This window comes from Balearica regulorum, chromosome 12 (assembly GCF_011004875.1).
Source record: "Balearica regulorum gibbericeps isolate bBalReg1 chromosome 12, bBalReg1.pri, whole genome shotgun sequence".
Taxonomy (NCBI): domain Eukaryota; kingdom Metazoa; phylum Chordata; class Aves; order Gruiformes; family Gruidae; genus Balearica; species Balearica regulorum.
In genome coordinates, this window is record NC_046195.1 from 10,028,369 (window position 1) to 10,314,447 (window position 286,079).

Genomic DNA, 286,079 nt, shown 5'->3' on the forward strand with positions numbered 1-286,079 from the left:
GTATCTAATTACACATCACAGATCAGTTGCTAAAGAAGCACACAGCCTTTATGAAATATCGTTTTAGGAATTGCTCCAAACAGATGAGATTATACACGTTACTGTTTCCAAAGTGAATTATGGAAATGCAGGAAGGGCTTAATTTCTGTTGGCAAGAAGGCCTGACTGCTAGACCTCAGCCTCTGGAAGAGCGGCAGAAGAGGAGATTCCATCCTGAGAGGTGCTAAGCTCCTGTTGCTGCTGCCAGAAGAGTGAAGGCAGCGCAGGGCATCCCATGTGATTGGGGGAACTTGAGGAGCAGCACAGGACAGAGACCCGGCTGCTTCCAACTAAAGGAATCTTGTGTATGTAAACAAGGTTTAGTAGCAAAGTATCGAGTCCAGGAAATTATTTCTGGCAAGGAGGATAAGCTTTCCTTTTGAGAGGAGTGCAATTACTGCTCTGTTGTTCTCATAGTTCCCTCTCAACTTAGTCTTGGCTGTGTCTCCAGTGAGAAAGTACTACTTGGAAAAAAATAAGGAATTTGAGAGCACATAGGGGAAAAAACCCCCACCCAGATGTCACTTTACTAATTTCAAAAAGTGAATTGAGGAGGTAAGAACATCATAATAGCTACATATTTTTACTTTGAAAGGGCCAATCAGTAGTCAAATTAAGCAATGGAGGTTTTTGGTAGGAACATGAAAAGATAAATCCCTGTAAGTTACTGAACACCAGGGTCTAGCAGTAGAGCACCTGCTGATTTACACTTCCTATGTTTGTTTACTCTCATTAAAATATTTAGCACCAGGAGCATGATTTGTGTATTTCTAAGAAAGAAAACTAAAATATTGCTGTTCCTATTCTGTCACAGATCCTGATTTTCCAGTCATGGGACAGGTTTCCTGTAGAAGTAACTCCATTGACTAAACTGACGCACTAACACCAGGGAGAGCTGATGTAGCAAGATGAGAATCAAGCCCATAGGCCAAAATTTTCAAAAATAAGTATGTAAAATTAGCTGCCTAATTCCATAAATAGGAACCTGAGTAGAGGTGGGCTGATTAAAAATGTTGCAGATTGACAGTCTGCTGAAGACAATGGGAGTTGGAGATGTTTTTTCCTCTGAAAATCGGACTGTTTTATTTACATGCCCAAATAGTGCTATAGAGGTTAATGTTGGATTGATGGTTTTAATTTCCTATCCCTGTGTATAACCCAGTACCCTGGGTTGTCATCATGTAGTACTCTGTAGAATGTGAACATAGCCCGTCTTGCCAGACTTTCTGATCTGACAGTTTGTGTTTGGGGACTACAAACGAAAAGATGAGATGAAGTTACTTTACTCTCTTTGATCCTGAGGCAAGCCTCAAATGTAACTGAGAGGGGCCTACAGGCTGGTCAGAATTATGCCGCTGAGAAGCTTTCTGGAGGAACTCCTGCACAGGCTGGAGATGCACATAGAACAAAACCTCTTCTGCAGCTCCCACCATCGAGGTTTTCCTGCCAGTGTGAAAGAAAGCAAGTGGAGAAAGTCTGGAAGCACTGCCTTAATGTCACTCAGATATCTCTGCATGACATAGTGAGCCACATTACCTGGAAAGTGTAAGGATGGGAAATGCAGCTTGGGCATTTCTAAAGTATTTTTGAATCTGTATCTGTTGATGCTACTGAAATACTTAAATCTAGCTGTTAAATAAAGATGCATGGGGCTAAAGCATATACTCAGAAGTATTGGAGGCTAAAGCTAACAGCATTAACACAAAGATAGGCATACATACAGAAGACAATTTTCTCCTTGCTACTGCAACTGTAGGTATCTTGACAAAGAACTATGCTGAATTGTCTTCCACTCAACTAGACTCACTTACCTGTACATACTGATGAATTAAAAACAAATCTGAAATGGTTATAAACCCTAAAACTAAACTTTTAGAATATACTGACATTTTAATTATATTGGTTTACAATTCTCTCAGTTTCAGTAACAGCTGGCTCTTCTGTTCTTGTGGACTAATAAATTCCTACAAGCACATAACTCATTTCTATTTAATGCTCTTTCCAAAGTGGTTACTACTGGTGACAATTAAATTACAGTTGATTCTTCATAGGGGTTTTTTGGTACATTTCACATTTGTTTAATTGCATACTGTATCTTCCAGTCTATTTCTGATTGTCTTTGTCCTTTGCCTATAATATTCTCCTGAGTGTGGTGACTTTATACCGCAGAGGTGGCAGCCATGTCAAAAGCAGCTGTGTCACATCACTTAACAGGCAGTAATTGTCTCCAGGAATCACAGGAATCTTGATCTGCTGCATCAGACATAATTTCTTTGACAGCTAAAGCTGAAAAGACACTCGGGGATATAACCTCAAATATACTCTGTTCTAGGTTGCAGGGACTGTGCCAAAAGTGTAAAGTGCTGAAGTTCTGAAAGAAAACATAGATGTACATTTATCTTGATTTATTAAAAAAAAACCAAACCCAAACTTCATTTCTATATGAATGAGGCTTATGTGACAACACTGTGTCATGCTGCCTTAAGTAGGGTTTGTTTTTTTTTTTAATCCAATGGCCAGTTTCAGCCAAGCTTCACGCATGGGTAGTGTTCATAAGTCTGATGCAGTTCAGGAAAAGGGGGTAAAGCAGCCCTGTTAAGGTTGCCACTGAGGAAGAGGCTGCCACCAAGGCTCACTCTTTTCAACACCAGAGACCATATGTGTGAGAGCTGCCGTGATTGCACGCATGCTGCAGCCTGAGGTCTCACCGGTCTAGACACCAAAGTTAATCAACCGAGAGACACAAACTGATAAGAAACCTGTTTTTGACCCTGCTCGTGCTCCCAGAAGTACGTGTTGGTCTAGACTTGGCAGTGGGAGGCAGTTAAAGTTCTCTCAGTGTTTCTAAGCTAATCCTGCTTTTGTGTGATACGTAATGCAGCCATACGCTTTTCAGATGTTTTAACTGGATGTTCAGCTTCTGACGTCAGAAATGCATTCCAGTACTGTCATTGTTCTCAAAAATTTCCAAGTATGTGTAAGCGAATTCTCATGGTTGAAGCCCCTTATGCCATAGTTTGTCTGTGTATTCATGGAGCGCTCATCATTCAGTTGGTGACTGGGAGGAAACTTAGGAGTTCAAGGCCATTTTTAGCCATTTTAGCCTAAGTCCACAAATTTGTTTGGGATGTTTATTGGGATGTTTACCCTTATTTTGCCTTTAATATTATACATGAAGTATTGTATAATTAGATCTTTCGAATCATTCTCAATTTGCTGTTCTGCTTTTTTCAGATCTGAAACTAGATCCATAAAGTAATGGGAAACTGAACAGTTAGTATTTGGCTCACTAATTAAGAAAACACTATGGGAAAAAGTGCTCTGAGTGATCATTTTCTTGGGAGTTGGGCCTGTTTGTTTCTGGTGAACTGTTTAAAAAAAAAGGTGTTGAAGTGAGGTTAAGACTTTAATAACTACTAAAAAACACTATGTGAAGAATAACAGTTAAATAGCTACAGTTGTAGTTAAACCATAGAAAGGCAGATTTGATTTTGACTGTAAAACCAATATTAGAACAAGCTACAAACTAATTTGCAATGTCTTACAGCAACAATTAGTGGCCTCAAGGATGTGACTTTTCATTAGGATGACTATCAGCGGTAGGAGGATCTGACAGGTGGCTGAATCATGCCCAATGTAGTCATGCTGAGCTTCACATATACATACATCTACAGCATTTATTGCTCAGTCAAATTCCTCCTTTTATAACTCTGGATTGCCACATTTGCAATTATATTGCATCCGGCAGAGAGCTCTCAGATCTGTAATTACCAAACACGTCTACAGCAGTCACACAGCAGCAGAAGTGACATTCATGTACTCATGAGCGTAATATCAAAGCACTGCATGTGATACCCTCCTACTTGCCTATGTATTTCAGGGTATGCCTGAAATGAGAGGTGTTTACCGGACAGATTATTCTGTGAAGCACCCTCCCAGTGTAATGATGTACAGCTGATAAATGAGAGAGGGAAATAGATGCAGTTCATATGAGCCAGACAGCATAGAGTTGAGTCGTTCTGGAATTTTACGTCCTTTGCAATACCTTCAGCGTCTGCTTGGCTAGCTGTGAGAAGAGGGTGGCCACCAGATCCTAGATGTACGTCCATCTGTAGGGGTCCTGGCACACCAGAAAGGATGGGAGTTGACTGACCCATGTACGTTGTTTCGCTATAGAAAGGGCAGAAGACCTGTATGTTTATAAATCACCTTGTTGTAGGGAGTGAGTGCCCCCCGTAGGGCTCAGTCTGTAAGGTGGCAGTGTTTGTAAACAGTAATCGCAGTGGCAGGGAATTGCCAGTGTAAGGACTGGAGATGCGGCGTGTCTGTGTATAGCCCAACTCTGGGACGGCATTGAAGCGAGGGAGGCCTGTATCACCCTGGCTGTCTTTTCTGACCCTGTCCACTCAGAGCACTAGGGCTGGCTGTGGGGCTTTCCTGGCCCCGAAAGGGGAAAGACCCATTCCCTCCACTGTCCCAGGGCCATGACACCACAGCCACTCCAGCCTGCACAGACCCGGGCCCCTGGTGAGAGGGGGAGCGCTATCACCACAGCAGCTTGTTCCCCCATTTTCCGTGGTGGCGTTAGCAGTGCTCCGCACCCCGACGGAGTGGCTCAGGGCATGGAAAGGGCTGCGGCCGCAGGGAGGTTCGCCTTCCGCAGCCCCGGCCCCTGACCTGCTGCGCCTGGCCTTGAAACGAGGGATGGCGCAGGCCTGTCCGTTTCGGGGAATCTTGAATTTCTGCTGGATTAAGGGGGTTGTGTAACCACAGCCTGGCTGATTCCATTGTTTCTCCGCACAAAACAAGTTATCAGTGTAAAGCGAGCGTCAAGCACAGCGCTGCCAGGGCAGGGCAGTCAATGGGCTGGGAGGGGAAGGCCTCAGGGCAGCGGCTGCCCCGGGGCCAGGGACACAACAACGCCTCCACCCCTCCTTCGCAGCTCCTCCGGCCGGGCGGTGTGAGCGGGCGGGGGGCACAGCCTCCCGCGGAGCGGCCACTTCACACCTTGAATCGCCGCTCGGCGGGCGCCTACGTGTGTGTGTGTATATATATATAAATCCCCACAGCGATGGGCACGCGTTCGTGTGGAAATACGGGGGCCCAGTGTGAGAGCGCCTGTGTAGCTGTACAGGGCGAAGAGGGAGAGCCGGTAAGGGGCTGACGGCAGCGCAGGGAAGGCTCTTCGCGGGAGCGGCCTAAGGCGCCGCGCCAGCCTCCGCCGGAGCCGGGTGAGTGAGGGGCCGCTCTCCTCCACGGGGCGGGAAACAGCCTGCCAAAATATTTGGGGGGAAGGATGCCGTTTGGGTGAGCCGACAGACCGCAGCGGCGCCGTTGCAGTGCGGCGGGGCAGCGCGCTGCCAGGGCAGCGGCGTCCCCGCTCCCCGCCGCCGGGCCGGGCCGGGCCCGCCACCGCCGGCAGGCCCCAGCCGGGCCGGCGCTCTGTTGCCACGACAACCGAGTTGCGCGGCGGGCGGGCAGCCAGGCAGGAAGTGAGGGCTGGGGATTGGCCGCCGCGGGGCACGTGAGGCCGGCGAGGGGCGGTTGGGCCCGGCCCGGGGGCGGGATGAAGCGCGGCGCGGGGCGGCTGCCGCGTCCCTCCCTGTCGGGGGCTGGCGAGGCGGCCGAGCGCGGCGGGGCCCCCGCGTGGCGGGTTCCCCGCGGCCGAGCTGCCCTGCCCTGCCCTACCCGCTGCCGGCGGGCTGTGATGTGTGTGCCCCGCTCGGCGGGAGGCGGGGAGTGCCCGGCGGAGAGGAGGGGAGTTAGTCAGCGGCGAGGAGGAGGAGGAAAGGCAGGAGGCAGAGCCATGGAGAGCAGCGCTCCGCGGCGGCGGGAGGCGCGGGCTGTCTGACCGGGGCGAAGCGCAAGGGGGCACGGCCCGGCAGCCCGGGCGGCAGCGGCGGGGCCGGTGATGAAGGTGCCGGGCGGCAGCCCCCCGCCGCCAGCCGTCGGCCGGTGACGGGGCGGGGGCCGCGGGCTGGAGGCCCGGCGGGGTGGGCTGGGGGGCCCCGCTCGCTGCCCTCCTCGGGGCAGGCGGGAGGGAGGGGACTCCGGCCGGAGCTGCCGTCGCCCGGGGCCGCGGTGACTCAGAGCCGGCGCGGCTGGGGGTGAGCCGAGGTCTGTTGTTGTGGGATTTTTTTTTCCCCGGCAGGTTATAAATAGCCCCGCTCGGCGCCGTGTCACGGAAGGACACCCTGGCCGGGCGCGGGGAGAGGCCGCCGGCGCTCAGGCTCCCCCGGCCGGCCGCCCCCAGCCTGCCTGCCGGTGGGCCCAGCTGCTAGCGGCGGGGTCGGGCCAGCCCCCGGCGGCGCGGCCGGCCTCGGGCTTATTGTTTTTACACGCGAAAAATAATTATCGCTAGCTGGAGGCAGCGACAGGCAGTCTTCTCGGGGAGAGCGGCAGAGCGCTTCGGCTGCTTTCAGACCTCTCTGAGGAAACGGAGAAAATGAAGCCGGATCGAGGTAAATGGTTTATTGAGATATTTCTCTTTTTTTTTTGGGGGGGGGGGGGGGTTGCTTCCAGGATTAGAAGTAGCCTGGTATTTTGTTTCAGTGGTATCGCTCTATTTCCTTGTCCCCTTCTCTGTCATTTGGGGGGATGGGAGAGAATCCAGGTACTCGGGTTCACCTCGGGGAAATGCTAACGATACTGTGAAGGTACCCGCGAAGGGGATTAACAGCCCGTGTCCTGCCTGCCCTTCGGCTTTCCATTGTCTTGCTTGGATGGAAAGGAGACAAACAGCGTAGCAGACTGCTTTGGCTCTAGGAATGCTGCATTTTGTGTGTCAAATACGGCCGGCTTGTTAGCACAGAGCTGCAGTGCTGAGGTGAGAGTCGGTCAAAGGCAAATCGGGCATCGACAGACAATGCCAGCACATGCACAAAAACGCCAAAATGTAGCTGAAAAACACCCTGAAAATAACCATAACTTCGATCTGTGTCGTTTTATAACCTGACAGTGGGGTTTGTTCCAGTTATAAAGGAGATGTAGCATATCAAGCGTGCTGAAATACTGATTTTTCACGATTATTTGGTTATTATCTTATCTGGATTACTGACATCCGGTTTTACAGAAAAATAAAGTCGACTGTCTACGTATGTAACACTTCAGCCTTTTTGCAGTGTAGCAACAGCTGCTGACGCCCCTAGAGTTGAAAATATGTCATGACTTCTATTTTGATCCACATGAGCAGTGATTATTGATTTCTGTTAGTTAAGGATTTTTTTTTTAAAATGAGTGCTCATCGTAGAATTCTGAGTGTTAATTAAAAAAAATCCTTGCATATATATTTGGGTTTCTTAAAGTTGTGATGATTCTATTGTCTACATGGTTGCTTTCAGTTTTAAAAACATATCCTTTTTGTGTTATAATCACTTCGGTGTTTTCAGAAACACTTTAATATAGTTTAGATATCCGTGTATTAAATACTAACATTTACCTGACATACACATCTTAATTAGGTTTGTAATGACACGTTTGCTAATAGCAACACCGTATAAATGACGACTCTTAGGTGGATTTCTCGTATGTATATGCTGTAAGGATTATATGGTGTGACAATAGCACAGATAGAAATAATTGTAAACATATGCATAAATTAATGGCGTTTAAGTGCAAGGGATTTGAAATGGGCTGATCTTTCTTTCCTCCTTGTTTCTTAACTGCTTAAACCTTCACCTGATCGATTGCAGCAAGGCAGGTTGTTTTTAGAATCTCTTTAGATTTTAATACCAGACCCTGAAGTTTGAAAACTATTTCCCGTCAAGGTGACTTAAAATTTCAAAATAGCCAGGTAAAACGCCAGTCAGCTTTAGAATGGTCTGCTGTAGAAGTTCAAAACCTTTATATAACCTGTCTATTCTTTTCTTTAATTTTTACGCAGAAAAAGTTAGAAAGTTGAAAACCTTTTTTTAGCTGCTGTATGATAAGTGATCAGGTGCCTTTTTTAACCATTCTGGTGTAGAGGGAACCAAATTTATAAAGAAAGCAGGTTATAAGGTGGTTGAGTTCTGGTTTTTTTCTCTAAGCTGACAGTTAATAGATTGAGAATCCTATCTGTTGTAAAATGTCTGTCACAAACTGGGTGAAACCCTTTAGAAGTAATGTGTTGAAATTCTTTCAACAAAATAATGTAATTATAATCAACAAAAATCTTGAAAGAAATCATGCATCTTTCCAAACGTTTGAGAGTATCTCCAGCCATTTTAGTAGATCCCTCTAGCTTAACTGTGTGCTAATGTAACAGAGCAATACCATGCATAAAGGGGGTTGTGAAAGTGCTGCATAAATGCCACATGCGGCCCACAGAGGCACGAATCATGCAAATGTTTACATGTGCTGCTTTCTGCATAGCAGCTGCACCACAGGATACAAGCAGTCAAGTGTGCAGTCACCTGCTTCCAATCGTCGCAAATTAATAGCAAAGGACAGGGGAGAAGCAGACCACTCAGCTTGCCACAGTCCTTGCTTTTCTACAGACCCTCAAAATCCTGGGAGGACTGCAAGTCCACGCACCAAGTGAAGCATAAAGAAAGAAGACTTCAAACGACTTGAAATGTTAGGGGTTTTTTTCGCATTCTTACAAATAATGATATCAGAATCTGTTTGGAGTAGAAAGATGTAGTTCTTGTAGTTAGAATTAAGCTTAAAACTACACTTAAAAAGATGCGGAGCCCAGGCACGTTGGGAGAAGGTATAGTTTAGCCTTTGTCATACTATCCATAAGATTCTTGTTGTTATCACCAGCAAAAATGGGTGGTACAGGAGAAGAAAGGGGAGATCTAAATGTACAACCATGTTTTTAACAGTGGGAAATGTGATAGAATATTTTAAATTAAGGAGAAATGAATGAAAAAGGGAAATTTGGCTCTAAGGTACTTGCCTCCCTTTATATAGCAAGGAAGGCTTGAAAATTACAGATATAAATATGCAATATATGAGAGCAATATGGAGGAGATGGAATGTGGAGTGTTGTATAGCAAATCCATGGAGCAATTTTGCAAGTGAGGAGGAGAGGTTTGAAAGCACAGATGAAAACTGTGGACTTACTCCTTTGCTATGCAAAAGTACGGAGTGTTTGCCGGACACGTCTCATGAGCATCACTCAGGACTTAACTGTCGGGTGGGGTGTCAGTGTGGAAGGGCAGTGGTTGCTCTAAGCACATTCACTTAACTCCCTCTATACCAGGTCTAGAGAATGCAGTAAGTAAAATACTGGTGGCTGCTGCTTGGCTTTACCTTTCCTATGCTGCTATTCTTCAAGTCAGGTGTTGAATACAGTGGTCACGTTGCTTCAGCTGAGGCTTCACCAGTGCCACTGAGGAGAATGATTTATCTCCCTTTCTCACATAACAATGTTTTTGGAGTGATATTTGAGTTTTAGTTTTGTTGTTGGTTTTTTTTTTTTCTTTCTGCAGTAGCAATGTATCAGCTTACCTAGCTTTGATCTATGATACCATCACGATTTAGTTTCTGCAGTACAGCTGCCTAGTCAGCTGCTTCATGTTGTGTGTTTGGACCGCTGTTTCCTTTCTTAAGTTCAGAGCTTTGCTCTTACTTCTATTGAACTTCGTTCTAATGACTTCTGCATTGCCAGTTTATTGAGTTTGGAAGACAGAACTAGAGTTCATAGCTGAGTGCTTGCAAACTCTTCCCGTTCAGCTTTGTTCATAAACTGTATAAACATGCTGTTTCACCATCGGAGTTAATGAAAACATTGCATGATGTCAGGGTGATAGCTTACTGCCAAACTTGGAAGGCTTGTTTTGTACTCTTAGAGTACACTTTGTGCACAACTGGAAAAAATCTTGTGGTTTAGATGAATCTACAGTATAGTCGTATTTTACTGTGGGAATGTTACAAGACATCAAAAGTCTTACTATAGTCTAAATAGCTCAGAGTTGCTGCTCCTTCCTCTTCCCTCCCCCTCACTGCATGAATGATCAGTTAAAGGAGGAAGACAGGCTTGTTTGTCTTTAAGTGCATGCTGGCTGGTTTTTATCACCTTATTCTAGTCTTTTCTTACTTTTTTATTACTTTGCTTTGTTTATTCCTCTGCTTTGTGTTCTCTGTGTAGAGACTATTCTGGTTTCACTTACAAATTAAGCAAAAAAGCAGTTGTCTCTTACTTTCTGAAGCATTAATTTCCTCCCTGAGATTATCCTAATTTAAAGAAATGGCTTTCTGTCTACAAGAGAGGAACAATCAGTCTGAAGATTGCTTTTGCTCTTCTCCTTCCTTCTTTGCAAGTCAAACTCTGATATGTGCCTATGGGTCTGTTTGTAGTAACCAGGTTAAGAGACTTTCTTCCACCTTGTTTGGTGGTTTGGTATGGAAAGAGCTCACTCTTTGGGTTCAACAAAAGTCTGGTTGCTACCTCCTGTTGGAAACGTAACTGAAGGATTTCTGGATGTATCTCTGAGGAAAGCTGGAGGAGACATTAATGAAGACAAACAGTTGATTGAGTGCTTGTCTTCAAATTCTTATGAAGAAGGATGAGGAGGCATGGGATTGGGGGAAAGTGAGCTGAACCAGTGTGTCTAGGAGTTGTGGCGTGAGTTAAGTTTGGAGATCTGGATAAGGTCCTGGGTTTTGAAAACAAGATTTATTTTTATGGCTTGTATTAACTCTGTGAAAGATTTTGTGGAAATTTTTTTAGCGAAGATCATGTGCCACAGAGTGTGCAGATCAGGAAGTGAAAATCTCTTTTGAAAAAGGATGGGTGGTGTTTTAGTGTCCCACATTGCACTGTGATACAGACACTTTAATTTTATAATATCTTCTCAGCGAAATGTCACAAAGCACTTCAACTGTTCCGTGGTAGAACGACGTAGCCAGTAAACAAAGTAATAAACTGGAAATGAGGTGCTTCCTGCTTAGTGGAGCTGTCACTCCAAAAGCGTTTGGGCAATGCTTCGGGCTTGGTTGCCACAGGTAAGTGCAGGTTGGGTGATAATGAGCTGGATGGAGGTGACGCTGCTCCCTGGCCTGGGAGGAAGGCGTGCTGGCGAACACGCTCCACCACACAGTGGCACGTGCGAGAGGCTGCGTGTGGTGAGGGAGGCTAGCTCTGATGGGCAGGAAAGGGTGGGGGGTATCTGCTTTTCCTATGTGGATTACTTTCAAATCAGAACAGCTTATTCTTTGAGAAAGAAAACCTAAAACTGTTTAGGATAAAAAAAACTGACAAAACTGACAAGTGGTCAGGATATTGTACTCAGATTCCATTTATAAGGCATGAAGCCATCTAGCCCTAATCTTTGGGGAGAGTAGATTTGTCCTGATAACACATAATATACAGATGCAGTGGATAAGGATGAGTGAACAGGAATATAAGCCTTTTTTTTTTTTTTTTTAATTGAGGGTAGAGTCTAGATTCTTTCAATACAACTCTGTCCTTGCACCCAAGAAAATGGGATATATGCTCTTCTATTAAATTTCTACCACAAAAGTTTAACTTAGAAGAATTCTTAGCTTTTAGGTACTTAACTTTTTTCTCCCAAAATAAATCTAAGGATATTTATTTGTAGAATTGGAAAATCTTAAGTTTTGGGTTGAAATACCTGTATTATGTTAATAAGTTTTCCTACCTATTCTGCCCCACATACCTAGATGTTTACAGTGAGGCAAGTCCTCCCCTTGCAGAAGTAGCTCTTGGGTTGGAAGAGTGCTTTTATCCCTGTTCAACAGTGAGAGTTCTTCACTGCGTGCCTGTTCCTCAGACAGAACAAACCATGCTAGTAACAACTTTGCTGTTTTGTTTTTGGTTGGTTGGTGTTGTCCATACTAGCTTCCTTCAGAGGGGCTCCTGTTGCTGAAACAGATGCTGCTGGAGTGGCATTTAGGTGGATATTTTGGGGCTTGTGGATATGCCAAGTCCATAGGCTTGGGCTATATAACTGATCCTTCTGGCCGTATTCCTCACTCACTGAAGTGAGAAACTTTGGCATGCCAGATCAGATCCCTGGGCTGAAGCGTATTAGATTGGACTTAGGGCAGCGTTGAAACTATTATTGGATCTGAGGTCTGCCAGCTTCTAAATGTTTTTAAAAATAAGCTAACATTTATAAATACAGATTCTCATGAGATGTGAGTTTGTTGCCAAATGAAATTCTGCTTATTAAAATTAGAAATCTTCTGTGAAAACAGAGTAACTGAGGGGAACAAACCGGCTACATGACATTTGTTAAAAGAACTTGCTCTGTCTACTTCACTGTTTACAAAATGTTTCTTTTGTTATTTAGACAAATGTCTACAAATAGCAACTATTAAATGGTGGTGAAATAGCCATAGCCTTTTGTCCTGTCAGCAGCAAGTTTAGGGTAACAGTCCAGCAGTTACTAGCTGTTCTTTTAGTCAATAAGGTCTTGCATTTTAACTGTAATTATAGCTATAATAATGTCTTTCTCCATTCTGATGTGATACTTGGTCTGCAGTGTTTTTTAGATTTTTGAAGGTGTCTCCCATCATTGCCTTTCAAGGTGGTAGTAAACTGTTCAGTCTTTGCAGGTAATTTCTATTTTGTGTTTAAACAGAAGCCAGTTTTTAAGTTTAAATTGGTTCAGAAGTGCATGTACAATTGCATGGTTACCTCTGTACTACCGAGTACAAAAAGTTCGTGCATAAGTTGGCAGTTAAGGATGTCTATAAACCCGGGTGAATGCAAATACAGAAGAGTACGTCTTGGATTTGGGTAGTTAGTTGGACTTTAGAAGACATTCCATTTGTTACGTATTCCTTTTTCTGCTCGTTGGGTGCATGGGGTGGGATGACTAGCCATGTGCAGTTACTCTTGATCTGCATGCATAACTGTACCAAGATTGGAAGAGTTATTTTTATAAAGGTTACTTGTTAACAGTATAATTTTAAGTTGTAGGACAGTAATGGAAGTTCTCCAGCTGTTCTTAAAAATTCATTGTTATTCTGACCAAATCAAATGTTTATAGGTAACTTGCTTGTCGTAATATATTTTCTTCCTTGTTAAATGGGCCTGACTAGTTCTTTTCACTAGTGGTTGTTGCATTAACTGTTGATGTTAGATTTGGGACCGAAGCTGTTTAAAGTTGCTATCTGGGATGCTATTACTACATTGCGTTGACTCAAAATGCAAAGGTGTAGTGGGATAGTATGAGGACGTTCTTGGGGATAATTTGGAGACAAGAGCTGTGCATGAATCAATGGAGGCAGATGAACGCACAGGGAAGGAAGCGCTCAGCATATGTGAAATGCTAATGACGCTTCCATGGGTGTTCTCAATGGAAGAACCTTTATTATGAATAACAAAACAGCCTTACTGAGAAGTCTTCTGGACAACTTTGTCTCTTTAAGAGCAGTAAAAGGAGTTCTTCAGCTCCTCCCATACACATTAATTTTGATTTGACTGTTTTCCACTTTCTGGGAAAGCATCCAATCTTTGTGTCCAGGTATGTAGTGCCCAGTAACCATGGGGCATTTATGCTTTTCTCTTAGCAGTGATCAGCGTGTTTCCCAAATCCATTGCTAAGTGTGACTTTTTTTGTTCCTAGGGAACAACAAGTTGGACTTTCTTCTGAGGTATACTAAAAAAGGGAATGTTTCTGAAATAAGGATTCTCTGGTTGCACTTGTGCCATGCCATCTGTTTTACATTGTGTATCCTGTGAAGTTAGTGATTTTTCTTTTTTCCGTTAAGATCCCTGGGAACCAGGTTGGTAAGTAAATCCATTTTGGATTGTGAACTTCTTTAGTGAGACTACCAGCAGGTGACTGCTTACGCTAGTTTAACCTCTTAATGGTGCTGTGCATGCAGGGATTCCTTTTGCCCGCTGATGAGCCTTCGGGATTTCCAGGGCATGTTTCACACTTCTCTGCGCTGCAATAAATTAAGCTTCTTTCTCAGGGTGCTGTGCAAGTATCATCTTGTTGTTAAGTATAATGGGGGAGGGCAGGGCAGAGGGAGAACTTCACCAGAGAGTTGAGGATGGTAAGTATTAGCCCGTATCCTCAGTACAGTCAGTACCGCCGTGGGAGGTGGTGGGGTGGTGTCCCACTGGGTGGTGGTTTCCTCTGAAGGTCAAGAGAGGTGCAGGAAGAGCTGCTATGGCCAACACACTCTTTTTTTCAGAGTGGTGGGAAGCCCTTCTCCCCTGCCAGGTGTTGTTCTCCTTGGTTCCCTGCCAAGGCACTAGCCCAACAATGTAAGTGAGACAAACCATGGCTCAAATCATGCTTTCAGGCAGGTCAGCAAGTTTGATAGAAAGCCTTGTCTGCAGGCTTGGAGGGGCAGCGGGGGTGGTTAGGAGTAATAGCTGAGTAAATGTCTGCGATGACTGCTCACTGAGTACTTAGTGTTTTTATATTCTGCAAATTAATAGCTCAATTCAAAATGATTGTTTCAAGCAAGGGATGTGTTGGTAGAAGTGTGCTTTTGTTTTAGCTTGTCTCTACAACTAGGCTGTGTAAATATAAGGTGCCATGAAGTCATTTATGCTTTGTTCCTTAGGGGTCGTGTGCACACCTCGATTTTCCTGCACAAGGCAGGGCTGGTATCGAACTGGAGTGTTTTTCTAAACTAACTCGTTACTAGACATCCTGTGCTTTGGCCCTCCAAAGGCTGAAGTTGGGCGTTTTTTGTAACGTAGGGATGATGCCAATTATGTCTACTGGCAAGTGCCGCTGAATTGATGCGTAGTTGACTTGATACTGCGATGAACCATACTCTGCTGTGATTTCCTTCTTTGAGAAATGTGTAGGACTGCTTGTTCCTAAAGTTTGTGTTGGGATAAAATCTGTTCTTACCAAGATGTCATCTTTTTTCATTTTAATAAGTGTTATCCTATCTGTGGCAGCAGGTGGGTTAAAACACAGTCTGTTTATCTTGCTTATTACTAGTCATTTTGCACAGTATTAAAACCGTGAGGGTATTAGTAGTATTTTAAGTGCAGCTACTTTATGATGGTGGAATATGCAGCTTAAGGTAAAGTCCTATGTATATCCCTGTGTGCCACTGTATTCTTTCATGTTCAGTCACACTAGCAATGTCCTGTTATCGTATGTATCTTGTGTCTCTGCTGGAATTTGTGGAAGAATAGAATATCAAACTGATAAATGAGTAATATGCTTCGAGGTGGGTTTTGTCTGGTGAAATTTCTAATATTATAATTTCTAAATTTAGCATTTTATTAGGCCAGATGCATCCATTTCTGGGGTGTTCTTTCACAAATATGCACAGAGCTTGTGTGTATATCTGCAGCTAGCTTAGGACAGTAAGCTTAAAAGCTGGAGTGTCAAAATGCTGTCCTACTTTTACTGTATTTGAAGAATATCAGGAGTGAAAAGGATCTTTGTGGCTGCACTGCAGTAGCCCCATGTGGGGAGACTGTTGAGGAGCATTATGGTGGGTAGGTATGCCTGTGTTCTGGAGGCAGCTGCTCCTCACTAAAACATTGCTAGCTGGCCTGTAAAAACAACTGGTGGCTCTTGAGTACTGCTGCCGCCAGCCCCGTGAGAGTTGAGTCAGGCTTGTTGCTTCTGCCTCTTGTTAGCAAAACTTTTAAACATACTGTGTTTACCAGTGTGATAAATATCCCTCTTACCCCTCCCATTCCTCCCATAGATATTGAATAACTGTTTCATAGAAAATCATCTGAATACTTTTTTTCAAAGGCAAGGTGGTTGCTTGATTAAGAAAACTTGAAACTGCTTTTTTGGAAAGCTATGTAAACTATGGTGTTTTTGTAGAAGTAAATGTTCCATGAGAGAAAAATACTTGGAAAGCAAACTGAGATAAAATATACAGGAAACTTGAATGTCAGTGACTAATGAAATGGTATGTTTTGCATATAACTTTCTGTAAGGCACTATCTGTATCTACAATCTTTAAATGGGCCAACTACTAAAAGGTACACAGCTTTCCTTGGATAAAATGTCTACTTAAAAATCTGGTATAGGGTATGTTTTCTCACGACCACAGCTAAATGATACTGCTATATAAAATGTGAGCGGGGAAAAGTTGTTCTGTGAAGTAGCACGTTTTCCATGCTCTTGAATGGGTTAGTGAGCGCTACTGGATTTTGAATGGTTGTGAAGACTGGTTTGATCTGGACTTCTCATAATTTCATGGCATCTAATTCCAGAACAAGAGGTTTATCCCTGTTTTGTGACATGGTTAGGCTGAGAGTAAGATTTTTTTTAACGTGCTGATTATGTTAATATGATGAATGTTATCTGACTTTAGTTCTTGTAAATAGGTAGGAACTGGATGAAATTGTTTAATGTGGAAAACATGTTTAGGCTGCACCTAGAATAATACGTGCAGTTTTGAGTCTACTTTCTTGCAAAAACTTAAATCAGGCCCAAAAGTGCCTGCTAAAAAATTGAGGAAGGAGTCATAAAAAAGCCTGTAGGGAGCTCAGTGGGTTTAAGGCCTACAGTAATGCAAGGAGAGGTAGCGATGGGACTTCCCATCCCTCTGCACTGCGTGTGCTATAAGGGTTAGAGGGATGAGGCAGCTGAGCCGCTTCCGAGTGGCCTGAGCGGAGCGATGGAAAAAGTGTCGTGGGAAGTCAGCTTGTGCTGGCTGGGGCTGTCGTCTTTTTCCACTCCAGATGTAAATATTCATCACCTCACGTACACCGCTACTCGGGGCTGAGTCTTCAAAACTGGCGCTGCCTGTGAACATTCGGTACGTTGGCACTACGCGCTTATACTCGGAGGCTGCTCCGAGCTTCGGTTTCGTGCCGGTGCCGGTAGCAACGCGCCCCCGGTGTGCGCCCTGCGCCGCCCGTGTTCTCCTCCCGCAGGCTCCGCGCCCTGCTGCTGCCGGAGGCGGCAGACCCGGGCCTTCAGTGCCTTTCGCATCCCCCTGCGAGCGGGAATCGGGACCGAGTGGCAGTGCGGGGCTGTCAGTGCCGGCTCGGCGCTTGCCCCCGCGGGGCTGCGGAGGGGCAGGGCGGTGGGTGCCCGGCACTCCCCGCCCTTCCACGCGTGTCGGCATTTCCGGGCAGCCTGTTCCCTAGCCCGGGGCACGCGTGGTAGTAACGCTGGGGGTTTTTTTGTTGCCAGTAGCGCTTTAGTACCAACTGTCGCGGTTGCCGCCGCTGTGGGGTTTTTTTTTCCCCCGCCCGCCCCGTTCACCTGCCCCGGCAGGGCGGCGGAGCCGGCCGGGGGCGGGGGGAGGCCGGGGCCGTGCCGCCGAGGAGGCCGGCGCTCGCCCGGCGGGGCCAATCGGCGCCCGGCCCTGTTGCTATGCGCGCCCCTACTCTGCCTCCTTTGTGGAAGATGCCGTGGGCACCCACCCGCGCCGGCGCGCCGGCGGGGCTCGCTGCGGGAGCACAGGGCCGCGCGGAGAAGGTGTGTACCGGCAGGGAACCGGGACCCCCCCGGGCTTGGCTGGCTGCGCCGGGCGGCCTGGTGCGGGACCTGGCTGCAGCGCCCGCTCTCCCAGACCTAGGGTGTCCTTGGAGTATGTGGCCGAGGAGATCATTTAAAGAGGGACTCGGGGGCTCCGGGAGGAGGGTGCGGGGAGGAGCGGCGGTGGGGAGGCTTGGAGGCCGGTAGCACCGGGCTTGAAACGAGTTCAAACTGTGTAACCGTAAGAGTAATCTGCAATTTTTGTTGGTGTTTTTCTGTGAAGGGTGATTTAAAATCCGGCTATACTAAAGTTTGCCTCTCCTGCTGAGCTGAGGAAGTGTGCTGTACTTAGTCTGTAAATAGTTCCTTTAAAAAAACAAACAGTTTCACCATATGTTCTTCCTTTCGTTCTGTGTACTGAGCCTATGCAAGGCTGGATTTTTGTGAGGTCTTTTCTTTCAGCCTTCCTTTAAAGGAAAGTAATGGGCAGCCTAAAAATTAACTCTGTTAATTCATTACATTGTTAGGGCAGGAGTATTAAATGGCCTGGAACAGGAGGGGGATATTTTTAAGCCTTAAAAGTGAGACATCTAGTTAAATGTCAAATCTCCTAACAGTTGTAGTTAGTGTAGCCATATGTAACTGCTTGACTCTTCATTGTTACGGAGGAAAAAAACCCAAACCCTCTCCCCCTCCCAAAAACACCCTAAAGCCTGAGTTTCTTCTGTGCCTTGTTATGTAGGTCAAGTTTCTCTCTCTCTTTTTTTTTTTTTTTCTCCTCCAGCAGGAGGAAACTATTATGGTATTTTGATTTCTGCTAGAAACAATGCATGAAAGCATTATCAACCCTCTGCCACTACTTGTTTGTCTTGGGGCAAATGAAGCTGATGCAAATATGTCAGCTTTGGGGGCAACTAAAAATACATATTTTTAATTAGCAACTTACTGGTTCTTCAGCTGTATGCTATGTTTGCAGCTAATTAAATAGCATACTGAACTCAGTGCTGAATTGGGGATGGGGATTATCCATTCCTTTTTATGCAAACCTGTTCTCTCAAAATGCAGATGTTGTTCCAACCGAGTGCTTGCATGTATTTTCATCCTGGGTCTAGAGCTTGTTGGTATTCCTCTGAAAGGTACCGGAACTCTAGCTTAACTGAGCCTGCTGACGTTAGATGTTCACCTCCCGATACAGAAGGAGGAACAATTCCACTAGTGTACTCTTGTTGTTTGTGTGGGAATAGGGATTTTGAATCACTGAAGTATTGCTTTATAAAGTAGTAAGGAATTTTTGAGAGGACAAAGTGAAATTTCATAATTGCATATATTAACTTTTAAATGGATTAATTTAATGTCTGTGATTTTGCTATGTAGAAAATTACCATATATTAGGAGAGAGGGAGACAAACTAAATTCTTGGCTGAAATTCTGTTAAGCCTTTAAATTTTGACCCTATGTAACATTTTATTCTTTTGAGTACCAGAAGACTATTAAAGCTTAATAAGATGACTTTCAGTGTGGAAACTTGTAAATAGCTGAATTGTGCTGTGTGACACAGTTCAATTCTAAAACTATCAAAAATGTTTTATGCATTCAAAATTCCATAGTAGGCCCTGGTGTCCATTTTAAAATGAGCAGTCTTTTACACAGCTTGAGAGTTGTAATGTCCTCATTTGTCCTCCCAAATAAAGTTTAAAAACAATTTTATGGGCCTGGCCATTCTCCCAGAAATTTTTTAAATGAGAAGCATGTATTGTCTCTTTTGTAACTTTTTTACTTTTACAGGTTACTGTTTAACCACTTAAGGGCAGGCCTTGTAGGTGAAGGTTAATAGCATTGGAAAAGTTACCCACGGAGCTCCATGCTGCTCCACCATCATGAATTTCACCTCCACTCTTTCAGAGCTCCTTGCATTTCTGACAAAGTACAGTCTCTGCCTTTGGCCTGCTAGCCTTATTCCTTTCCCTCCACCCCACCCTCTAAATAATCTGGACTGCAAATACTGAAACAAACCTACTGAAGCTGGAGGTAGCCTCACGAGCTAGGAGGAAGATTTTGGGTGGTCAAACATGTTCTGACAAAGTTCCACAAGATAAATTACCCACCACTTAGATGACAATGAACAGGCTGTAACATCAAAGTTTTGAGAGATGAAGTAGGAAAGCACAAAGAGAAGATGAATACTGAAAGAAACTGCAGTAGAAGAGGTCAGATGTCATGAAAATAGTTTGCTCTGAGCCTTTTATTTTGTCTGTCTTTATTTCAGATAAAATAATGGGATTCTTAATCTACATTCCTCACTTGAGGACACTTCCTGACAAGTCCTATGCTTTTTTCTGTGTGCTTTTTTAAGTACTCTGATAGCTAGTTCTGTTCTAGCAGCAGTGCTGCAGAGGTTTCCAGCTTGTAGGTGTGATTTCTAACTGACATGATGTTGTAATAAAGTTATGAGAGTATCAGCTCCTACTTAACCTGCGTACTATATATCTAATGTTTAATGTGTTGTCCATCAAAATAAAATCCTTGAGTGTTTCTATCTCTTCTCCTTGTGAATATTCTTTAAAAACTTTATTATTAACAGTGCAAATGCACTGTTTGGTTTGTTTCTCATTTTCTTGTTTTTCAGTTATTCTGGAGAAATAATAAAAAAAGGTAGCTCAGTGGCATTACTAGGTGCCTCACATGTAGGTAGAAAATGTGCTTGACAGTTCTTCCCCGGTGTGACTGTATTTATCTTGGGCTTAGTTAGGTATGCCATCAGTGTTCGCATAGCTTCTTGGACCTGAACCAAGTCTCTGGAGTTGATGTGGTTTGATAGTCAGAAAGCTGCCCTGGATGTAATTCACCCAGCCTTCACATGTGAAGTTGAATATCTGTAATGGAGACTTTTCCTGAACACGACGAAAGAAAAACGTTTTCATACACTTCTAGACTGTTTAGTTGCATCATTCTCATTGGAACCAGAAGTAATGAAACTCTGAGGTCTTGTTTAGATACAGCACCACGTGGGTCTCTAATAAATCATCGGATCTAGCCTGTGCATATGTGTGTGGTTGTATCTACCAAATCTCTCATCTTTGTAGAATCTGAGAAGGCATCTTAGCCAGTTCTGTCTCTGCACCAGGTCTTGCCACGCTGAGATTGCTAGTCTGTATAACAGGCTGCTGGTGTGCTTGTCATCTGAATGAAAGACTAGCCTAGAAAATACTGTCTTGTTATTTGGATGAGTGAATGAGTCTTCTGATGCTCTGCAGCTCTCTTTCCATATTCCGACGTAAGTACTTTTCAGATTTTTCTTCCACTTTGAGTTTGGAGGATCTGAGCTTTACTGGCTGTACCTATGAACAGAGTGCTTTTAGCATATGTGATGTAGTGTTTAAGGTGTTAAATGACTGAAACAAGGACTTCCTGCTGAAGGCCTCTTACTGCTAATAGTACTGATTTTTTTTTTTTTTGTGAAGTAGTTTCAGGAATAATAAAAGAAACAGTCATGTTGTTCCCCTTTTGTCATTGTATAGCCTCCTACTTTCTTCTGAAAGCATGATGAATGAGGAGCGACAAGACTGGCCTGCTTTCCTAGGACTAGATTCAGAAAGAGTCAGTATTTTGCTTTAGGTCATACAGATTTGGATGAAGATACTGAAGTCAAGGTAAAAGAATTTTAATTCCGAAATTCTAAGCTTGGAAATGTGAGAACTAAGTTTTTGTTTTCTTAATGTGTACAGCTAGTAGACAAATGTATTTCAGATTCTCTTGGAGGATACAAGGCAGTATTTCCTTGCTAGTAACACATGGTTGAGTCTATGCTGTTTAAACTCTGAAATAAAATTACAAAACTGTTTTCTTCTGCGATATTGAGAAGATGGGATATAGAAGATTGAGGGATGCTGTGGAACCTGGGAGTATAACTTACAGTGGAGTATGCTTAAATGGGAGTGATATAGCCTGTCTTGCAGTGCAGACACATCATCTACTGCCTGATGAAATTGTTTTCAAATTGATATCTCTAACAATAAAGCCGCTGCGTTATGATGGTGTCTGCGTAAGTGTATGCTTCTTCCTTGGTGAGAAAGGAGAATATTGACCAAATTTTAGTAATGGTGGTCATCCTACCTGAAAGATTGCTGAGCCCTCAGATGAATTTCCACGTTAATTAGGAGCTTTACAAAAGGGGCGAAGGTGGGGAGTTAGATTCTGCAAACTTAAATAGCAAGCACCAGCGCTAACAAGCAAGACTGTTGTTAAATAGTTAATAACAGATGGCTGAACTTCTGATGCAAATGATCAGACAGAACAAGAGAAGTTCTCTGCATCCTAACCCAGAGACTCCTCACTGCTTCCATGGCAACTAACACTTTTTTCTCTCCAGTTTTAGCAAAGTTTGTGAAACTGAAGATAACTTGTTGGTTTTATGACTTTAAAATAAATTTTAAAAGGCAAAGCAGACCAACTGGAAGAGAAAACATAAACTAAGAGAACGTGGACATGAATTCCTAGAGAGGCCTTGCGTATTTTAGTGCCTATAAGATCTTTCAGAAAAGGATGTCTGAAGTACTGTATACTTTAAAATGTCTGTCAGTTAAAGCATTAGTTCTGAATCCTTTTCATTTAACTTAACATGAAAATTACCTACTGGAACTGGAGTAGCATTGCAAGGGGGAAAGGGCAGAAGGAGGTAAGAAGCTTTATGTATTTGGCGTGGGCATGGTACAGAGGAGCAAGGAAGAACCTGTAGCTCATGGGTGGATGTGGTCTTTCATCTGGCTTGCGCTTGCATCCAGACATTTGTCCTCCTCAGTGGGAGTAGAGGGATGTTGGTAGTGTTGGGTTGACAGTTGGACTTGATGATCCTAGAGGTCTCTTTCCAACCTTAAAGATTCTATGATTCTATGTTGCTGTAGGACACTGGAGGTCTGTACCGGGGGCCGTGGAGGGTGTTGAAGCTGTTTGCCACCGGATAGGGTAGGACCTTCTCTGCCCCTTTGGCTCAGTTGTTAAAGACTGGGAGAGTATTCTGGAGAAATATCGCTACAGTCCTACTTTGTCCATGCTCTTTTTGCCAAGGTGCTTGCCTTTAGCTGCTGTGAGCAGGATGCTAGAAGGACTCCGAGTGCTATCTTTCTTATTTTCATAGTGAAGTTAATCTATAGTTCCTGTACTAACTATAGTTAAGTTCAAAATAGAAGGTTCAATATCTCTTTAGGGTAGGACACCTGAAGGAGTGTTGGTATATAGACTAAACTTCATGGCACTGAAACTACTGGAGGGCAGGGTTTCTGAGGCAGGTTTTGATCTGGTCCCCTGCAAAAACCATGAACCAGACCTTTGTGTCTTATTGAATGCAGGTTGCTTCTTGTAAAGCATAAATGACCTGTTGTAAGTCTGTTTTATCAATGCTGTTGAGAACACATAGTTTCTTCATCTCTTGCTGTTTTCGTGAGGTATACCTATGTCTGTGGGTCTTACACTACAACAGTGACTTCTTTACAGAATGAAGGAAGTCCTTCACATAGATGTGTACCAAGCCACTATATTCCCAAATGGTATTTCCAGAGCGTATCATATTGCTGTGTTTGATTGTCTAGATGGATCAAGAAATTCTTCAGCATCCAGGTGTATAACTAGGTCATAATGTTACTCTTAATGAGAAGAGAAATAAATTCCTGGAGTTCTTACCTGAAGATTATTATTATCTGATACAAATTAAGAGGCACATTCAGGTATTGCTTTTTGCTGGCTATTACACAAGCATGGAACAAAAGACCATCCTCACCTCAGACCTTATGTGAAATCGATGACTTCCAACAGAGGGCTGTAAGGAAACAAAGGGATAAAACGGATAAGACCGATAAACTTGTGCTCCCAGCTACAGGCTAACAAGCCTTTATCACCGTAACAGAGAAGCTGGAAAGGAGAGTCATTTTGCATCAGGTATGTTCTTCCTGACCATAGGACAGCACTGGGTGAGGAAGTACAAGTGATTAAAGTGATCAGAGTCTAAGTGGAAGTTTACTGCAATAGTGAGTGGGAGACAACAGGAATGGTGGTAATTCATGGAAGATCTTGAAAGTTTAAAAAAAAAAATTTGTTATGAAAGATGATGTTTTGAGATGCAAAAGAGACAACAGGAAAATATGGTTTCCTGTTAGACACCAACCAGATGTACTTTCCTCATAAGGCTGGATGCTGGTGAGACGTCATCTTTTCTATGTCTTTTTCACGCTCATTTTTGGTGATGGATTCCGTGAGAAATCCTGTAGGCACCGCTGGCACCTTCCGAGCAGGCAGATAAGGCACTGCCATCTGCTAGTTGAAGCCCAGGTGGTATTCACATGGTCAGAGGTCCCCACTGGCTGGGTGTGTTTCCACCTTCATCAGAGCTTGGACTGGGATGAATTTATCTCCTAGGAAAATCTTAGTATTTCAGACTCTGTTTTTCCATAGTCAAGAGTAAAACCAACTCAAGTGGAAAAGAATTCTCCAAATGCTATTTCCTAGGGATCCAACCCAGCAGTAAGGGTGTAGTGAACCCAATATGTGCGTTTTTCTGGGGATAAAGAGGGCAGGTTGCTTGTTGTCTGGATTCCCATGCCAGATTCTGTTCCTTTCAAGATCTGTCATTAATTCAGATGGTAAAAATAAAATGTTCTGTGCTAAAAATCTCAGATATGTTTTTTATTAGTTATTGAAGATAAATGATTGCAAAAAACCAGCTGTTTACAGTAATAGCCAATGAAGTAATATATAAACTTAATTTTTTTTTAACTATACTCTTATACGCTTGTTATCTCTTAAAAAAAGATCCTCTTACTCCAACAAAAATAGATGTTGTTGTCTCTTGATAGTAAAGAACTTTGTTTTCTTTATTGATTTCTAACAAAAAATCTCTAATCTTTTTGGTAACTGAAAGAGTTGACCAAACAAGTATGTCTGTCAGGCACTTGGATTCTGTAATGTTTGGGGCTTTTTTTTTTTGTTGTTTTTTCCCATGTTGCTCAACTTGAGCATTCACAGTAATTTCTTAAATCTATTAAACCTGTCAAGTGGGTGAATCCTTAATGTTACCTGACCTATGCTAGTAGCTGATGTGTAGCAGGTAGTGACTTTTTGGCATTTCTCAGCTGAAGACAGCTTGGAACAATTTTCCCTAAAAGAAAGTAATTTTGACGTAATCTGATTTAAGTTTCATTGAATATTTACTTTGGACATTAATACCTTTTCTGCTGGTCCATGTTTCTTTCCCTGCTGTGTACTTTTGATTAAATGTCAAGTTATCGAGAAGGAGCTAAAGTTGAGTTTTATTTGTTTATCTGTCTTTGCTTATGTCAGTTGTTTTTTGCACGGAATACAAACAAGGCTGTAGAGGGCCTTGAGCTTTGACTGGATAAAAACTGTTGTTCTTCATACGCTGCTCGTGTACACTATTTTTAGTGTAGTGTTTTGTTTTTCCTAATAATTTATTACTCTGTCTCTTGACTCACAAGTCACCTGATTCTAGGGCATGCAAACGTAGAGTTTGGATCCTTTGCTATTCTATAAACTGCTAGTTTATCTTGAGGAGCAGCATGCTGCTGCTGAGACTGGGTTGGAAGTGGTCGTGGAGGAGTGAGCTCTGTCCCTTTGGTTCTCTGGAAAGTATGTTCTAAGAATACACAGTACAGGGTGTTACAAAACACACGTGCAACCAATAAACTTGGAGCGGAGGCCGGGGATGATGGGTGACTCGAGGTCAGCGCTGTGCAGGGAGACTTTTGCCTGTCTTCACTCCATGCCAGCAACGGCGCAGTCATCCATGAACTCACTTTTTCCCTTGAGGAGGGAGAATTGTTTTGAAGAGATACGTTATGAATACACCACTATTATTCTTGCTCTAGTAGTGTTAATTTTGGCACTTCGGATGAGTGTCTTGCATCTAGGATTGTCATGAACTTGTTTTGTTCTGCGGGTGCCCAGTGGCTGAATGTTTCTCGTAGCCTTCAAAGCTGCAATGCAAGCCTGGCAGGATGGTTGAATGAAGGGGAGAGGGAAAGCAGACACTTAAATTTTATAAGCAAACAAGTTATTTGAAATTTTAGTGGTCAAGTGGGCCCAGTTTTTAAAAAGGTACTTTCCAATATATGTGTATGTGTGGAAGGTCTCAATGCTCCAGAGTTTCATTAGTCTGATTTTTTTCTTCTTTCTTTGTTTTTTTTTTTTTTTTTTAAAATCTTAAAATAAATTAGAACTGTAACAAGATGAATATCACTCGGCTAGATCCTGGTGGTTCTTCAGATTGTGTGAAAACGGAGGAACAAAACCTGCATCCATCAAGCTATTCAGTATTTGCACAGGTGAAATAGGTCTAGACATGTAAAATAACTGTTCTGATGGTTTGGATAGAACTAAAAGTTTATTATTGCCCAGGCAGTTGCAGATTTTTAATTCCTGGCCCATGAGGTCTTTTCAGCCTTGTGGAAAATTGCATAAACTGTCATCTTCTCTAGAATTTAAAAATAAAGCATTCACCTAAATTCACCTATCTGGATCTTGGGTTAACTGCAACAAGGATATCAGCTGACATAGGTAACAGTGCTGGCATTCTCATTCGTAACATTGTAGTTTTTATAGGTTCCTCTAAGACAACAGAATATTTGAAATTGAGTGTTGTGTGCCCTTGAGGGAGAGCGCTTGCTTTTTGGGTGGGTGCAGGGCTTATGCTATGCTGGTGAATTGCTGATAGCACCTCTTTTGCCCTCTTACCAAATTTGCAATGCTAGTAATGAAACTGAAACTTTTTGCAAATGTGACCCATCTAGATGATGATCAAAATTCTTGTCCCTGAAGAAATGACATACTAATCATGCACATGGGAGGCCTCAGTTTTACTGTTGGTGGTTTTTTTTAAATAGTCTTATAATAGACTGCTTTCACCAAAAAGTGGGCTAGGTCGTAGATGTGTGGTTTTCCCCCCCCCCCAAAAACATCTGGACTTCTGCCCGCCCCCATCCCACGGCCTTTTCTGGCTTACTGTTTCGGGTTATTTTGTTACCACAGTAAAACTGAGAAATTGCAATATCTATTAAAAATCAACATTGATTGGTAGCTTTGAGGAGATTTTTTTCAATGTACAAGAGGTTCCTCAGTAGTCTTTACAAAGAGTTGTCTTGTATCTTTCCGTACATTGAAAAAAACAAAACAAAACAAACTTTTCAAGAGATTAAAGGCGGGGAGGAATTACTGGGAATGTTTGATTTGTGCAAGTTTACATTAGCTTATTAAAGTCAGTAGTTCCTGACTTCAGAGGCTGAAGATCATGGCTATCAAAAAACATCGGTTGGGCTTCTTTGGTACCTGGCCGTAGTATGAAGATAGGAGTATTTGACTACTTGTTGTTGAAAGTTTCGGACTGTGTGGAAGGCTGAGTGCTTTAGTATGTAGAAAACTTCACTTCCTTTGACAATGTTGTGTTGAAGGCTGAGTGGTTAGTGAAGGGTTTCCATAACGTGCGATCCCCTAAGTCAACATGGTACTTTTTTCAGGGGTTTCCCTGACTCCAGCGGCTGTGGCATCCCTGCTGATTCCACGTGAAAATGAGTCACTGCTTTCACACTGCACTTTTCAAATTCAATCTGGTTTATTTTGAAGAGTTCTGACTGTGGTCTGAAGCAAATGACACATGATGTAACCGTTCTTTTTCTTGCAGTGATCTTAGGGAAGAAGAATACCAGTTTGTGGCCGGTGATCATAAACCGAAGTGGAACCTGTGCTCACACAGAGCGTAGCTGGCTTTCCCCAGCAGGACTTTTGTGTGCTCCCATTACAGGAGCCATTTGTTCAGGCCCTTAACGGCTCTTCCAAATCATTCACTCAAAATCTGAGAGCTGAAGGCTGCTTTACCTTCCTCCTCATAAGTGTTATTTTATCAATATTAACAGGAAAATAAGCACAAGAAGACTTGAAAGTATATTGTCAAAGTTTCTAAGGGAAAAAAACCAAACACAACCAACAAACATTTAAGGTGATGAGATGAAGCATGAAATACCCAGAGACTAATTTTTAGTGTTAGTGGGGAAATTTTAAACCCCAACATTTTTTTGGTAAGTGTAACCCTACATCACTAGGAATGCTGTTTCCAAAGACACTTGCTTATATTGTGAAGATGATAAGCTACAGAGGAATAAACTGAGTAACACTTTAGCAAAAATACGGTCAGCATCAGATGCAAACATGTTGTGTTTTAAGTAGAGGGCTGCTCTCTCTGGCAGCTCTCATAAGCATTGAAATACCTACTGTAGGATTTTTAAACAGTCCCATGTTGTTTTCAGTAACATCTGAGTGTGATTTATTATCACAAATTACTGCTTTCCATCTTTAAACCAATCTCTGTATAAAATATTGCAGAAGTCTGCAAATAGTTGAATGTTTGTCAAGCTGGATTGTTAAACAAATTAAAGAGGAAATTCATGTCTGTTGTCCTGAATTGTATTGTGTTTAAGGCCTCAAATACAATTTCTGGCATGCATTTTTATTTATTTATTATAAAAATGGTATCACAGCTGGAATTTAATGCAGAGCTGCCGTCAACCTGTTTAATGGGAGGGATGTCTTGGCTTCCAAATGGAGTTAGACCTCCCAGTACTCAATTGTTGCAACTGTCATATGGTCATAGGCCTTCAGAAAGAGATGAGGCTTGGCCAAATACATGTGCTTTTTCATTGTGAATTCATGTTGGACTTCCTTTGAAAAGAAAGCAACGGCTATGGAGCCACTGCAGTATGGTATTTACAGCTAACGTAAAGTTGAAAGCCTTCAGTCTGTATGTCTTCAGCCGTGTATTTGCTGCTAAACTGGTTCTTGAATTAGTGTGTAACAATAGCGGAGATGGTCATCTGCCATCCTCAGCCTCATCTCCAAACACAATTCCCTTGGATGGGGAGGCCTTGGTGAAAGATGAAACAGTCATCAATATCAGTGAAGGAAGTGTGGGGGAAAAAAAAAAATTGAATATATATCTAGAAATCTCGTATTGGAAAATCTTTATTTTAATATGAGTGCTTAATTGCTTTTCTAGAAAACACCTTAGGAAGAATTCTTCACGTATTCTATAAGCTTAAGTGCGCTGTGTTTTCTGTTCTAGGGTGACACACGGCTCCTTCAGCTCCCCAAACCAAGCATGTTGGATGCGGTTTCACATTATGGTGGCAGTGACTGTGAAGCTAGCCTAGGTCTGATCTCCACATTGCCCTTCCTTACTGCTCTGAACTAGGGTGGGATTTAAAACAGCATTTCAGTAATTTGTTTTCAATACAATTCTGCAAAATTTATATCAGCATATTTACAGGGGTGGTAAATCACAGTATTGATGGTGAGAGTGAAGGCTACATATAAACCCTTTATTCCGTTCCAATTACAGCTGTCTATTCTATACTTTGTGCCACATACTTATTCTAAAAGAGATGTCTGCTTGTTTTCTTGTATGAGCTAACAGAAATAGCTGGAAAAAATTGTTTTGAGTTGCAGAATTAGAAATCCTATTACTTTGTCAAGGTGGGGTTTTTTTGTTCAGATAGGTTTATCAAGGCACACAGTTTGTTCAAACAATCTAATTTAGGCAGAGCATCAGCTAATCAAGGGAAAAAATGTAAAAAGCTAGAGAAGAATGAATGGAAAACTGAGGAAATTACTTAGTCTGCTCCTGATAGGTGTATTTGTTTCATTGTAATATAACTTCAGAGGTTTTTGTGTAGTCACATTTAACAAAATCACAATTTAGGCAACCATAATATAAAGGAAAACACAAATTGATATGTGCTTAAGTAAGGGCATTAGCTGAGACAAGTCCTCTTTGCTTTCAGTACCTGTCCAGTTATAGCATGTCGGTACAAGTAGCATCTTTTGTAACCTGTTCTGCAGATTAGTAAGTTTAGGGATCAGCAAAAAGCATACGTTCTGTTCCTCCAGCTGGCTTATTTAAAATGCTAAACATTGCAGCACTGAAAGTCTCACTGTTTTACACTGACATTGCAGCACTTATTTACCTATGTCAGGATGCAGTGGAACAGCTGTATTTAAGAATATATGAGTTCTCTTGCAACTTTTGGTGAACTGAAGTTTGAAACAAGCCTCAAATTTCATGTTTTCAGGTGTTGCTTTCCTTCTACTAAATACAGACGATGAAATCATAATGATTGACCTACTTCATAATTTGTGATTTCCTTGTGAAGCAAGAAACGTTTCAGCTTACATCATTTCTTCTTAAGTATTCCTCTTCATCCAGTTAAGAGAAAATAAAACCAGTTTCCCTGATCAAAATGCAACTATTAGATCTAGAATTTGCCAAAAAAATCAAAAAAAGCAGGTTAAACCGTTGTTGCTTAGGTAAAAATAGAAAGCTACAGTTGGAAGAAAAGTGACTTGGTAAGCAGCATGGTGATGGCAAAATAGGATGTCAGCCAAAACGCAGGAAGCAAGATGGGAACACCCAGATCAGTTTAACAGTCTGCATTTTACACTCTCTGAGAGTGGTAGTTTCTGAGATTACTGCAGGAAATTCAAGATTTAAGTTAATTTAATGGGATTTTATTTCTGTACTTGTTAAGCTGTTTGAAACTAAATAAGTTTTAGTAAAATGTGAATTGTATGGTTTTTGGTTTTTTTCCAGCCTGATTTTAAGACCAGTGTCTTTTTGGTAACTTTACTTATGATAAAACTGCCTCGAGATTAGCTCTGGGTGCTGAGAGAGGCATCCAGCAGAAGTGTGTGGTAGGTGGGCAGTGAGACACACATACCGAGAGTTACTGCGGTGCTGCAGTCCAGAGTGGAGCTGCTGGCACTGATTGGTACTGATTGAATTTTATTGCTCTGGAGCTCTGGAGTAACTTCATCAGCTGCCACGTAGCTGTGTCTTGATTTTTAAAAATCCCCCCCTTACTTGTAAGATGGTGTGCTTTGTTTCGTTTTTCTGATTATGAACTGGCATAACAACACAAAAGCAGGTGAATTTCTTCCTATTCTCCTACACAAAACTAAGTAGATCCTGCATTTTTTTTATAGCTTATAATCTATTTTCTTTGAATACTAGGTATGCATCAATTCTAACATAAAGTTCCGATGCTGCCATTTCCTGCCTACAGCTGAACTGCTTTGATCATCAGGGTAGTGGTTTGGTTTGGTACCCTGGAAAAAATCAGGAGACAGCAAGAATAAGATGAGGTACTGTGCTGATCTCCTCATGTTTTCATAATGGCTGTCCCCAAGCTAAAAGATCTAGAGCCCTAAGAATCTAAAACAGGAGTCAACGTGGGGGAAAAAATATCTGTGTAGGAGTATTCCTAAGATAAGGTAACCAGTTCATTGCATTTGCTTTAATCTAAGTAAACTTAACTAATAGCTTGTTTCTTGAAGCGAGTAGACAATCTCATAACTTTAACTCTTGATAGCTTAAATTATACTTAAACTCTTAATATTGCAAGGCTTTTGAAGGATGTGACTTCAGAGATAATTACAGATTTGTAATACGCAGACACAACATGACTGCTCATTCAGAGAATCATGAATTTGGGGGGTTCAAGGGCAACTTTCCTTTGAAGTGAAGCACAATGTGGAATTAATTAACCGAAGCATCCGTAGGTGTTTCTAATTCCACAAGAGAAGCTGTTAGTCAAATGTTTACATTGTGTTTCATTTCCTTTACAGTAGTTTCTTGAATCCCTGCCTTACTCTTAAAATGTGGAACTACCTTTAACCTACTTCTTGGAATAGCGAGATAATAAAACTTACTCAGAGTTGACTGTTTTGGAGGAAGGGCCTGCGAGCTTTTGCTGTAACTGTTTAAATGCAGAGCGTTGCCTTTGCTAGGAGGGGATGGGTCTGAACACTGACAGTGCAGCTGCGTTTTCTCCAGTGTACCTGACTCTCCTGCCACAGGACTCTTTAGACTGAAGTGTCTCCTTATGGACTGCCTCTACTAAAAGTACTAAGAAAACCCCCAAATCCAAGTACTTAAGCCATGTTTTTAGTCTTTCAAAAAAACTGTAGCACATGAAGGAAGCAGAGAGCAGAGGTGGGCAACCATGCCATGGTGCCCGCTGGACAGCTGGGCTAGGGCAGGAGCAGGGCTTGTGTCAGCTGGGAATTGAACAGCTTACACCATGCACTCTGTATTTTGTTTGGTGTTTGGCTTACTGGGCTTCAACTTTCTAAGAAGTGAAATAGAAATCTGATTACTTTAAATTGCTGGCCTTCAAAATCTATTATGGATGCCTAAAGATTTTCCAGGGAAGGTCTGGACTGTTAGCATATTTAAAGGCAATTAGTAGTTATTTTATGGACTCTTTAAGAAAAGAGCCTTCCGAATCAGTGGAGGTCAGGACTAAATGGATACTCAAGTTGAACAAAATTGTCTTTGAAGAGCTCCCATGAGAAGAGGGGGACAAGCTTGGTAGATATCTGTGGTGCCCAGTGCAGTGTGAAAGGTGCTAGGACAATAAACTAAGCGTTGGACGAAGGGAGATTGCAGTTGTAGCACTGCCTGGTCATGACAGGAGGGTGGCACAGGGCAGGAGAAGCTGTGCTGGAGCCATTCACTGCCTCGCAGTCCTCGGGCAGGACGGGGCAGCAACTTGCAAATCATCTTCTAGTGGTCCCTGGAGCGCAGCAGGTTATGTGATACCAAATGTCTTCGTTTCCTGTCTAAGCCTAGAAAATAGATTAAATGCTCTTCTGATACATGTACTTCAGGAAAACGGTTTCTGTAGTTACTACCGAAAATGCTGCAATAGGAAAGGGAAGGGAGTTGGTCCACACAAGTGTGACCTAGTTGGGAAAGGAGTCAGCTGGGCACAACTGGATTAACTGAAGTTCTGGGAGAGTCCCTGGGTTACAGTTAAGTGGATTTGTGACTCACTAGTACCACATACCTAACTTCCATAGATGTTTTAGGATGGGAACCAATTTAACCTTGGGGGGGGGCAGGGGGGCCTTGAGTTCTTATTCTTTATTCCAGTGCTGCAGTGGTTGTGTGTGTGCGTAGTGAACAGGAGAGGACGAGGATTTGAAGACTCTTTATGGCATCTCTGGTTAAATGGGCTTTTCAGTTTGTCCAGAAGATGTAGAAAATCAGTCTTTGTTGAGGTCGATATGTAGGAAACAAAGGAAGACAAAATGATGTGCCTCCAGGTTTCAGTTCTCTAGTATTGGATGGTTTGGTTTATGTGTAGTAGCTTCAGTCTAAAATTATATTTTTCACTTTTTCGCTCCTAGTTTGTTATCTGCTGCTCTCTCTTGTGACCACCTGATCAATAAACTTTAGTTTCGTTCTATTCATTAAAGGGCTGTAGTGCCTTGATATTTTAATTCCTATGTACTTGTGTCAACTAACTGGATTTTTTGCTATTTTAAGGGGAATAAAACCCAGACACTGCTGGGATGCATATCTTATGCTATATACTTTGCATGTTCCATTGCTAGAGATGAAGCAGAATAATAATCATATTTGTATGGTCAGATTATAGGATTGAGGTTATTCTATGCACAATATATGATGTGTGTCTTAAATGGGCTGATTCATACACAAAAGCAAACAATTACGGCGCACACACACAGTAAGACTTTTTTTAACTAAACACTGAGTTTGCTGTTTCTATAAATGTCCTTCCACCCTTGTCCTCAATTACATCAACTTACATCATCTGTGTCTGTTGTATGGGAACAATTACTGGGCTTCTCAATATTTATAGGGTGTTTTCTTTTATGAAAACTCTTAGAAGTTGCTAAATGATATAGAAATCTAGTGGAGCTAAAAAAAAAAAAGCCACATGAACATTGCAGGAAAACATATTTCTCAATATCCATTGCTATTAATGCTTTAAATTTTTTTTTTCTAAGTCCAGGTCAAATACCTGGTTTGTTACATTGCTGACATTTTAAAGTGTTGGCATAAATGCTGTTATGAAAACAGTAGCATTTCCTAGTTCAATACTTACTGTTTATCATCCTTTAATGAGATGCAGTTTTTATTTTGAAACAACATCATGTTCTTGTAACTGCAGCCAATACAAATGGCTCTCTAGCTAGTTGGGTCTCCTCTGCCATCCATAAGGCAAGAAACTGGTTGCCTCTGAAGTAATAGGCCTGGTACAGGTACAGGAACAGAGGCAGTATTTGCAAATTGAACTTAGTAGTGAATTTTGTCTTAAAACTAAGTTTAGATAACATAATATTGTGTATCTATTCTGAATCTTGAGTAATGATTATTTCAGATTTATTTTCCTTTATTCACTAGATCTTGCTTATTTACTAGATTCACTGGATCGTGCATTTGAATGTGCTTAAACTAGCTATGGCTTATGTCAGTTTGTTGTATATATCTGTGAAGACAGTGAGCATTTTAAGTACACAATATAAGCTTTGGTATCAGATTTTTTTAATGCGGAAGGGGGGGGGGCTTTTCACATGAATTTAGCCAGCTCAGCAGCAGCACTCAGGCCATAGGATAATTTTTGTAAAGTCCAGTAGCTTTTGATCGAATGTGGATTCTTTCTAAAAAAAAAAGAGAGCCAAATAATAGGTCTATTGCTTCACATAGTTAGCTGCTAATGTTAATTAAAGGGCATGTCTATTTTATTGTTACTTGTCATTTAAGATTCTCTAGTGTAAATTTTCAGGTATCACATCTTACTGTGCACGTTTCTGGTACAGTAAGAAGGTGTAAGAAGATAGGATCTGTCAGCATAAGCACATGCAGATCTTGATCAAGCTCTGTAATTTTTTCTTTAAAACCATAGATTTTTTTACATATTTTAACTAAACAGAATTCCTCTACACATTTTCTTAAGGATAATTCCCCTTCTGTTTGGTCTGCTAAGCATGAGGCAATTCTTGTTTAAATTAACATCACTCCTGCTGAACGCTTTCTAGATTTTTGGAACTTCGGTGTCAGAGTAGGAAAAATACCCTAGTAGTGGTCCTTTCTGCTGTGACTTTCTTAACATTACTGTAGCCTTTGGACGTACAAAGATGAGCACGAGGCTTGTTAGCAGCAAGATAATGCTGCAACTGTTTTTTTTGTTAGCTGTAATACCCACATCCTTTCAGAGTCTTTCCAAATCCCATTTCCCTATCCCTAAGCATGACATGTCTATTGTTCACCAGACTTTCAGCTGAAAAAAAAAAAACCAAGATTGCAGGTACCTAATTTTGTAGGTGACTCATACCACTACTGAAATGTCTTGTCCTCTCTGTTATTTACCATTCCTTTAATCTTTCATGCACCCTTTATTAGTCACTTTCTGCCACCCATCAGATGAATGACCATTTTAACTCACGCCAGATGATTTAATGTATTGTTCGCATGCCATATGGGGTCCCCCAGGGTAATTCATCTATCCTCTGGCTTTTCTTCTGCCTGAGGGCAGGCAGTGACCAGATGAATTATCCTGGCAGCACCCTGCTCTTCCGGGGCCATGGTCCCTTCCTGGCTGGGGTGCTCCCCAGGGCAGGGAGCAGGCAGCTGGCATGGGCGACTGTTTTGGAAGAGCCCCTTCCCCACTCTGCCCTGGAGGATGGAGCCACAGGACTTGTGCTGGTTGTGGCAGTCCAGTGCCTGGCACCTTTTCAGAGATGTGTGCATGCAGATGTGGCACGTACGGCACGGGTCAGGAATGTTGTACCAGCCATGTGTGCCATGGGCAGGTGTGGTTGTGCAGCGGGAAGATAGTCCCATCCCGGCTATAGCCTGTCCCTGCCACCCAGTATATTCCTTTAAAAAAGGGGAAGAAAGAGTCAGTAAAGGTGAGGACTCCTGTGCAATGAACTTGAGTTCCATGGCAGAGGGCTGACTTCTCTTATTTACATTATGTAGATCCCTCAAAATAGGCTGTAAGCCCTAGGGTCCGTGGAGTACAAGCCTGGACTAGGCAAATATGTATGTGCAAAAGCTAGTTTTACACACTTTATAGTTTACATATGCAGGTAATTGTGCATTTAATTGGAGCTTTTGTTTCATGCATCCTTTCTTTATGAATCTCTCAAGTCTGTCTGCCATGTTTGCTAAATGCTCTGCTATTAGGGAATGAAGACAAAAAAAAGACTTTTGAATTCTGTTTTTCCCAAATGGAAGGGTATTTTATCCATGGTAATCAGAACATGAGTAGCAATTAACTCTGTCCCTGTGGCAGTTTTGTTTTGGTGGATGACAGAGGACATAAACTAAAATTGTTAAGATGTCATGTGCTTTTGTTCCCCTAAAGCATAAAAATAAAGAACTACTGACAGCCTTGCCTCCACCTGCTTTTCTTTGCTGCTCTTAAAATAGACTTTGAAGTGAATGTATTTTAGCTTTCTTGGAAAAGAGATTTTTCTGTAACCTCTCCAGTAACTAAATAATTTTGAAACTTAAGAGTTTCCAAGCAGAGAGGGGAATGACACAATCTGGTTGCACTTGAATCTGTTTGACTGCTGCATGATATCCTCGTGATGACGGAGGAGGAGAAGGGTGCTCTACAAAACACCATAAATCTGGGGACTGGTGCATCCTAGCTCTGCAGAAATGGAGTGTGCCAGGGTAATTCATGAAGAGCAATGCCAGCTGCTGCTTTGTCTGTGGAGACTTGTTGAGTTTTAATTCTTTGCACAAGTTTAGACTGAACATGGTACAAACTGATAAATACTCTGTGTGCTCTTGCGAACCTTTTCTATGTGTTAATGGTAACTAAAAATGGACATCTCAAGCTTTGCTCTCAGCAGGAGGGACTCACAATAAAAATCTTAAAGAACATTGTGTCCCACTTTTTCTAATAGAAGTAAATCTTTCTATTTTTTTTCTTATTCAATTTTAATGTATTTTATGAGGTATTGTGGCTTCTCTTTCTCTCTCTCACGTGTTACTAATGATGCACAGTCATACTGCTGTCAGACTTCTCTCACTAGAGCCCAGGAAACTTTTTTTCTTCTAGAGAAGCTGTGATCCAGCTGTGGTTCACGACACAAACAATTGTTTCTCAGCATCACTGAAATCTGGTGCATTGACTGTTTCTACATGAAGCTTTCTTTAGAGTATTTCTAATTTTGTCTGCTTGTAGTTACAACATTATGAGATGAGGAAAGATGTTTTGTGGTGGTACAGTAACTTGGGCCTTACGGGGAGTGCAGCCAGTCTGATACCAAGATCCATTTCCCATAGCTCTTGTTTTAAGTGTAAATTGAAACAAACTGTGGGGTCAGCCAACAGTTGAAAGCTTGTTATACAGCAGATGTCATTATTTTTTGTCTTTTTGAAATGACAGATACTTTGGATGAATACTTTGAGTATGAAGCTGAGGAGTTTCTGGTCTCCTTGGCCTTGTTGATCACCGAAGGTCGAACGCCTGAGTATTCGATCAAGGGCAGAACAGAGGGCTTTCATTGCCCACCAGCACAATCAAGTCAGCCACCAACAACTAAGCATGAATGCAGCGACAAACTGGCTCAGGTATGACGGTACTCATTCATTTTAAGGTGTTGTGGCGTGTGTCCTTGCTACCCTGATTAAAGTCAGCTGAGAACCCCGTGGTATGTTCACAGTTAAGCATGAATAACAATTGCTTTCTGTCAGTCCTGCATTCCTGAGTATGTAATTCAGTATTGTACTAATAATAGATCTGTCCTTAAAGTGAGAGCCTTTTATCCTTGAACATGAAATTCTGCACGACTACCTGATTGCAGTACCTATTTGAGCCTTTATTATGCAAACGGCTAGTGCTATACTTAGCATTCATGGTCTGGGTTGGTTTTTTTTTTTTTGTTTTGAGAACATGTAGGCTGACTTGCCTAACTTTTTGTTTTTCCAGGTATTCTTGAAAGTTAGTGATCCAAAAACACGAGCACATCAAATCTAGCTAGTCTATTTGGGAGTAAGGTTGGAGCATCTCATCACTCAAGTTCCTAAGTACTGTGTGAATTTAAATTGCTAGTCATGCAACAGTTAGCCTACTCCAAGACACAGAATTTATAAAGATACTGCTCGAGTGTGTCTATCCAAGAGGATGACTTGTGGATGAGAGAAGTACAAGGTAGAAAAGTTATAGTGGTTGGAGAAATGTGTTTTTATGAGCGCTCTTAATTTTCTACAGAAGTTGCTCAAAACAGCAGCCATAAAGGATTTATTAATTATTTTTTGTTAAATAGATTTGGAATCTTATATCTCTGATTTGTTGAAATCTAGTTTACAGAATTTGACCCTTACCCTTTTTCCAGTACTTGGAACATGTTTTTAAAGTAGATTTAAATCTGACTAGTATTTTTATGGCTTGCATATGTTGACATTTTTTCTTTCCCTCAGTGTCGTCAAGCCAGGCGAACCAGATCTGAGGTTATGCTACTGTGGAAGAACAATATTCCAATCATGGTAGAAGTGATGCTACTTCCAGACTGTTGCTATAGTGATGAAGGGCCCACCACCGAGGGATGATTTAAATGATCCTGCAATCAAACAAGATGCATTGTTGTTAGAAAGGTGGATTTTGGAGCCAGTTCCTCGACAGTAAGTTGGATATTAGGATTACCTGACAGTTGCAAGAATCTTGTCATGTTAAAGTCCTTCAAGTAATTGGTTTTAGTGGTTTTGAACTGGCTTTTTACCATGAGGAGTGATCTAAGGAAACCACTATTTACCAGTGATATCTAAGCATCTTTTAATGTTAGTCTTCCTGTACTCATACTTTCTGCAGTGTGCATTATGCAATGCAGAGTATGAAATGCTCCTAGCTGAAAATGGTAATTTTGATAAGTTATTTGTTATGTTAAATTGTATAAATTATTATGTAGATAAAACCAAACCCAAAATGTTTGAGGAGTTTCGTTGTTTTGCTTAAGTCAGCTCTGTTTTATTTTCAGAATGAAGATCTAAAAATGTTCTAGTTCTAATAGTTCTCTGTGCATATCCTTACCAACATCCATGTGTTTCTCTTGATACATTTTAGGAGTGGAGATCGGTTTTATTGAAGAGAAGACCCTTTTATTGGCTGTTCGTTCTTTTGTTTTCTTCTCTCAGCTAAGCGCATGGCTGAGTGTTTCACATGGTGCTGTTCCCAGAAACATTCTGTACAGGTACGTCTGGGATGCAAAAAAAGCCTTCGTTGTTGTTCGCAGGTTGTTTGTAATTTTCTTAAAAACCATTTTTCCCTCCTGTTGTCCTGTTTGCTTTCAGAAGGTGCCATGTTGTTGGCCCAGTATTTTATTGGTTGTATAGGATTCAAATGCTATGCGAAGTGCAGCAGTTAGTGGTGTCTCTAGTGCTTTTTCTTGGACGTTTGTGTTAAAAGTAGATAATTAAAGACTCTTCATTTAGACGTTTCTGTAAATGCTCTTCTGTATTGTTTCAGGGTGAGCGCTGCAGATGTGGACTTGCAATGGACATTCTCCCAGACACCAACTGAGCACGTCTTTCCTGTTCCTAATGTTTCTCACAATGTGGCCTTGAGAGTCAGCGTCCAGTCCTTGCCCAGACAATCGAACTACCCAGTTTTGACCTGTAGTATTCACACCAACCTTAGCTTTTACGAGAAGCGAATGCAAGAGCGTAAGTTACATCAACACAGTGATTCCAGTGCGGCACAGCAATGCAGTACCTCCAGTCCGCAGCGCTTCTGTGGGAAACAGACATGGACAATGACACCTGAGGGCGTACTTAATGGAAAAAAGACACCTGAATTTACTACATCTATCAGAAACTTAAAACTTTATCCATCTACCGGACTTGGATCCGACTTTGGGGCATCGCAGTCTAAAGTTCAGTGCTATAATGCTATGGCAGACAATAAGATACAGTCTCATGAAACACCTGTCAGAACTTTTAAATCCTTTTCTCTAGTTGATTCTCGTGTTTCAAGTAGTCATTGTTCTCATCAACCCACAGGAGAAACCAATCCTTTGATAGGCTCTCTACTTCAAGAGCGACAAGAAGTCATTGCAAGGATTGCTCAGCACTTGATTCACTGTGATCCAGCTACTTCACCAGTTGTTGCTGGACGTCCATTCAACATACATGAAAATGGCTCAGCTACACCGAAAGCTTTTCGGAGTACTTACGGAGACGAAAACTTGCCAAGGAAAGGCAAGGAAACCTCCCCTGTTTCTATTGCCAACTTAGACAATGCAGTACAAGATGATGGTGGTGAAGGCAAAACTAGAGCAATACCAGAGGATCCCACTGCTCAATGCCCGTGTTCCCAGTGAACCACTGTGGCCGTCAGGTCTGCAGGAGAGAGTAATCCCCTGATCGATTCTCTGCTCCAGGAGCGGCAGGAGGTGATAGCAAGGATTGCCCAACACTTGATTCATTGTGATCCAGCTACTTCTCATGTTACCGGACGTCCCATTCAAAGTGCATGAGACCTACCCCAGTTACGTCAAAAATTTTCCGATAGTACGTATGAAGATGAAATTTGCTGAAGAAAGGCAAGGGAACCATCTTCTGTTTCTCTTGCTAAATCTGATTTTTTCTTTGTTAGAAGACAGCAGTAAATCAAGGATGAAGACACCTGATACTCCTATCAGTCCTTCTAGGTTTGATGGAGAATGAAGGCTTCTCTGAAAACTCCAAGCAAGAAGAAAATTGGTTTTAGCAAAACCCAGTGAAGCTGTCCAAAATGCATTTCATCAGACTTCAAATAAAACTTGTCATGCATTTACTAACATTCACACATCATCATCATGTATTAAAGAAAATAAATCTGAATTGCCAGATAAATTGGAAAATGTTACATTCTGGTTATGCACAAAAAGACCAGATAACCAATAGAATTAAACAGTGTTCAAATTTCAGCAGCGTTGATGAAACAGATTTGCACCAAATAAACTTAAAGAAAGAACAATTGTTAGTGAGAACAACGACAAGGACTGTTTTAACAATTTACAGATAGATAGATGCAAAATACTTGAAGGTACAAAAAAAGCAACTGTGACACAGGTATCTGACTCCTTTGCACAAAAATGAAGCTCAAGTGTTTAGATAAAGACTTAAACCCCCAAATATTTATGAGCAAAATACTCAGCTTATTAGTATTGAAAATTATTTAAATAAAGACCATGACAGTTTAAAAACCAAAACCAAACAAGATAAAACGAAAACTGCACATGATGAGAATGAAGACCCAATAGGCCTTGATTTCCAAAGCAGTTCTCAGAAGAAACCTACAGAAGATGGTGCAGTTAAGTGTGAGCGACTGAAAAACCCAGATGTACAGGTAAATACAGCGAGGAAAAGACCAATTCCTATAGCTGCCCTTAAATAGCTTGTACCCTGTATCTGCTAGGGACTGATATGAAGAGGGATTTAAGTCTTGATCACGGTAATCAGCGTGTAACTGTTGTCATCTTGGCAGTCTGAAGTAACGTTTGGCCAGTAGTGCCTCTCCCATATATTCTTAATTATAAGTTCATTGAGAAGAACATTGTCTTATTCTGCTCACAGTGATAGCATTGTGAATGACAGTTTCCATAGGCAGTTAGGCATCTTGTCTTTTTATAAATATACCAGTGTCTGAATATGGTATGTGATCTTTAGTGGGCAGTCTGTGTGATTGTAGATTGAGTCAAGGGGAATTTATATGAAATATTTCAAAATATGTTAGTGTGATGCAGATCCACCTGGTTCAGAAGCCGCCTCCCGTTACAGCAAGCAAAGTATTACCATGATAGGCCATTGAAATGTCCTATTGATATCTTGAGTAAATTTGTTTTTCTGACAGAAAGCACCATCTCTAAAGCACACAAACATGTGGCGGAAACATAATTTTCGATCCTTGGATGGAACTTCAACCAAGGCTTTTCATCCCAGAACTGGATTACCTCTGCTTTCAAGTCCTGTAAGTTATCGTTGAAATTATAACTTATCTTTTAAATGAGTAAGGAAGTGTAAAAAAGAACATATATAGATATAAAAAGAACATCTGTGTACGGTAGAAAATTTGACATTACCTAGGTGAAGTGTGTGTGTTTACTTTCAGTGGCAGAGTGAATGCTCTTGCAGGTGGAAATTTGAGAGTTAACACTCAAATGAAGTTTAACAATAATCTGGAAAAGAAAATATTAGAGGTATGAGATACTATCAAGATTAACAAAAGGTAACATGCTTAGGTGCTATTTTAGAGCACAAAAGAAAACATTTTGAGGATTAGTGTTTTAAGTGTAAGCTAACATACTTTGTCATTTAAGAGTTTGTGTGAGTTATTAATAGCCGATTGCCTATTATTCCAAAGCTTTTGTTTCTGTGAACAGTTTGTACCATATATTCTTCAGCAATCAGAGATATCGTTGAATGACTAAGTGATACAAAGGTACTGTGATAGGACAGAAAGACATTGGGAAGTGTTTCTACTTCTGATGGGTTGTTGGAAGTTTTAAAGAAAAAGGCAGTCCCAACTAAAACTACTGAAGTAGTTATGTTCTGTAATTGACCATGTGATATGTTTTATTCTTCAGTGCTTGTAAAGGCTGGCGTGTTTCCGGGAACTTGGATGGAAAATTGTTACAGCTTGTTTATTAGTAATGTTCTGTACTGTTCCAAAGAGACGTCAGCCTCTTTAATGAGTCTTTAAGTACTTCCTGTTAATCAGAATTTACAGTCTTGTCATTAATATTTTTTAGAATTTTCTTCACTAAGTTCAGAATGTATAGGAATAACTCTCTTCTGCTCTGTTTTTTATAATTTTGTAATGTCATGAAAAATTCTTGGCAAACTTGTGCTTGCTTTGGCAAAATTGTCCTTACTAGAGGTACAGTTTTCAAATTAGCATCTTCTTTCCCTCTTCAGGTTCCTCAAAGAAAAACACATTCTGGGTGTTTTGATCTGGATTCATCACTGCTGCACTTGAAATGTCTGTCTGCAAGAAGGTATGTTTTATTTACCAGAAACTTTTAAGAATTTTGGGGGAGATACAATGTATATACATACCTGTGTGCAACAACAAAGCATGTTAGCAAAGACGAAAAATGGGTGCTGTTCAAAAGAAGCCTTATTTTGAAAGAAGGCTTTGCAGCTGAGTTCCCCTGGGGTCTCCAGGTTAGCATGGCTCTGGGACATAACTGTGGTATGAGAGCTGCTGACAGGACGAACTCTGTCCCATGCACGGGCACATATGCTGTAAGATACGCTGAATTTTCAAAGAGAAAAGATAGTAAGTGTTGATTCTTCTTCAGATCAGTGTTATTTTGTGTTATGTTTTGTTCTTAATATTGAACAGGTTAAACATTTGTTCAGAGAACTTAACTTGTAAAATGGATTAACCATGGAGCACCTCTCCTGTGAAGACAGGCTGAGAGTTGGGGTTGTTCAGCTTGGAGAAGAGAAGGCTCCAGGGAGACCTTACTGCAGCCTTCCAGTACCTAAAGGGGGCCTACAAGAAAGCTGGAGAGGGACTGTTTACAAGGGCATGGAGTGACAGGACAAGGGTTAGTGGCCTTAAGCTGAAGGAGGGGAGATTCAGATTAGATAATAGGAAGAAATTCTTTACTGTGAGGATGGTGAGGCACTGGAACGGGTTGCCCAGAGAAGCTGTGGATGCCCCATCCCTGGAAGTGTTCAAGGCCAGGTTGGATGGGGCTTTGGGCAACCTGGTCTAGTGGAGGGTGTCCCTGCCCACAGCAGGGGAGTTGGAACTAGATGATCTTTAAGGTCCCTTCCAACCCAAACCATTCTATGACTCTATGACCTTTTATATATTTATATGTGTAACATAAACAGCTTTTAGTACGGTAATTTGATGTTGGAGGCAAAAATACCTGCATACAAGAGAGAATAATCTGATACTTTGGTTTTTGCTAATAGAGTTATTGAACAACCTAATTTTTTATTGTCTTTATCCCTTGTAATGTAAAACTTGTGAAAGTATTTTAAGTTAACTAGAAAATGTTTTGCTAAAGTATTAACTGGTGATGTTCAAACTGTTTCTTCTTTAGGGCAACATTTTGTAATACAGTAAGCAAATGGTTCTTTCTAGAGCTGTTTATACCCAGAAGACCAAAGCAAATGTGTTTATCCTTCATATTTATTCTGTGTTTTTTTTTTAATAGCCCACAACAATGTATAAACAGAGACAGTGATCCAGAGAGCCATGGGAAACCATTTCTAAGTTCTAGTGCTCCACCAGTAACAAGTCTTAGCCTTCTGGGAAACTTTGAGGTATTGCATATTCTCTAGAATTCTTGTGGTATTTTTAGTATTCTTCTGCACTGCTTTAAAAGTGCATTCCTGTGAATATTTCCAGCCTGATTATGGTGTAAAAGTTCATAATTAAATTGAATAAAATTTGTTTTAATTTCCAGCTATAAAGACACATATTTCACACCCCAGACATCTTTTGGAGATTCAGATGCAATGAGCTGCTTATAACTTTTATGTCCCACTGTGGTCAAGTTAGGAGGTGTTCTGTTGACTTAAATGAGATTTAACAGCCTATAATTGTTCATGTTCATAATGTATGTGCTTAGAAAAAAGGATTTATATTTTCACTCTCAAAGCCTACTTAATATGTCACAAAAGCTGCATTAAATCAGCGTAGTAAACAGAACGTATTTGAAGTGTAGCCTCCAGCTTTTCACTTCATGTAGCCTATCAAATATCAACATCTAATAGCTATTGCATTAATGGGTTGTATCATACTCCATATTTGAAATATGGAGTGAATATGTTGAGGAAAGTTACAGATTCTAGATTGTTGGGGTTTTTTTCCCAGAGAGTATATGTCAAGGAAAATTGTGCATAGATTCTGCTGCAATAAAATCCTCTGTGGCCTTTTGCACAAGTTTCAGTAGGATGAAGACTGGATTTGGATGATACTTTCTCTTAACCTGCTATCACCTTGCTGAATGTTCTGCTGTTCATCATAATTTTTTCCTCAGTGTTGATTTTTGGCAGGTCATCTTACGAAAGACCCGAGTTCTTACATAAACCTGTTGCCTTGTTTGCTGCTTAGTTTTGCTATATTTTGAGGCGTTCCCAACCTGAGCTGTATGTGTTTTGTTTTTCAGGAGTCTGTCCTGAATTTTCGCTTAGACCCGCTTGGTGTCGTGGAGGGTTTCACAGCAGAAGTGGGAGCAAGTGGAGTCTTTTGTCCCACGCACATGACTCTGCCAGTTGAAGTGTCGTTCTACAGCGTTTCAGATGATAATGCACCCTCCCCTTACATGGTGAGTGTGTGGTTGGATTTATTTTAAATAAATTCTGCTAGTTGAGCAACAAGAGTTCGGTGAGTAGAGGGTTCAGGAAGTAGGGATTTGCAGGGACCTGGGTTATTTTCAGCGGCTTCTGATGGAATTTTCCTGTCACTTCTTCCTGTCCCTAACTAGTGGTTTTCCTCCCATTGCACTGCCCCAACATCCAACTGCTCTCATCTTGGGATATTGAATGTATTTGTCTGCCTCCACACTGGAGTCATCACCCCCCACCATCTCTTTTTATCTGTCTAACTTAAAATAGGCAGTGAGGCAATAGCTGGACTTGATGGGATACATTTTGTTGTCCCAACAAGCAGCTGCCCTGGGCAACTAAGCACTCTGCCAGCAAGCGGCTTAGGTGCAATTGCTCATGGAGATGTTAGATGCAGAAGCTATTCAGCCCTTTCTTTTAAAACAAATATTGTCTGAGCTAGTGTGACAATGCAGCACTCTCACAAGCTGCATGGTTTGCTGATGTTCGCACCGACGTGGTATTTGTGTTCTCGGTATCTGTGTGCCAATTCTGTTCTACATTTCTACAATGACAGTGCAGTTTTTGGATGTCTAGAAGTACTTCCTGGTAAAAAGCGAAAGGTGTCTTGCATGCTAGCATGCATTCAGTCAGATGGGTAGATTTGTTCTGAATGCCTGCTAAGGAACTCCAGTGTTACCTGGATGACGGATCTAATTTTTAGAGGTTTAGATATGTGTGTATGTCTGTCTGAAATATGGTAAATATTCTATTTAAACATGTAAGTTTAAACATGTAAAGTGCTGAACGTCTGATTATCCCCATACTTAGATTTTAAATTCATAGCACTGACCATATTTCTGACCTTCTGTTTTTAAAAGTATTCAGAAAATGAAATGGCTTTGAAGTTAAGTTTGAGCAATATAGTTTAAATTTGTATATGTCTTCTCTTAACCAGTGCAAAGAAGTATCTGCTGTTTTGCTTTCATCTCTCTAGATTACGTACTTTTCCAGGAGGTGAAGGGATTCTGATGTTCCTCAAATGGTTAAAGTAGCATTGCTTATTTTCCTAGCTGGGTTTCATTGTTTCAGTCTTTTCCATGTGCTCTAAACTTGCTATTATGGCCGATCTCCCAGGATTAATACAACATTTGTACAGTGCCTGGGTCATCAGAAACATTGTTTCTGTTTGTATAGCTAGTTTCTCTACTCTGGGGTCTTTTTTGCTGTTTGTTTTTGGGGTTTTGGGGGTTTGTTTGTTTTGTTAAGCCCAGTGCAGTGGGGTACAACAGTTGTGCACTGCAGGTTAATCAAACGTGTGCTCTAGGGCGGTACCCTAAGGGTGGCCTCAGCACAGTTGCAGCGCCTGTGGGACACTCAGATGCTCACAGCTGGTACAAAAGCAGATGTCATCATTGGTAAGGTTTGGATTAGAATGGAAGATTAAGGGCATCTGCTGCCTTTGAAAAGCAGAAATTAGTTCTGTGAGATGTGGAGTGTTACTGGTGCGATTGTAGGTGATACAAAAATGGAAAGGAGGAGACAAATCTTCCATTCGAACTTACAAGCAGCTTTGAAAAGAAAGCTTTGTTTTGCAATAGTTCCCTGACTGCTAGTTTGAAGATGTGGAACCTTGGCTCTTGTTTCAAGAGGAGAACGTACCCCTTATTGCACACCTTTTAATGATGTGCCAAAGTATCTGTAAGGCCCCTACTGTTGATTTTTAACTGCATCTTAAATGCGTTGCCTTCTCTAGTTTTAATTTTTATGCATTACTGATTGTTTTTTGAATAAATACAGTTACATGAATAGAATATTTAGATTTCTTTATATGTCTCCCTGTGAACTAAATGTGTCTCTTTTTTTTTCCTAGGGTGTGATTACTTTAGAGTCCCTTGGTAAAAGGGGTTATCGGGTACCGCCTTCAGGAACAATACAAGTGGTACGTACTCAGCAGATAAGGGTGCCTTGAAACTGCTAATATCAAGAAAGTCATGCAGAGGAGATGAGGTTATTGGAGATGAGCATGAAGCTAGCAGTGGAAATGTGCATCTCTGTAGGTACTGTAGTTATTCAAAGTAGAAATCTGTGTGTAATCTGTGGGACAAAAAAGACTCCCAACCTTTGAACCCATCTGTGCTGTGAAGAGACTTAAAATCAGTTACTGAAGATTCAGAATAGTCGGGGATGCTGTGGCTTTGAAGAAGTAATGGAGAAGTAATTAGGCCACAGTCCAAATTCTGAAATCCTTCTAAAAGGATTAACATTAAAGACTCAGTTGTTTCTAAATTTTGTAACATTTTAATACCACCTATTTTTTTGTAATAAAATCAGAAAGCAAATCACAGTCATTTCTTAGAACCAATGATCTGCCTTTTTCTTTTATAAAACTAGTCCAGGGTAACAGATTGGTAATTTCAAGTTTGAAAGCAGAGCCTACCACTGTGCTGCTTCCTGTGAGCCTATTGTATCTAGAAAACTGTGTAGACAAAAAGCCACCTGGGAAAATAAACCAAAATGGGGATGCAGATCAGCAAAGTAACAGTAGTTATATACTAGTTTTTCATTCAGATTAAGTTGTGTTTAGTATTATATTTAAAAATTGGAATTGCTAGTAGCTGAAGTGTTGAAAACCAGAAAAACTGCAGAATGATTTTACAGAAATGTTTCTGTATAGCACCAGAACAAAGTGCATAGAGAACGGTGACTATTTTGGCACGTGGGGTTTGGTTGGTTTTTGTTTAAATTTGTCATCTCTGAAGAGTAATGTATTGAAGTGTTTGTCTTTTCAGACCTTATTTAACCCTAACAAAACTGTGGTGAAGATGTTTGTGGTGATCTATGACTTGAGAGAAATGCCAGCTAATCATCAAACATTCCTACGGCAAAGAACTTTTTCTGTTCCTGTGAGACGAGAAATCAAGAGAACTGTCAATAAAGAAAATAGTCAACAGACTGAAGAAAGGCTACTACGCTACCTCATACATCTGAGGTAAGCTCTTCAGAGTTTAAAAAAACCCAGCGACACACAACAAAAGAACCAACCTAAACCCAAACAAAATCAAAACCACAAAACCCAAGTACCTGCCAGAATTTATCTTGTGATTGCTTTCCTAGCCAGCCTTTCTGTATACAGACTTAATTTTTTTTTTTTAAATAAGGATGCTTTTAACTTGATCTTTAAGCTAGACAGTAGAGGAAGAAGAGCTAATAAATAATTTGGATTCTGCTTGGGAGAAACACAGTTAAAATATAAAGCTCTTTCTTGGCATTGAAGTATTTTGTATAGCCTTGTAAAGCTTAATTCCTTTTTTTAGCAAGAGAGACTTAGTTCTGGCTGGATCAATGTACTTTTTCTGAGATTACAGGAAATAGTGAGTGTGGATGTTACATGGACAAAAGCCAAAACTAAGGATCGATGTAGACAAGGTGGCCAGTCTTCTACACACATGCCTCTTCACAAGAATAGCTTGTAATGTGAAAATCATTCTGAGTTACTCCTAAAAGTACAGTGTTTAGTGGGAAAAATGCAAATACCTGTTTCATGATGCAATACTGCTAATAATGCCTTTCACTTTATAAAATATTCACACCATCTTCCTTAAATGATTTACAAAGCACTGCCTGAAACCAGATACTGTGCTGCTGCTCGGGATGTTCTGGAGACTGCAGTTTGAAACAAAGGAGGAATGATGGATTTACTCTCTCCTTCTGCAGTTTGCAGACTTTTGTCTGCATTATTGTAGTAAACAAACCACGTACGTGCAGACCCAGTGCTTTCATTGCAGCACTTGGAAACCCAACGGCGGCTGATATTCTGAAGTGAGCAAGCAGAACAAAATCAAATTTCTTACACTTTTCTCTTTAGCTTGTTGTAGAATTACTTCTGGTACGTATTACTTTCCCTAATTAGTTGCATTGATTTCTACCCAGCAGACTTTTGAAACACAACTTTGTCTAGGGCAGTGATTCCAGGCCAAGCTTTCCTGTTAAATGAAAGCTGACAGTCATAAAAAAATGTGTTGGTTTACTGGAGTGTGAAAATACCATCATGATGAGGCTGTTGAACTATGTTTTCATTCTGAATTTTAGCCTAGATTGAAATTCATCCTTTCAGGCCATGCTAACTTGCCATGTCTAACTTAAACCACCTTCTAAAAATTTTCTTGTGGGGTAAATTCTGAAAAAGAGCATGTAGCCCAAATAAAAGGCTCTATTCACTTGTAATGTTGATCTAACTGATGCAGAGGAACTGGGGACAGCTATCAGCTGCAGAGGTGGGCAGAAGAAAATCTGTGGCCAAGTGGCTCTGTACAGGCATGAAGAGTACTAGATTTGTGTCCCCTTTCAGTTTCTGCTTTAATGTAGTTTGTGAATTTGTTGTAGACAGAGCCAATAATTACTTCTATTTGAAGGTGAACCTACTTTCTTCTCTGGTGTCTTTTATAGCTAGAAGATTTTTGAGTTTCCCATTTCTGATACCTGCCGAGAGACAGAAATGTAGCAGATCTGATGCTTCTAGTTTTGAAATACCTGTACAATTTAGCTTAGCTTTCAGCCCTCTGGTAGGGATCAACTCATGGATTTATAATGGGTAATTGGAAATGCATCCATTTCTGGCTGGAAAAAACAAGCTGTCTGATAATTACAATGCTTAGCTGCTTACTTTGGAAAAGTGAATACCTGCAGAGTATGCTTCAGAGATGAACCCAAACAGTGGGTCCTTTCTCATAATGGAAGAACTGCTAAACTCCTTGAAATACTACAGTAGTTTATGTTGATTTGTCTCATGGTTGATTATGCAGAGTACTTGAGATTTTACAAAAGACTCAGTTGTCAATCTAGTAGCCTTCTTTACTAAAGATGATTTTGATTAGGAGAGCATAAAAAGTCTTAGTAGTGTATTAATTCATACGTAAGTTGGTTTTCAAATGTCATATTTAAAAGCAGAAATGTTTCCTTAAACCCGTTTTACTGAAAACTTGTATACAAACCTAAAAAATTTAAACTTTTTTTGTTACTCAAGTTAGCTTAGAACAGCCTTTCAGTTTTAGTTGTAGTTGTTGTTGAAAACAAGCATCTTAAGCTTACATGTTGAAATCTTGCTCAAAAAACCAAATGAAGTCACCACCAGTAAGCTGCATTGTGGTTGCATCTGCTTGCAAGCCTTTAATCACAGTTGTCAGCACTCATATTATGAAAGCTTCTTTTCAAGTGGTAATTCAGCAAAAATGCTTGCATAGGTCTGGAACTTAACATTGGCAGCCAGACTTTCTACAACACTCTTTTTTTTAAAGTGTCAGACTTATTGTTTATGCAGGTTTGTATGTTTGAGGTACTGTTCAATACGCCATTAGGCTGTATTTGTACCCACAGCTACAACATGTAGCTTGCACGGACAAAAGAGCTTTATTCACTGTAAGAAAATCAAGAGTTGCACCTGCAGTTTAAGCTGTTTCTTGAAGATGCTTTGAGGATAATTTTTTTGTTGCATGTGAAGCAATGATTTTTTGCATTGTAATTAAATCTACGTGAGCATAAGAGATCTGAGTCCAGCTCTGCTCGCGCCTCGTTTCTGCCCACTGTTGTGAGGGTGATTGACCATCTGTTGATTTCTAGGTCACGTTCTGGCACCCCTATAAAGGGCAATTAAACAGTTAACCTGCCCACAGCTCAGCATTTTTCAAGTTTTTAAAGCTTGGTCAACAGCTTTAGTTACTGACATACTGCCTCTTTTAATTGTGTGGAGCATAATTGTTGTTACTGACAGCTACAGAGGGTTGTTACTGAAGGCTAGGTGGAGGGTAAGCTTGAAACTGGTTGTTAAAAGTAGTGATTCCTCAAGGTGTTGAGAAACTTTTTTTTAAAAAATATTTTTGTAATGTGGGATACGATACATTTATTGGTGGAAGCTGAAGATACCTGCTATTACTGATTTACTAGTTGCTTTTTGATCTTTCTGATCTCTCAGCATTTTTCTTGATCTAGAAATTTTTATCCTTGTCCTAATTGATTTTACTTACAAATTTTATAGATTGTGTTGTATAGTCTTTTCTACTTGCAAAATGTGTCTTGCCACATATGTTTTTCTAATCTTCCTGCTATATCCTGTTTCCATGGCTTATTCTGTTTTTGTGAATTTTGATGGCCTACAAAAAAAATATATATATATAGGGATTTTGTGCTTGTATTTGTCATTTCTTCAGTAATGTTTATCACTTTCTTTCCTCTGCCAGACTTTCTTGCTCATCTGATATTTGTGGTTTTAAAACTTCCTGTCTTTTGACAGTCTGTTGATACCGTTCCTAGGACAGCGTCTGTCAGAGACCTCTGTGTTTTTCTTGATTCCTTTACACAGAACTATTGGAGCTGCCACAGCTCTGGAGCCAGTCCCATGCTGGCCACTCCATCACCACCCCACAAAGGTGTAATGGTTGTCTCTTACTCCAATGTATTTGCATGTATGAAAAGCAACACTTCTAAATCCCAATTACTATGATAAGCATTTCTCAAAGAAAAAAAATGAGGTGATGGAAACAGAGAGAACCCCCCAACTTTGTTGCTGTCCCCCATTCATCCTCCTTCAGTCTTTGGGAAATGTCATGCTCAGAAGGAGCCATGTTACAGGGAAGCATTATTTACTGGGCAAAGGGAGTCTTGCAGGATTCTCACTAATAGAAAAGAGTAAGCTCAAGAAGTTTAAAAATAGACCTTGCTAATTATTTCCTGATAGATCCATGTGTAAAATGGGAATTGAGCTCTACTTTATGATGGTGCTTTGATAACTAGATCTAGCTATTCTAGATGAATTAACTTCAATCATACTTTTGCTGCAAAAGATCTTGCAATACAATTTTTCATTTGAAAATGTCTTAGGAGCTACATGCTAAATTAACTTTGTGGTGTTCAGTTTGTCCTTGCCTCTTTTGCTCTTCCTTCGTGTGCTCTCCTCCAGTCTTTTCTCTTCAGATAGAATCTTCTCCCCTTTGCCTACCAGGTAAAGGGCTTTCACACTGACAACACGAAGCAAATAAATAGTGATGGATGGGAGCTCTGTACCTAGGAGAGCAGAATTTTCCTTTGTCTGGCTGCGGGGATGACTACAGCGTATTCTGTATCACTCATCTGAACAAAGCAGTGGCATAGAATCCATTTCTAAAACCTGCCTGCCCCAGATGATGAAACCTTGATGGAGCTTCTGTAATTGTCTGTCTCCTCTGAATTTTGGTCTGATTATGGCTACGTTTATTCTAGAGATACTACTTTTGCTTCAGTGGGGTCAATGAGTAAATTCTTGTTAAAAATCTTTGCAAATTGTAATCCATGAGAAATACAGTGCACACTGCTCGCTCAGCACTTGTTATGGTATCACTTTGTCGTTGCAATAGCAGTAGCTTTTCTATTTCTATTATTGCAATAGCTTTTCTCCCTTACCATGGCATAGTGATAGTGACGTGAAGTTCAGTTGCCAGAAGAAATGCTCCTTAGGCCCTCCTGCTTTTCCTGGTGGAGGGGAGGAAATGAAGTAGTTCTGCCAGATGAAGACTATAGAATACAGTTCTCTGAAATACAGATCTCTTTTCTCTATCTATAGTTGTTAAATCTCGGGGAAAGTGGAACTGGCACATTCCTGGCAGGTTTGGAGGACCTGAATTAGGCTGTTTAGCTGCAGCATAAAAGATGAATGGGCCCAAAATTGGCTGCTCTTTACTTTGGTGATTGGGCCAGTGAACTATGGACCAGCCTCTTTGAAATAGCTCTGTAAACTGCATGAAAAACCTTTTTCTGTCTGCCTGCAGAGATGCTTGTACCTACTGCTGCTTGAGTTGGACTTAAATTTGGCGTGTGGTATAAAGCAGTAGTAAACTTCTTGCTGGTACATTCATAAGGAGAGCAATGAAATCTGTCTGTATGATAGCTAGCACTGGAATACACATTTGATATGTATATATGCCTTTGTTGGTATTTGAACTTTCCCCTGTGTGTGCTTAGGTCACCCCTTGAGCATTTTCAGGAGTGCTCACTGAAGAGCACTTTTTGCCTTTCTAGATTGCGGAGAACTTTAATCTTCGATGTACATAATTGCAGTGTGAACTTCAAATATTCCATGCCACTTTCAAAGCCGTGCGCTACGTTGGTGATTAGGAACAGAACATTTAAAAGCCGAAGGCAACAAAGTAGATTGAAAATATTGGGTTATTGTTTCTTCTTTCATTTTAACTAATTTTGTTATGTTCAAATGGGTTTTTTGGCCTTAATCTCTTAAAGGAATGCATTTAATTCAATAATATTGCAGGATGAATCTTTTGGTCTAGATAATACAGATACTTGTATCTTTTCAGGTTCCAGAGTTCTAAATCTGGAAAGATCTACCTCCACAGAGATGTAAGGCTCCTATTCTCTCGGAAATCCATGGAAGTTGATAGCGGCGCTGCATATGAACTCAAATCTTACACTGAATCTCCAACAAATCCTCAGTTTTCACCAAGATGCTAGCAAACAATGGCAAACTAAAGTATTTGTTTTACTGTTGATTGCTTCTTACAAGCGAAGATCGGTAGAGATGACAGTATAAAGTTAAGTCTGTAAAGGAATGAAAATAGCGCTCAAGAGAGAAGGTTCTTATGTGATCCTGGACCAGTTTTAAAAGGTTTCTGGAATGAGCTTTGTGTATTCCAAGTAGACTGGAAACATACTTAAACCTAATCTTTTTGTACTGTTTAAAACCACTTCATTGGATGTGTTGCAATAGCAAATTCCCAAGTTAGTTTAGTGTTTACACTTTTTATTTTATTTTTCAGTTATTTAATATTTAATGTTTCATTTAATACTCAAGTGATGTTTGTCTTTAGTGTTCTAATGTAGCATAAATCCTATGTAAAATCATACTATGTATTTTTGGCATTAATATTGAAATCTGAAATATATACAGATGTCTTTAATCTGTGTGATGTTTTAAGTGATATTCATTTAAGTTATTGAAAATGGGGATAGGTGAATTTCCATAACATTTCATACTATGCAAGCATTTAACTTATTTTTTTTCTCTTTAATGGTACCCTTTTCCTTTTTTTCTCACATAACACTTGCAACCATGGTGCCCATTTACTTACTCATGCATATTCAGATCATTGGTTCAATTCATATTTTGCTCCCTCAATTTCTTTAAGGGCCGCATTAATTTTGCTTTCTGTTATTAGTTTTTCTGACATAAAATTCCCGCCCTCCCCCATTTGATTTCTCAGATTGTGTTAAAGGATGTACTGTGCAAACAAATTAGTATTTATATCTTAAATATATGCAAAAGCTATGAAACTTGTACTTTTGGTTTTATTTTTAGATAAGGAGGATCTTCACGTAATCCTAAATATTTTTAATAGGTCAGTTCCATTTAGGCCACTAGTGTGTGTATTCCTAAACCAGTATATTCCTAAAACAAAACACAGTCAGATCAACAGTTTATGCTAACTGTGAAACTGTGTAACTGACAGAAATAAAGTTAGAAGCATTTGATTATATTTGAGGTAAATATTTAATAATGAAAATGAAGCTTTACAATGTTTGCCGAAGATCTCAAAGTTTCTCAACTGTCTTACCTTGGTTTACATGTTTTTCTTTACATTGCTGTAGGTTTTCAGAGTGTCAGTAATATGAAAGGTGACCTTCATATTTGGGAATAGAACACACTTATCTGATGAAGACTCAACGTGCATCTTGTATATTCAGCACTCTCCGTAGATGAGAGAAGTCAATGTATCGTGAAATCTCCAGGAAGTCTGCCAGGGAAAGTAAGGGAGACCAGACTTTCCAGCTGATTCTTATCAGCTATCTTGTATATTCAAATGACTGGTGCCACAGAAGGGCAAAGCTCAGATATTACCGAGTCTGTTCCCCAGTTCAGCAGTATTTTCCGCTCTGTGGCACTAGGTTTTCAAAGGTTAGCTAGCTTGGTTTTTTTTATAGACACTTGGGAAAAACTGTACAGGAAGAGATTGTTTGCAGTTTCTAGTCATTTGTGTGCCCTGTGAAACTGAGAAAAGGTTTCTCATGGTAGCAGGAGAGGCAAATACAACTGCAGTTGTACTGTGTACAGAACTAGGACCTAGACCAGTATAGTAAGAATGAGTCCTAGTTTCTTTGTAGCTACTATTGAGTCATAAGCAAACAGCACATATCCTCAAAGTACTTATTTGTGTCGTGGTGCACATCTGGTTGCATACTTGATGGAAAAAAGGGATGAGAAAAGGACACACTTTTCATTAAAAAGTCACAATTCACTTGTAGATTAATCTTTTATTTTGCACTGACAATATGCAATGTTTGTACATCTGTATCTTGATAACTTTAAATGACTTCTTCAAGCCATCCTTTTCTCCCTTCAGAGTAATATAATAATTTGTTTTGAACAGCAACGTGGTGTGGATTTTGAATACATGGTCACTACAAGTCATGTCTAGGAAATAAATTTCCATTGAAATAGTAGTCAAAGGACACTAAGTCCCTGTATGGATTCAGAATGAAAGTGACCCGGGATTATCCATGCACGACTTTGATTTAACTAAGTCATTCTCTATTTACAGCTTGATGTGAGCTAACACTTTCCATTAGGGATACACCTGGAGAAATGCTGAATGTTCATAAAATATGAACTGAATTTCACAAGACCGTCTATGCAGAGATTAAGAAATAAGACTAGACTAATTTTGAGAAGTCATTTGCTGCTTCTCTTTACTCCTCAATAGGCTCAACCATATAGAATTATTTTTGACAAATGTTTCAGAGTGCTTTACAAGGGCCTCCAGTGATGGAGGCTCCAAGTAATCTCTTGCAGTGTTAAAATTTACTTGTCACAGAAAGCTATTTATAATGTCCAACTAAATCTTGCTGCAGTTAAAGTCAAATATTACTTGGTCTTTTCACTAGAAAACAAAGAAAGCAATTTAGTTCTTGTGTCTCCCTTTGCAGACTTGTTTTGTATATCTAAGACAACACCAGACTGTTCAGTCAGTCTTGCCTTGTAGATTTTATTTTCTGCACCTCTCATCATTCTGGCTCTTTCCTTTCTTCTTTTGGTCTAGAAGTGCCTCAGCCTGCACACAGCATCCCAAGCAGGATGTCTCTGTGCCAATTAGACTGGAAGGATTGGTTGATAAGTCTTATGGATTAAAGGCCTCTTCATACATCCCATTATAAGACTTGATTTTTCCGTACCAGGAGATGCCAACGTGCGTTCCATCTTGTCACCCAGTATAAGATAGGTGTGCTACCTGCTTGCTCCCAATATGGTAGCTTTCCTGCATGTGTTATTCTTGAGCTTCATTCTCCCACTACCCAAGACTTTGTATCTGATCTTCTGTTTGAACCTGAATTGCAATTATTTTCTAGTCTTCTTATAGCTTCTCTTACTCAATGTAATCTGCTAATAATAAAGCTTATAGTACACTGTCTGAGTCACCAATGACACTGATGAGCACTACTGGCCCTGGGAGCCCTTTGTGAAGCCCTACTAAACACAGCATTGCTGTTTAACAATTGATAGCTATTTCCAACAAAACTTGCGTCCACCATGTTAAAGTTTCATCAAGTTATATTCCCCCATTTGCATGGGGAAGTGTCAGAGGCCTTATTAATGCCAAAAGGTGTCTGGAACTCAGCCCCCTTCACCCACTTCACACAGTCTATTTCCTTTTCATTAAAGGAAGTAGGAGTTAATCAGCCTCCTGAAAATCCATTCATTTTCTACAGGTTCCTATACAGATGACCACTAATTAATTGGAGATTGCTTCAGTCAGTTCTCTAAACCCTCAAGGATAATTTTTCATCCAAGTTGAAACTATTTGCCAGATAAGGAAAAGAAGAACTGATGCAAGTATCTCATAAACCAATCCTTCCTTATTCCAGCTTGAGGTCATACTTGGGTAGCGTAACAAACTCGCAACAATCTTGGTCATGCCAGCTGGAACAAAAGAAACATTAAATCCTTTGGAGTTTACACAGTTTGTTCAGTAATTTTCAGTAATGGTTCTGTGTTCCTTGTCTTCGTGATCTGCTTCTGATGCACATCCTTTAAAAAAATGACCTAGTTTCTATATGCTGCTTTCTTGTATTTGAGGCCATTGAAGAACTTCTGCTTTTCCTGAGTTCTTAATTTACATCCCATCCTTCCTCTGCACTGTATAGTTTACACTTGTTCCCTCAGAGAAATAATTTCATTAAGGAACCGCTGAACCCTCAAACCTGTTTTCCCTCTCATTAATTTCCTAAGAGACTTGAAATTCCTGAAGCTTGCATTCTTGTCTGCTCTCTGCTTTGTTGTTCTGCTTCCCTTCAATATCTATGAACTTCATCCTTTTTATGATCATTCTTCTATGTGTTACTGTTTTTTATACCTTCAGACCATTTCCCCCTGGTTTTGCTAGAAGCAAATGTGGCACACCCACCATTATCATTGCTTTTTCTATCATCAGGGGGAAAAAATACTAGTGCCTTTATGATTTTTCCTGTGCAATCTGCCCTGCTGTATCCCTTTCTGGATGAGGGACATGCACATGCCTTGAGTTCCTTGCTACTGCACAATCCTGGCCTCTGGATAAATTTCAGTTGCTCAAAAAATACTGCTTCCAGCTCTTGGTTTGGGGGGCTTTTAGTAAAATTCAACTGTGGCAAAATCATTGACTTTACGGCTTCTGTTTTGAGATTGACTTTTCTGACCTGTTTCAGTCTGCCTTCTGGATGTTAAACACACCAAGCCTGTCCTCGCCCATCCTTCCCAAGCTGTGCTCAAGCTGGTTCACCGCACCCGGGTGCGCGGGGTCTGTGCGTGCTGGTTCTCAGCCAGAGGGCACGCTGGATACACCATGGCGGGAGGGCTGGAGGTCAAAATCCTGGGAAAGCAGCGTAAGATGCTAGGAAAATACATTTTGTATAGGAAAGGAGGGCATGTACATTCATTTAACTGAGTATTAAGTAAAATCTATACCTTATTGTTCACATAACAACTGTATTTAGGGATCCTTATTAATGGCGGGCTATTTAAGCCCCTCCTTTATGTTCTTAAAGTCTAAGAGAGCCCAAAGGAGGTTATTGTTCAGCTCAGAACCAGACAGTGAAAAGGAAATGGGGAGGGAAGACAATACTTTCTATAACTTCATACCACCCTGTTAAGAAGTTTCAGCGGACTCTGAGATCCCCTATCCTGTCAGCGGGTGTCTGGGAGTCAGAAGTGATCCTCAAGTAAAGCTGTTGAGGACTCAGCTCCTCGTGTTTGACCTGTCAAAGTAGCCAAAAGAGCTAACCTTAGCCAAGCAGCAAAGGGCCTTTTTCCCCTTTACCCCGATGTCAGGCCGGGGGACCGAGCTGGAGCCCGGGGCCGAGCCTCGGCCTCTGAAAGCCGCCCCCGGGCTGTCTGCCGGAGCCGGGCCATGGCCTGCAGCTCGGGCAGATCTCCATAAATGGCCGTGGCTCTTTGCGAGCGAAGGCCTCGTGTCCCCCAGAGGGGCCTGCGGGGCACGGGGCCTGCCGGGGCCTCCGCCCTGCGCCCCTCGGCAGGGCCGGACGCGGGTACCGGGAGGGGCAGCCACCGCCCTCCGGACTACATCTCCCAGCATGCCCGGCAGCGGACGTGACGTCAGGGGGCGGAGACGGAAGCGGCTTCGGCGCGCTGCTCAGAGCGTGGCCGCGCCGCCGGGGAGGCTGAGCGCGGAGGAAGTCTGGTCCCGCCGGCGCGCCGTCGTGCGAGCGGCCGCCATCTTGTGCGGGAGGTGGTGGCAGCGCTGCGCTGCGCGGAGGAGCGGCGGTCGCGCCTCCTTCGCCTGCCCTCTCCCCGCCGTCCTGCTGCCGCGGCGCCATGTCTGCCGAGAGTTCCGAGCCCGCCTCGGCCGAGGAGCAGAAGGTGGGTGGCCGGGAGTCCTCCGCGCAGCCCCGCCGAGGAGCGGAAGGAGGCCCGCGGGGCTTCTCCCGCCTCCATCCGCGCGCTGAGGGGGAGCGGGGCCGCCGCGGCCGGGCCTGTCCGTCCCTCAGCCCGGGGAGCCTCGCGGGCCGCCGCGGCACTTAAGGCAGCGTCTCCCGGGCCTGGCCGCCCTCCGCGCCGCGCCCGGAGCACCCTCGGAGCAGCGACCCTCGCCGGGGAGGAGCCCCGGCCCTTCCACCGCCGGGCGGGGGGGGCGGGCGGCTCTCTTCAGCCGCCCTCCGCCGCCGGGTCCGGCGGGACGGGGCCCGGGGCCTGCCGGGGGAACGGCGCCGTGCCGCAGGCCGGGGCGGCTGGGAAGGAGCAGGCGCTGCCCCCGCGGCTGGCGGAGGCAGGAGGCGGAGGAGCGGCACCACCATGTTGGCTTCTGCGCTTGGGAATTGTTCTTCTCCGGTAAATCGTTGGCGTCCTCGGGCCCGGAGGGGCTGATGGCGCTTCCTCGCTCCCTAGACCGGCCTCGGCCCCGCTCTCCGCCGGGTGCCCTGCCTGCCTGGGCGTCCTGGGTGAAAGAATTTCAGCTCGCAGACGCAGCGGCTGGAGACCAGCGATAATCCCGCGGCTGAACTTTTGTTTCACTTCGAGAACATTTTTAGCTTTTAATTTAAGCTATTTAGGAGGAGGGATATCCAAAACACAGTGGCTGTGGTCTGTCCTAGTTAAGGCTTTTAGAAGGAATAACTGGCTGGGTTATCTTGTCGTGACACTATTATGTGATCTCTGTAACTAATAATTATAATTTTTAAAGTAGATTTGGTCTCATAGATGGCTGTATGCAGTTAGCAGTTTCCCTCTGTCGGCTGTGCCTTTAAGAAGCCGTTTGTTTTTTAGTCTTGTCATTGCTATATGGGTTCATTTGCAATCTCCACAGCTATTTCTGATAGGGAGCAGTTACGAAACACAAGTAGTGCTTTGAAGGACGATAAAAGAAAAAAGCCTAATCTACCTCAGCTGTCAAGTTTTTGTTTAATAATTTACAATTTGTAATATGAGTTAGTCATACAAGTAGGCGAGCTTTGGGGGTTAATATGGAATGATACCTTCTCAAGAGGTGCAGTAATGAGAACCACCTTCTGTGGCAGGTCTGTAATCCGCTCTTAAATGCGTGTGTTCTGCAGCTCGACTTAACGTTCATATTAGGTAGACTACTGAAGAGATACTGTTCCTGTTCAAAGCCTATAAAAATAAATCCCTGGCCTATGCAGCGCTCCTAGAATAGCTCTGTAATAAGAGCATAGTAAAACATGTGGTAGCAAGTTTATTGTGATGCCTTCTAGTGTGTTCTGATGAAGTCAGGTGGCTGGGGCTGGTTGTGCTGAGTTTCAGGCTGAAGTCTTGAAATGCAGGGTTTATGCACTGCTTTGAAAAGTTACCCTTTATTTGAGAGACGGGAGTCCCTTACTGATCTGCTAATTTAGTTTGATGAGGTGTTCAAGACAAATTAATAACATCAATACAATAAAACTTTGTTTTCTGTGAGTTTATTTCCTGTTAGGATACTGTGGTACCAGTACTATTATGGCATTGCAATATTAACCTTCACTAAATCTGTTTGAGTAGGCAAAATTGAGCACTGACTCAGTTAATGCTTAGCTCTGAAATACTTACATAAACAACCCATTTTTCAGTACTTATTCATATGTATGCTTTAAAAAGATTAAACCCCTAAATGAACTTTGAGGGAACGTTTTCATGATCAGACCTTTTTTCTAAACTTTTCTAACATGCTGTAAGAACTTGTGCGTGTGTTAGGCGACAAGGGTGTTAAACAAGAGAGTGATATAAATTGAAAACTTGCCAAAGACCAGTGTTTCCTGTTCTCAGTGTGAAAACTCAGGATAGTGGCAGGGGAAGTTCAGCAACAAAGGAACTTTAGACGTTGGAGAACATACACTTGGTTGACTGACTCTCTTTTTGCCTTAAAAGCCTGGTTTTTTTTCAGGAAGCTGTTAGAGGTGGTGCATTTGTTTCTGGACTGGCTTTTGCCACATCAGTTGTGCTGTTGTCATGTTTTTCCCATTTTCTGCTTTACATTTTGTGTGATGTCTTTTGCTAAAGAGGATGAGCTCTTCATACCAGCGTTTGGAAAGGTTGATGGCTCTCTTTAGCCATGCAGCTCAGTTGTCCAACAGATATGGAACTTTACATTCTAGTACCTTTGTAAAGATTAAAAGTAAAAGCTATCTTTAAATGAGTTAGGTAACTGCTGCCTTCCTGGTAGATGCTTTTAATGAAGTAAGCCGACTTCATTAGCTGTGTCAAATTCCTGTAGAGAGCTAAAATTATAACTTTTGTGCGCTTGTCACTAGGAAGAAGAGCGTGGTATATCTTGATTTCCACCCCCACCCCAATCATTTCTTAGTCACTTGGTCGTTGCTTCTGTAACTCAAGGGAGAATATTCTAAATGTATGAGTGGCCTTGCTGCCTTGGGTTAAAGCCTTTGTGGCTCAGCCATGCATCTCCAAGAGTAGTCAATACCACCAAGTCCACAGAAGAATATATATGGTCGAGGCATGCCTGCAGCGATCTTCCCCAGAAAACTATCCCAGGTCTCAGCAATCTGTGGTTGAAAAGCCACTTGAGCTGCAAATGAACACATCGAGTTGCTTTCCGAATCCATCTAAATTCTTGGCACCCCCTTTATTCTTTGGCAAGGAGTTCTGCAGCTTAATTTTATTTTATATGAAGAAGTGTTGTCGTAAGTATTTTTTGAACCTGCCATCAGCTGGTTTTGTTTGATGCCCCAAGTCATTGTATTGACTTTCTTTAATTTGTCTTGCATAGTTTTTTGAGTCTTAGTTCTTCCTGATCGTGAAGAGGAAGTGACCACAGCCTGTATTCTTTTCAGCTGCATTGATGCATAACAGTATTTTGTGTTTTGATTGCCTGCTGTGCAATGATTTGTCAGCCTTGTGAGTTTGCATAAATGTCTCCTTTGATGCACCATGAATACATATTTATGTAAGCTATTTATTGTTGGCCCCTGTTCTTGAAAAATATCTCCTTTTGGTTAATATTGGCAAAACATGCCCCCTCAGATGCTTTGTCTGTTGGCTCAACAGTGAGTACCCAGTGATTCAGCATTAGATGTTGAAAGTGTTTAGCTGAAAGGGTTGCTTTTGAGAAAATCCAGTCAGTGTCGGCATGATGATAGAGCACAAAAGGAAGAACAGCAGCTGAAGAATGACCTTTATAACACATGAAAACTGTGGTGTTGGCTAGTGTGATACCATATAGTGAGAAATAGTATAGTTCTCTGTTCAGTAGTGTCAGGGAAACTTTGCCCTTAATATTTATTTGTATTTTGCATTGTATTACCTAGCTGTGCTTTCATCTAATAAAAAGCATTGGTTCCTGCCCTCATGGAAGTTTCTCTTAAACTGTTAGGAGAATTTCTGTCTTTCCTCAGTAGAACTGTTAATTCAGATTGCCACTGTATTGTGCGAAGCTGTCTTTGAGACGTCTTGGCCTAGTGGAGCAACTAGACGATGTTACATTCTAAATCTGTTGTTATAACCTTTGCTTCTGAGGCTTTTTACCAGAAAGATGTTGAATATTATAGAACTTTGAGCTTTTATAAGAGAGATAGGAAAGGCACTGGGGTAGGCTGGTGTGGTGGCTCTAGTTCTTTGACAGTTCTGGTTTAAGTAGCACCCAGCTGCTTGTGTTCCTCTGCCCTCCCTGCTGTGCTAACATACCTGTTTGTGCAGCCACTCGGTGATCCGGGCTCTGGAAACTGATCCAAATGAAACACAGCCCAAGAAGGGAAAAGGAAAAAAAAAAAAAAAAGATGGTTATTTTTCTGTTGAATCAGTTTCTGTAACCCGTTCATGTGGAGTACACGCAATCATGCTGACTGATGCAATGCAAAGGATGATGACACTGATGGAAAAGAGTGTGAAGGGGCTGCCTAAGCAGCTCTAAGTGGATAAGAAACCTTAGTCACAGATGAATGTGAGGTCCTCCTGATTTCAATGGCAATTCTTCTTTCCTGCCTAAAAGTCTTTCTGTGACTTCAGATGATAATAACAATTCAAGAACTACCACATTCAGTGCAAATCAATATATATTTTCTCTGAACTAGCAATGGTTTGCATGCAAAAAAAAAAGCCTTCGACAAATACTGGAAAGTAGCAAAAGAAGAATTTTGAATGGCAGATATTTTAGAAATGATCTAATAGGAGAAATTGTACTTCATGCATCAAATTGCTACACGGACCAGAACAGATGAGTGTAAAGTAGAGGTCAGTGTTGAAAGACTGGATGTACCAATTGCAGTTTTTGCCAGATGAGTATCTTCAAATGATTACAGTATATTCATAAAATAGGCATTTTATTTTACACAAATGCACTATCCAACTGTCTTCATCCTCATAATTCTAGGATAATTATAGACATGTATCGAGAAATACAGTATTGTTGCTATTAATACAATAGCAGGCATGTTTTTGAGACTAAGCTACTTTAATGCTGTTTCACAGTGAATATCAACACATTACAGTTAGAGCAGTCATATGAACTAGATCGTGACGATACAAGTGCTCGTCTGTCTGTGCAGCTTCATGATCAAACAGGGGCAGTTGAAAAAAAAAAAAAGTCCTGTGGCTCTTGCCCAGCTTTCAACGTTTGTTTGTTCTTAGTGGAACCCTTGTTTTATTCAAAAAATGGGTTTTTTTGGGGGGGGGATTTTTTTTTCCCAAATTGAATAATTTAATTTTAGTATGGACTACTTTTATATGCAAGAGAAATGAATTGATTAAATTCAAACACATCTCCAGGAAAGGTATCTAAGGTGGGAGGCTGAACTCCTATAGTTGCTGCAGTATTTGAGAGAGAATGTATGAAAATATCTATTCAAATCATTGGTATGTGCACATGGTAGCACCAGTTGGCATGTTGGTGAATTACCTGCAAAGGTAATTCTGCATAAATAGTTCATTATTTTATATTCCATTTACAGTATTGCTAATTGTCTTTCAGGAAATGGAGGATAAGGTGATCAGCCCAGAAAAAGTTGAAGAAGCAAAATTGAAAGCAAGATATCCTCATCTGGGCCAGAAGCCAGGAGGCTCAGACTTCTTGAGGAAGAGGCTTCAAAAAGGAGTGAGTTCTTTATTGTCCACAGGGTATGGACAAGAAATTCCAAAATTCCTGTACCTGTGATCTTTTTCCACTCCACAGGCCTTTGCATGAGAAAGAGTGCTAAGAAATTTAAACTTTGTCTGTGAAAGCACAAGGAAAAGAAATTTGTTTCCACAAAAAAAATGCCGAATTGGCAGGATAGCAGTTTACAGCATCAATGGCTCAATTGCACTTTTTAGAAAAAAATAAACTTAGAAGCTGGTTTGGTGCTGCTGTGACAGACTTTTTATAAAACATTATAGTAAACACGAAGGGTCAGAACCTCATCCCTGTTTAGTGCTGATCTTCTCTTGCCCGTTCTTATGTCTCCAAAACATATGTCCACTCTTCTTATCCGTGTTTTTAGTACATGAAAGCTTAGTCTGCTGTGTTATGCCGGCACCATCTGACATCAGTGGCTTGAGAATGACGGTGTAATTCTGAATATACACCCTAACAAAAAAAATGATAGAAGAATGAAGAGTGAGTTAGTATTTCAATATTGTTCCACATTTAACCAGTGTTTCTTATTTTCTTAGTTATTCAGATGTTTATTTTTTTTTAGTTTAATTATTCATAAAGTGATTATGTAATGCCTTTCAGGCATGCTAGAACGCTGTTCTTGGAATAATCCTAGTACATGACTACTTTTCACGGTACTTTCATTGCTGTCACACTGGTTTTTTCTTTTGCTATTGTCTAGGCCCTTTGAGTGCACGCAGTGATTCCAAGTATAAATCCTTCGCAAACCAGCTGTTGGAGTTCAGTGCTGATCTAATTCTGTGCTATCTGGTAACATCTCCTGGGAATTGTTACTGTTGGCAGGTTTTTTGGATAAGCTTTCTCTCATAAGTTGGAGTGTATGCAGCATAGTTAATGGCTGCTGGGAATGGGCAGGTGGTCGATTAGGTGATGCCTTTTGTGAGTTATGCTGTTTTGTGGCCAGAGGCAGCCTAAACGAGACTGCAGTGGGTAGGCACAGAAGGGATGAGGTAAGTATGTATTGCGATGATAGTTCAGGACAACAGACCAGCATTCACTCCCTAAGGCTTGATGGCCATGAAGAAATTATGACTGCTTGCACTCAGTGCAAATGTGAGGAAAAATCACCACGAAAAATAACCTGTACAATGTCTTCATCTTGATTATAGCACTATTTAATGCAGAGGTGGTTGCAGCCTGTATTTTCAAATTTGAGCAGTAGACCAGTGGGCATCTTAATTGACTAAGTGTTTGGGATTTTGCCACTTTGATGAAAGATGATATAAAGTTATGGATTCCAATTCATAATCTGCCGCCTTCAGTTCTCTACTCCTGATGTGGTGGTAATAACTTTCTTCCATTTTATTTTTTTTATTATTTTTGTTTAGTGTGCTCAGTGTCTTAAATGAGGAAGCATCTTTACTTGATATAGATGCCTGGTGTACTTCAGGCTGCCTGGATTGCTGAAGTTTAGAGTGAGGATAGAGTACGCTTTCAGGAAGTGTTTGTGGCAGAGAGACCTGGACAGACATAGTTTGAAAGGGATGATCAAATACAGACCATCTAGGAGAAGCTAGATTAAACCTAAGGAAAATACAGGAATAAGTTGAAGAAATGGACTGATATTCTAATGCATGAAAGATGGTAGGTTTTCTCAGATATTCTTCTAGATGTGTATAGTCAACTGTAGCCCAGATTTTCTTTGATTTGGCAACTAGGATGTGCTCTGCCCATTGATATTTGCTCTCCAGAAATGTTCTGCATTAGGTGCACACACCATTATTAGCACACTTTCTCCAGAATAAGAGTAGATGAGAACCATGCTATACCATGCTCCTGTAGGGGGATTCTATTTGGAGCTCTTACGTGGACAGAAAGATATCTATGCAATAACACATCGAAAGGTCGAGCAATTCTGTTATTCCTTACATGCTGTTTAAAAGTTTCTTTCAGTTATTTCAGCCTTGAAGGGCAAAATATGAAAGACTTCTCCAAATCAGATTATGTTATAACTTGAGGTCTACTCTGCTGATGCAGTGCTGGAACACTGTGGTGTAAATAGGGATTACACCACCAAAAGGATTGAATTGGGAACGTTTAGGAATAAAAGTGTGTGGTTCAGATGCAGTCAGTAGTACACGTGAAAACCAAATTTGGTAACTTTAAGACTCTGTCGGGGGACATTTAAAGCTGCCTTCAGGAGGCCTTGCATAAACAACCTTCCCCTCCAACCTGGCCCTTAGGTAAAGGCCTGTTAAGTCAGGTGTTCAAATTACTTCTCTCTAACAACTGCTGCTACTCAGTGTTTTGTAGCTGGTTAATACTAATACAAAATAAAGAGTATGGCAGGAATATGCTGCCTGGAAGCACTTAGACATAGCAGATAATGATGGTTGTTGCTCAACTGACCAAGGAATAAGCCTATATAAAGCTAACAAGGGATTGTTCTCTCCAGAGATGATTGTGATTGTAAGCAACAGTTGCGAGTGTAAATCTTTTCACTGAATCTGGTTTTTTTGGCCTCATATGACAATCTGTTCAAAATCATGGGTTGCAAGTACCTTAACAGTAGACCTCATAATAAGATGTAAACAAAATACTTTTCCTGCGGAATTAGTCAATGAGCAGCTGAGGACTTGATGCAAACATGGAATGAAATTCCCTGGCTCTTCTTACCATGATGGAGATAAATTTAACAGTCATTTGGCTTTAACATCCCTAGAGAACGTAATATTTGTGAAATCTGATAACAAAAAAAGACTGTTAAAGGTAATGCTACTGAAAATTTGCTGAAATATTAAGGAACACTGTTTCAGAAATTCAAACTTGATGTGCTGACTTTGTATTCAGAAGAAACATGGAGCATGGGATAAGAATTCCCTTCACACAGTGCTTTTCCGAGGTACTGCGCAGTAGATTCGACTTCACTAAATAATTGGTTTGGGAACTTTAGGTATTATAGTTTCACTGTTTTAATATATGCAGATAAGACATTTTCTTGTTAGCATGCAGTTTCATGCTACTTTGATCTTCTGTTATGAAAGAGCAGGCTCTGTTCTCCTGCCTTAGTTCATGCATTGTTTGGTTATGCTGTGTAGCAGAACTTGTTCACTGCAACAAAATTTACAAACTCCAAGGTTTCACTTTTGGGAGACCAAAGCTCTTGGGAAACCCAGGGCAAAAATTATGTTCATGTTTAGAGCGAGTTTAATGGTATATGTAGAACGTTAACCGTACACTTGCCTGTTGTTAAGAGTTTAGCTATGTGTGCTTAACAGTCTTGGTAAGATTTTTTTAAATTGACATAGAGCTATCTTGGCAAATGGGAAAGATTTTATAACTGTTTTTAGAATATAAAGTATCTGGTTAGCCATGTAATTCAGTGTAATTCGGAGAAGATTTCAGGCTTTTAAATATATGTGTTTTGTCTTCTAGCAAAAATACTTTGATTCTGGTGATTACAACATGGCTAAAGCAAAGATGAAGAATAAGCAACTGCCTGCTGCAGCTCCTGACAAGACAGAAGTCACTGGTGACCATATTCCTACTCCACAGGATCTTCCACAGCGGAAACCATCTCTTGTTGCTAGCAAGCTGGCTGGCTGACGAGAACAGCTGAACTGCATGATTATTCTCATTCCTGTTATTTCTCCTTAATAGTTATTTCTCCCCCTCACATCCCCCTTTTTCTTTCTTACACTAAGTCATGAGACTGACAGCTTTGCAGGTAGCGATAGCATGTGCTGGTATTGTAAGGGAGTACTGTTAAGAGTAAAACGTGTAGTATTTGGACTAGTTGACAACAATGCACTGATTAAAAAGGACAAGTTTGGTTAGAGCAATGTAATCTACTTGAAAATGTACATATTGCCCATTTCCTAGTGTAGGACTGGTTCCAGCAAGTGACATCGCAAGTTTTACAACTTCTAATGTTTCTGCTTTTGTTATTTCATCTTAATTACAGCATATTTGTATTTAATATAACCTCCAGTTGTGTTGGTTTTTTCTTCTGTGTTTGGGTTTGTTGTCTAAAATAGAGGTTTAGACCACAAGTTGCTAGATGGTAAAGCATGTATAAAAACAAAGACAGGGCTCCGATTGAATTTTGTTTCTGCTTTTGAACTTGAACGGCCTTAAACCTGTTTCAGCTTTAACAATAGAGTTTTTACTTGGGCAATATTTGCCCATTCTGGTGTAACTCTTGTGAATCTAGTGCTTATTGACAACTGCCTGTTGAAGCTGGTATTCTTTTCAGTTCCGTAGCTTAGGACACACTTTTGTTGAAGATGTGAATGAAGTGTGCATGTGCATAGACTGTTGAATTCACTCTTGTGCCATTTTTGTAAATACAATAGTTTTGCACAACCTTTTGCAAACGTCTATTAGTTTTACATTTTAAAAAGCAGATAATGTGCCAATCAAAGCACAAGTGATTCTGTATCTTTCAAAGTCTTGTCCTGAAACTAAGAGCCCAGAATCTTGCTACTGAAAGTAAAAACTGTATACCTGAAATTTGTGAAACAGTTATATATACACTTGACGCAGCCTTATGCTTTTGCAGTTGTATAGTTTGTTTCGCAACAATGTCCAGCATTCAAATATAAATCTGGAGTTCGTACCTGTATTTGGAGGCAAGTGCCCTTTCTGTTCAGCAGCTCTTTTAAGCTTTTAAAGTTGAAATGCTCTGTCTGATGACGTGGGAGATGGCTAAGTGTGCTGATCTAGAGAGTTTCCCATGTGGCAAACTCCAAATCTAGGCTTGCTAAGGTTTGATATGCAATTGTCTTTGGGCTATTTTAGACTTCTGAGAGCAGAAGGGTTTGTTCTTTTTTTTTTTTTCTTGAACTCCTGAGGTGGTAGTAAACTTAACTCCTTTTCTCTTTGTTATACAGCAGCCCCTCATTGGCTCTGGGGAAACAAAGAACTGGAAGTGGTATTTATAATATGACCTATTGAGAAATAGGTAACTTTTCATGTCAGAAAATAGGAATGAACTTCAGATCATCTTTATGACGCAGATCATAGATACTGGATTGCCAAAATACATAGTTGACATTAGGCAGGTAACTTGATGCATTTAAAAGCATGTTTGTTCAATGAAATCAAAATATTAAAAGTGCAGTATGATCTATAATGTAATTGATTTTTATGTAGGTAATCATAGCCTTGATGTTTTGGGAGTACAAGAAACTTCAAAAAGATCAGTTTACTGAATACTTTTTTTTTAAAGAAACAGTTCTGAAACAGCCTATTGAAAACAAAGCACCAATGTGGGTATTACAAGAGAAAAGACTCTTAAAGGTGCAAGTTTTTAGAAGGATGTGCTTTGTGTTGGCATGTTCAGAAAGGTCTGGCAGGATAAAGGACTGCTAGTCAAAAAGAACACTGGCCCATATTTTCTGCAGTGCTTTCTTCTAAAGGCAAACCTAAGAAAATGAATAATTTTAATTTGATCCTGTTTTGATCAGAACATGGGCAAAGTTTGTCGGTGTCTGTATAATGTCTTTGGTTCAGAGAAGTCGTTCCAGAGAATTTTGAAACTGCTAACCTGATTCTTTTCAAGTCTGTATAGCCCTTTTCTGGTAATTGTATGGGCTCTGTCAAGCCTGTCCTTACTCCTTATCCTGCACTAGTATTATGAAGAATTTGTGGTTTTTGCAGAACAGGTTGAAGAAACGGACCTACTTGACTTCTTTGAGTAAGACATTAGGCTGGGAGAATAGCAAGGAAACTGGATATATTGAAGCAAACTGCCTTTTATAGATGTTTGTCCTAATGTGAGAATCCCTCTTTATTTTTGTATGTATAAATGAAATTGAAACTTAATGATAGGACTGGGCCTGAAACACATTTTGAACAATTTAAGGTGACTTGCTGTGTATTGTCTGGTGGCACTATTCTGTAGCTCACCTAAGGTGAGCTTTCTTGATGTTGGGGAAGGTTTAAAAAATAGCCATTTAAATTTAAACATTCCACTCAGCTACAACTGGGCTTGTCCTGCTGTTTGGATGACATAAGCTCTTCCAATGTTCACTCGGTGACTTGCAGTTCTTAAGATTACTACAAATTCAGCTATGAATATATTATCCATGTGTATATTTGAAGTACTGTAATACTAACTAGGTCAATGACTGATTATGAGCCTTCACATCTGACAGACCTCAGCAGCAGGCACAGCTATTTTGATTCTATACACTGTATAAAACTGAAGTCCATTAATCACTTAACAGTAAATCAAAGATGACTGCAAATCGATGCTTACTTTCAGCTTACTCCAGCAAGATAACTCAGCTATCCAAACTTATGTACATAATGTATTATATGAGTTTTACCATTTGATAATTACCTTTTTCAGAGAAAACCTGTCCACACTGTAGACTGGCAGTCCCTTTCATATCTTGCCTTTAAAGATAGACAGTGTTTAGTTATTAGAGTAGTACTCATGTAGGCTTATAATAGCAGGTAGCACCAACATTTTATTCGAGATAGTTAAGTGGATTAATTACAATTTCATAGATATGTCCCCAAATCTGTAGCACCAAAGGCTTCCCTCTCATTGTTCTCGATGTAGTAGGACAGTGTTTGTGTAAAGGCCACAGGAGTACATTTTGTTGGACATATTTACACCCAGTCAAGATGTTAAGGTGATAAAATGTCAATTGTTCTTTACAAACTTACACATTGTATAGTATACAGAATAAATTGATCTACTTAGTTTTTATTGCAACGTGGAGATTTGTCTCGTCTTTACTGTGGTTTCCTAAAAGATACTGCACACTTCGGTATTCGCTACGGAAAATTTCTAAATCCTAAATCTTGCTACTCTGTATCATTAAAAATATGACTGGGCTTTGGTTTCTAGTATGTTAGACTACAGAATTACTTTAATGTAATCACATTTATATATATTTCAGTGCTTATTTTTCTAATAAGGCAATTAAAGCTTATTGTTTGAAAACTCCGTAAAAGATCATTGTTTTAGTCCCTTGGACTGAGTGACGGGGATTTCTGGGAATTAGCTTGGCATATAGAAGTTTGCATTGCCATAGACTATTGGCCTGGATATGGCAACATTTCCAAGAAATCAAGATGCTGGAAAAAGCCCAACTAATTTCATATTCAGCCTGTGACTTAGGTGCTGATCTTTGCGCAACTTCAAGTTGCGCGTGGTATATTTACACAATTAGCTCAGTCACCAAGGTCATAGTAACACCCTCTATACTCTGCATCTCTAACAAACTGAGGAGAAAAGTGTCCAAGTAGTGTCACTGCACCACCATGCCGAGGCAGTGCAAAGGCTGCCTTAACGCTGGCATTAGTAACTTACCTGAACCTCTGTATGGGGAGTGGCATCAATCTTCAGGCAAAGACAAACCATTTAAGTACAGCCTTATTGCCCCAAACTGTTTCAAATTAGAGCTGTGGTGGATACTGTCGTGGAGACCTGCGCTTGGAGCAGCTTTGCATTTAGTGGCTGTGTTTGCAGAACATGACCGCATTCAGGAAGGAGGCCAGATTGCAGGAACTTGATTATTTGATGGCTGGGGGGCTTTTCGTGAGCTTGGGAAGAGCAGACTGGAGGAGCATGCCAGCAGGATGAATGTTTTTTTTGTTTAAGTGGAGTTGGGCTGAATGCGTAGTTTGATTATTTAGTCCTGCTTTAGTACAGGCAAGGTGCCTTCTCTCAGTTTCACGTCTTTGGCTTTTTCATCCCAATTTCTGGCATCTATAGATCCAGAGTAACTTGAAATCTGAAAAGTTCTATGCATATTCAAAGTATTTATTCTCATTAAATACTTATCTTGAAACTGTTTCTGGAGTACTGGCACAGAGGCAGAGAGCCTTGAGCTCAACTGATATGCTTGAAAAAGCTTTAGTTTAGGGGCAGACAACTGAATTGTCCCTGTCTTTCTCATGCAGTACATCTGTTACAATGAGGATGCTGCTTGATAGATGTTCATAATGTATTCTTGCATATTTATAGCAAGCTCAGAATTCTGTTTACTTACTGGTTTGGGAAATACTGACAAAGCCTCCACCGATTTCAGATGGATGCTTATTTGGTTTAAAATGGGAAGATGAAGTACTTCTTGTTTCTAACTCTAAAAACAGATTTTAGTTGGGTTTGGTTTTTTTACCTTATTGCAGGACAGTGTTGTAGCTCCTATTAAAAGAGGAATGTGGTTGGATAATCTGTCAGTTTCCCTTGACAGCGTTACAGTATGATCAAATAACTGTCATTAACATTCCTGGTACAGGGAGCCTCCACAGAGACTGGATTCAACCTCAGCTGGTACTTCTGTCTGTGTTAGTATGGTGGGGTTGTTTCCTTACTGGGTTTGAGGGAAAACAACTGTAAGAGTCTTCTTTGAGAAACGGGATTTGGATTTTTTTAAATGTGTGGCACTTTCTAGGAGTGAAATTATATGGCTGAAGTTACAAGGATGCTTAAAAGCAAGAATGGCGGCTGTGGATTCTTCTAAACTTCAGGTCTGTTCTCAGGTGATGGTTTTTATACTGTTGGAAAAAAAAATTGGCTAATACATTGAAAAGACAATACTTACGTGATGCTCTAGAGACGAGAGAACTCTTCCTAGTATAGGCATAGATGGACTGAGGCAAGCTTTCTGCACAGGCATTTCATCGTGTAGTTTTTGTCTTGTTTTTTCTGTAAGCCCAAAAAACCTGGAAGTAAATCCCAAGTGTTGCTGGGAGAATACGTGAGTGGTGCATAATTGTGTATCTTCCTATGTATGTCTTGCATTATATTTCAGAGTTCTTGACTGGCAACAGTTCAGTCAGTACTGGCTGAAACCAAACCTGTTTGTTTTCTACAGCCAAAAGTTACAGGCCTAATCCTGTAGCGTGAGACTATAGGCAAGGGGAGGAGGAGGATTTTAGCCTATGAATTCCTCAGTTAGCTTTGTCTGCCTTTGCAGTGAAAGCCACGTGGAGTTAAAGTGATGGCCGACGTTGGGCATACAAATGCTTTTCTGAAGGAGTAGACAGGGCCATCCACCATGCCAAATACACCAGCTCACGTTCCTTCTGTTACCAGTATTTATTATTTCTGTGCCTCTAATGATTTCCATTTTTCCTTTGGCTAACAGAGAATCCACTGCTCACTTGTGGTACAGCGTGACAGAATAGGAAGTCCTAACTGAGAAGGGAACTTTTCTGTCACAGTCAAACAGATCATGGATATAAACAGAACGTAGATGTAAGAAAAAGGATAGGACAGATCCTTTGTAGTCACTTCTGAAAAAAATGACATAATCCTTCTATGAATTGAGATTAGTTTATTTTCTATCTTTTCTTTTTTTAAATTGGATTCAAATTCAGTATAAAATTCTGCATGTGGACTGTCAGCTACATCAGCCATATGTTGTCAGCTGGAGTACCCTGGGATATGTGCTCTGAAATCAAATGCCATAAATGATCTTTTTGAAAAGATGCTGGGCAAGATATGAGATGAGGACATTTAAAATCATGCCAGCAAACGTTTGATGCAGGAGACGCATGCTGAAGTGATAATGAAGTAGTCAGTCTACGTACATTACAAACAGGTTGTTTCTTGGCAACTTTCAGTGCCCCCAATTCCTGTCCTTAATGACAGATTTGAAATCCTGGTTTATGCAAATCGTGTCAAATCATAGCATATTTTGGACTCTGATATCTATTTTTTGCTGGGGCTTATAATTACATTTGGCTCCTGAGCCCCAGCTGTGAATGGCTGATACAGTAATCCACAGTCCATGTAAACTCCTGAAAGGAGTGTCTTTGACTTTAGAACAGATACCATCCTGAAGGAAGGGTATTAAATACCGGATATGAAGCAGCACACAGAGGGGGGGTTTAGGTCCCTTCTGAAAACAAACTGTGAGATTTCTGTGGTTCATACATCCAGATTCTTTGACTGAGCCTGGTAAAGGTGGATGATCACACTCTTAAATGAAGCCCAAATCACTTTTATGTTACACATGAAAGATGACTGGCAGCTTTAGTATGGATCTCTCTGTTCTGCCATAGTGTACATGTGTACAGCTGTGGGAACCTCTTAGCCAAAAACCTCACCCTGACCTGGACAGTAATTTGCAGGAACCAGTTCTGGGCTTCTCGTAGGACAGAGAGCAAATGTCCAGTTCTGCCGAGGGGAGTGTCAGAACATGGGAAGGAAGGTACTTTTAAAATTCTCTAACTCTCCCGGAGTTTTTAAAAACTCTGAACTGTCCCAGCAAAATCAAGAAATTTTTTAAACCTCTTTTCTGAATTCACTAACCTTAGTTTACTAGCTGTGAAGACCATGTATCTGCGCCTAAATCAAACAACTCCAGGTAAGGCTCCTTATTTTCATCATGACTTTTTCATTTGTGCTTGCTACTTTCTCCATCTCCTTTCCTTCAGATAGCAGCAGTAAAGTACAGCTAGATTATGGCATTTATTGGGAGTGTTTATTTGGGGAGTCAAGATAGCTTGTTTCTCATTTCTGGTTGTTACTCAGTTGACGAATGATTCTGAGAACCATCTCTTTCATGGTTTTCTCTGTAGAACTGGTTTGTCTGTTTCTTTAATAGCCACAGCAAGTTTCAGGGGGAGTCTAGATACTACCTGCTGAATACAAAGCTGTTATCTAAACAGTTGAATTCTGCAGAGATGATACCACTTAAAAAGTCAAAACACTTTGGTGGAGAGCGTGGCAAAGATAACTGTTTCAAACTTGTGTATTTTGGACTGCTTGGACTGGTAGGATGCATTCCCAAGGTGAAAAAGGAAAATACAGAAAGATAGTAGTATCTTCAGTTCTGCTGTCAAAAGAACTCTTGCTGTAACGTGAGCTGTAAAAATCCCACCCGCTAGTGATTCATAAAGCAGATGAGCTGCCATCTCGTAACCTAGCCAGAACACGGATTACGCTTTTCATTCCCTTTTGACGTGGAAGTTAAACTTTTCAAAGCTGTGTACCTTGATTTCTTGGCAAGAACTGGACTTGCTTATCGGAGGAACTGTTTTGGGCCCAGTTCTCCTCAGTGGTTTTGGTAGTGGTTCGAATTATAACAATTTTGGAGAGAGAAAACAAAACCCGGAAAGCTCGGCACCTGAAAGACATGCAGCAATACACAATGGAATAACTCCATCTGCGGCAGGGTGGCAGCCAGGCACGTAGCGGCTGCAGTAGGCTGTAACCCAGCTGTACATCCCGTGAGCTGAGGCTGCTGCAGGAGGCTCAGCTGTTTGCGTTGCAGGAGAGGTGCCTCTGACAGCCAGGATCGTTTCCCCGGTACCCGGCGCCGGTGGTACCCGGGCTGCCGTGCCGGCGGGTTTGGGAGCCGCAGCTCAGTGGTACAGGGGCTGGAAAACGACAGCAACGATAAACGTCCCTGATGGAGAAATGAGCAATTTGCTCAGTCTAGGAGGAAAGGGGGGGGGGGGGGAAGGACAGCGGGCTCAGGCGAGAAGGGAGGGATGCCGGTTCTCGCACAAAGCGGGAGGCCGCTGTGGGGCCGCGCCGCGGCGGAAGGAGGAGCGGGCTGAGCCCGGGCTGGCCGGCGGAAGGCGGGCGGCCGCCGCGGGTCTCTCCCAGCCCTGCCTCTCGGTCCTCCGCCCTCGGTAAAGCCCGTGCCGCGACGCTCGGGGGCCCGGCAGCGCGGAGAGGGGAGCGGTCAGCGCCTGGGGGCCCGACGCCGGCGGCCCCGGCACGGCTCGCTCCCCGGGCAGCGGCCCGCCCGCCGGTGGGAGGCATCGCGCCGCCCGCCTGCCTCCTGCCCGCCGCTCCCACAATGCACAGAGCGGCGGCAGCCCCGCCGCCCGCCAGGTAGCGACATGGCGTGCCGCGCCCGGGCCGCCGCCTGAGCATCCTCCCGCTGCCGCCGGGTTGCCGCAGAGGGGCCGCCCGCCCGCGCCCCGCGCCATGGCAGCCTCCGAGCTCTACACGAAGGTACGGGGGCGGCGGCGGGGCCGGGGGCTGCTCGGGGGCGGGCGAGGCGGCGGCGGGAGGGGCCGGGGGGGGGGGGGGAAGCGCGGCCCGGGCGGGCATCGCGGAGCGGAGGGAGGGCGCGGGCGGGGGCCGACGCTGCCATCCACCGCCCCGGCGGGAGCCGGCGCCTCTTCCCGAGATGGACCCGCATCCCGGCGGGGCGCGGAGGCAAAGCCCCGCCGCCCGTGCGTGCCCGGCCCGGTGAGTCACGGCCCCGCCGCTCCCCGGAGAGGCTCTGCCCGCCGGGCCCGCCGGGGAGGCAGCGCCGCTGCTGCGGCGTCGTCCGCCCGCAGAGCCCCGCAGGGGAACCGGCCGTGCTGCCCTTCCCGTGGCGGGCACCGCGGACTCGCCGGGCGCAGGCGGCAGGGGCGGCTCGGCCAGCTCGGCGGCGATGCGCCTCGGGAGGAGCGCGTTGGTCAGAAGAGCCGCTCCGTGCCGTGCGGCTGGCTCCTTCAGAAACACCGTCCCGTTCCTTGTAGAAAAACGCCTTCTACAACATAGGCGCTTCAATGTGAAACTAACCTTTCTGATGATATTGCGCCTTTCGATTGTATTTATTCCTTTGGCAGTCGTTCAGAATCCCTACAGTCAGCAATGATGCGGTGCGTGACTCTCATACGCTTTTTAAACAGACATTTTTCTAATCTTTTTGGGCTTGTGTGACAGTATCTCATCAGCTTCTACCCGGAAACAGTTCCTGCCCTCCGCATCTTGATGATGGCAAAGCCTGCAAGTGGAGAGCTGTGGAAATGACTGTTTTACCCGCTAGCAATGCATTGTTTGCATGGCTCTGCCTTGATCTAGTGCAAAAATGTGAAAAAAATGACAGGCTGCAGGTTTTTAAGGGCCAGAAGGGACCACTGGGATCACCAGAACTGAGCATGGCAGTACAACGTAGCAAACTCCAAATACTTCTTTCAAAAGCTTGTACAGTCAAAGTGTGTTTTATCGAAAGCCATGCCATCTAGATCCTTGAGCCGCTTTATGAAATATCGCCAGTCGAGCTCTTTGCGTGAGGAGGGAAAGGAAAGGAAAGGAAACAGCCTTTTTTTTTTTTGGTGTGAGTAGTTCACCTTATTTGTTGAGTCCTCCCACTCAGATACGGTGGACAGCATCAGTACAAATCAAACCGGACGGTCCTTTCAATAGGCTTGACCTTATCTGAATAGTATATTTGTGTAAGAGAGATTGAATGGGAGGAAGCGAGGCGCATGCCTGCACCCCCTAAAGAATGCTAGATACATTAGTTCATATGGGGCATCTTGGTGTCTTGCGTCTCATAGAAGAATGTCTCTGTTAACTGCTATTGCGAGAAGGGATGAAAGTGGGGATTCAGGCCAAGAGAGCGATGGTACTGCAGAGTTGTTCCCAGGCACCCAATAGACCTCCTCTGTGTAAGGAGTTATTTTGGAAAGGTATTCTTTATATATCTCTTTCTGTGGATGTTCTTACTATGGAATTAAAACGTCTTGCAAGGAGTTGATCAGAAATACCTTTTTTTTTTTTTTAATTTCAAATCCCATCTAACCTTGAATTCACTTCCTTGAGTGGTTAAATCCTGTGGTCAGAAGCTGCCCCAAAAATGTGGGTGTCCTCTTATCTTGGCACTGTATTACAGTGGAAAGCTCAGGGCCCCAGTTAGTTCCCGAGGAAAGCATGGTGTTCTAAGGGAGACTGTCTCTGCTGTCTTCCCTCTTTGCTGGCTTTTTTCCCCAGGTAAAGCCATCATGCCGTTTAAATCACGTTCAGTATCTCATCCTTGATTAAGTAACATAAATAATGGCTTTAAGGTCGTAGCATGCAGAGGTAAAAAGAGCAAACACAAAGTCAAACAAGTGCAGGGAGGATCCTCTGGTAGGGACTCACTGGGTGACGAAGGCCAGCGAGATGGCTTCTGTGCTTTGCTCTCACACCACAGGCTTTCTTGTCCTCTTTAGAGCCATCTGTAGGCACAGAAAGAGCGACTTTCACATCTTTTTTATACTGGCAGGCAGAGTCAGGATTGTGATTCAGGGCAGCTGCTTAAAGTACCAGAGCTTCCAGTATAGCATCGACACTTAGCATATGTATTGGCATAGATATTTCCCTGGCAAGCAGGGTAGGGGTTGAATTTGCAGCACACCATCGCTGTGTGTGTCCTGAAGCGAGGGACCTGGCACTCCCTCACCCTCTCCCGTGGGAAACCCACGTCCCAGCTTGCCGGAGTTGTTCAGGTGCCTGTGTTCGTGTGAGTTACCTGGAACAGCAGCTGGTGAAATTATGGTAATAACTGGATGACCAGTGTTGCAAAGGAGTTGTCAGTGTCTCTGCAAATGTCTGAGAATGGGAGAAGCAGACTTCTTATTTCCAGCTATTTTTTGTGGAAGCAGGGCTCTCTGCTGTGTGCCTCAGTGTGTCCGGTTTGGCTAACGTGCACTGTGAAGCCTTCAAATTTGGTTTCTTTGCATGCCAGTGTAAAAATAACACCCACTGTTCCAGCCATATGTGCCATCTTGAAATAGCTTAAAGGAACTCGTATTTTCCCAAGCTAAATTATTTTTTTGTTAGAAACCAGCAATATACGTTTTTGAAGAAGTCGTGCCACTCCTATGGAAATCCTGTTCCTTTGGTTTGTCCAGGTGTATAGTCAATCTTGGTGGACATATAGACTGCACATGGTTGTAGTTAATCTGGAAATTTGGATTTAAGTTAAGGGACTGGCTCTAGCGCACTCCCAAGCTAGTTGTGAACGATGGGCCCGAACCGTGCTGGGCTTTGTATTCCTGGGCCAGTGATGCCACAAATACAGGCTCCGCTTGAAGGCATTAGCTTCAGTTTTGGGGTGCAGGAGTTTAAAACCCCTCCATGGGTTATATCCCAGGCATTCTTATTTAAAATATTACGTCTAACTTGTGCTGTTGGACATCTATCAATGGCAGGTTGGGGGTCCTGCTGTAGGATCGGTTCGGAAAGTTTTGGTTCTTTGACTTTGGAAGCGAACTTAGCAGAATCTCGACGTGCTTCCTGAATCACCGCAGCCCCATGAGCGGTGCTCAGATGTAGTGGATCAGCATTTCAGTGGCCGAATGGCCCGTTTGATGTTAGCCATCACCTTGGTGAGTTTTGGGTGTGTAAGCCCAAGCCCCAGCACATGCTCTCATTGATTCTAGATGGCAATTAACACAGCAGAGCCTGAGTTTGTGCCACTTCTTTTAAAGTCCGAGTGAAGAGTTGGTATCTTTAGTCATTTTTGCTCTCCGTCTCCATCCTTTTTTCCCTGGGTTTGAGTTGTTTCTGTTTCATGCTGTGCTTTCCCAAAGCATGCTGCTTTGCCCTCTTGGGATTTCTGTTTCAGTTTTGTATGGCTGCGTGCAGTGCGCTTATTTATTTATTTATCCATTCAGCCAGACATTAATTTAGTTTTATTCTTGCTGCTACCAATACGTTCCTCCCTTCCCAGCATCTTGGAGATTAGGGGCAACTATCTTCAGCTAGCTTGTTCCTTATTTAGGGCCTAATCCAATTTCAGTTAAAGTGAGTGGAAATATTCCTTTGAACATAGAGGAATCTGTAAACAGTTTTTGCTGGAGGGCACGGTCTGGGCAAGCTGAACTCAGTAGCTGACCTTCAGTCCTGCCACTCTCTCCTTGAAATAGTTCAGTTCGAGGGTTTATAAGCAGTAAATAGAGTTAGGGAAGTGTCAGAAGGAACTGCACAGAACAAAAAGCCACTTGTGCGGTCCCCAGCGTTGCAGGGAGCCCTTTCTTGCTTTCCTGGGGCTGTCTGCAGGCAGCTGCTTCGGGTTTGAAGCCAGGGTGTTACAGGATTTGGTCTTCCCTTCAGTTCCACTGGGTCCTTGCAAGCGAAAATAGCAAAAGGCAGATTCTGACCAGGTTATGGCTCTTTTTGGGCACGTTAATGGTACATGGGGGAGGAAATACAACAAAACCCAACCTAAGCATAAGAGAAAAAATGTAACTGTATTTCCAAGTTTCTGCGCTTATTAGTGGGCTTTTCCTGGGGTTAAAAAAGAGGCTGCCTTAATTATATAGTCTTGTATATTGCTGTTCAAACTACTGTCTGTGACATAAGTATTTTCTAAACGTTGAACAGTACCCAGTTGTCTCAGTAGATCACCGCTTTGTTCTTCCCGAGCCGCGCTGCCCAGCAGTGCAGAGATGGGAGTTGTTCATCTCCACACAGAACTTGGGCGTCCCGCTCTGCTGCTGGGTTCCAGGGGGGCTGTTGCAGAAATCAAATGTGCACTGTCAAGCAATTATGTCTCCAAATGACAGTGAGCCTGTATAGTATTTATAACCGTATCTCTGCATCTTCGAAAAATCTAATGCAGCAGCAGAAGAGGGGACATTGCAGTTGCTTTTCTTCAGCACCCACGGTGCCACTGGAATAAACGCGATGGCAACTCTGCCAGTGACAGCTCACAACTGTGTGCCCCAACTGTATTCCTCTTGCTGTTAAACGGAAGGTGCTGGGGATGTAATTACCCAGCAGTCTAACAATACTAGGTTTAACCTAACCTTGACATTTTATTATGTTTTTGTACAAAAACCCGTTTCCTGTAGTCGGATGCCAACCGCAGCAGCCCAAGAAACTGAAGAAACTCGTAGCTTTCTGACGGCAGTTGCGCAACATGTTGGCAATCTATCATTCTTGTTAAAAGAAGCCGTGAGCCTTGGGAGGCAAGAGGAGCAATGGTTTGGTTCGGTCTGTGCCAGAGCTGCTCCCCTGGGTGCCGAGTGTGTCCGGAGGAGGAAATGATACCACGCTGGGCAGGGCCCTGGGGTCGGAGACATACCAGGCTCTTTGTGAAAGCTCCTCCCAGCCCGCAAATGGTTTTTGGGAGGGCGTATCCTGCAAGCCTAAAGAAACACCGAAACTGTAGCATTGTTGGGAGGTACTCTGGGGAGAGAAGATCAGAGCTTTGTATTCAAAAATATTATATTTTTTTGCTGTAGACCTAATCTTGAAAGTTGTGTGAATTCTTTGTTACATGTAAAGAATAATTGTGAAGGTCCCATGTATAATAATTGGTCTTATTTGTTTAATTCTTTGAGTATCATGTTAAAACATTTGTCTAATAATATTAGTGGATTATGTGGGATCCCCCCCAAACTGTTATCAGCAATCCTTGCAGAATAATGATGGCTGTATATCAAGCTGCCACTGGTAATTTGCAGTCTGTTTCTACTGCAGTGATTTTATAGCATGTGCCCGATGGCTTAGGTAATGGATTACTATTATTTTTTAGATAAAGAAATGATCAGATAAAGTGCTGTTGAGCTCCCACTATGTCAGGAAACGTGTGCAATGACCACCATTACCTTTCAGTGAGCCACAGAGCTCCAGGTTGAGTTGGAAGGGATCGGCGGCCGGTCAGGCAGATGTGCCTGGCTCTTAGGGTCTCCTTGTGGGGCCTTTGGGAGTTCAATCCTCTCCATGTGTCCTAATAACAAAGTAATTTGTCTCTCTCTTTAATGAGACTCATTGTTTAATCTCTGTAGGACTAAAGCATTTTTGTTATTGAAATTTACTCATTGAACCAGTTGAATTGGAGGAAGTCACAGAAACGGCCAGTTTTGCAAGGTTTCACTGTTTCTGGGTAGTCTATTTTTAACAGGATTTTAAAAAAAAAGCAAAAAGTGATAGTAAGGTTAATTGTAGATGGTGTTTCTGCTGTGAGGGAAAAGCAGTGCCCAGCTGGCAGGTCTGCTGTCCCGTGGGTACCGGTGGGATGGTGCCTGGATCTCTGGCAAGTCAGAACAGCCTCTGCAGCAGCAGAGCTTGGAGGAGCCAGCCGTGGGGTGTCCTACAGGGACGTCCAGTGAATTCAGATTTCATTACTTGAAAACACAAACCATGCACAAAACAAATACTTCACTATTTGAAGTTTTGTTTGTATTGCTGGAGTCTTTGACTGGCATATGTACGGACATTGCTGGTTTGAGGCATCTTGGCTGGGGGAATGATGATGGACCCAGTTTCACTTGCGCTGTCGAGCAGCAGGAGCTCCTCTGAGAAGAGCCCGTGGTTTGTTTTACGCCTCTCGATTGCAGTCGGCTTAGCTTGGTTCGCATCTATGCAGCTAGGGATGAGCAGAGTCTGAGCTCCTTTACTCAGCTGCGTTTTCTTTTGTATGCTCGAAGGTGCAGAGGTTATCCCTGATCTAATTTTGTGCTCACTGTAGTGGAGCAGTGTTTACTACTGCGTGTATCACGCTTGGCTCTGATAGTGAGTGTTTGTACAGTTGGGCCCAGGGCCAAGAAACGGTGTTTGAGCAAGGCTATTGTTCCTGCTGCTTCGTTAGCAAACTACTCGAACGAGTTGAAGCAGCACTGTGCACCTTCTGCTTGTCTTCTCTGCTGCTGAAATAGCAAGGAAGAACTTCCTATTTTCCCTTAATAATAGGCAGTTCTTGTTGCAGAAAATGTGGTGTCAGGGTCAGGATAAACCCACGGTTCTTGGAAACTTTCATCATGTCTGTAACACTGACTTTTTCCTTAGCCTATATCTTTTTGCTCAAGTTATTTTCATAGACCATAACCCCGCCCATGATACACCACAACAGATGTATGCTTTTGTTTTGGTGATGATGCTCCTAAGAGTTTGATTGGTTTACATTGGTATCAAAACTTTTAAGTAAGTAGAAATGCATTAGGCACAAAATTAAAACTGTTATCTAAAGGTCATGGGAGACAGAGAAAATTCAAACTGTGTTGAATTCAAAGGCTCTTTGTGTAGTAACTTTTCGCTTTTGTTGGTTTTACTTTTGAGCTGCATCCAGGATGGAGAGTTGTATGATTGGGTTGCTAGGGCCTCGTTTACCGACACGAACAGCAAGGCTTTTAGTGACTTTCCTGGCAGAGAACGGCACTTTCGTGCCCGTGCCAGTGCCACGCTCTGTGCCACCCTTTGCTTAGGACTGCATCATTTCCTCCTCGTTCTCAGTGTTGCTTGGCTTTGCTTAAGCCTGGGTTGGCTTAAGCCTGATCCTGCAAAGATTTATCTTTATCCCGTGTGAGTAATCGCCTTGCTTAATTTTATGCTTTGAAATCAAGCATGTAAATCTGAAAGACTGGGCCTTTGATCCTCTATTTCCTCTCATTGCAGGGAAATAACTTTGCTGTCGTATACCTGCTCAGAATAATTGGTGCAGGAAAACAAATGAAAACATATCCTAGGGATGTTGTCAAGTTCTTTGTGTGAAGCTCTGTGTATGCAGTGTTGCAGTAAGTTAGGACCTGTCTACTTAAACCCCAATTTTAATATTTAGTAGCAAGTGTGTATTTTGAGGAGTAGCTTCTGCTTTCAGATCCTCACCATCTCAGGGAGATAATGGTTCCACTCATTTTCTTTTAGCACAGCCCACTTTCTCAGTTTGCTACAGGCAGCAGCCTGACGTGAAATACTGCGTGAGACGGATAACCTGAACTGCCCAGCACTGCGCACATGGGGAAGCACCAGAGGTATCGAGCTGATGATCTTGATGATTTTGGAGTCTTCCTGTTCCTGGCCGTCCGGGTCATAACCCGCACCTTTTCTGTCACAGTATAGCTGCTTTGCTGCCCGCTCTCAGTTAATTGCAGTATTTAGTAGTTTTATTTCTATATATCTTAGTCTATTTATATAAAAATAAAATGTAAAGAAGGGATCAGTGCTGGCTAAAAGGTCTGTGGGGTTTTGTGTGTGGGTTTTGTTTTGTTTTTTTGAAGAGGATAAGTACTTGGTGCGATTACATTAGAGGAATGCCCTTCTTGCTGAATCCTGGGCATTACACAGCTGGAAGGTAAGCACAGGAAGCATTAGGCACTACGAATAAAGTTTAAAGACTTCGCTCCTACTCAGTGTCTGTGGATTGCAGATATTGACCCAACTTTTAATGTGAGTATCTGCGAATTTTAATGCGAATTCTGAAGAAGGTGGAAATTAATTACTTACAAAAATCTTGTGTCTTTACACCATCTGTTCTCCTTAGTGGCACAGATTTAATTTCTTGGGCCTGTTAATCTGGGACAATAGCAAGAATTGTCAAAGATCTTTCCCTGAATAATGGCGTGGAGGTACTTAACACTGGGGTAAAGCTTCTTAAAGTGTTAAGGGAGAAGAAGGTACAAACCTAACATCAAAGAATCAAATAAGCAAGTACGAATGATGAACGGTCTGAGGGAGCAATATGAAGATTAAACTGGAGGAGAAGCAGTCCAGAAAGCAGAATGCGGTGGTGCCTGCAGGGTCGCTTCAAGTCTCTTACCTCCATGGTGTTTGGTGAAAGTTGTGGTTATTTTCTGGACATCTTGAAAGCTGTTGCGTTTCCCTCGTTGCTCATCAAGTCTTCATTTTTACCTTTTAACCTTGTTTCAGGTGTGGCTGTAGGTAAGGCTGCCAGGGTAATTCACATAGAATATAAGCTGCCACCGGTAATTAGCAGGAGAAGTGGCTCGTTGAGTTTATTTAGGTCTTAGGAGACAGTAGGGATGGTTGACTTACACTAGGGTCTGATGAGAGCCCTTGCTTTAAGATTGAATGTAAAGGCTAAAGCAATGTTGCTTTGAAGAGCTCTTGTTCTGTCTTCATAGTAGTTAACACAGGGGGGAAATACGACGTATGACTTGTCACGTCAAGTTTCCTAAGATTGCTGTGTGGTTAGATGTAAACTGCACGTTTCTAGCTTGACAGTCCTAAATATAGAAGAACAGAGATTTCTCATCTGCGTGACTTTCTTACCCATATGGTCTTTTTTTTGTAAATGGATATGAAAAATCATGAAGTCTTGATGCACTTACCAGTGGTGATTTCGAGTTCTTCCATTTGATTATCACAAGGCAAGAGAATTTTGCAATTACTTTGTGATTTACAGGAGGACACTCTTGCTTTTTGTAGAGCCAGAGAAATAAACTAAAAATACTATGAGTTGGTCTAACAATGCGGGAATTCATTGCCCTAACATGGCTTGTCACACGTTACTCTCTGCAGACTCCATGGGTTATTCATAAGTATCTTTAAAGCAGATGACCTCAGTTGTTTTGCTGAGGAAACCAGAGAGAGAGAGAGATTCCCAAGTCGCCTTATGAGTTAGTGTACACCAGTACAAGAACTATGGAAATATTTTCCATGAAGATTGAGCCTATTTTGCCTGGAAATGAAACACCAACTGCCTCTGAAAGTGCTGAAAATCTGTGTTACAAGAGATACGGGATGGAAATAGATGGTTTAGACTATATGTATGTTCAAGTAAGTAGACTACGTTTGGTTGTTTTCTTGGTTTTAACATAGGTGAAGGCTGTATAGCCAAGCATTTAATAGCTTATTAGTATAATAGTTTATTAGTAAAGGTTTAAAGTAAGTAGAGTTTTGACTCATGATCTGGAGATACATAAAGAAGACATTTTCAAACATGCCAGACAATAATTTCCTTGTTTAGGACATCTTCTCTCTTAGAAAAATCTTATGTGAGGAGAAGCATTTGCAGAAGTTGTTAGAATTTGATTTCAAAGTGCACTTCTTCCTTGTGATGATCTTATGTATTGGAAATACAAAGGCAAAATAAGCGTTTGGCAAACAATCAAATAGATAACGCTTGCAGAGAAAAGGAGTGGAACAGTTTCTCTCAGGCTAAACACGGTATACTGTTTCTAGCTAGTGTGAAAGGTTTTAATTTCACTCCTGTCTCCACCACAGAGGTGTTTTCCATAATTTCTCATGCTAATCAAGGTTAGAACGGCGCTAATGAAATGGGCTGGACCAGCCAGCACTCAGGTCCCGGCGGTGCTCGCACCCTGCTGCACCCCGGGCTCGGGCTTTTCCCTTGGGGATTTGTGAGGCAAGGGCTGACGATCGCAGGGGGAGAAATGCAGCTGCTCTTGCCGGAGAGTTTCTGAGAGCAATGCTGTGGCCGTTAAACCCTAGTTCTGCTTTCATGGCTTCCCCTGACACTTGTGGAGGTTCTTTGGGAGGTTGCTCGCTGGTTTTTAGAGCTTGCTTGGGTGTTCGTACCAGGTCATTCTGGTTTCCTTGCGTGGGGACTTGCTGTTAATTTCCCATGAAAAAATGGTGGGACTAAATATAGCTTCATTAGATGTGCTTCGCTGATGTCAGGTTGCTGTTCTCATATGGCAGAAAGGTGTCTGTGGTGTGGGCTTGACCATAATGACGGTTATGCTCTGGGTTAGCTGAGTAAAACTAGTTTTCCCTGAATAACTCAAGCTAAGTCAGTAAAAGCTCTGTTTTAATGATGTCACTACATCTCAGCCTGGGGCTTCTGTGTCATTCTAACAAAAAATAATGAGTTAACTTTGGATTTTTAGAACCTCAAGCAGGTATTTTACTTTTAATGTGACTTTTTTGGAGGGCTAGGTTTAAGAACAAAAGAATGCTGTTTGGACTTGAGCTCAACTTTACAAAAGATACTCAGAAAAGTACAGCCTTGTCTACTACCAAAGTTTATGCCAACTATCTTTCCTTCCATTTTTAACTTTTAAATTAAGCTTTCACAGCTAAGTCAGCAATTTTCCACACTCCAGGTGTTTCACAGGTATCAGAAAATTTAGCCTTATTTCACCTCTGTGAGCTAGGTGATCAGTCACGGCTCTGCTACTTTTGTCTCAGTAACTTCTTGTTTCAAAGCCCAGCGCTGTAGCACGGCGCCGTGCATCTGCCTGATCAATACGGCCCTTTCTTTTCCCTTCCTGCCTGAGCGAGTGCTGGCTACACCAAATAATCTCATGGCAGGGATGCAGATGGCTCTGTGCTGAGACAAAAGACAACGCTTCCTCTTTCTGTGGGTACGAACCCGAGATGAGCGACCAGCTGCAGCCAGTGATGAGCTCCCTCTCGTCCTGAGCAAAACTTGGGCTGTGCTGCATGTTGCGAGAAACGGTTCCATAATCCTGCTATTATTGGTGAGGTTTCTAGAAACTTTGGGGAATATAATTTTAAAAAGCTTCTGCAAGATCTTAAATCCACGTAAGATCTTCAGAAGATGAAATAAACGTTTCATTGTGTGACATCAGCATGTAAAAATACATAGGAAACATGAGTCTTGACTGAATTTGTACCAGTGGTCTGGAAAGAATACTTATTTCAGCATTTAGTTAATTATGCTGTGAAGGCTATATTAAGGCTTGTATCATCTTAGTGTTAAAACAAAACCCTACAACCAGTTGTTTCATTTGGCCTCATAGTATTTGTTTTCTTGGATCTTAAATTTAGGTATCCATGAAGTTAATCATGACATATTGAATGCCTTTTATTGTGTTTATTCCTTAAACATCAGCTTTTAAAAAAAATTTTTAAATTGGAGTATTTTTGTTATATACCCACAACATTCACAGTAAACACACAAGCATGAAATCATGCTTCCTTTCCCTAATAGCCTGTCTTCACTGCAACATGTCTCATTGGCTTAATATTCAGGGGATGGCTGCAGTTGTTTCATTTGCCCTTAAATTTCTTGTGGCCACTTTTCTACAACTCTTGTAACATGTTTTTCAGGTTGGATGAATTAGGTGTTTTAAGACAGTCTTATAATTAACTTCTTTATGAAATCACTAGTGTGTAAGTCAGCGGTGGCCTTCGTATTGGTGGTGTGGGTCGAAATGCACTATAGCGTACGCCTCTCCGTGTGGGTACGACCCCAAACCAAGGTTTATGTGAGTCAGAATGTTTTCCTGTCACTCGGTCTGGAGTAGGTGTCACACTTCTGCTCCACGTTTTCGCTGATCTTTTTGTGGTTATTCAGCTGTTTTGTGTCTCAAGTAGTGACCAAAACATGGGTGGGTTTGATCTAGCTGTAATTGCCATCTTTTCTGAAGGTCTTTCAGAGCTGCGCTCATTCCTTTGGCAGGTCTAGAAATCAAAACTGTTTCAAACACAAAATTTTCTTAAACACTGATGTTTCTTTGAAAGTATTTTTTTAAGCTTGATTTACTTTAAATGAACATTTCTTAAGAATAGTGCTGAATTAGATGAGAATAGCACTTGCATCAAGTAAGATAGAAGTACGGCTGAAGTACGGGGTTGTAAGGGTGGGTTATTACGCTGCGGGTTTGCTGATGCCTGGTGACATACGAGGAATGCCGTAGGCAGCCGGGGCAGGTGGGGAGGCGCAGCGGTGCAGGGGCATCACTCCTGGTCCTCCCATGCAGGCTCGTGGTAGCGGCAGGGACGTGGGGACGGATGTAGCTGCACTTTTAACCCGCTGGCCAGGCCCGCGTCTGTCCCAGTCTTTGCGTGGCACTTTGTGAAACATGTTTTATTTTCCTGTAATTGATAATACAGCCTTAATTAAGCCCTGTTGGAAGCATCACATGGGCAAATGCACGATGTACCCCGGCAGTGTTGTATGTGACTTCCCATCGCTGTCCAGCAGTTTTCAGTGGCGGGTGCTGCTGGCATCGCAGGCTGAGTGAGTGACGGAGGACACGGTTGTAACCGTGCTGAGGATGGAGAAGAGCCTGTGAAAGCGGGTCTGTGAACTACAACGGGACCTGACAAATGCCATTCCCACGTGCAGCAGCTTAGGGGGGTGAACAGGCAACGTTTTGATAGCTAAAGTATTTTCTGGGTTAATAAAGACTGAGTATAAACCGCATCTGTCTCCCTCTGTATGTCATTTTGAAGAGAAGGTCAAGTACAATCAACATAAAATGTAGAAAGCTATGTTTTTAAAGATGAAGAACATTCACGACTTTTAAACATTTTATGTGTTTTAACTCCTTAGAAATGTTTCTTATAAAAATCATATCAACTGCAACCAGGGAATATAACTGTTCTTTGATAGATTTGGTAGTTTAAAGTAAAACACTGAGTTTTCTGGCCTTGATGTCAGGCCCAGTGTGTGAAATTTGCAGGGTGATAATTCTTTCTGAATTTTAGTGGAAAGGTTGCTAATAAATGTAAGATTGAAAGAATTTTTTTAAAAAAGAAGTGTTTCTTTTTGCTGATCAAATTTGCTTGCAGTATATATATCCTGTGTTTGGGATTTAGCTTTCTTTGCATCACTTTGAAGTAAGGTGAAGTTTCAGGTAAATGTAAGTCAATGGACATTCTCCAGTGGCTGAAGGTGTGAATCTTGCTGCAGTGATTCTTTGTGGGACGCTGACAGTTTTTTATTGTGCCTTGTATCATCAAGGCGTGTTTGGCAAACAACGTACAAATTGGGTTTGTTGTTACAAGTCACCAGGCCCTAAATATAAAGAATGCCTTATAAAAATGCTTAAAAGAAAGAAGGAAAGAAAGGAAAAAAACCCCTACCAAATCCAACCCCCAAAACTTTTATATCCTTAGGATTCAAATGTAGTGGATATTTATACAGTAGATGAAATACTCAAGGACAACAGATTTTTTTTTTTGTTGAGCTGCGATTGAAGGAGTTTCCTTGTGCGTGGTGAAGGATGCAGTGCCTTACCTGCCTAACCTGGAGTCCTGCAGGCACTTTAACCCAAGTTTGCAAGCCCAGTGTCAGTAGCGTGTGAGCTCGTAGTGGTGCTGTCGTGAGGTGTAGCTCAGAGCCTGGGTCACCTCTGTCCTCCCGCCGCTGTTCCGGAGCTCTGCATGTGGCTGGTCAGGGAATTCCCACGAGTCAGAGTAACACCGCGCTTTTGCTCTTCCTGTTAGGTAAACTAACTATGTGAGGTTATTTTTCAGGTAAAACATTAATACCACTGTCACATATATTTTCGCCACTATATATCAAGATATAAATGGCTTTTTAAATTAATGCTTTCTAACTATCAGGCCTTAAACTTTACAAGAGGTCTATAAATGGCTGTTGCTGAGCAACAAGACAGAAAATACGCTCCATGCCCAAAGAACGCTACTGCCTTTAAGAAAATCGATTTTTTTTTTTTATTATTCTTTTGCAAAGTTAATGATGCCATTTCCCTTGAGTCATAGGAAGAATTTGGATGAGTTGGTCAAGGGTTTTGCAGCAGCCTGCTGGTTATGGAAATGCTCTACCTTCCAATCCCTCCTGGTTACTTGGCATTTTTCTGAAAGGAAGGTCAAGTCTTGTTTTTCTTTCCAAGCTGCAACCAGCAGCAGCACTTTGTTAATAGGAACATGGTGCTCCCTTGAGACGGCCTGCCTGTCGTGGGACAGATGGCAGAAATTTTAGTGGTTTCAGAGGTGGAAGAAATGGGACCTCCTCTTGCCTCGTGTGCGAGTGATCAGGATCTCTTTGTAGGGGATCCAGGTTGGTCAAGTTAAGTTTTGTGTTCGACCCGTTACTCACCCAGCCATGCATCTGCTTATATTGTTAATAGAAAAGGTAAAGTTTTCTATTTCAAGTGTTTCTAGGCTCAGTATTATCATCCATGGTGATGGCACCGTGAACCAAGTATAAGAAAAAATACAAAGCCAAAAGGAAATTATTCTAATAGCAGCAATCAAGGTTTTCAGAGCAACCCCATGCAAGGAAATCACACAGCTCAGCAAATCCTTTTCTAGTAAGTTAGCATTTTGCATAGGTAAGTTCAACACTTTGTAGTATAAACTTTTACAAGGTTGTGTTCTGTTTCGCAGTGATGCCTCGTTACCATAGACAGTTTTCTTTTTCCAGTGTAATAACGCAGCCTGCTCTATCCAGGTGGCCGTGTTCAGTTAGCAACTCGTTCACATTGAGTGCTTTTGGTCAAATTTAGCTTTGACTTTCACCATGTGTTGCGGTTCCATCGGCTCCTTCAGTGAGTGCTGCCAGAATTGACGGTATCTCTTTGATCCAGACATTAATGAGCTGCTTTATTCATAACTAAAAATGAGGTCATCCTTGAAAGAGAGAGGGGCAGTGTCTTTCATAAGTTTTTCATGGTTAACACCTGGAAAATGCTGGTTTTTGAGGCTGTCTGTAAGTAAATAAATAGATGATCTCTGCTGAAGTGAAAATCCTACAAGTTCACTTGTGTGGGTAGATCTTGCTGAGGAACTAGGGACAGCTTTTTATGAGTTGAAATTTCCTTTTTTCCCCCCTTTTTTCTTTTTAGGATGTAGATAATTTCATTAACTCTTTGAGCTCTGATCAAAAGAGCTGTTAAGCTGGGAAGATAGCTCCGTCTCCTTCTGCAGTATTTGTGGTTGCTGAAGTATTTGACTGCTGAAGCGACTGCTGAGCCACTTGCATTGCTAATTCCATTTGTCAGCAATGTCAATTAGTGCTTCAAGAGGTTAATATCTCGGAAGAGCAGCTTTGTGAGTCATATGGTCTCATTTGATAGATAATTATTATAGTCTGCTGATTTCTTCATGTGATCTAAGATGAAATCATATGGTATGAGAGAATATTGCAATTCCTATTATATTTTCGTATTATACAAAATTGTGGTAATAGAGCTAGCTTTCTGACCCGCCAGTGAAACATGAAAACTTCTCCCTGTATTTTTTTCTGGAGTGAACTCGTAGAGTCACTACCTAGAGATCACTAAGTCATTGCTTTTCAGCAGCCCAGCTTGCCCTTTTGTGAACAAAGTCCGGCGATTGCACGCTTCCATGTGATTTTGGAGGTGGTGGGGGTCTTTACACCAGTCTGCTGAGGCTGGAGGAGAGTCTAGGCAAGAAACTGAGTTTCGAAATAGTCCTGTCAATATGCATTTAATTATTTGTTTTCCTTCTGAATTCAAGGCTCTCATCTATGTGCCTTATCTTTTCATTCTGATTTTTATTTTTTTAAACTAGTTTAGAGTAAGTGGTGGTCCTGTGCCTGCTCGGCTGGAGATGGCTGGCTGCTGTCCTCCTCAGAGTGCCAGCGTGACGGTGTGGCTTTGATGTAGGGTGGGAGGATGGGCTGCGTGTCCTCCTCGTGCCTCTTCCAGTCCTGCGTCTCTGACGGGGATGGGAAGAAGTCATCAGTGGTGAGCCAGAAACGTACCAATGTTATCACCTGGGTAGCACAGCTAAGTTTATTAGAGCCAAATCACTAGTGCAATGTCAAGTGCAAGTGACGCTGTGGGTAAGCTGGGGTTATCCTGAAGGGCAACTATTTACCTAATGTGTCATTCACTGCCTTTCCTCAAGTAAATCGTGCTGTTATCTCCCCTGTCAGCAGTTTTATTCTGGTGTTTCAAAATTTACATTGAACTATTGCAAACAGTAATATATTCATTGATGATAATCAGACACAATTTCAGGAAAGTTTGTTCCTTTCTTGCCATAATTTTTACTGTCATTTCAGTGCATTTTTAGGCTAGAATTTCCTTTTCTTTTTAGGAGGCTGATTTGTAAATCATGGTCTCTAGAAGTTTATCGTATTTTAGACTTATTTTAATGTAGTCATAAACTTGATTTTATATACTAGTAAATAAAGAGGGATGAATAGTAGGGAGACTGGAGTGAGGTATTTCCCAAGAGAGAGGCCCTTGCTACTAGTGGTGGTGCTTTGTTTTCCGCTATAGGGTTGCGTCCCACTAAAGGCTAGGCAGCAATGGGATTTTAACACCAACTGATTATATGAAAGATAGAACGAAAATCTGATTTTGCAAATCATTCTGCTAAATTAATGAGGTGAGAATGTTGCAAAATGATTCAATGCTTATAATTAGGAACATCTCTCTCTTTCCTCCCACCTGTTCTTTTCACCAGGTGTTTTCTTTGGCAGGGATTTAAGGCTAGGCAATGATGCTAGAGACAAAAAGCTACAGCTTAGTGTTCTTAGGATGACTCTAATATCTGTAGGGTTATGTCATGTGGAAAGTTCAGCCGTCTGTAGTAACCCAGTTTCTATGGTGATCTGTTTTGTGCTTTCTCTTTCTCTTCTCCAGACAGTAGAAAAGGTACAGTTTCAGCTGAATACATTAAATGAGCCTATTTCGTACGGGCATAGATCACGTAATTAGAAACTGCTCCGCAGCATTCACTGCCTGAAGTTAATAGTATTTGTGTCTTACAAGGCTGCTACCTTTTTTACATCAGGAAACTTTTCTTTGTGTAGCCTAGAGGAGCCCAGCCTGCTAACCTGTTTTGCTAGACAGTATTTAAATGCTCTCCTCTTTCATATGACATTTACTTTGCTTTCTGTTAATTCCTGTGTGGAGAGGGAAGCAATATCCCATCAGAAATACCGAGGATGGGGAAGTGCTGCTGTAGCTGAGGGGGAAGAAACCTGGGAAGGTGTGGTGTGCATTCCGTCTTCCGCTCTGGCTGACACTCTATGTAGCGTCTTTGCGTTCAACTAGAAAACTTGCCCACTTTCTGGCAGGGTTTTGATTTTTAGTTGTTTTTATTTTTAAATAGAGAGAGTTCTGTGAACAGGTGCATTGGCCTAAGTTTGGGTATATGAGCGTTCGAGTTTTACAGGGAAGCCTTTGTTTAAAAAAATAAGTGGAAAGGAAAGAAGACCTCGCTCCTGAGCGCGCTACTTGACTCTAATACTGCACCTCTATTGTCACACCCTGGTTAATTATTTTGGAATTATTCTGTAGCTTCTGTAGGTTTGTACTTGCATTGGCACATACACTTGTTAGCACGCACCTTTGTTTTACCTCAGATGAGGTTTCTTAGCCTGCGAGTTGTGGGTACGGTGGGGCTGCAAACAAACGGATCGTCCCAGTGCCCAAACCGTAGCATCTGCTGCTTGTGTCCTGGCTGCTCCGCTGCCTTGTGGCCTCCGTTGCTCCTCCGTACAGGGTTCTGTGAATAGCCAGAGCGTATACTGAAGAATTGCTTTAGGGATCTCTCATTTTTCAAGTAATTCATCAATATTCACATCTTTTTGGGGAGTGGGGAGGAAGGTATGTAAATAATAAATTAATACTGCACTTTTGTACTGAAAACAATAGCAAATATATATACAACTAATAAAGCTCAAAGAAAAAACAAAACACAGCCATATATTTACTACAAAGAACAAAGTTTCTTGTCTTTGTATGAAGTAGATTCTTAGGGCTGACATAAACATCCAGTGAAGGTGAGGAAAGACCAGGTGTGGGAGCGTAACATATTCTGTAGTGGGAGCAATAACAGTGAAATTTTAATTCTTTATTTCTTATTTTTCTCCTTTCAGTGAGTAGAGAGACTTGGTTTACATGTACGGCATAAGCTTTTCAGGAATTTGGGAGCTTTCTAGATGAAGGCAGTGGCAGTGCGTTAAAGGCTGCAATGTGTTAAGGGTAAAAGCCATTGATTTAAGCTGATGTAAATCACTCTGCTCTTGAGAAGCATCCTGGGGATGGGAAGCAAATTGCTTTGTGAAGTTCGATATAGTTCCAGGCACGGAGCCTCCCTGCAGCCTCCAGCCGGGCAGGGTGCCCGTCCCTCGCCTGGGCCAAGACTGGGGCTTCTCGGGTCTCGCTCCCCAAACCGCTGCCTTTGCCGAACATGTTTTATCATTTCCTGTCTTGCAACAAGAAGGCAATGTGAAGTTTGGTGTCTCAAGAAATCCCTAGTAGAAACAAGAAATTAATCATTTTAAGTAGAGGGAAAACTGGATTAGTAAGAGGGGGGAGGGAAAAAAGCTTCAGCCTTCTTTGAGGCAGAAGATGCTATACAGAAATAAGTTGTGTAAGATGAAGCTGTATGACCAAATGCAGTTTTCTCTGCCATCAAATGCCGTGCTTTGACAAATACATTACAGTTATTTTGAAATAATTTAGTGGATCGAGGCTGTTTTGCAACATAGCTACACCTCTAAAGCCAAGAAGCTGTTTTGTTTGCAGATGTGATGGGTGTGGGATGATCTCTAGGCATTGCAAGAGCATCAGTTCAGAAGCTTTAATACATGACAAATGTCATAGCCTTTTCCTTGTGTTACTCAAGAGCTGTTTTCATATGTAGGTATTTGCATGTACATGCAACTGTATAAGTAAGTAGGTGGTTTCCATACACCTTTAATTGATTCTTGAATATGGGAAGACCATTATGTTTTCACTCACTTAAAAATACGAACATTCTTTCTGGTTTTGAAAACAAGTCATATGTTTGTTCTGGATTACTTTTATGAATAAAGTTTAAGTGAAAATGGTCATCAACTGAAATGCTGGTTTGGGGGTTTTTCCCTATTATTTGGGGACCTTTTCAATCAAATCTTTTCAGTTTTATTCTTTTGGCATTCTGGGGATAATCCATTTTAAACTTGCCCTATTTGCAACTACAAGAGAAAGAGCTTTTAATACTTGAGATCAGGCAGCTTTGCCTGAATTAACACAGATGTGCCAAAGTGTTCTCTTGAGGGGAAGAAAAGGCAAAAAAAGAGCACTATATAATGTTATGCTGCAAATGCATTTAGAACCTACTCAGAAGAGTTACTCCAAGTAGTTTTTTGATAGCCAAGTTTCTGATCTCTCTGAAAACACAGGTTTTTTTCTTTGTAGATTTTCAGCATTGAATGTGTATCTTGGAATGTTATTTTGCGTGGGAAATACCTTTTTCTTTATGTGTAGGCAATAAAATTAAGCTTGTGTAGCCTTTTATCAATAGAACAACTTATTCACCTCAGACATACTAATTAACTTGTCTCTTGCTTAAGGGTTTGGCTGCTAAATATTTATTTAAAAAAGAAAAAAACAGTTTTGATGTCACGTATATTGATGATTTAACTATATTGCAACAAGAAGTCACTGATCTTTTGCTGTTGCTATTGTGTTGCAGTATGCCAGGGTTTGGATCCCTGATCCAGAGGAGGTCTGGAAGTCAGCAGAACTTCTCAAAGATTATAAACCTGGAGATAAAGTCCTCCAGCTTCGACTTGAAGAGGGCAAGGTAGGTCTGCATATTGTCCGTAACTCATTGTTCTTGTACTCGACCGGAGACTGATGTATCTAACGCAGGAAGCTATACTGTCAAAATATATCTGTATTTATGTATATGCAATTATTCTTGTCCACCGACTTCTAGTAGTATATTTTGGTGTGATAAATTATACTGTTTAGTTACAAAAATCCATTTTGCCTGACTTTTAAAATAAATAAATTAAAAAAATTGTTGCTTTTATCCTAGTGCCTATTATGTTCAGTTGCATCATCTTTTTCTACTTGTGCTGTTAAACCTATAACCCTGGTTTGATATTCCAGTGAGAACAATGTTGCTAGGAGAACAGCGTTGCAGAGAAAGAACTGTGACTTTTAAGTTGAGCATAAACATCAGAAGATTAATAAAGATAAAAAGGGGCAAGGATTAAGGGCATTATGAAAATGATGCTATATACAGTGTAGAGAAATGATGATGCATCTACAAAAAGCTCGCGTTCTTCTAGTGAAGGCCTGTTCATTTATTTTCATGCCATTTAAATGATTCTTTAATTTTAATATGTAACGATGGTGATTCCTCAGATCTTCTAATGGAAAATAAAGATGTACTGCAGTTGGTCAAATGTTTATTTTTAATTTCTTTTTTTCTTACCAGTGGGCAGCTTAGATCCTACTTTCATGTAGAGACCTACATAGCAATGAAGTGAAAACAACAGATTACATATATAGAATAGCTTCTAAATAAAATATCTTCCTTGAATGAATTTCAGGTTTTGACTCACATTTCTTATACGGCAAACTGAGATTAATTTTCCCCCCACATATTTCAGGGTGTGTGGTGATGCTGCACGCTTGCACATTGCAGGCAGTAGAATGGGGGTGTTTGCCAGTTAAGTCACATTGTGTGGGGACAAGGAAATAGCAGGTAAATGAAATGATTTTAGAACTAGAGACAAGTGCAATTAAAATCTTAGAGATTAACTTATATCTGCAAAAATTATAAGTAGCATTTTTTCAGTTTGTGTTTTCTTTATGGCATTGTGCCAACATTCTCAAGTCGTATTACCGTGTATGAAGGTGGCTATAGACTGATGGGAATCTGCTGCCTCTGTTCTGCTCAAGAGGAAAATAGTGTGGAAAAACTGATTAGATTTATGATATAACATATTTTGTCTTATTTAATAAAAAGATTTGGCAGCAAAAGCAAAGACTTTGCTTAAGGAGTAGTTTAAAAATATGATATCTCTTTATGGTTGCCTGTTATGCATATAGAAAGCCCTTTTAGGAAATTTTAAATGATGTTTTTGGAGAACAAAACTGCCAACTCAAATCACCAGAAAATTTAAATCTTGCATTGTGTTTTTGTAAGTTGGGCATGTTTTGCTGGGAAGAATGGTTGGAGGGACTGAATGAGGAAACCTAAACACCAGTTCTTTCTACATGTGTTTCCATTTGATTTCCAGGACCTAGAATATTGCCTAGATCCGAAGACAAAGGAGCTCCCACCCTTGCGAAACCCTGACATACTTGTTGGTGAAAATGACCTCACAGCGCTTAGTTATCTCCATGAACCTGCCGTTCTACACAACCTCAAAGTTCGATTTATAGACTCTAAACTAATCTATACCTATTGTGGCAAGTACTGTCTTTTCATACCGTAATCTTTACAGAGAATGCCTTAGACAGGAAAAGGAAAGTTGATTGTAGATGTATCTGCCTTTAACTTCAAGTCATTTCATGATCCGGCATGTTGGGCTATTCTTGTGAACGTCCCTACGTTTGTGGTTGTTAAGTACATCAAGTAGACTTGAAAGTGTTAAGGTTCAGAGAAAATTGACTTCACTGTGTGTTCCTTTAGCTTCGCAATGGACTCTGTTTATAAAATGTGTATTCAGCAATTTTAGCTTGCCAGTGGGATTCCGGCTGGTTGGTGTTCCTCTTAGGCTTGGTTAGATAGCTGTGGGCTGGAGGGGAGCTTCCCACTGTGCGGATGCAGGAGGCTCGCCTGGCCGTTCGGTGGATTTATTGCCCAGCTCTGATTGCCTACCTCTGCGTTGAGCTCCTCCATCTCTGTATGGAAGACAGCAGTTGATTTTCTTTGTTTTCCAGTCAGTGCAACTGTAGGAGTGCATTTATAGCAGTGCATGAGCCAATGCTTGTCCAGTCACAATTAGGAACAATCTTGGTTTTAAAAATACCATTTAACTCATAGTACAGGTTACCTGAAGTTGTAATTGCCTGTGATATTTTCTGATGGCCAGAAAGGGGGGAAGTTACTTTAACGATCACTTCATCATAAGTGCAATGTTGCAGCTGAGTGGTCTATTATAAAGAAACATTGTGAAATAGTTGAGGCTTAAAATTTAGATTTTCTGCTTCTAGGCTTTTTTCTCTGTGTGCATGTGTTTATTTCAAATCTCAGTGTTTAGTCAAAATATATTGCTAACTTCTAATATAACCCTTCAATATACATAAACTTTGTAAATTTTTCAACTATTTCTCTAGTTTATCTGTACTTTGGACACTGTGCTAGTGCATGAGAAACAGTTTAAGTCATTAGTGGATTTTTTTACATTTCAAGCTGAGTAAAACAAAACATAATATGGTGATGTGATTGCTAAAAACCAAATATTGAAAATTTCCTTCTTGTAATTGTCTGATTAAGGCAAAGACACATTTTTCCAGTGTGTGTTGTCAAATTATCAATATTATGAATATTCATTTCAGCCTCATTTATGCCAGTAGAAAACATGCCCCATGATTTCTTTTTTAATACACAATTTAACTTTGTTTCTAATCAGATTTTTGTTGGACAGTCCCAGTTCTTGGTATTGCAAACCCGAGTATACGAGGCCTTCCTGATGTTATCATATATTATTATATGTTATCATATATTATTAAACTTGCTGTTTATAATTTCATTGTGCTTTCCACTGTTTTGCAAACTGTGGAGTAGAGAAGTCATGTTGCAAAGTGGCCCTTGACAGATACCAGCTAATCATGACTGCAGGTATCTGAAGGAGGAATTGGTGTTTTGCAGCTGAAGGCTTTGTCCTGTCCTGGTCTGCACGTGGAATATGCCAAGGGTCACATTTTCCCTCTTCTAGTCACCATTACAGCTTCACCCATGGCAATGGCTATGGAGAGCTAAGGCAACCAGCACGTTAAACATGTTGTGATGGAGTGTCGTGCCACATTTTGCTCACTCCGGCTATTCCTAATCTGCAGATGCTTAGCAGAGTGCATCTGCTCCCAGTCCTGCTCTCAGCAGTGTCCAGACCAGGGGGGACTGATTCAGACTTTGCCACCTTCTGCTTACAGCCAGCCTTCATTCCTGTAGGAGTGGGAGGTGATTCATACCCACATCTCATCCCATCATGCAGTCAGAGCATGACTAGAGGCACAGAATAATTTAGGTTGGAAGAGACCTCTGGAAGTCTGCAGTGAAGCTCCCTACTGAAAACAGGTCTGACCAGATCAGGTTGCTCAGGGCTTACACCAGTCAAAGCATCTGAGTATTTGAGTGTCTCCAGTGATGGAGATACCACAGCCCTCCATCCTGCTGAGGGTGCACGTTCTGGTCCTGGCACTGGGAAACCCCCATAGTTTCCCCAGTTTAAACATTGTCTGCGCTTCTCTCCCTAGTGCCCCCACGGCAAAGCTCTTGGTGGGGGAATGTTTTGTGAAAGGGCTTTTGTGCAACTGGAGTCTCATGGCCTCAGCTTGTAGGGGGGTTTCAGTCTGAGATCCGTGGTCCCGTGCCTACGATACCACCATACCCGTCTTGGTTTGTGGTTCTGCTGCTTTGCAAACATGCTCTGTGTTTAGCATCATTTAAGAGGCTTTCAAAAGGAATGTGCTGTCTGCTAGTTTTGTTTTGCTGTGTGGGAAAATATGTTGTTTTCATGTTTTCCCTTGTGCAGCTTTAGTGGTGGGTTTGGCTGGTTTTATAGTTTCTCAGAGGGCTGGAAGGCCTTTGGCTCCTCATGGATGGGTCTGCCAAAGGGCCGGGGGTGGCACAGCTCGGTCGGCTGTTTTGCTTCCAAACAAGACTCGGGATGATTCTGGGAGCTGCGTGTGGGTTTATTCGAAACATGCGGATCCGGTAGTGTGGGGATTCCTGGTGGGTGAAGGAGGTTTAACGCTACCTGGTGACCTGAGGAATGCAGTATGCTGTGCCTTGACCAGCTTGGGATGTAGGCATATGTAACTTACGTTATCAGCTAAAGGAAAATAAAGTTGGTGTGTCAGTCTTTAAAAATCAAATCCTTTGGCACAGACATTCACCTTTCAAACCACTCTATCAGTTCCCGTCTGGAGTACAAGTGGCTTCCCTCTGCAAAGATTATTGCCTAGAGCTCTGCCTGCGGAAGGAACTGTATTTGCCTCCTTAATCTGACTCACATGTTAGCCAGGTTAGTTTAAATACCCTGTGAAGGTGGTTTGAGCTAACCCAGTTGATTTAGCCCAAAGGAGATTAAAACCACTTTAATCCACCAAGAGGATGGTGACATTATTCTCAATCAGTAGAACTAGAACTGGGATGGATGGATGTCCACAGCCCTAGAAATGAATTCAACTGTGCTGTCTTAGCGTAATATGTCAAATGGGTATTAAATTCTTTAAAATTTCACTTTGAAGTAATCCAAACTTTTAAACAGAAAATCTCCTGATTTCTTAATTTCAAGTCAGCCCTTCACCAGCAATTCAGAGGTGATTTATAACTTTGCTTTACTGTTGGGAATATGAAATGAAGAATTAATGAAGGAAGTTGAGAAGTTACAAAGGTAAATTTGAATGCTTGCATGGAAAACCTGCTGCGGCTGTGATGAAAACTCAGTGAATACTGCTGTTTAGTTCAGATGTATAAAGTACTGCCTGCTATGCAGGAGAGCAAACTTTAATGTAAATTAATAAATTAGTGATGTTAATATCCAATTTGTCCACATATGGGTGAATACATTCAAGATAAAAAAAATAGATACACTTATTTTGGGTGTATATAGGAAGAACGGCAAAAAGAGTAGGCAGAGTTTGATTTAGTGTAATTGTAGGAAGGAAAACACGGATAAATCTGATTTGGGAAAGGCCATGATATTTCTTAAAATAGCAATATGATTTAGTGGAGATAAAGAGAACTTTATATATAAATTAATCTGGATTATAGACCTGTGAGACAGACTGATTGAAGTTACATAGAAAGCATATAATTCCTAACTCACTTGTTTTGGATATTTCCAGATGGTAGTTGCTTGTTGATTTTACAGATTGCTACTGAAGTTAAGTGATTTAATATGCTGAAGACTTGTCATGGGACTGCTTATTTTGAATTCAAGGGTTTATTTTTGCCAACATAGCCAAAAGCAGGAGGGAATTGTCTAAAGCCTTGCACAGATTTTTTTTTTTTTTTAAATGTCTCTTTGATTAGACTTGCAAGCCTGGGAGACTCGGCTCAGCGGCGTGGTCTTACTTAACTTTTTACTACTTTTTCACAGTTACAAAGGGCAGATGTTAAAAACTGACACCAAAAGCATTCCTCGAGTCTGCTAGTACTGAGGTCCCTTCCCCTCCCTGACCCCCCTCTTATTTTTTGGCTCATCACTAGAGCATTGGAACTTGGCATGCATTTTTATAGAGACTTTTCACTCGAGCTCCTGAGTCATTTCAGTGAAGTCATGGCTGATGGAAAAACACTGACTGTACTCACATGGGTGTGTCCAGCTATAAAACTTGCCATATATTTGAGAAAATAGGTTGAGGTCTCTCAGATCTCTTCATGAAAGATATCCTATTGTTGTTTAATGTTTTTGCTATGGTTTGTACTTATCTGTAAATGCATGACAGGATTTAAAAATAGGATGATGCTCCCAGCAGCAGCGCCAGACTGTTGCTGCTTTCACTTCCCTTCTCCAAGCTTTTCTGTGGAAGATTTCTTAGGTAGACATCACAACGCTGTAATCTGCACAGAGCAGAGGGCTGGGATCTGCATTGAGGAAGTCTGTGTGAGCGCATGTGAATTTCTGAGTAGATTTAGAAGCAAGTTGAGTGCTATGGAAATGCTTCTGGTGCAGGTTCTTCAGGGATGCTTTGTCCAAGGAGCATGTGCAGCACACTTGCTATAGTCACTACGCAGCCATCTGTACCTGCGTTGTCGCTTTTAGGCACCAAAATACATATGTAAGAAGAAATTCTATTTTTAAATTTGCCATAGTTAAAATTAGAGTTTCTTCTCTTTTTTTCCCCTTATTGCATTGTCAAGGTGAGGAGGAATTGCCATGTCAAGAGAGCATAGTTTGCCTTACATGGCTGGGTCGCATGTTGCATTGATCAGTATTTTCACCCCCCACATGGAGCAAATAAGTGTTCTCTACCCATTGTACATGCTGCGGGAGAGAAAGGTGTAAGTTGTCGTTGTCAAATCATCCCTGTGGGCAGAGCAATCCTTGTTTCTCATGAAAAAGAAAATTGTACTAAAAGCATTTGAGGAGTCACTTTGTGGCTAGGAAGGATGTACGGAGTAAGACTAAGTTTACCTGTGCAGGGAGAGTAGAAGGATGGCGTGAGTTTAGAAATGGTGTAGCAATGAGTGGCATTAAAAAAGACAGATATGTGTTTAATTGGCATGGAAAAACTCGAAAATAGAAGGTGTAAGCAGTTATACACATAGATGTGTAAGGTGAGGGGTTTATGGTGCCTTCTAGAGTTGTAATTACTTCATTTCCTGACATGACTGTGTAGCACTGTGTATCAGCCCTATGAAATAAGTCTACATGTATTTTTTTTGATCCCTTTGAGCAGGAGGTTGTCCTGCCTGACTGGCAGAGATGCCCTGGAATCCAAATTACACCATGACTCTACTTTGTTGCTTGTTTCAAAACCAGAAGATGTTATTCCTGGGCACAGCGTAATGGCTGAAGGTTAACACACCTCACATATCCAAACTGACCGTCATCACATTATCATTCAGATAAAACACAGGGAAGCACAATGCACATTCATTGGTTTCCTGCACTGAGCAGGCTTTATTTCAAGTCAACACACTCTGAATCTGGTTGTTTCCTGCATGCTAGCTTTAGAAAAGGCAGATAGAGAGAAAAAGTAAAAAGTTATCCCAGATGTGTTTCCTAAAGCAGGGCAGAAGCAAACTCCTCTGATACTCTTTGTACACAAAACTGTGGTCAGAATAAATACCTGTTGAAGTCAGTAATATCAGATCTTTATTCTTCTCTAGTTAAGATTTTTAGAAAGATTAGAACAATAGTTGGTGTTAAAGCTGTTTTTTTGTGTTTGTTTTATTTTGAAGCAACTATTAATAATTCCTTTTGTTTCATTTCCTTTGTAGGTATCGTCTTAGTGGCCATAAATCCTTATGAACAACTGCCTATCTATGGCGAAGATATCATCAACGCGTACAGTGGCCAAAATATGGGGGATATGGATCCACATATCTTTGCAGTGGCTGAAGAAGCGTATAAGCAGATGGCCAGGTTTGTAGACCGCAAGTCTTGAATTCATTGTTTTTCTGAAAGGAATAAGACTTAAAATTTCTGGCCGATGGCCTTCTCTTTATAGCTCATGAAATATTTAGCAAGATCTGTCTTTTATCCAGTGTTTTAGTACATTTCACAAGAGGATAAAGCGCCTAAGTGAACAGTAGAGCATTATGAATGCCATGGAGATCGTGACCGCTGACAGGAAACAGGAATAACCACAAATCTTGTCAGTATTTAGGTCTAAAATTAACCCAGTGCTTTATAAGAGTATGTTGTTTTAATTTGATTAGCAAAATATGGAAATACTTTTTAATCATCAGTGGATTTTTAACGAGAAAAGTGCCAGATTCTTAACTGTTTTGCATTTATATGTGGCACTGACAACAGCAAAAAAAACCACTCGGCTTATGAGTGCTATTATAAGCTCCTAGTCGTGTCGGTAGAGTCCCAGCTATGAATCTGCCTGTGGCTGTCGTTGACTAGAATTAAGAGGGAGCAGAGGGACGATTGCACAGAGTGCCTGAAAAACGGAGTCTCTAAGGTCACTGTAACAACTGCACAGGAAATCCTCATTTCTTTGAATGTTGCATGAAAATGCACTTGTCACCCAAGGAGGGTGGTTATTAGAAACTTCTTCCCCTTCACCCCAGGAACCTACCAATTTGAGGAGCTTTTGAAATACTTCATTTCTGGGATAAAGATCTTTTGGACTACTGTGTGGTCTTTGGTGAACAGGATGGTCCCTGGTATCCTCACTGGTTAGCTGCAGGCCATTGATACAGTTTTCCTTGTTGACAGTACAGCCCCTGGTCAAATTAATCAAGTAAAACAGTGGCAGATCTCTGGATTAATTGCGATGGCCCTCAAGCCGTACTGCAGGAGGGGGAGGCAAGGGGAGAATGGGTTGAAAATGGTAAAGTGTTCATCTTTGAAATTAGCTATCTGTGAATTTAAGAATCCATATGAGAGCTAGAATGAATAAAACGCTCCGTACGCTGTGAAGTTAGCTGTGTGCATGAATGTGGTGATTCACGATACCCACGTAATAGATTATTTCAAAAGAAAACAGTACAGTACAGGGCAACATTTCATGACTTACGGTAATTCTGAAATAGCCAATGCTTCCAAAATACCCTGTATCTGCACTGTTGAATGGCAGAGGTATTTGCCTTACTTCCTTTCTGCTAAGAAAATAGACATATGATCTGGTATGGGAATATAAAGGCAAAACTATTATGACAGTCACATCTGCATTGTGGCTCTTTCACCGTTGTTTTACAGATCTACATCACTGTTTTAAACAGACTTGCTACTCAAGTCCCTCTAAAAGCTCTACAGGAATTTATTAGCCATATTTTATGTCTGAGGCATAGTACAGCAACCTGCAATTACATGTCAGTGATGGATGTAATCCAAATTCCCAGAAATTTTGTTCTTACTATAACCCAGTGGAAGTAAGAGATCAGAGGGGCATCTCTCTCCGCTGGCTGCCTCTAGCCACTGTCCAGAGCACGCTTACGTCTTACCTGTGTTCAAACTTCACGTTGCCGGATCGCCTGTATTCTGCGTGCTTGTTAGCTGAAGCCTCTGCAGTGGAGATGTCTGTCTGCCGCCATCTGTGTTCTCTGCTGTCAGAGGAAGGCTCAGAGGGCTGAGATTTTAGGTAGAGTTTCTGCTGTGGTTTTTCCTTTTTGTGTTAATTGCCTGCTTGTCAGCTCTCGCTGCGCCCTCCAGCAATTCTGCTGTCCTGAAGAACAACAAATAAGATGCAGTAGAAGTTCCTTTTTGAAACAAATGATGAGAAATTATATAAGCATGGAAATGATCTTAAATAATCCTTTTGCATTAATGAATTAATTCCTTTGTGTGTCTACAACATGTTATAAACATTTTGTTGTTCTTTTATGGATAACTATCAGTACTTTCTTAGGTGCAAAATGAAATCTGTGCACACAATGAAAATGAAAAAAAATCCTCTACACTGAAGTAACAATTTCATTGTTTATTTAGTTTCCCAATGTTTGTTTCCTTTTCTATTTTTTTTTTTTTGGCTTGTTTGTTTTTAAGAACTTTCTCTGTCATTTGGACATGCTGGATTTGCTCATTGAATTGCATTTTCTAATGCTGTTTCCAATTTCTTAATCAGTTGTCCTGCCCTTTAACTTCAGCGATGCTTTCTACACTCTGAACAAATCACCTTTTACTCCTGAATGATGAAGATAAAGAAAAAAATGTGCAGATTTACATTTTGGCAGCTGGTTATTTAAAAATGAAAATCAGATTGTCTGTGACTATTTCATTAATGCTTTAATAATTGTATTGAATATACATACAGTAGCTACTCGTGTAGCATTAATCTGCATTTATGCATGTCATTGGTGAGATTTATTTTTCTGTTGTTTCTAATCTTTTCTAACTCCATGTTTAAATGATCACTGGAATAATTAGTCATGAGGCTCTTATCCATAAGGCTTCAGTGAGCTCTTCTGAATATTTTCTTCTTCAGTCTTCTTGTTAATTTATGATTTAATGATTTAGAACTTGTTCTTGCCAGCTTCATTACTTCATCTGCTGTGCCTGAGAAACTCTTTCCATGTGTATGGTTGGAACTAAATGATCTCCATGGTATTCTTCAGCCATAGAAAATGCCCCATGACAGCAATCAGGAAAGCTAGTGATTGTACACTAAATGTTTACATTGTGTCTTCAGAACAAATACAGTGCAAGAGCATTGACCGCAGGAATGGCAGGGATGGAGCTCACATCTGGCTTGTGCAGGAAAAGTGGTATTCTGCAACTGCATGGGGTTAAGTGCGGTATAAAGCAGCACATAAAGATACCTTGGCATGGGAAATTTTCTGCATAGAGAGAGCCAAAGGGCTGTGAAGTGGTGTCCCCTTTTGGGCATCCATTATTCCCTTTCAACAGCAGTTCTGTCACCAGTTTCCAGTGGAGGGTTTGTGAAGAGGAGTATGGCTCGTCTTTACCCATAGCTGACGATGAAATAAGTGATTGCTGTTTGCTCAGTAGCTTCTTGACTTTTTCAGCACAGGAATATGTGCACAGCTCTTTTAAGACTAATGTTATTCTGGATTATTATTTCTTTTTTTTTTTCTTTTTTTCCCTCCTCTCTGTTCTCCCCTTCTATTCTGCCCTTCTTATCTGTATCTTTGTGCCTTTTTCCTTTTCTCTCTCCATCACCTCCAGCTCCTGAGCACAGACTGACAGCTTAATTTCCAACACCTTTCCTCTGCTGTGCCCAAAATAAGCAATGAACTAGTTTTACAATTGCATTTAAATTGTCTTGGACTTAGGGTTACGTACACTTGATACTTACCAATAACTTTATTGGTTTGGGTTGTGTGATCCTCCAGACCTCAGATGTAGGGGTTCCAGTGCAGATCTCTTCCTCTGTCCGAGCAAGAGGAGATCCACCCGCGAGCGTGTCCCAGCGGGAGGGAGCAGGATGGGTCGGATGGGGATCTGCCTGAGGGGCTTCCCTCTGCCTCAGGGCTTTCCTGCGGAGCGGTTTGGGGCTGCTATGGCTCTGCAGGAACAGCTGTACTGAGTTGTGGTTTTGGAAAGAGCTGGGACCTGCACTCAGAGGTCTGTCTCTTCTCATGCATTGGCAATGCTTGTTCCTGGATGGCTTGCTCTATTTGAGCAAGGGTATACAGGTTCGGGACAATGTTTAAGGCAGACGAGTGATTTAAAAGGAAGAAAATTATTATTAAAGAACTTATTTTTGTCTCAGAAATATAAACTGCAATGTCAGCGTGTAGGTGTTTGCGTGTGTTGAACCCTTTGAACTACAATGCATACCACTTTTGTAAGTCCAAATTATTAACAAAAATGAAGTTCAGTCTTCACAGTTACCCTTCAGTGGTAACTATAAAAATTAAGGCAAAGCGTCCGTTGGCAAATATTTTATTTTATTTTTTTTTAAAGCATTACAACTTCAGTAGGAATCATAACCATCAGCAGGTGCAGCTCATTTTCTTTGTAATATTCAGTAGAAGCCTCAATTTTTAAGTGTATCGTTTGCAATAAGAGAAGATGCTGATGATTATTATACTCTTGAAATTGTTCAGAATTGCATTAATGTATGAGACACATGATTATCAGTTTCCTAACACTATTAGGTAAAGAAGTTCTAAATCACTCTTACACAGGATCCCTTTGCCTGTCTAATAAGGGTATATTGCAGTAATTAAGATAATGTATTTTTTAATCAGCACTTTGTTGGACTGGTTTGTTCCTTTCTACTTGTGGTTGATGACAGATACAGCAGAATTCAGTGCTTTTCAATTTAATAAATTAACTTGGAGATTTCCTTCTGATTAATTGGTAAAGTTGTCTAGCAAAGTGCAAGTTGAAAGTAACATTTGCAAACAGAATTAGGTACTGATGAGGTCCCTATAAAACTCAATGAATACCAGGACGGAAAGCAATAGTGTTTAAAGTGTCAGTCTCCAAAGTTTTCCTTTTTCTGTTTGGACAAAGTATAATGATTTATTCAATGTTAGTGTGTATCTTTTTCATGAAATTATCTTTAATAAGCAGGGTGCCTCTCTGTTTTGTCAGATTTTCAGCATGTGTCTGATGGTTCTAACCTACAGGAAGATTTTTTTCTGTCACTTTTTGTTCAAAAGGAGCTCGGTGAGCTGTTGAGTAGGTTTTGAAAGCACCTTGACTGACAGTCTACAGTTATCCTAGGCATCCCAAGATGATGTCCTCTTATAAAAATACATGTTTGATCAGCTGTGCTTTGCTTCCAAGTGTCTGGTAAAGGGATACTCTCTTCTCCCTTGGCAGAAGTCGGGAGAGGGACGATTAACAACCCATCATGGATCTGCATCCAGTTAAGAACCGAGAGGCTGCTGCAGTGGGTGCTGTACAGGGTCATCTTTGACTTATGGCTTTGGCATATGAGTTTTTAAATGAAATACCTTGAAAATGATGGTATTTTTGCGGGTCTGTTGTTAAAATTAGAATGAAAAGGGAAATTGTCCTTTCTGGTGAGAAGAGATGATTTTGGAATAGTCTCTTATACTTTGGGTCTGACATTTTATGACGTTACGAGTACAAGACAGCGGATGGGGTAATCAACTTGACATAACATCAGGGACCTACTAGTCTGAGCAGTGATTATTTTTAGGCAACAAAAGAGTTAAGCACAGTCATAGCTGGAAGCTAGAGTTCATGTAAGGTGTCCTGCTGGTAGCTAAGCAATGAGCTTTCCTAAACTGTTGCAGGAGTGACCTCTGACTAATCCCTAGATAAATCAGTTGCATAGTGCTGGCTCATCTTTGTGCTTCTCTGGAGTGCAATCTGTCATGATTTTGCAGCGCGTGCTGACCTTAGTTTTCTTCATTTGTATCTATTGGGAGATGTTACCGTCAATTCATTATCTTTTCACCTTTTGCCATTTTTGCAGTCAAGAGCTGTGTTTCTAGGATACAATTAAAATGGCAAGTAGTGCGATTTTTTAATTTAAAAAAAAATTTTACATCTGCTGGTTTTGAGAGTATTGCAGAATGTTTTTACCAAGCTCTTGTTGAAGAGGACGAAAAGATGCTTAAGAACTTGAAGTGTTTCAGAGTGGCTGAGTCTGCAGCTGGAACAGACTCAAGAGAATTCAGGTTACGTATAATAGTAATATTTCACCTTTGTTTTGCACTTTCCATGAGCAGATCTCAAAGTCTTCTGCAGAAGAGATCGGTATCATTATTTTCATTTTATAATTTGAAAGAGACATGGGAGTGGGAGAGGTACTTTGAGTTCACCAAGGCGGCAAAAGCAGGGCATAGAGCCCCTGAATCGAAAATCCTGATCCAGTGTCTGATGACTTGATCACATCAGCTTGACAATAAAATATGTGAGAATAGAGCATGTAATTGATAGCACAGCAGTTAAATGGGTTTCCTGGTAACATTCTCCCAAAGCTCATTTGTTTCCAATGTACAAAAAATAGCATGCTATATTTTGCATGCCTTCATCTCCTGCAGCATTTAGGGGTCCTTGTGCCAGATAACATATATTGCATAATAACCTTTGCTTTCACAGAAGACTTCACGTTTCCCAGGCTCTTCACCAAAGTCTGTCTCCTCTAATACTGGTACATCAATTTCTGCTTGTACAGAAGACAAGTGAGGCAGAGATGGTGTGCTGTGGGCGTGCCTGGATCAGCCCAGAGCTGGTCCCAGGCGCTGAGCTGCCAGCCCTTGGTCCTGTGCTCAGATCGTCCTCTTTTTTCCAGCGGTGAAAGCAGATGTCAGTGAGAAATGCTGTTAGGCTTAAAAAAACCAGTTAAACTGGAAATATATTTAGAAATGTGGTCAAAGAGCTTTGGTTTGTCGGACTAATGTTTCATGCCTATTAAAAATTAATGATTTTACAAAGAATTAATTCAGTGCTTAGTTGGGAGCAATCGTTGTGACTCAAGGTGCAGCTGAACGTGTCTCTGAATTGTTAATGCGTGGCGTCTGTGAAGAGCGGGATGTGTCAGGTCAGAGCATGTTAGATCCCGATAGTCAAAATAAACCGATGGGTGCAGGGTGTGCAGGTGGAACAGACCAAGAAACGTGGCTGCTGTTCTGCGCAAGAAGTGACGCTTGCTCCTGGGGCATAGCACTAGGAAAGCACTTTTTTTTTTTTTCCCCCCCCATCACATCACCACAGAATGGTTCAGAGCACTTTAGTCTCTAATAATAATCCTTAGTGCTTACCTAGCACTTTGCACATTCTGGGAGTTTTACAAAAGTTACCTTGTTAATCCACACAACAGCCCTTGGAGGGTGGGAAACTAATTATCTGTGTCAGGCCACACCTTTGGGGATGTGCCAGTACAAGTGAATGTGGAGGTACCGGCACTGGGAATGCCGGGATGACATGGCTCTGCAGGGAAGGAGGGACTGTGCCTGCTGTGCAAAGGAGCACTGAGAGGAGGAAAGTGTAAAATGAGGGAAAAGGGTTTCCTGCAGTACAGGGAAAGAGAAGGGAAAGATGTGCTTGGGCTCTGTGGGCTATAGGAAGCAGTTGGAAAGTAGGAGGACAAAATGGGGGTGGTTTCCCGTGTTAAGGAGGCCAACAGGCAAATCCAGAAACAGGGGATAACAGAACTTATTTAGGGCTGCAAAGAACTTTGGGATTAAAATAGTTTGTTCAGAAGGTTGGTGAAGGGCAAGATGTTGCCTCCTGCCCTTGATGCGAGAGGTGCCGGGAAGGCTGCCCGGACCTGGATGCTGCTGTTCTCCATCAGTCTGAGAGCATTAGAAAACTGCTGAATGAATTCTTATTTATTTATTGAACAGTTAAATTACTTCTACTTGAAAAGCAAATCCTGGGTTTGTAGAATTACCAATTTTTATAATGGCTCCTAACAGAAGCTGGGCTGAATTTCAAAGGCCTTTGCGCTGAACAAGTGCTGCTAAACGCGTTTGGCCTTGTTTGCCACCACAGCACCACGCTTGGGCAAAGGTGAAGCTAAATGTATTGCACTGACCTGTATTAAACCTTCTGAGGCTGGTGGGATTTACAGCTGCCTTTCCTTTTAGGTTAAGTGCAAAAAGCAATTTTGGTCTGTAGAAAAGCCAGTAACAACAGCAGGATCACACAGAAGAAGAGCTGGGTTGCCCGGAGAGTGAACCTGGGCCCTACTCTGAGAGGGGCTGGGGAGGACAGGCCTTGGGGAGAGCGGAGGCTGGTGAGCTTGGCAAAAAAATCCTTCTCTGCATTTCGTGCTGAAAAAAGAGGAGTATTCTAAGAAAAAAAACAGGAGGTATTTTGGGTTGAAGTTTACAATCACTGGTATTTTTAGGAAACGCTCCATTGATTTCAACATTTATTGAAGTCAGACCTATTTAGTGAGCCTTCAGATGAGATACGGAAAACCTTATCATTTCATCTTACACCACAGATTTGTCATTCTGTTGCTTTATTCTTTTCTGTGCCTTCGTCCGCTATGCACCCCCTTTCCTGTGCTGGAAGGTGCCCAGTGCCTTGAAGCCAGCGCTCCCTGTAGCCTGCTGGGGCTGGCCGCCTGCACTGGGGAGCCCTTCCCGCCTCTCTTCCTGAGTTAGTCCGGCTGCTTTCTGGGAAGCTCTCCAAGCATTTGATACTACAGAGAACTGTAACTTTATCTTGATACCTGATGAAAGGCGATGGATTTCACAAGAAAGGAGTTTAAAATCTTTTCTGTGGGTAATTGTTCCAAGACTGAATAGGTTGTTTGGAACGGGAGTATTGGATGTACTGGAAGTATTAGATGTATTTCTCTATTCCTGTAACATCAATACTTCCAAGTTACTTGGGAACATGGATAAAGCAGTTGCAATGATATTTGGCACTTCCATACTGCTTTTATTTTTAGTGCATTGTATGAACTTCTTTTATTTCATCTTATCAGTGAGGAAGTTAATTGGTAAAATGTTCTGTGCTCTTGTTTTTGTTATAGCTGCCTCATGGGGGAAACTGATCTTTATTAAACAGATTTGTTTAGTCACGGTCTCATATACAGCGATGCATGAATGTTTTGACTGTAGATACTGCAGGTTATTTTGGTCATATGCTGTCACAAATATGCAACGGGGATGCTGAGAGATTGATTGCAAAAAATAGGATACTTGCTTAGGTCAGAGTTATGTTGGCATTGCTGGAGACACTTAATCGTGTCAGCTGCATGTAGGTACGTGCATCTTTGCACAGTCTGGAAATCTGCTTTACAGGATAGGGTGTAAAACATGTCACTTAGCTTAAACTAGGTTTGTGTTGGTCCCTGGTTAATCCTATGGCTCTCAGACTAGCTGCAGCTAATGGAAGTACAGCAAGATTTCAAACATGGCGGCATTTCAGAGTCAATCCTATCTGACCTTTCAGCAATGTCATTAGTTTTTAAGTTATTTTCTTGGGTTGCTTTGCCTGCTGCCGTAATTCAGCTGTAGGATGGCATATCACTAAGTTCCTTTTCTGTCTTTGATGGGCATGACGCACAATGACGTTAGTGGTAATTATGTGTATATGCTGAGGACAGGATCTATCCCAAATGTTCCCTGAGTCACAGGTTACTTCCCGGGGAGTTTGTGTCATGTTCTTTGATCATTCGAAATTCACTGTTTTGAAAAATGTAAAGCAATTTCATGCTTGCAAGTCTACCTTATTACCACAGAACTGCAGTAGAGGAACAGCAGTGCAATAAAGCAGACCAGACTGTCACTGCTAGATTAAATAAAAGCTATTTATTGCAATCTTGTTCTTGCAGTAGGAGATTGCAATGTTTGAAGATTGCGGGATCAGGTCTTTAGCAGCAGTTTGTGCTGTTTTGATTTAAATAAAAAATGAAACTGTCATATGCAATGGGGTTGGTGCCCCATAACCTAAACCTGTTATTCCAAAAGAAAAGAAGAAACTAGTAGCAACTCCACAAGAAAAAGGCAGTAGATTTAATTAAACCTCTTAGCACTGGAGCGGTGAGGGGAGGAGTGTCCTGAAGGTGGTGGCCTTCAAACCATCCCAACAAGAAGGTTCCTTAAAAACATCAGCACCTTGGCAGTGTCCTCAAGGTTAACAAATGTAGATGATTTAGGATCAAAGGCAAAGTACTAATGTTCTTCTCATCAAAATGCCTTGTTATTTCATCTCTTCGTTTTATGTTAAGGGTATCTCATTCTGATCTTTTCTGCCAATCTCTCTCCTGTATGGCACTGTGAAAAGTCAACTTTGAAGTAGTTCAGCACAGGCAAGCATTTCAAAGTCCGTATCAGAATCTTTTAAAGTCAGCTGTTAATGATACACTTCTGCCAGGCAGAGATGCTGGTGGCTTGCGTATGAATGGATTGATACGAATATCGAGGTTGATGTCAATAATTCTGTATTCCTTTTGTTTGTTTTCCCAGGCTGATGTTTTTGTGGTGCATGTGCTTATATACATCTAGTTGACATTATTTGCTGCAGAGTCATCAGTCTGAAAGACAAGATCAAGTGATACATCTGATGCATCAGTCACAGGAAGCAAAATAACACAAAAACAATGTTGTGCTTTCATGATTAAATTGAATAGCTCGGGGCTTCTTTAATCCCCTCTGAAATGCTTGTTGATGGGTAGGTTTTTAACTGTTCTAGTGTTCCTGCTTCAGAGAGGGTTTTCTATTGGTATAGAGGAAGAAGGTAAACAAAGATGTCTGTAGGGATTTTCCAGTCTATATGTCTTGATTATTCTGATCTGTTTGGACAGTTTGCTATGGAAATAATGGCTGTGATGCAGGAAGCTGGTTTGGTTTTTGAGGGAACCAGCTTCAGTGGGTGTAGTGATCTTTAGGAATGAAAATTGCTTGAAAATTGACAACTCTGCCTTTAATGTTAGTAACTTTAATGTTTCATTTCTTGCACTGTTTTTTCTTTTTTGCCTCAATTTTCCATTGGTCAACTGAAATAGTTAAAAGCTGCCTTAGATAATGAGAGCTCTCAATGATTAGTCAGTCTTGCTGCAGCACTATCTACATGTTGAAGGTGCCCAATGACAGTCTTGCTCTTGCTTCCACTGAAGCTGACAGCTGTGACCTCATGGGAGTAGCGTTTCCTCCATTCTGAGCCCTTCTGAAAGCATCTCTCTTAGATGTCTATGAAATCCAGAATTCCAAGTTAGTAGTAATCAATGCTATTAAAATTATTGCATTAAGATAAATGCACATTCTCAACAAAGGTGGTGGGTTTTTTTCACATCTTGAAAACAAGATTTATTTTTTTAAACCACTTCCTATTTTCTTGTGCATTGTCATTCCATTCGTGTTCTGCAAAACCCTTTTCTGCATGTAAAGTTTCTCAAGTCATTTTGTAGCACTTTTTTTTCCCCAGTGCTGAACCTCCTTTGAGCAGAAGCTATCTTCAGTGTTGAATTTTGCAATGGTTTTTCAAAGCATAAAAAACTGCCTGCTGGAATGTAGGCTGTAATCTCAAGCTTTCAGGAGTTAGGTAAGTCTACATCTATTCTGTTTTGGCACTCTGACAGTGAATTCCCTCAGAAAGATATTGCCTGTCAACAGAATTTTGTAGGTAAAGCAAAATTGTCTTTAAAATTTACCAGTCTATGCACAAATCTGTTTCTGTCCTTTACCGGAATTATGATATGAAAAATTAGTGACATTTATTGCTCATTCAATGGCCATTACTTGTCATAAGGAGTGCAGTTGTGTATGGCTTGGATATTACATCTCAATATTACCTTTCAAAATTAGACACCAGCATTATTTTTGTGATAGATAACACTATTTTAAATTATCAGTTATTCATTCCTTAATGTGGTACTGTTCTTTTATTTGACAAGAAATAGCTGTTACCCTCACATAACTCTTAAAGTATAGGCCTGAGAGAATGGATATGGGAGATTTCTGAATCAAGTCCCCTGCTGCTGCAAGCAATCTCAGCCTATTGTTTCACATTTCTGCTTGTGAAATGTTTGGACCTAACACCTTAAAACTGAAGTTTTATTTTGGTTTTGTCATTCCTTTATTCTTCTGCGCTGCTCAGAAATGGCAAAAGCTGAATGTGATCCTGATCGATGCCTGAACGTAATGCTTTGCGTTTCTGTGAAACTGCTCCCAGTGCATCTGTTTCAGTCTGCTGGCGTTAAACACCTCTTTTCGAGAGAATTTGGCTTAGGATCGTATCACCATAATGTAGTTCTGGATCCTAGGCTGTGATCATTATCCACCTGGGGGTGAAAAAGAGGAGGACTCCACCTTCTCATCCTCTGGCTTGCTTTCCCCCATTTCTCTTTGTAAAAGCATAATTAAAATCTTCCCTCCATTCAGAAGTCATCTTTAAATTTAAAATCATCTAATTATGTGCTTTATTGAGAGAAAAAGCTACAAGAAGATGAAGTAGTGTTGCATAGATAATGGATTGTGGCATCAGGCTGCAAAGTGGTGTCACACATAACGCTGTTGCCCTACTTACTTGTGTCATTGCCTGAAAGTTTTAATGAGAGCTTTTTTCTGACTGGTGACATGTTAAGTGCTCAGAATGTCAGGTCAAAGGTTGAGGGCTAATGATTTAGCTAAAAATAACTCAAAAAGTGTTATTTATACCTGAGAAAGAACTCAGGATGTTGTGACTTGTGTCTTCTGGGGATTTTTTCCTTCCTTTTGTTTTTTTGTTGTTTTCTTTTGTTTTTAATGCAGCCTGATTATGAAAATTTCATTTGGCGTAAGCGGAGGTTATATTTTAGACTGACCATTGCTTATACCAACCCATTAAAAATAATTCTCACCACATTTCATGCACTATCCAAGATATTTTGATTTTATTTTACATGTGATTTTGTTTTCAGCGTGGCATTTTGTTTTGTTAAAGCTTAGTGGCATAAACGAGCCCTCTGCTGAGCTGACACAGCTGCCTGGCAGGACTACCCCACCCTCCTTCTCAAAGACTAAGTATCTTGCTACCTGTGGTAGGACATCCGCACGCCAAGTCTTCCCTGGGGTTGTGGCAGTAACAGCTCATCCCCTGCTGCTGTTGCATTTGGGGTGTTGTGTCACCTGTCCTTTCTCCTTCTTCAGATGTCAAGTGTGATCTTGGCCGTTTTGTTGTGTTTTTCTTTCTCTCTGCCAGATAGCAGAAAGAATAATATGCTAGAGGATGGTCACTCCAGTGTGTTAAAGCAAAACAATGGACTAATGTACTTCTGAAGACAAGAGCGGCTCTGAGCGTGGATGGAGCACTGGCGGGGCGATGCGAGAGGACTCGCTGCAGACAATGAGCGAGCCCTTTGTTTCTCGTGATTGCCCTAGCTGCTGCAAACACAAGTATTCATTGCAGAAGAGATGGCAGCAACGTTTTCAGCTTGCACAGAGCCAGCCGTATCTTCTCTGGGTGAATTTATGGAAAGTGTATCTGTATGTGTACTTACACAGTAATATAATAATGGATCCCTTATTCCTAGGCATATGAATGAGTGCTAAGGAGAAGAGTACATCTTCGTATCTTATGATGTGGGGAGGGAAACTCTAGGCTAATTAGCAACAGTATTCTTAAGGAGAGATTATTTCAACCTCATTTTTTCATTACTCTCTTTGAAAACATGGAGCTCCCTCCTGTGCAACCCTCTGAAGAGCCCACTGTTTCCTACACTCCCAAGCTCCCCAGGAGGGACTCAGCGTTGCAAAACCACCATGCACTTTCCACGCTCACACACACCTCCTTCAGGGATGTGACAGTTAGAATGAGACACCTTGATTGCGATGTTCCTCTCTTGGCAACAGAATTAGTTTTTTGTTGACAGTTTTGTCAGAAATCTCTAGTACTAAGGTTGCATTACTTTGTTTTCTGAAACTGTACTGTGGGAACTAAGCTAAAAATAAGCTTAATCATCAGACGATACATTTCATAGGACTTGAGCTTCATGAGTCTTTGTATATTTACAATACTATAATAATAATATTTAATACATGAAACAGCTGGTGATCTACAAATGAAAAGCTTGTTATGTCTTTGCCCATCTCCTGTGTTAGGCAGCTCCTGAAAGCAGACCAGAAGTTTCATATTTTATAATGGTATGGTTGTTTTTTTTCTATGTGAAAGAGCAGTGGAGGAATAAAAGAAAGAGCACTGCCTGTCCCATGAAGAAATTGTTCTTTGTTTTTGACTTGCTGCAGGAACTGTCTGTGTGAGAGGAAAATTGTTTGTTATTGGTTGTCCCATTTAGGTCTTTGGCTGGACTGCTCTCATGTCCTTCTGCTGCTCTTTTTGAACATGAGCATCCATACAACTCATGCCGCCTCCTGACACGCAGAGCTACAGGCTGTCCCTCATGCATGTCTGTCCACTGCAGGTGGACGCAGGGAGGGGGGAATGGGGAAGAAGCAAGAGTGTTTCCCATCTGGAAATCTTCATCTGTAAAGCAAGCCGCCCCAGGGACACAGACCTCCCTCACGAGTGTGCACTGTAATGAGAGGTCTCACGGCGGGTGTTTCCATTTTCCTGTGGCCAAGGCTGGCATCTCTGGCAGTTCGGTCTTTGTAACCCGGACTACACGCACCCTGGTATCAAGTGGAATAGTTAGCTTTCCCACAACTTTCCCCCTGAGACTGACAGCTTGGTGTATGTGAAGGCGTGAACTGTGCTGTAATCATTCACACCTATCGCATGTGTTAAATGGAAGTCGAGAACATAAAATTACGTTGCTTTGATCTTCTTAACACTTTCCTATTAAATTTAAATCAACATTCAGCCATTTCAAGTGATTTCCTTTTACCAAAATGTGGAAAATCTGCTTCAACCGATGCCTTCATTCAGTTAAACGTATCCTACCTTGGCTGTCTTGGAGATGCCTGATGTAACCAGAGGCTCCTTTAGCTTACGTCTTTGTGCATCACAAAGCAGATGCTGGAGCTGTGCTCTTATCTGGGGGCTTGGTGATGGTTTTGAAGATAAGAAACAGCTTGAGAGTAACACCGTGACCTGTAATTTAGCTTTATAATTTCATCAGCAGCTTTTTTAATCTCAGAAGTAGAACCCCAGATCTTCTGGAGGACCTTTAGGCTACAGAAACCACCAATGTTTTTTCATAGAATCATAGAATGGTTTGGGTTGGAAGGGACCTTAAAGATCATCTAGTTCCAACTCCCCTGCTGTGGGCAGGGACACCCTCCACTAGACCACGTTGCCCAAAGCCTCATCCAGCCTGGTCTTAAACACCTCCAGGGATGGGGCCTCCACAACCGCTCTGGGCAACCTGTTCCAGTGCCTCACCACTCTAACAGTAAAGAATTTCTTTCTAACATCTAACCTAAATCGACCCTCCTTCAGCTTAAACCCATTACCCCTTGTCCTGTCACTACACTCCCTGATAAACAGTCCCTCACCATCTTTCCTGTAGGCCCCCTTCACATACTGGAAAGCCACAATTAGATCTCCATGGAGCCGCCTTTTCTCCAGGCTGAACAATCCCAACTCTCCCAGCCTGTCCTCATAGGAGAGGTGCTCCAGCCCTCCGATCAGCTTCGTGGCCCTCCTGGACTCTCTCCAACAGCTCCATGTCTCTCCTGTACTGGGGCCCCCAGAGCTGGATGCAGTACTCCGGGTGGGGTCTCACAAGAGCTGAGTAGAGGGGCAGGATCACCTCCCTCAACCTGCCGGTCACGCTTCTTTTGATGCAGCCCAGGACATATTCCATGCATATTTCTTCACTTCCCCTGCATAGCATTTACCGGTGGCCTCAGCAGGTGTTTGGAGGCCGTGCAGACTGTGTATGTGCTGTCTGAATGCGTGCGTACTGGAAATTTCATTCACAGTTACTGCGCTGTAAGTGCAGCCTGCTCTGGGGCTTGGCTATTCTTTCTGTGTTCCAGCCCTGGCTCTGTAGAGCTTTGGGGTAAAATTTTATTCCTTCTTTCTCCACTTTCCAGTATGTAAGATAGAGTTAAGCTCGCCCAGCTCATAGGATTATTTTGAAATATCATTAATTTTAACTTCTTTTGTTTTGGAAATATACTGTATAAAGCATGTATGGTCTTTATTTTAAAAGATTCGGGCTATGTAAATGCTAATTTCTACCCTTGTCATTTTGTAGTGTGTTTATTAGTGATACGGTTGGGGTTTATGGATAGAGCGCTCTTTGAGATGAGAAAAACTTGTTCTAGCAGCAAATGGAGATTAGATTTTTAAATGAGAAGAAATTACTTCACAACAAAGGGATCGTCTTCACTCCAGAGCTGCTATTTGTGTCCTGAACAGCCCTGTTTGAATTTTTCAGATTCAGAACAATTCTGGGAAAAGCCGGTGATTAGATCAGAAGGACGAAAGGCTTCTGTTGCTGGCTCTGCTGTTGATTTCTCTATCTGTAAGATGGCATTACTGATCTTTACTAGTGAGCACTGATAATTTAGTGGAGCACTTTCCCAAAGACTCTGGATAGAAGTAGCTGCAGAAGCACGTAGTGAATAGTGGTAAGAGTTACTTTACTGTAGCCAGGTTCTCTAGAGCAGCTCTGCTGGCTGGCTGGACTGTGGCGGCAGCATCAATCCTGACCAAGCAGGTCAGGACTGCTTGCAGGCAGTCCCATCAGCCAGGCAGGCAGCTTGGTCACCAACAGCCTTGTTTCTGCCACATAGGTTTACGTTATTGCTGTATTGCTAACATTTATGTTGGAAGGGTTGTTGCCAAGTTGGGGACACAAAAATTAAGTGTCCTTGAGAGAACAGCTGGTAATTAACATCTCTTTGTGTTTCAGAGATGAGCGAAATCAGTCAATCATTGTCAGTGGGGAATCTGGAGCTGGAAAGACTGTCTCTGCTAAGTATGCCATGAGGTACTTTGCCACGGTCAGTGGATCTGCCAGTGAAGCCAACGTTGAGGAGAAAGTTTTGGCCTCCAACCCCATCATGGAGGTAAGGGAGCTACCGCGCTAACCCCCACCCTCCAGCTGCAGTTATTATTATGGGGCTAACATAAGCATTCAACAGAGAGAGCAATACATACTTTTTTTAAGGATCAAAAACCCTAGAATAAATTTATTTTAAAATTCTGGTTTAAATCCATTTACCAGGAGGTGCTTTAGGCATAATTTTGTGTAGTATTTATGAAAGATTGAGAGAAGACAGGAGGTAATGTTTCAGTGTTGTTAAAGTATTTCACATAACAAAGTAATTTTGATATGAATACCGCTTTAAATCTATACAGCTTTGTAACACTGGTTACAAAGTTCCCAGACCGCTGGCCCAATGCAAGTGCAAAAGACTGTGTTTGTGTGTAAAATTCCAAAGAGGATTAAACCTTCTGGTCTTACCCACTGAACGTGTACATCACACAGCAGGGCAGGTAGATTATACTTTGAAGTGAAGAGAGTTGTTGAGTAAAGCAAATGTTCTATTTTAGAAAATGTGATTAGGGAAGATAGACTAAGAAAGCAAAGTTACGTTAGATGCATACAGTTTCTTTTTGAGGGCAAAACCACGACAGAAGACGTAATTTTGCTGTAATTAGCTCAGACTAATGTTTCAGTTCTGGAAATGTATGTAACTAACAGCAGTCAAGTCCCAAAGTCATTAGCTTGGGAGCATAGGTGCTGGCAATAGACAGTGAGATAACATATACAGTTCCCTCCTGCTTCAGGTTCTCTGTTCTCCAGGAAGCTCAGGAGATGCTGTAATTCTGATGTCGTGGCCAAGCAGAAAACATTTCTTAGGCTCATCTGAATTGGTTTTTGTGTCTTTGCCTTTGTGTAGATTGGAGTTGTAGCTGAAGTTAAGGAACTATGTTAAGAAATGATTCACCAGAGAGAAACAGTCTTGGGGGAATTCCTTGAGAGAAGTAGTGCTGTCCATAGTCACGCACATGCCTGTGGACAGCCTAAGAAAATGCTTAGGACAACTGATGCCTTGGTAAACGTTTAACATCTCCGTGCAATAGTTTAAAGTATTAGTGGATAAACATGAGTAAATGGAGTGCACGCAGTGAAATGTGAAATGCAAAATGCTGCCATTGTTTTCTTTCTCAGGTATTTTTAAAAATGAGCTATGTTTTACTCCTTCTTTCCTCCTGGTGTGAGGAGTTCATGATACTCAAACTATAGCTGCCCCATCGCAGTTATGTGTGTTCTGTCACAAGGTAATGGTGCTTGGTTTGTGGTGCCGTGTGGTGTTTTGAAACTGTTTTGTGGGATAAAACAAGCTGTGCCATGATGAGCAGTGGGCTCTCCTGTTGTGGGATCCACATGTCCAGCTGTGGGAGGAAGCCAGGGGAGCTGAGCCTTGTCTTGAGCTACACCTGCCCCAGCAGGAGCAGCCTGGGCCCTGGGGAGCAGTGGCAGTTGTGCAGGTGTGCGCTAATCCTGGAGTACTCCTTCCACTGCTCTGACCTTTGCAGTAAGTGTCTGCGGCCATGTTGAGATTGGGTGCCTGGCTGAGAGGGCTGGGGGTGCTGAGCACCCCTCTGCCTTCCTCTGTGTTCCACAGAGGTGGTACCTGGGGCCAGGCAGGCGGCCACATCCTCACTGCCTCTCTGCTGAGTGACAGCTAGGGTAAGAGGCTCTGTGGCGTGGCTTTGCAGTTTGCCATTTGTTTGCTGGGTGAAATACAAGCTGTTTACAGGTTTCTCTGCGCCACTTCTTTCATTTGGTCTCAAGGCCTAAATCAAACATCCTTCTCTCTCACTCCTTGGTCCCTACCTCCCAATCAGTGGCCACCAGCTCATGACTAATTGTCCAATATAATTTCCAAAGCAAGGAAATTTAAATTGAAGACTAGAAATGAGCTTTCCATCCATGCCTTTTTTTATCCACTAAAAAACAATGGTGGTGGTTTATTTTTATTTTCTAGGGATAACAATAATTTCATGAACCTGGGTATATCTAAAATTTCAATTACTTTAAACATTGTTATAATTGGATGAAAGTTATCCTTTTAACTTCAAACACTTGAGCTTTAAATAAGCTTTAGAGTGAGTGTTGTGAAATCTGGTGTTGAGACAGACTCCAGGATAGCAAAATTGGTGTTTTGAACTCTTCAGTCGATGTATCAGCAGAAACACAAATTAACCCATGTAGATTAGGAAGAAAATGACTAATTCATTTTAGAAACAGGAAACTCCTCATTTGCTAAGTTGATTGTAAAATCTTAGGAGCAGAAGGTCATTTTATTTTTTAATTTCCATTTGGACAACCTAAACATCAGCATTTATGAGCTACCATCATTAGTGTCAGACTTTCACATAATCTTTAATAAATACACTGTAATATCAAGTGATCACTATACACTTCTAGCAACTATTTGAATAATTAATTTTGCAGTCAATAACTATATACAGTTTTCCTATCGCAAATACTGAAATTGTCAAGTCTTAAACCACATCTTTATGTGTAATTTCCTGCCTCTCATTCTTTGTTACCCTGTACAGCTACACAAATTGTACAGCTTAGTATGTACTCGGGTAAGCAATCTTATCATACCAAAGAATTTCTTAACAGTTTGTAGAAGTAATACCTTTCAAAGTAGTAATTGGTTTCTGAAAATATTGTAATATTATAATATTATATTGCTACCACCAACAACAAAATATCTCTCAGTAGCAATAATTTTAAAACACAAGAAATGCAGTTTGAGTATGTTCAGTTTGAAGGGATTCAGTATTTCTTAGAACTGCAGAGATGCGGTTTGCTCTTACATCCTTTACAGCGACTGTACATCTGATACCCACTTTGACATCTGCTCAGTCAGGCACGCGTGCTGCTGCTGCTGCTGTAATGGGGTTTCTGAACGTCTGATCCCCGGTTCCCGTGCTGTGCCCGGCTAGCCCTTACCAATTCACTGGCCTTTTGTTTACAAATTTACCAGTATTCAGCGTTGCTATTTGCTCTCATTTGTTTTTCCCAAGCCTTATTTCAGTAGAGAGTTCCTACGGATGGCTACATGGACTAGGAAACTAGGACATAGATACAGCTCTGTGTTCCTTAGTTGTGGTGCGCTTCAGAGCTAGGTACTTGATAACACACACACAGTGGCCTATGAGAAACAGCAGCGTGCTGTATCTGAATTACTGCAAATGCCATTCCTTTTAAACAGAGAAGTCTTTAGGATGTTTTTGGAAGGTCAATTGCTATATGATGTCTAAAACATGATCTAATTGAGAAGAGAAAATGCTTTTCCTTGAAGTTCAGCATGTTGTGATTTGCATGCCTTGCATTCTGATAAATCCAGCTGGTACCTGTCGTGGGGTGAATCCTAACGCTGATGAGGTAAGGCAGAGGTGCACCAAGACCACTTAGGAACCACAGTCATCTTTTGCCCTCAACATCCCAAGACCACGTACTATAGAGGAAATACCTTAAATTTTGTTTATTGTGTATGAAGCTGTATTGAATTAATCTACAGAAGTTAGGCACGTAGGGCAGCATGGAAGACTGAGTCAGTAACCAAGCTGCTGTGGAAGGGATTCAGTTTCAGGCAAATGACCTGAGTCTGTATCTGTTAATGTTTAGATTACATTTAGGCACACAGTACATAAAGATATGTTTGCAGAAGATCATACTTTACTAAATTCTTGATTATTTTGAAACCAGGACAAAATTAATGTTGTTACATGTTTATGAGCCATGTAGATGATGATTAAATAGATTTGATAATTTCTAAAAGCTGTTTAACCTTTACAATATTCCCTTTTTTCAGTCTATTGGAAATGCCAAAACTACACGGAATGACAACAGCAGTCGCTTTGGGAAATACATTGAAATTGGTTTTGATAAGAGGTATCGAATCATTGGTGCTAACATGAGAACTTACCTCTTAGAAAAATCAAGAGTGGTGTTTCAGGTAATACTGATGCTGTCTGCTTATTCTATATTTGTGGGACTATGAAAAAAAAAAGCTATTGCTTGCTGATATTAAGTATCTCTCCTAAGAGACGGCTGTAATAGTGTATTTGTAGTATAGCACGTGTGGGGAGAAGGGAGACAGGAAACCCAAGTCAGCCTTTCATTATATGAATCATTTGTAGTTCTAAAATGTGTATTAAAAAAGCTGTGTATTTAAACATGAGATACCTTCAGTGCATTGCTAGGTATGAGTTTGTGCTTACCATAGCATTATAGAATAGGGCTTCAAAATCTAGCAGAAAAACCAGCTGTGCTCAGGAAGACCTCTCTGTTGTGGTTGGTAAAACTGCTGTCTTAGCTCCCTTTCAATCTCTTGTTAAAACCCACTGCTATCGCAATAATTATGAGCGAGTCTTAACTGCCATTATTTAAGCAAATGAGAGTATGTGATTTCATCCTTCTTGAACTCCCTTCATTTTGGTATTTCAAACCAATCCGCAGCCTTGTTGTGTCCCACACTTCCTCTCCATCTTTGCTTACCTTATCGTCTAGAGCTCAGTAAAAATGGACTTACCCTTGACTGGCTGCCTAAAGGTACAAGACAAATAATTACAGTTTGCATTGTGTGGGAGTGCTACACAAAGTACTGTTGTATATTTTAAAGATAAGAGATACTTCTTGCACATGGTTTAACTGAAAGTCCTTTCTGGGTTTTTTGTTGTTTTGAAATTAGGAAATTTAGAGCGCTTAAGTTCAGAATTACGGTGTTGGTCATGAGTCATAACCTTCTAAGCTGTGTTTGTCCTTCATTTTAAAATTCCAGCTTTGCCTTGGCAGGAAAGATACTCCCTTCACCAGCTTACTATAAATGCTGAGGCGAATGGTATTAGTTATTTTTGGAAAATGAAAAGCTTTTAAGTATGATCATTTCACCCACCCATAGAATCCTGATCTATATTTAATAGTAATCCACAGTTCTGAAAAGTGAAATCATACATTTTTTTGAAATGAAAATGTCTGCATGCTTCTTGCTGTTGAAAATGGATTAAATGAATCAAGAAGGAAACAATAGATGCTGATTTATCTTGCCTTTTTCCATGCGGCTTCTATGCTTTCAATGTAACGCTAGAGAAAGCATTAAACATAGTAGTTCTTTCCTACTCAGGGATGTTTCTGGCACTTTTTATGTTGTGAAAAATAATCAATTCTTTTCCTTTTAAAGGCAGAAGAGGAGAGAAATTACCACATCTTTTACCAACTATGTGCCTCTGCAACATTACCTGAGTTTAAAACACTCCGGTTAGGTATGAAATTCACGTTCATTGTGTTGTGCACCTGTAGGTACAAAGCAGCGTCTCTGAGCTTTTTGAGCCATAGAACCAAAAGAAGAATTGCTGGCTTTTAAATTCAAAACTTTTAAACCTTCAAATACTAAAATATATTGAAAATAACTAAAATTGCAGATCTTAGACTTTGTGTTTTTTAGATAAAATGAAAGTAACAATTTTGTTTATTCAGCACACTCTAATACACTGCAGTTGTAATCACTAGGACTTACTATGTCCTGGATTCCAGAGTAGCTTCCTGTGGTGGGGGTGAAAGTCTCTTCTCTTGGTCCTTTAAAACCATTTTTCCATGGCTCCAGCTACTAGAGAATTTTACCATTTCTGATATAAACACCTGAAAAGCTTATTTTGCATCTGCATACTGTCACTTGGACTGTTACCACCAATTACATCTCTGCTAACTTGGTGATCACGAAACTGATAAGTGAAATTTTTCATTTTTCAAATTAAAATGTTGATAAAGGAAAGGTTTCTTATTTAACAGGAACTGGTATATTGTAAAAGAAAGGCATTATGATGACCTTGAGACAGGAAATCACCTCATCATTTTTAAAATTCAATATAAATTTCAGTGCTTCGTGTATATTTTTAAAAGTTAGCTTCATAGTGGGAAAACTACACAGCCTGTCAGCCCTGATTTCTGAAATATCATTCTGGTTTTAAAGTGTTTTCTCTGCTCTTCTGCACCATCCTGGCACATTTCAGATTCACATCTGCTGACACAGGAAAGAAAGGAACTGATGTAATTCTAACTAAAGAAGCCATTTAGCAGACTCCTCTTTCAGCATTCTTGAAAGCTTAGCAGATCAGAAGAACAGGAGTCTGTTGCTGCAGCTGGAGGCATGGCCGCTGACATCGCAGGAATGGACACAGTACGCAGGAGAGCTGCTGCTGTCCCAGTGAAGCCCAGGGCTGTCCCCAGGATGGGCTGAAGCTATTGGTTCTCCAGCCATGACTTCTCAGCCAGAACGGATCACAGATACTCATCAGACTAAACCAGACCATAAACTAGAAAGGAGAGGAAAACGGGCAAAATAGATTTTTTTTTTAAATATCCTGGTGCCAACAGTAGCATAATAATACCTGCCACATAATCCCAAAGTGCTGCTGCTGTCAACTCGGCACCTACCCCTTGGGTGGCTGGCTCAGACCTGGAGAAGAATTGCTTCCAAAGTGATTATTCCACAGGTGTGGAAGTCTGAACCAAGGTTAGCTAGAGAATATGCTTGAGGGCCTGTAGTAGGAACCAGGTAGCTTAAGAATACTTCTTTGCACTGTTAAATCTTAAAAAAAAAATCTTCTCCGTAAAAAGCGGGTCCTATGAGCCAGGAGACAAAAATATACTGACATATTTCAAATCATGGATTCTGCCAAGAGCAACTTAATCATTACACAACTTTACAGATGTGCCATGAATTTCTGCATCAGTGTGTGTAAAAGATTTGCTTTTTTCTCTTACAGGGAATGCAAATTACTTTCACTATACGAAGCAAGGTGGAAGCCCTGTTATTGATGGTGTCGATGATGCCAAGGAAATGGTAAACACCAGGCAGGCCTGCACTTTGCTAGGTAATTTGTAAAACACAATCATAGCTCAAATCTGGTACACTAACAAGCGTTTTCTATGTTGTTGGTGTGTATTTTCTTCATACTCTGTTGGTTTTAAGAACAGGAGTTCGATAAACTTTGGGATTGAGATACTTTTTATTGCATTAAGAAGGTATTTAAATTGCAGCGGAGTCACATATATAGTGTAGGAGTAGGACACGTTGTATGATCTTAAATAAATGGTGGATTTCCTTGGTGTAGCATATACAATGTTGGAGGTCACTGAGAAGGCACTTTGAAACAAAAAACTAAATAGTTCATTTTAATGGATCTGTTTTGCATCTGGTTGTGAAATGTTTTTAATAGAAGTGGAGCCAAGCAGTACTTTCAAATACCAAATTCTCTGGAAAAAGAACATGTACCAGTGGCAGTTTTTCTTTTCTTAATAAAATCTTTTTTAATCAGCTTGTGGTTCTTTACTTCTCTGTCCATTCAAAACATTTTATTCATCATTTTTTAGGCATTAGTGATTCCTACCAGATGGGAATTTTTCGAATCCTTGCTGGCATCCTTCACTTGGGCAACGTGGAGTTTACATCTCGGGATTCTGACAGCTGCACTATCCCTGTGAGTAGTAGATGAACTGGTTTCTACTCTGACAGTTTCTGCCTTCTGCCTGCTTGCAGGGACCTCTTCTGAAAAAGAGTAACAATGTAAAAACACAAGCAATGCATTTATTTCTAATTCGTTAACATTTTCACAGTTCTTTTTGCAGATAAATTCAACTCTTCTTGGTTTAGAGCCTTCAGACAGTACTCTCTGTATTATAACAGTGGCTGCCTTAATCTCTTTTCAAAACTGTAATTGATCAGTCGTAGAAAATTCTACTAGATAGGCTAGCTTTGAAGTCCTGGGCAGGTATCTAGATCTACATTCCCTGCCCACAGTAAATGCTTTGCAGAATGTTTTTCTTAATGTTAAATTCCAAACTGGCCTAAACTGTTGTGAAGCAAATGCTTTGCAAAATCCTCTGGGATGTCTAGACAGGAGCATAGGATATACAGATACGATTCATGTGACTCGTCTAATTGTCGTCATTTTATTAGTCCTTTTTTACCTTTGTGGAGGTCAGCAATGAGGACTGCATAGTCTGATCTGAAAAAAACCCTCCTCATTCAGTGAGGGGCAAGGCTTCTTGCTGAAGTCTATATTCTGGAGATGAGAAACAAAAAAGATCTGGCTTGTCACTCTTCTTCCTCAGATTCACAAGTGATCAGTTTCTCCCTTTGCTGTTCCTTGAATGTCTGCTGCTGGACTACACAGTCTTCATCTTTCTCTCTCTTCGAATAGTAGCAACAGTTGCAGGGTTTTTTCCTCATTTTGATATCAGTTGCTTTCTCAAGAATCTGCAGTAGGAGTTTCTGGAACTGAGACAACAGGTCCTTCATCGGGCCACAGCTGAGCAGTGTGCCTGGTGTGACACCGCCTGTCCGTGGGAAACCACAGCAATAGCCTGGCTCTTCGACGTGTCTTAAAAAGGTGTTCACTACAAAGAGTGTCATTTAATGATCACAGGCAAAAAGCTGATGAGCCCCAGGACATGATAAGCTAGCCTGTATTGTAATGGGTATCTCCAATGCAGGAATCTCACTGAATGAGCTAGTACAAAGCTGCAAGGTCCTGTGCAATCCTGTCCTGATGTGGTAAACATCTAGCAGGCTGTGGTGAATGTCTGCTCAATGGCATCAGCGACCTGAGCCATGCTGTCCTCTGACAATAGCCATGTCATTGAAGAGCTCTGTCGCCATGCAGACTGGTCTGCCTACAAAGCACTGGCACGATGATGCAATGGTGGTGCTTCAGAGAGCTCAGTGAAGAGCTCCCCTTGGTGCTGTGTGAAGGAATCTGTAACCCTAATGTCACACTTTTGTGATGTGAGCCAGTTAAAGTGGTATGGCTAAACTGAAAGAAGACATGCTCAGTTAACTGGATTTTGGAGGTGTAACAGCACTGCCATGGGACCTGTATGCTGTAAGGACTGGAACAAGCCCCAGAGAAGTCAGAAGAATGTGGAAATAGAGAGATAAAGCTGATGTACCCTGAAACTACTGGGCATGTAGTAACAGTCCCCTGTAATCTGTCCTCGTCAAGACGCTGCTTGTCAGCATGCTGTTGAGTCACCAGGTGCAAAGTGAACATGGTGAGGAAGTAGTGTTAGGGGAGTTCCTTAGGAGGAAAGACCTGTCTGTCCTTGATTTCTAGCTATTGGTTTGCTTGTTAGTCACAAGGTGTAGTATCTTAACTCATTGAGTGGTAAACACACTGCACTGATTTTTATGCAGAAATCCTATACCCATCTCAGTGTGCAAACCTTGCTTTTTGATTTTTACCCAGTTAAGCAAAGGTCAATTTTTTCACTTGTACAGTCCAATTTGAGCGTTAGAGAACATCATTTGTGTGCTCCAATCTCTTAATGTTTGTCTCCAGAATTCACAGAGAAAATACTTGAGACCAGAGCACAAAAGCCCTTCCGTAGTTCTTCCTCTTTGTTCTTGGCTTCGGCTGTGATGTCCCTTTACCCATCACTCCCTGCCTTGGATGTATATGAGCAGACAAGACCATTGTATTCCATCCCATCCCCAACACACAGTCCTGTCCTCTGCATTTCTCTAGCTTCTTTGCTCAAACCTGAGACATTTATAAGAATTCAAAATACCAAGTCCATTCCTGCAAAGCTAGGTGATTCATTTTTGTGAAGGTTGCAGGTTCCCTGTGTGGGGCTTTTTGGTGAACACGAGTATAGTAAAATGCCTTTGGGGAAGCTGTGATTACTAATTTACTTCAGCGATGTGATGTGATAAGTGGGTAGGGAACTTGTTACGTTTTGAAGGAGGAAGAGCTGAGGAAGCTGCTGTTGCTGCTTATTGTTGGATCACTGCAGGCAGGCAGTTCTTCTGATTGCTTGATTGCATGTGTGCTATTGGTAATACTGTTTCAAGACCTAACGAGATTGCTTTTATTAGCCCAAGCACGAGCCCCTCACCATCTTCTGCGATCTCATGGGCGTGGAGTATGAAGAGATGTCCCACTGGCTTTGCCATAGGAAGCTCGCAACAGCCACCGAGACCTACATCAAGCCAATTTCTAAACTTCATGCCATCAATGCCAGAGATGCACTTGCCAAACATATCTATGCTAATCTCTTTAACTGGATTGTAGATCATGTGAACAAAGCCCTTCATGCTACTGTAAAACAGCATTCTTTCATTGGAGTGTTGGACATTTATGGGTGAGTCTCTTTGTCAGAGATACAACACCTCTTAGGTAATTATCTTACTGCAAAGTGTCTTTGTCTTTATCATGTAGTGCTGCGTGGATTTCGCAAAAAACCCCAAACCCTTAGCAGCTGCTTATTCCAGCTGAAGGAAGTAGGTGTTTAGTTTTGACATGCTATCTGAGATCTTTGTCTTGACTTTCAGGTTTGACATTTACCGTGGGATTTCAGATTTTTGCTGTCGGTAGTTCCTTTGTGTATTGTGTTGGGGAAAGTTACAAGGGAATTGTCATCTTGTGGTTCCTCCAGGGTGGCACTTCTAGAGAGGACAAAGATAACGAACATGCTCTCCAGGAACATCAGTCCCTTCCATGTGTTCCTCATCCCTGCCTAAAGAGGGAGCATCACTGAATTGCCCATGTACTGCAATTTGCCATTTCCCTGTGGGCTTTGTTGCTTGACTGTGGTTGTTTATGCCTGGAATAATGCAGTGAATTTGACCGAAGGGAGGAAATTTAAAATTATGGGGTCATTTAATCTGGGTTTTTTTTCACTGCACTAGTAATTTTGAGTATCTGCATATTTTAGATTTGAGACATTCGAAATCAACAGCTTTGAACAGTTCTGTATCAACTATGCCAACGAAAAACTGCAGCAGCAGTTCAATATGGTAAGTAGGAAATGACTGGCATTTCCTCTTCCCTTTTCCCTCACCCAAGTCCATTCTGCTAATTGGGTCCCCAGTGGTTAAGGATGAATTCCTTCAGTCTATTAACCAGCTGTCCTGGCCGTGGGCTTTGGGGGATGGGGAAGGATCGACTATCTCCTAGAAATAGATTTTATGACTAACTGCTGCTCTGGGACTATTTGAAATTCCGATCACAGTAACAATTACAAGACAGAAGCAGCGCTTGGCAATTAAGACCCCGAGATTGGCTGTCAATGAGAGCACCACGTGGATGAAGTTGGAGTTAGCTGTGTTCCCGTAAGCTCCAGTGAGAGCCTGTGCACGGGCAGCAGAGCGCAGGGCTTCGCTGCTGGAAACCTACCACCCGCGCTTCCTCTCCTGGCGTTATTTTTGAGGGTTTTCAGCCGCATCCTGAAGTTGATGACTGACGTGTGGCAAGAAGTGCCTCTTCCCCCTCCTCCAGAGAGATCACGATTCTCTCTCCTCAGCCTTAGTGACGTTTGTAATTCTATATCTTACCTGCATAATGATGAGGCAAGTTATTTATGCCAGGTCTGTTGCTAGGCTGTGCTCCAGTACGGGAATAGCTTTGAACTCTCTTGAGGAGCATACCTCCATGGCAGCACATGCTCACAGGACTGGATCCCCCGCACTGTTCATCCTGGTGGCAGGGATGCATGTTGGGGAGTGAGCCGGGTGCTGGAGCAGAGGCTAGGCGTTCCAGCCTCTGTGCTGGTAGTGCCACAGCTGGCTTCCACTCTGTAAGAGGGATGTCATAACTGCTAAGTGCAAGGTATCTCGGAGTTCTCTCAGCTCTACAGCAAAAATCTAGTCACTGTAAGCATTGTAAGGGTTCTCTTCCTTAGTAAAGATCACTGTCCTAGTGTTTCCTTCTCTCTCACTCTGTTGTTGTAAGCTCTCATCTCACGAAGGACAGGGCAGCAGGCCTTGTGTGTTGATGCCCTGCCAAGCTACCAAACCCAGCATCGGTGGACACAGACCCATTGGGCTGCCATGCAGATACAAGGGGTGGAAGTTGTTTTAAATTAATGCCCTGTGTCTGTGGCAGCAACCCGGCAAGCCTTCACGTGCTGCCCAGGGCAGCCTGAGCCCGGCTGAGGGCAGGCAGCTTAGGGGCTGCCCGGCTGCCACTTGCATGTCCACAGCCTGCCTGGCCACCCTGGCCACCCTTCCCCCTGCCTGGCCAGCCACAGCCCCTAAGGAAAATTAGGTCTGAAGACATTTTTCACCACGTAATTGCTAAGTCCGTTACAGTGGAGAAACGTTTTTATGTTTTCTTTCAGGAGTTAGGTTGAATATGACTCGCCAATAAAACACTTTCCTGTCAGGAATTAACTTGGCATGTAACGCGGCCGTTAAGCGGCGGGGTGGGAATGGCTCCCACGGGCACCGTTAAGGAGCACCACCTTAGAAAGGATGATGTTAAGCTAATGAAATAAAAGGGATAAACCACTTTTTCAGGGTAGTTTTCTGCTGTCTGGCAGATGTGTGGCAGAGAGCTGCGAGGTGTTTGTGGGCTCATGCACTGGGCTCAGGGCAGCTGAGGCCGGGTCCGCCAATGCAGGTGTTTGTGGGGGCCCCCCGGTCCCTGCCCACACTGCTGCTCTTCCCTGCTCACAGTTCAGTTCTGCCTGCCAGAGCTGTTAGTATGCATTAAAATTTAAATGGGACATAAAGCATCATTTAAAATAACCAGAGTCAGCAGTCCTCTTGTTTTTAAAAAGAGTGCTTGTGCTATTAAGACCACAGTTTGCCTGTTTAATATCTTATTTTTTCCTGAAGTTTAAATTAATCTCTTATGCACATTTCGTTAAAGCTGTGCAGGTTTTTTATGATAACATTTTTTAATAAATATGCAACTACATTGTATTGATCTTCATACCAGATACTTCTTCCACAAAATTTTGCTTAAAGGATTTCTTGTGCTAGTACTCCTATAGTCTTGCAGGTTTTTGCTGAAGAGTATTTTTTAATGCAGTGCGTCATCTTAGAAAAACAGCAGCAGCCATTTAAGAGAAAATGGAGCTCTCTTCTTTCATAACCAAACACAAAAGTATTTATAGTGAAATTTTACTTAAAGGAGAGCAGTATTCATAACTTCAAAATCATAAATGCATGGCACATCCTACTTTATAGGTTGCTGTTCCTGCACTTGAGGCTTTTTCTGGGTTTTGTGTTGGTGTTTCTTATAAGAGAAAAGAGCTTATAGTAATTGGGGGACGATATAGTAAAAAGACAGAAAAAATAGATATTATTTGCAGAGAATATGGATGAGCACTTTAATTTAATCTGTTGTTTTTAGGCCAGGAAAAAAAGGTTAATTTATTTTTCATCCACTTACTTGTTAAAGGGTTTATTCAGTTGAACTAGTGTGTCACTTGACAGCCTGGATGAATGTGCCAAGATAATTCAAGTAACAGTTTGATTTATTTATTCTGCATTTCATTTCACAGAAAACTATTTTCTTTTTGCCCTGTAGCATGTCTTTAAGCTGGAACAAGAAGAATATATGAAGGAACAAATACCATGGACCTTGATTGATTTCTACGACAATCAGCCTTGCATCAACCTCATAGAGGCCAAAATGGGAATTCTGGATCTGTTGGATGAGGAGTGCAAGGTGTGTGTTCAAGGGCTTTCCTAGGGAAAGATGTCATCAGCTGTCCTGCTCCTGGGGCCTCACAGGGAAAAGTCATCTGCATTCAGCCATCATTTTGACACTCTACTGTTGAAAGGATTTGGAGAATGTACAAACAGAATTGGCAATTACAGGAGGAGAAAAAATGGTTTTAGTCATGCTTTCGTTCCCCTCCTCTCCATCATGTGTCTGTACCTGTTTCTGGGTCTCTGATCAACCTTCTTTTGACTCTGGCAACTTTCTCTTTCCCGAGCGTAGCAAGTGCAGTCTTGGGTCCTGTCCAATTTCTCCAGATTGCGTCTCGCTTGGTGTCTCACCTTTTGCCTTTTATCTTAGTTTAATTTATGCCAAGCCATGTATAGGGGATGGCGTGTGGTATCTACTTCAGTGGAAACCCAGCCTGGGGTTCTTGTGTATCATAAAGCATCACAAGCAGCCTCTAAGGGCGGTGGGTGAGTTCTGACTCGCTGAGACGCTGCTCAGTCAGATAACATAACTCTCTGATCCCCACCTTCAGGTGTGTGACACTGGCACCATTACTAGCATGGTATGTGTCACATAGCAGCTACATCTGCTGCTGGACTGCACCCAGTCCAGAGTATTAGAAAGGCAAGTGCATAGCTGGTTACCAGCTTCCTTGCTTACAGCAGTGCTGGAAATCCAAGGAGTTGGAGTTTGAAAGCAAACCACAAAGTCTTGTCCCCCATCATCTTAGCTTCTTTTGCTACTGAAAAGTTTTCAAGAAATTTTAAATGGCTGTGTGTTCTCTTCTGTAGATGCCAAAAGGCTCGGATGACACTTGGGCCCAAAAACTATACAATACTCATTTGAATAAGTGTGCCCTCTTTGAAAAACCACGTTTGTCAAATAAGGCTTTTATTATCAAGCACTTTGCTGACAAGGTAAGGACTTTTCCTCTTTCCATGGCTGGTGTTGCTGAGCCTGTGTGTGGGAGGGGATCCTGGGGTGGGTGGCTGTTGCAGGCAGCGACTGGGCAGCAGCATCCCTGGCTCTGCTCAGCTTCTTCCAAAAGTTATGCTATAGAAATACACAAAATAGAAAATCATATATCTCACTGTAGTTTTAGCTAAAGAGCAACAACAAAATGGTGTTGGTTTTGCTGCCATCCTAACATGCAAAGAGGAAGGAGGCTAACACACCCTTCTTCTTATTGCTGGAGCAGGATGTACTGCTCCCACCCTTGCCTCTACTTGCCTATTTCTAGGAAGCTGGAGGAGGGGTATCTCAGTGGAGATCTGCGTTGTTCAGCTCCCACAATGCATCATTGAACTGAGCAACTCCTCAGGTTAAAATAAAATAAAAATGTTTAAAGTCCTGTTTAAGATAATTGTCCTGTTAAAAAAAGAAGCTGCCTCAGTATATTGTCAGCTTTGTTGAAAAAAGTTTGGAGAAGCTCTGGGATTCCTATCGGTAGGTCTGTACGTGCTGACACGGGGGGTTGGAGGCCTTTATTTGCCAGTGTGTGAGCTGGTGCAGGCAGGACACAGGAACAACCACAAAACACGGATGAAATGGAAACAGAGAATTTATTTTCATTACCTCATGTACTGGGGGATCCCCGAAGCAGCACCCGGGCAGAGGCACACAAGCAGGGACGCAGGCAGCGCGGAGCTTGGTCCTTGCAAGAGGATCTCCAAACCTGCTGTTGTCACCTGCGTGTCAGGGATTTGCGCAGGCGTAGGTTACCACCGTGCTTTCCCACAGCGGGGCAGGAATCGCAGCATGTTCGATAGGGTGCCTCTGAGTCTATCACAGACCTGTGTTCTCTGAACACAGATGTTCTGCTTGTCAAGCACACAAGATTAAACAACGATTAGTATGATATATGTGTTTTTCTACAACCGAGCTGTAAGTCAGCCAGCTGAGCATCTTTACAATTCTCCTCACCAATCTTCCATTATTTTCCCACATCCTCCACTTGATTTCTCCCAGGTTCTTGAATTTATGTGCAGAAGAGGGCTCCTGTTCTTGTTGTGTCTAGTGTTACCTTAATGAAAGCAGCAAGAGCATCTCTGTAACTGATTAGATTCTATTCTATTTGGTGGATGAGAGAACAAGAAGGATTTACTATTTCATATACTGTTCATTAAGTTAAACTTTGATATTTGAAAACAAGCTTTCCTATGCCTATTCTGAGCATTGAGGGCCAAGGAAAGCTAAAAGTAGCTCCAAGCAGGTATTGGCAAAGCCGTAAGCTCTGATGCACTGTGTGAAGCATTTCATGCTTTGCTCTGTGCTTACATGAATGCATAGAGACATCTTGAAGGAACAAATAAAACCATAGCTGGCAGGTTAGTAACCTGTGTGCCTTGACGTTGTCTTCTCTGGGAGAACGCAGAGATGCTGCTGCCCTCCCGTGGCATTGTCTCCCGCAGTAAGAACATGAACGGTACCTGAGGTAATGTTCAGAGTGAGCTTTCAGCTGTGGAGACACCCTGGGGAGATGAGATCCTCTGTATGCTTCCCCCTAGGAATTTTTTGAAATGTTTTACAGCTTGGGGTGTAGTGTCGTTGTGTAAGTACTGATAAATGGCTGTACTGACTGAGGGGCAGCTGATGGCTCTCAATCTGTCCGCTCTGAAAGAATAAAATTGCTGTAAGGGTCTGCTCTTGTATTTTATAGTCTGCACTTCTGCTGATACAAGACTGAAGAGTTAGCGTGAGACACTTCATGAGAATTAGCATACTCATGTTAATTAATATTGAATTCTAAGGTATAGACTTTTGGCAATAGTTTTGGGGTTTTGTTCAGCCTTGAATTAGGACAGTGAAGTAAATACTAGGTTTTTATCTGATGCTCTGGATGTTCTTTGGTCCAGGAGACTTCGTGGCCTTGTGATAGAGGATTGTTATGTGTTGTCACAACATTCAGATTTTTTATTGCTTCTGGTAAAATTAGTCTTTATGAGTACAAATGAGGCATTTTCATAATAAGCTGCAGGCAGATCTACTTATTGCCTCTCAGCTAATGAGATGAAATGAGACACTTTGTTCTCAGTTGCATCTGGATTTCACAGAATTTTGCAGCCCTGACAACTTCAGTGAAGGAAATGCTCAACACACATTTTGATTCTTCACCTTTATGGTAACCGTTCAATCATTCTGTCTTACCACAAGAATCTCTCAGCAGTGAAATATATCTGGTATAATGCAATAACAGTATTCATCTCTTTATGTTTCAATGTTTTACATTTTACTGGAAGGCACTCTCTGAGGAAATTCTATATTTCACAAAGATGCACTTGGGAGCTGAAATTTTCAACGCGCACAAGAATTATCTGTTTTAAATATGAATGTTAGAGGTCATGAATTCTGTGCAAAATATTCTTATTAAATACTTTTAATACTTACATTTTTGTAAAATGGTGGTTTTCAGGTGGAATATCAATGTGAAGGCTTTTTGGAAAAGAATAAAGACACAGTTTATGAAGAACAAATTAAAGTCCTAAAATCAAGTAAGGTTAGTATAAGGATTTTTCTTCTTTGTTTGCAGTTATGAGTCCTTGAGTTAAGGGTCATATAAAATTTCTTATAAACCTAGGAAATATTGCTCCCTTAGTATCAGATCAGCTGAAATTGAATGTAGTTTGTGTTTTACTTGACTATCTGTATGAATTTAGAAAGTCTGGTAGCCTATGTAAGCCTTGCTCCATGTAAGGTCAGTCTATTTCTGATTTCACTGTTTGGGGCTTTTTTTTGTTTGTTTGGCTGGGTTTTTTACTTTTCACAAAACTTTGCTATATTTTCTGTAAAGGCATCGAGGACTTCTGATAGTAGTGTAAGAAGGCTTAACAGTTAAGCCTTTAATTTTGTAATCTGAAAACAGAAGTTCCTTGTTTATGGCCTGACAATTGAGCAGAAAATTTCTGGAGGAGAGACAAGTTCTGTTCCAGAAGCAAAATGAGAGAGGAATGAAATGTATAGACTCTAAGGACATGAACCAGAATTTACAGAGTCTTGCCTTCTAGATATCTATGAAAGAAAGATAACATCTGAATTGATAAATACTGTGTGAATGAATATTATAGAACAGGCCTTCGGTGGCATCGTCTGCTTTTTTTAATGGCAAAAATGCTAGTTGTGCTCCTCTGAAATGTAAAGGCAATTAAGTTCCATTGTGCTGTGATGGCTGTTGGGAATTTGCTAGTTCTAATGGCCTGGGAAGCTGGGTATCAAGGACAGCCTATTTAAAATTATGCCATTCTATCAGGAAAACCAGCATTTCCCCCTTCTGTTTCTATTCAGAGCAGGTACATGAAGTTAAATGCTTAAAACACGTAGTATAATGAAAAACCACAGCAGACTTTCTGCTGAGAGGAGCTTAGAAGTGGTTTGAGTGAAGCCAGTTGCTGTGTGTGTGGGAGGCCGGTGGCTGTGGCTCTGCTGCGGCATGGTGGTGCGCTGTGTGGGGTGGAGGTCCAGGGGTGCTCTGAGGGAGGTAGTCCAGCAAGTAAGGGGTGATGGGGACATAGCTGCCATAAGAGCATGACAACAGCTTGGGCAGGCTGAGTAGGTTGAGTCAATTCAGTCTAAACACTACGAAACAACATGGTTTTCCCCAATGGTAAGTTTTACCCAAACCAGTGTTTAAAGAAAAATAGATAAATTCAACTGTGAAAATAGAGTTTCCAAAGAAGAATGTTTTATTTTTATTTTTATTTTTCAGCAGGCCCTCTATATTAGTAATTGTAGCGGGATTGCATTTCTGATTTTTATTTTTTTCTGTTGTCGCTCTGTTCTGGGTTTGCTGTGCACATTCAACAGAAGGTAATTCTAAATTGAATGCATCATCTGTCATCCTGCCCATGCCCACTCTCACATACAGCTCGAATGCTTCTTTGCTCTCCAAAGTGCATGAGACACGCTGCTGTTGGCAAGCACTGTAGTGTTTAGCTATTTATTTTGGCCTTCTCCATAAATCCACCCACAGGACCTCTTTGAACTAGTTCAGTTTCCATGCATGTATCATGAAAGCAATACAACAGTCCTCAGCTTTTATGTTTGCCACTGGCATGTTGTTGAAATCTTCTGTTGTGGTTCTGTACTGAAAGAAATGATCTGTGCGATTGTTAGCAGCATGTCTGTTAAGTTGTCTGAAAAAATTACAGGGAAAAAATGCTTGCTTGCCTGTTTTCTACCACGTGAATTATCTGCCCTTTGATCAGTGTTTTCCCTCTCTTTGAAGACTCCTAGTGTTCTGCGAAACAAAGAAAATTGATAAGATACTAAAACCCCAAACCAAACGAAAACCTGCGTGCCCCCAAGGTGTGGATCATCTCAGCAATGCTCTCCTGTTGTTGACCTCTGCTGCGGAAGGCCATACATTGTTCCTTTCTTCTGCACGCAGTAACTGAGGCAGTGTTTAGGAAAATGGCGCCTTTGAAGTGCACTTGCACGATTGTACAGGCAGATTTTCCCAGGGTTGGAAAAAGGGAATGAAACTTACGTATTGATAGCTTAGAAGAGCTCGTTCATCTGCAATCCAGATACTGGGGACCCCCTTCCCACCCGTGGTTTGTGAGAGCATCAGGAGTTTCAGACAAAGCATATTGCATTCAGATAAGTTTCTGGGTGGGTTGAAAAGACTTGGCTCTGTAGCTCAGGTACCAACTCACTCCATCTGACTGCGGGCAGCTGCGTGAGGTGCTGGTGGCCCAAGCATCCTGAACTCTTCGTTGAGTCAGTGGAAGGAGAGGGGCTAAATCACCCTCTGGAAATGGCATTCTTCCACCAGCTGCAGAGGTAATCTAAGGTGATCGTGTTCCTAATCTCGCAGACTCTGGTGAGATAAAGCTAAACTGTGACACTCCTTTTTTTACTTCAGGAATTTAGGATACCGTTGCGGTATTCATAGTCATTATATTATGCTACAGTGCTGTGCTGGATGCTACTGAGGAACGTTTGATGCCTTCTGCTAGCCCATCTGGCACAACCACAGAGCACAAGTACCATTTTGTTGCACAGCATGTTTCATTGGATATCATGCATGTTCACCAAGTTTTATAAGGCAAACCCGATTTTTTTATTTTTTAGGTTGTACTTAGCCCAAGCACTTTCTAGTCCTGAAAATTGAATGCTCCTATCTCTTGGGAGAAAATGCACAGATGCTAGATAAAAGATTATTCATTGACAGGTAGAGAAGTTCAGATTTTCTTACTCTTATAATGCTTCTGAAGTGCTATAGTTGTCAGTAGAAAGACCTGGTGGTGTTATTTTTACTTCCAAGTTACTTCAAAGCAGCTATTATATATGGGTGTATTTTGTAGCTGTTAGAGAAAGGGAACCGGAAGCCCTGTGTGATATTTGGAAAGATGTTTCAGGTTTTTCCTCCACTCCCACTGGCCTGAGAGTAGATCTTCAATCAGATAAATTTGGCTAATGGTGTTTTTTTAGTTGATGGTTCCCCTCTTAACTTGATTAGTTCAATTTAGAGTGATAAAGCAGGAATATTCTTTGTTGCCTGCTGGGTTATTCAGTGTCCTAGATATTTCTCAACCACAAAGAAGTCTGATGCTGCACTGCAATATGAGAGGACCCTGTTGTTTCCTTCTTAGATCAAAGCAGCCATATATAATTGCAGTTGGTACTTAATGAAACTGCTGTCACTATCTAACAGTTTCACATGGAAGCTATTGCTGGCTTTATGAAAAAAAACTCAAATCGGAATTTTATCTTCAGAAGGAGACTCACTGATCAAACCCACAAAATTTTTAGTATTAAATCATGGCCCACTCACTATACCACTAGCTTGAATGCTTTTTTGCGTTTGTCCCCACGTGGAGTTCAACAAAACCCCAGTGCTTACAAAAACTGAGCCTGGATTCTAACTACCTTAAGCACGAACAGGTGCAATCACATGCTGGATTCTCACCCTCTCTATTTTTTCTGCTGTTATACCAGTTTAAGCTGCTACCAGAGCTGTTCCAGGATGAGGAGAAGGTCCTCAGTCCCACGTCAGCAACCCCTTCAGGGCGCGTGCCTTTGTCTCGAACAGCTGTAAAGCCAGCCAAGGCCAGGCCAGGCCAAGCCAGCAAGGAGCATAAGAAAACTGTGGGACATCAGGTGAGTTTGAAGATGCAGCTCTATTAAATAATCTCTCCCTCTGCCTCCCTCTGTCTCATAGGTCTCAAGGTGTGCGGGTGCTTCTTGGGATCCCTTGTGATTTTGAGACAGGTGTAGCTGATGATGTCTTACAGTTTGGAGCAAATAAACCCTAATTACTAATACATTTTAGGCCACAATTTTGGGGACCTCAGTTGTTATTGTGGTGCCAGAATGAAAACTTGTTTTTCAAAATAGATTTAACATGCTGGATGCTGAGAAGCTTTGACAATCTTATACTGGGTCTTTTTGATCACGTGCCAAATTGTCTGATTCAAATCAAAAGTGGGAGTTCAGTCCCCAGAAGACTTGGTTCTAGTTATCAATGGGCTAAACATAAAATATCCATGTGTATGTGCCAGAATTAAATTGAAAGTATGCAGATCAGCGTGGCTGGAGAACTCACTTCTTCTTTGTTACTTTCCACTCAACAGATTTAACAGGTGTTTTCTCAAGATGGTTATCTCCCCAGTCAGTGCTTTATATATGACAGATTGTCCCTCAGACTATACATAGGAGCCAAGGGGAACTTTTTTGATGGTTTAGTACTCAGTTTTTATCTACTTGCCAGCCTGTGCCTCTTTCTAGTGAGTAGTGGTGTTCTTCTTTTGCCTGGGGCTTCCAGGAGCTCTGCGTGGATAGCTCTTTTTATGTTACTGTAAGGCAGCCTGGAATATAAATCAGCTCTCAGGGAGCATAAGATCTTTGTGTCAGGGTGCCCTGCCGATTCTTGAAGATGAACCAGCCACATCTCTCGGGTGCTCAGAGTTCTGATAAAGTCACCAAAAATGCCTGGGCTTTGTCCACTGCCTTGGGTGGTGGTTGATTCCCTAACAAAGATGTTAGCACGGTGGCTGGGCAGTGTCAGTGTGAGAATCAGGGAATTCAGAGAATGTTTGATTTGCATATTCATAATTTCTCTATAACCTTCCCCAAGCAAGCTATGTCAAGCTGTGGGTGGGAATAGGAGTGGTTATTCATGCCACTGTACTGAATGCAAATCTGCCTGGCATGTGTTCGTGGTACAGGCTGCAAATTCCCATCTTCTACAATTCATGCAAGAGAACCCCTGCCCAGTTATCTTTTTAATTTGCACTTCATTTCTGATTTTGCAAACAGAGTCCTGTGCCCTGAGACAGATAGATAGAGGCCTAACAGTTTTGTTGTCAGACTGAAACTATGAGTTGTAGTGTTAGGAGTACTCTCATACTACTGATATCAGTCAAGCATGTATATTAATTTATAAATTTTAAAGAAAGCTAATACAAAAGTAATTTTATCATATTCCATGTAGAAATAGAGATTGGTTTAGAATCATGAGTTCAACAGAAAGAGGGAAATCCATACCAATACATTTAAAACATCTAAGACATGTGTTCATAGTTTTCTTTATCTATTAGGGTATTCTGTGGTTAGAAGGATATACTGCAGTATGTTAGGTACTAGTGGTCTTGATACTTCTTTAAAAGTAAAGCTTCTAAAACTCTTGGATATTGGACTTTCAAAGTTCACTTCAGTAGGTCTGACATTGGGATCAGTGGAGCTGAAGAAAATGATACTTTTTTTAATGACTCTGTTGATTTAAAATTTGACTTAAAATTTATTTAAAATTAAATGGCTATTTAGTAATATGCCATGAGGTTTAGTCATGAAGAGATGGATTAAACAAAGATTAGGGTAGGTGAGACAGTCAAAAGCTGAAAATAACTCAGTCTATCCCATGTTTTTGTAATTTATCACATGCTGATATGGGAGCTTTACTCCTTTAAAGCTTAACACTTAGAAGTCTCACTGTAACATAATTCACCCAAAGATTGTATCTGAAACTAAAATCTCTCGCTATAACAAAAACAAACTGGTGTTTATTACCGAAAGTATTATTACAAATAAGCAAATGTCCCTAGGTGTGCTTCCTGAGGTTATCTCAAACATGACTGAGATTATTTAGGTTATTCCCTGATATTTTTCCCTTTTTCTTTTTCAAAAAGTTTCGAAACTCTCTTCATCTGCTGATGGAAACCCTGAATGCTACAACTCCACACTACGTGCGCTGTATTAAGCCTAATGACTTCAAGTTCCCATTCACGTAAGCTGGTTCATGTATGGTTCGTATAGCCTGTGCATGGGAGGGGATTGTCCAGAGCCTTGGAGTATCAAGGTTCTGCTACACCTTCCTCACTCAGGAGTGAAGTGGTGTGTCTCCATTCTCTTGTTACGGACTCATCCTGCGTGCGTACGTGTAGTTACAGCAGATGTTTTGGGATGAATAGAGGGAGAAATACTTCCTGATGGGTTTTTTTGTTGTTGTTTTTATGGTGATGTATGAGAAAAAACACCAGCATTTTCATTGCTAGCTGTTTTATATGTGACTGGCAGTTTGCACTCCTTGAGTTCATTTGACATTTGCTGGAATTTGCTTTTGCAGATTCCAACGTCTCATTCCTTATCTTTTTTCATATATAAACTTGCTTAGAGCTTTTCTCAAAAGTCTGCTGAAAATCCAGGTACACAAAACTCCCGTGGCTATGGGGCAGGCCATCGGGAAGCAGGACAGGACGAGCAGCTTGCAGCAGCTGACAGGCTCGGGCAATTCCCCGGTCAGGCTGTCCTCTGTTATCACTGGGCTACAGAAGCCCTAGCTGGACTTGTTAACCACCCATCACATCCCACCCCTGCTCCCCCTCTGGGCCACTCCTGCCCTGGGTGTGTGCAGGACCAGAGGTCCCATGTAATGCAAAACTAGCCCCACACCCACAGGCTCTTTTTATTCCTACATAGATTTGATGAAAAGCGGGCAGTGCAGCAGCTGAGAGCTTGTGGTGTGCTGGAGACCATCCGAATCAGCGCAGCTGGCTTCCCCTCCAGGTGTGTTTGCCGCCTTTTAGATTGCTTTCAGCTGCTGTTCTTCTTTTTCAGAGAATTATTCATTGTTGGGACTGACACTGTCTCTGTTTTTGGGACAGGTGGACATACCAAGAGTTCTTCAGCCGTTACCGTGTTCTGATGAAGCAGAGAGATGTCCTTAGTGACCGAAAGCAGACATGTAAAAATGTCCTGGAGAAGCTGATTCTGGTACTAGACGTAGTGCTAAGAGCATCTGGAATCTGAAGGAGTAAAGATAGCATCCCTTACTCCCTCATAGCCACACTGTTTCAGTACTTCTACAAAGTACTAAACCACCAATATTAGCACAGGAACTGTAGAATTTCCCAGTGTATCACAGGAAAGGAAGACAGTGATTTTAAGTGTGGGTGGGTTTGAGGGTGAGCTTAATGGCATCTTCCTTAATGGCAAGATGTATTAACTGTACCTTAAGAATGGTATAGTTATCTGGAGGTTTTCTAATGTGGAGGTGTTTCTGTCTTTGTATGTGTTTGTGTCTTTCACACTGCTCCTTTTAGCTCCTGTGCTGAAGTCAACCTTTTTCACTCCTTTTGTTCTTGGGACATTGTCTCCCTGCTTTGCTCTGTGGCTGTCGTTGTACCTCGGCAACCTCTTGCTTTGCCTCCTACCTCCAGTTGCAGCCCTGTGTTCCCAGGCTGTGCCATCCACACCACTGGCGTTGCACCTGGACTGATGTGTTTCTTGGGATTTGTTAAGGCCCAGTGCACAGCAGAAGACAGGCAGGCTTCAAAGAGACAGTTCAGCCAGTTCTCAGTAGAAGGTGGTTAATTGAGACTTACTCAGAAGTGTCAGGGAGGCAGAGAAAGAGACAAAGTTTACTGAAGGTATAAAAGCAAGAGAGCTTACCTTGCTGAAGTGCAATGCCATGTTAGGATGTTTATGGAAACAAAAAATAAATACTGTGCAGGCAGGTTAGGGCTCGGCTTTTTAACTTCTGTGTCATTGGGCAGACATAACTAAAATCTTTTGGCTTATATGCATGTGTCTGTATTTATAGTGTTAATGTATAGTGTTAAATACATCCTAAGCTGCAGCTCTTTGACTTCTGTTCCTTTTAACTTGACATCAACAAAATTAATTTTTTTCAGTGTACCTTTCTGTATTCTCATTTGTTCCCTCCAAGGAGTACTACAGCCTATAGAGATAGAATATTATTCTCTTTCCGGTTTAGTTCTGAAATTTCAGTTGTGTTTGAGCAGCAGCGAGATGCTTTGTTCTGGCTTAGTCCTGATGACAGTAAATGATGCATACATGTTGGAAGCCCCAACTGTTTTGTTTGTACTGTGTAATATGGTTGAAGATGGACTGTTCAGAGGGTTCATCTACAATTTAAGCAGGAAATTGTACGTGTGCATTGTCTGTCTTGCTTTCATCCTCTGGACCCCTTTGTTACCTCCTATAGCCTTCCACGATTCTTACAATCTTTGTGGCATTCTTGTCTAAGCAGAAATCTCACGTTACTCCTTTAGGCCATGCTTGTGGCCTTACTGTATTCATTTGTTAACAGAATCATACAGAGAAAATACTCTCCTCCACTACTTAATGTGAGTCTAGATTTACTTGAAATATTACACAGATAATTTTGTCTCTTTACTAACTGTACTTTCTTTTAGCCCTTCATGCCTTTTTTTTAATCCACTAACATTTAATGCTGTAATTGATCCTCTTTTTACCTCTGAAAATAGGACAAGGATAAGTACCAGTTTGGTAAGACAAAAATATTTTTCCGGGCTGGTCAAGTAGCCTATCTGGAAAAAATAAGGGCAGATAAGTTGAGAGCTGCCTGTATCCGCATCCAAAAGACGATCCGAGGCTGGCTGATGCGAAAGAAGTACGTGCGTATGCGGAAGGCTGCCATCACCATTCAGAGACATGTCAGAGGGTACCAAGCACGATGGTAAGCAATGCTTGTGGGAAAACCACACTAGCCTGAATTCAGATCCCTTTAAGTAGGACATTTAAATGTGATACATTTGTTCTCTCCTTCCTATACTGGCTGAGAGGAAATGATTTTCCGGGGAAATGAAAGAAATTGAACATAACGAGTGTTTCTGTCCTGCCTGTTTTTGACCTTCCTGAGAGGACAGTAGCACCCCGGCTGTACGATGCTTAGAACAGTATGTCATTAGCGGGAGCAGAGTACAAGTAGTACTAGGAGATATGTTGCAGGTGCGGGAAAGGAGAACTCTTGGTGGAGTCCTTACTGCCCAGTCTCCATGTGCACTCCCAGCTGGGTCTGTCTGTCCTTCTGGAGAAGCCATTCCTCATCCAGGGTGCAGCTGTGAAGGGAGATACGTCAGCCAGAGTCGTTCACTTGGGTTGACTTCTGAGGGATGGCCATGGAGGGGCCAGAGGAAAGGGTAGGAGTACAGGTGGTATCGTTCAAAGACACGGTGGTTATGAAGACTGTAAGAATCAAACTTGGGAAAGAGGCTTATGCCAAGATGCTCTGTAATTGTCTTGCTGAGAGGGCCAAGAACAAGCAAACATTTTCTACAGGTTGAGGTTAGGAGAAGAAATCTGGAAGGTGGCATAGTGGAAATAGCTTTAAAGCTGGAGAAAAGGTGATGAGAAATTAAGCTGAATTTATCTTGTCAGTTCTCTAGTATATTTCTCAGAGGAAGTGAAAACATTTTGTGGAAAATCTTGCAAGGTTTCTGTTCATTTGTCATTCTGTTGTACTGCCAGACTGTAGAATAGCAAGTAAATATGCTAAAAAATTACAGGTGCTATTTGCAATCTTTTTCTTGCTTAGCTATGCCAAATTCCTGCGAAGAACACGGGCTGCCATCACTATTCAGAAGTTCCAGCGCATGTACGTGGTCCGCAAAAGATATCAATGCATGCGAGCTGCTACTATTGCTCTCCAAGCTCTCTTAAGAGGTTACATGGCCAGGAACAAGTACCAAATGGTAAGAAATCATAATTTTTTACTTCTTCACTCTAGCTTTATTCCACATACCTCCAAGATGAAGCTGCTCTATGGTGTCCCCTTGGGAATCTGAAATGTTTGTGTGCGTGCTGTCATGCATAATGCACAAACAAAATATCACAGCGTGGGTTGAAGGACAGCACCTGGAAATTAGAAAGATCTGATACTGCAATCAACGAACTTGTCATTTTAGATATTCACATTGTCATCTAATATGGATGTACCTAGACTTTCAGTGCAGTCAGTGGAGAATCTAACTGGGATTTACAGGATTTCTCTTGAGAAAATTTTTTCATTGGTTATATAGAATGTCGAGGCACTTAAAGTAAATACTGAAAATGGACTTATGTGAGTGTGCCTCCATGAGTCCAAATCAGTATTGCTCACATCAATATACACGTGTGATGCACTACTATTCCTACTCCTTCCCTAATTTCAGTGATTCTGAAATGGCTGATGGAATATACTGAAGGAGATTAATGTTAGCAAAGAGATACTCTCCAAAACAGGAAATTAAAACTTAAGCATAGGGGGGGTTGTTTTGGTTTTTTTTTTTAATGTATTGATGTTGGTTTTTGAAATTAATATAATCCTGTCCTAGTGATATTGATAATACTTTCCTGACTATACTTGATAAAAAATAAAAATTCACTTGAGAAATTAGAATTTGCTCTTCAGTAGTTACAGGGCTGGAAACAGAATTACGATTCAAATGGTTAGACTACAGAACACTAACATGTTTCATGGCACTTTTGTCTACATGAATTGTTGTCACTAGGCTCAAAAGTCAGCCTATATTTCACTGAAAAGTTAGCTGAGAGAGTTCTGTTTTTTTCTGAAGCAGGTAGATATTGAAGGCATATAACCAAAAGCCAACTAGTGCTTATGTTCCACGTGTTTCTCCTTTAGGAAGATCCCCATGCTTGACTTGACTGTTCTTTTGTGTGGGTATCTACTTGCCTTTGTATTGGAATTTCTAGCATTTTCATGATTACAAACCATCTTTTATGTTGTGAGATTATGTAAGATATGTTTATAACAGTGATCTGACAGATGTGACAAAGTGAGACACGGGTCACAGCAATATGTGGACTAAAAGCCATCGTTAGGGAAATGATTCTGTATGCCTGAAGGTAGTTGCACAAGTGATGCACCCCCCATCCATCCTGTAGCAGAGAGTTTTATAAACCTGTTACATTCCGTCTTGATAGAGGTGGCAGATTTCTGGAGGGGTCCCCGTAAGGGGTGGTCAGACTTGCCTGCCAGGGAACATCCCCCTCGAGCAGCGAATCATTCACCGCAGTGAAGCATGAAGTTCTGACGGTGCACCTTGGTGTGCTGTGTGTATGTTGTCCTCCTAAGGTGGAAATTTATTAAAGCTGAGATATAGGGATGGCCAGAGAGAGAAGCACAGGCTGTGCATGCCACAGGAAGGTAAACACGGTTGTGCTGAAGTTCATGATGATTGCAAATGAGTGAAACCAAAAGGTTGCCCTGTGACAGCACACCTGGGCTGAGCCCTGACTCTGTAAGTAATGTATGGTACACGTGTTGTTCGTTAGGATTGTGAAAGGTACCTGTTGTTGTTGTTAGAAGAGAGGGCATGCGTTGCAGTCACATGACTAACACACGGAATTTAAAATGGTTGAATCATCTATTTCACACATCCTGGGGAAAGCTTCTGCCCAAGACATTGCGATGTGCTTCTCAGCTTGACAAGGAGTTTAGTTCCTCCATGGCTTTTACATAAGCTTTCCTGGGAAATCCCTGGTGAATTAAGTAACTTTCCTGATACTCTCACCTTATGTTGGAGTGGCCTGTTTCCTCACTGGATTGTGTGGGTGTGAGAATTCACCGGCAGATGAGGACCATCCCAGCACAATGGAGGTATTTTATGGGACTTGCTGCTTTCAAACTTGAGGTGAAAATGCTGTTGAAAAGCTAGCTGTATTTGAGCTGTTCAGGCACCTGCGGGTAACCTGAAGGTGTTGCCCAAGGAGGAGACAGGAATGCTAACTGCATGACGTGCAGTCAGAAGGACTTTGCCTTTTGACCTTGCTGTACTTTTGAGAGAGCTATTTCCTTACCTCAGTGTGCTATTTAACCAAGTGCTGGTATTTCAAGTCTCATTTTTTCTTCAGAAATAAATGATAAGGGAGAAAGCTTGTGTATCTTATCATCTTGCCACTTTGCCAGTGAACTTTTTAAATTCATTGGTCTGGAAATGCAACACTTCTAACACATTTCAGTTCTTTTGCTAAGAAGTATAAAATAAAATAGAATTGTTGTTACCTTGCTAATTGGTCTTACCAGCTTTGTGGTAAATCAGTGTAAGAATGTGAACTGCGTATGATCTTTAAACTATCAAATCCAAGAAATAACATAAAATCTTAGTTTTTTTTCTTTAGAATAAACTGTTTAATTTGCAGAAGCTTTATTAAGTGAAGTCTAAAGTTTTTGGAGTCCTGGAAGCCTTGGGGCTTTGGGCAGGCTCTCCAAACATAGCTGTGGTCTGCTGGAATTCAGGTGCTCCAGACCTGGGGCATCTCTGAGTGAATCAGTGGGTGAAGGATCCAAAAACAAGTGGCTAACACACTGATGAAGGTTGCTGGCATTCTTGATGGGTTTTTTTGTTAAAAGTTATTTTTAAAAAAACTATCTTTTGGGTTTTTTCTACCTCAAAACTATGGTTGAAATTTCTGCCATGAAGTCAGTTGGAATTACTACACTATAAAATTTCTGATTAGAATAAATGGAGATTTTACTGTGCTGGCAAAGGAAAACTGATCAGAACTTGTAGTTTGGTCAGCTAGACTACAACTGCTGTTTTTAACAAGTGCTACAATTTACTCTGGGTTCTAGTGTGTACTAGCTGCATTGCATAACGAGCGTGGTAATTTTAAACTTTGTATTGATGAATTATATGCAGCATATGTCAATGATTCTAAGATGTTCCAAGATAAAAGATGCAGGGGGGGAAAAAAAAAAAAAGGATTGTATTTGTAATTTGTCAACAGGTACCATATATTTTTGTAATTAGCTTGGATCTGACATCAACACAAAGGAATGCCTGGTTCTTCAATGTGCCTCCAGTTCGTTTTTTCCATGTTTTTCCTTCTGCTTCCTCTTCATTTTATTCCCTGTCATCTTCCTTATTCCTGTCTTCTCTTCTTCTTCACTTTTGTTCAAATTAATTCCATATTAATTTATTGTTACTCCTCACCAGAAGTTTCTCTTTTCAGGCTAAGGTGTCTCTGTGTGTACATCATCTTTACACCTCTCATTATGGGGTCTGTTTAACTGAGGAGGTGCAGTTTGCAGCTCTAATACCCCTTGTGGTGTTTTTTCCTAACTGTAGATGCTTCGGGAGCACAAGTCTATTATTATTCAGAAACACGTAAGAGGCTGGCTGGCTCGAGTGCGATACCGTAGGACCTTGAAGGCAATTGTTTACTTGCAATGCTGCTACCGGCGCATGATGGCCAAGAGGGAGCTAAAGAAACTGAAGATAGAGGCCCGGTCTGTGGAACGCTACAAGAAACTTCATATTGGCTTAGAGAATAAGATCATGCAGCTACAGCGAAAAATTGATGAACAGGTAAAAACTCCCTGGCCTCAGGGAAATATTTAGAAGTCTTGCATTACCTTTCTCAGAAGCACCGTGGGCATTCACAGAAAAATGCACTGAATTTGCATTATAAGGTATCAGTTCTCTTTTCTGCTGAAGAACATTGATAGAAGAGAAAGGGAGGCCACAGTAGAGCTGGAGCAGTTAAGCAGCCGTTTGTGTCTCTCAGCAGCACTGAGAGAAAACATCTGCTCCCTTAATGTCAGTATATCATTTGAAGCACGTCAGTTGCTCTGCCTAAAGGGAAGGTAAGGTGATCATGTTTGATGTGTGGGGGCTCCCTGCCTGATTTTCGTTTGGGATGTTGATGTGCAGGGTTAGAGACTGAACTGATCTGTCACCTTGTTAAGCAATTCTGCAAAAACAGATTGAAACTTTTTGGAACTGGGGAAGCTGCTCTTTTGCTCCCGTGACTGGGTATATTCTCTAGGGAACTAGAAGGCTCTCTTAAACCAGAACTTCTCCAACAGCTGCTATGTGTTGTGTTTTGCAAAGAACAAAGAGTACAAATCTCTGCTGGAGAAGATGAGCAACCTGGAGATCACATACAGTACGGAGACAGAGAAGCTGCGGAGTGATGTGGAAAGGCTTCGGATGAGCGAGGAGGAGGCTAAGAACGCAACCAACCGTGTCCTCAGCCTTCAGGAGGAGATTGCCAAGCTCCGGAAGGAGCTGCTCCAAACTCAGTCTGAGAAGAAGACCATTGAGGAATGGGCAGACAAATACAAACATGAAACCGAACAGGCAAGTATGCAGTCTCAGATGCACGAGAAGATTTATAGGGGCCTGGTGTCCACTCAGGTTTTGCCCAGGCTTAACTGCTTCAGTTGTGAGGCTGATATTTTTGCAGTATTTTTAAGCAATGTTGTACCTGTACAATCCTAAATAGGCTTGATACCTAAATAACTACATCTACGGTAGATGAGTATACTCAATCTGTATATTGTATGTAAATATATGTATTCAATCTATTCAGATTTTGATACTGAAAGTATTTGCAAGTCCAAATACTTAAACTTCCTCAATTAGTCAGAGGTAGCCCATTCATAAAAATAAATCATTTTACCTATCTAGAGAGTGTAATCGCATAGATATCAGAAATCTGTCCCATACACAGTGTTCAAAGGTACCTGCTTATATCCTACCTAACTTAAACAATTAGCCTAGTACACAGATGCATGTGTGCACAGTCTAGTTCAACAGGTTTTGACTAACCCCTTATCTTTGCTTTAACCACAAACATAGCAAACAGGTTGTTTCCTGTCCAGATTACCTGCTGATAACGGTGCAAGTTTCGAACATTGGAAGAGCTCTTCCATCATACTGCGATGCCACAGTGATTCATTTCAAGATCAGATAAACATAAGGAAAAAATATTAATTGATTAAGCAAAAGGAATGTGTAGTAACCGTAATCAGAGACAAATGAGTAACTGACAAACCTGGGCACAGTTAAAGTGGCATAACTTTTCGGCAGAGGCAAGATGTTAGATTATGGTGTTACCCAATGCAATGGAATGTACAACAGAACTACCAAATTTGTTCCTATTTTAGGAATATTTCTATTTTAAGGAATAAATTACATCTTTGGGACTTTACTGAAAAATATTATGGTACAGTGGAGAGGTTCACAGCAGTTTTGGTGTCTGATCAGAAATGGAGTCTAGAACGTACAGGGAAATCTGCAGTGGGATATATTTAAGACACATAATTTGGCAAATGAAGATGTCATAACTTAGTTCACTGATTTCATTCTCTGAGGAAAAGTTTAAGTATTTGAACTCTTACAACAAGGATGTAGTTGCTGTTAAAGCTACTGATGAAAGATGAATTGCATTCTGAGTCAAATATTTTATTATCTCTGTAGCTGGTGTCAGAGCTGAAAGAGCAGAACACATTACTGAAAACAGAAAAGGAGGATCTGAACCGCCGCATCCATGACCAGGCGAAGGAAATAACAGGTTGGCTCTGTTCTCTTCACTCAGTTTTTCTCCTTCGTGTTACCTTGTAAAGCAACACTCTCCTGCATAGACTGGGCTAATTTGCCTTAGTTTGCATTCCTTTTTAGTTCAATGGTTTCATTTCTTTGTTTTAAGAACTCACGCGCATCAGAATTATTTACTGTTTGAGTTTCCATGAAGTCCTAAGGGTTTTGGGTCCTTTTGGTGAGGGCGACTGTTACAAAGTGGTTTTCTTTTTAAAAGAAGGTTCTAATATTTAATACAATTAATCTACTGCAGCTCTTCTGGCTGCTGTGACTACATAGTCAGCAGCCAGAACAGCGTAACTCTAGATGCAAAGGCTGTGATGGAGGCAGCTGTGATGAGGGTCAGAGTGCTGGAGATGTAAAGCATCTCACATTTTGCTTTTTACATAATGCAGCACTGGGCTAGTGCCCCTTCTTCCTCCCTCCTGGAATTACTAATGCAAGGTATTAGCAGGATAACTAACTCGATTGAGCAAACCCTTCTGTGGTTACCACAATAATGCTTTGGTCCGTCATATATTTGGCTTAATGTTTGCCTACAGAAGCACAAATACCACAGACCAGCTTGAAACAACAGACGGTTTCACCGTCTGTGTTCCTGGTGCAGACACCTGCCTGCACCTCCAGGATAGATGCGCTGCATGGTAGGTAGAACTGGAGGTCTCACTTTGGATTCCTGTTCTCCGTGGCAGAGACGATGGAAAAGAAGCTAGTGGAGGAAACAAAACAGCTAGAGCTAGATCTGAATGATGAACGGTTACGGTACCAGAACCTGCTGAATGAGTTCAGCCGTTTAGAGGAGCGCTATGATGATCTCAAGGATGAAATGAACTTAATGGTGGTAAGTGGCTAAACATCTGAGACATCAAAAGCTGTTCACAAGTGTGTTTAGGCAGAATCTAGTGGTATAAATTAGTAACTGACTCTGCTGTCAGCTGTGTGGTGGTGACCTGTACCTATAAAGAGAATTTGTCCTTTTAAATATTGATTAATTAGATTAGCTCAGCCAAAACAAACACATTTAAAATTTGCAGTTGGTTATTTAAAAATTGTATTTTTATTTTCATGTTTGAGGAAGGCTACTTTTCTGCTGTGACTTTGCTAGTGGTTATTACATGTTAATTTTGCCCTGAAGTTATTTGCATGTGCTAGGGTTGTTTGTACCGCATTCATCCGGTGTTAAATTTTAAGTAGTTCTAGGAATATTTTATGTGGCAGGAAGCAAAAATATGCCTCAATACAATGTCTGGAAAGTTAGAGAATTGCTGCCTGCACTTCCTGTAAACCAAGCTTTTCTTTCCCACAAAATGCTGCGTTGTTGCTTGATTCTGCTTTCTGCAGCAATATTTGATGGTGTAGGATCTGACTTGTCTCCACAGATTTGATTGTGAACTACATCTCATAGGCTTTAGGTGGCATGACAGACCAGAATCAAAAATCTTTTCTTGATAGCTGTGAAATAACACCAAATATTACAAGCTAATTTATAGGTTGGGAAGTGACAGTCACAGGGAAAACCATATAGTGGTACTGATTTGTTTCATTTGTACTCCAGAATATCCCCAAGCCTGGACACAAAAGAACGGATTCAACTCACAGTAGCAATGAATCTGAATATACTTTTAGCTCTGAAATCACAGAAGCAGAAGACTTGCCAGTGAGGATGGAGGTAATGTTAAAAAAACCCCACAACTTCTCATTGATCAATGGCTGAACTCATTCTTATCTCCTTTTTTCATATGTGCTTGTGAACACCATATGCTTATGTTGAGATATCTAATGCTTTTTCCATTTCTTTTTTGAAAACAGCTCATTCTCTAGTTAGTTATGGTCCTATGTAAAAAGACTTTGTGAAAGTATACTTTGAATTCTTCTGTATTACAGTAAACATAGACTACATACTTCACCATCTAATTGATTTGCATCTGTAAAACAACTGCTTGCCACTGTTTGTGAGCATGATCACTTTTTCAGCACAAAGTGGGAGTTCAGAAAGCCAGTGAGACTTCTTAAGAAGTCTGTATGCTGTATATTCAAGGATTAAAAGTGGCAAGGTGGCTAGCCACATTCTTAGTAGCTACATGGAAGGAGTTCCCTGTCAGGATGAGAACCTCATGTTGATTCATTTTTCCTCTATTTCATAGAGATGAATAAAACTTCAAGAATGTGCTATCCCTTTGTATGTGCAGTGATACAAATCCCAGGATATTTACATATTTTCAGAAAGATGACTCTCTAATTAATAATAATAATAATGAATAATTTGTGGTGCAACTCCAAACCATTCCTAGTATTTTCCAAGATAACTCCCCCTTTTGGCCCTTCCAAAGAAGTGGGACTGCTAACACAGCAGAGAGCCATTGGTTTGGTGGTCGGACTGTGCTGGGCAGTTTGCAAAGCTTTTTCTGTGCATTGTAGAGATCTTCTTAACTGTGAGCCATCGCACAGCTCACTCCATTTGCCCTCTGCCTAGGTTAGTTATCTCCACAGTTACAGGCTGTCATTACTGTTTTTGAAAGCCTCCGCAGAAAATTATTTTCTGCTATGGATGCAAATACGCTGACACATTGATTCTGACACACATTCTGTGCAGACTCTTTCATAATTTGCCTTCCCACTTACCTTTTTCACCTTGCATAATTGTTTCAGAAAGATGCTCCTACCTTCATGGATAGTCAGGAAAAGGACAGTGCAAGTACATGTGACTGGATGTCACATACGAGCCAAATGTCATCTTTTCCTTTGGCTAATAGACTTACTGAATTGCTGTTCTTAAGCCAGTTTTGGGTTTTAGAATATAAATGAAAAAAATTAACTGACTCAAGAGTGTGAATAAATGCAGCACTGAGAAGATTAAATCTGTACTTGTTTAACCCCTTAAGATTGCAAACCCTAATTTGACTCTAAACTAACAATGCAGGTGAATGATACAAAACCACATTAAAAAATAGGGTCCATCTCAATGCAAACCAGTAAAGCCAGAAAACTCAAAGTCTGTTTTCTTTTTCCTGAGCAGTTGGTGTGGTTTATGACTCTTCCTCTCAACAGTAAAAGGAGATGAAGTGGAAATGGCTGTGATTGCTTGTCTGCTACAGTCATTAATATTAATTTTCTAGTTCCTTTTCTAGGCTTCAAAATTTTATGGTGCACTTCATAGAAAATCCTTTGATTTTCTTGCTACATAAAGTACAAAGTGGCTGACGGACAATTTCTGATGCACCTGCAGATTCCAAACGCTGGTCCTTGCCCAGAAAATAGTGAGAAAGCTAGTGGATTAGGCTCAGAACAGGCTGTATAATTAGCATAATAAAAGGAAAAAGGCATAAAATATATCTTCTGGTACCTATTTGTGTCACATCCCACTAAATTAACCCATAAATCTACAATCAGCAGAGAGATTTCTTTGCAGCTGAAGAATTTACTGTAGAAATAATTTAAAACTAAAAAAAAAAAAGTAATAAAAAAGCCTCTATTTACAGTTGTTTCCAGGTGAGTCTAACCACAGACTTTTTTTTCCTCCTTCCCCCTCCAAACAAGTAAGAATAAAAGGTATGTGTAATTACAGACCTCCTGTCTCCTAGGTAGTATCTAGTGCTTTCTTTTGCTAGGCTTAGATACGTTTTATATTAGTAGATCCTTTTTTAAAATAGCATTTGACAGCTGATGAAGTATTTTAGATGCCAATAGTCAGCTCTCAGAATCAAGCAACATTCTGTGTTCCTCTCTCTCCCCAGTCTGTATCCCATCTTTGCTCACTGTAGTGCTTCCTTGTGATGTGGAAGGGGAATACTTCTTGACTTCCTTCTGTTCTTTCTAAAGCAGGAACCGAGTGAGAAAAAGGCACCATTGGATATGTCTCTGTTCCTCAAGCTGCAGAAACGGGTTACCGAGCTGGAGCAAGAAAAGCAATCCCTGCAGGATGAACTGGACCGAAAGGAAGAACAGGCTCTCCGTGCTAAAGCTAAGGTGGACTCCTCCTAGCTGATCAAATGCTAATGCCAGAGTATCCCTTGTGAAATAGCAGCTGTATGAATGCTGACTGGCTTGTACTAAATCCTTATCTTCCTCTAGTTCTTGCTTTATCTAACAGCAAGTTTTATCTCTGGTGCTTAGTACTAGGGATTGGTTTAGTTTTCCAAGGTCCTTGAGATCCTCTAATGGAAGTTAACGGGAATAAAAAGTACTTGGGATTTTGCTTAAAAAAACAAAACAAAAAAAAAAGGACTGTTTTTATTACGGAATAGCAATATAGAAATCTACTTAAATGATGAGGAGAATGAGGAATTGTTCATTTTAGGAAGAGTAAGAAGTGTTTCAACCATGATGCAGAACCAAAGTGCTGGGATTAGACATGTTTAGCAGATTTTATTTGAAATTCTCCTCTGATTTGGTCTCCTAAGTACTTATAAAAACATGAAACCAGTTTTGGCAGTTTCTTATTACTCTTCTACCAGTTAATTTCTTGAGCATCCTGGGATTCATCCTGCTCTGTTTCATTACCAGTGACAGTAGTGTGATTTTTTGCATGATTTTATTTATATTAACTAATTATGTGTCATAAACTCATAAGTAAATGAAAGGAGACAATGCCAATATTCAAACTAAAGCACTCAGCAGTATCAGAATGAGTGTTTTCCAGTTTTATAGGAAAATAATTTCAGCTCCCTTTCCTTTTCCCACCTCAACTAAATTAAAGAGTAGAAGGGATTGGATTTTTATTTTTCACACTTGTCTGTATTCTTTCATAGGAGGAGGAAAGGCCTCCAATAAGAGGTGCAGAGTTGGAGTATGAGTCACTCAAGGTAATTCTAAAAAGGAGGTTTCTGTTATTTTCTAGAGAGAATATTGCCACCAATTGTATATGCTGGTATAGAAAATTACATCAGCCCTCCTGTTTTAGAGTATTAGATGGAGAAACTAGAACAAAAATTCCCCAGCAATCATTTTATTGTAGGATTGCCCTTTTTGAGGTGTAGAATGTGTAGCAGGGGCTGCAGAACAAAAAGATCCCCTAAAACAGGAGGAGTTCTCTGTTGAAACACGTAGTACAGCTTGCAAGTTAATTTGAGAAAAAATACAATAATAAATGTAGCCCTCTTTTCTAAACACATTATTTAAATTAATGCATACCTTAGAGCACTAAAACTAGGAAGTATCTCCTAATTTCACTGAATGATGCAGAGCCTTCTTAGCCTGCTGACCACTATTTGTTGTGAACTTTATTTTTTTGTTAAGGGGAGAATAAGAGGAAAAATGATGGGTAAGTCTTTTCCCATTAAATCTATATGAATCATGTATATTTGTTATGATTTTGCACTTCAGACAAAAGGTTAGCCCTATTAGTGAAATCCTCCTCAGCACTATTCACTGTAGTTAAGAGGCCAGGGATACGGGAGAGGTTGGTTGATTTGTTGCAGTTACTCATGTTTTTTACCATTTCTATCCATAGTTTTGTACCTGTGGTTTATAGGGATGTTGGAAGTCGGCTGGGTGATGGAATTGTCCCTATTTCTTGCAGCGTCAAGAACTTGAATCTGAGAACAAAAAACTGAAGAACGAGTTGAATGAGCTGCAGAAGGCCCTCACAGAGACACGATCTCCAGAGGTAACTGCTCCGGGTGCCCCTGCTTATAGAGTCCTCCTGGATCAGCTGACTTCAGTAAGTGAAGAGCTTGAAGTACGCAAGGAAGAAGTCCTCATCCTCAGGTCTCAGCTTGTTAGCCAGAAAGAGGCTATCCAACCTAAGGTAAATAATAGTCAGCAGATGCACTGTGTAGTAAAGTTACATTGCATCACTGACGTGCTTTATTTAATTTAACAGCATGCTTGAAAAGGCAGAAAAAAACGGTCTGTGTTTGAAAGCCTTTCTAAGTGTAATCCATTGATCCATTATTAGTGCACAAATTGCGGCAGTCCGAATTGGGAGATTCTATTAATAAACCAATTTTGGTTTTGTCTACCAGCATGCATGTAAAGATAGCGTACTCGTCACACCAGGCTGGCAGATACCAATGGTCTGGCCAGGATCTCCCCAGATTTCTTTAACAATGCAGAAATAATTCTCATTTGGAGCAGCATCATTTCTCTAGTGAGTACGTAGTTTGACTGGACAACTTACAGTAGTTCTCAGGAATTCTTTTTAATTAGTAGTTCAGTAGGAAGTACAAGGAACCATTTCTTCTAATTCTATGCAGGGTCACAGATGATTACAAATCAGTAACATTTTATAAAGAGGAGGTACGAAGATATATAAATTCCATATTATTGCTTGATAGGTGCTATGTAGTTTTGGTGAGAAGAGTAGATTACAACTACTAAAATACAAAAAAAGCTCTAATTCTGATGAGAAACTTGGGGAAGTCATAGCTATGAAAATAAGAGTCATTCAACTTGAAAAGGTGTCATGTAAATCCAGGAACTAGTCATTTCCACTGAGCTATCTAGTGTTTCATAACGCAGCAAGGAATGAACCACTATGTCATCTTTCTTCGCTACTGCAAAGTTATGTTTATATTTGTCCTAAATAAATTGCAAGTCTGCGATGCATGTCTTATTTTAAATGATTAATTATAAAGAAAACAAACCTCATTTTTCTGTAATATTAAGAACATTGTAAAGAAATACTTGAATAGTAAATCCTTGAATAACTTACTCTCCGCAATGGTGGGATACAAGTCCTGTTTTTATAGCAGTTATGAGTCTGAGGGAAATATGAAGGTGACCTGTGGGATGGCTAGCAGCCAGTTTGCAGATAGCTTCTGCTTGTTAGGTTGGACAGCTGCAGCACAGACGGATTCTTTTTAATGATTTGTTTTTCTTCTTTCTTGCCTACCAATTTGATTGCCAGGAGGATAAGGTACACATTTTCTTCTACAGTTATAAACCAGAACTCTTAAATGCTAAAAAAAACCCTCAACAATACTTGTGCTGTCATTTCCCTGCCTCTCGTAAATAACCTACATGTATTTGAAGTTGTTTTTGCACTTTACTTTGCTGTTAGTGAAAAACCTTTCTTATTATCCTATGTCCCCCACGTCCCCATCTTCCTACTCCTGGCAAGGGAACAAGTTACTTCAAACAAGCAGATTTAACAGTTTTGAACTGTTGGTTTATGGTAACCTGAACATGAAAGGAAAGATTCAGAAATTGGTCTAGTCAGCTTAATCAATGTTTCTTGCCAAGTGTGTTAGAAGAGTAAAAGCACCTCTGTTATTGAGGAATCAGATCTCTGTTAACTTGCAAAATCCATAAATTTCAGGGAAAAAAAGTCTAAAGAACTACTTTATAGTGTTCTGTTATCCTCGTCATGCAACAATCAGTCAGGACTCACGTTATCTGTAGATATTAAATAGGAATTGCTGAATGTTTGATTAGAAAATGTAGTTGAACACATAGTATTTAGGAGTATTAGAAACTGAGCTGATTCTCAATGAAGGCTGTTACTGCAAGTATTGCAACTACAGCAGGTAGAGTATTCTTGAAGATATAAGAGTAATTACCATTTCTTTCCATCAGCACAAAAATACTAAATATGTTCAGACTGCTAAAGCTTGATAGATTGGCAAATGAGATACAGCAGTTTTATTGTCTAAGAAAACAATGGTTGAAAAATCACAAAGATCTCATAAGGATGTTGGGAATAATTATTTGAGGAGCTTATATATTTTATTGGTTTTCATATTAGATAACATGAATCATATTAGGCATAGAGACTTAGGCCAGAAAATTTATGTCCGCAAAGTTGTTATTGTAAATGCTTTGCAAAAATTTACTCAGGAAAATAGCATTTGATTGTTTTGAAAGTCAAACAGAAAAGTCAGAATTCCATCTCTTATGTTCATGAGAGTCCTGTGGTTCCACTGTAATTATCCACAGCAGTGAGTCAGATCAGACTGGCTGAGGTGACTGTAAACATCTGTTAAGTATTTCAAGTTTTACTGAAGAAAAAGCTGAAGTGCCATAGTAAACATTCAAAACTGAAACAAAGTGGTATTATGATGATATCTAACATATAATTTACAAGGGCTTGAGATTTTTTTCCTGCTTTGCCAGACTACTTAAAATATATGAAGTGAGGAATGGACCTTATTTGTGAGATTTGAAAGACTACATGTAATGCTGTGTTTAAGATATTAATAGAATTAAGCTTGCAGAATTATGCTTCTTCAGTTTCAGTATTAGCAGCCGTTCCTTGTAATTTGAAATAAAATGCAAATTCATAATTTCATTAAATTAATTTTGTTCCTTTTATGTGATGAACAAATGAAAAGAGATAAGCACATGTCCCTGCTTATTAGACAGACTGATATTTGAGCATGTTGCATGCATTCATTTTAAAAGATACACCAAATAGACATAGAAGTTATGGACCGACCTCCTGCTCAGGTACCCACACTAATTTTAATGTGGCTACTCAAGGATTAGTGTTCCACGTGAGTAAACTGACGAAAACATGGATTGAAAGAACAATTACATTGTTAAATTTACCCTGGAAATCATAATTCTTTTTCCAGAATACCATGACAGATTCTACAATCCTCTTGGAGGATGTACAAAAGATGAAAGACAAAGGAGAAATAGCACAGGCTTATATTGGACTGAAGGAAACAAACAGGTACAAGTTCTCTTTCTTTAATCTATGATCAGTTGGGGTCTGCTGTGACACGCTGCATATATCATATTCAGTAAGTCGCATCCATGTAAGTCTAGGTACTTAGAGAACACTTGTAGTCGGGGTTAAAATTTGATTAGTAAAATTGCAGTATGCAATACTTGAAAGGATTAGGAATCAATGGAGAAATGCAAAATCAAGCTTCCTGGATTTACATCTTCTTAGCCTTTAATTGCTGCATTGTTCAAACTGGGTGCCATTCCCCATGTTGTTTTTTTACCTTTTGTCCAGTAGTTGTCACAATAGTCTGTCATAATACATTTATTGTAACAGCATGAAATGCTGTAACCTCTTGGGCTAACACCGAGAACTGAATTTCACCATTAAGAAGAAATACATATAAACAAGAGAAGTAATTTGCTAAGTGGTTTTAGAGCACTGTTTGTTTCTCTTTTATAGTAACTGTGATTTTGCGTGTAATGTCCTTAACATGTCATCTCATCACCATCATGTATCTCTCTTGTATTTTTTTTAAACACTGTTCTTGAAAGGCAATCTCCCCAGGACTGTCATATGATGAATGAGGACGGAGAACTTTGGCTGGTTTATGAAGGGTTAAAACAAGCCAACAGGTTACCAGACTTCTCAGAATGGTTTTCTTCTTCATTTGCATCTTCTTTTCTAGCTAACTGTGCCCCTTGCTACAAGTTTGCCTTATCTACAGTATTTCTATTGCTTTAACAGTTAGAAAAAAAATTCATCACGAATTAAAAGAGTTTCTTCAAACTTAGTCCCCAAACCTTTCTACTTGTCAAGTTATATCATTTCAAAAGTTAGGATGGTGGCAACAGCTAATACATAATTCATAAGAATACTTGCACAAAAATAGTAAAATACCAGAAGCTCCACAACTGGAAACAATTTGTAGCTATGTATTATTTGTCTGCCTTTATGTTGGATATCAAAATTAATGTCCCTTGCAGTTTTCTAGCCTAAAGAAGTACAATCATTTTAGTAATTACAAAAATATTGTTTGAATAGCTTCAGCGTACTCTGAACTTTCAAATAGTTATAGGTCTCGATCTCCTTGTTGTGACTCAAGTTCAGTAAATCGAACATTCTTCTCCCATGTCTCCCCGTGCCAGATTCAAAACGTAAGACAAAAAATAACAACAAACAGAAGTAATCTTTAGTTCACTGTGGCGCTGTTCAAGGCTCAGTGCAATCACTGCAAACTCTGCGAAGAGTGTGTGCTGGTCATGTCATGGGCGAGATTTGCCTTGTTAGGAATGCAGTTCTGGCTCTGTCTGCACGTCTGGGCCCCGTATCCGTCCTTGTGTCCCAGACTTCCAAAATGGCGCCCAGTCCTGCACTAATTCGATAGATCACGAGTGCTGATCTTTTTCAATATACACATTGTGTAGCAGTAACTACAGAAGGACGTATTTTGCAATGAATGCTACTAACTGAAGTCTTTCCTTTCCTTGTGCTAACAAATTCTACACCTAACGTTGTTTTGTAAGCCTGCGAAGATCTAACTTGGAGCAAGTCTTCTGCAGAGCAGGGTGTGAGAGTGTTTGCTCTGTGCCTCTTGTTTCTTGTCCTAGCACTGTGCAGACAAGAAGCTTTATATTAAATGGCAGAGCAATGCAGGTAAATGACTATTTGCCCTTGCATGCTTGATCAGTCTAGTTACTAATAATTGTGCCTGCCTTATGCATATTTAAACCCTGAAAGATTGTCTAATTGAACACTAGTAATCACTAGTAATGTTATTTCCTGTGTGTGTATGTACGAAATGATGAGTCAGAGCACTTGGATGGTGCCTTGCAAGCAGGAGTAGATCCCCACAGCACTGCTCGGCAGGAGGCTGGTATGTGTTATCCCCCATTTCACATGAGAATTTGAGACATGATGTGCCCAAGGGAAAAAAGCGAGTCAGTGGTGAGGATAAAATACTGCTCCCAGATCCCAGTCCTGAGTTTGGTTCTGTTGTTCACCCTTCCTGCACTAATGACAACCCTCTGCAAAATGTTGGGTTTAATGTAAAAATATGTGCATTTGCAATTAAATGGTTTCTGACTGAACAGAATTAACTATAAAAAGATTTTCCTTTGTTAATATTGCAGAGTTCTAGCTTAAGCGAACACAGTGTCGTCTTCATCTTACAGTTTGATTTGGTTGGAAGAAAAACCTCTTTAAAGCCCCTTTAAAAGCAGTGACAATCTGTGAAGACTTAGCAATACGTTTATTGCTACATGTTCTCAGTGGCACCATACGCAGTATGTGTTCAATCACAAAAGAAATGCAAAGCAGTGTCACAAATAGTTTCTCTCCACTTTTTGATCATGCAAGCTTAATTTAATTAGAAGGCATACTGAAGGGTTTAAAGAGTACTCTGCCTTTTTCATTTTCCTTTGCAAGCCATGGCTAATTGTTCCTGAGCAGCAGCTAAAGCTTTACACTCCCTCTGAAAATTGGGGATGTAACTTTCGAAGTGTGTTCACGCAACTGTTGCTCAACTTCTTTAGGCTGCTGGAGTCTCAGCTTCAGTCACAGAAGAAGAGCCACGAGAATGAACTGGAATCGCTGCGAGGTGAGATCCAAAGTCTGAAGGAGGAAAACAATCGCCAGCAGCAGCTCCTAGCACAGAATCTGCAGCTCCCTCCGGAGGCCCGCATCGAAGCCAGTCTACAGCATGAGATCACCCGGCTGACTAATGAGAACTTGGTAAGGGAAATGATCCTGCAGAAGCAGACCGGGGACTTACAGACTTGCTGTGCCTGTAACTTGTTATCAGTTTTCAGATGGCAACCTCCTGCAAAAAATTGCATGAGTGCGGTATTTTCTTTGTAGGTAAGCTAATGGGAGAGACTTATGATTGCTGGTGAAGTAATAATGTTTCAGGGAATTTGTTCAAAGTTTGTGGTATGGAGAAAGCTCGTGGATCCCAGCTTTCAACTGATGAGCTTAATCATCACTAAATAGAGTGATTGATATCCAGGGAACTCATGAAAACATCAGTGCCAAGTAGTGGTGTTTCCTCTGTAAAATATTAGTTTGCTTATTTTGTTGAAAAACTCTGATGTAGTTCCTCCATTACTTTATGCACTTTTCTTCCCATTTCCCTCCTCCCTACACAGATAATCTGCTGTGTCATGAGCTCCAGCTATTCAGTATGTTTTGAAGAAAGAAATAGTTCTAGAAAAAGAAACTTGGTTAGAAGTCACTTAGCTAATAATTGCTATTCCTTGTTTACTGCACGATGTATTTCTATGAAGGAAAGATCGGGTGAAGTCCTTTCCCTGCAAAGGATTGTGTTCATCATGTGCAGGCTAGTTCATTTCTGGGGAAATTTCCTCATGTTGGAATATTGTTGGCTTATCACTGTTTATTGGTAAAGGGAACCATGCAACTTCGGGAAGAAAAATCTGAGCTCCGAGTGTCACTGCTTCCTCTAAACAAGCCAAGGCGCAGTCTTTGCTGCTTATGTATGCTATGGAAGTTATCATTGTTGGGCTCTTGTCTTAGTACCAAAGGTTTTGAGGAAAGCATTGGAAAATTCAGCTAATAGATGTTGGAAAACTGATTTAAAGTATATTATACGTTTGCCTCAGCAGCAGTTGTCTCCCACCAGCAAAGGTAAATGGTGAATTTTTCCGTCTCTGACAGCTCCCTCCTGCTGCTTAGTCATATGTTATGATTTTTAGCCTTTTTTCCCCCCCAAGAGACCTACTCATCACATTCTGTGTTCCCAAGACAACACACAGTCATGTAATTACATCCCAGAGGAGTTCCCTTTATTTTCAAATGCAGTGAATGTAATTTTACTTATTAAATATAGACTCATTCCTTAGTATTTCACTTCTGAAGTTTGAGTATTGCAAGTCCACTCCAAGTCAGGTATATGCTTCTCTTCCACTCCTAGCCCTCGAATGGAAATAATGTACAGATGTGATATTAGAATTGCAGTATTCACTGCAATCCTATCTTGATTAGCATAAGAAAATGTCCTGTCCAGGTTCTCACAAAGGTTATATTCCAGACTTTCACAGTATTAGTACTGCCCTTTTTTAAAAGATCTCACTGTTCTGCAACTTGTCTACATCAGCTTCTCTCTGGGAGAGGCTGCATGAACACCAAAACTAAGGACTAGGCTACTTAAAATTTATATATTCTTGATCTTGTTTTAATTTGATTTAATTTATATAGTGCTAACTGAAGTATCAGTGTCTCTCAAAGGGAAGGGGAAAAACAATCCTGTACCTATTTTTGCAGTTTTATGAGGAATTGTATGCAGATGATCCCAAGAAGTATCAATCGTACCGGATTTCACTTTACAAACGGATGATTGTATGTAGATCACGTGAATCCTGTTTCTCTGTTGTCTCGTTCGCTGTTTCTGGAGCACTAATGACAAGCAGGCTGCCTCCCTTTCTCCCTTTCAAAGGAAATCCCCTGCAGAGAGCTTCACGATGCCAGTTACTTCCCTCACTGCTTTTTTTGTTAGTCTTAGTGTCCTCTGTGTAATCTGCGTCTCTTTTTGATGCACAGTTTTGTTACTAATATGAGTCATGCACTGTGAGCAAAGCAGTTTCTTTCTGAATACTACTTAATACTGCCCTGAAAAAGAGGTACATGATGCAAAAGATGCTCAATTTCCAGAACCACTCCATGCTTTAAAACTTGGATACATTTAAATTCAGTACAGCAAAATAGAGGTCTGATCATACAGATGCTGATCAAGGTGAATCATGCCTGCAATCCAGTCATAGCCTGGATTTGATCATAGCTCTCTTTACAGTGCTGACATCTGGAATGAATAAATCTATCAGAATTGAAACACATAATCTTTTAATATTTTTCAGAAATGCAAAATATGAAGGATGAAGTTGGAAAGAATGTTTCCGTAATAATTTAAAATAACAAATTGAGATAGCACCCCATGCAAGCTTGAAAGAATATAATTTATGAGATTCCAAATCTTAATGACATGTGAAATCTGTTCAATTTGTTTAGAGGAACCATAGAAGGAACTTTATTCCTCCTCACGTATTTGTTGTTCAGAAATCAGATCCCTTCACTGATACATTCAAAACAGTCTGTTGGATTTACATGTATTTTTTAATTAATTTCAGGAGAAATTGTTATATCTGACAATAAGTATATTGTGTTATTAGCAGGATTTCTGTTGTAAAATTGAACACTGCTTTGAATGTGAAACATGGCCTTGATTCTGTTCTTTCAACAGGCCTAATTATCTTACAGCTCAGGTATATTATATTAGGTTGTAAACTCTTTACTACATCATTAAAAGCAATTTTGTGCTTAATTCTAAGTTGTTACCAATGCTGCACTAATATTTTTCAATACTTTAGGAGAGGTGTAGTTTCCCAGGTGATGCTTTTGGTGCAAGGAGCTCATGGTCCCTTACATTCTTATAAGTGCCATGAAGAATCACATTTACAAAAGAGCATTCTTCTTTGAAGCTGCTTTCAAACCCTTAACCTGGAATGGCTTTCAGGTTTTTTGAGCTTGAGGTTTTGCTTCTGTTAGAAAGATTTCCCCTTTTTTGATTACGTGATTATTTTATGAATGCACTACCATAGGTCACAGAATTATTCAAAGACAGATTTCTGGGCAGTGTTCCTTTGCAAGAAAAATACAGGTTTATTGCAAGAGTAGGACTTTTAGGTGCTAGGTGTGGTTCAGTAACAGAACAAAAACATGTGAAACCCCGGTTTCAGTCTAAGGAAACGTGATGACAGCAAGCAATAGGGAAATGGCAGAACATCACAAGAAAAGTGCGTTTGGATGTTTGATTTTGGTAAATTTGAGTGCAAGTTATGGTCTTCCTGCAGGTCTCTCTCGTATCGTCTTGTAAAATGGATAGGTCTGAATAATGAGTCAGTCCTGAAGGCATGAATAAATGATGCAGAAATACAGGCTAGCTGTTAAATAATAAAGAAAATTATTTCCATGAGGCTTTTGGAAGAGCAAGGAGGAAGCATTAGGGAGATGTGTTTGCAGCAAAATGTCTTCTGCCCTAAGAACTGACCTAGTTCTGAGTGTCTGCAGAATATACCTGCCTAAGAGCTTTGCCTTTGTCATGCTGCACATAATAATATTTGCAATACTTGGCTTGTGTTATAGGCAGCGTACCAGCTTGCAAACCTCAGCCAGAGGATGGCACCACTGTTCAGCTTTCCTCACCGCCTTGTAACTCTAACAGCACTGATTTTGTGTCTGTCGCATGTTATGGGATTTTCCTCTTATCTTAATCTTTCTCCCATTTTAATTTACAGGATTTAATGGAGCAGCTTGAAAAGCAAGACAAAACTGTTCGCAAGTTAAAGAAACAGTTGAAAGTGTTTGCTAAGAAGATCGGCGAACTTGAAGGTACTTTTATATTTTGAGAGAAAGATAAAGATTTTGGTTTACTTTTTGTGATCCCATTGTCATCATATCCATCTGTCTTAGTGGTCAGGAGGGCATGAGGTCTTCAGTAGCATTAGCCTCTGTTAGTTGATTCCAGAACCAGGAGGTATGCTCAGACCTCTGTGTGTTCCTTTAGGAAGCTTTAGAGGATTTGTCATATTTTGAAGCGATGAGTAAAGGAGATTGATGTTTCTCTGAAGGCAGAAACCATTTGAACATAAAGGAATGTTACCTGGGCTGTTTGTGTACTCAAAGACAGTGTCTGTTTTTGTCAAGACAAAAGCAATACTAAATATGAACCAGGCAGAAATAATATACCCAGTTTTCCTTTGTGAATTTCTGTATCACTGGAGTCAAGAGTGCTGAGACTATCTTTCTCCACCTGAGGTTTCCTTTCAGAGCTGCTGGCCAAACTTGAATATGAGAATGCTGAAATATGGACTAAGCTAATTTTATTTTCATGCACGTCAGAGTGAGTTCCCCTAGCGTCTTAGGACGGGTGAGACTTAGAGCTTATGTCTCGGCATAAGTAATGTCATCTTAATTGCTAAAAGCAATTAATAATGTTATAAAGTTGAAGTATTAATTTGTTTTTAAATAATCCTGGTCCTAACCTTTCAGAAGCTTTTTATGGTCATCTGCTTTTTTCCAGAAACAAGCTTACTGCCTAATGAGTTGTTTTATTGAGTGCTAAGATTGAAATCAGTGACTGTGTAGTCTTCAGTGTTTCAGTGTTTGAAAAGAACCGTGATACCAAATCAAATCTGGATTAACAGGAGGATATTTTCCTTCAGTTAGTGGCAGCTCTCCTTGAGCTCCAGTCTGGATTTCTGTATTTTGTATCCCATTTGGCAGGCGCACACATTTAGCACACTTACAGGACGTGCAATAGCTTGTAATTGCACACAGCTAGGAGGGTTGTGAGAGGAGGATGTAGCTTTCATGAGATGGAGCCAAGTTCTGCTTTTCAAAAACAAAACATGCAACTGAATCAGGTGGAGTGTAGGTGTTGAAGGTGATACTGTGAGGCAACAAGGTGGATATTTCATACATCCTTTGGAAAGGTGACTCTAAGTTTGTTTTTAAAAAGTCTTTCAATATTGTTTGGTTACTACTGTGGACCTGATGATGGTAGTATTCATACACAATATGGAGAGGGAAAATGTTTCTGAAAAAAATAGTTTTGTCTGTGTTTATTGTGTAATTAACTTAAAAAGGTGTAGTAAGTCTACCTGGGATGGAGTTAACTTTCTTCACAGCAGCCTGTATGATGCTGTGTGTTGGATTTGTGGCTAAACCAGTGCTGGGAATGCACCAGTGTGTTGGCTGTTGCACACAAGGTAGCTCTTGTTGGGAGGCTGGCTGGGCATCCATCCCCCTGTGGTGGGTCATGAGTGATTGCCTTTGCTTTGCTCCCCCCACCCTTTCCTTCATCTATTAAACTGTCTTTATCTCGAGTTTTCTCACTTTTGCCCTTAATATTCTCTCCCCTGTCCTGCTGGAGCCAGTGTGGGTGCTTGGCTGCTGGTTGAGATAAACCTACCACAATAGGCAACAAACATCAAGCTTGAAAAATACTGGCATTTTGCAGAACATTTAACAGTGACCCTTGCAGTATTAATCTGGGATTAAGAGATTAAAGGCTATCGCTTCACCTTTGTGTTTTTATATGATAAAATCCAGGAAACCAGCAGTAAGTCTGTGTTAATGGATGCTATTCACAGACTTCTGTTCTTCTTCAAAGGAAAAATGCCACCCCAACATACATTTGTCAACAAACTATCTTTTTGGTTTTGGGGAGTTTAGTTGACAGGTGTTATCCTGAACCAAAGAAAACATTTCTTAGTTCTATATGCTGGAGTTCTTCCTTATAAATGCCATAGTTTCCTCTGGTATGCATTGGTTTCACTGGAAAATATTATATAATTTCTTTTCATTTCCCCTCTGAAGTGGGCCAGATGGAGAACATATCACCTGGACAAATCATTGACGAACCTATTCGTCCAGTTAACATTCCACGGAAAGAAAAGGACTTCCAAGGGATGTTAGAATATAAGAAGGAGGATGAACAAAAACTTGTCAAGAATCTTATTTTAGGTAAGCATCTTTCTCATTTGCGGCCTCCTCTGCTCCCACACGCTCTGAAAAATGAATAAGAACACAGAATTTGCATTATGAAATTAATAGCTTATTTTGGTTTTGACAGTGTTCAGTTTATGTAAAATTCCTAAGTGTCTATTGTAATCTAATCATCCTTCCTGATGAGTTTAGTACATACTAATGTGTCTGCATATTTTTAGCAGGCAGTTATGGTTTTTTATTCTGTTCTGATATTTTACCAAGAAAATGGCTGCTCTTAGTTTTGTTCTTAGTTTTCACTGGCCATAGATAGATATGTATGTACTATTAACTGGGGAGGTTGTGATTACCTCGTATAGCATCTTCCAATGACTCCACACTTAACAAAACAATGTGTGTTTGTTTTTCCCAAGAGCTGAAACCACGTGGGGTAGCCGTCAACCTGATTCCAGGACTACCAGCATATATTTTGTTCATGTGTGTACGCCATGCGGATTACCTTAATGATGACCAAAAAGTGCGGTCACTGTTGACTTCCACTATCAATGGCATCAAAAAAGTGTTGAAGGTTAGTTAGCCTGCTCGGTTTGGAAAAATGGTAATTTAAAATTCGTTTTTGATTTTATGCAGAGGAGTGAGGATTTCGGTGAATTGGTTCTGGATTTCTGATCAGTAAACTCCTCCCACTGAAGTCACAAAAAGTTGTCTTAACAAGCAACAAATCACAGTGATAGCATTTTATCCATATAATACCATAGATGCTTTGAATTAGTGGAAAAAAAACTACCTTCTTTTCATTTTGAATAGTCCTCCTCCTCTGAAGCTATGCCTATAAAGTTTTGGATGTAATCAAAGTTTGCATAGTGAGTCTTTGTTAATCTTCTCCAGAATGCTTAATTAAAATGTTTCATTTGCAGTTTTGGTTCACAGATTTGCTTCATCCACAGATTACACTGATGATAATATGTTACTGCCTAAAGTCTTTGCAATGAGTTGGCTAGGAGAGTTTAGGCCAGGGGTATCCTGAAGGCATTATTAAGACATAAACATGCTTTATGCCTCATGAAGTTTCTTAGTTTTTAAATGAGACAGAGGTGCTCAAAAAGCAAGTATTTAATCAAGCTACATGTTTTGAAAAGAATTTTTAGTAAACAATCCTGCAGGAGCTTAGATATTCATAGAAGTTTTTGGACGTTTCCAAGTGAATAGAGTGCATGCTATAGAGCTCTAGAAATTTTAATTACTCAGCGTATACTAGATTCTGTGTTCTTTGGTGAGGAGGGCTTGTTGTTCTCTGCTCCTCCTGCGGGCTCTGCATCATTCCCATCCTCCCTGTTGGGCTCTTCACAAGAGTCATTGTGCCACAGGATGGGTGTTTTGGGAATACAGTCACATTGCCCTGTGGCTTCTGCATAGAGCAGCTAGGGTGGGTCTGTAAATAGATTATATCTGTGGAGGAAATAATATTCTGAACATTCTTGAAAAATATTACAGAAATCAGGGAGGGCGTTTAATGGTATTTTGTGGAAAACCTTGCTTTTCTGATACATTACTGAAATACACAAAGTTTTGCAAAACATCAGAATCTGAGTAGCTACAAGAAAGTAGCTACAATTAGGTGTTTAATTGTTTATCTAACATTTTACTATTTTATTCCTCCTACCAGTCTTTGTTGAAATGTGTTTATTTTTATATTCAGAAAAGAGGTGATGACTTCGAAACAGTGTCCTTCTGGCTATCTAACACGTGCCGATTTTTGCACTGTTTGAAGCAATATAGCGGAGAAGAGGTAAGCAGTGCTCCTACTCTGGTTTCTTTTGCTCTACAATACTATTGAGAGCACTACTCTTTAGCAAATTCCTGTAATATCTCAAAATCTACGCTTTTTGGAATGCTGCTGATGACATCAGTGGAAAGCACGGGGAGATAAAATTTGAACCAGCTTCCCTTTATTGCAGGCTGGGGGGCCAGAGACTAGATGACATTGTGCTCCCAAAAGTGCCAGCTCAGACTAAGTAGAAGAATCTGGCTGCTACCATTATGTTGTTTAGTAATGATTCACTGAGCTTCCTATGAAAAAGGCCATATTAAGCCCCTTAGCAATAGTATGGCAGACCACTTTATGTGTGGAGGCTGGGGTATGCCTAATTTCTTCTTCAAACTTAACTGGGCTTTTGGCTGTCTACGGCCAGGTGAGAATGCCCATGGTGGAGTGGGAGGGAAGGGTCTTGCCTGCCAGAAAGTTGGCAGAGTTTGTTCCTGTGCCAGATGCTTGAAGTTTCAAGTGAAGGAAGTAGATGTTGCACAAATCACAGTTGAAAAGCAAATCCTCACATTAGCCTCAATTGGAAGAACTTCCAAATGAAAGTTTTGAGGGGCTGTGACTATTATTTTGAAAGTAGCATTTGTCAGTTGCATAAAAAAATATAAATACCACATTTGTGTAATATTTTTGTATTCCATTGAAGCATTAATTTCTGTTACTTTGTGAATTCAGGGATTTATGAAGCATAATACACCTCGTCAAAATGAACACTGCCTCACTAATTTTGATTTAGCTGAATACAGACAAGTACTGAGTGACTTGGCTATTCAGATCTACCAACAACTTGTCCGAGTGTTGGAAAACATTCTGCAACCAATGATTGGTAAGGCAAAGTTGAATTCCTTAAACTTCACACTGTAGTACCAAAAGGAAAATTGTGATGCAGGTAATATAATATAGTATAACTTGTAGTTCTTGTGGTATTCTGTTTACAGATCACAGTACTACGCTGGACAGGTTGGATTAGAGGAAAAACTAAACTGGGGGTGGGTCTTCTGGCAGCGACAGAACCTTATTCATGCTTGTCTTAAATCATGCGTTTACAGGAAGAAACTGTTAGGACAGTCTGATATTTGTTGCCATTTCTGTTAGGAAATATCCCATGGAAAAATTAGATGTTAATAAGATGAGAACCCATAATTAAAATGAATATGGAGAAAAATGGTTGTTATTATGGTCAGCAATTAGCAATGAAATAGCTAGCAGTGATGAAGCTCAGAGAGATTCTTTTCATTAAAAGTACTTTTCATTTGTCTTGTCAAACAGTACTCTCATGCAAATTTTTGTTATGCTTTCTGATCACCACATGTAGAAGAATGGAACAGCATTTGGTTTGCTGACTCTGCTGCTCATACGACCAGCAGAGGAAAAAAGTATTTTGCTGAGCTAGAGTGGGACCTTGCTTTCAAACACACATACTGGAATCTTTGTGAAAACCCTGTAAGTTTAGATTTTGCAGAACCTAGTGGGACACAGAATTGCTGGAAATCATCGTGAAGTGTGGCTAGCAGAAAGCCCAGCTTGCTCTTTCTGTCTAAATACTAAGTTTTGCTGTCTCCCACAATATGCTTGCATATCAGCACTTTTCAGTCGTTATAATAATTTTGTCAATCAAATGCAGTTTCAGGAATGCTGGAGCATGAGACTATCCAAGGTGTCTCAGGGGTGAAACCAACAGGGCTGCGGAAGAGAACATCCAGTATTGCCGATGAAGGAACCTACACTTTGGACTCCATTATTCGGCAGCTGAACTCCTTCCATTCCGTGATGTGTCAGCACGGAATGGATCCAGAGCTGATCAAACAGGTTGTCAAGCAGATGTTCTACATCGTTGGGGCCGTAACGCTTAATAATCTTCTCCTGCGCAAGGACATGTGCTCATGGAGCAAAGGAATGCAGATAAGGTAGGAGAGCTCATTTTATACTTTTCTTGAATATGCTGCTGTAAATCTTAGTGAACTCCTGACACTGCTGAATATCATTGTGATGGAATAGCAGATACATTTTGAATATTTATTTTTCTGCACACAAACAGTTGCAGATGCTGTTAAACTGATTTTGTGAGGTTCAGTTAAAAAAGAGCTTGGTTAATTTAGGCAAAATCCAACCTGGATTTCAAGGAAATGTGGTAGAAGCAAAACAAAAATATTTCATCATCAAGTAGGAATCGGAACTGTAGGTAAAATGTTGGTAGTTGCTTTCTCAGCTTTTAGAGAAGAATAGCAAACATGCCTGCTACTTTCTTTGTATGCTGGTGGCACAGCAGATACCTGCTGTGTTCATCCACACTGTAGTTTGCTGCATCCTGCGTAAAGCCTTCTTATTCTAGTCCTGCCTTTGGCATCAGTTGTCCAATGCATTCTACTGGCATATGCCAGGAAATTTAGCCAAGGCATTCCAGTCCCTCAAGTAACCTTGTGAAAGCCTTGCTGTACATTTGTATCGACACAATCTCATTTGCCTTTCTTCTTATACTTGTCACATTCCTGCCATTAATAGGAACAGAAACAAATTGGAAAAGCTAGTTAGTGGAAGTCTTTGGCCATAGTTTCTAACTGTTTTGAAACTCAAAATTTCCTGCCCTAAAAAGAAGGAAATGTACAAAGACAAAATTACAAGAAATGATAAGTGTGAAGGAAAACCATGTAAGGACAAAGAAGAAACACCAGGAAAGAGAAATTGCACATGCTTTTGATTTAGCCATAATCAAGCAGTAATGTCTTGATACTCTTACGTCTTTGAACAGATACAATGTGAGTCAACTGGAAGAATGGCTACGTGATAAAAATTTGATGAATAGTGGGGCTAAAGAAACACTGGAACCCCTCATCCAGGCTGCACAGTTGTTGCAAGTAAAAAAGAAAACGGATGAAGATGCAGAAGCCATTTGTTCAATGTGCAATGCACTGACTACTGCCCAGGTAAGCAAACTCTCGTCGTCTGTTCTGCTGTCACTTCTGAGCAGTTTTCTGCTCTGTTGGTGTCTGCTGTGCCTGCCTGCACTGTTGTCACACATGGATCAAAGATTTTTTACTTCATTTTGCATTAGTACAAGTAAAACAGATTAAGTTGGAGGCACAAAGAAAGGACTGGTCCTTTTTGAGGTCTGATGTTCAAGATAAGTTTTGAACAAACGAGATGAGGCTCAATAGATTGTGCAGTGTGTAGTACTATATGTTGTCTCTCAGTTTGTGAAAATCCTTAGAGAAAACTCTTCACTAAAAGATGTCTCTGTACTCCAGACAGCTCTGCCTAGGATACTAGGAAATGATCTTCCTGCCATCAGAGTTAGTATCCCGTTAAGTTAATGGACAATTCACACAGAACTGTTGTCTCAGGGTCTGCAAACAAAAGTGTTAAGTTACTGTACCCATTAGCCTCAGAATGGCTGAACCAAGTGTATCTCAGCTGAAGGCTTCTATTTATGAAAGCTTAGATTTTGTACAGATAAGTTGCACTTTATTTTAACCATGCTACATTTGCATAGAGGTTGTACAGGAATAAATAGATCCAGGCATGTTTGATGATTACTGAACATTCCCATCAGGAAAAGGAAGAAATGTCTCCATTTCTTTCACAATGGTGTCAGCACCAGCAGTTGCATTCATATAGCTGTTTTGATTTAGTAATTCACATTGCTGGAAAATCTGTTAGTTTTGTACTGAAATAAGAAGTTAGAATTCCACATGCTTCAAGTGTTTTGTTAAAAAGTGTTGTGTTTTATTTTTTTTAAAGACAATCATGTAAAAAAACCAAAGAGAACTTTTTATAACTTTTACAAGTTTAACCCATATTATTACTTAAAGTCTTTGTGACATAATTCTTTTCTTTGGTGATTTTAGCCCTATTTTTTTGAGAAATAGCTCACTCTGTTGAGAAACAGTGAAGTCATAAGACACTCTTGAATGGAAGATACAGAAGGTCAGAATTATAGGGTCAAAATCAGGGTGAGAAATACAGCAAGTACCTCCAAAGAACACATGTTCTGAAGCAGGCAGTCATATAGCATAGCATTAAGCAGGTGATGGAATTCTGTATGAATCAATAAAGCGAAAAATAACAAATACTTGTAAATAATTTTCCTTTTGAAATAGCTAATTTTAAAAGTATATTGCCAGTAACCATGGATGCATCTGTTGATTCATCAGTAAAATGAACCTAAGAATGGCTGTTCTTCTTCACAGATTGTGAAAGTTCTGAATTTGTATACTCCAGTTAATGAGTTTGAAGAGAGAGTCTTGGTATCATTTATACGTACAATACAGGTATGGCTATATCTTTTCATCAAAAATCATGTGCCTATTTCTAAGAAACCCTCTGATGAGCCAAAATAGCTTGTGTCCTGAAATACATTCAGGAATCTGAAGCAAACTAGGCTTTTTAGCTATCGTTTTTTAGCTATGTTGAAAAGGTGATGTCAGCCTTAAAATTTTTAGCAATCACAATTTACTGCCTCCAGAACGGCATGAAAATGTTAGTTTCCGTGTCAGTTTAGAAGGTGAGAGGTTTTTGTGTTTATACATCTTTGTGTATGTTATCACACTTGTATGCCAGCTTTTCAAGTGGTAACATTTCTATACGCAAATACTTTTGTCAGACCTGTGTCTGCACAAGGAGTTCCAACTGCTTTGAAAACTGAGGCCTATGTTCATTCCAAAGTTCTTCATTTAGCCCTTCTAGATTTATATATTTTGATGACAATGAAACGTTTTGAAAACTGCAAAGAAAAGCAGCCAGTAGAGCAAAATAAAAGAAACAAAGAAATTGAATTACATTACTAGCAGGATAAGGGAGATTAGGAAGGTAGAACTGAGATGAAACTATAATTCCACTTACTGAAAAGATGCAGCTACCAGTTAGTGGGCAAATTCTTCCTTTTGGATGGAATCTAACTATCTGCAGATTGCATTGTAAGGGGAAGATACACAGAACTGGAAATGACAAAAGTAACTACAGTTTAATGGCACAATCATTGCAAATGTGTCAGGTCAAGTTAGCATAGAGTGTGTGTCTGTACACACACGTGTATCTGTAAGCACAGATGACATACTACCTCTTTGCAAGATGATTATTATCAATGAAGTGGCTAAATGCTAATGTAAACACTTTCTTATCTTTGCAGATGCGTCTGCGAGACAGGAAGGACTCTCCTCAGTTGCTCATGGATGCTAAACACATCTTTCCCGTTACTTTTCCATTTAATCCATCCTCTCTGGCATTAGAAACCATTCAGATCCCAGCCAGCTTGGGCCTGGGCTTCATATCGCGCGTCTGATCCCAAGGATGTACCGTCAGTGTTAGATGGAGAATCCGTTGCCTGATATCTTTACCCGTTAAAACATAGCGAGCCACTGAAAACACATTTTCTGAACAAACAGTATATATATGCCCAGATCTGTAGTAAAAGTAGCTGGAAAACAACCTAACAACAGCACCACAGATTGAAGGCTAATAGAAAGATATGTGTTCGTGTTCAGTCATTGCATTTATGAGGACATCACTGATTCATACATTTCCAGAATATGGAAATCGGGCTTGGACAAAAATTGTGTCTTCAGCTGTCTAGAGACATTTTTAGATCTTTAGTAACATATTTAAATAGTGTAAATTAAACTCCATATGTAATCTTCTCATAGGCAGGGACCAACAGGGACAGTCACAGTCCTGAACATGGAAGACTTGAAAGTAAGGCATTTTGTAGTAGAATACACAGTCACTTGGGAGCCTGTTACATTTAATTTGTAAAAACTGGAATGGAGAAACACAAACTGGCAATATATAAAATGATTTCTTAAACCACTTCCTTATTTATGTCAGTTTGACATAAATTCTAGTGTTAAGACATATAGCTCACTATATGCTATAACTTAGATGTTCATTTGTTAGTACTGTGGTTTACCAAGCATACTAAATCGCTGCTGCATATTGTGTTCTTTTACGTGTATGACAGTATCACACTAGGCACTAAAAATAAGATAGTTCATTTTTTTGTTGTCAACCTTATTTACAGTCCGATGCAGTCTGTTATTTTAACTGGATTTTTTCAAATGGTATCAAATAACTCCTGTAGAGGAAAATGGTAACTAAGCACAAGTAGCACACTGGAAATTACATGTTTAGTTATTTTTAAAAGTAGTTTGCTAAAAATACAGAATCTTGAAGCAAATGATCAGAACTCAATAATGATTTTAGTATTTATTTAGATTTTGTAGTCTGTCTAATGTTCTTCTTTGTTGGTAGACCCCACAGATGACAGTGTGTATTTGGACTATAATCTCTTTTGTTTTGTTGCCACTTAAGGAAAAAAAAGCATTTTTTCATACTGGAATTTGAGAGGAAAATCTTAATAGAAAATTTCTGCAGTAGCCCAAGGCTCTCATTCTTTGAAAGGTTGACTAAGAACAACATTAAGTAGGTTTTGACTACAATGCTGTCATTTGGCTATAATTCATGCTGATTTAATCATTGGCGATCTAGAGTGCATAATGAGAAACTGAGTTATTTTGGATGTTGCACATCTTACTAGAAAGATTTTTCTGTCTCACACATCTTGGATCTGCTATATAGAATTCACATTTCACAATGTGCAACGTAAGCGCAGAAGCCTTCCTTAAGGTTCCAATTCTGAACTTTAAAACAGGTAGTTTGTGGTGTATGGCTCAAATATACATGTAAAAAAAAAGCCACACACATTGCTCAATTGCATTGTGCAATATTTTTATGTATTATAATAATTAGCAACTTAGCATTAACATTGATTTCTTTTAAAATATCAAGAAATAATCTAGAGGTACACTAATAGACTATTTGGTACCAATCTGTTTGCCTGCAAACTCAGAGAAAAAAATTTGCTGTTAAGCAGATTGAAACATTTCGGTTATGTTTTACTTGAGAGGTAGACATGCTCTTTGTATGGTTGCTAAAATCGGTAGTGAAGACAACCTAAACTTTGTCAGTATCATTTTAAGATGCTCATGTCGTCTTATTTTCAAATGCATATGCCCCATATTATGTTTGATGGATCATGCAAGTACTTCCAAGAACCTAATACTGCATTGCATAAATGTTTTGAATGACCTTTGCTGAATCATTTAGATTTAGATGGGTTTCCCATGCATGGTATACCAAACACTCTTTTTTCAAACGTTACTTGATTTCTGAAACTATGGCTACTGTTAAGTGGCTCCAAATAAGGTATAATGTAGTTTTCAGACTGTTGGGGGTACTGTACTTGTGAGAATGTAATGGGAAAGCCTTCACATCCAGTAACGAGGTTAGAAAAGAAAATACTTAAGAACATGCTGACCTGAAAATTTTTTCTCCTATTGAAAAACAAACAATTGCCATTACAGTATGTTCATACTGTAGATCAGGAAATGTATCCACTACTTAAGCATTAGTGTATTAAAATGTATGCCGAAATGTATTTTTGTTTATTTTTTAAGTTTGTTTACCTGTAAAAAGCCTTATTGTATCTTGTTTCCTTAAAAAAAGTAGTGGTTAGTAATTTATAGGTATTATCCTTAAACTCAGTGGTTTGACTGGTATTACTTTTATATCACATTAAAAGTATATGCTGCTTGACATGTTTTAAAGGAAAATATTTTTAAGTTGGAATAGATGTGTAATTGGTAATTCATCTAACATTTTACATGGCAGTATTTTACATGCACTTTTCAGAAGTAAAATTTTAGTGTCAGTGTATAATATATCTTTCACTTTAGGACTAATATCTCTTTAACCATGGAATATAATGCAGAATTATTTTAACAACTTTGTTTTTTCCTTTGAATCATTGTTATGCTCTTTTAATGTGGACATATCTTTTATATTTTAATTTATTATCTATTGCTATGATAGATTTTATCGGATGCTGGAAAAATACTTGGCAATGACCCCTTAGAATTATATACAGTTATTCTAGAGATTTTGCACAATAATTACCTCATTCAGTTTGGTGTATTTTTATTCCAGTGATCATTTTATTCTGATGTTTAGGACACAGTCTTCTATCCAAATTTTGAAAAATGACTTCTCAGACTTCAATCTGGGATGGAACGTGAAAGTGCTTAAGTCTGTTAAATGCGATAAATCTATTCTGTCTATCACAGGAAAAAAATAGGATCAACTTCAATGTTGAAAAGTGGATTGATATCCAATAACATTTGTTCCCAACCTGGAAACACCAGCATTTGCAGTTTGAAGGTCTGTGTAATTTGTGATTTAAACTGAACACATTTCGAATACCGTACAAAAACTAGGAGTAAACACTTGTTTTTTTAAGATGCTGATACTTCATGTGAAAAATAAAAGCCTTTAAACATAGGTTTTCACTCGATGCCACTACAGTACGTAGATGAAAACCAAAATATTGTCAGAATGACCTGAGCTCTGATCTGTTGTAGTGTCTGATGTTGTACTTAGTAAATGTATGCATCATAAAAACTGTAGCCTAATAGCTATCACTGGAAAATGTTCAAATAAAAATACAACTGTAAGATTTGCTTTGGATTTTTTTTGTTTGCTTGCTTGGTTGTTCATAAGCTGTGTGCTGGCACAGACCCCAGACGATTGCACAGATTCCCTCTACTTTCACGGCAGACCTGGCGTTGACTGCCACGGGAGTGGGATGAAGTCCGAGGAGTGTATAAATACACACCCAGACACCCACGGCATGCCATAAACTGCTCTGCGTGTTTGAAAGTATTTTGTTCAACATAACCCCATTCTGTTAGGATATTTTGTCACCAAGTATTAACTGTTACTGAAATAAGATTTGTAATTGGCTAGAACGTTGTCTTCTGTGCCATGAGAGCTCTTCAGTGCCAGGCAGGCAGGTAGGGCTACTGGGCCTCCGGGCATCATCCACCTGCCAAAGCCTCAAACTGTAGTTATTCCTATCTTCTTCCTCATAAAGGACATTTAAATATAATACCTATTAGTGCCCTAAACTTACTAAATGCAGTCTGAGTTATTTTTATCTTATTCTAGGCTTGTTAGAGAAACTCCTTCATGTTGTTTTATTGGAAGGTGATTAACATTTCTGCTGTTTTTCCCTACTGGGTCAGGAATGGCTCCCCTCGTGATCCCCCTGGCAGCTGGAGCGGCATTATTCCTAATCACTACAGAAGTATCCAAGATGCCAGCTTTGCCCGTGTGGCAATTGGGACTACACCTCATCTCCACTAGGCTTACATACCCGTCAAAATTAAGAGCTAGCCTGCAGACTGCCCGCATAAAAAGCCCCACACAGTTCGGAGTGCTTTGACCAGCTGCTCCGGGTCACCGAGGCGAGCAGAGCGCCTCAGCTGTGCCGACAGCGGGGAACCGCCTTCCTGCCCTGCGGGGAAGGGCCGTGCCCAGGCGGGACAAGCCCAGGACGGGGGCCGGGCCGCTTCCCCACGCCTTGGGGGCGGTGGCCGAGGGTGGACCGCGGCTCCTTGCGGAACTTGCCGCACCACTGTGTCTCCGCTGCCGGCCCGGAGCGGCGGCGGCGGCTCTGTCCCCATGGCGCTGGCCGAGCTCTACACCCAGGTGAGCGGGGCGGGGAGCGGCCCTGAAGGGCACTGGACCGCCATGGCAGGGGCGGCGCCTGAGGGGAGGGGGGACGACGGCCGCCCCGCGAGGAACCGCCCGCTGAGGGGGCGACGGCCACCGGCGAGGGGCAGGGGAGGGAAAGGGGTGACGAGGCCGGGGGAGTAATGCCGAGCTCGCCGAAGTGTGCTTGTGCCTTTTGTGCTTTCTGGGATTGCGGCGGCGCATTAAAACGTTGAGCCGGTTGTGTTACTGATAAGAGTTCGCTGGCTTGGACCTGACGGAGGAACGCGTCTGCGGTGTGTGAGGATGCATCGCCTGTGCCGGGCCGCGGAGCGGCTGTGAAACCCCAGGGCAGCATAGGAAAATGCCGCCTCTTTTGGAGAGGAATACTTTTTGAGACTGTTGGTCTTTAGGTGTAGGTGTCTGATGTGGTAGCCAGCGATTAGACGATTTTAGCAGCACTTCCCTGGCCATTTAATCGTGGAGTGCTCGCTCTTTTTGTTATGCAAATACTGAATATGTTTGGCAGAACTTGACGCTAAAGCAAAGATTCTTCCTTATTGCGGCTCCTGTATTTTTTGCACAATTTTTCCCACTTTTCCTGTAGTCACTAGAGTGTTGTGATGTATAACTTGTTTGCTTAGCTTTAAATAACAAAAATAACATGCATATGTTACTACTTCATGAGCCTGTGTCTCTTCTATCGCAAAAGCAGCTGCCATAGTAAACTCCCATTTAGCCCTATGCTGCACTGGGATTTATTCATTTGTTGTGTTAGTACCGCACTCTGAGCAGTTGAAAGAACAAACGGGGGTTTTTTAATCAGGAATAATGTTGGGCAGGTGAAGGGCAGGAAGGAATGTGGGTGTAACTTGATACGAAAATGAGCAAACTCTCTTCTGTTTACTTGCAAGGCAGGGTTTGGAGAAACTGAGCTTCGGTAGGCTGGGTGCGTTTGCCAATGGAGGCTCCTGGCACTGCAGGGACCTTTTCCGAAGAATCAGTACTTTGATCACATGCTTTTTCCTCCTTTTCTTGTCGGTGACCTAGTGCGGTTCACTTTCTTACCTGGAAACAAGTTAAGTGCCCCCGAGGTTATTTGGTGGTGATAGAATAAGAGCAAATAATTCAATTTAACAGCTGTGAATAGTAAGTATGTTTTATAAGCCAGGAAATCAGCATAGTGTAGGAATGACACAACAGTCAATCAGACACACATGGAAAAAGCAAAGTTAAAACTGATTTCACTTAGCTATGTCTTTCGTTTGCCTATTAAATAGATACTCATGAAGCTGGGTTTTTCTCCCTCTGGTTAGATAGATGAAAACATTGTCATCATATTGGTTTGGGGTTGTTTAGGAAAGGTCTCTGTGATTTTGGATATTGCGTGGAAAAATTCAATTGTGCTGAAGGCATCAGCAAAGAGGTATCGTGAAAGTGGCTGAGGTTTCGATTAGTGTTCGTCACCTGACATACATGCCAGGTTGGCATAGGGTTGACCAGAAAGGCAGATCTCCATCCTTAGAGATACTGAAAACTGAACTGGAGAGGTCACTGAACAACCCAAGCTAACTTACAGGACATACCCACGAAAGTCCCTCTTACCCTAAATCGTTTGGTGTTGATCCTCAGGGGGTTAGAGTTGAGAACTACTGTTGAGGTACAGTGCAGTTGGTAGGGACCTCTGTAGGCACCCACCATCAGTGGTGTGTTCAGCAGGGTTCTCGAGGTGGACACCCTCATGTTCTGAGGATCTGCTGGAGCTTCCAGGGCTTCCTCCAAATTAGGAGAAAAGTAATTTGTGCCAAAACCAACAGTTGCCACACCAAAGTGAGACGGTGTGCGAGTCTCCAAGGTATCTGTGGCTATGCTAACACTTCATGAAATCCTTGACTAATGTTAACTTTTCAAATAAGCAGCTGCAGCAGTTCTCACGGGTTTATTTAAACACAGTTGGTTTAAACTGGCCATGATTATAGCTAGGGTAGGGGAATCAAATGAAGGGTTCTGGTCATCAAAGCAGGAGGATGCTGGAAGAAGATTATATGGCATGTTTGGCTGTGCAAGTGGGAACTGAATGGTTCTGTGTTCTCTAGTGTTACTTTATCACAAATTAGAGGAGAGATGGCCCATAAGAAACTCAGTACTAGCATGTACTGGTGACTTTCAGGCTTTTTTCCTGACATCACTGTCCTTCCTCCCATCCTCTCCTTACATCCAAATATAGTCTTCAATGTTATCTTCGTTGCTGTCTGAGATACATGCTACATGGTATAAAAAGTATTTTGCACCAAGGTTTAAGGAAGATGGTGATTATGTCAGAAGTGATCTCAAACTGCAGATCCCTGAACAGAAGTGATTTCAATGTTACTAAACCTAGTATTTAATAACACACAGTTGTTGCGTTAGGGAAGCTTTTAGGGACAACGCCACTTTGTGAAACCCTGGCAAGACGAGATGGACACATTTCACATCGGTGATGATGTTCCTGACTTACTGAGGTTGCCAGCTGTGTTATGTCCTTTTAAGGAATGTTGCTTCCTATAGCTTCTAGGGTGCTTCCTATAGCTTCTAGGGCAGAGCATTTAAGATGCTGCCACTGCTTCAGCATTTTAACTTCCGCATAGGAGAACCAGATGGTTCAAACACCCTAATATACATTTAAACATTTATGCAGAGGTAATTCTGTTGTTTCAATTCTTCAAATACCTTAAAATAATTAAGATTCCTCTGTTTCCATTAGAAATTAGTACTTTTTGGGAAGGATGTTCTCTTCCTGCGGCAGAGCTAAAGTACCTTACTGGGACTGAACAAAGCGAAGCTAGCTGATTGCTTATAAAGAAAGAACCTGTTGGTGGTCTTTGAAGTTCGCCCTAGAACAGGATAAGTTTTTGTTTGGAGGCTGCACTTCAGACCCCTTAGAAGAAAAGTAACCGTGCGCTCTTTCTTGTGTATTCATCCGTACCCATGGCAAAATGCTTCCTAAGTTCAGTATCCTATATTTGAATTCAGGGAAGTGATTGTCTAAATTCCACTAAGTGAGCTGCTTTCTCTGGTACTTGCTCATTTGAAATCTCCTAGAAATCAGGGCTCTGCCACAAGTGTATTTTATTCTCCTTGTTAAGTGTTAGGGGGTTTGAAGAGCCTGGCAACAGTCTGGCTCTTGTTCACCTTACTGTGCTCTGTTCTGCAGACTTTATGCTAAACAGTGGTAGAGCAAGCATGTCTGAGATTGTGCTCTTTTTTTTTCTTTTTTTTTCCTTTCCTTTTGTGGAGAATAAACCACAAAAATATAGCCTGCTGAAAGGGTCGGAGCTAATAATAATCCCCAAAAGTTCTGGCATCCAGTTCAGCTTTTTGGTTGCACTTGATGTTTGAAGACTTTCTCTTTTTTTTTTTTTTTTTATGCTAGTCTGGTATTATGATAATAGCTAAGCTAACTCTTATCTTGTTTTTCTGTTGTAGTATAATAGGGTTTGGATCCCTGATAATGAAGAAGTGTGGCAGTCTGCAGAAATCACAAAAAACTACAAAGCTGGAGACCATTTTCTCCATGTGCAATTAGAAGATGGAACTGTAAGGAGAAAAGCCTTAATTTATTATGGAGTTTGCTGAGATATGTTTATGTAGAAACATAAGACACACCATTATGGGATCTAAATGACTTGTCCTTATTTTCTTTTATGTTAACCCTGCAGCAACCAGAATTTTATCATATTGAAATTTGTACAGTAACCAGCTGTTACCTAAAAATATGACGAGTGCGATTCTACTATCTTTGCCACATTAGTATAGAACACATACCTTGAAGAAGAAAGATCACCTCACTTTTGAAACAAGCACTGAAACTCATCTTAAGTTGAAGTAAATCGGAAATGCAAGACAGGCATAAATAGTTCTCAGGGAGCTAGCTGTTGCTTTTTTCCCTAAAGTTGTTGCTTTATGTAGGATTTGTTAATTTTAGTATCCGAGTTCTTTACAGATTTAATATTTTGAAAACAGTATACTGTATTTCTGCATTCCTGTCTTAACAAGTATTAAATGTATGATTAAATGGATTTGCTGAAAGAAACAGAAGTGAGTTTTAAACTTTGTGTAAATAAAACTGAAAGGTTGTGAGTAAGGGTAGTTTTAGAGCTGACTTGAGTTCTGGCCAGGTGTTTACTTTCATTCAGTTGCAACTGGTCTCCTGTTTTCATCTGTACTTGAAATATGCGTGTGTTTAGAGAGCTAAATGCATTTCCCATTTTTGCAGATTTCAATACAAAATATCATGAATAAGGAGAGAGTAGCTTGCTTTTTAATAAGCAGCAAAGAGCTCCATCTTACTTTCATGATCTCCAAGTCCCCTGAGTTCAGTGGGATGTGTGGAATTGACGAAATACAAGATCAGACAGGGCTGCATCAACCCTGTAACTTTGTGTAAAGGTAGAAGATCAATTAGCGTTTATGCAAACACAATGCATTTTATGGTACTTCAAGTCATTTTTGTTGACAGGAACTGAATTACCCTGTTGATCCAGCTGCTTTGCCACCCCTACGAAATCCTGACATCCTTGTTGGTGAAAATGATCTCACTGCACTTAGCTATCTCCATGAACCAGCTGTTCTACACAATCTTAAAGTTCGTTTTGTGGAGTCTAAGCTTATCTACACCTATAGTGGTAAGCAAAGTAAAATGCAGGTTTAAAAAAAAATTCTTTAAAAAAATAATCTTGGGTTAGTTTGCAATATGATGTGAGTAATGTTTTCCTCAAGTGTATTTTAACTCATTCGAGGTAACTCGTTTTTGTATGAGTGTAGACTTGTTTGTTGATCAGGATCTCCTACCTAGTTTAGAAAATATTGCCACTCTGTATCAGTTTAACTGTAGTCAAAAACTGGTATTTCACTGAACTAACTTATGTTTTATTTTTGTTTTGTACGCTTGGTTGTAGGAATAATTTTGGTTGCGATAAACCCCTATAAACAGTTGCCAATATATGGAGATGCTATTATCCATGCATATAGTGGGCAAAACATGGGGGACATGGATCCACATATATTTGCTGTGGCAGAAGAAGCGTACAAGCAAATGGCAAGGTTCAGTATGTTGCTTAATGTCTGTAAATAACACTTGAAGTCTAGTGCCAGTGTTAATTGTAATTTAATTTAACTGTGTATGTGCCATTGGCTATTAAGAATCCCTTTGAATGGTTAACTTAACTATAGGAGGAATAATTCCAGCTGAGGAATTTCTAGAACTCACAACTATTTTCATTCTTGATGAGGGGCAAAACACTGTCTTAGCTGAGTGAATAGCAATGACATCAGCCTAGAGGTTACAACCAAAGGGGAGTAAGAGAAGAGCAGATGAAAGATGGAACTTGAGTTGACCACAGCTGTGTTTTCATACATATATATAATTCTTACATTTATACATGCATTTAGACATGTCTGATTTAAACTGTCTGATTATTTGGTTTTAGAAATAACAAAAATCAGTCTATTATAGTCAGTGGAGAATCGGGAGCTGGAAAGACTGTGTCTGCAAGATACACGATGAGATACTTTGCCACTGTGAGTAAGTCAAGCAGCAATGCACATGTGGAGGATAAAGTACTGGCATCTAATCCAATAACTGAGGTAAGTTTCAGAGAATATCTATCAAGTCTGTACTTGTCAAGGAAAGAATTCTGAGAGCTGCTGGGAATCTTTGTTTGCAGTCTTTAGGGATGTTTTAGCTGCCTGAGTTAGATATCTAAATTAGAAGTTTAGCGTCTCAGTGTTACTGATGGAAGGAGGTAGTCAGCTTCAGGAACGCCCAGGTTCTGCCTAATTTACCAGTGGCCCTTTGGAGGCACTAGTTTGTCTCCAGAGTTTTATCTGACCACATCCTGTTAATTAGATGATGGGAAAACAATATTGAACAAGTTGTTTGTTAATTGGAATAGAAACTGGTTAAGGTACCTTATGGTGGGAAAACATACTTTCTCTAATTCTCAGTTTATGTACTGTTATACTATTTGACTTGAGGCTTATTTTCAAATATGGGCCTCAATTTAAATTTCACACCTCAATGCTGAGATTGATCCTTGCACACCTTTGATTTTAGGAACTTGTAGTTGAGTCATGTTTTCACAGTTATTCTTATGAAAGATGCAAGTAAAACAAATTCTAACAGTGTGTAATTTTTGCAGGCTGTTGGCAATGCCAAAACCACGCGGAATGATAATAGCAGTCGATTTGGAAAATACACTGAAATCAGTTTTGATCAGAGTTACCAAATCATTGGAGCTAACATGAGAACATACCTGCTCGAGAAATCCAGAGTTGTCTTTCAGGTGGGTAAAACAGTCAATGTCAGTATAGCTGCTAATGTGCTATCCTTTTACTAGTTTCACATAAAAAATGTTTATGTGAAGTTCTGAATAGTATGTCTAATCAGAATTTGATTTATTTTTTAATAGGAGCTAATCTTATTTATAAGAAACTAATTTATTCCATGTTCTTCTTTATGTTAGGTGGAGGATGTAGCTCAGGGACAATTCCCTGACATAAGTGCAAGAAGTATTTGAGAACTCTGTAACTCTCAGTCACAATAGCAACATGTGCCACTTGTACCTGGAAAGAAACAGTGTATCTAGGGCAGAGGGGGTCTGGGTAAAAAACTGGCTGAAAATTTATAAGGCCAGGGCTTATTGCATGTGACTCATTACAGTGTCAGAGCATAATTGTGATAATCTACTAAAGAAAGCATTTAATTTTATAAAGCTGTTTTTACAAACTTTTCCTTTTTAGTAGTATTGCAACTTTGTAAGTACTATGAAAAATACTTCTGTATATCTGCTGCCTGAAAGATGGTTTGAAAATAGAGAGTTTTCTGAGTTACCATGGGGCAGTGTTTCAGCTGGCACTCCTACTCAGTTGTTCATTACAATATTTGTCTTATTAGTAGATGGTTACTCAAGCAGAAGAAATTACTAGAGTTACAGCCTTGGGGAAGGAACTCAGTGTATTGGTAATGGAAATAAAATAGACTTGAATTTATCACTTTCAAAGCTCTTGTTGAAGAGTAAGATGTGCCATTTTAATATTGGGGAATTTCTTTGCCAAACTAAGCTGCAGCAGAATTTAGCCTTCAAGTGTCACCGTCTCTTTACGATAGTGTTGAATATTGAATGTTTCCCTGGTTGGGTTTTTTGGTTTGGGTTTTTGTTTGTTTGGTTTTTTCTTTCTGTAATGGTATTTGCTTTAATTTACAGTCAGAGAATGAGAGAAACTACCATATATTTTATCAGTTGTGTGCATCTGCTATGCAACCTGAATTTAAGCATCTTAAATTGGGTAGGTGTCAAGACAATAATCTACTGTTTGTTTTTGCAGTGCAGTATTTTGAAGACTGGATTTTTCAAATGCTAGGATGTTAAGTGCTTTATAGCATAAATCTCACGAACTTACAATGGGACTTGCGTTTTTAAGTCACTTAGCTATTAATCCTGCTTATATTGAACTCGGTAGCAAATCCCTAGTAACTTGAAGAGCGCATGATCATGTACCTAAGTGTCTTTGAAAATCTTATTGTAATACTTTCTGTAGTGACAGATGCCATAATGACAGTTTAAGGGCTTAATTCATTTCTCTACAGAGAAGCTTTAATGCCACCTGGGAGAAGCAGACTGTGGGTATATGTTTACTCAGTCTTCATTTCTGGTTGTGTATTAGATTAAGTATTAAACTTGCAAGGAATTATGAATACCAATTTGTGTCAGCTTAACTGAATTAGGTGCATGGATTTCCCTCAGACAAAGAGGACCTCCAGCTTTTAGCTGAAGAGCTGTCATCTGATAGCATCTTTAATTTTGTCATGTTACAAGAGTCTTTAACAAGTGGCTATCCCCAGTCCCAAATTTTCCAGCATTACAAGTTTTGCTTCTTATTTATAGGAAGTGCAGAAGAATTTAACTACACAAGAATGGGTGGCAGCACAGTAATAGAAGGAGTTGATGACAGAGCAAATATGCTGGAGACTCAGAAGACATTTGCCTTACTGGGTATGTTCTTGGGAGTACCTTTTCAATAGATTTAAAAATTGTGGGTTTTCTTCTGAAATGGGCAAAGGCAGATGATTTCTGAAACGTCCAAAACTTTAGTAGTAATTACCAAAATAATTTCTTTCATAGCTTATCCATTGCACTGTTGGTCTGTTTTAAAAGCACTAGGCAAGAGCAAATGGCTGTTAGCAGTTGGTGTTCATTGTTAACGGTCAAAATCACAAAGGGCTGGAGTCTTCTTGGCCCTTAAGCTAACATGCAGTGACAGACGTGGAATTGGAAGCTTCTGTGCCCCTATGTGGCTTATGTGAAAGCCAAATCAGACTTGAGCTGGCACTTGGGGAGGTACGGGAATTTATGCCTAATATCTCAACAGATCAGAAAGGCAGAAAGTATGCAGAACCAAGGCTTTGCATAGTAGTCTGCAGAGATACTATACAACTCTTGGCTACCCAACAAAACAAGTAATTCAGCATTGTACTATTTTAAATAATTGTACTGTTTCTGAGTATTTAAATAATCAAGAATTGTTTTTTTAGGTCTGAAAGTGGATTTTCAGATGGATGTTTTTAAAATGCTGGCAGCAATCCTACACTTAGGCAATGTGGAAGTAACAGCTGTTGGAGATGAGAGAGCATCCATCAGTGTAAGGAAGTAGCTGATTCACATACCAGCATTTTCTTTTATATTCTATGCCAAAAGTCCTTTAGCAATGTTTTTTCTCATTTCTGGGGCTCAGAGCAGCGTTAAACTTGGTATGCTACACTTGAGAGATTTTTCCATCTTCATATGTATAGAATCATTGCAAGTGTTTATGTGAATCCTGTTTTGTGCCCAGGTTCAGCAAGTCTGAACAAAAGGCAAAATGTGGCTAAGAGAGCCCCATATCCAATTGATCCACAGCTGTTGGAGAAGCCATTTGGGACTGTCTGCAGGATACAGGAAACAGTTTGTCAAAGCTGCTCAGAATGTGTCTCAGCAGATTGTACAGGTCTAAAAAGCAAGGACACCTAAACATCGACTAAAGAAATTTTTCCTTTCAACATCTTAATCCAAAGCATCTCATCCAGTCTAAGTTTTTTTTCTTTGCCAGGAGTTCTCTCCAGTATTACTTGCTTTGGCTGCTCTTGATATTTTGCCAGATGAAGAAGTGAACAGAACCCCTTGTCTATTTAAAAATAAATTTGATGTACGTGGTGCCAGGATTTCACTGTCTAGACAACAGTTAAAGCATTAAATGTAATTAATATTTATTTATCTTCTTTAAAGCTGGAAGATAAACATCTCAATATATTCTGTGAACTTCTGGATTTAAACTGTAACAAAATGGCACAGTGGTTGTGTCACCGAAAGATTATCACTACCTCAGAGACTGTAATAAAGCCAATGACAAGAGCTCAGGCCGTTAATGCACGGGATGCTCTGGCAAAGAAGATCTATTCTCATTTATTTGATTTTGTCGTGGAAAGAATTAACCAAGCTTTGCAGTACCCTGGAAAACAACATACTTTTATTGGTGTTTTGGACATTTATGGGTAAGAATGTCTCTGGAAACAAATTTACTTTAAGTTCTGCCTTTTCTTTGGAGTTAAGAAGCACTCTTCAATTTGTGCTGCTAATTAATTTGGAGCATTTTGCTTTACTAAAAGGTCATAGTCATGTAAGTTCTTTAGCATCTGGAGTAGTGGAAATGTTTGGCAACTATAAATATTAGTATTTTTTACGAATGAGGCTTACATTTTTGATATGAGATACGGATTTATTTTTTTAGCTCTGTTATGTCTGGAAACGTTAACTTCTAGGGAAGTTTTTAAATGCCTTAGCATCTTGATTAGCCTTGCGGCAATTTAATTTTCTTAGAAATAGTAGGATACCTCCAAAGTCTTAGAAGGATACTACCATTTGTAGTTAAATGTGAAGGGATTTTTTTTTCTCTAACACTGTTGCATCACCTAATTTTTTTACTTATTCGACGTGTGTTTCAGCTTTGAAACTTTTGATGTGAACAGTTTTGAACAATTTTGCATCAATTATGCTAATGAAAAACTGCAGCAGCAATTTAACCTGGTATGTTCTTTCATTTGTTATAGTTCTTTATCTTATTTTGTTTTGGTTTTGAAATTATCAATGATGGATATTAGTAAATGCTATTTGTATTTGAGTAGTGGCTATTTCTGGATAATGGCTATCCAGTAATAGACAAAAATATTTTATTGTTGTATATATATACACACATATATAAAACCCCAAAATTTTCTGAGTTTATTTTCTTACAAGACAGACATATACTACATGACAAAATATATAAATATTTTTTCTATCTTATATATACAATCACACACATGCATATATTGTATATATTTGCTTCCTTAATTGTAACCTTACATTTTCCTAATTTTCACATATCTAGCATGTCTTTAAACTTGAACAAGAAGAATATATGAAGGAAGATATCCCATGGACTTTAATAGACTTCTATGACAACCAGCCTGTCATTGACCTTATTGAAGCTAAAATGGGAATTTTAGAACTTCTGGATGAAGAGTGCTTGGTAACTTAAAAATTCTTGTATTTATGAGGTTATAAAAAAGCTTGTGGGTTAATCCATATTTTGTTCCTTTTAAATGGGAAGTAGAGCATTTTCCGTATAAAAGGAACTTTATTGTTTGCCCTCTGCTTGGTAATTTTAATTGTAAGTCTTATTTTTATCATATAAAATTAAGAACCTAAAACTAGATTCTTACCCAGAATCTAACCCAGCAACTAGAATTCTTCACTGTGAGAGTAGTGCAGTACTAGAACAGGTTAAGCAGAGGTGCAGCGGGATCCCCATCCTTGGATACTTCTCAGATTTGAGTTCAAATGGAAGCCAACTCTAGTGGTGGTGGTAGTCTTGCTCCAAGCAGGAATTTGGACTACCTGGTCTCCAGGGGTCTCTTCCATTGATGTTTCTACAACTCAGTTATTCCACGAATCACTAATTTTGGTACAAAAAAACAGGCTTCCTTTCCTTTTTTGTAAGTTCTTGTTGAATGCACCAAACCTACATCTTTGCTTTTTTCCTCTTTCATCTTACTATTTCTTTCTCTGTGCTTCTCTCCTGACTGTAGTGATTCCTGAATCTGGGTTTTTTTCTTCTCCATATATGTAGTTCCCTTTGGCTTCCGAACTTATTGAAGTAGCTTTTTCAGTGAAGAACAGGGCAGGGAAAGGTGAGCCCTCTTAAAATGGTCTCTAGAAGGTGCTTTGGAGATACTGGCAAGTTGTACTTCTCAGAATGCAAACCGTGGAGTAATATGGGAGAAATTGGGGAGTATTCCCCAACACAGTAGCTCATCTGTTATTCTGCATGTTAGCATTCCCAGGGATCAGATCGTCCCTGATTGCAGGTAGCATCCTCTCAGGACAAAATTATTTATGACTCATCAGAGAATTAACTCTAATTAATATAACCTTCTTAAAATTATTTGCTACAGGGAGCTAAAGGACAAAAAAACATGGTTGTTATCAGGCCTTGTAACTCACTGAAGATGCATTATTCAGGCAGAATTTATTGATAGTAAGCAGTTTTGCTGGTTTTAGCAGTCCAGCAGAGTTTTGTTAAAGAGATTGCCCTTCTTGTTTTTACAGTTACCTCATGGAACAGATGAAAACTGGCTTCAAAAGCTATATAATAATTTTGTCAATAAAAATGCACTCTTTGAAAAGCCAAGGATGTCAAACACATCTTTCATCGTGCAACACTTTGCTGATAAGGTAGAGTATAAACAACCCAGTATTATTTCACCCTTTTTTTAGCAATAGCTCATTCAGAAAAGAAACAAACTTAGAAAATAGAGGAAATATTAACCACACTTTTTTGGAACTTCTATAAAATCTATCTTCAATACATAATTCTATTTATTTATTGGTAATACTGCCCATAATGTGCTATTTAAACAAACATAAGAAGTGCTTAAGATAATGAATTTGAGAGTATAAAAGATAAGGCAGAAGAAGAGAGCAACGTATAAATAAAACAGTTAAGATTGTAGTCTGTACACATTGTAGTCTCTGTTACTTACATTTCAAATGTAGTATTCCTTTTTTTGTATTTTTATTTGAAATCATAGAATAATGAAGAGAGGAGGAAAGAAATTCCTAATGAAGGCAGAAGGAAATTGCAGTTGATAGTGGATTCTGACAGTTTGTCCTGCTTCTAAATTTGCAGTATGCATCTATGTATGCTTGCCATAGTGAACCTGGTAAAAGCAGTGTTGCAGTCATCGTGTTTAAGACTAATAAAGACCTGTTGACCACCACAGCTTAGAGTGTAAAAAATAACTGTTTTGTTAACTGTTCATGTATTGCTGAAAAGTTAATGATTTTACCCGTTTGCACAGGTAGAATATAAATGTGAAGGATTTCTGGAAAAAAACAGAGATACAGTACATGAAGTATTGATTGAAATCTTGAAAGAGAGCAAGGTTTGTGGCCTAATCAGTAATGACTAATTTTCTGAATACCTGATTTTACTGGAATTCATTCAGATCTGATTTTAAAAGATTTGTTCTGATAAAAAAGATTTTTTAAATAGGCTGAATCAATGAGTTTAGTCTTAATTTTTATTAATATTCTACAAGTGTACATCAAAATAACATACAGGATGGAAAAACAAGTATTCATCCTTTTCATGTATGTGCATTTACTTTGCTAGTTATGTTAGTATTTTTTGTTTTCTTAATATCTCCCTTGAATAGCATTTTGGAATCCTTGAAACGGAACAATTCACTTTTTTTTTTTTTTTTTCCCCCTGTGGTCATTACATGTAGCTTTGAGTGGCTTATCATTAACAGCTGCCTTTGTTTATTCTTCAAAAGAGATTAAAGGCATGCCAGGGCAGGGAAAACATCAAATGTCTTCTAAGTGCCTGCCACTTCCCAGCTGCTTGAAGGCCCTGTCCCTTTCAGGTCTACAACCCTGAGACTGTGGGATTATTATTGAGAAGCTAATTTGATCTGACCAAAAAGCATATTCTTAATTTAAATTAAATATTGTGAAAATACAACCTTAAGTGATCTTATTTTTAACTCTGTTCTGTATTTATGTCCATGTTTGCTCGTATTGAAAGAGCTTTTGCAGGCCTACTTAACAGTCATTGAGGTTTGTCTGTGAACTGTGGACGTGCTTCACAATAGACTCAGAAGTGTTGTGACTGTTTCTTCAGTTGTTGGTTGGTTGTGCCTTAAAGACCTGGTTTCAAGTCTGGCGATACCTAACTGAAGCGTTAAGATGGATGGGGTTTGCATTTTACGTTACCGTAGGTGTAATTTTTATTTAAATGTTACTACAGTTACACAGTATTTAACTGTGATTCTTTCACCACACTTTTTAGTTTCATCTGTGTGCAAATTTTTTTCAAGACAATCCAGTGTCCGTTTCACCTTTCAGTTCAACTATAAGCATCAAATCTGCAAGACCCGTTCTCAAGTCACCTAACAAACAACTCCGGATGACTGTTGGCAATAAGGTGCTACATAAACGTGCTATTCTGAGATGCTCGTACTTTCAGGGAATTGTACTGGGCAGTCTGAGGCTATGGTGCTGTACTCTATTCTTATTCACGGTGGGCTATCCAGTTTTCAGTACAGCAAGAGCCAGCCACAGGGCAGTGCTCCAGGTCTGGGTGTAAGTAGGTGTGTTTAATTTATGTATAGGAGACTGTTAGGTACACCAGGACTGTTAAATTTCCTGTGTTTAAGATCTAAACCCTAAGAAAATCTCCCAGTGTCCAGCCAAAGCTTAAAGAATTAAAAAGCTAAGATTTGACTTTTTTCCTTGGCTGTAAACATTTTGTTAGCAAAACCATTCTGTCTGATATTTTCTAGTTCCGGAGTTCTTTGTCTTTGCTTATGGTGACACTCAATGCAACCACCCCTCATTATGTACGCTGCATAAAGCCAAATGATGAGAAGTTGCCTTTTGAGTAAGTATGTTAGTGGTGTCTAGCTGTTATAGTACCTTTAAAATTAAAAGAGTATTTTTCTATTTCACAGTAGCTGCATGTCAGTAAGCTAAATTCTTATTGTTGAACATCTTCCCCTACAGAACATATTTTTCCTTTCAAGATATCTAAAGTAAAAAAATATTGTCGTTTTACAAAAATAGAATCAGTCAGTAATAGTTATTGATGCCTTAAAAATTCTTTATTATCCTAAAATTTTTTAAGGCAGATAGTAGCGTTTGTGTATTTGTCATAACCCTTTTTAGGGGAAAGGTTGTCCACCTTTGATAAAAGTTGATGGATATTTTGTTTAGGTGTGTTTGCTCTTGTACAGTATGGATTAGCACCAATTCATATTTAAGGAAAAAAAAAAAGCCAGTGCCATTCTCCTTGTGAACTTTCTTTGTGTCCACACAAATATTTAGAGGAGCTTTAGAAGTCAAAAAAGGTATGGGCAGTGTTGAACATAGCCTTGGCTTTTTCCCACAATTTTATATCATTTTAATGTTATAATACAATTATATATGCCAGATAGTTTTTATAATTTCTCTATCTAGTTTGATAACCGCTAACTGTAAGCAGGAGTTAACCTTGACGCAGCTATTGGTCTGGCTTGTGGGCAGACATGTGGAATCTACTTTGTTATGCAGGTTTTAGCTGGAATTTAATATTGAAAAGAAACAGGACGTTTCATAAGAGAAAAATAAATATAGTCGTCCTTTTGTTTTGAGGCAGAAAAAGAAAAGCCAGATACTCCCTATCACGTATGTAAAAAAAAAAACCCCAACAAAACAATACAGTAAGATGCCATATAAAAAGTAAGGAGCCCTGTATCCTATGGGCAGAAATAGAAATCCAGCTAGTAGAATGGTTATAAATATTATTGCATTGTAAACCCAGCAAAAATGTAAACTAGAACTCTGCCTTTTTAGGTTTGATTCAAAAAGAGTGGCTCAGCAACTGCGAGCGTGTGGTGTTTTGGAAACTATTCGGATTAGTGCACAGAGCTACCCATCCAGGTAGGGATAGCAGCAGGCCTCCTTATGTCAAAAAATACTTAAGTGTCTCTTAAATGAATTGCATTTGCTAATTTTTTATTTTCTAGGTGGACTTACATTGAGTTTTTCAGCCGTTACAGCATTCTTATGACACAGCAGGAACTTTCCATAAATGATAAAAAGCAGATTTGCAAGACTGTTTTGCAGCGACTAATCCAGGTTAGTTTGTATGCACTGACCCATTATGTATTATAGCAGCTATTATTAATAAACAATCTTTTTTGCCAAGAGTAGTATCTCTTTCCTCAAATCAGAAAGATATTTACATTATCTTTCCTGATTTAGTGTGTTGCACGCAGGCTTGCAAGTCAAGAACCTTGTGTTGTGACACAGTCATGATGCGGCCATAGACAGATGATTTAACCTCTCTGTGCTTAATATCTTCACTTGTAAAATGGAAGATACGCTACCTGTGTTTGTGAACCAGTGAACAGACAGTGGTATATGTTTGTCAAGTATTAGAATTTTATGTACACAGGAGGGGTTTTGATGGTGGGAACGCAGCATATTGGAGAACCGTTCTAAAAAATGTGCTATTTTGCATATTGCTCCTATTCATTAGACAAGTCTGTAGCGATGAGGCTGGTCCAAGTCAAGCCAGTGATTCAAGTCAGCGCATCAGGATTGACTCAGGCATGTATAAGACCAAACACAAGTGTACTTGCAACGTAGCTCCGGCACAAGCCAAGGCTGAGAGCCTGAACTTAAAAGCAGCTTCTCCCCTGAGATTTTGCTCCCACAGCTTGCTGATTCAAGGCCAGACTTGAACACTAAAAGGTGTTGTTGAGCCCAGGGAACCAGACTTGTAGGAGGGGGTGAAGAGGTTGCTTTCAAGGCCTTGATGATAAGTCCAGATATGGCCTTTAATTTGAGATCACTAGGGTGAGATTTGTGGATGTAATTCCCTGGTTCATTCCTGCTAAGGGGATTTTCCCCCATATACTCCTATCTACAAAGAAGGCAGATATTTAGCAAGATCATGTCATTTCAGAAGACCTTGCCTGAAGTGTCAATTTATAAAAAGAAGAGAGTGTCTTGTCTGCAATAATAAACTAAAATGTCAATATACCTATTGTTTTCTTTTTCAGGATCATAACCAATATCAGTTTGGGAGAACAAAAATTTTCTTCAGAGCAGGACAGGTTGCTTACTTAGAAAAACTGCGATCAGATAAACTGAGACACGCGTGCATCACGATCCAAAAGAGTGTTCGAGGTTGGCTGCAGCGGAAGAAATTCCTTCGCATAAAACAAGCAGCTACTATAATTCAGCAGTATTTCCGGGGGCAGCGGACTGTACGGTACTTCTGGCTGATAAATGAATTTGCTCTTAGGGCATGCCTGAAGGGATATAGAAGGTCAAACTAATCCCCAACACTAATTTGGAAGTGTAGTTTTTATGAAAAAGCAATTCAGATTGTATTTCTATTTCCTCTTGATTGTAATTATAGACTTGAAAATGTTCAAGTTATTCAGCTGATACGAAGAAAGTACTCTAGCAGATTTCAAATGTTGTCTGTCAGATTCCCGAGAGGTCTGTGTACCTGTAAGCTCAGTCCTTAGCTAGTGAGGAGCGACCCAGTTGTCGACTTGGGCTTACTGCGTAGCTTCAGAGCCAGAGAACAAATCAAGTAGCAGAAAGGAAAAGCAATTTGCAAGGGTCTAAAAATTAGCGTGTACAAATTATTACGAGGAGGTATGCAGCAGAGAAACTGTACCAGTCATTCACAGAGCAGACTGAGAGGAAGATGGCTCTGTGTAGGCTTTGAAATTTTCAGAAAGAGACCATCAGAACAGTTGGTTGTGGAACAGATTTCAAAGATTGTGGATAATTCCCCCTTTCTCGCTTTGAAGAAAAAGTTGTGGTTTAGATAGTGGATGTCTCTTTTCAGTATCTTCTTTTTTCTTTTATGTGTGATTTGGCTAACTGAGGGAGTGAGCGTTAGAAATCTAACGTGACTGAAGTAAACGTTATTGTCTTTTGAATTAAGGCAAGCTATAACTGCAAGAACTCTGAAGGAAACATGGGCAGCTATAATTATTCAGAAGTACTGTCGGGGTTACCTGGTCCGTAGACTTTTCCAGCTCATCCATGTCGCTACTATAACCATTCAAGCTTATACAAGAGGATTTCTAGCAAGAAAAAAATATCGGAAGGTACAGCCTATCAAAAATTCTATTTCAATAACTGGAAACAGCTATTGCTGTATGAGAGATGGAGATAAGGGCAATGATCCCTAATAATTTACTTTCTGCATGTCTGGTTCTCATATCTTCTACTCTGTTTTTATATTGTTACTATAAAAATACCAATACAGTAGCTCAGATCTAATCTCTGAGCTGCTAAGAATTCTGTCTGGTTTATATTTGATGCAGATCATTTAGTGTGATTACTACAGTGGTTCAAATGTGTCTGCAGTCTGGATATTTTAATATTTTGATACTTCTGTGAGAAGCATTGTCATTACCAGTATATGTAGATTCATGGAATGTTATAATTGATGCTGATTGAGCCATAGATAATTACAGACAGATGTTAATATTTTATTTTAAAGATGCTTGAAGAACATAAGGCTGTGATCCTTCAGAAATATGCCCGTGCATGGCTTGCCAGGCGCAGATTTCAGAATATTCGGCGGTTTGTATTGAATATCCAGCTTTCGTACAGAGTTCAGCAACTGCAGAAAAAGATAGAAGAACAGGTGAGGGACACCAGTCTGTTTATGATTTGTACTAATTTTTTTATTATATCTGTTTTATTCAGAGCTCTCAGGTTGACTACAAGAAAGCTGGGGAGGGATGGTTTACAAGGGCATGTAGCGATAGGACGAGGGGTAATGGCTTTAAACTAAAAGAGGGTAGATTTAGATAAGATGTTAGGAAGAAATTGTTTACTGTGAGAGTGATGAGGCACTGGAACAGGTTGCCCATGGAAGCTGTGGGTGTCCCATCCCTGGAAGTGTTCAAGGCCAGGTTGGATGGGGCTTTGGGCAACCTGGTCTAGTGGAGGGTGTCCCTGCCCATGGCAAGGGGGTTGGAACTAGATGGGCTTTAAGGTCCCTTCCAACCCAAACCATTCTATGATTCTATAACTAGAGGCTTACATGAATTACAATATCCATAGTTTACTTGACAAGACAGGAGAATATGTAAGGGATATGTCCTTTATAATAAACCACGAATATTCTCGTGGATGTAGGACTAGAAGGTGTTGTGAGCAAGTTTGTGGATGACACCAAATTGGGAGGAGCTGTTGATTCCATTGAGGGCGGAGAGGCTTTGCAGAGAGATCTGGACAGACTGGAGAACTGGGCAATCACCAACCACATGAGGTTTAACAAGGGCAACTGCCAGATTCTGCACCTGGGAAGGGGCAGCCCTGGCCATACATACAGACTGGGTGATGAGACGCTGGAGACCAGCCACGCTGAAAGGGACCTGGGGGTCTTGGTCAACAGCAAGTTGAACATGAGTCAACAGTGTGCCCAGGCTGCCAGGAAGGCCAACCGTATCCTGGGGTGCATCAAGCATGGCATCGCTAGCCGGTCTAGGGAAGGGATTGTCCCACTCTACACTGCGCTGGTGCGGCCTCACCTCGAGTACCGCGTGCAGTTTTGGGTGCCACAGTACAAGAAGGGCATAAAACTATTGGAGAGAGTCCAAAGGAGGGCAACAAAGATGGTGAAGGGTCTAGAGGGGAAGATGTATGAGGAGAGGCTGAAGTCCCTGGATTTGTTCAGCCTAGAGAAGAGGAGACTGAGGGGAGACCTCATTGTGGCCTACAGCTTCCTCACAAGGGGGAGCGAAGGGGCAGGCGTTCATCTCCTCCCTCTGGTGACCAGTGATAGAACCCAAGGGAACAGAGTGAAGCTGCGACAGGGGGGGTTTAGGTTGGATATCAGGAAAAGGCTCTTCACCGAGAGGGTGGTTGGGCACTGGAACAGGCTCCCCAGGGAAGTGGTCAGAGCACCGAGCTTGACTGAGTTCAAGAAGCGTCTGGATAACGCTCTCAGTCATATGCTCTGATTTGGCTGGTCCTGTGTGGAGCCAGGAGTTGGACTCGATGATCCTTATGGGTCCCTTCCAACTCAGCATATCCTATGTTTCTTCCTAAATCCAGGGTAGGAAGAACCATCCAGGGTTTCCTTATCATTTTGGGTTAGTTGTGCCAATGAGAAGAGTCTGCAATGAACTTTTTTTTTTTGCTGTTTCTTAAGTAGTCCATCTAATCTCTGGATGGGATTACTTGTATTAAGATGAAGGATGTGTGAGATACTGTTCTGGTGCAATATTTTTAGTAAGTTTTGGAATTCCATATTATGTTTATTTTGCAGCTTATTTTTGAGAGCCATACCAGCTACCATCTTTAAGATGGTAGCTTTACTCTAATTGATGGAAACAATCCTTGGTTGAAGTAATCATGACTGATAGGGGATGGTGAGCAGAAGTAGGTCAGGTCCTTCAAAATTCTGTTAAACAGTTTCAGGTGTGCATTTTTCTGTTTCTTTTAACCTGCCTCACTCATTGTAGAGTAGAGAAAATCATGGTTTGCTGGAACGATTGACCAATCTGGCCTCAACTCATATGAACGACATGGATACAATTCAGAAACTGGAATTAGATCTTGAAAAGTTAACTGCTCAAAAGAGGACATCTGAAGAGAAAGAGAAAAAATATAAAGAGGACAGTGACCAGGTAAATTTTAATTGCCACCTGGGTGCTTTTATTTTAGTTTAAATCTTTTTTTCAGTTACCAGATTTATCAAATGCATGACTGGAGAGTTACTAAGTGACTTCACTTTTGCAGGAGGGGTAGCAGGGAAGGAAGGGAGTCCATATATGCTTGTTAAAATGTAAGATCTTCTGTGACCTACTTGGTTTTCCTCTGTAATTTGTATATTGTGCTTACTTTTATGTGTGTACAGAAAATCTTAAAACTTGAGAATCGGAATAAAGAATTACAAGAACAGAAAGAGACATTGGAAATAAAGCTCCAAGAAAAAACTGAGGAAATGAAAGGTACAATAGCTAAGGAGGTTTAAAGGAGTTATAGTGGGGGAAAGTTGTAATGTCAAGTTTTCAGCAAAGGTAAATTACTTTTGTTCTAATAAAAGCAATATAAATGCTGAATTTACTCTAAGTTAAAAGCTGGCCATAAGCTTCCCTTGCTTAGAATGTGTAGTGCAAGTATTTAATATTTAATAATTCAATTAAATTTGTTCTTTCAGTAGCAAAAGCTCTCCTCTTATTATTTTTCCTGTCTCATACACATGCATTCCTTCAAAGTGTTGTTTTGTCCTTGGTTCCTTTAATATACTGCTTTTTTGAATCTAATTTCAAAGGACACAGGCAGCACATGAGATCAAGTATACTTCAGATGAATAACACTTTGGTGGTTTAGAACCTTTTTATTCTATAGCATTACTTGTGAAATTTACTGTGATAATTTTTGGCACTTGAGAGAGTAATTTCAGCCTTAAAATATGTTAAGGATTGCTTATTAAAACTTCTCATTGTGGTCATACTGTTTTAATAAACGCACCTAATTGCATGAAGGTCTTTGAAATATTGAAGTATTCTTTTGACAGAGAAAATGGATGACCTCACGAAGCAACTCTTCAATGATGTACAAAAAGAAGAAAATCAGAGAATGTATGGAATCTGAATTTTATTGCTTTGAAACAGCATTCATTTTTTTCCTCTTTCCCTGCCTTCCTTTCTCCTGCTGCAAATGTGTTATGCTTCCATCAGTTATGAATCTGTCAGTGTTCTTGGACATTAATGCTAGTACTGAAGTACTTCATGTACAGTTGAGGAAAAGCACGTGCTTGTTTGTGGGTCAGTCACTTGCAGGAAATCATATTGTAGACTTGAGCTTGTTCTTGCACTTGTGTTTTCCTGTTTTTTCATGTGTCTTTCTGAGAATTGAAAGTCAGCCCTGATCATAATGGTTTCTTTGGAGATACCCTCAGAATTCAGTCAGGGGTGGAAGAGCAGCTGATGGCCATATCGGTCAGACTTCCTGTGAAGAGGGTATTAAAGGACCGAATTGAAAGATTCAGCTTGAAGGAAAGGCAGCATTTGTAAAGGACATTTGGTTGACAATATAGGGGAAAACCTTTTTTTTCCTTCTCCCTTTGGTATTTCATTTGCAATATTAAAAATCCTATTATTTAGCAATAAATGATTGTTGCTTTGCAGCATGTTTTTCTCAGATGAAGTGTTTATTTCCCAGTAACTCTCTTCCAGTCTAAGAGAGAGAATCGTAGGTACCAGACAAATGCTATTCTCTGAAGTGTGAAGAGTGTAACCAGTCACTGTTCCTGAGGGTTTGAAGCTGTGTGGTATTTCAGATGCAAATAACTTCAGACTACACTAAGAGGACTCCTTTGCTAGTTTTTCTGCTTTGTTCATTAGCTATATTTTGTTGGAAGCCAGCCCATTCCAGTGGGGACTAGTAGAAAATTGAAAGCTTCTTGCAATGTTTTACGGAGAAGGGCGTGGGGTTTCTGTTGCTATGTCCTTCTTCACTGCTGACTGTGGCTGTAAATGTAGTGGAAAGCTGCTCAGGTAGGCTAACTTTCAAAGAGTTAGATAGCCTTTAATTGGAAAAAACTCAGTTTTGCCTTGAATTCAGTCCCAATATCTGAATTAGATGTAGGGAAATCCAGGGACGTTCTCATCTTGTTATCATCCATTCTGTAGATTGATTCTGAGTATGTAGGATAGCATTTTCAAGTAGTTCTGGTTCATTTAAGTTTTCTTCAATGAAACATGTCCTTCAAATTAAAACAAAAACAAAGCCCGCTCTTTCACTTAGGAATGTAGGAAAATAAACCCACTTTTCGTTGTCTTGTTTAGGATACTCGAGAAAAATTTCCAAAATCAGAAGCAGGACTATGAAAAGGAGATTGAATTGCTCAGGGGAGAAATTAAAACTCTGAAAGAAGAAAAAACTCAGCTACAACATCAAGTTCAGCAAGAAATTGTCATTCAGGATGGCTTGAAAATGGAAGTAGGACAACTTACAAAACAAGCACAGGTAAAGTATTGATGCATTTCATTCTAGGTTTTTGCTAGATAAAGCAAGCAGGGAATGTGGGTCTTTTATTTATAGATTATATTCACTAATTTCTTTATCTCCAGTGCCTTTTTAGAGGAAATTGTAGTTAATAAGCTGTATTTTGATACACCGCTATGTTGCATTGTTTTCATGTAGTACACAATATGAGTAAGTTACTGCTCGCGGAAATAAGTGCATGTTTTGAGGAGAAATTGTGCCTGAATATTTATGCATTTAATTATGTGGGTCGTCATCTTTCTTTTTCCAAGAAAGTATTAGTTTTTCAGAGGATTTTTCATAGATGTAGTTTATAAGCTGATCCTGAAAATAATACTTTTGTGTAAAGTCACTTTTTTCCCTGACTCAATTCAATGACACAAACACATATATTTTGACTACATCACATTACTGTTCTGCTCTGATGCCTGAGAACCAGATGCTTTAAACATAACACATTTTAAACCTTTTGCCACATGAACTTGTTCTTAATTATAATTACCTTTATGATTTAACTGATACTCAGTGTCATTCACTCCTTGTCTCAGTCTGTAATTTTTGTTTGATTCAGAAAATACCTGAATTGCAAAAGGAAATCGAACTGCTGCAGACACAAAAATTGGATGTTGAAAAGCAGGCTCAGTCACAGAAGCGAGAACTGAGGGGTAAGCTACATACTAGATAATTCAGAGAACTTACCAAGTACAATGTCAACCAGGCCAGTTTAAATTGATTTCTTCCATGTTAGCTTTGACAAAAAAAACAGTTTTCCTTCCCATCCCATAGTGATTCCATTCTATTCATACCTTTACTTGCAAGGGGGGAAAAACCCCAAAACAACAGGTGAGTTTGTGACTACAAAGTGATTGCTGAGTACTGAGATCTGGGGTACCCCTTTGAATAAACTCTGATTTCAAATGTTTCTCCTTTGTGTTTAAAAAATCAATACTAATAATTTAAACTTCACTTAGAATTTAACGAGTAGCTTGTAGAGACCCAAGAATATGGAAACAATATATTATCTAGCTTTCATTCATCCTGTCTTTAGCCTTAGGTCCAATAAATGTTAAATACGCTTAAATAATTTGCTGAGTTGAGTTCTTTGTGGGAAAAGGTACTTAAGAAGCACTACTGTTGTGCACTTTCTTCTGTGCTAACGATGTCATAAAGCAAACCTGTATCTGCAGCATTTAATGTAGTAATCTAGCACTAGATAACAAATAACCTATACAGCTCTAGCAGTTGTCCAGATTCAGAACAGAAAGATGTAACTTTGCATTGAAAGTTTGATATGTTTAGGTATTCCACCAATATTTGGGGTTTTTTTCCTATCTAGTGCACCTTACATGTGCAGAAGTAGAACAAGTCCCTCATCATATTCTTGTAGTAAATCAGATATATTTACTGAGTACTAGGAAAGAAGATTAAGAAGAATTAGATTGAGAAGTTGGTTTGATTTTTGTAATCAAATTTAATTTGAAATGTGCAGAGAAAATTATTAATGTAATAAACTTTGTTTTTTCCAGAAAAGATGTCAGAAGTTACAACACAGCTTCTTGAAAGTTATGATTTGGAAGATGTAAGAAGCAGGTAACTTTGTTCTGAGGTGCCTTTTAAAAAGGTTAAGCACTGCATTTTGTTCACCTGTGCACTAATAATACTGTGTTGTATTCTAGACTCTCTACAGAGGATTTGGAACACTTGAATGAGGACGGAGAACTCTGGTTTGCTTATGAGGGCTTGAAAAAAGCTACGAGGTTAGTTCAGTTCTTTGGTGTTTTTATAACTCCAAGCTGTGATCTAGAAAACAAATGGAAAGATCAGTAACTAATTCAACAGTGCAGTAGTGAACATCTGTTTAAGAAATTAACACACACTACATTATATGACTGGCTGAGCAGCTTAAAATCACTTTAACGAACTTTTACTAAGTCAGTGAGGTAAGCGTGTATGTGTCAGGAAAATGTTTCCTCTGAGATACTATGCGTAACTTTCAACTCACTTAATGAACAGATGATGTAACAGAATGCCTGCGTGTTAACCATAGTACTTTTTTTTTTCACTTTGCATTAAACTTGACCCATTGCATCGAGGTCGTACTGCATCTGCCATGTTCTTTCTTCTTTTTTTTAACAGAGTATTGGAAAGTCATTTCCAGTCTCAGAAAGAAATATATGAAAAGGAGATTGAAGGTTTGAACTTTAAAGTTGAGCATCTTAGCCAAGATATTAATCATCTACAAAAATTATTTCGAGAGGAAAATGACATAAATGATGGCATTCGACTCGAAGTTAGCAGGCTAACTTCAGAAAACCTGGTAAGATCAAGGTGTAGTAAAGCAAAGTATGTTTTTGTTACTTAGTAATACAATCCAAACATGTTTGTGGCACAAAGCCCTCAAAGTCTTGCAGTCATGTCCTTGAAATCTCAAGGATTATGCGTATGTGGCCGAATATTGACATTTTATAGAAGATGTTTTGAACTTCACAAGGTTGCCGGGATGTCCGCTGCTGAGCTCATACATATTTTGGGTCTGCTTTTTGCAGTTTCTCAACAATGCGAGGAACTTTTGAGGGATGTAATGATTTCTACAGATATGCAGCTTTATACTGGAAGTCATAAAGAAACACCCAAGGTGTCTGCCCCACCCCAGGTGTCTGCCCCACCTTAGCAAGTTAACCTGGGGGTGGGCAAGAAGCTGGGGGACAGCCCAGAGAGCTGACCCGAGCTGACTAGAAGGTTATCCCCTACCATGTAACGTCATGCTCAGCAATAAAAAAAAATGAGGTAGATGAAGAAGGAACGGGGGTGTTTGGCTTTATCTTGACCCAGATGTTGTCTCGCTTCTGCTCTTCCTCTTCTCTTCCCCGTTCTGCTGGTGTGTGGGGTTGGAGGTGGGGAGGGTGTGAGCAGCTCTGTGGGTGCTTGGCTGCTGGGGTCAACCCACAGCAACCAGCTGCAAGTTTCATTATGCTGAGGTGTTCAAGTTCAGAATTTAGTTACTGCATTCTTTCCCTGTAGTCAGAGGACAGAAAATAGATTATTTTTTTTTTTCTTTTTTTCTCAGAAGCCTCTTTAAAGCTATTTCTGTGTCTCAGGTCGACAAGTTCTGTGATTTGATAGTGAACATACAGATGCCTGGGGGATTTATGGCGGTTACCGATTTGTGCAGTTCAGAGGCTCTCCCCACCAGAGGGCAGCTAAGCATATCAAGTTGCTAACGAATTACAGGCAAGGCTTACAGGTTTTACACAACACTAATAATTAGACTCTAACACAAGGAGTGCTGTTATTCCAGAAAATAGTATATACTGTGTTATTTTTCTGCTGAGTGAAAAATAACTTTGTTTTGAAAATATTTCTTTAGTTACCAAAATTGAAAATATAAGGAAAAGTTTCTTATTTTAAAAAAATTATTTTATAACATACTGAGGTTTTTTCTAATGTTAATTGAACTAGGGAAATTAAAGCCACAGTGTAATTTCCTTTAATCTAGAACAGAAGAATGGTAGTACTGGGCTAGTCCAGACGTTTAGTTAGCTCACTATTTCATTTTTAAGAGTGGCCAGCAGCAGCTGCCTCCAGAAAGGTTAAACAAGTCAGGTGAGCAGGTAGCAGTACTCCCTGACAGCGTATCCCCAGTCTTTGACTATTTGCAGTTGAAGGTCTTCCACTGTTGTAGGAACCGTTGCAGATATTGGAAAAGAAGGAAGGTGCTAAAATACACAAATCTTTTCCTCTAAAAGGTGATCCCAGATCTTAAACAGCAAATTTCTGAACTTGAAAATCAAAAATTAGATCTCGAAAACCGTCTTCAAGAACAGACTGTGAAATTGAAAGGTAAAGTACCAGTGTGGTCCCTATCCTTACATTTGTTTAAGATGAACATGATGAATTCCGTATACTTGAATTTTTAAAAGCTGAAGCAATATTACATAATAACTTCATTGCCTTATTACTAATTTCTTGCTAGTGAAACATAAGAAACACGATGAAAAAAATGTGTAGTTTATATCTCTTATTAAACAATAAATTATATGTAAGTATGTGTATGGTTTTTTTAACCTTTTTTAGGTCGTTCGGTTCTATGGTGTGGATGTCTGCAAGTGTATTCAGAAGGGCTCTGCTAGGAATATGTGTAACGGAGTATGGTCTTTGGAAACAATCATAGAAAGGAAAGATGTTTTGGAACTTAAGGCATACTCTGAGGTGGACTTCAGAGGGTGTTGAAAAATTGAGTGGGAGACAGAGGGAAAAGTTCTTGCTAAATTTGCATGTTTGAAAGTTCTTCTCAGTTTAGGAAAGCATACTTTGCTGAGGTTTCTGAGTCACTAACTGAAGTGTCTTTCTAAGCAATTGATTTAAGATTTGCAAGTAGTTTTCCTGCCAACTGCAAGAAGTTAGTAATGTCAAAATTCCCCGTCCCATACAATCTTCTGTGTGGTGTGGTAGTAGTCAGATAGTTCTCTGATACATTGTCTGGCATGCCATTCAATTTCATTAGATTAAATGAAATTATGAGTTTAGTAGGAGATGTACTAAATACTAGTATAGAACAGCAAGCAAATGTGATTTTGTTGTTTTTCTTTTGTTTTGGGTTTTGTTGCTAATTATTACCGAAAAAAATGAAAGAAATGTCTAATCGGCTGCATTATGAGCTAGAAGGGGATAGAACACAACAACGGTAAATAATACGTTTGGTTTTTTGGGTTGTGGTGGTTTTTTTGTTTTGTTTTTAAATGTAAGAAATGTAGTTGCCATAAGCGGGGGTAACAAAGTCATTTAGACTCTTTAAAGTACCACCTCCAATGTCAGATTTCCCTTACAGCCTAGTGTACAGTTAATAAGTAATGAACAAGTATGATATGACTATGCTTTAACAGAAGAAGAAGAGACAAAGCTTCCTATCTATCTATTCTTAGAACAAATGAGGCCCAGAATGAAACAGACGTAAAAGAAGAGAGAGTCAAAGTCACAACCCAAGAACTTGAGGGGCTGAGTAATGGTTTGATGCAAGATGAAATCCAGGATGAAGTAAAAAGCAAGATAAAGCAAGAAACAACTAGACTTACTGTAGAAAATATGGTGAGGAAATGAAAGTGTCCTTAATAAATTGTATCTGAAATGCAGGATAAAAAGAAAGACATCATGGTTTCACGGTATAGGCAGGATGTTTTCTCAATTGGGGGAGAAAAAAAGATAGGAAGATTTCATGTTTTTTCCACAAAATATAAATAAAAACACATCATAGTGCTCTTTAATTGTGGCAATAACATGTAGCAGTAGAAGACATTTTTTAATTGTGGTTGCTCTGAACTCACCAACTTTGATTATTACAGGATCTTGAAGAAAAACTAGACATGAAAGACAGAATAATAAAAAAATTGGAGGATCAGATCAAAACTCTTACCAAGACTATTGAAAAAAGTAAGATATTGTTATATGATGATTTTTTTCAAATATAGATTTGGATTTTTCAGTGTGTGTTTGAAAGAAACTATATTTAAGAAAAAGAAAAAGGTAGGGTTTGGTGTGGGGTTAGAAATTTTAAAACCTCAGGAAAAAGTGCCAGGAAACCACCAACTGAAATGATATAAAACTGCTTTCCTGTTTTGTGTGGTGGTTCTTTGTTTGGGGTTTTGTTTGGGTTTTTTTTTTTTTGGTTTGGTTTGGTCCCCCCCCCGCCCCCCCCAGCTAAATAATGGGTGTGTATGGGACCTAGACTATACAATAAAAGATTAAGCCATGGGCATCAGGTTCTGCCAACAAAGGTTAATACATACCCTCACACAAACTGTCTCTGAGTCTTAGTTTTGCATCAGATGAGTAGCTCTTCCCATGAGCCTTCAAATGGCAGATGGTTCCTGATTTGAAATTAGTTTGTACAAAGCTCTTGTATAGCAAGTAATTCTTCACTACAGAATACACTGGACAACATTGCAGAGATGACTAATGTAGAGCTGTGTTGTTGCTGTTTGTCTTACTAGTGCAAGTAATTCCACTGAATCCAGTGAAACTAATCACATTAAGAATATAAATATTATTTAACTCCTAATGCTTGGAACCATAAGCTAAGAATGTTATTGCGAACAGGGCATATAATGTGTTTATTACAGAGCAAACTGCTCTTCTCCAATAGCTTGTTCTAACGTGAACGTTAGCTTAGCTGTTTGCCTGCAGGTAACAGTGCTTTTGTGTTTGACAGCTGAAGCTCATGTGCCAGCTTTGTCCAAAGAGTACATTGGAATGATGGAGTACAAAAAAGAGGACGAAGAAAGGATCATTCAAAATCTGATCCTCGGTATTTTAGTAACACTTCAGAATCTGTCAGTAGTCAATGATGTTCAGTGCAGAACACTGCAACACAAACTACAAGGCGCTGTGTTTCTCTTCTGTTCAAAGTTGCCTTTTTTCCACTCCCTTACCACTAATATGACTCAGAGGCTCTATATTGCTCTCTTTCTACTGCCAGTCATTTCAAATACAGAAGTGTCTTATCTGCATAAAAATAATTTGTCTGACTCTACATAACGGTGACTGTATTATCTTTCTTATTATTTATTCAATTATAAAGCTATAAATCTCAAGAGTACTCCAGGGACTTGAATTTACTCTTTTCCTGGTCACCTACTAAGTCTGTAAATTGTTGGGCTTATATCCATGTGTGATAGATTACTCTCCTGTCTGTCCTTTTCATATCATTCTCTTCACTGAAGGGAACTGTACTTTCATGTTTCTCTTGTAGAGGAATTTTGTCCTTCCTCTGACTTACTTCACAATATCAATCTTACTGCCAAACCAGTTTTTGCATTGGCTCACAATTAATGGTAAACTCAACAGATTTTCCATGAATGTTAGCACTCTTATAAACTACTGCTTGGAAACAACATCTTCCTTTTCTCATCTACTTCAGCCTTGTGAATGTTTCTATCTTTGCTTAATGGTGCACCTTTGTGAACAATGCCAGAATTTGGTGGGGCCTCCAGTGGGTAGTAAAAATGCAAATTGCTTTTTGAAGTTGTCCTGTCTGGCAGAGCCCATGCTGAACCTCAGAATTTGCTACAATATTCTCCTATTACTCTGGAAAACTTAATTAATTCTCTTATATGAACAATACTGTTACAGAAGTTTTCAGAAACAAGCAATTAATCAGTAAATCAATTATCAAGTGACTGGTCACTGAAGACATGAACCCCATAGTGCTTGTCTTTTTCAGAATGATACATTGAATTGTTGATTTTTTTTATAGATAATAAACCTAATGACTCTCCTTTATGCAGATTTAAAGCCACGTGGAGTTGTAGTCAATATGATACCTGGCCTTCCAGCTCACATCCTATTCATGTGTGTGAGGTATGCAGATTATCTGAATGATGCTGACATGCTGAAATCTTTCATGAGTGTAACTATTGATGGTATCAAACAAGTTGTTAAGGTAGGAATTATGTTTGACTGTACTGTACTCTCTGATTTTTAATATAAGGTTTACAAGATGCATGCATAGTACCTGAAGAATGCTCACACTTTCATTTGCTAGTATTCCTATAATAGAATAATAATCGTTAGTGACACTCTTGAAGTTTGTAGTAGTATCCCTGTAAAGCTTCCAGGTAAGGTTCTACTGTACTGAATGCAGAATACATTAACAGAAATTATTTTTATCTGAAGAGCTTGTTAACAAAATAAAGAATTTTGTATCTTACAATGAGTAGCTAATTAGGTGAAGCACACCTGTGCTTTCAGCACTGGTAGAAGTCAGATGGACTGAGATGCAGGTTAGTATGTTTGGCAGCAGGCAGGTATCCGAATTTTAAGAGGTTTTTACACTGCTGTTGTACTAGTGTAATGGTTTTTTGACATGTCATTTGGTACTGCAGCATTAGTACTCAAATGATTGAAGTTATGTTACCAGCCAGTTTACAAAATCAGATTATAAACAAGAATTGTTAGCCTGTTGTCACATTCACATAACAAATTCAGCTATGTGAATGCTTTATTATAGATTTATAATGCAATAAAATACCAGGCATGCTTTGTAGCACAGGTAGGAATGGGCTATGGTTTATGCAGTTGCGTTTGTATAGAGAATGCCTATAGTTTATTCACAAGTGAATTTATACCACAGTTTATCTCTTAGAAAAGCTTGTGCTTACTCAGCAAACAAAAATAAAATATACTGACAAGTAGTTAGAATTGCGTTTATATGTAGTTGTTTCATTTGTGCGTACAGGCCTTGTTCACACTTTTTTGCAGGAAGGCCTCCAGTACGCTACAACACTATACACAAAATTTGTAAAACTGTTTGGTTCAGACTTACTTAGCCAGTCTGTCATATAAGAAGACTTAAACAGTCTTTACCAGATAAAAGGGAACTTGACATATGTATATTAGCCTCAAAATGCAGCATGATTTGTTCAGCTAGCATGTTAGCGATGCTGTATGTTCCTTCTGCTATATATGGGCTCTATTATACCAATTCTGTAATGGTCTTAAGTTTAGTTAGTAAATTAACTTCATGAGACAATACCAATATAAGATTGCAATACTTAACATTTTTCAGGAACATTCAGAAGACTTCGAGATGTTGTCCTTTTGGCTTTCCAATACATACTATTTTCTTAACTGCTTGAAGCAGTACAGCGGGGAAGAGGTAGGAATGATTTAATAAAATAATGCCATTACTTTACTAGTGACAGACTTTAATTGGAATTAAAAATAGTGATAATAGATAATCATTTACCACCTCACCACAGTTCCTTCCAGATATGTAAATACTCATATTGCTCTGCAATGGTGTTGTCTTACAAAAATAATAAGACCATACAGGACTAACAGATGAAGTGAAATCAAGGGAACATTAAAGTGCTAAAGTAGATTAAAGATACAGCATGGAAACCGCTACTTAATTTGAACTCTTCCACAGGAGTTTAATGTGAGCTGGACTTCAGGTGTCCAGCTATATATATATACGTGTGTGTGTATATATATATATATATAAAAAAGCAACCTCGGTTTTACTATTTTATAATTGTGACCATTCAAGAACCTGCTGCTACCAGTATTACAGAAGGAAACTTCAGGGAAGGAGCAAAATAATAAAATACCTACACCCCCTGCCCCTTATTTAACTTTCTTGTTTAAGCTAAGTTTTATCCTGAAAAACAAAATTATTTTAAATTCTTTTAAATTGCAAACTCTTATGTATTTTATTGCTAGGTTTTATAAATTTAGGTAGACTGAACTGAAGTTGTATAGGCACAGAAGAATATAGTCTTCAGGACCATAAAACCTTGGAGTCGCTGTAACTGTGTACTATCTAAATAGCAGTACTCCCTCTTGTGGTCGTATCGAGAATAGCTAAAGAGCAGCGCAGAACTGAATACGTTTAATTAATAAGTCTTTCATCATTTAGTTGCAACAATAGGGAGAGGTCTGAATCCAGAATTTAGAGTTTCAATCTATAGTTGTAATCAAAATTCAAGACTTCACACAAATAAGGATTCAGTCTAGACTTTTGAAGTCAGAACTTTCCAGATGAAAAGTCCAAAAATGAGATCTCTTTGCAGCAATCAAATGTATTTTTTTTTTCCACAACATAATTTAAACAATTGCATTTTGGTTTTGTGTTTGGTTTTGGTTTTTTGGTTTTGTTTTTTTTTTTTTTTTCCGTTGGGGGCTGGGTGGAGTTTTTGTCTAAGTGATCTAGGAATTGCTCCAAAGGTCATTGAAACGTATGCACGTCTTTCCTTTGGTTTTAGCAGGCTTTAGGAAGAGGATAAACATCAACATAAACTGGACAATTAAGCACAGGAAGCCCAGAACTGGAAGCATCCATTGAAGTTAGCTGTAGTTTTGACTCATTCTGAGAATGTGTTCAGCCAGTTACTCTAATATATACATTACATTATAGTAATAACGTATAATTATATAATGTTATGTGATTTCTAATAATTATATTTACAACTTACTTGTAGGAATTTATGAAGTGTAACACTCCACGTCAGAATAAGAACTGTTTGAAGCATTTTGATCTCTCAGAATACAGACAAATTCTTAGTGATTTGGCCATTCGTATCTATCACCAATTCATTATTGTAATGGAGAACAACATTCAGCCCATGATCGGTAAGACAGAAACAACCCAGACAGACTTAAATGTAGCTTGTGAAGTATGCAAATAAAGCTTATACATGGAGGCAAAGGATGGCACAGACTTCTTTCTCCTGTTGATTTATACATATGTGTACCTGCACATATAAATTCCACTGATTAGTATATCCCCGCAGGGTTTGGAAAGACTTGTTCCTCAGAATGTTTCCTGATACGTGATAATGCTTTGAAACCAATCAACATTGTGGGGGGAAAAAAAAAAAAGGCTTTTTAAAATTTGTGTGCTCCAGAAGCCTTTGTCAGTATCTTATTTTTCTTGTATCATTTAACTTTTAAAATATCCTGAAAGTAGGTTTGGTTCAATAATTAACGTAAGTGAAAGGAGCCTTAGGAGTGTTGGTCTTATCAGTTATTTTCTATTGTCTTTCAGTACCAGGCATGCTGGAATATGAAAGTCTTCAGGGAATTTCTGGCTTGAAACCTACAGGGTTCCGTAAACGTTCTTCTAGTATAGATGACACGGATACCTACACAATGACATCTATTCTGCAACAGCTCAGCTATTTTTATAGTACTATGTGCCAGAATGGCTTGGACTCTGAGCTTCTAAAGCAGGCAGTGAAGCAGCTTTTCTTTCTGATTGGAGCTATCACCCTCAATAGTCTCTTCCTCCGCAAGGACATGTGCTCATGTAGAAAAGGAATGCAGATAAGGTAAAGCCAGTAAAGTTTCAACAAGCGCTTGCTTGAGATTTGAATTTTTACCATTTTTATGTATTGCCTTTTATCTGTAAGTCTCTGGATATTCTGTAATCATTCTGCTGGAAGTAGCCAATTGTTTTTCACTTATTTTGAAAAAGTAGATTTTTGCCCTTTGGGCTGAGCTTTCTCAACATATTATATTACAATTATTCTTTCCATGGAAACACTAATGGAGGAAAAGATGGAGAAAATTATAGTCTGGAGTTGAAAGTCAGACGTTTAGGATACTTTCCACGTTAGTTTACTCATGATGTCACAAACAGTATTTTTAATTCTTTCTTACTATAGTAAACAGGTGCAGCGTCTCCTGGCTGGCAGACAGACAAAAGCTGACTTGCATTTTTTGTGCTCTGTGACAAGAGAGGCACTGAGACAGAGCCTTTGGGGGTTTAAATTGGGCATCATCTGTCTTGTTATGAGCACCAAGAGAACATGCTCCTAGCTGTTTTGCAGACTAAGGTGAAAGAAAATCAGTTAAATCTTGACCCATCTGGGAATATTACTAGAAGCAAGCTGCTTTAACCTTTAGGTTATCAGTTATAAGCCCGGTCCTGCTTTGTAATGTGCAAAGTTTGTTCTCATTTCCTATATAAGCTCAGTTCTAAATGAATACTTTAAAGACACATAGTGCTACAGTGTAATAGGCAATGCCAGTATGTATTAGTAATTTTCTGTAAACAACAGCTATACTAATAACTTGCTTTCTATTATCCAAGCTTTAAGAAATAAAAAATAAAAAGGATTGAAATGTACAAGGGATTAAACCTCCAGATCAATAAGCTATTAATTGTTTGATTTTTATGATTTACAGGTATGTTTTTGACTTAAAATGTATGAATTTGAATGCTGCATTAGAGGAACATTCCTTCTTTAGAAGTCTTTAATATAACTTGCTTGTTGGAGGGAACCTGACACTTCTGTTGTCTGTTCATGGTTTAACACAGATGTAATATCAGCTACTTGGAAGAATGGCTTAAGGACAAGAATCTTCAAAGCAGCAATGTCAAAGAAACTTTGGAGCCTCTAGCTCAAGCAGCCTGGCTCCTCCAGGTCAAAAAGATCACAGATGATGATGCCAAGGAAATATGTGAACACTGTACATCTCTTTCTACTGTGCAGGTAACGAACCATCTATTTTCTCCTGGCAGCATCAATTGCAGAATTTTAGTTAACTGAAATAACTTGTTGTAAAGAGCTGTTGGCCTTTCATTTGATAAAAACAGCATTCCTCAGCATTCCACATCAGCACTTGTTAAACTGAATTTTTAACTCCTTATTCCCAATTGTTAGTGTTTTAACTGCTCCTGTGGTGGATACTTACCTGCTTTGTTCCATCCCACAGTTTTATTCCACAGTGTATTTTCTTTGTGACAGGCTTTTTTGTTGTTGTTTCCCTTAATCAGTTCAAATTTTTCTACATCTCCTTGATCCTCTGGAAATGAATCATAGCAATTGTCATATAGGTAACAACTTATTAGATGACCAGTCAAAATTCTCTCTTTATTTTAAAATTCTTTACTGAACTGCCATTAAATATCAATAAAGATGTCATATTAATGCTTTCTTCTTTTTGTCTTCTTACTTTTTGTGACATGCTAAATTAGTCTTTTGTAATTTGAACAGATAATGAAGATCCTCAACTCATACACTCCAATAGATGATTTTGAGAAAAGAGTAACTCCAGCATTTGTTCGTAAAGTCCAGGTAAGAGCTACAACTATTATTTTTCATGTTCAAGTTACAGGATACTTCATACACACTGTTTTTGATGCTTATGTAGTTATACTTGACCTTTACATCATATTATTACTAAGCTGCTCAGCTTCTAGACACGTGGAATTGATCAAAACAAGTCTCCTTAACATCATGTGAAAGTAAGATTTGCAATGGGAAGCAAACAATGTACTGTTTTTGCTTTGATTCTTAATACAATATTTTCTTACCCTTTCTGTTATAATTTCAGGCTATGCTAAACAATCGTGAGGATGTTCCACAGTTGATGCTCGATACCAAGTATCTCTTTCAAGTGACGTTTCCTTTCACCCCCTCTCCACATGCCTTGGAAATGATCCAAGTCCCCAGCAGCTTCAAACTTGGCTTTCTCACAAGGGTTTAATAAAACCAATGCATTGGTATTTCCTCAGAGACTACATAAAGACAGGCAGACTTTCATGGTTCATTTCTCCAGCTGGTGGATAGTATGGCAGCTTGCAGTGAATTAAGCCGTTAAAAACTTGTTCTTGAGTCAAGACTTTAAAAGAAGGAATAATTTCAGCTTGTGATTTCCTTCTCTCTTTTCTTACTCTTCTCTCTTCATTACAGTCTACAATGATGACTTTCTATCATCAGCTGAACACAAAGCTAACTCTACAGTTTTTTTAGCCCCAACCTGACAAGAAAAGCATTTATCTGACAAGTTTGCATTGGTGCCTTTTCAGCACCAGTCAGAGGGGAAGACTGCCACGCGATAAATGTTGTTATTTTACAATTGCCTTCGCTTCCTGTAACAAGAGATTTTTTTTTTCCAACGTAACTCTGTTCGTTGCATTGATAGACTGGATCTGTTTGACAGACCTGTTTGACAGTAGCTTTCACCCTTCTATACTACTTATACCGTTATTCCTGTCATAAAAAAAGGTTTTTTGTAACAGTTGCTCTAGAAGACTGTAGCAGGAGGGAAAGGAAGGTCTTTCCACAATTCTTAAAAAAAAATAATATAAATAGGTACATTGAATCTGAGGAACTGAGATCAGTCTGAGAGAATTGTCATTAGAAACCCACGTTGTCTTTTTGTAGGCTTGCTGGCTTGGCATGCTGAATGCTTGCATTGCAGTTCAGGTGCGCTAGGTAGCTCTTCAGCCAGGGGAGGACGACTTGGGTGCGCTTCCTGAAGATAGATTTCAGTTTTGTTCTCTGCAGTGACAAGTCTGGATTTTCATATCAGTTGTTATAATAGAAATGTCAGATATTAAAATTCATGTCACGGTCCAGGTTTGAATTACTAGCTTGCTTGTTTAAAAAACAGGAGTCATCTCCTGGTTTGGGTCCATCTCTAGTGCAGTGTATTTCAGAACGTACACTGAGTATGCACACATGTGCACATCTTCTTTTTCCCTTTCTTTTTTGCTGGCTTCTTTCTTCCAGTCTAGACACTGAGTAGGAGTGAATGCAGCTACTGTGGTCTGGTCTTACTGATAAACCAAACTTAATTCCTTACGTTTCATTTTTGTTTGTTTCACTTCAATTGCAGGATCCTTAGAAGAACTGTTTCCTTTTTGCTTTGCTCAGCATTCTCCCTGTAGTCAGAATGCAGCGAACAGTAACTTTATTTAGTACTGGACCCTGTCAGAACAACTGGAGAAACAGCATTCACCTCACCACAATGATGACTCCTTAGAAAGTCCTCAGTAAATAATGCTAGTTTTCTAGCTAGTCTGTTAGACATAGTTATTAAAATCAAGTACTAAGCTTTGAGATATTTAAGGGATTCCAATTTATTTAGTTAATTTAAATATTACAAGAAGGAGCAATTGATTTGATATTTTTTTTTAATATGCAGTGTTAGTACTGCTTGTTTAATTTCACAGAACAATCTGTAAATATAAAGAATGAATAATTCTTGCTATTTAATGTCCTGGGTGTTTACTGTGTACAGTGAAATATTCATGGTGATATCCACAGAGATATCTTCAAAATATATGAAGGAAAAATTGTGTGTTTTGTTCAATAGCAATAAAAGCTGTACAAAATATCACAGACATGTAGGTAGACTAGTGTTTTAATCTGTTAAATAAAGTAGCTTTTAAATCAATTTGTAGTGCTTTGAGTGATGTAATAGTTAAGTTTTCAGTACGGGAGTATTTGAAAGAAGTTACTTGGAACTGTGTGAACAGTAATGAATGTTGTCAGTCTTGTGCTGCACCATAAATACTTACTTAATGGTCCAGTTGCTTTGCTGTAACATCATGTATCTTCCTGTCAGAATGCTACGCTGTCCTTGGCTCCGCATGAATTTCTGTAAATATTTTAATGCAAGCGAGTTTTGTTGCTGTAATCTGTATGTAGCCATTTTTACAGTTACTGGAGCTGTTTGTCTGTTACCTGGTATGGTATGAGTAAAATCACAGTCTGTTCTTACATCTACATCACGTAGAAGTGTCAGAAGGCATGTATGTGTTTATGACAAAAATTATTGATTGGGGAAGATTGTTCTGGCAATTTGATGCTGGGTTACTTTGAGGGGTTTGTGTGAATTACGCTATTAACACTGTGTGTGCAAACAACAAAATATATTTTATAAAAGAAAGGTCAAAATGATCGGTCTATGTTCTCAGAAACTTATCTTGCTATTGATGACATTAATGCCTTCAACTAGTGCGTAGGTACAAAATTCTGTTTGTTATCTGTAATCCTTCTAAATATAAGGAGCAGTTTTAGTGAAGGCAGATATATGAAAGAGATAGTACCGAGGTTAACTGGCCTGGAATGGTAGTAAAGGAAGGAGAAAGCTATTTCATTCCAATGGGATAACATTGAATGATGATCCTTTACTGCAGTGGGGAAGCACTGAAATGGCTTATGGAGGAGTGTGTAAGATGTTATGGGCATCTTTGGACATGTTTAGGCATGTGACTCGTGGAGTTTCTGGGACTAGGACTCAACAGCAGTCCTGTGTTCCCATAATATTCTAATAAAAAAATTAGCACAGGTTACTTCTACCTAAGTCTCTGCTGGGCTGAAACCTATTTTTTCCCCCCTCCCTTCCCCCTCATTTTGTCTCAGATCCTCTTGACTATCAAATGCAAACATCTAATGGCATGATTTCGCTGACTTCAGCAGAATCTCAATAGTAGATGTGACCTTCAGCACTTCTTAAATTTTTCAGACGTGTTTTCATAAATTTCCCCTAAATTTTTTAAAACAGTGCAAAAAAGCAGCAATTTTTAATCTTACTGATTTTAAATTTATTGTCTTAAAACAGGTGAATAGTAAAAGAATATCCAATGAAGAACCAGCATGGCCACTAATCGGTTTGCCTTTTAAATTTCATTAAGAATATGAGATAGACTTAACATTGACAGTGTTATTTGTCAGAATGTCAACTTGATAGTTGGAAAAATCAGACGTCAGTCACCTCCCCGGTATGTTTAAGCTTTAACATTTGGAAACCATCTAAAAATTGCTGCTATATGGAACAGGCAGGTAAGGTCTACTTTGCCTAATAGTTTATGTTCTTTATTCTGTAGTCTGAAAGAGGACAGTTAAAATAAAGCCTTTAAACTGTAATCGCCAGTACGTAACTGACCTGAGGTGATACAACCAGAGAGGCTGAGCTTTAAATATCCTCTAAGTAGACTTAATAGGAAGGCTACCTTTCTACGTTAGCAGTTGCCCGCAGCTTATTTAGTCATTTTGAGAAATCTCCGAGTTCTTGCTGTTTGAAAAGGTGGGTAATTTTGGATATTTAGCAACAAGATTCATTGTACAGAATTTCTTTGTAAATAGCGTATTTCTTAATGTTTCACCATGCTACCATTTTTAAATTCCTACTGTAACTTTAAAAACATAGTGAGTTTAAAATTTCAGGCGACAGGGCAAGAAGTTGTAATCTTTTTAGACCTTTTTGGTTTAAATAGTTTATATCTTTATAAAATACTATACCAATCCATCATTATCACAAACAATCTCAGGTATAATACGGCTTTTTAATTATTCAGAAGTTTTGTTGGCTTCCCTTGTAGCAAAATTTTGCTACATGTAATAATCTCATCTGAAGTAAAATAATGATAGCAGGTATGATTCACCCTGTATGTTACTCCAGCAAATTCTCACACTTTATCAAAGATTAATTCTGCATAGAGTATTTATTCCAAGCCCAATAGATCCTTGACTAAAGTCTGTAGATCTATAATGATATTTTGTTCAAATAAGATGGCATTTTTCCCTGTAATACCTTTGTTTTACACTTCTGAACTGAAAGTTTTCCTCCCGAAGTCTAGTGTCTTAAGACTTCACACCAGGTGTATAAATCTGTGACTGTCACCTGAGTTGCCCTCAGAGGGAACCACTAATTCTAAGAACCATGGAATAACAGGTTATTTGGTTGCAAACGTCCAATTTTAAGAACCTAGCAGAACTGAGCCTGGGTGCTGTAGTCACTTTAAAGCTATGAGCAGTACTAGCGCACAGAAGCTCCCTGAAAGGAGGGCAGCTTGTGGTCTTAGGCTCATTGTTTGCAAAAGAATGCGTTAAAAACTTCAGGGCATATTTGTTGCTCTTCATCAAATGGAATATAAACCTCTTTGACTCTGCGTAGCTGATTGAAAGTTCCATGCAAATTTCAGATTCATGTGCCGCTGTTCCTTTTGGGACAGATTACTTCCCACATGTTTGGGGATGAAGTTATGTATCTCCTCCAGACAATAGCAAAACTTATATTGAATTGAGTGTGGGCAGGATTTCAGAGTTTATCATCTCATTTTTCAAGTAGTCCACTGAAGTATTTAAGAATAAGCAGCAGAATGCAGGCAAGTGCATAGAATGAAGTTTGGTTTGGTTGGTTTTCGTGTAATGTCCAGCCAAACAAAATCTAAAATCTGTGAAATTATTTTGCTCCATTTAAATCTCTCTTGCAATAGCTTCTTCTAATTGTTGACACTAAACTCATTACTTATGTACATGTCTAAATATGTTAAAAGCTTTCATTTTAGAAGTGGTGAAAGGTCCCATTTTCTCTATGAAAAATGTGCGGAGAAAAATGACATTACAGTAGTAGTCTTGTTTGTTTTTCTGCCTCTCAACTAGTTTTTAATTCTCTGTTGATGATAGTGCTTTGATCATAGAGATGCCTGGCTTGAGAACAAAAGTGGGTTTATAATGACCCAGCTTTCATTTTGCTTCAAGCATCGATTTCTGCTCAAGCAGCACATTGTTCGTGATATTTTTGTAGCTGCTGACTGAATCCTAGGTCATCTTTTCAGCTTCAGAAACAATGCGTAATACGGACTGTTTAATAATGCAGTGGGAAAACAATAAATATTGATCAGTGCAGATTTCTCACAAATCCAGCTGCTGTTATGCCTTTCTGGTTACTGTCTGCTGACAGTAGTTAAGTGAAAACTAAGAGTAATTTCCTGCATGTAGTGAATCCATGTGCACATTATAATGATGTGTAATCAGTGCACGTTGTAACACAATATATATTTCGCTTTGTATTTTTCTTCATAAAAATATAATCTGCAGAGCGTGTGACTGTCATGCATATAGTGACAGTTCATCAAGCTCAAGAGATTAGTCACAGAGAGAGATTATCCAGCCTACAGACGTCTATAAGCAGTCTAAGCTGCATTAGCTAGCAGAGCAGTAGTGGGAAGCTTTGTGCTGGACTGGAATGCACTCTTTCCTTCTTTATCTCTTTTCAGCTCTCTCGAACTGCAAAGATGTGTGACCAGACCTTTTTAGCAGTTGTATTTGGTCCATGTGACAAGTGCTCCAAAGAGAAGCCCCTTAGGGCTGTTTACATCAAATCAGAACAACTCAGCTACTGCTCACTGTGTGTGGAAATGGTACGTTATCGGTTTTATCAGACAGAATGTGGAAAGACTGCAAAAAAAGAGTTGGATGTATTAGCGTCTGTTATGTTGGATTTTTCTGGACAGCAAATAAGTATTGCTAGGCCTGTGGAGTGCCAAACGCACGCCTCTGCAGGCACCGGGTGTTCCCATGATCCTGCAACAGAGGTGGCCCCGGGGTTCAAGGATACTTTTTAGGATTCTTGATTGGAAAATGGCCACGAGCTTCCCCCCCCCCCCCCCCCAGAGTACTGCATTCTTCAGCTGTGCAAATGTTATGTGCCTGTCTAAACTCTGCTCTGAGGTATATGTGTGCAAGTCTGCTTCGCCTACGATCTTGAGTGTTTCCCATTACCTTTCACAGAACTTAACAAAAAAAGATGACACCATTGCAATAAACTCATTCACTAGCAGCTAGGGGCTACGAAGGTCATCTAGTCTGTCTCAATAAAAATGAGACACAAGTGAAGTGCTGTCAGAACTCCTTGGTGGCCCACGTTTCATGCTTAGACCATGTTGTCTCGTATCTAAGTGCAGTACTTGGGTGCAAGCTGGAAGTAGCTACAGTGAGGATAAGGTGGGAGAAGATTGCACAGCAGTGGAGTGTCTTATCGCCACAGAAGGTGGTAATGGGTGAGACTAGCAAACCTGCTAGCCTGAGCAGCAGGTCCTGCCAGAATACTTGCATGAAGAAGGGATGACGTTGGAAGCTTTATAATCTCCAGCAATTACTGGTGAGGTGATATCCCGCTGTCCTGGTAGGGGGCACTGTTCTAGAGAGATCACGGTGGGGGTGTTTTAGATGAAATGCAAAACTAAGGTCATGAACCTATGTGGCTACTGGAGAGCTAGTCTCCAAAACTCCTTTTGTAAACTTAAGAATTTTTTGTCCTGATTATACTACAACTTGGAGTAGTTTTGTTTTATCTTCCAGAACCATTGTGCGTTATCAATTGGAGAAAACACCCTTCATAGTTTCCTCCCCAGAACTGGTCTCTACCATGACTAAGGTCCAACGGTTTGTTGTATTTGAGTGTCAGATGAAACGATCTCTGCAGGAATGCTAAAAGGTTTAACTAGCTGTGTTTAGCTGTGTTTACAAAATGCTGTTTTACAGGCAGATGAGAGCACTGATTAGGTGGTTATAGGTGGTACAGTGTGTACAGTTCACTGGCTGACGCAGCACATTCTCATGCGTTACATTGTTTAGGAGGAAATTTAGACATATACTGCAAGACAAAAGACAGTCCCTTCCTGGTTTTTTTGCTTCTCCCGACTTTGAAATTGGTGCTTTGTTCAGGTCCTTCTTGGCCAACAGCCTATGAATAGTTATTTATCCAGTAAATTTTTGCATGACTTGATAGATGCATGCTGGAATTGCAGGAAACTGGCTGTTATTTATAGTTCCTACAACTTTCTCCTTATTTGCATTATGGAAGTTAGACTCTTACCAACTGAAACAGCTGCTGGGTGGAAGCAGATTGAGACTTCAGGAAGAATTGTGTCAGTACCTAACAGCCTGTTAGGCTTCCTGTTAGCACTGCAGAAGGATCTTGGGCTTTCTGGTAGATTTGGCTGTGGCTTGCTGCTTTGTATTTATTTTGTAAAAGATTTAAAAACAAATATTCGGAACACAGCTCTCTGGACTAGCACTGAAATACATACGGGTAGGGAAATTGTATCCTTTTTTTAATTGATTTTTCAGAGCTGTGGGTATGCTTTAGCTTATATCAAAATGCGCAATATATCCTTGCCACGCTTGTGCACATGTTCATGGATGCATGTGCATAATGTGGTGTACAATTGGCTAATCTTTTTCCAACTTCCTGATTTTCACATGCAACTTCTAATTTTGGTCCAGCAGATGCCGGCATGCATTTTCATCAGCAGTCTTTGTAATTTCCCCAAAACCAACATATGTTGAGTGATAACAGAATTAGAAATTGCTGATTCCCAGTGTTGAGATCATCCTACTTCAATTGTTTGCCTTTTAGACAAAATAATCTTTTTCCTCTGGGGTTTTGCCTACTTTAAGGATTGGTGTTAAATAGTAGAAACTCAGTTAGTATTTGCTGGTTTAGCCTCCCAACAGAAGTATTAGTAAATTAGCTTACAATTTAAAAAAAGATCAGCTGGTGAATTAGCATGAAAAGTTATTTTAAAGACCTAACTTTTGAGATAGGTAACAATTTGTGACACGCTGTTAGATCCTCCATTTTCCCCAGCGTCCCTATTAACAGAACAGTACCAATGTTCTTCCGAGCATGCCCATCGCGGCAATCTGCTGTGTTTGCTGCGTGTGGAAGATAGGTTTATGATTGCAGTAATGACTGGTTTTGCCACAGTTCTTGGTGATTAATATTTCTGTAGCAGCTCCATAGGATAATGTCCTATAGAAAGCTGACTACTCTGAGTGGTTACCTCAAAATATCTGAAGCCAAGGGTCAGCTTGTCTTTGCTTCATTGGGAAGAGTCAGAGAAAAAAGCTGTCCTTGTTTTGGGCAACTTGGAAGCTCGCTGCTGCTGAGGACATAGCAGGTGATTTGGAAGCAGTCAGCTTTCTAGGGAATGCTGGTGGTCAGTATGAAGCCACAACAACAAATACATTTATGTGCCAGTTGTTACTGCACAATTAATGGATCATAGGATGACAAAGTGGAGTTCAGTTACTTGTTACTGCTTTTCCATATATTCCACATACCATACCTCCTGTGCAGGATGTTTTCACAGCCTTTTGTCCCATGTTGATGTGTTTTGAAACCTATCTAAAAGCAGAGACCAGGCTAAGAGGACCTGTACTTTATCCACTGCTGCTGACTGCACTGCTGTTTCAGATTAAACATGCCTTCAGCATAGTGAATTCTAATACTGCATTAACAAATTGTTTACTACTTACAATTTTTTTTTAAGCAATTGCTAATACATTGTTAAAAGTACATTGCCTTCAGTATGGTTAGATTTTATGAAAGGGGAGAAACAAAAATCCTTGATTGTTTACTAAATGGTAACATTTTTTTCTTTTTTACTTGACCTAGTGCTATGTTATCCTCTAAATTAATCCAACCCTAGTTCATTTTATTTAAAACTCCCAAAGGGTCTTACTCTAACCTGTGTTTTTTGCATCGTTAGTGAATGACTACACGGGTAGTTAAGAAGCTTGGTCAGATGAGCTAAATATGTCTCTTTTTTCCTTCTCTTTCTCTCTCTCTTTTCTCTTTGTCTCTTTTTTCCTTCTCTTTGTCTCTCTCTTTTCTCTTTTCTCTTCTCTTTGTCTCTCTCTTTTCTCTTTTCTCTTCTCTTTGTCTCTCTCTTTTCTCTTTTCTCTTCTCTTTGTCTCTCTCTTTTCTCTTTTCTCTTCTCTTTGTCTCTCTCTTTTCTCTTTTCTCTTGCTCTCTCTTTTCTCTTTTTTCTCTTTGCTCGCTCTTCTCTTTTCTCTTTTCTCTTTTCTCTTTTCTCTTTGCTCGCTCTCTCTTTTCTCTTTTCTCTTTGCTCGCTCTCTTTTCTCTTTGCTCGCTCTCTTTTCTCTTTGCTCGCTCTCTTTTCTCTTTGCTCGCTCTCTTTTCTCTTTGCTCGCTCTCTTTTCTCTTTGCTCGCTCTCTTTTCTCTTTGCTTGCTCTCTCTCTTTTTTTTAAAACTAATGAAATACATACACGTTATGTATCACACACTTCTGTAGCTCACTCTGTTTGGTAGAGGCTTCTCTTTCAGCTCATGGCTCTGCTTATCCCTGTCACCTCAGGATTGGTATCGTGTATTGGTCTGAACATGTGTGGTTCCCAAAGACTCTCACCTTCTGTGCTGTACTTTGTAGACTTCTTAATCCCATTTCCCAAGGCAGTGAGACTGTTCACATGAGTAAGGCAAGAAAGTCTGGGTTTTCCCCTGTCAGAGCTGTGCCAACTATCTGACATGCAGGTGTTATCTAAGCCAAATTTGTTACAGCTGATGTGTTCCTATGAAGGCAAAGAAATTTCCTGTTTTCTGTTGGATTTAACTCGGGGCCCCTTCACACTTATCAGGTGCCAGAAATAGAGCATTTGTCATAGATTCAAATACTTCAAAAATGAAGTTTCTTCAGCATCTTCCCCTGCCACACCCCCAGGACACAGCTGCATTATTGAGTTTAATATAAGTAGTTTCAGACATGAAGATAATACACTAGAATCTTACTGTCACTTCCCTGCTAAAAGATGCTTCTTGCTGTTCTTTTGGTATCACTTTAAAAATACTGAACTTTTATTTCCTTGGCACTGTCAGTGTGCTGGAATGCATTTCCAATGTGCTGTTTACTCTGAAGGGCTTTGAAGGATGTTCCCATATCCAGCAGTATGTGAACTCCATAGAATATACTGCCTACTTTTTCTTTTGTGACACGGGAAGTAACTGGATGAGTTCAGTTCAGGGTTGCCTGCGTGGCCATCAGGCTGGTGTGGTTAGGTCACACCAGTTTCTGTGGACAATGAGAAGACTGGAAATACATCACTGTGTTTGACTCCAGCAAAGTAACCCAGCTCCTGCCTGCAGATCCATTACCAGGAGAGACCCGGCACACATGGCCAGGCCAGGGCCTGAATTCAGCCTCCAGAGCGACAGTGAAGAGTTCAACAGCTCTGCCCGTGCATCCCAGTCAGACAGTGATACTGCTGCACAGCCCAGTGTGGGAAAGGACTACTTTTTTTTTTTTTCTCCAGGACCCACACTGTGACCAGGATATGCCCAGGCTCTAAACAACAGCTGCAAACACACGTTTTCTTATCTCCCTTCCCAATCTCGGCACATCTCCAGGTTGAACAATAGCTATTGGACTGTCTCTTTTCTGGCTTAAGGGAGACAATGGGAGTCAATATGAGCAAAGTTACTCCATGTAGATCAAGGACAATTACTGTAATAAGAAGAGGACGTTTTCAAGGAACTCCCAGGGAACAAAAACCTGCAAGGCCATGTGCCGTGGCTCTTTCTCTGGAAATGTCAGCTGTTCTGTGTGCCCAGTTTTGGAAACTGGTCCCTTTCAAGGGCTGGGAAAGGCCACAGACCCTGATGTGCTTATCTGTACGTGGGGGAAAAGAGGTGGTTTGTTTAAGGGGGGGAAGAAAGGAAAAAAACAAACCCTGGTAACACAAAATTTAAAAATGAGGAATTCAAACTATAGTAGAGAGAAGGGTTCACAGCACTGCATCTGTCCTGCTGGCGTAGGTGCTGGGCCAGAGACCACCTGGGTGGCCGAGGCTCCTAGTGCCCCCTACCCGTAGGGTATAAGGGAATGATGGAGCTGAGCTGGGGTTTGCTAAGCCTGGACAGGATCTGTCTTCCTAGTCTGCTATTTTAAAATGCTATTGGGGTAACCAATGACTTTTTTTTTTTTCCTTCTCCTGTAGAATGTGCAATATTTGGTACAAACAAGTTGGGGTACAAAGCAGAAACATCCTTTTGCATGTATTTTTGAGGAAATGAAGCCTTTGCATTGTGAAAATGGCTTGGGATGTATACCAGATAGTTGCTGGTGGAAGCCTGTGGGTAGGAGGAGGACAGGAGGTGAGGCTGGTCCCAGCTGCCTGCCTGGAGGCCAGCAGGGATGCTGAGCCTGCAGTGCTGCCTGGGCTGCACAAGGGCTGCTGGCTCTCATGGGTGTTTCTTTGCACGGTGTCTGGTCAGGTGCTGGCTGCACACAGGGCTGGAGGAACATCCAGTCCGGCCCTGGACGTCAGCATGGGGAGGGGGAGGGAGCCCGGGCCGGCTCTGGTGCCGTTGCTGAGGCAGCAGGAGCCTCAGCAGCATCCCTGAGAGCCAGGCAGGCAAACTCCTCCTCCTCCTCCCGCTCTCATCTCGTCTCTCTCCCTGCTTCCTTTGCAAAGATGGCAACCGAGGGGCTGCATGAGAACGAGACCTTGGCATCGCTGAAAAATGAGGCTGAGAGCCTGAAGGGCAAGCTGGAGGAGGAGCGGGCCAAGCTGCACGACGTGGAGCGTGAGTGGGGCTGGGGCGTGAGGGCCGTAGGCACGACCGGGGTGCCGGTGGCTGCCCCGGGCAGGGAGCGTAACCACCGCACGCCCGGCACCGCGGGCCCGGCCTCGCCGGGTAAACACGAAAACTTGCTGCTACCGCCCCAAAATGAGAGCGGAGCTGGAAGCTGGGTGCGCCTGCCTGGGAGAGGCAGGCATCCCGCTCGGGAGCAAGGAGCAGAGAGAGCCGCCCCCAGCGCGCATCTCTGGTGTCACGACAGTCGGTTTTCCATGTTTGCTCACGCCCGGCAGAGAGCACGATGGGTGCGTGTGCTCGGCCGCGCTGCTCAATCCACGGCTCCGCGCTGGGGTGACTAGGAAGCGGACAGGGAGCGCGGGCAGCGCAGCCTCCCTGGGCACTGAGGGCCGTGCAGCGCCGGCTGGGTGCGGGGACAGCTGCTCTGCATCGCCCCGAGCACCGCGGGGGCTTCTGGCCTGGCTCAGGCTGGGCACAGGCAGCTGTGCTTTCTGCACTGCCTTTGTGTGGGGGGGGGAGGCAGGGATGGGAAGAGACTGTGAAATATCCCCCTCAGTGCATTCTGAGATTTGCATTGTTTGAATGCACATCTTAGTGGCAGAAACAAAGGTTAAACCCAACCTTGTGGAAGTCGGTGGGAATTTGCTTTAATGAGGCCAGGATTTTAGACAAGGTGAAAGGACTTAAAAAGGAATAACTGTTTCCAAAACCAGCTCCTTCTCCCTCCTCCTTCCCCCAAGGAAATAACTTGCAGGGATCCAGCGCTGATTCAGAGGTGCAGGGTGAGTCAATGCTGGAGCATTCAGTGCGTAACACACCGTTATCAGCTTCAGTTTCAAGATCTGTGGTTAACGTAACAGAAACGACATGGACCGACTTCAGCCCTGCCACCCCTGTTCAGGAAAAAATAAGCTAACTGTATTTTAATGGAGCTTCTCAAATAAGTATCAATTTATCTGTCATGAGATACAAAAATCCTTTATTATTTCATTTTTATAATTACAACGTATTGCAGAGGATTTATTTGAGAAAAATGTGTATATTACTGTATTCTTCTGAAAACATACAGCTCATTTTATTAGAAACATTAGTGGGTCATTAAAACTTTTATTTTATCTGTTTTGATGCCTTTGATGTTGAAAAGGAATCTGAGTCTATATGCAGTGATTGAGCTCTTAGTGCTTTGTAAGACCGGGGGACTGGCAAACATTCTTAAATTTCAGGTGGGGAACGGTTAAAAGATTTTTTTTCTGGAGTAAATAGAGCATTTTCTTGTCTAAATTAGACAATCATATGTTATATGAGTATCCTATTAATAGGAATCATTAAACAAATGGAGATGGCCTCATTACAGAAACATTACCATAAATCATCATATTCTTACAGTGTAATTTCTGTATCAGAAGTAGTGGGGTCTCTGTTTAACAGGCCCCTTAAGCATATACTTAAATCCATTTTTGCTCATAAAGACTTATACTTGTGAATGCAGTGATACCATAACTTTGTGTATCATTGATAGTCATAGGATATTTATGTCTTTGTCGTGTAAAATCGGTAAACTTAGGTTGGAAGGCTGTGTTTGCATAGCTGTCATGTGATTTCTAAGACAAAAGTCTTATGCTGCTGTAAAACAATGCTCCCTCATGATACTGTATATCATTGATTTTGTATCAGAGCTTTGTTGCACTTAAATTATCCCCAAGAACTACTTTTGCAGAGATTGTAAATTTCAGAAGAGAACATTTCTTCTGGTTTTGGTTTGCTCCCCCCCCCCCCCCAAACTAAAATTGTATCTTTTGCATTTTTTTGCTCTGATCATGACTTTCCCTCTATGGTTCCCAAAACAAACAGCTGGATGAACTAGGATTGCCCTTATTTGTGCAACTGGTTTTGAACAGCAGCTCTCAAAAATGTGGACAGAAAAAGGAAATACCAAACGTGCATTTGACTTGCAATCTTACAATTTTAAGGATCCAATTCTATCACTTAAAATGTTAGGTATAGATAAAAGTTTGTTCTGTTCATGTGATCCATAAATTTTTAAGGCCAGAAGAAACCATTGGGACCAACTGACTTCCAGCGCAGAAAAGATCAAAGACTCAATAGTATCTGCATGAAGTCCACACCTCCTGTTCAGGCCAAACAATATGTTTTAGAAAAATAGTCTTTTTTTTTATCTGGACCTTTGTAAAACCACTCGAGCTACTTATTGGCTTTAGCTGATCTACTTGCCTTAGTGCATAATTTTCAACTATCTTGAAACAGTATTAGAGAATGCCTCAAAATAATTATCTGACTCTAAAACCTGTGCTAGGCAGGTGCAGGATTATTATGGCTGTGGTTGAAGATAAGCGTCCTCAGAAAATCAGTAAGGCTAAGCCAGACAATTCCACAGAGTCTCGGCTGCATTGACATAATGGAAACACTTTGTCCATTGTCTGTGAAACGTTTGTTTTTTTCAGATATGTTCTGGACACAAGCATCTTTCCAGCTGCCATAACAACCTCCTGTCCTGTGTTTTCATGTCTTTTTGATTGGATCATTTGGCCCATTTCCATGGTCAAAAGTAGAGGGAAATGTATCTTTTCCTCAGTGGGCTTATACGGTACTTTGAGAAACTCGCTTCTGACCTCATGTTAGAGATGGTAAGGACAAATTGTCAGGAATGGTGGACAGCACTTGTCCTCTGGCTGGGTGAGACTGGTTGAGTAGAGATTTCAGGTGAGAACATTATTCTGGCACAGCTTGCAGGGCTGGTGGTTTTGAAAGATAACTCTTCAGAAGTTAATCCACCAGAAATCAGTCTCTGCCTTAGGCAGAAAGTGCTCCCTGACCCTGCGCCAGGGAATGATATCAAAGTTAAGGATGCGTGCTCTCTTGCTGTGACAAAGGGTGAAAGAGTGCAACTCTAGAGCAATCACCTGCCATGTGGCAATGTGGAGCTCAGCCTCCAGCATGGCATTGAAAAGCTTAAGATTTAAGATTAAATGAGGTATGAAAGAACCAACTTCTCCTCTACCAGAGGATCCTACTTGGGAAAGTTGCTTGCTTGCCCTCTGCTTCTCTTTCCCATATTTAAAAAAAAAAAAAAAAAGCTGACCCACCGATGAAGCCTGGATGTCCATAGACACTGTTGAGAAGTTGAGTAGCACACTCTTATAGCAAATGCCAAACTTCTCTGCTCACTCAGAGCTGTGTTCTGGCCCTCATTGCTCCCCTGGCCACCAGAACTGATGGCACAGCAGAGTAGAAGTCTCCAGCACCAGTGGCTAGTACCTGTATCACACCAGAGCTGACTGTGACTGGGAGTCTCAAAACCAGAACAAGTGGTTTACCATTGAAACTTTTGGAGATTTGATGCTTACCCCCTTCTTTTGTACGTTTTGGTTTTGGGGTTTTTTTTCCTCCAATAGCCAGTAGTGGTCTTCACCTCTGAGTATCTTGAGGCATGTGTTGGGCTGGAGGCTGGCTGTGCACTTTCAAGCCTCAGTCAGACTGAGGATTTCCCAATAAGAGGGGGCAAGGGGGTAGTCTGTTTTCCACTTATACTTGGGTGTGATGGTCTAGAAGAGCTTCACCTGCTACAGCCCTGGAATTCAAGCCCTGAGTAAGTTCATCCTCATCTTTATCTGGTGAATATGTTCATACACTGCCCACCTTGGTTTGACCACCTGCCAGCTCTGAAGCAGAGTTCGTTGGCTTGCACCATAGACTCAGACTTCATGGATTAATTCCCCCAAGTGACGTTACTCATAAACACAGTTGCCAGGGCAGAGCTTTGATGCAGGGCTCTCTAACCACCAGCTGTTTGCAGTTCATCAGGTGGCAGAGCGTGTGGAGGCGCTGGGCCAGTTTGTGATGAAGACCAGGAGGACCCTGAAAGGCCACGGAAATAAAGTTCTCTGTATGGACTGGTGTAAAGACAAGAGAAGAATTGTGAGCTCTTCCCAGGTATGCTGTTGGGCAGATGTTTTTCAAAGCTACTGTTGGGCACTATACAAATCTTCTGGCTGTGCTATGTGCCGCTCTTTGCAGATGACACCTGTGTATGTTGTAAATGTTTTCAAGATGCCCTTAAAGCGGTTCATTGGCAATGAATTTGTTCAGAGCACACAAATCCAAGCTTCTGATCATCGCTACACCTGTTGTAGCTAATACCCTAAATATTTCTTGTCCGGTCATATACAGATTTTCTGCATATTCCCTACTACAACAGAAAATAGAGAGGACTCATCTGAGGCCACTTTTATTTCCTTGTTCTTTACAGATAAAATATTTAGTAACTATTTCAGTTTATGTGTTCAGAGAAAAATCAGGAAAAGGGAGGAAACGTTGATTCTTCTAGAGGTTTCTGTGCACAGAAATTTCTTCTGCAGTCTGTATGATTGGTGCGAAAGCCTCAAACATCCTGCCAAAATTACTGTATTTACTTGGGCATTTTGTGAAACAGTCCTAACACCTGCTCCAGACCAGTCTCATGAGCTGGAGGAGGTAATGAGATAATTACTTTCTAGATCCCCTGGTTCATCCTGAGCCCAGTATGGTAGTGAGTGAGCTTTTTGCATCTCACAGCTGTTCATTGACCTATATGAAATCTGTCAGGGGTCTCACTTGAGGGATAAAAATAGGCAATCTGCATAGCAAGCCACCTTCAGTTACAGTGAGTTTTTACCATTCATGGTGATCTCAGCAAAGAGAATAATTTTAAATAATTAATGTCACATTTTTTAAAGCGGTGTAAATATCAGTGGGTAGATCAGAAAGCTGAACAGGCAAGTTGTAATGCATTTTTGCAATTTTTACTCTTATTTTAAGAACTGTAGTGAGTCCAGGTACAGCAACAATTGTTGCTTGGTAATATACATTTTGCTTTCATGATACAGGGAGAATAATAATATTATGTGCATAAGGCAAAATAGCTGGTGTGAGTGCAGCTGGCATACACAAAGTGATTGTGTTGCTCTCTGTGGAGCGTTCTTACGATGGCTATTTAGCAGATTGTATGAATGGGTAATTGAAGATTAAGTGTAGTGAGAAGGAAAGGGAAAACCAGGAAAAGGCAGGAAAGGGAAGATGACTAACCAGTGCAATGTCCATAAATAGTCCTCATGAGCGCTGCCAGCTTGGCAAGTGATTTGTAATGCAGGCCACCTCTTGTATTTGCAAGTCCCTGTACTGAGCCACTGACAGGTGTCACTTGGGAGAAGTGGCTGGCCTTGCAGGTGGTGATCACAGGCTAGGAGGAACATGTCATGGCTGGAAGGAGGCAAGTGAGGGCTTGCTAGTGGCAGTTTCCTGAGGAGATGGTCCTGTCCATGGCATGTGCTGCAAGTGAGAGTTTTCATAAACCTGCTAAAAGGGAAGGGGAAAAAATAAAAAAATAAATCAGTCTTTTGAGCTGACATCAGTCATCTTAGAGAGGAGGAAATTTACTTTTCTTCTGGTCAAAGACATAACTCACAGTACTGAGAAGTGTCTCCTTGGCGCTTCACTGTGACCATTGTGCTGCTGTTAAAATGGAGACAAAAATTTCATGACATAACAGACTGGGGGATGGAAATCAGCAGCAGAGTTTCCCCCAAATCTGGGAAGCAGGCTGATAGCCATGTCTCTGGAAGGCCTTAATTTCTCTCTCTGTGTACTTTCATTTAGGATGGAAAGGTGATCGTGTGGGATTCCTTCACTACCAACAAGGTAAGTAAAAACTTCAGCAAAAGTCAGATTTCTGTGCACAGGACAAATGATGGTGGGATAAGATGGAGGGCTGAAGGGCTCACAGGTGTCACAGGAGGCAGTGGGATGGTGGGTTAACATGCAAACCCCCACCAGCACCTCAAACCAAGAGGCTGAGGGCAGACCACCTCCCTTGACCCGTCTCTGAGCAGAGTCCCTGTCCGGTGGGAGGCTCTGATCCAGCCTTTTCACTGACAGAGAGGGCTCCCAGCTGGGGGCAAAGCCCAGCCAGCAAAACAGTGGCCCTCCCTGGGTAATCCCTGTACCAGGTGCCATGTGTGATCACCTGGGATCCTTTAGTCATGGTGTTCGCTATGAAATGGTGCCGCTGCTCCTCCAAGCCCTGCCAGGGCTGCCTTTGTAGCACCCTGCTCCACACAGCTGAGAAAAAACAGCTAGTTTGTAACTCACTTTTCCACATGCAGCAGTGGGGACCTTCTACAGCACTGAGTAACCCAAATAAAACATGCTCTGTGATCAGTTTGAGGCTCGTGAATAAGGTGGAAAGTGTCAGGGAGGGACTAGCTATCCTCCTGCTGCTCTGCTAGGTTCTACATTAAGGGTTGTCCCAGCCTTACATGTGAGTAATGGCTGGGGGAAACACTTGTACCTTTCACTGACCCTAAGGATGTCCCACAGAAGTACTGAACTTGACACTGTTTTCCTTGCACCGATTAGAGAAACAGTGACATCCCAGTTTAAAGAGGTGCTGTGTTTCAGGAGCATGCAGTGACGATGCCGTGTACCTGGGTGATGGCGTGTGCATATGCCCCGTCAGGATGTGCCATTGCTTGTGGGTAAGTTCCCAGTTTCCACAGCTGCTTACACAGGGAAGCTTGATTTGTAGCGGTGTCCCGGTGCCTTCAGATGCTGACAGCTAGAAGTTGGCGTGCCTTGACTGTGGGTGGAAGGACTACTTTCAGTGCCTCTGATTCTGATCCCATAATGGCTCGTACACATTATCTCCACTGACTTCAGTGCAATAACATTTGTTGTGCAAGCATGGAAAACAATCCTCTTTCAGCGTTTATATCATGGGTTAGGAATTCTGCATGCATGCAACTTCCCTGTTCCAGTTTGGTTGTGTGTGTTGGATATATCTTCTAAGGGAGAGTGGTTTTAACCCTGTTCTTAGTTTGTGCTCTTTCTTCTACAACATAGAGAAAGTTAGTCACTAACGATTACCAGCACATGCATAGATCTTGCCAAGATGGGGTGGGAAGAAGTAACCCCATCCTTGATAATCTTCTCCAAGTTTTCTGAGGGCTCAGGTTTGAAAAAAATGAGTTTATGCAGAGGAGAAAACAAAGAGATGAGGTGTTGGCAAAACATCTTTTAAAAAGGGACTGGGTGGATCAGACAGACAAAGCGAGCTTGGGGCGAGGGAAAGGAACAAAGGGAGACTTTACTGTGCAGCTTGCAAATCTGGAAAGCAGCAGACTGAGGCAGACAGGCAGACTCCATAAATGTGTGTGGAGAGGGAGTCCGGAAACTGTATGTTTTTGACTCAAACTTGAAGAATGGCAAGAAAGCTCTGTCTTCACACTTGTAAGAGATGGGGGGGCATATACCCATTGCGCTACCTAATTCTGTATTTCTGTGGTGCCATCAGTTAAGTGCTGTGCATGTAATAAAAGGCACAGAAGCAGCACCTGGTGGTGTGCTGGGATCCCAGGGACCAGGACCGGGGCAGGGCTGATGCACCATGGCTCTAGAAAAGGGTCAGACACAAGTCAGACCCTTCAGAGAAGAGTCCCGTGTCTGGCCTGGCAGACACAGCTTAGCAACTGTCCAGGAGGGACGCACCAGCTACAGAGGTCAATGCTTCTGTTGCCTTTTTCCCAAACTCTTCTAAAAGCCCTCTCTTTACACCTACTAGCTATACCATCTTTTCCATAGGAGTTAGGTCAAATTAACTGAGGTAAAGAAATAATGATGCTTAAATACTGATCCACACAATGACAGATGTCAACAGAAAAGCGGCAGTTTGGCTGTATGTGAAACATTAACCCTGAGGTGACTGCTATGTCACCTCCCAGTTTATACTTTTGTGAGGTTTCATTCAGTGCCATTTATAAACTCGATGGGAGTAAAAAATACTGAGGTGCAGCTGTTCCTGTTCTGTAAAGCAGCCAGCCTGGGGAGGCAGCTGGGGCTTCCCTGCGCAGGGAGACCCCGGACAGCACAATACAGGGAAGTCGGTACTTGTAAGGGTTTGGCAGCGCAGCCCTGACAGGTGGTTTCCTTCTTATCACCACTCGCCTTTTGTCGTTGCAGTTTTAACCAGTTCTCCCCTCTCTGTTATTGCTATTATTACTCTCTTTAGTGGCCTGGACAACAAGTGTTCTGTGTACCCTCTGACATTTGACAAAAATGAAAACATGGCTGCAAAGAAGAAATCGGTTGCAATGCACACAAACTACTTGTCTGCCTGCAGCTTCACTAACTCAGACATGCAGGTAAATGCATTCCCTATCCGCTGCTCACCGTCCAGCAACACCTAACGTGAGCCGCACTCATACACGGTGCAAACAAGCTACCTTGCACGTGGGGCCCCCAGGGCCATGTCCTGCCCCATGTGGGGGCTGCTGGAAAACCCTCGCTGGGGGCAAGGAAGGTGCTGCCAAAGCTGCCGTAAGGAAATGCCTGTCATGACCCGTGGCCAGGCTGTCCTGCCTGCACCCTGCAAAGGCCTGTCCCTTCTGCAGAGGGAGCTCGCTGGTACCTGCGTGTTCTCTGCTCACTGGGTCTGTGCTGGCTTGTGCTTTTAGGAGCTCAAACTAATACAAATAGTTAAAAACCCAGCTGAGATAGGACTAGGTTGGGTATGTGCTATGCCATCCTGTGGAGACTGTGTTGTTTGCCTGCTTTGTCCTGGATGTCCAGCCAACTGCTTTCATTCTTAGTATTTTTTGTTTGTACTAAGTGAGATATTTGAGCTTGAGGATGGCCCCACAGGGCCAGCCATGTTGTCCGTGTGTGCAGTGGTGTGTTCCCCCGAGGGAAAGGAGCGATGCTTTCCCTATCTCGCAGCTGGGGGCTGGAGCACAGAGGGCCGCAGTGGGAAACGATGACAAAGCCAGGAACTAAATGCAGATCTTCTGAGATCAGGCCAGCCTTCCTCTGTAGTGAACATCTCAAAGATCTCTTTCTCCAGGAACACAAAAGATGATGAAAGGAGCCAGGATAATCCCCTTGTCCTCTCTGTTTTTTTAATTTAATTGAAGCTCTGCTCAGTGCAGCTCTGCAGCAAAGTAAGTGGCAGAAGGGAGCGTTTTCATCGCACTCTGTGTCAGCGGAGCTGCTGGAAAGGGAATACCTTGTGCCCTTCTTCCAGATATTTGGAACTCTTCTGAAGGAAATATCAGCTTTCATTGCTTCTATTTCAGGATATGAGATGCCCAAGAGTATGTTGTTGTTTGTCATTCTATGGTTTCTGTAATGACTCCAAGGTGCTAATTTAAGTCCATTGCCATGGAAACAAGCAGTGAAGGTACCCAACGCTCACGCTTGCTTAGCCCTGACCTTGCTGTGCAGGAGCCCTGCATAATTAGAGCAGTCTAAATTAAGTGGAATGTTTTTTGAGATAGAAAACCAGTATTCTCTTTTCTTGTCCATGCCTATACGCATCATGATTAAATCCTATGAAAGGAAAAACAGTTATTTATTTTTTCATAATAAAAAAAAGTTGAGGTTTTTTTCTCCATATGAAATACAGCAAACTGCATTGATATTGAAGGTAATGTATTACTATTGTTAAATAATACCACAGTGGATTTAGGTGCTTTATTTTCAGTGATTCGGAGATTTTAATGAAGACTTTAAAAAGAAATTGAAATTTTCTTCTGAGTGATAGGCATATAAGTGATCATTTATAGCACTGCATGTTATTATTGAAACAAATACAAGCAAGTGGGTTGGCCAAGCTTCTGTTAGGACACTGTTATGTAGGGGATCCTAGAGAATCCCAGATTTCTTATCTTTTTCTTTTACATAACGCCCTCAGAATGAAAGTTATTCAGTAACTCTGAGAACGCGCAGTGCAACAAGCACACTGTGCAGGAGCTTTCCCAGCTGTGTGCGGAGCAGCTCTGCTCTCCCAGCTCATGTCACTGAGGGATGTGGTACCTGTCCTGGAGCAGCCCTAGTGTGTGGTGAAGGTGTCCCCCAGCCCAGTGTCCTGCAGCACCCAGCACCGCTTGGTGTGCCCACAGGCATCTGGCAGTGCAATGGAGAGACAGGAGAGCTGGGGGTGGTTCACTGATGAAAGCCACTCTCAGGCTGTGTGGGTGCTGAACGAGGGGGTCCCGTCCTTGTTCCTCATCATGTTCCCACCCTGGGCCAAGACAAGCACTGAGCTGCAGAGCTGGGCGACCTGTGCACCTCGTTCTTGGTGCCCCAAATCAGCCTTGCTAGAGAGAGCCTCCCCTGCCTCAGTATGCAGAGAGCTGGGGAGCCTTGCTTCCAAAATTAGGTATCTGCAGCTCTGCGGTGCGATAATGCTCCCCACGTGACAATGCTCTGCATGTATTAATAGCAACAGTTAATTGGGATCTCAAGTGTTTTGCAGGCAGCCATACTCCCAGTGCGGCAGGGCTGAGAAGCAGGATGAGGCCCATGGCGATGTCAGAGGAGGCAGAGGTGAGGGTGGCCCCTCTGCCCAGCCCCGGTGCGTGTGCTCCTGGCAAGCAGGGACTGTGTCCCCGCTGTCCCCTGCCCTGTGCAAGTGCTGCCTCTTGCCGCCAGGCGCCAGGCGAGGATCCCCATCCAGTGCTGCCAGAGCCCCTCATGCAGCAAGCTGGACTCTAATAGCAAAGATTGTTAATTCCTTTCTGGTTTTGGATTTTTGGAGTATGGTTTGTTTTTCAATAGCAATACCCTGAAACCGGGTCCGTAACGTTTCTCTTTAAGCATTAGCTGGAGCTCTGGGTTGCCAACAGACCTTTTTCTTACACCTGTAGCTACTCCTATTCCCCTCGCATCTTTCTTATGTGCTATTACAAAAGCAAATCTTCAGAGCTGAAAGTCTTCGTTCCTCAGCCAAGTACAAATATTCCTCAGAACAGAGAAGTTCATTGATCTAGGCTCAAAAGCTGGCCAGAAAACAAGTCAGGACTCTCTTCTGCTATTATCATCCTGCGTCTCTCTACTGCAGGATTCAGAACAGTCTGTTCTGCAGCTTTGCAGACCTCTGTTTATGGGAGGAGTTTTTGGAGCATCTGTCAAACATGTTCAGTGTTTAACCTTTATGCAACTCTGTGAATGGTTTCATGATCATGTGACCATTTTCTTCTTGAAGAGTATTTTGTTTTTAACTTCTAAGTACCCACTGGGATCCCTTGAGTTTCCTCACTAACCATGAGAAAAACCCGTGTACAAGACTGAGAGCCCTCCTAAGTTCACCCTTGCCTCCTTCCACGCTTGTGCAGAGGGACCTTTTCAACCTACAGAATTTGTGATTGCATAACAGCTTCTGGTGCCAAGGGGAAATTTTGAACAATTGAGCATCGTCAGGATTTAGCCACAATAACAAGCGCTGATCACATGTGCTTTCTGCAAGCACTGTAGCAGATGAGGGAAGCTGTGAGCTATGTTCGGTCAGTGTATGTTCAAGCCGTTTCACACACAAATGGTTTTGGACAAGTGAGAGGTGATGGACTTCTCAAACAACTGTCTAGACAGGCTTACTTCCCTTTCAGAAAATCCATGTCTTAAGCCCGACTAATTGGGTTTAACCTGGCTATTTCAAGCAGGAAAAAAAAATTAGAGCATTAAACAGGTATACTTAACTCCAACAGTTCTCTTTACCCAGGTTGAATTCCAGCAGCCTAAATATGGATAGGGTTAAATACAGGGGCAGACAGGAATAACGGTGTGGTTCTACCTCCTTTTTGGAGGATATTGAAATGCCAGCAGATCCTTACTGCCATCAGTTCTCCAAACCCCACTGCATAAAACTGACCATTATTGAAACACTGTGTAGGTATAGCTGTGTCAATACAGCCCTCCTTTCCACTCTTAACTTCTTTCCTTAAAAATAAAAAACATAAACTGTGCGTAGATTCACATTGTTTGTGTGGCTTTGATTGCATAGTATCTCATTCAATTAAAGCTGTCCTTGGTGTATGTATAGGATGTCAGTTGTGTCTTTGTGAACTTGAAGATCATCTGCTGATTTTTGTATTGTGACTCTTCTTGCCACATCCTATAGATCCTGACAGCAAGTGGAGATGGAACTTGTGCTCTCTGGGATGTCGAGAGCGGGCAGCTTCTGCAGAGTTTCCATGGTCATGGAGCTGATGTCCTGTGCCTGGACCTAGCCCCTTCTGAAACGGGAAATACATTTGTCTCTGGGGTAAGCAGGAGCTTCCTGTCATAATATAAAATTAAGGAATGTGGAAGGGAAAAGGCAGCAAAGCAGGAGGCTCGTGATCTTATGCTGGAGTATGTGTTGGAAGCCCCAGTGCAATCCTCTCATTGCAAGCACATTTTCCAAGCTGGAGCAAATTAAACCCCTGACTGTGGGGTCAAACCCACCCAGCCAGTCTGACTGCAGTTCTGCTTACTTAGCAAATTCCACCCCACACCAAAGCAATCCAGCCCGAGATCAAAACAACGCCTCTCCGGGGAAGGGACAGGCTCAGAGTTAGAGCAGCGGGCTCCTACCACAGTGGAGGTGTGAGCCCCTGTGGATAGGAGCCTGGCACAGCAGACGACCTCCCATGTTTGGCTCCTTTCTCATGACCAGCTCTCTGGAACCGGACAGGGTGAGCCACGTGGTTGCTCAGGGCATCACAGTGGGGCTGCAAATAATGTGTGTGCCACTATGTCCCCTAACTGCTCCCCAGAAGCCAAGGGGTAGCTTGGATCCTGGCTAAACCCTTCTACAAGTGGATGCAGGGAAATGAGGTGTGGCCACATCTTCAGCTGTTGCTGAGTCCCCTGTGCCTTCCAGCAGTACCGGAGGCATTTAAAGCCCCTTCATCAGTCAAACACTGCCCACTCCCTGTCCTGGCCCAGAGGAACACACAAACCTCTCTGAGGATGCAGGACAGGTCTGGGAAAGTACCCAAGGCATTTCCAAATCTTGTCCTGCTGCTGAGGCATCGCTGTTTCCAGGCAGCCGAACCATTGGCGTGCAGCCTGGCAGTGAGGCAGGCAAGGCATAAAGGTGAGTGAGATGGGGCTCAGCTCCTTTTCGAGGTAGTCCTGGTCTTTTCCACATCAGAAATCGAGTGTGCAAGTGAAAGCTGGCAGGAGCTGAGGGCTGACCTCTCTTACTGGAGGCAGGTTGCTACCAGTAACTTTGCTGAAGGTACCTGGTTTTCAAGCCCCGCTAGCGCTGGCCCAGGGCTGGTCCTGTGCTTGCTGATGGAAATGGCCCTTGTGCCAGAGGGTGCTGACCATGGATTAGGGGTTTCCACTTGTGCTCAGAGTCATGGTCGCATCCTTACACAATAAACTGGACCTTTTCTGTTATGGCTCTTGTATCAAATTTGGCTGTCCCATCAGGAGCAGAGCCCAGCTCACTGGCCCAGTTTGCTTCCTGCTAGCACAGCTGCTCTGAAGCGTGACTGAAAGCTAATTCCATCCGAGTGCATTACTCCTCCCGGGCTTTCCTGCCATTGAGCTTGCTTCCCAGAAAGGGCAGATTCATTCTCCCTGGGAACAGCTCAGCTTATTATAGGGCAAAGAATCGCAAGCAGCTATGGTACTGCTAAGAGAATATGTCATACTTATGTCAATGTAGCAGCTTGGGCATGTCTGTGCTTACAGGGACTCGCTTAATTCATCACATGCGAAATACCACTTCAGTGAAGATCTGCCTTACGTCATGTCAATGCAGGTATAGCCAAAACAGTGCAACCTGAAGGTGTGGTAGCATAGAGAGACTCCCTGCATATTATGCCTATGGAATACAGTAACCTTGAGCTGGAATAAGCAATGCCAATACATCAGTGTGTGGACTGAGTGTCGTTACATTTATCGACTTAACCGAGAATCCCACCCCTCCTGGGTAAGCTTAGGGCTGTGTCCCAGGCTGTTGTGCTCAGTGCCCTCAGAGTGCCGCTCCTCAGAGCGACTTGGATAGTACTCAGGGGGCCCATGACTTTGCAGGTGGTTGCTGGTTTCTCCTTCAAAACCTTAGTCAAAGCACCAGCTTGTCAGATTGGTCTTGCCCCCAAACTCCCAGAGAGGCCAGTAAGAACAGTGCACTTGAAGCAATACGAAGGGCTGGGCTTGGGCTGTGGCAGTGCTTGAGAGTGAAATGTGCTGAGTCCAAAATGTTCTCTGTCCTGTTTGGTTTCCTCTGCACAGAAATCAAATTGGTACAAAGAAACACTACCTCTTTTAAATAGTGACATCGTAAGTAAAAAACCCTGGGATTTCATTTTAGCAGCAGAATTAAAAAAGGGAGAAAAATGTGAATTGTGAAGAGACTATTTAATTTAATTAGCAATCATTTACTTAATAATAAATAACGTGTGGCACGGTCTGCTGGGTAGGACACGCTAGCTCGGCAGAAGCAGCAGCCGCCTGGCCTGCCCTGTGCTTCCCATGCAGCCTCAGAGAGGCTGAGCCCCGCAGAGCTGAGCGTACCTAGGGCCTGCACCCTCAGCAGGGTCATATTTATTACAATATCCCATCACTCTTAAAAGAAAAGACCATGTTCTTTTTCCTGTCACTGCGATTGTGACAGCAGTGACACATTGCAGCTGAGAGCATGGCCCTATGGTATGAGATGGTTCCTGCCCTGAGGATGTTACAGACTCTAGGTGGGCTGAGCCCCTTGCCTGAAGCATTCAGGGTGCTGAGCACCTCGCAGCAAGCACTGAGTGTTAAACGATCTTTTCAAAGCACAGCTTGGAAGGGCAGGTTAGAGCTTGACAATGAGATGAAATGCTGTTGTGCTGCTTTTCTCATCCCAGCCACGCCATTGAGCACGTGGGTGCAGAGCCATGGCAGGGGTTAACTCTGGTAAGAGACTGAAGAAGACTCCAGACGCACTTATTTCCTGTTTCAGTGTATGAAAAGAATTAGTTATAAAACTTTAAATGCCGGGTATTAATTTTTTATATTGGGCATGTTAAGTAGTAAGGGATTGAGTCAGTTATGCAGCTCTGCGGCATGGTGGGACTGCAGCCACAGGTACAGCAGCAGCACAAGCAGAGCAGGGCTGTGAGTGCGGGTCAGTGTGGGACTGCCTGCACAAACACCCCCGGCCTGTCTGCACCCCGCTGCGCTGCAGGGCAGCGTCGTGGCCCCGCTGGTCTGCGGCACTGCTGAGGCTCCAGCCTCCGTCCTGTACTCTGCTCCTCACTGCAGCTGCACCAGGCATGGGGGTACCAGGAGGGCTGGGGCTGGGGCTGCTTTGCTGGTTAAATCCCCTCAGAGCTGTCACGTTCAGAGCCTTTGAATGTAGCTGGGCTTGATGACATGTATCAGGCACGAGGGGTGAATGTCAGCATTCGTACAACTGTAGTGAATTTTTTTGTCTTATTAGGGATGTGACAAGAAAGCCATGGTTTGGGATATGCGGTCTGGTCAGTGCATCCAGTCATTTGAAACCCACGATTCAGATATCAACAGTGTCAGGTCAGTGTGTTTCTGGGAGAGGGCACATTTGTGATGTTGAGCAATGCACTGGTTCTATTTTTGAAGTCTGACCTCATCCAAGTAACATAGTGTGTTCTGGTCTTTTTTTACTCATGCACAGATATTACCCAAGTGGAGATGCTTTTGCCTCTGGTTCAGACGATGCTACGGTATGTTACTTCAGCAACCTAATTTAGGGAAGTTCTGTTACTTCCCAAGTCAGATTTTCCTAAAAGACTGGGCCACATCCACAGAGGATTTTAAGTGACTAAACTAGGCCTGTCACACCAAAGTTGCAGCAATAATAACGCTATAATATATATTAAATACTATATATAATGCTATAGGGAAAATCTAGTAACACTTCATAGGTCACGTCTGCAAACTTTTCTACATGAGGTACTGTCCAAATACTCATTTCAGATTTTCTATGTTTTGAAGTTTCATGATCAAAATTAGTTGTTTTGCTGGAAGAGATTTGGCTTTGCATAGTTGTTGATCACAACTTGGGAGGAACCAGATGAAATGCTGCAGCCTGTGTTGGAAGGAGCAGCATAGCACAAGGGCATGAAGGGACCCTGCATGGGTGGGCACATCCTGGCAAGCAGAGGGTCCACGGGCTCAGCGCGGAGCTGGGCAGCCCCGTTCAGCTGGCCTCCGCAGCCCTGTGCATCCCAAGGCGCAGCCCCAGGGTGGTCTTGGCCACATAAGTCTCCCCCCGTCAGCCTGACTCACTGCCGATGCTCTTCACTGGGATGAGTCACCGCATCCAGGACATCCTAGATGATACGATAGCTCTTAGTAGATCTTATTTATCTATGAGCGAGCTGCTAGGAGGGGCACAGTATGTTACTGACAGGCAATGTTGGTCAGCACATTGTATGCGAAGTGCCACTGACCTCCTGGTGCCTTCAGGCCCCTGAGTGATGCACAGGGCTGGTGGCTTTTGCTGCAGCTGGTGCTCTGCCTGTATCACAACCCTCCAGGGACTGAGCTGGTGGTTAAGTGTAAGAGCAGACGTCTAGGAGGCACCTGGCACCTTGTTTCTCCTGTCTATTCAAACATCACGCTGAGTTGCTTGAGGGTGAAGACTCTTCCTAAAGTACTCCGCCCTCAGAGTATGTTTTGAGTCTGCTCCGATTCTAGCTAAACTCAATAGAAACATTCCCTTTGTCTTCACTGAATGTGGAGACCTTCCAAGGCTCTTCTGGAGACACTGTACACTGCTTTTAGGTCCTAAAAGCTGGGATTATAAATTAATACCTCTAGCTCTGTGGTGAGCCTCTCCACACGTTTGGATGCAGTACTGTGAGCACTTGAGATGCTGAGGGAGTGAGATGGAGAAATTGTCCATCATTAAATTCTAATGTGAGCACTCTCTTTTTAAGCCCAGTACCACAGACACTGGGCTCCTGTGCTTATTAATTTATCTGATGGGGGTTTTCTCTCTTAACTATTCCTGACACCCCTGACTTTAGCAGGAGAATGGGAAATTCCAGCTCTGTACTTTTGACAGGTTTTGGCAGTTTCCATCTACTTCGTTCTTTAAATGAAGAGGTTGCTATTTTCAGTATTACTGATACACTGACTGGTATCCTTGACCTGATTTATATACTTAGGGATTTCGAAGAACAGATAATCCTGACTGTCTGGAGGGAAACCGTAAAAGCATGCTCACATGGCAGTGCTGTCACCTGCAGTGACCCCAACTCCTATCAGGACAGTCTGATGGAATTATTCACCAGCGTGGAGCACTGGGAGACCTGGATTTCGCATACCTGGCAGCTCCTCACTGCCCTGTGAATGAAACAGCCTCTCCTTTATGTGCAGGCTTGAATATCAGCCATTTTTCATTAGTAAAGTCTTAATATTAGCAAACCTATCTGGCCAGTGTTTGCATAAACATAACCTATTGAGGAAGGTTTTCAGTTCAAGTAGTTTCAGAAGTGCATTTTGATTTCAGGGCTAACAGCATGCCTTTCTGCATGGCAATGAAATCTGGTCTGTCTATACGTTATTTCCATGTTAAACAAGCCTAAGTATGCTGGCAAATGATAAAAACAGGAAGTGCGGGTTGTAGAGGTGATTGGAGATTTTCCATGAGAAATGAAAACCAAAGATCTGTATAAATATGTATTATTTCATTGGAATTATTTTCATGTAGGTTTTTCAGACAGAGGCGCCTCACAGAAGAGCAGGGACTGTTTGCTCTCCTGTCTTACGTAAAGCAAAGACTACCATCTAGGCTTCCGTGTACCAGGGGACTCTCTGAGCACTGTGCCATGTGGTCCATGTTCTCCAAGATGACTAGAGATTTAATCCTCTGTCTTCCAGACTCCAGCTGTGGCTGAACTGTTGTCTTTAGAGACTGCCTCCCCAGAAGCAGGATGCCCTAATGTGTAGGAAACCACAGCGGGGAAGCAAGAGGGTGGGGAGACTTTCAGTGGGTAGCCATGGTCCAAAACCCACCACTCCTGTCTTTATAGCAGGACAGGTAGGAGGCTTAGAGAAGTGGTTTGGAAAAGTAAGTTCTTCACTCTATACAAAACAGCCTTGCGTTGCTTAGATCCCTGTTAGACTCTGGTGGCTGGTGGAGTCCCAGTTACATTGGGCAGAAACAGCGGAAGGAAAGAAGCCAAGCAGCCGCTTTCCCTTGGTGGCTGTTAGGCTGCAGTCCTTCCCACTCCCATTTTTTTCAATGAAATGTAATAGCCATTGACTCCAGCCTTTAGTGAGGCATGTGTGTTTGTTTTGTTTTAATCCTAGTGTCGTTTATATGACCTTCGTGCTGACAGAGAAGTAGCAATTTATTCCAAAGAGAGCATCATTTTTGGAGCATCCAGTGTGGACTTCTCTCTCAGTGGTGAGACCTGAATTTTGGAGGTTATCTTAGTGTTGGGGTTTGAGAGGGACTGTAAAATTTTGCCAGTTTAATTTGATAAAGCATTTGTTATTAAAAGTTATAAAGTAATACTAAGTACCAAAAGAAACATTTAATGCATGGAAGCCTTTTTTTGCCTCTGTAAAAGTAATTACTGTTTAAATAATCTAGCTGGCTATTGCTTCATTGTAGCAATGAAAAGTATTTTCCTGGCCCTACTGAAGGCAGGAAATATTTTGCCATTAACTACAGCTGGGGTAGAATTTCACAATAATGATTAAAAACATTTCAAAGGAAACATGAAATGTAACTAGACTATTAAGCGCACTTACATAAATAGTTTATAAAAGGATAATGAATGATTAATAGGTAGTAGAAGTATGTTAGAGGAGCATGAAGACAGACACATTACTATTTTTCACTACAAGTCTGGAGGCACGAGCTTGAGTCTTCTTTCTCTTGCCCCAGCACAAATGCAGAGCTCCTCTAGTCACTCTGCGCGGGGATGAGTGGGTGGTGAACTGCCCGCCGCTCGGGACAGAGGCAAATGGCTCTGTCGTGGTCACAGCACCACAGCTTGTTCCGTTGGGGACAATGAATCACTTACTAAATTGTCTACTAATCATTCAACCATTTGTGTTCAACTTCTTGTGTAAAGTCTGAGCAAAATATTGTTACCCTGCATTAGCTGTTGAAGTGCTCTTCAGTCTGTCAGCCCCCCATCTCTAACGACTGAACAGATTCTATAGAATTTAACTCCATTTTAACTATATTTTTAATTAATAAATTTTAATGGGTGCAGCATTAGTATGGATAGCTCAGCGCTGGAGCAGGGGTGTGTAACAGGAGCACAGCTAGCCTGGGGGGAGCAGTGGTCAGGGCTCGCTGTGTGCAGAGGCTGGCACCGGAAAGCTGGGTCGTGGCTCACTGGGAGATGAATGTCCTGCAGAAGGCCCTGTAACAAGTCAAGACACGTTACCTACTTAAGACCTCACTTTGTAAAATCTCATTCTCTTTGAAGGTCGCCTACTGTTTGCAGGCTATAATGATTACACCATAAATGTCTGGGATGTGCTGAAAGGGTCCCGTGTATCCATTCTGTTTGGACATGAAAATCGCGTCAGCACCTTGCGGGTCTCTCCTGATGGGACGGCATTCTGCTCGGGCTCCTGGGACCACACTCTCCGAGTAAGTGCTGGGAGTACCTGCCTTGAGTGCTTCTTTCTTCGTTTGATTGTTTAAACAAAGGGGGCAAGGGGGACGGGTTGTTACAGGAAAATTGATTCTACAGGGAGTAACGAGGATCTAAAACCACAGTGTAAAACATGAACAGAAAATTCAAATTAAAAAAAAATCCCCACAAAGTGCTAGCTGAACAGTTAAAGTTAAGGGAATTTTGAATTTATGGGTTAAGTAATGTCATTGCTGGTGATACACTGGACCACTAATCTGACTGCCTTTCCAAATTTTAATTAAATGTTTGATAGAATAGTCAATGTCATAAACAATTGTTCAACTTTCTCTGCAGATCTGGGCTTAACCTGATATCCTGTATGCAGAATCAAATGAAGACTGATACCCTGGACTACAAAAACTGCATAGAAAAATGTCACCCCGCAAAATCAAGTATTTGCTACGCTACAAAGGAGTGACACAGATTAACGCAACTAGGTAGAAAATGTAATCTGCTTGAACACATAGCAAACATCAACTTGTAGTTAAATGAAATGTTTTTAATTCTGTTTTGAAACTATCTTCTTTTATTAGAACTAGTTTAGATAATTGTAAAGGGACTTTTCTCTTAAGTCACCTGTATCATAGAATCGAGTATTTCGGTGCACATTATGTATTTCTTTGCATGAATTTAATTCCTTTTTAAAGTAGGGGGGGGGGGGGGGGAAGATTCCTGATTTTATCAGGATGTAGCCTAAGACTTTGGAAACATTCCATAGTAGTGCATTGAATTTTAGTGTTGAAAAGTGGAAAGAAAAACAATTCTGATACTTTATGATGGCATTATGGATGACTGAACCTTAGTAGTAAATAGAGGAGTAAAGGACCTACTGTGAAGGTACTGGTTGTTGTCATAAAAATGTATTTTTTGTACAAAAAAAGGAATCCTTTCAATCCGTGTTTTTTCCTACCGTCTTTTTAGATAGAAGTATTTCATCTGTTACCTGAATACAAAGAATCTAAATATATACAAAATGATAAGCTGCAAAGATGAGGGATATAAACATGATTTTACATAATCATGAGGTAATACTTAACCAGTAGTTTCTTAGAAATTTTTAATTGTATCACTTGGTGAGTGAATTTTCTTTTACTTAAAGGAACACTACATGCTAAGCACTAAGGGATACTACACGCTAAGCACTAAGCACTGTTATACTGATGGTCAAATCTTTTCCAAGGCAGTCACAGTCATTCTATGGTCATGGTTCTTACTTGCATTTTGAGCAGTTCATACCACTTTGGCAGAGCAGTGTAGCTTAAACGTGTGTTAAGGCAGTATGTGCGCATTTTAAGGTCCTTCTGCAATGTCAGAGCAGCGTAAGTTCATGCCAATGCAAGTCAAACCTTACAAGCCAAATTATACAGTCCTTACTCCAAGTTATCTCCCACTAGCATGGACATAGTTTTGTCATAGCTGGACTTGAGAACGATCAACAGAGAGTGGTTGAAAACCGGCTCTGAGCCACAGTCCTGCCAGCATTTGCTACTGTGTTCACCAGAGCCCGCAAGCCCATCTGATCCGGGAGCCGCTGGGTTTCAGGGAAGCAGTACAGCCGGCCGCATTGCTGGCAGCACCCGGCCCTCTGCGTGAGTGCAGTAATGCAATACACACTGGCAGGAGTACCCCCATGTGGAGCTGACGCTCTAGAATTAAGATTTAACCAGATAAAGCTGAGAATTGTAGAACTATTGGGAAATTATACCTGCATTTATACATTGAAAACCATTGAGACCAGAGTGTGTCACCTCTGCTCATACTGACGGGTGCTGAGTCTACCCTGAGCAGAGGCACGTAGGGAGCAAAGTGCTGGAGTAATGCTGGGGGCTTGCACGGTCTGGCCTTTGAAATGCAAGCGGTGAGGTACATCTCTGAAAAGATCAAAGGTATGATTTATATTTAGATTGGAACAAGAGGAAGCAAGCTCACTGATCACTGCAGTTGGCTATTCATGTAAGTTTGATTATAATATCCTCGTTCCATTTGAAAGTGGGATTTTTTTATAATTCCATAAAAATTGTATTAGCAACAAAGTCTCCTCATTCATGAAAACATTAGGTTCCATGAATCCATAACCAATTAACCTAGGGTACTGGCATTTGTATCAGCCTTCAGTCCCTAATGAGATAGTTCAGCTGTTTTCACTTGGAAAAGTCAACTCTGATGCTTTGCAATATTTGTGGCAAACTATCCCTGTAACAAACTGAATGCACTATGGAAATGTCAAATAGAGCTCACTGTGCAATATCGAGTCAATACACTGTACACATTTGATCAAAAGATTAATATTAATGTTTAGATAGTATTTATTGGTAAGATGTTTGTTTCAAACCTACTATATTGTAATGATACTTATGAATGGCCTAAATACAATAAATTGTATTTTACATATTGAGAACATGTATATAGTTGTTTTTCCCATCAATTAGGTACTTGTAATGGTAGCTATTTTTTTCTGGTTTTTTGGCATTTACTTTTTGCACTGTACAGTTCCTTAGATCATTTGTCCTGCAAAAATCTAGGGTAAAATCCACATCTACCAGAAAATTGCTTCTGGAATATCTTCTGGAAATACCCAAGGTGAGCCAGAGCAACTGAGAGCGAGCAGTCCTTGAAAGTACCTGAAACTCCATCTGAACTGCTTCTGCATTCAGGAGGCCAGAATTCAGGTCAGAAGGATCACAGCTAACATGTCATGTTTTATTTCCAGATCCTCATCACCATACCCAGAAGCGCACTGGAAGATGCAGAGTATGTGTTTTATGGGAGCGCAGGATTCTCCTTGCATTGCAGTGGGATGCCAGTGAAAACTGGGCACTGAAATGCTGTTGAGGGTTCGGGCTGTCACTGTTTGGGTAAACTGGATTTGCAGATCACCTTGAGGTGCAGCAGGAGAACTGCGCTGGGGTCAGCTGTCCTTTCCACTTTATGGGTGTAGGTTCTGTGGTCAGCATGAAGGTGGTTGGTGGCAGTGCTCAGTTCAGCCACTGAAAAAAGGACGTCCTTCGTTTAGGCACATTGTTTCCTTTCCTTTCCTCTGAGGCGCTGAGGAAAGCACTGAGCCAGCTTGTTCTGAGTGACGTCAGTGCCCAAACCATCACTGGTTCCAGTGAGAATGATGCTGACATCACTTTCTTGTACTTCTGTTCTTGCACTTCAGGGCCGCTGCCTGTGGACTCATATGTTGGGCTGCATGGACTTGGCACCTGGGAAAGTCACCCTGAGGTTCCTGAGGTAACAGTGAAAGCCATGAACCAGGACAGGCCTCAACTTCCCATCAGGTACATGAAGATAGAGGAACAGGGCACTGAAGTATCCGTTGTTTCTCTTATTCAGGGCTGGCCAGGGAGGCTTTGGAAAACCCAGTGTTTTGAGACACACATTCCCCCCCCCCCCCGCCCCCCAGCTTTGGTCTGTCAAGTTATTTGTGCCTTGGAAACGCCTCTATTCTTTTCCAGAGGGAGAGGCTTTAACCTGCATCTTGTCCTTTCCCCAGTGTGTCCCAGCCTTGGAGAACAGCCGTGCAGCTCTGGGTGCAGCAGGGAAGCAGCAGTGTCACACCAGAGCCCCGGCGCTGGCCCTACCTTCTCGACCCCCTCCTCTGCTCAAGCTGGGAGGTGAAGGAAAAGCAGTCCGAAAGGCTATGCAAGCATGCTATAGCCAGGTTAAAAGTATGGAGGGCGAGGGAGCTATAGCTACGGCAAAGTCACTGTCAGACAGCTCCATCCTGTTAAACAAAAATGCTATATAAACAGGAAGGGTGGAAAAGGATATTGCTAGAGAAAGAGCAGCCTCTCCCTCTTGCTCTCTGCTGTGAGGAATGCAATAGGAAATTCCTTCTCCAGGATTAACAATTGTAAGGAAAACTAGTTAAAAAAGCATGTTGTGTAAAGCACTGGTGAAAAGTCAAGATAATTCCAGCTCCTGCTCTTGCACATGAATATGGACTAGATTTCTCTGCTTAAAACTAAAACAAAAGTCAAATATGGGGATGTAAAACTAAGAGTTTGCCTTAAGAATGACTCTTGATAGTGATCTGAGAAATTGCAATAGGATTCCAACCATCTATTTTTAGTTTTTGTAAGAGGGATGTAAAATGGAGACAGAGCTGTAACTCAAGATAGATGAAGTGGAGCAGTTCTGTGCTGGTGAGTGGGGCACCCTGACCCGTTGTGGGATGAGAGGTGAGAGTGTGACCAGTCCCCGGCAGGCACGGGAGCACCTCTCCCAGCGCTGGCGCAGGGCTGTGCGGTGACGGTGTGGTCACAGCCGCACTTTGCACTGGGCCACCAACTGAACCCTGCCTGCAAATTGGCACTGTGCAGGAGGCACAAGTTGGGTGTAGCGTAAATCTTGTGTGGTTTTTACAGGAGTTTTGATGATTTGTTAGGCAGTTGATGGTACTCGCAGGTCAAAGGGCACAGCGGGGATGCAGGGGAGGCTTCTAGCCAGGTGTCTCCCTGGTGCTGTGCCCTGTGCAGATGCCACCACTTGGCTGGTATTTTCTCAGCCATTTTATTTTACGCCACCAAGCGTGAAGGGCCCAGCCTTTGCACCATGTAGGTCCTAATCCTAAATTTTGCCTAAATGTCTAGCAAAAAAGCAAATGTTGCTGCATTTGCTCTGTAAATCCAAAACGTACTCAACCTCTAGTCCTAGAACATCTGAAGGATCTCTGATGCAAAGAATACAGGCTCAGGCCCCTAATGTGGAAAACCCCCCACTACGTATGAAAAAGGTACAGTCACCATCCGATAACTCGGCGTTCCGCTTGAGCAAAAGCGCAGCCTGGGGCTTTGTGCAGTCGGCGCCTTCCGCGGGCGGACCCTCGGGGGAAGCGGCGCGCTCCGCCCGGCAGCGATGCGGGACTCGCCGGCCCGGGGCCGGCTTCTCCCCGCCCGGCTTTGCCTTTTCACCGTGGCGGGCCCCGCCCCGGAGGGAGGGGAGCGCTTCTCCAGCGCCCCAGGGCGGGCTGGGCCGGGCCGGGCCGGGCGGAGGGGCCGCCCTGCCTCTTAGTCGGCGGCAGCTGCTGATGCGGGGCCGCAGCCGCCGTGGGCCGCCGCCATGCCGGGCTCGCTGAAGGAGGAGACGGCGCTGTTGCTGGAGGACTACTTCCAGCACCGCAGCGGCGGCGCCGCGCTGCCCCCCAGCCCCACGGCGGCCACGCTGCGGCGGGCGGCGGCCGAGCTGGAGCGGCAGGAGCGGCCCTTCTTCCGCTCCTGCGCGCCGCTGGCGCGGGCCGAGCCGCGGGAGGCGGCGGCACTGCTGGGGCGGGTGGCGGCGCAGCTGGAGGCCGACGGCGGCCTCAACTGGGGCCGGCTGCTGGCGCTGGTGGTCTTCGCCGGCACGCTGGCCGCCGCGCTGGCCGAGCGGGGCTGCAGCGACGGGCCGCGCTGCCTGGCCGCCGCGCTGGCCGCCTACCTGGCCGAGGAGCGGGGCGAGTGGCTGGAGGCGCACGGCGGATGGGTGAGCGGGGGCGGGGGGGGGGGGTGTCGGCCCGGGCGCGGTGCAGACGCGCGTCCCCGGGAAGACCGAGGTTGGGGAGCCGGGAGCCCGGCCTGGGGTGGGTGCTGGGAGGCCTGGCCCCTTCTCCCCGGCTGCAGAGCAGCGCAGCCCCCCGGCGCCGTTGCCGCAGCTTACCCGGGGGGTGGGGGGAAACTGCCTGGGAAACGCGCTGGTGTACCTACCCGTGATGGGCGTGTGCGGCGGCCCGGGGAGGTCCGCGGGAAAGGCTGCAGGATGTCTGCGGGTCTGGTTAGTTCATAGAGACGTGCGGCGGCACACGCTGGCGTGTTTAAGGTGCCCGCGTGTGTCCGGGGTTGTGGCTTGGCCAGTTCTCTGAAGGTGCTGGCGGCCAGCTTTGTCAGGCTGCAGCCTCCTGAACACATAGGTGTAATGGTGCCGGCCTGTCGGCGGGCAAGGTTTACCTTCTCAGGCAGTTGGGTTTTGGAGAGCAGGCTGGCACAGGTCTTCTCCCAAGTGTAAACACAAAACACCGACGTGCCCGTTGTTAAACACGCCGGTGCGTGAAGCCACCCGTCCGGGAGACCTGCCGCTCTGGTTCCTGCTTGTCCCGAAACTGGTCAGGTTGGGGCCTTGGGAAGGTGTGGGCGATAGCCTTAATGCGGCTGTGATGTAAAGCGATGGCTGCTATTGCTTTTCTGCCCCTTGAGATGCGTGCTGAAAGTACGGCTTTTAAAGCATCTGTGCAGCTCTGCCTGCGTTTCCAAACAAAATGTCAGCTATCCCGCAGAACAGCACATTTCCTCTTTTCAGTCCTAGTGGAATATTTGATGCCAGTACAAATCAGCACTAAAAATAGAAAGGGAGGGGGGAAGCAGCCACTGTTCTCGTTGACTTTTCCAGAGACCAAAATGAATTTGGTTTTCCAGTGGTCACTGGTCCATCTGACTGCTCAGAACAGTACGGTGCTTGGCTACGACCTACACTGTCACTTGGCAAAATCGCATTGCGTATTCACACAAATTAAAGTGTAAAGAACAAAGTTCCGGAAGAAATTAAGAGTATAACTTGTTTACATAGACATCTGTGGAGCAGAGTTCAAACGTGACCATCTGGAGTTGTGTTGCTGCCACTTCTGATTATCACAAATAACGATCTGGGAGAGCAGCTGCCAGCTTTGCTCTGTCATAGGTCAGCTCTGAGCAGTGTCCACTTGGCCCTTCCAAGAGAGTGTGTAATCAGTCCCGCATCCACCGAGATGGGACCGACCTCAGGTTCCTGTCTTTCAAGTGGAAATTTCCATATCCTGTGTTTCAGGTGCTTTCTCAAACTTGAATGAGGGGGAACAATGCTGGCAGCTCCCACCAGAAACTTGCCTAAAAGGGTGAAAATAACGTAACGACACGCTGAGCAGCTCGATAGGAAGTTTGCAATTGTCTGTTGAGCAAAACGTACAAACGTTTGTAGGTACTGCTTTCAGTCGCCTTGTGCGAAGGCTCCCGCAAAGCATTTTTGTGTGCCCAAGGCAGCAGGCTTAGACTTTCATGATTAAAATAGAGACTTCTGCAGCTGATAAATGCTGTGCTGGGAGTGTGAACCAAACTGTGCTCAAAGACTTGTTAAAAGAAATCCGATTAATTGTAAGCTGACCAACTTAATGTCCTTTCTCTTGCTTTTTTAGGATGGCTTTTGTCGCTTCTTCGGCAGACACGGCTCCCAGCCAGCAGACCAGAGCAGCACCATAAGCAACGCGATCATGGCCGCAGCGGGGTTTGGAATAGCAGGATTGGCTTTTCTCTTGGTGGTGCGGTAGGCTGATGAATGGATCTTGCCATGGGAAAGTACTCTCAAAACTGACAAATTACCAGATTTCACTCTATTTTCTATAGAACAGACCCCCTAAGAAGAAGTTTATATTTTTAAACTGGCTCGGAAAGCTGTCTCACCAAATCCTTGGCTATAAACTGCTTCACTCGCTACCCGGTAACAGCACAAACAAATGTGTACTAAACCACCATTTGTGCATGTTCAAAACCTGTCGTCTCCAAACATCCTCTGGACTTTCTTTTTGAAGGTGTAACCTAAACTTTAGCATGGTTCGTGTACTGTAACTTCTGAGTGCTCAATGTTATGCTATGAAAACGTTATGGTGGACTTGCTACTAAACCCTCTGTTCGAGATGTCTTATTTACGGGGAGGCAAGTCTTCCAACCTGCCTTCCATTAATACTGTAAAGCGGGCGAACGTTGACTGTGATTTAACATGGTTTATGGCTTCAAATGCGGTGCACGGCACTTGTTACTGAAAGGCAACTCATTGGTTGATTTAGAGCAATTCGTGCCCGTGATGCGAGAGGCATTGGGGCTTTATATGACATAAGGCTGATTTCATTACACTACAAGAAGATAAGTATTGATACAGTAATGGCTGCAGTACTGGTTCTTACTGAAAGGAATTTAAATATTAAACCTTAATTGGTATATTGAAATCCAGTGGAGGCTGGAATTTCTCTGGATTTCCTTGGCAAAACGAGAATTCCATATATCTTAATATATTTTTGAAGTATTTATCACTGTATAATACTTGTAGCCATGACATCTTTATTTTTGTTTAAAACTTAATGCTGGTTCTTGTCACTCTAGTGCGTATCAAGCGTTGTCTTGTTTGAGTAATATTTCACTCTTATTTTCAACATGCTGTGTGTTTCCTTCAGTGGTTGTACAAATTGCCTTATGTTTCTGGTAGCTTTTAATAACGTTCCTGGGTTACTCATAGCGTGTACAATTTTACTATGGTAACTTCAAAGGTGAATAAATGTTAAGTATTTTTATTTTAAAAAACTCCAACTTCTGCTTATTCGATCGGATGGGTGATGGCACTCAGGCAGCGAGTGTTTCGGTGGTTACCTGGATGCATCGCTTTGTACCCACCTTCCTGGTGCGCTGAACTGAAACGAGGAGCTGTGCAGCACCAGGGCAGTGGGATACCGGTCTTGGCTGCAGAAGAGTCCTGCAGTCAGAACTAGGGGTAAGCCAGCCTAAGGGGAAAATCCAGTCCAAAAGGCCCAATCTTCACCACTGCGACTGGAAATAACCTGGTGGTTTTATAGGCCAAAGCTTTCCAGAGTTTACTGACATAGCTGGGTACAGACAGGCTCCTCCGAGAGCTGTTCCTGCTTGTAGAGAGCCACAGAGTCTTTGTTTCTTCTCTGCCAAGACTTGCTGCTGCGTCTCTCTTTCACACATGCATGCTTTTTTACTGAAACTGGAGTTTCTGAGAGGAGTTACGGTAATGACTGAGCAATAGGTGACAGAGTTCAGCCCTTCTCAGATTAGTAATACTGAGCAGCTGTAATTTTTGAGGGTGTTGGGCTTAACGCTTTCAAAAAGTGGTTTCGTGCTCCTGTCTCCAAGTCGGATGTTTGTGCAGCGCTGGTGGCTCTGATGCCTGTGAAACAGAGCAAGCCTGCTGTCGGGCTGCCCGCCAGCCCACCGCTCTGTCCTTCCCGAGGCTATCGCCCTTCGTGGGAAGAGCAGCTGGCGGGCGGCAGACTTCCTCCTGGGAAGGATCAGCCTGGCAGCCGGGCCACCCTGCTTCTCCTTCTGCCAGCCACCGGGCCCCGGGGGAGGTGTGTGGTGGGGGCTGCGCCCCGCGCCGGACAGAGCGGTGTTGTGCCGACCGGCCGCAGATGCGGGGAGAAGGACAAAAAGGGACATTCAGGGACAATAAGTCCCGCGGAGGCGGGAAGGCGCTGGCGGTCCTCCCCCTTGCGCCTCCCGCTCCGAACAAACGTCTGCTTGTTCTCTGACTTCCAGTTCTCTAAACTCTGGCTTGGCTCCTCTCGGCGAAAGGATTAAGACCCCACGATGGGACTGTCACGCTCAGTTCCTCTCTTAAGTTCCCACAGGGATAGCGCCTGCTTCTGTAGCTGCGGTGTCTGAAGCTGGGAGGGAGCTGGCTGATGCTGGGAAGCAAAGGTAGTTTCCAAAATGTGGGATGCTTAGGGGGATGTGTGTTGGAAAGCATGGCAAATGACAGGGCAAGAAACGCTCTAAACAGAGGTCAATTGTTGAATGGAAACCTCCTTCTGCGGGTCTCGATGTCTCCCCAATATCAAGCAGGACAAAGATAAAATATCAGTCTCTTGATTTCCAGTGTAACCTGACCTGGCAGGCCCCACAAAAGCAATAGCAGAGAGGACGTTATGCTGATTTTTACAGCGTGCCCTGGAAAAGAGAAGAAAACAGTCTGGAAACGTCCTTGAATAAAGTCACATCAGCCTTTGGCATAAACCTGACCCTTTACAAGGCACAGCTTGGAGAGTGTCTGCCACTCTTCCTTGGCCTGGTTGAAGCTGGGGTAGGTTTCCTAACAGCTAGAAGAACTGGGGGTAGTTTAGGAAAGCTGAAAGACTGAGTCAGGAGACTGCAGTGCAGCTTAGCAGCGCAGCCTCTGCTGGCAGCCCGCACCCAAGGGTGCTCCGCTCAGCCACCCTGAGAGCAGTGGGTGCAGCCTAGGGCGCCGGAGCCCCGTGCTCCCTGCCCTGGGACTGGCAGGGGATCTGCCCGTCCCAGCCGGAACTGCGCTCCCCAAGCTGCACTCTGCTGCCATGGGACCGTGGCGATGGAGGATTGAAGACCACGGCTTAAATCACTGGAGCCCCGTTGATTTCAGGGCAGTTTAGACTAGCTTACATTTCCCTGATGCTTCTGATATTTTTTTTAATTTATTTTTTTCTCCATTTCAGCCTGACTGTTTGTCTCACTGAAGTCCTGTATTTCAGTTGAAAACTGCTGCTCATCCCCTTTTCTGCCTCAGAAAAGGAAAGCAAGACGCTGCTGTTCCTTTCTTTAAATGCAGAAGGAGAGTAGGTGGTATTAAGTACAAGGCTGTGTCTAATCCTCATGACAGCTTTCAGATCTTCGGCGTTGGCGTACTCCCCGGGCAGGTGGTGGATGCAACAGGCCTTGCGCTATCTAACGATTCACATGCAGTAATTGCTGTAGGTTCTGCCGGGGCCCCGGTGTGCCTACGCCTGCAGAACCCGTCAGTCGTGGGTCGCTTCGAGGCGCCCGAGAGCTCGGCAGCGTCTTGGGTTCGAGGGGAGAGGGCGGAGGGAAGTGGAGGTGCCTGCTGAGCTGCGCCCGTCACCTGGCTGCTCCTACCGGTTCTGAGTCGTTCCTGCTCTGCTGTGAGACCTTTGCAGGGCCGAGAGGTGGAGAAGGCAGCGTTCCCAGCTTACAGGGGTGTTCCCAGTGGTCTTACTGGAGCTGTTGGTGTTATCTCCTGGTGCTGCACCTTCTCCCAACACGGTTCCCTTCTGAAGGGACATCCGTTGTAACCACGGGCAAAGGCTGCAGTGCTGTTGCAGGAGCCCAGCTGTCTTCTCATTAAAGGAAAAAGCAATCTATTCATTAGACTTCTCGAAGAGTGTTGAGCTAGCCAGTGGGTTTCTTTTTGACTTGGAAAAAATGAGATGTTGTTAGAGCTCAAAAAATGTGAGTTGCAGAATGGTGTTAGATGGCAGTTTGTGAGCTGTTTCGCTGTGGCAAGCAAAAAATCTGATCTGGCGCGTCTCGCTGAAGGAATTGGTGCTGGTGCTGTGTCCTTTTCTGCCCACACATGCTGCCATCGTGAGGGGGTGCAGCATGGGTCTCACCTGCAGGGTGGTACCCAACCCCGGGTGGGACGGGAGAACCCTGTTACAATTGGGCAGCCAAACCCCTCCCCCCCAAGAATCACTGGAAGGAGAAAAGATCAAGTGCATGGCATTTATTCACATAATTTCACTTCTTCTGTTCATTCAGTTTGGATAATGAAAACAAACTTCTGGGTTTCACTTCTGTGTCTCTGGCTGCTTTCTGTACCAGACTCGAGCTGTCACCCTCGCAATGACATGATGTGGTGTGGGGAGAGCGGGCGCAGCTGGAAACAACTTGCTTTCAGGTTTAGTGTAATTCCTTCATAAATACTGCTGTTATTGGGAGCACTTAAAAACGTTACCTTCAAACTTTTGACAATGATCCTGTCACAAACTGAAGTTCTTAAATGAAAACAGAGTTAAAAAAAGAAAATCCTGATTTACTTGAAGTCAAATGTAGGAAGTCTAAAAATCAACTGCTGAACTAACAAGATCATTTCATTGGATTTTTTTCTCTGCCTGGGCTTGGTCTATTTGTTTTAGTCAAATGAGATGAGGAAGAGAGAACCTGGCTTTCCTTGTCAAATAGGTCTCCTTTCAAACAGGCCATTTGTTTCTGCCCGACCTGTGGTAGGTTTCTAGCGCTACCGCCTGTAACTGATGCTCGCCAACTGGCATTCTCATGCGTTCTGGATGCTCACCCATTTTGTGTGAGAGCTGACGTGCGTTACACGTTTCTGTTAGTTAAGAATTAAACCTATTAAAATGGCTGGTTTAATTCAGTAGGGGACCACAGAGAAGCCTGCCTGCAGAGAGCCACTGTAGGCACTGCCCGAAGTTTGTGCTCTGGATGTTAATCCCTTTAATGATTCTGACCTGTGACAGCACTTCACTTGAGGGAGTTCCTGTGTGTGACCCAACCTGCCCTTTTGTTTGTCTCTGCACAGCTCAGCACATGGTGAGTAACAGCAGGAACCCCACACCCTGCTTACAGCTTTTGGATACCGTCTTTTTTTTGAATTTTTTTTTTTTTTATAAAATGTGGCTTATACCCAGCAGGGTCTGTGGGGAATGATGGCCGGGTTCAGTCTAACCGCGGGGAAGTTGTCCGTGCTGCATTGCACCTCAGGGACCAGGCATGGTATCTGGAGCTCTGCTACGGGCAGCCCGCTCTGCAGCCTGACACCAACGCCAGGAGCTCTTGCTGGCGCTTTTAATTTGCAATGCAGAGTAGCAAAAGTGCAAAAGCACAAAAGCACTTAGCTTCATCGAAGTGCTAGAGAGAAAGCAGAGCCTGTAGTGTGCTGAGCTAATAGGCTGGTTGGCTTCTTCCTTGTAGCTGTTAGTGTCTTCAGAAGAATCCCAGACTGTTGAAATTAATTTCTAAGCGTTAATTGTGAAGCTTTATGATGAGCCCATGGGAAACTCCTAAAATACAGGTACAGCCACGTGGCTCCAGTGAGGAGTCAGTGCAGGGCGGGCAGCGTTAACTCTGCAAAAGCTCACTCAGCACCCGACCTCCCGGCACATCGGCTGGACCCTCCTGCTCCTCTGGTGGACACGGCTGCTCTGTGCCCCCGCCAGCCCGGGGCGTCCCCACCTCTCCCAACATGGCAGATGCGCTCCCCGAGGTCCCAGCAGCCTGCCTGCGGGAAGTGTGGCCGTGCTGGGATGCACCCAGTGCCGTCCTGCCCCCGGAGCACAGGCACGCCACCTCTTGGTGCCAAGCAGAAGGCCATGAAGGAGCGGTCATATTGGTGCTATACAGGGTGGGTGGTGGTTAGATGACTTTCTAATGATTATAACGCATGAGCAAGAGTGAATTCCACCAGTCGGGTGTAAAATAACCTTGTAAAACAGTAGTGACGAGGCCAGCGGCAGCCGAGAGCTGACAGCGCTTGACACGCGAGGCAAACTTGTTTCCTGCTATCCAGCACGTGCACGGTGGGTGCTTTGATAGAGACAGGCGCTTTAAATGTTGAACCTAATTATCCTGGGAGCCCGCAAGTGCCGTGGTGCCTCGGGCATTTCATGCCCAAGCTGGATGGTGGCATTTTCCAGCAGAACATGGGATGTGGCCCAGCAGGTGCCCAGCTCTGGAGGAGGGCTGGATTCCTGCCCGGGCTGTGCCTGTCCCGTCTCCTTACACAGCCCCGGATGGCGGCAGCGCTGGGCTGGGACGGTGTCCTCTGCGACGGGGCGCGGGGCTGTCACACAGCCCTGCAGAGTCAGCCAGTCAGTGTGTGGTTTCTGTCCCAAAATTCCACAGAAACCCCTGAGCTTTCTGGCGTGTGAGAAGCCTGTAAAATGTGCAGGGTTTGAATTTTTTCCTCTTGTTTGTTTGTTTGTTTGTTTTGTTCTTCCCCCTACGTGCCCCGAAGAACATGTACCTGCAGCAGCCCTGCTGGCAGGGCCAGCGTGAGCACCCCTCCTGCGCGGCTGCTGCTCAGCGCAAGTCACGCTCACAGCCATGGCATGGCAACACGGCATCCGTCAATGTTCTTACTGCCAGCCACGTAGGCAACCCTCTGCCGTAGCAGCATTACCTTCCCCTGGTCTAGAAAAAGAAAAAAAAAAATTCTTGTAAACTTCAAAAAGGGCACAAAATAGCACAAAACTAGCCTGAATCTTTAAAAAGAAAAATAAAAATAATCCTCTGCAGTCTTGTGTATTGTCCTTGGTGATGTTCAGAGCAGAACACGACCTGCCACTCTGAAACCCTTCCAGTGCTCCTGGTCGCCTTTTCCAAGTAAAGGTCTGCTCCGTGGGAGGAAAAGGTTAAACGTGGGAGTGAGCAGGGCAAAAGATTATGTGAAACCGAAATCCCGGTGCTGTTTGTTCTGCCATCTGCTCCGCACTCCATTCAGGGCTGTGGGTGGTTTCCCATAGTGCTCCCGCTCCCCTCGCTGCCGGCGCAGGGCTTTGAACTCCCGGAGCGAGCTGGCACTGCAGAGCCGGGCGGGATTTGCATCGCCTTTCTCCCGGAGGAGCTGCCCTTTGGCAGGGCGAAGCCGGGTGCCGTGGCCTGGCCGGTGGCTGTGGGCAGTGCCACTGGCCATACTGGAGCTGCCGCTGAGAGCCCGTTCCAGCAGCGATCCAGAAAAGCGTAGACCTCAACGCCTCCAACACGGACAGCGTGAGCACCCGGGGGTGCCGGGTCCTGGGCCATGCCCGTGCCCGGGCAGCCTCTGCTTCCCTGGGAGCGCTCAGTGTTTCCATCTTTGCAGCGACGTGCTGGCGGTGCAGGGTGCTCCCTGGCGAGCGGGGCAGCCCATGCTCGTGGCTGCCATCCCCCCCCGAGCCAGCAGCGGGGCAGGCCGAGCCCCACGTGGCTCTGTGCCGGCACACCGTCCCGCCAGCAGCACGGCCCGGCACGCGTGCCAAAGCGTGGGAGGACGGAGGCGTCACTTGTCCCTGCTTCAGGGACGGCCGGCACATGAAAGGTGAAATTATCTCGCCTCTTAACCCACAGCCCCCCTCTGCTCTGCCCCTTCCCCCACCCCCATTTTTCCGCTGTGCCCCCTGCCCGGCTGTGCCTGGGGCTGGGGGCTGCACGGCCCTCTGCGCCCCCCGGCCCCCTGCCCACCCTCCCCTGCTCCGCTGTCACTTGGGAATGTGACCTTGCGCTCTGGATTATTTACAGACAAAATATTGCTGCAAGCCTGCAGAAGGGTTTTCTGTTGCGGTTTTTTTGGTGGTTGTTTTTTTTCTTAAAGTGACTGAATTCCACAAAAAATTAGTTATTTCAAGGGGGCGTGTGGGGCCTGGTGGGAACGCCTTGCTGTGTTTGGGAACAGGCTGCCTGAAGCCAGCTGCCCTGCCCAGCACAGAGGTGCGAGAGACTTCCTTTCCCTAGCTGTAGGAAATGATCTGCCTCTGGTTTGCCTTGAGGAACCCACCCCCTGCTCGGAGAAGGCTGCCAGGACGGGACACCAGCATTAACGGGGCCGTAGCACGCACGTAACCGGGACCCGGACTCCTTCCGAGGCGTGCGTGAGCCACCACGCAGTGCCGTGGGGAAAAGCAGAAGCGCGAGCGACTTTCCGTGGCTCCCCCTCCCGCACCCCTGGAGCCGGGGTCTCCACTTCCCCTGGCCTGCGAGGGAGCTCCTGGGTCTCCTGCTGCGCTGGCACCACGCGCTGGGTTTGCCGAGGACCTCAGACAGAGCTGTCTCATCCGATCGGAAGCGGGCTGATTTCTCCTTTCTGTTTTTACTGGCAGGACCAACAGCTGCCCTTTTTGCCGCTGCTGACAGTTCTTCTTTCTAGCTCAACTTCTGAAAGCCTGGTGGTGGTGGTTTCCCGCTGTGCAGAGACCTTACGCCTTTGACCTTGCACCACTGCGGTACCCTTTGCGTGGCCGCTGGGGGCCATAAAGCTGTTCCTTGCACGCGATAACGTGAGTTGTTAGGTTCGCTTGTTGGACGGGGCTGACGCGGGGTCCCGGGCTGGCGCTGGGTTCCTTACAGGGTCAACATAAGCCTTCAGCTGCCAGCCGCCGAGTAGGTGTCCCGAGTAAGGCTGCGTGCTCAGCTTTTATTTGGGAGTAAGCACGGCAACTGGCAACAGAGCTCAGCTTGATGACAGACAGTGCCCTTCTGCTGTGGGAAGAGTGCTTACACCAAAATCCCTCGGTCTGGCTCAGCGCGCACCTTGGCTTGATCTCTCCGCAGACCGAGCCGGTGCTGCCGATGGGCAGCAGAGGTGTGCTCTGCTCCCCGCTGAAACGGGGCTGCCGCCGGGAAATCGCTCAGCAAATGTGGCCACAGGGGGTGACCACGAAGCAGGTGCCTGCAGAGCCATTCCCTGCCTGCTGCAGGGGTAGTGCCGGCCCTCCGGAGTGACTCCAGCCTTCCCAGCTTGCGGCGGCGACGGTCTCATCCAGGCCTTCGCAGAAGCGTTGGGTGCAGGATGCGCACCGGGCGGCGAGAGGATGCTGAGGGAACGGAGGTGGTGTGTGTCTAGGGACTGTGATCAACCAAACGGGTTCAGCTGGGGGCGGTGGTTGGGAGGCCCATCTTGCAGCAGATCCGTCTAGCTGGTGGAGCGGTGGGAACCGCTCTGGTCCATGTGCTGGTTTGGGTGCTGCTGAGCTACAGAGCCCTCTGCAAGTCATAAATATCAGACTGGTTGTAAACAAGGGCAAAAATCAATGGCTTTTGTTCAATAAAATTCCAAAATTTCCCTTGGGGGTGAAGGCTGGGACAGGGAAGACAAATGGAAAAAGAAAAGGTTTATTATTTCAGTCAAATCCTTGACTTGGGTGCAGCCAGCATGTTCGTACCAAGTGAGAGACAAGAATACCTGCCGAGATCAAGGGCAGCGGCAGCAGGTAGAGCTAAAGGGCATCGTGAGGCCGTGTCTGCAGGGGCTGCTCCTTACCGACACACCTGCTGACCTCTGCGTGAAACCAGCCCCTTGCCACCTGCACCGTTTGGTACTGGGCGTGTTTCTGAGGGAGCCGTGGTCAGCGGGGCAGAGCGTGCCCTGCTGGCACTGGAACAGGAGCAGCGCTGGGCAGAGGGAGCAGTTAGAGCTGCTGGGAATCCTGCTGCTTTGCCGCCGGGCGGGCGAGCAGCGTGTCACGGTGTTTGGTGAGACCTGGCAGGAAACCCTCTGTGGTTCCTCCCCACCTAAGCTGCCCAGGCTCCCCGGAAAGGATAGGGGGTGTGCTTGGGGCTGCCGGATCCAGCAGGCAAACCCTGCCCGGTTCTACAGCTGTCACCAGGGGCAATTACCAGATTTGATGACTACCTGCTAATCCAGGGGCAGCCTGCCGCCAGCTTGCAGGGCCAGGAGGGCTGAGAGCGCTGGGCACGTGAAACGCGCGCTGAAGGCAGCCGGGCATCGCTGCTGGGAGGGAAGGGGCAGCAGGGGAAGGGTTTCTGTTCCTGGTGCTCTTTGCCAGGGTTTGCATGGTGTTTGCTGGATGCTGAAGCATCCCCGGGAAGGCAGTAAGAGAAACCTTGGCTCACTTCACTGCCGCAGCACGCAGCTTTCACCTTCCGGTTCCCTGCCTTGCCTGGGGGTAGTGAAAACCCCGTCCCATTCTGCTAATCTTTTAAACAGGCATCTTTTTACCAACGGGTTGTCCCAGTTACGCTTTTTTTTTCTGCCTGGGGGAAGCTGAGGAGAGCAGCAGGTCTCTGCTCATGCTGCCAGTAAGGACGGGACCTGGCACACCTGACTCTGGATCCGCTCTGCGTACATCTATGGATGCATAATGCTGCTCCTCACTGACGGGGTCTCTGGCACAAGTATGGCTCTTTGACCTCGACTGGCTTGAAGAGCTAAGTGTGACCAGCCCCTGCCATGGGGTGCCGAGCAGCCCCAGCGGGTGCCCGGGGAAGGGGTCTGGTGAGGCTGCGGGCGAGCAGCTCTCCATAGCGTCAGGCCGGCAGTGTCCCGGCTCCCTCGGGGTAAGCCTGGGGCTTCAGTGGGTGCTCGTGCCCCCTTAGAATGGTGAATTGGGCATCTTGCGTGAAGCATCTTCTCCGTCTGTGTGACCCAAAGGGTTAATGATCCTGGCAGCAGATGGATGAGTGGTAAGGAGATTGATCGCCTCCTGCAAGGTACATAAAGTCTCGCCCTGCTGCAGAAGCACAACGCTTGTTCGACCAGGTAAATAACTGCTTTAAAATCCCCTCTCGCAGCAGCTGACCCTACATGTGTTTATCCGAGTGACTGGAGTTGTGCCAGTCTCACTGGTAAGTGACCTTTCTCGAATTTTTCTTTTCAAGTTGACATTTAAGAAGGAGGGAAAAAGTCACAGCAACAAATGGTGTTTTAACAGCGATAAAGCTGTACCCGTCAACAAAGCCAGGAAAGCCGCACCGGAGCCCATGCTGGCGGCTCTGCCGTCCCCGCTGGCGTCCGTACGGACAGGGCTGCCTCGCGCTTCCCGACCTGCTTGGTTTTCCAACATTTGCAGTGTCCGTGGGCTGCTCCTGCCGCCCGGGCTGGGCTGGGCGCGGGGCAGCTCCGCAGCTCCCGAGAAAGGCTCCTGGGTGCACAACTAAGTCTGAGCCAGCTGCTGGCAGCTGGAGGCACTTTACAGTATTAGTTCATTACTGCAATTCAAATGAAGAAGAGTCTTAAATCTTCTCTGAAAAGAATCTGGGTTTGGCAGGCAGTGGAGCACTCAGCTTATTTTGAAAATGCCTTGGACAATTTTGGTAAATGTTTTACTCTGTGTGTGGGAGAAGTAACATTTACCCCTCGTTTTCACGTTCCTTGGTTCTCAGCTTCAGCACTGCCGCCACTCAGCCCTTGCTCCCGGCAGTTGTCTCACAGGGAGATATTTAAGCAGAGAAGTCTCTGTGCTTTGCAGGAGGTTTACCTCTTCAGCCCAGGTGCCCTGTACCTGAGCTCCTCTTCCAGGCTGGGGAGTGCCGAGGGCATCCCAGAAGGCTGCTCAGCACTGAGGGGTTCCCCAGATCCCCCGCCAGCGGGGATCCGCCAGAGCTGGGTGCTGCCCTGGTGTTTCTCGCAGAGGGCCCGCCGGGGAGCGGCTGCAAAAAGGCACAAGGGGACCGGGGCGAGGGCAGCACTTCGGTCGAACGGGGACACGCTGCCGGCTCAGGGCGGTGCTGGGCAGCCCCGTGCCAGAGCCCTCCTGAGCGCATGGGCTGGCGGGCTGGTGGAAGGCTCCGCTTTCAGCAAACGGGTGTTCTGTGACAAAGCTCCCTTGGGAAATGCCTAAGTGGCTCTGTCGGGACGGGCCTGATCGGTGCGCCTGGCTTTGTGCTGATGCCTTTTCTTGGTTTTAATCTATTTGTGCCAGAGGAAAAAAACCAACACCCCACCCCACCCCCCACCCCCAGATAAGTCCAATAGCAAAGATGCTTTTAACCTTTGCGGTTCCCCGTGTCCCTCCCTGCGCAGCCCCAGCTCCGCTGCGGGGGAGGCGGGCAGAGCCGGCGGGGCGGGCAGGGCACCGCAGCCCCCCGCTGCTGGGAGCAGGGGCCAACAGCTCACCGATCCCCCCGTTAGGAGTGTCCATCTGCCACGGCTCTCCCCGCACCCTTGCTGTGCCCGGGAGGTCTCTGGTGCAGCACGTTAACGTGAGACAGCCGAGCTTTTGTGCCGGGCTGCCGCTGGAGTGATGCTCTGGGGCCACTTGGCAGCGACGGCAACTTTGGGACCTCACCTGCAAAGTTAGCGTTCGTCTTTCATGGCAAGAACGCCTCGGTTGGCTCTTGCTCGCAGCAAGGCCGGGTGTTGGCTTGCTGCAGGGTTGGTACGTGAGCCCTGGAGCAGGACTGCCTGTATCCGGAGCCTTCCTTCCCCTGCGATAACGTCAGCGCTGGAGAGCAGGCGGCTATTTCGGTCCCAGGAATGCCAGCGGATGATTTCACTTTTGTTTTGTACCCGATAACCTTTCCCATCACAATGAGAGACGACATCCGCGCTCCCTGTGCTTCCGTGTGCGAGAGGAAAGCCATTCAAGCGCCTCTGCGGGGGAAAAGAAAAAGCTAGTTTAAAAATAACTGCCCAATTGTCCGTGGAGTCTGGGCAAAGGAAGGGCAAAAGCCTCTCCGTGCCGCACTCTGCACCGTGCGCCGGGATCGGCTTTGCCAGCTTCGCCAGGCACGAGGATGGTGGCCGTGGGAATATTTGCCATGCTGGCTTTTCCCATCGGCCTCATGGGGACGGGGAGGTCTGGGAGAGAGTTTCTTCTCCATGCAGAGCGGTCCTGATGTGGGGCTCCAGAAGAGCTACAGCAGCCCCTTTGCCCCCCCTGCCCTTGGCCGAGTCCTTTCCCTGCGCAGTTTCGTGGCTGGGAGCTGGGTCAGGAGCAAGGCGAGACAAACCCACCCTGGGCCCCAGGCAAGATAAGTCTTTGCAAACCCAAATTGCTAAAGCTCAGCTCCAGTTTTTATTTCCTGTGGGGAAGGAGTTGGCTAATGTAACTTGGGTTCTTTTTTAAGCATTCAGCCTGCAACTTCCCACGAACTGCTGACCCACCACGTGACAGGAGCCGCAGCGGGGCCGCCGCTGCGAGATGCGGTATCACCAGCTTATCGAGCCGCGCCGGGGCCACCGGCAAACCCCGGGGCTCAGGTGGGGACGGGCGTCCCAGCGCCCACGCGTGCACCCGGGCACTGGACCTCTGGGAACGGGCAAACCCCGGTGTCCTTTAAGAGGGAAGGCAGCGAGCTTATTTACTGCCGGCCCCCTCCCCATGGAGAGGTGCTTCCCAGCTCCCCGGGGGCGGTGCGGCCCCTCTCGCCAATGCCCGCCCTGCCCTTCAAAGTACATTATAGACCATTTGGCTATAATTGACTCTTGGCCAGTGGGATGGCTATCATCTGGGCTCCTGTTTGATTGCTCCCTTTGCTCAGTGGGAGGTTTTTGCTCAGTCCCCTGAGCACACGACTTGCAGGGTGACTCCAAACCTGCCCTGGCCCTTCCTGAGCTGCAGCCTGTTTACAAAACAGTGGCTGAGGGCTGTTATTTATCCTTACATACACATTATATTCAGAGTTGCTAAACAGGCAAAGCCAAAATGAAAGTCATCTGAGTTTTCTTTGATTAGAATAAGATCCTGATGAATCATGAGGTCCTTTACCTCAAGGATGCCCAAGAATTGACTTTGGCAGCAGACATCAAGGTACAGCAGTCAGCGGAGCTCGCTCGCCGCGTTGACATCTGCTGGAAAGACTTGTTTTTCCCTCCCTAGTCACATGCTAACTTGTGATCTGATCATGAGATACAAAGGATAACCTTCCAATATTTATTTTCCTCATCTGGAATTTTAAAAGGCAGAGGAAAAAAGAGTAAAAAGCAGTGTAAGGGAAAAAAAAAACCCCAACCAAAACCCCCGCCTCTTTTGCTTAGTGTTGCTCTAGGCGCTGTGCCTGCTGTTGGGACACGGCAGGAGAACGTCCCCGGCATGATGGGCTGCACGACCACTCGCTGCAGCCGTGATGGAGAGCGTCAGTGTGGGGAGAGCATCACTGGGGAGAGCATCGGCGTGGTCAGCGCAATTGTTGCCGGTGCGTTCAGCCGCGTAGACCTCCCCCCTCCAGCACGAGCGTGCCCATGCGCAGGCAGAGGTGGGCAGGGGCTGCCCATCCCAGGGTGGCCTGCACCCGCACGGGGGGGGGCATGGGGGAGCGCTCCTCTGTCCCCGGTGGCTGCCCAAAGCTGGCCCTGTGCCATCCTTCAACATGAAACATGTATGTTTGATTATACTTGTCAAAGTAACATTTTTTATAACAATATCCCAATGCAATCAGCTAAGCAGGTGGAGTTACTTGATATGCACTCTAGTCCAAAGGTTTACAGTAACCTCAGCTGCAAGATTAAACCAGAATCACCCTCGAATAAAATCCCCCATATAATCTTTGGGGAATTTTGGTAGTGTGGCTTGGGTATGTTTACTTCTCTGAGATGATGTCTATCAAGCACCAAAAAACCCCAGAAACCCATCGTGGTGCTGACATGGGGGCTGTTGGGAAAGGAGCGTTCAGGCTTTGCCATGAGAGGAGAGACCGAGGCAAAGCAACGGGGCAGGGTTGTTTATTTTCCGAGACAGAGAGGTGTGTACCATTGACTACCAAATTTGAGTAAGAAGGCTGCTGCCCACGGTTTGCGTACGTGCAGCAAACCTGCTTTGCACATACAGCGGGATTGCTCTGGGACTGGCAGATTGAGAGCAGCAGGGCGTGCGGGTGTCTGTCTGTCCAGCTGTTCAGTGCTGGGGGCGCCTACGCAGAGCTGGGAAATGCAGCAGCCCATGGCCATACTTTCCGAAATCCCCTCACCATGGGACGCCCTGGCCGCACGCTGGGCAGAGCCGAGGCTGGGCATCCTCTGCAGCCGCGTGCGGGATGACCGTCCCGGCATCATCCCCCGGTTACTCGGTAATTGAGCTCCGGCGCTGCTGAGCGACGGTGCGCCGTGCCAGTGTCCTGCGGTGCCGTGCCGTGCCACCGTGCGCTGAGGGGTCCCTCGGGGGGTCCCTGTGCGCCCAGGCTCGGGGTGGGGACCATGGAGCACAGGAAGGCAAAGCCTGTGTCTGCAACTACAGCTCAGCGAGTGAGAAGAAGGGTTGAAGCAGAAAGGCACTTGTGGTTTCCTTTGAAACTAAAAGGCCCCATAATATTTCAGAAGGCTGGTGGCGTCAACAAGCTGCTGCAGAGCGCTCTGTCCCGGGGGCTGTTGGTGCGTGCTGAGCCCGCCGGTCCATGGAGGCTGAGCCCCAGGTCCTCGGGAGCTTTCAGAAACTTCGTGGTCTTTTGGGAGAGAGGCGTGTACACCTCGCACGTTCCCGGATGAAGCCTGCCGGTCTCCCGGCTCTGCCTGTCCCTGGAGGGAGCTGCAGGTTTGCAGGGCCATGGGTGGCTGGACCCGATCCGTGCCCTGGCCCCGGGGCAGACGGGATGGACAACGGAAGGGGAGATGCTACGGGCAAGGCCCAAGGCGTTGCAGCTGTGTGTGACGCTGCGCGTCAGCCTGACACAGGGTGAAAAACCACCGTAGCTCCTCTGGAAATAAGTAACTGTGAGGAGGAACATATCGAGGTGGATGTCACGCTGGAGGGAGGCAGCCAGTGCAAACCCTTACGAAAGCGCCGCCTGCGAGAGCGGCGAGCATGGCTGCCGCCTGGCCACAGCTATTTCGGTGCCGAGGGAGGGCTGAGCGAGGAGGTGTTGCCAGTAAAAACGCACGCTGGTGGCAAGTGGAGAGGGGCGGAGGCGGGACAGAGGGGTGCGGCCGAAGGACACCCCAGCTAATAGGGAGGGCCCAAAGGGATGGTGTCTGCTGGGGGCCTTCGACGTGGTGAATGGCATTTTGACTGCGATAGGAAGGTAGACTTCGACGTTTCAGGGAGGATGGCTCACTGATGGGTTTGCAGCGAGAAGTGGATAAACTCTGTCCTGTGAGGCGCAGCTGGCCTCTGCTCCTCCGCCAGCACCACGGCATTCGCGAGGGAGGCTAGGGATAGCTGGGACCTGATACGGTCCCTACACTCAAAGCTGGAGAAGCATGAACAGGAGATGATTTTAAATTAAAACCACAGCAATCTGTAATAAAGAGCTGTCTCTAGTAAGCAGAGTTATTTCTGATTTCAGGTTTTGAAAAGTCTTGAAACCGTTTAGGTCCAAGTTGTGTGTCTCCTGCTATGACACCAGCTTTACTCTGCAGTGTCCCCACCCACCCTCCCATTGCCCCACTTTGTGCAAAGACCAAATTTGTTTTCATTCCGAAAAGCAAGCTAGCCTCTTTCCTTAGGCAAATATTTCTGCGGCCTCTGCAACAGCGTTAGCCAAAGCTGGTTACGGGCAGCGTGATGGGCTAATGAGGGGGTCGGTGTGCATCACCAGTGGTCCACACAGAAAAGCGGCATACCTGCCTCTGGCTCGTGGGCATTCGGAGGTGGTTTGGGTTTTCTGGAGCTGGCTGACCTGTCTCTGTGCCCCAGGGGCATCTCTGAGCTCTGCGATTTCCCGTTTCACCGACCCTCTGCCTGCCCCTAACAAAATTAGAGCAGGCCTGACCCAGAAAGCTGGATGCAGAAGTGATCAATAGTGATGGTAATTGGTTGGCAGCGCTGCCTAGAGGCTCTCGGTGTCTCAGTCCCAAAATAAATAAATGGGTTCAGAAAAAACGTACGCTGTCTGACTCCGTTGGCTGGGGCATTGGCGGGGTTGGGGGACGACGACGGGACTTCAGCCTGTGGTGCAAGGGCCGCAGAGGGCAAGGCTGCTGGCAGAGGGCTGAGTTTGCCGTGCCCCATCCCTGGTGAATGACTTCGGTCCCTCTGGTGTGCCTTACCCATGCTGGTGTGTCTCCAGCAGGTTTTGCTGTGCCAGGTGTTTGCTCTGCAGCAGCAGAGTGCGGAAGGCTCGGGCAGAGGGAGGCGGCCGGGCAGGTGCCGCGGGAGGGGGACACGGTCACACGCAGCGCTGGGTGCCATCGCTCCGGGTGAGCCAGTGCCTGGGGAAGGAGATGCATCCGCATATCCTTGAGCGCAGTGTAGACACTTGCTTCTGGACAAGCAGTCCCTGTTTTTAAGGAAATAAACAAATCCCAAAGAACATCCTTTTGGAGCAGTCCCCTCCTGCCTGCTCATGTCCCCAAGGGACAGTGAGGGCTTTGTAATTGCTCAGGGCTCTCAGGAACCGAAACAGCTTTGGTATGAGCTCAGCGGCTGTAAATCAACGGGCTCCACCGGGTGCTATTACTAGGGTAAATTTAGTGCTGATTGCTTTGATCTGAAATGCTTTTATTTCGTACCCTCTACAGAGATAGACACAAGGTCAGACTAATGGCTGATACACGAAAAACATATGTGGCCTTTATTGATTTTGCAGTGATTAATGATTCAAGCGGAGGGCCGGTGATTCAGATACACACGGACGGTGCCTGGGAATGAGCAACACCGACCAAGGTGGCCTTTTAATTCCAGCATCCAGCCTGCCTCCCGCTGCTCAGGGTACCAGTGCCACTCTCATGGATGCCCTTGCACTGGGCACACACCCCTTTGTACACAGTGAGCTCTCGCACCCGTGTGTGAGTTGTGTTTTCCTTGCTTTCACTGTCCGTTTTGGAAGGGGATCAAAAATAACCAAACCTAAACCCTTACTGTAGTCTTGTTGCCAAATCCTCTTGAAGCTTTCCTGCTGCTGTCCCCGGTGGTCCAAGAAGACAGTCCTTCAAAAGGGTACGGCACAGCACCTTGCCCTGGCTCACGTCAGGAGGCGTCGTGGCAGAGTCCCCGCAGGAGGCAGCCCCTGGGTTCAGCCCTTGGTTACCGGCGTGTGATCTCTCAACAAACGAGCTTCAGAGCTGTTTGCTGCGATTAGCCTTGCAGGCAATGGTTTTTTAAATGCTCCCCAGAGGATGCTGAGCCATGGCCATGGGGTGGGTGTTCTCCTCCCGCAGCCCCCCCGTCCCAGCCCACCCCATGGACAGAGACCGCAACCCCCCACCCCGTGCCACAGATGCATCTGGAAACTGCATGGGGAAGTCATCCTAATTCTGGAAGGGGGAAATCAGGCCCTGTCGGAAGGCTCTGGGTGGTAGTTACGCAACTTTTTTATCCAGTATTTAAGAAAACTTCCCCATCCTGGCTGTTTTAGCCTTGTGACTGTGACTAAAGTCATCGTGTTGCCACCAAGGCTTCTTCTGCTAGGCTTACTGCTTTTACACTGTCTGTCCCGCTGAGCGGGAGAGCCCTGCTACCTCTCTTAGGGCCTGAAAACCCGCTGCAGTTTGGGTTCCACTTATTGCCAGCTCTACGGTTTTGGGGTTTTGTTTTTTTCCCCTCTCTTGCAGTTGCCAATGGCTAAAGGCAAAGACGCGTTCTCTCTTGTGCAGTGTCGTGGGGGAGGCAATGCTTCGCTGTAAGAGCAATTGCTTGGTTACAAGGGGTCACACACACCCCACACCCCCCCCCCGGGGCCATGCATCCATTGCCCCCCCCCGCCCCAGGGTGGTGAGCACGGAGGCACCGGCAGCAGCACGGGGTTAAATGCAGCATGGTCAGTGGGGATGGGGAGCGAGGCAGGAGGGGAACACACCACCCCAGTGGGGGTTTCTGCAGCTTCATTCCATGTGGAGAGATTCGGGGGGAGGAATTTCAGAGTTGGTGGTGGTACCCACGTGTGTGTGGGGGTGGCTGTTGGGCAAGCTCATCACCCATCCGCGTGGCCAAGTGGGGAGCGAAGGCTGACGTGTGGCAGCGCTGTGCTCCGGGTCCTGGAGGAGCCTGGGTTCCTCTTGGCAGTAGTCATTATACGGCAGCACAAACACAGAGGTGAAGGGCCAGAGGTGCAGGTTGAGCTCGGGCTGCGCGGATGCCAGCGCGCACAAAGCCGGTCGGTCACACGCAGGGACGTGTAAGGCCATCTGCAGCTTGCTCAGGGGCGCTGGCTCCCAGCCTGTCTGTGCCGGGAGCCCTAGAGCTGCTTTGAACGTGCCGAGGAGGTGAGGGAGCTGCGTACATTGAACTACACCCGTGTCCTCAACGCTCCCCCGGCCTGCGCTCCGCAGCCCTCCCCGGGCTGGTGGCACCGCCTGAGAGCGCGGGGCAGACGTACCCCCGTCCCCAGCAGCCCCCGTGCTGTGGCGGAGTCGGGGCGCACTGCCCTGGGGTAAGGGCAGGAGAAAATGCTCCTGGGACAAACCAAGGTGAAGATGTCCATCTTGCGAGTGGCTGCCGTGCAGTGCTCGTGCTCTCGCCCTTCGCTTCGCCGGCTGTTAGCACAGATGCTGACCCGTCACACACACCCGACGCTGGCTCCGGGTGCAATTGGTGACAGTCCTGGCAGGGTCTCTGTCCCCGCTCGGGAGCAGCCGAGGGCTATTGACTCCCTCCAAGGGCCACGGGGTGATGGCCCCGGTGCCGCCCCACTGCCCGCAGCACAGCAGGAGAGGGCGGGAAGCATCACAGGGGGGCACAGGGAGAGACACTGTGTGCTCCCAAATTAGCTACCAGGCCAGGTTGGTTTTCCTGTTTACTCCCTAAGTGGAAAATAGGAAGAGAGTAAAAAAAACCTCATCCCCTTGGCTATAAAAAGATCTTGTTGTGTGGGCACAGGAATTTTACCTTCTTTTCATTTTTGTCCCAGTCTAGCGGAGCCTCGGTGGCGCCAGGTGCGTGGCGTGGGCTGCAACAACAGGAATGCAAAGGCAGAGGGATGCCGGGAATAGCAGCTCCTCTGCAGCAGATATTTCTTCTTGGGCGGGGAACCGGGCCCGTTCACCAGTCTGCTGGTGGACAGCTGCGTCGGGGTTTTGCAGAGCACGAGAGTCGCGGAGGAGACGTGCAGGGGTTGTGTTGGGGACACGAAGCCCCCACAGGGTATACCCGGTGCTGACCCACCTGGGGTGCAAGGCAGCTGGGGGCCACTCACAGCTCCAAAGAACGGGGCAAAAGGTGAAAAAAACACATCGTCCCTACAGCGGTTCATGGGCAGATTGCAATAAAAAGGTCAGCGGGGTGGGTTTGGCCAGCAGGAGCAAGGGGTCGGAGTGATGAGGTACCGTCACGCCGGAAAACGGGCCGGGCTGTGTTTTGGGCTTACAGTATCAGGGTGAGTTATTGGGATCCCAAACCCTGCAAGTCCAGAGAGATTGCTAAACCCTGATTGCCTCAGATTGTTTGTGCAAAAAGATACTGAGAGATGAACTCTTTCTTCCCTTCGTAATTGGCCATAATCTTATCTGAAACCTCCAAAGTGTCCTAGAGACTGCTTGAGGAGATAACAACCAAAGAAAAAAGAAGTCCAAGAGCATTTATTTCTGAGGCTTGAGACTGGGGATTAGCACAAGTTTCTTGGTCAGCTTTGGTCACCCTTATTTGTCACACAGAGAAGGAAGGGACGCCCAGAGCTGCCAGTGTCTTGCTTAGGTGGTGACTGAGCTTTCTGCCTCCTTGCTCCTCTCAATAACTGAAGCTGTTTTGAGGAGGAAAGTCTCAAAGTTGCTTTAGTTATTAATTAGGGGAAAATACTGCATGAGAGCAGTAGGTTACAGCAGCCCCTGCCTCAGGCATCCAGCTGTCCAGGCCAGTACGGTTTAACCGTCTCCCACCAAAGGGTATTTTTGGTGTGTGTGTTGTAAGCCCGTGGATACCCTTCAGGCGAGAGGCTTTCTCGTGGATTCGGTGGTGATTTCAAGGTACTTTTTGCTTTGCATGCTGTGTGGCTTCTCACAGACAAGGCTCTAAATAATCTCACCGTGGACTTTGAAAAGTACATGCAATTGTAAAAAAGATCCCCCAAACATAGTATTTCCTTTAAAATTCAGCATCTGTGTTCCTGACTGGTCTTAGCTGGTCTTGCCATAAAAGATTTTACAGACCCCGTGGCTCTTTTCTGGGGTCTGTTCCTGCCAGTGCCACCCGTAGTTGTCCATTTGAAGCGGCTGTGTGTTATTCATGATATTGTCTCCACAGCACAAGGATTCTCCTGTGTGGTCACGGCTGTATGGGCTCACTGGCAAGCGGGGATGTCGCACGAGGGCTGGTGATCCGGAGCAGACCTGGAGGGTCGTAGGTGGCTTTGTCCACACTGCATGTCTCACCCCCAGCAGCGGAGAAGCTCCTGCGCTGTGCACCCCTTCCCATCGCTGGAGCTCTCTGCTGGGGAGGGGTTGTGGACACCAGAATGGGATGCGCCATCCCAGCAGCACTCATACTGGGCCTTACTGGGGGTATTCCCACTCCGGGGTCTTTGCTTATAAATTGGATAAGCCCTGTTAGTTCCATGAGGGTCCATCATGCCCTCCCAGGGCTGCTCCAACTCCCACGTCCCATCCCTGAGTCTGTCTTGGCTTTACCTGTGATTTTTATATAGTCCATAGCAAAACATTTACTGCATGTCCCGTGAGCCCAGCTCTGGAGCCAGGACCTGGATTCTGTGCTAATTATGGTGGGTTTTGTCCAGGTTATGTATTAAAAATGTGAAATTTTGGAGAGAGAAGAAGAAAATTTTTCTCTGACAAAGCATCTAATTGATGCTGGTTCACAACTTAGAATTTGTTTTCAGACCTATGCCTCGGCCAGGTTTTGCCACAGCTGTTACGTGCTATACTGCCTCTTGCGTTATTCTGGTTCTCAGTCAAAACACCACACCAAGTAAGAGGTGTATCACTGTGCATCCTGTATCAGCACCACAGCAAGTTACTGTGATCTGTTTTCTGTCAACCTTTCTTGATTAGCAGAAATCAACCGCTTAAGGGAGGGCACCTGAATTAATCAGCGTGTGCCCGGGCTCTGGGTCATGGTGACTTGCCTCTGGCATTAGCCTGTTTACTCTGTCAAAATACTGGCATCTTCCTTTTCTTTCAGATGAGTCCCTCGGCAGCTGGAGCGAGTGTGGGACACAGGCCACTCCCTGTGCCAGCGCAGATGTCCTCAGTTAGTCCAGGTACAATGTGTATTTTAGGAGTGAAGAAAGTAGATGTGAAGGATACATAAATGTCTGGTTCTTCTGAGCAAAGCGAACTAACGGGAGAAATGAGCAGTTCGCTACCCTGCTGTAATGAGTTTATTAATACAAACCAGTTCACAGGCAGTAAGGACACTCTGTCAAAACAAATTGATTTTTTTTCTACTCTTTTGTACACCCGCTCCGAGCCCCTGGGCAGTTGCTAGCGAGGCTGTTCCCCAGCTAGCGAGCGTGCCCACCCTTCGCTGTGCTCAGCCCCGCGCTCCTCCGGGGCTCGTTGTGCCCGGCTGGCCTGGCTGCGGGGTTTTACCCGCTGCCGAGCCGCAGCCGAGCCCCTGTGGCACCAGGGCCACCAGCACCGCAGGTCACCTCCAAGGCAGCCCGGCCGAAACCCAGGCACGGGTCCCAGAGGACGCAAGGCAGCCGCAGGAGGTGGCTGACGGTGGGGTGTGAGCGGCAGGGCTTGCCTTGTGCCGCGGGAGCGCAGGGGACAGGCACGGCGGAGTTAAAGCCTTTAGCCTGACTCTGCCGAAACCCGCCGTTGCATGGTTAGAGTGCACAGGCTGCCTCAGTTCGCCTGGGGTTTACCACACATTTTCATCATGCTTGCAAAATGCTGTAATCACAAATTGCAAAAACCAACCTCATCCTCATCTGATCAGAGCGAAACCAGCATAGCTCTGCACAACGTCTCCAGCGTGTCCGGTCTGCTGGGTGCTCCCACGGGGCACACGGTTATTGCTCAGAGATGCTTCAGTTTGCTGCTTTGGGTTGTTTTTTTTTTCTTTTTCTTCATTGCAGACCCCTTGGCCTTGTCCTGTGAAAGTTGGTAACCACTGCAGCCAGGGTACTCGCTGCCTCAGCTGCTGACCATTGCACAACTTTTTGCTGAGGGCTGATGTGGCCTTTCTGTATGCAAATGTGCTGCAGTAAAGCTGAGGATGTCGGGGAGCCCGTGTTGGGCTGCTCCTGAGGAGAGAGCCCAGGCTGCCACCAAAGCCCTGCTGAGCAGAGGCGAGGACGGAGCGGGTCGTGACACCCACGGCAGCCTCTCCACACCCTGTCCCATCAGGTGAGCAGCACCCCGCTCGGGGTCACCCTGTCCCGCTGGCCCAGGGCGAGCAGGGCACCCTGCCATCTCCCCGCTGCCAGTGCCCGTGTTTCACCCCGATAACTCTTCCGTCCCAATAGCTCCTTGTGTCCCGATAGCTCCTTCCGTCCCAGCCCCTGTCTCCACGATGGGAGGACAGTGTGGATGAATGAGCAAGTCCAGCAGGCAGGCAGTCTGGGAGGCTCTGGGTATTTCCCAGGAGCAAAGCTGCTGGTTAAAGTAATATGTTTAATAATTATTAAAGTCCCGGAGGCTGTTTAACCTGCGTGGAGGACACGAGCCGGAGGCACCGCAAGGCTTACCAGCCCCAACACCCACAACCCTCCACTTGTGTGTGCTGCTGGGCTGCGGTACGGCTGGGGTGCAGAATGACGTGTAAATATTGGGGAGCACCGCAGGTTTCTTCACTAGAGTTTACCAAGCATCTCTGGCTGTGAGTGATCCATGCCGGAGCTCAACCCAGTGCCCGCAGCCCTCCTGGGTGAGCCACCGGAGGGGGCAGTGGGGCAGCAGGTTGGGCAGAGGAAAGCCCAGGTAATGCACAAAAAATGAGGGCTTTCGCAAGATGCCGTAATGAATTGTGGCCCCAAGTTACAGCTGTGCTCTGCCTACGCCCGCAGTGCGCTGCAGGAACGGTTACCCAGACCCCCCCCCCACTGCAACAGCAGAGCGTCTGTGTCAGCGCTGCAGGCGTGCAGGGGCACAGCTCCCTGCCTTCAAATGCCATGTCATACGGTGGGATCATATGGTGCATCTTGCACCAGTAATCAAGTGACTCTGAAAACCAGAACATGAAAGTGTTTTGGTAATACCAAAAGCAAAACTTAAGGGGAAAAAATTTCCCTTCACTTACTTAAAGAAAGTTCAATATTAGATCATAGGATCATAGGATCATAGGATCATAGGATATGCTGAGTTGGAAGGGACCCATAAGGATCATCGAGTCCAACTCCTGGCTCCACACAGGACCAGCCAAATCAGAGCATATGACTGAGAGCGTTATCCAGACGCTTCTTGAACTCAGTCAAGCTCGGTGCTGTGACCACTTCCCTGGGGAGCCTGTTCCAGTGCCCAACCACCCTCTCGGTGAAGAACCTTTTCCTGATATCCAACCTAAACCCCCCCTGTCGCAGCTTCACTCCGTTCCCTCGGGTTCTATCGCTGGTCACCAGAGGGAGGAGATCAGCGCCTGCCCCTTCACTCCCCCTCGTGAGGAAGCTGTAGGCCACAATGAGGTCTCCCCTCAGTCTCCTTTTCTCTAGGCTGAAGAAATCCAGGGACTTCAGCCTCTCCTCATACATCTTCCCCTCTAGACCCTTCACCATCTTTGTTGCCCTCCTTTGGACTCTCTCCAATAGTTTTATGCCCTTCTTGTACTGTGGCACCCAAAACTGCACACGATACTCGAGGTGAGGCTGCACCAGCGCAGTGTAGAGTGGGACAATCCCTTCCCTAGACCGGCTAGCGATGCCATGCTTGATGCACCCCAGGACATGGTTGGCCTTCCTGGCAGCCTGGGCACACTGTTGACTCATGTTCAACTTGCTGTTGACCAAGACCCCCAGGTCCCTTTCAGCGTGGCTGGTCTCCAGCGTCTCATCACCCAGTCTGTATGTATGGCCAGGGTTGCCCCTTCCCAGGTGCAGAATCTGGCAGTTGCCCTTGTTAAACCTCATGTGGTTGGTGATTGCCCAGTTCTCCAGTCTGTCCAGATCTCTCTGCAAGGCCTCTCCACCCTCGATGGAATCAACAGCTCCTCCCAATTTGGTGTCATCCGCAAACTTGCTCACAACACCTTCTAGTCCTACATCCAAGTCATTTATGAAAGCATTAAAAAGAACTGTCACTAAAATGGAGCCCTGGGGAACCCCACTAGTGACTGTCCGCCAGCCTGATGTAACCCTGTTTACCATAACTCTTTGGGCCCGACCCGACAGCCAGTTGCTGACCCATCGCATTATGTTTTTGTCAAGCTGTATGCTGGACCTTTTGTCCAGAAGGGATACTGTGAGAGACAGTATCCAAAGCTTTGCTGAAATCTTAAAAAATGACATCAGCTGGCTTGCCTTGGTCAACTAGATGGGTGACCTTGTCATAAAAGGAAACTAAGTTTGTTAAACAGGCCCTTCCTCTTGTGAACCTGCGTTGGCTGTGACCAATGACTGCATTGTCCTTCAGGTGTTTTTTGATAACTCCCAGCATAATCTTCTCCATAATTTTACCGGGCACTGAAGTGAGACTGGCAGGCCTGTAATTACCAGGGCCTTCTTTCTTGCCCTTCTTGAAGACTGGAACAATTGTGCAGATGCTCTGAAATTTTTTTTAAGTCCTAAAGGCTGACTGAGGGGCATAAGTATTTTACATTGGGTAGAGGATCTTCTGCTTCTAAAATAGATGAGATGATACTCCACAGGGGAGTCTTAGACTTTCCAGACAAAAGATAAGGGCAGAAACCTGGTATTATTGGAGGGTGGCGGGAGGAAATGCAATTGCTAATGGCTAGTCTTGATCTTCTGCTGCATTTTGTACTTAAAAGTATGTGTTTTGTCATGACAGGTGAAGGGAAGCTGAACGTTAAAGGCTTGCCTTGCTGTAGCAAGAGGCCTCCAGGTGGCTGTTCAGCTTGACTCCAGCCCAGGTCGTGGTGCTGGGCAGAGGTGGGGTGGTCCCACTCCCTCCCAAATTCTTAGTTTTTCGCCTTTTCCTTTTTGCAAGTTCAAAGATCTTCTTATCCACTTACAGGGAGTTAATTTTCCACAGGTCTCTAGTGCTTTGCCTGGGTGCCTTTGGCACTATCCGTGCAGGCATTACAGGCTGGCATTTTTGCTTTGTCCTGCAGGATGGAGCTCGCCCAGGTTTGCGAGCCGCAGCGCGAAGCTTTCTGGGGTGCTGGTCTCGGCAAAGCCAGGCTTCACCGTGCTGCCCGATTTGCAGTGGCTGGGGCATCTGAGCCTCTTGACTAGGCATGTGGATGCACACACCACACAGAGCAGGAACAAACCAGCACTGCCCTGACACAATTAGTGTTTCCAAATGAACACTGGGCTAATCACCAAGGTTCATACTTCCATTCCCACCTGTCACCTCTGTCAACTCACTTCTTGGCGACACCGGAGAATAACTAAATGAAGAGAGTATTTTGTTTGGTGTTACGCAGCCAGCCGAAGCAGCGGCTGAGTGATGGCGTTGCAAGGCTTTAAACGCCTCCGCTCTTGGCAGAGCTGCCCGGGTGTGGGTGGGAGAACCGGCCTCTTTGGGATCGAGCTCCCCACCCGTACGGCTGCCTGGGCTTCCTGTGGGCTGCCACCCACCTCTCCATCGCTGCCTCCCTCCAGCGCTGCCTCCTTACCTCCACCCTCCCTCCCTCCCTCCCTCCGTCCCTGCCGTGCTCCCTTCCCCGGGCGCGGCCGCCCCCCTGCGGCAGCTCGGGCGGCTGCAGGGCCCCGGCGCCGGGCGGTGCTTGCAGGGGGGTTCGTCAGCGGAAAGAGCGCGGCAGCCAGCTCCACAGCCGGCCTTTCCCGGGGAGGTGACATAAATAGCATGGCCTGTGTGTGGAAACCATTTATATAGAGATGCACACATCATTTATATAGATATACACACGCACATGTGCCTACACATACGCACAGGTGTATATGTATATAAATTATATACATATGCACGCATATATGTATATACATATATGTGTGCATATGCACACATCAGTATATAATTTATATACATTGTGTATGTATACACACATAAACACATGTATATGTATATGATGCATATAGTGCATCTATGTATATGTGTGTAGATGCATGCATATGTATATAATTTATATACGTCGTGTATATATACACATAGAGGTATATGTATGTGATGTATATAGTGCATCTATGTGTTCAATGTACATATGCATGTATGGGTATATAATTATACATGAATTGTCATATTTAAGCCTTAAAGCCGGCTGTGGCTGGTGAGGGCTGCGCAGGCTGCGGGGGTGTCCGCGCTGTCCCAGGCAGCCCCGGGGCCACCGGGGAGCGGTGCGGGGGAGCGGTGCGGGGGAGCGGTGCGGGGGAGCGGTGCCTGCAGCCCGGCCGTGTCCCGCCGGCCGGCGGTCGGTGCCGGCTGCCGCAGCCGCCCTCGCAGCGCCGCTCGCAGGCGGGAGGAGAAGCAGCAGCCGCGGTGCGGGCCCGGCTGTGCCGAGACCTGCGGCTTTTCCTTCTCTTCCACAGGAGGAAACTCGGCATTTAAACAGCTTCTGAGCGGTGAGAGGAACACACAGACGCCCTTCATTTAGCCATCTTGGGAGGAGAACATCACAACCCCATAAAAGCCTGGCCGAAGAGTTACGCTTGCATTGCGGCGGTAGGACACCTTGCACCGGAAAAAGGTCTGAGGAGAACGGGAAGAAGGCGTGGATGCTTAATACAACGATGTCAACTTATACACGTGTTTTCTCAACCTTAAAGATACTACCCTTCTTGTTTAGGTCACTCCGTGGTAAAACCTAGATTTGCTGAGGAGGTAACAGGATGGGCATGATGCCAGGTGAAGTACGGCTTTGAAAAGATTAATGCTTAAAAAAATCTTACATGATTCAGTTTTAAAGTATGTCATGGAGAAATGAGAAAAAAACCCCACCTTCTTCTGGAGAACTACACAGTTTTCAAATTTATCTGAGAAATGAGTTTTCACACAAACACGTCTCGCATCCCACTAGAGGTGCTCTGCTTGTGTTGTCATACCAGAGACTATCCTAATAGCTTGTAAAATTGAAGTAACTTGGGAAATATTTGCTGTGCCTGAGGGGAGCGAAGGTTAAAAGAACCAGAGGTAAAGCAGGGGATGTCCCGGCTTGGACGGGGACCCGCACGCCGTAGCCGCAGCCCGGCAGCAGACTGGTGCAGAGGTGCATTAGACTGGAGCAGGCTGGTGGGGTGGGTATGGGCACGGCCACAGAGCCCGTGGTGGGGGCTGCAGAGCTGCCCCCTTGCTTGCCTCCTCCCAGGCTCGAGTTTTGGGCTGGCTGAGGCAAGGCACCCTCCACCCCTGCCCGAATGGTTCACAAGGTGAGGGTTTAGGTTGGTGTGGGAGCAGCTGCAGGGTGATGAGAGCGCCGCCTTGCAGAAAAATTACAATAAAAGATTGGGTTTGATGTCAGTTGGACTGAAACAAGCTGAAATAAACCCCCCAGCCCCACACAGGACAACCCAGCAGCCATGGCTTTATGCTTGCTGCTGCTTTCACAGCTCCATACAAGCGTGGAAAAGCTGCTTGAACTCCCGTGTGTGCTGAAGGGCAGGGGCCGCTGTGGATGTGTGGGGCCACAGCATCACCCCCATTAGCGAAGCCCCCGCCAAACACAAACCCTCCCCGTCGCTTCAGCTAACGCTCTGCTCCTGAGAAACAGCTAATCTTTGCATGCCTCGGCCTTTCCCAACACAGCCTGGTTCACAAGTTCAGTGGCTTCAAAGTTGCATCTGATCATTAACCCTGAAAGATCAGAGATTACTGACGAGTTTAAACTGCGTGTTTGAGATGTCTGAGGCACAAAGTTCAGGCACAAATCTGCACCCAAATCCCCAGACAATCTTCCCAAAGTTCAAGAGGCAGATGCAGACCGAGGGTTTCGGTTTGGCTGGGCGATGCCTGAGCATTGTGTAGGTTTGCGTCTTCGTTTCTTTTTAAAGTTGCTTTCATGCAGCTGCTATTTTCAAAACCATGAGTTCTGGGTGCTTCTGGCTGTGCTGTCTGTGTGAGTGCGGCTGGGCTTACAGCTCCCAGGGACTTCAGCTGGAGAGACGAGAGAGGCCGAGTAAAAGCCCTGCAAGTCAGTTCTTCATTTATGCTAGAGACTTTGCTAGAAAAAGACTCTTTTCTTGTGCATTTTCTCAGTCACTTTTATTCCAGATAAGATACGTAGAGAAGAAAGTGCTGTTTGTGACTATGTTATACACAAAAACAACAGGAGGAGACAGAAGCTCCATCTATCTTGGGTAGTTTTCAATTTTTTGTTATTTCCATGAGATAGCTTTCGGTATCAGAACCACAGGGGATCAAACGTAGGTTGGCAGATGCCTCCCGAGGCCAGCTGGTCCTCCCTCTTGCTCAGTGTGGGTCCAGCTCCATCGGGCCGCTCAGCAGCAAGGAGCCCCTTGAGCCAGAGCAGTGGGAACCACGGCACTGCGGCACTGATTTCGGAAGGTTCCGAACGAGCACTGAGTAGCAAAGACATTGGTGTTGTCCTTGATGGGATTTAATCTTAATGCAACTCATTAGTCTTCAGTGTGCAAGTCCTGAACCTGATGGTGCCAAAGGATTAATTTAAATCTAAATTCCTCAGGTATCACCTCAAAGACTGGGAGGTGAAGGTCACGTAGCAAGGGAGGCCCATGAACAGAGCTCCATCTGCAAATCTGTAACGCCGGCTCCCGCTGCAGGCAGACGTCCAGCCCCAGATGCCCCCAGGACAAAGCTGGTGAAGGGCTGAACCCTTCGAGCCCTGCTGGTGCTGATGCTTCTGGAAGTCAGGAAGGGTTCTGGTCGTTCAGGAAAAACTACCGAAACAACCAGAGTTGAGCTCGAGCCAAGGTTGTTGCTGTTTTTGTTTTTCAGCTGTTTAAACTGCTGCTCCTCAGCAAACTCGGGTCAGCAGGTACGGCCAGAGTCCAGCAGCGCAGTGCTCTGTTAGGAGCTGATGGAAATACAAGCCGAGCTGGTCACGGGCAAGCGGTGCCATCGGGTGAGCAAGAGGCCATCTCCTCTGCCAATCCAGGCACGCTCTTCCCCATGCTTCACTCCTGAGCTGGGGCTGCCGGGACTGAGCCTGGCCAGCCCCGGACGGCAGCAGGCTGCCAGCCAGCCTGCGGAGCACGAGAGCGTGGTGGCCAGCCTCTCACCGCACCAGATACAAAGCATGAGGGCGTAGCTCCATTTCATCTTTTGTCTTTCATCTCCTAAAATTGTCCCACGTTGCCTGAATGGGCTGGCCTGTTTTCAGCACTGAAAACCAGATGTTGCCAAATTTCCAGTGGTTTTTCTTGGTGCTTTATGCTGCTACTTTAACAGAAGTATGTATGTCATGCCTCTTGCAAAACCAGATAGGATTTACTCCTTTAACAAGAGTCAGCTCTGTTTTCAGCTGCCTTCCTCTCCGCAGAGATGTCTGTCTAGCTCAGAAATGTTTCTGTCAGCTTTCCGCAAGCGTGAATTGAGTAGCACCCTCCATAGTCACACACAGTCCTCTCCCAGCCGCTTGCTACCCGGCCTCCAAGCAACTGCTTGGTTTGTGCCTGCAAAAATACTCACCTGCATGTTTTTGCCAGTAAAATGACTTATTTTTTTTTCAATCTGCAGTTTTAGACATTAAAGCCAGAGTTTAGTCACCAGCTCTGTGCTTCCTACCTGTCGACAAGTGCAGCACTGCAAGGGTTGGGAGCGAACCGGACAAACCCCTGCGACGCGGGGTGGGAGGAAGGCAGGCAGCGCAGCTCTGATGGCACTGGTGCACGCAGGGGTGGGATGGCATCCTTCTGACTCCAGCTCAGCAGAGCTTTTGCCTTCTCTTGGTTTCATGGGTACTCGATGCAGGCTGTTAACCGAAGCCCTCAAACCAGCCCTATAGCTGCTGGAAGCTACGCTCCCGCCAGCATCCCACCTTTCTGCAATGAATACATGGCATTTTTTTGTAGTTCAGGGATATGGAATAGAAGGAAAACCGGGAAGGTGCACAGCATTAAAAATAAGCTAAGAGAGCACGGTAGGAAAAGTGTGCTAAGTAACTTGAGCTGTCACCCAGTAGTGCTCACGCAGTGGCCAAACTAAGGCTTCTGGCTGCGTCTCCCAGATGTCCAGAGAAACGGTGCCAGCCCACACGGACCGCGGCTTTGCCAAGGGCTGCTGCCAGGAGCTGCTGCCTAAGTGGGCTTAAGTTTCGAGTGTGGCTCACAGTCTTACATACATCTTCATGCTGCTTGCCCCATCACCCAGCTTCAAACCAGGAAAAATAAGTAAAATTCTTGTAGCAGTTTTCTTAGCATTTTTTTTTTTTGTACTTGCTGGAAAAATAAAGTGGCACATTAATAACCATCTTCTCAGAAATATAGCAAAACAGTATAAAGGGAAGGGGTGAGGTTTTAGTGACGGCTTAGTTTTTGTGGGCCAATCACTCTGACCAAAATTTAGTTTCCTTAACAAATTGTAAGCATAAATCCCAGCAGGGAAAGGGCTTGCTACATGTCCAGGCTGCCTTTTTACCTTATTTTAAAAGCCCCAGAGAAAAGCGACAGCTACCTCTGGAAAAGCGACCAGGTATGTGCTGCTGTATAGTGGGCCACTGAACGGTCAGGGCTGTAAAGTGGGAAATACACGGTATTGCCTTGATTCGGCAGGGCAGGCACGGGCGCTGTCACCCCACGGGGCTCTGTCACCCAAGCGCGGTGCTGCAAGCGCGGCGGGGACAGGTTCTCCCCGTGCTCGCACAAGCTGGAAACTTGGCAGACAAGTGTCATTAATGCAAATGGAGGTTCATGTTGAATCAAGGTACCGGGACTCGCCATTGCGAGGGCCCTGTGTTAAGCATCACCGCTGAACCCCGAAAATACCGAGCCCTGGCAGCACAAGAGCCTTGTGCCACTGCCCGGGTCACGGCTTACAGCCTGCCAGTGCTCTGCCCAGCCTGAGCTTTACTGCACATGTGTGCATAATATATACATACATATATGTGTATATATATCATGTGCATGCGTGTGTATGTATATATAATATGAAGTTATCTTACGTATAATATAATGCTATATTATACAAATATAATCTTTATATAAATATACATACACATTATATATACATATACACATATATGTATATATGCTTATATATACATCTATACACATATATGTGAGTGTATATATAATATAAAGCTATATTACATATAAGATAACGCTACAGTATATGCATCTAACTTTATGTGTATATATAAAGGGACCTGCCACGGCAGCAAGCTTGGTCCAAAACGCTGCATCGACACAGCCGCGTTGGCAGCGTCCCGAGCAATCGCCAGAGCTCACGCTGCTATGCCATTCTTCACACAACCATACCTTGCATAGGCACCTCCTATTTAAGCTCCCTAATGCCTTCCATGTACGTATGGCAGCCATTACATTAAATTTAAAAATCTGCTCACCCCAGCTAGACAGCTGCCTCTGCAGAGAGGGCTGAGCCTCGAGCACAGCCTCCACGGCGGGGCTGCTAAGGGGGTCTCGGTGCTGGGAGCCAGAAAGTGCGCTGCGACCACTTTGTAGGCCTATTTTTTTGCGTTGTTTTTTTGCTTTTTACCTGTGCATGACTGTATTTATAACTTTCAGGGGTCAGAAACACTTGTACTACAGGGGACTATTGATTTCCAAAAGGGAAGCAATTGATGAATCGCTGCAGGTCCGGCTCTAGAAGATGCCCAGGTGCTGCCTGACCCAGCATTCTCCATGTGCCTGAGGGGGGGACTGCCCCAGCAGAAGCGAGGGCAGCCGAGACAAAGACGAATGGTTCATTTCCCCCGCAACACACCGCAGAAACAGGCTTTATGTAAAACAGGGCACAGACCAAGAGGGAAGGGGCGACAGCCACTTTTGAAGGTCACACACAACATTATGGCAAGCTTGCCTTCCGTGACTGACAGAAGCGGGATGGATCAAGTGTCTTCCAACAGACCTGGATTAAAAATGAAGTCATGTTACTTGGAGAACTGACAGTCCCACCAGCAATAATAGAGGCTGCTGACAGTTCTGGCTTCACGATAAAAAGCATCTTCCCACGTTGTCAAAAGAGCTTCTCCAGTATGGGCATAAATAAGGCGTTATTTGAATGGAAATGTTAATGGCGAAGAGATATAAATCATATTGGTCTGTTGTAAAAAGACACTGTAGCTGAAAAACACGTTCTTGTTTCTCATATATATGAAAATATGTGTGTGTGTAAACAAGATCTGCATATCTATGCATATCTCTATATATTTATGTATAATTCTATGCATGTGTTGTACACATGTCAGTAGCTAAAAATACTGAGCAATCAGTCCTTCCCCTAAAAGCAAACATTTGGTGTGATGCGCTGAAGGCTCTCGTGCAAGATTTGACTAAATATCTTTCCCATACATAAAGGTTGTAACATAGCAACCATTGTTTTCTGCTCAGAAGCCACTGTTTCCAAGCTAATTGTCACGAGTCCTACCAGTGGCCGCTGTCACGGCTCCTGAGGCAGTACTGAGCCGGATGAGAAGCAAGCGGCTTTCATCAACCACAACCTTGATGTAGTTGGCCGTGGAGAAGAGGCATCACCAAGGAGGGCTCACCCTTTGACGGCACGGTCTGTGGGGAAGGAGATATTTAGGTTAAGA

The 286,079-nt window shown here is 42.6% G+C and overlaps 6 protein-coding genes and 1 long non-coding RNA gene across 18 annotated transcripts; all 7 read left to right on the top strand.

Annotated features, from left to right (window-relative positions):
- The first annotated feature begins 17,252 nt into the window (after nt 1-17,252).
- On the top strand, nt 17,253-53,450 carry ATOSA (atos homolog A). The gene is given in 21 exon segments (XM_075764537.1): nt 17,253-17,366; nt 28,483-28,570; nt 36,629-36,813; nt 37,663-37,787; nt 37,789-37,863; nt 38,303-38,315; nt 38,317-38,429; nt 38,705-39,539; nt 39,542-39,574; nt 39,576-39,818; nt 39,820-40,077; nt 40,079-40,159; nt 40,162-40,302; nt 40,304-40,567; nt 41,072-41,188; nt 42,136-42,215; nt 43,395-43,503; nt 44,352-44,510; nt 46,382-46,450; nt 47,301-47,500; nt 52,851-53,450. Coding segments are annotated over 21 exon segments (3,447 nt in total). The 5' UTR covers nt 17,253-17,261; the 3' UTR covers nt 53,005-53,450.
- Nucleotides 53,451-58,134: 4,684 nt separating this feature from the next.
- Nucleotides 58,135-70,302, top strand: ARPP19 (cAMP regulated phosphoprotein 19). 2 transcript variants are annotated; one of them, XM_075764923.1, is made up of 3 exons: nt 58,135-58,399; nt 63,453-63,575; nt 67,011-70,302. In XM_075764923.1, exons 1-3 carry the CDS (start codon nt 58,355-58,357, stop codon nt 67,179-67,181), a joined length of 339 nt encoding a protein of 112 aa, XP_075621038.1. In that variant the 5' UTR covers nt 58,135-58,354; the 3' UTR covers nt 67,182-70,302. The 2 variants fall into 2 exon arrangements, with proteins under 2 accessions (XP_075621038.1, XP_075621037.1); XM_075764922.1 differs by lacking the exon at nt 58,135-58,399 and adding an exon at nt 59,321-62,716.
- A 4,771-nt stretch (nt 70,303-75,073) lies between these two features.
- Nucleotides 75,074-178,549, top strand: MYO5A (myosin VA). Of its 9 annotated transcripts, none has more exons than XM_075764528.1 (41): nt 75,074-75,510; nt 95,119-95,229; nt 96,680-96,851; nt 102,559-102,703; nt 118,935-119,091; nt 122,866-123,009; nt 124,234-124,315; nt 125,819-125,926; nt 126,426-126,532; nt 128,929-129,194; nt 129,768-129,849; nt 132,368-132,508; nt 133,303-133,428; nt 135,924-136,007; nt 139,448-139,609; nt 141,637-141,734; nt 142,427-142,513; nt 142,612-142,720; nt 144,238-144,449; nt 145,308-145,464; nt 148,843-149,082; nt 149,608-149,856; nt 150,979-151,072; nt 151,791-151,939; nt 152,654-152,767; nt 154,921-155,064; nt 155,847-155,900; nt 156,617-156,844; nt 159,612-159,712; nt 160,261-160,341; nt 162,241-162,439; nt 163,988-164,062; nt 166,015-166,108; nt 168,098-168,244; nt 168,640-168,794; nt 169,926-170,015; nt 170,724-170,874; nt 171,673-171,955; nt 172,798-172,972; nt 174,236-174,316; nt 175,174-178,549. In XM_075764528.1, exons 1-41 carry the CDS (start codon nt 75,484-75,486, stop codon nt 175,324-175,326), a joined length of 5,634 nt encoding a protein of 1,877 aa, XP_075620643.1. In that variant the 5' UTR covers nt 75,074-75,483; the 3' UTR covers nt 175,327-178,549. The 9 variants fall into 9 exon arrangements, with proteins under 9 accessions (XP_075620643.1, XP_075620646.1, XP_075620647.1 ...); XM_075764527.1 differs by having other exon boundaries at nt 75,075-75,510; nt 154,918-155,064; XM_075764531.1 differs by lacking the exon at nt 160,261-160,341 and having other exon boundaries at nt 154,918-155,064.
- A 902-nt stretch (nt 178,550-179,451) lies between these two features.
- Nucleotides 179,452-215,084, top strand: MYO5C (myosin VC). 2 transcript variants are annotated; one of them, XM_075764484.1, is made up of 41 exons: nt 179,452-179,585; nt 183,054-183,164; nt 184,087-184,252; nt 184,526-184,670; nt 185,057-185,213; nt 185,768-185,911; nt 186,833-186,914; nt 187,514-187,621; nt 188,161-188,267; nt 188,891-189,156; nt 189,607-189,688; nt 190,032-190,172; nt 191,252-191,377; nt 192,004-192,087; nt 192,996-193,130; nt 193,489-193,586; nt 194,537-194,623; nt 194,710-194,821; nt 195,751-195,962; nt 196,653-196,818; nt 197,217-197,363; nt 199,192-199,356; nt 199,587-199,680; nt 200,250-200,313; nt 201,523-201,703; nt 202,293-202,386; nt 203,248-203,311; nt 203,398-203,478; nt 203,858-204,038; nt 205,468-205,561; nt 206,354-206,405; nt 206,644-206,806; nt 207,061-207,148; nt 207,927-208,022; nt 209,002-209,156; nt 210,282-210,371; nt 211,696-211,846; nt 212,262-212,544; nt 213,537-213,711; nt 214,216-214,296; nt 214,556-215,084. In XM_075764484.1, exons 1-41 carry the CDS (start codon nt 179,559-179,561, stop codon nt 214,706-214,708), a joined length of 5,208 nt encoding a protein of 1,735 aa, XP_075620599.1. In that variant the 5' UTR covers nt 179,452-179,558; the 3' UTR covers nt 214,709-215,084. The 2 variants fall into 2 exon arrangements, with proteins under 2 accessions (XP_075620599.1, XP_075620600.1); XM_075764485.1 differs by lacking the exons at nt 179,452-179,585; nt 183,054-183,164; nt 184,087-184,252 and having other exon boundaries at nt 184,570-184,675.
- Nucleotides 215,085-225,782: 10,698 nt separating this feature from the next.
- On the top strand, nt 225,783-246,233 carry GNB5 (G protein subunit beta 5). 2 transcript variants are annotated; one of them, XM_075764986.1, is made up of 11 exons: nt 225,783-226,127; nt 229,954-230,090; nt 231,792-231,833; nt 232,593-232,669; nt 234,199-234,331; nt 238,084-238,227; nt 241,378-241,469; nt 241,591-241,639; nt 244,236-244,332; nt 245,372-245,538; nt 245,879-246,233. In XM_075764986.1, the coding sequence occupies exons 1-11, from the start codon at nt 225,785-225,787 to the stop codon at nt 245,888-245,890; spliced, it is 1,293 nt and encodes a 430-aa protein (XP_075621101.1). In that variant the 5' UTR covers nt 225,783-225,784; the 3' UTR covers nt 245,891-246,233. The 2 variants fall into 2 exon arrangements, with proteins under 2 accessions (XP_075621101.1, XP_075621102.1); XM_075764987.1 differs by lacking the exon at nt 225,783-226,127 and adding an exon at nt 226,856-227,083.
- Nucleotides 246,234-250,554: 4,321 nt separating this feature from the next.
- Nucleotides 250,555-253,887, top strand: BCL2L10 (BCL2 like 10). The gene is made up of 2 exons (XM_075764988.1): nt 250,555-251,050; nt 252,729-253,887. Exons 1-2 carry the CDS (start codon nt 250,649-250,651, stop codon nt 252,858-252,860), a joined length of 534 nt encoding a protein of 177 aa, XP_075621103.1. The 5' UTR covers nt 250,555-250,648; the 3' UTR covers nt 252,861-253,887.
- Nucleotides 253,888-279,818: 25,931 nt separating this feature from the next.
- Nucleotides 279,819-285,617, top strand: LOC142603506 (uncharacterized). Its single transcript, XR_012837448.1, has 2 exons — nt 279,819-282,431; nt 285,052-285,617. It is a non-coding gene; the product is annotated as an uncharacterized LOC142603506 (long non-coding RNA).
- Nucleotides 285,618-286,079: the final 462 nt, after the last annotated feature.

Coding starts and splice junctions, on each gene's coding strand:
- ARPP19 (XM_075764922.1), top strand. CDS start 62,669: ATGCATCAAATTGCTACACGGACCAGAACAGATGAGTGTAAAGTAGAG. Junction 62,717..63,452: donor CAGATGAGTGTAAAGTAGAG/GTCAGTGTTGAA, acceptor ATTGTCTTTCAG/GAAATGGAGGATAAGGTGAT. Junction 63,576..67,010: donor GGAAGAGGCTTCAAAAAGGA/GTGAGTTCTTTA, acceptor TTTGTCTTCTAG/CAAAAATACTTTGATTCTGG.
- MYO5A (XM_075764527.1), top strand. CDS start 75,484: ATGGCAGCCTCCGAGCTCTACACGAAG. Junction 129,195..129,767: donor GGAGTGTTGGACATTTATGG/GTGAGTCTCTTT, acceptor TGCATATTTTAG/ATTTGAGACATTCGAAATCA. Junction 133,429..135,923: donor TCAAGCACTTTGCTGACAAG/GTAAGGACTTTT, acceptor GGTGGTTTTCAG/GTGGAATATCAATGTGAAGG.
- MYO5C (XM_075764484.1), top strand. CDS start 179,559: ATGGCGCTGGCCGAGCTCTACACCCAG. Junction 184,253..184,525: donor GCTTATCTACACCTATAGTG/GTAAGCAAAGTA, acceptor GCTTGGTTGTAG/GAATAATTTTGGTTGCGATA. Junction 194,822..195,750: donor TTTTGCAGCGACTAATCCAG/GTTAGTTTGTAT, acceptor TTTCTTTTTCAG/GATCATAACCAATATCAGTT.
- GNB5 (XM_075764986.1), top strand. CDS start 225,785: ATGGGTGTTTCTTTGCACGGTGTCTGGTCAGGTGCTGGCTGCACACAG. Junction 241,640..244,235: donor CTGGTTCAGACGATGCTACG/GTATGTTACTTC, acceptor TTTTAATCCTAG/TGTCGTTTATATGACCTTCG. Junction 244,333..245,371: donor TGTGGACTTCTCTCTCAGTG/GTGAGACCTGAA, acceptor TTCTCTTTGAAG/GTCGCCTACTGTTTGCAGGC.
- BCL2L10 (XM_075764988.1), top strand. CDS start 250,649: ATGCCGGGCTCGCTGAAGGAGGAGACGGCGCTGTTGCTGGAGGACTAC. Junction 251,051..252,728: donor TGGAGGCGCACGGCGGATGG/GTGAGCGGGGGC, acceptor TTGCTTTTTTAG/GATGGCTTTTGTCGCTTCTT.